Source organism: Topomyia yanbarensis, chromosome 2, assembly GCF_030247195.1.
Source record: "Topomyia yanbarensis strain Yona2022 chromosome 2, ASM3024719v1, whole genome shotgun sequence".
NCBI classification, from domain to species: domain Eukaryota; kingdom Metazoa; phylum Arthropoda; class Insecta; order Diptera; family Culicidae; genus Topomyia; species Topomyia yanbarensis.
The window spans coordinates 324764911-324997839 of NC_080671.1; the positions used below are offsets into that span (position 1 = coordinate 324764911).

Sequence of the window (232929 nt, forward strand, 5' to 3'; positions counted from 1 at the left end):
TCCGGCGTACCTCAAGGCAGCCATATCGGTCCTTATATTTTCCTTCTATACATAAACGATCTGGATTCATTGATTAAGTGCTTCAAGGTGTCTTATGCCGATGATTATAAGTTATTCCATATAGTTAAAAGTTATTCTGATGCTTTGTTTTTGCAATCTCAGTTAGACATTTTCGCTAATTGGTGACTAACATGACTAACAGGATGGTTTTGAATGCCTCGAAGTGTTCTGTGATTACGTTTGCACGAAAACGCTCCATCGTAACATTTGACTACACTATCTTGCAAAACAAATTAAAAAGAGAAACTACAGTGAAAGATTCAGTGGTTCTTGTGGATTCAAAGCTTACATTTAAGGATCACATTGCTTTTATCTCGTCTAAGGCTTCGCGTAATCTAGGAGTTATTTTTAGGGTTACTAAGCATTTCACTAACGTACAGTGCTTAAAAACGTTGTACTGCTCGCTCGTTCGTTCCACACTGGAATACGCCGCCGTTGTTTGGGCTCCTTTCTACAAGAACAGCATTCAACGCATCGAGAGTATTGAGCGTAAATTTGTGCGTTTTGCGCTGCGCCACCTGCCTTGGAGCGATCCCTACAATCTGCCCAGATACGAAGATCGTTGCAACCTCATTGGTCTTGAAACACTGTCTTTGCGCCGCAATGTGACCAAAGCGTCTTTTGTCTCTGATCTGTTATTGTCTCGCATTGACTGCCCTGATTTACTCCGTCTTCTCAACATTGATATTCGCCTCCGAAACCTTCGTTCCTACTCTTTTGTCCGTCTTCCAGTGTCTCGTACTAATTATGGCAAAAATGAACCCGTCAGTAGCATGTGTAGAGTGTTCAATCAATGTTACAATGTCTTTGACTTCAATTTGTCTCACACTTCTTTAAAAAAAATTGTTTTCGCGCACCCTTTCCCAAACCTGATAGTGTTAGCCAATTTTTTATGTTAATGTTAATACTTTACCTATGTAAGATAGAGTTTAAGAAGTGTTTATTTTAAGCAGTGTTTAGTGTTAGTCATTGTATCATTTGGTTTGTTTGTTAAATGTTGATACCTAAAAGATAGAGGTTTTGTGCCTACGGGAGAAGGAGCTTTTGAAAATCCACTCCCGCTGGTTTTTCCCTCTCAATAATAATAACTACGTTCCAATCGTTCCAATGGTTTTCTGAAGTACGTGAACGTAACCCAATTAGATTCATTCAACAGTGCAATAGAACCATTCTGGTTTCATTTATCGCAAGTGTTTGTCAAAGTGTACAGTATGAAGTTGTTTACAATTTATCATATTCTTAGCTAATGTTACTAATAAAAGTTGGATATTTTCGGAATGGGGTTGACGAGTAGATGACGAAAATCAATGAATGAAGCCACTTTGAAAACCAAGATGGTGAATTCCAGTTAAGACATCTCTATAACCTAAAATATTGACATTTTCGAAAAAAGATAATCATAGAATAGATATAGGTATATTGATTTGTGATGCGGATGATATGATTATAGAAAACTTCTCTGAACCAGAAGACGCTATATTGGCCTTCAAAAGGGCATCGCTCATCTACTCGGCAAACCCGCTTAAAAATACCCTCATAGTTTATACAGATATTGTTTGAAATAGCTCCAAGGTACCATTTCTATCATCTACTCATTAAGCCCGTTTCAAAAATTCCCAAATTGTTAGGGTTATCGAGATTATTGTTCAATCGGAAGTCTCCATCCTGGATTTCAAAAAGGTGCCAAATATCCATTTTCATCATGTACTTGTCAAGCCCGTTCCGGAAATACCCATATTGTTAGGGTTATCGATAATGTTGCTCAACCAACGAATTTTGATAAGAATGTGAAGCGAATTTTTTACGATCTAAATCCCAAAAAACGAACTAATTCAATTTACGAACCCTTGGCTTGGTCCGTAAATAGAGGTTCCAGTGTACACATTTGATGCAGAAAAATGTGGGAATTGAACTAGATACTTATTCTACCTATTAGTATTCACCAAAAGTTGAAACTCTTTCTCTCACAACTCTCTGTCTCAGTCTTTCTAACAGCAGACTTCGCTGTTGGATCCCATTCATCGCATTCGGAATGTTTTCTCTCTGAATGTTGGCGCAAATGTAACAACTGATTCCAAAACCGATTTTACCATGTTCAGAAACCAATAAAGAAAATTCGTTCAGGTCATAGTGACAACTGCAATAGCTGCATCCAGTGCCTCAAAATCATCAACATGTACCAACAATGAGAAACAAGGCAGCATCAGTGGTGCGAAATTTTACATTCAGTTGCCTATTTCTGATTAATTTGCTGAATTCAATATTCAGTTTCAATGCTTCCCTCATTCATTCACTTCCAAACTGACTGAAATTTTATGCAGAATCGAATGGTTGAGTGCAGAGGAAATATAAATTCATTCACAAACCAAAGCATTCATTTTTTATTATGTGGACAGTTTGAAGGCTGAAGTTCTTTTACATTTTCGAGCATAACTGAACTGCATAATCTATATCTGGTGCACTTTTGCTTGATGATCTCAGAGCGGACGGACGAGGAAAACAAACAAACCTTCGATTCATCGCGGCGGGCATAAATAGAATTTTATTTCTCTTTCAAGCTCACGAAGGGATGTCAATTTTTCTAAGCTCGGATTCTGAGCAGCATTAACGATGGTAGCATTAACGTGCGTCAAGGGAGCATGAACGATGGCGATATGGACTGTATGGCAATGTCGCAAAAAAGGTTTCCAATTGCAATGGCAAATCGGACGCAAGTCATTCTAATGGCCAGCCACAAAGAAATATTCCTTTATTATTTTTATTTTTTCATCTATTACTTATTTAAAATACTGACGACTCTGGTAAGCTAACGCATTGAATCGTATCAAATAAATAATTTTCATAAAAAATAGTTTAATTGAAACGGTTGCATTTGTATAGTTCCTCTAATCGATGTTGAAATAAGAAGTCATATGTGGTACGGCCCGTCAGTACTTCGAACCCCGGGGCCCGGCGCGGCTCTCGACGGCCCTGGGTGTTGGCAAGCGAAACCCTATCATAGTACAACCAATGTTGATGACTGTAATGAAGGCTTACGTACTTACTTCCAGCAGTTTCCAGCTGGTCCTCCGAAACCGTAACCGTTGGTTGGTTTTGCTGCAATTGAGAGATCGAAGACCATAGCAGAAGTTAATTGCAGTGTTGGCCATAGCTTAACGAAATTTTCACAACCAATTTATAAAGCCCTGCTGTCACTGTCGTTAATGATATTGTTTACTACATCGTTCAGTTTTATATTTAACAATACAACCGGTTCCATTAGGCGCATGACTTTGTTCCGATTTTAGTATCGGTGTTGGTACGAATAACACTGGTTAGTTCCTACATCTATACACAGGAGGGGAAAAGTAGTTAATTGCTGTCTGCTTCCAATTTAGAATTGTTATGGAATTCATTTCGTTTATCAAATGGAATTACATTGTAAGTTCTTCAATTACGAATAAACTTAGACTCAACATGATTTACTTTAATATATAATAAGGTAATCACTATATTTGTTTTTTCTCAAACATTTGATCATTACGCTCCTTCTTTGAATGCGAAGGCAACATTTCCAAAAAAATAATTCAATTGCAATTGACGTTGCTGTTATGAAGTCGGTAGTTAAACTACATTTTCACTCAATTCGGAACAAAAATGCTTTAAAAAGCATCTCTTGAATGGTCAAGGTTAAACGACTGTCGCAACCGCTTAATCCATTTCCCTCAACCTCTGCTCATGCTGACGGAAAACAAAACATGGGTCCGCGGCAGCAGAACAGCTCACACGACCTCGGCAAGATTATATGCGGTAGATATGCATTAATTTTGCAACCGCCAGGTATTGTTCATTGAAACTCAAAAATATGTTACGAAAACACAAAGCCAACAATTAAACTAAACCAGTTCCCAGCCTGCAGTTTGACAAATCATCAGCTGCCAGACTTTCGGTCGCCGAATGCGTCTTTGAATGAACAATAGAGGCACAGCACAAGAAATAAGATCACGTTATGGTGTTATGTAGTCTTAGGTACCCAACGAGTCGTTAAAAATGCGGTGCATTGTATGTGAACATGAACATTTGAACAGCGACAATAATTTGAGTCTAGGCAATTCGTTCATCTTCCCATCAGTACGATGCTCTCTCAAAGCGCTTGATACAAAGTGTTTATAGTAGGTACCTAACCAACACACAGCATCGGAGGAAGAAGTTAATCCAACGGTCCAAGTTTGACCTTCAGCGTGGCATTTATTGCTTGTTTTTTCCTCACCTTCGTTGTTCTGGCTTATACCATAACCATTATGCTCTGAGTTGGGGGCTCAATTGATATGAAGAAATATGGCGTTAGACTGGTTATAGAAATAGATGTATTCTCAAAAAGATTTAGATAATTAATCAAGAAATAATTGAAGTGCTTAAATTTTCCGAACAATCTGTTTCATGTGTTCATGATGGCCAATTGACGGAAAGTCATTTTTCCGGGAGACTGTTGGACCAACTATTTGTTTGGCCAAATGCCCATTTGGCCGAATGCCTGCTTTCCATGACCAGATATCATAAATTAAAAAAAAATTTGTTCTTGGTGCTCAATTTCTGTTTTTTTATCCGGCTCTAACGTTGTCGCCAGTGCCGTCTATACTAGAGTGACAAGAAAAAAATGACCCCTATCGGCCCACCCCTGAGCCGATTCCTAGTCCCACCAGGAGTACTTGCTCCAAATTTGAAGCAAATCGGACAAGTCTAGCTACCGGACCAACGTGCTCGAAGTTTGTATGGGATTTTTCGACAATTTACATGGAGAAAACCCACTAGCGCGCATTTTCGCCGCTAGGTCGCACGGTATGCATCCCATTATCACTGTAAGTGAAAATAAGAAAGATAATTTAATTGTCTCCAACTTTGTCGAAGACTGCTGGTCAATCCGGCTTTGTTAAAAGAAGCTATTAAACTTTTAACGAAGTGATATCCGAGTCAGTTTTGCATGGGGTCTAGCAGTGCATGGTTGTGTATCGGTACTCGATTCCCACCAACTATTAATTTTTGTGAGCAAATGGTTAGATTTAGCTGAATAGTATGTTCAGAAGAATTGTAGTATGTGATACGAGTTATGTTTTGGTTAGAAAATTTTAGTTCAACCTGTGACTGCATAGAGGGCGCCAACACTAACTTTTCATCGGAGAAAGATAGGAATTAGATGTCTTCTACAAAGTTAAAGCTCAGATATTTTTCAGTAATTCTTCCGAACATCTCGATATTCTATCTCTCTCCGTTGACAAGTTAATATTGGCACCCACTCTGCGGTCACAGGTGGAACTAAAATTTTCTAACCAAAATATAACACGTATTATGTACTACAATTCTTCTGAACATACTATTCAGCTAAATCTAACCATTAACTCACAAAAATTAATAGTTGGTGGGAATCGAGTATCGATAAACAACCATGCACTGCTAGGCCCCATGCAAAGCTGACTCACACATCACTTCGTTAAAAGTTTAATAACTTCTTTTAACAAAGCCGGATTGACTAGCAGTCTTCGACAAAGTTGTAGACAATTAAATTATCTTCCTTGTTTTCACTTACAGTGATAATACGATGGATAATGTGCCACCCAGTGGCGAAAATGCGCGCTAGTGGGTTTTCTCCGTGTAAATTGTCGAAAAATCCCATACAAACTTCGGGAACGTTGGTCCGGTTTGCTTCAAATTTGAAGCAAGTGTTCCTGATGGGACTAGGAATCGACTCAGGGGTGGGCCGATTGAGTTTTCAAAAATTCATTATTTTCTAGGGCAGTCTAGTCTATACCCATGCGCACGCTGGGCTACGGCCAGAAGCCCAGTGATTTTAAGGGCCCCGCACTTATAGGATAGATACAAAATCACACTTCCTACAAGTTCTTACGATGTAAAGAAAAGAACAAACAATTTGTCACAAAGAATGGGTGGATGATGTCAGATACACTATCAGAGTGAAGTGGAATACAGCGAAGACCCTTGGTTTATTTTAGGTTGACAAGGTAGGTTCAATGGCAAAACATATTTGTTTATTTCTTTTTAAAAAATCGAAGTTATTAAAATATTCTTCTTTAGTCCCTAGAAATAGCCTATTAACCTGGCTGCCAAAATCGGGTGCGCGACGGTAGAGATAAATATGTTAGGCATTAAAACGTTCGGCAAAGGGGAGCCCGGGGTTAGTTGGCTGTTGGGGTAAGTCGGCAGAATAACATTTTCTCCATTTCTATTAAACATATAGCGCTGCTTCTCGTTGTGTACCTCAGGTAGTATGAAACACATTATCCAATGTGTTTTCGTTGTAAAACATTTTGTTTTGTAGAAGTTATGGAACACCTCCATTTCTTAAAGGGTTTAAATCACCACATCGTCCACGAAACCCACGATTTTCACTTTTTCGGGCAACCGCAGTGTTAAGACCCCATCGTACATCCCATTCCAAAGAGTTGGATAAATAATGAAGCCCTGAGGAACGCCCGCTGCGACTCACATTGCCTTGTGCCCTTTGTTCGACTGGTACAGTACTCTACTCAGGAAGTAGCTCTTCAGAATCTGGCTCATTCTTCTGTGCAGTGCTGCGGCATTGGTCTATACGAGGCTGGATAGCCCGGTGACTTCCCTGACTTTAGCAGCAACATCTGTACCTTTCCCATTTCGGGGAAATTGCCATCCTCTAAAGACTTCAAAAGTAGCATCCTGAACATGTCCGGATATGCCAGAATCGCAGCTTTCAGCGCCACGGTTGGTATTCCATACAGACCGGGGGTTGTCTTTGATTTTAGTCACATCGATGCTTCTTTGAGCTCATCGTTAGTGGCTTGCCACTCGGCTGTGCTACCTCCTTCTTCTTCGCCGTACGCTGTCGGTGACCTGGTAGTTGAATCGTGCTTCGGGAAGACCCCTCAACGATTATCTTTAGCTTACCCGGGCATATTTCAGTTGGTGTCAACGGGCCCTCGTCTTCGTCATGACGACTCAGTACGCGTCGGATTGGCGTCTATTTCTCAACACAGCTACTTATGGTAAACTGGCATGCTAAGCTTGATCCCCCGTTTTAAAGAGTTCCTCCCTTCTCGAAACCGATCTTGCGCTCTGAGCCCGGCTTCTGGCTCTAGGACAAGCAGCGCGTAGCGTACAGAGCTACTCATTTAACCAGTAAGCTGCACGCCGTCTACTGCATGGCTCCACTTTTCGTTGCATTGTGACGTCTCAAGCCGTCACAATCATTCTTGTTAGATCTGCCGCATCAACATACTTGATTCCGCTGTTCTCCGACGTGGTTTTTGTTAAAGACCTCCTCCTAATTCTCGGAAGCTGGCTACCCGGAGCACTTGTTATATGATAACACCTTTGTGCACATTTACTAATAACTTGCATTTGAGGAGATACAAGCTATTCCTCGGCAACGACATGTGTCGAACTAACACATTTCCCTTTCCCAGAAGATCTACGTTTGATAGTGGCCGGCGTGATCAATATGCAATAATTAAAACAGTTTGCACAATGTATATTAGCATGCTATTGTCTATCCCGAGATAAACTAGCATTTCGTCGATTTGTTGCTATATGTTTCACACATGAGTGCGAACGAAACAAAAATAAACGTCAAATCGTTTTTTCGCTTGCACTAATGCAAAGTGAATAGGCGCGTGATTCGGCGCACGGCTTGGCGGCGCATTGCTGATATGTCACGATGTGGAATTTAGAAAAGATTCGCAATATTGTTACCCTAAATTTTTTTATCTCAATTGGTAGGGGAGACCGAGGCTAGTTGGCGGTGTTTTCAGTTTCCACTTTTTACCGCTTTGATGTAGGTAGATCTTGCTAAATAGAACATGTGGCATGAAAAGGTAGACTGTTGGCAACATTCCCGAATTTTATCAAAATGTTTGCTGCATTGTCTTTGTTTTTATAGATTAAATTGTGTGACGCGGCAAACCCGCCAAATACGCTAGCAAATTATCTTCTTTTGACAGGTAATAATTTCATAGATTAGCACCGAATCAAAAACTGTCTACGGATTAATTGTGTTCAATGGACGGACGGAGAAGCATGAGATGGGACCTTATGATGACGCACTGCATGACGATGACGCTGTACTTTTATGGTTATTTATTTATGATTCTCATCCGGCCTGGAAATTAAACGCGCTTCGTTTGAACTTTGTTCCAATTTATCTGACCGCAATTTAGCAGTGCAAGTGACCCACGACCTAAAGCGCTTTTTTCACACAATTTGTCTTTCATGGGCTAATTCAATTTCAATCGCGGCATAAGAGTAATAACCAACGGTGACCTGCGATATCGTTTGCCGACACGGGTAATGTTGATGAAAACACAATCGCCAAAACCAATTTGCTGGAAAGCAGAAGCCACTCACAGTAATTTGATGCCAAATTAGTGTTTGCCTGTACGGCTTCTTTACGCGAAGATAAGTGGTCCGTATAAATCGAGTTTATTTTGCATCAGTTCACTGTTTGCTTATTCTTCTTTACGCAAGGAATAATCTGGGCCGTTGAATAATGCCCACGTGGTAAATGCAGTTACCTCTAAAGGCTTCGATTTGGATGCACGAATAGGTCGCACCGTTGATGCCAATTTCGAAAAATAGCTGTGTTCACAACGCAAAACTCTCAGTAGCCAAATAGACAAACAATGTCAATACACAAACACTCTACTCAATGGATCTATATGAGATCAAGCGTGCGAAAAATAAATATGTTTCAAATATGTAGGGGAACCCGGGGCTATTGGGTGAAAACAGAGATATTTTCGAGACGCTCACACCTTTTGTGCGATATGAGCGTACGGGGTTATTCGGACCCCCTATTCCGTCAACCACCGTTCACGGGCTTGCGGCTGCGCACACCATTACACACGCCACAGCAATGAAAATATATGGGCCGCCAATCAACAGCAGCAACATACCAGATTAAATTTTTGTAAAGCATTTTTTTGCTTCTTAAGGAGTGTCTCTTGTAACTAATTCATAGGTAAACATAATTCCATTGTAAAAAAATAAAGAAAAATGATGGTCTGAGTTGGCCCATAGGAAGGTCCGAATTACCCCTACCAGAGGTTAAAATATTCGCTCATTATCACGACAAGAAGTTTATCGCACAGCTTTTTCATCCTTAGTAGGCACGGACCCAACTTTTCACCTTTCAAGAAATTGCAAAAATTTACTGACAATGCAGTATGGAAGCGTGATAATTTCGCAGCTTCGAACCTCGTGATAAATTAGGTTCAAGAAAATCCGGTAATATATTACATTATAGAATTTATTTCCCCACATTATTGCAGTATTTTCATTCTAAGGATCTGTATCTAGGGGAACTGTGGGTAAGACGGACAGGTTGGGTAAGACGGACACATGGTTATTTTAGGCATATAACATATAAAGTTAAATTGAATTATATGAGTACTCTCTCTTTATGGATATCCTTGAATTATGAAGCACTCAGTAGGCCTTGAATATTGTTAAAAGCGAAAAATTTAAGTAAACATTGATAATCAGTAGTGCATCTTCGTGCGGATGTAACTTTTACGTCTCTGATTTTAAGGTTTATCGAGAAAAAAATCAATTTTTTCGCGGATTTTTTCTTTTATTTCGATAATGAAACTCTTAAATGACATCTTCGTGGAAAATAACAGGTAAGTTCTTATACGAGTAAATAAGTGCAAGCGTCTAAAAAATATGTGTACTGGTGGGGCAAGACGGCCAGTCTTGATTAATTCTATTGATTCATCCTTATATGAATGTCTCGCGTGTAGAAACGAAATTGTAGCAGTCAAACGTGGAGAACCATCCAGTTAGCTGAAGTCTCACATGTAGTAGACCGCAAGATGTACGGTAATGTGACCTAGGCTGAATACGGAATTCCTAGGACCTGGAAAAGGTAGACGACTTTGTGCAGGTCCCATATTCTGGCTATGTGTAATCGAGGAACTGATGTTACCAATTGCGTATTTAATATGTAACTTTCCAGTTTTGTATAAATGATTTGACTGATCATTGGAAGTGATTGTATAGCTCTCTTTATGACAACGGAAAAAACGATATTAGAAAATACATCATTTGCTTCAACTTTAAATTGAACCCCAAAACGTTATCTTTCACCTCGAATTGAACATATATATTAAGAAGAACCACAAACTATCCAAAACATCCGTTAGAAACAGTAAATTTTAATATTGTGATCATCCTTTCGGCGACATGTCCGTCTTACCCCCACCATATGTCCGTTTCACCCGCAGTCTGGAAAAAGTTCAGATATTTCTTTGTTTTCTATTTCTTTCAAAAAAGATACTTGTTGATTTTTGTAACATAATCCCTCTGGGCACTCGAAAGCCAACATATGGAGCTACAACATCGAGTATTTCATGTTGACAAAAACATGCTTTTACTATGTTTTATTTGAGTATAACCTTAACATGTCCGTCTTACCCCCAGTTCCCCTACTCATTTTTGTGAATTTTTGCGAAACCATTAGTTATTCGGTAGTTTTACATTAGACGCAAAAATATCATCTCATATTTTACCGCGAAAAGATGAGATACAATGCTGTTTTGTCGAGAGAAGTTGAAGAGCAAACAATGTTACATCATATGTTTGCTTTTTTATTGCTGGTCGAAGTAGGTGAAATATCGCCTTATTCTGTTCACGAATGCGAAAATTGTAAACTCTGACCCCTACATTGTAGAAGGATGGAAAAAAGTAGAGGTTTGCAAATCGTCGCCTAGCGCTGCCATTGAGTGGTGCAAATGAACCTTTCATGATACCAAAATGTAGCTGAGGTTTCAAACTAACAATAAGAACTTTTGACCGGTAACTTTTTCACATCTATCCACCTAAAAGGTCGATTTGCTTAAGTAGGTCCGAATAGCCCCGGGTTCCCCTATGTTTGCCGGTACGAAAGGTTGTTCAATACTTGCCGGTACGAAAAGGTTGTTCAATACTTGTTGTTTTGTGTAACAAGGGCTGATGCGTGAAAATGTGGCGCCCCAACCCAAACTATTTGAAGTTCAACTGCGAAACCGGTTGAAAATTTTGGAGATAATCCATTAACAATGAGATAAAACTTTTCAAGAAGAAATAAACATATCTGTTAAAACACTTTAAAAACACGTAACATTGCCATAACGGTCTACTCCGATCGACGAACAAATTTAATTAATTAATTATTAAAAACTTAATAAATGAATAAACAAATAAATAAATAAACAAGTAAAGAAAAAACATAAATCAATCAATACATAAATAAAACAAAAAATAAATCAATAAATACATAAAAAGTCAAATTATCAATTGGCCAACAAACTAATTATTAAATCGATTTTTAAATTCGAATCCCGAAATTCTACACCCTGTTAGAAAATTCGAAGTATTTTTGTGTTAGAGATGGGTTATTCGAATCGAATCAAAGGAGAGGCACTGGAGGACAAGGCGAGTAAATAACGATTCTTTTTAAAGAATTGCGATTTGGTGAAATAGTGTTTACAAGTTGATCGAAACTGGAGAATTGTAACTGACCGGACCTCTGAGACCCCTTGCCTTTTTGAGGGTTAAATGCAATTTTCTTCAATATAACTTCTACATAGTAATTTTTAGTGTCCATGGATAAAAGTATATTTTTCATTGTTCTAAACCAGTGATACTCAACCTGGGGTTCGCGGACCCCTAGGGGACCGTAGCTGGGGGTCCACGTAGAAAAATAATTTTTGCGAGTGCATATTGAAATTTCAAATCTTGTTTCCTAATAAACTGAAAATAATATATTGATTGCATACAAAACCGATGTTTATCCGTGGGGGTCAGCAGCAACCCAGGGTGATTTCTAAGGAGGCCGTGGTACTAAAAAGGTTGAGAACCACTGTTCTAAACAACTGTGCAGAAAGTCAAATAGATGTAAGAGTTATCGTTAACATTAATATCAAAGCAATTATTTTAAAAGGGTTTTAACGCTAATAACCTAGTATATCTCGATACAATAACTTTACTAAAGACTCTCCAAATAATGTTTTTCTTAAAAAGTTATTCTCCATTATCAGGGGTTTAATCACAAAAATATTTTTTTTTCGAATGATTTCAATATTATAAAACATTTCCAAATATACTGAACATCCAAGGTTGACAGTTTCGAAATTATGTGAACTTGGGCGCAAAAACTTTTTTAAACATTTATTTCATTATTCTTGACTTTGAAAATTCATAACTTTAAAGGGTGGTTTTTCATACAAAAACTAATTGACTTATTTGACGTCGTTGGTGTCCTACCAACACAATTGCAATGTGTATAGACAACATACATATAACGCGATGTTTTCAAATCGTCATCTGATTTAACCTCATTTGGCAAAAATTCCACCCGATTTAACCTCAATCTCGCACTAACACAACTGCACATGGATTAGTCAATTGCGCCATTCAACTCAGCACTCAAACGTACACAAAGAATAGCCACTCAAGTAACTGTTTAATGTTTTACTTTGTTTTCAATCCCATTAGGTGAATATTTTGAACATTTGAAAATACATTTTTTTAAATGCTCATAAAACCAATCCTGACGTTTTAGAGGAAAATATAACACACCATTTGTATTATTTTCCTTCTTGGTTCAGAAAAACAATAGACAGTAACAGCACACTCAACTTCTTTTTTTAGTCGAACAGTGCTCTCCATACTTGTTTTAGTGAGAAAATCTTGCCCATGCCAAAGGTTTGCTGTTTAGAAACGTTGTGGTCTACATAAACAATATGGACATGAAGAGGTTAATAAACTATCACCACCCAACAATATTCACGAGCTTTCGATAGCAGTTTTGGAAATTACTCAATGTGTCCCACTTGTGGATGTAAGCATTAGAGTGATTAATCTACTTGGGCCACCATAAGCGCATTACCCTGGTGATTCACCGTATCTTCCTGGAAAGAAGGATTTAACCAGCCGATCGATCACCTTCCTTAGTTCGGAGGGATCAGGGATGCTCTGTTGCATATACATTATTGCCTTTATCAGAAAATAGAGGAAAGGAAGCTAATTTTCCGAAGTTCAAAGGGCTGAGTCTCATTCACCAATTGAGTCAGTCTCTGACAGCCAGACCGTTTGGGGCAATGTATGTATACACTGACTTAGTATGCATGGACCTCAAAAATGAATATTGTCCACTGAGAAAATTGTATTACCATTTTCCACTTTTTTGTTTGTTTTTATTTACGTGACTTTACATAAAGTTTCAATCGTCACGTTCGTTTTCCACTGATCTGTTGAATAGTCTTCGAATTCGGGCAGTTATAATAACACGATGTATATAGGGTGACCATATCAGACGAATAAAAAACCAGGACAGTCGGAAGGGGACTGCTTTCCCCCGTTACCTCTCAATTGGCTCTGTCTTCTCCGTAGGGTTCGGTAGTTTTAAAATACTGAGGTATGGCAGGCCAGAATTCAATCACCGGGATTTCGGATTTACACACACCCAGTTCTTGCTACACCAACTTCAGCGAAGGTTTCATGTTAGTTTTGGAAAAGTCGGCAATCCTGAATTGAGAAGATAAGACGAAATTTTTTGAGATCGTCTGTACAGGATCGGTGAGGAGTTTTTAGCACTAAATACATGTCATTGGAGTAAAGCAGAAACATCAACGATCTCAAGTAGCTTCCTTGTGCTATTTCTGATGTAACAATAAGTACCTGTTAATCTCCAGTGGAAATCAACTCTAGATCAGAGAGCTAGGACCGAAACAGCTGCAAAATCTACCGTTTATTCCAAATTTCATTACTTTTTCGATTGTTATATGTCAAACGAGGGATAAGTTGCAGTAAATCAAATCAGTTTGCGCGCGACATTCAAAACTCCCTGTTATGTAGGATGCTAGACTCTGCAGGTTAGTCGCTGTCCAGCGTCCAGGCGTGAAACCATATTAATCGTAGATTACGTACTGCTTGCGTTGATCATGTAGAGAGCGCGCAATGAAGTTATTCCTCGATAGTTATTGATGTTTCGCCATTTCCAGTTTTAAGGATTGGAAGCATGTTCGCGGATTTCCACCAAACCGTCGATGTGTCCAAAGGAAATTCAGGTCAGGTCTTGGATTTAACGACGAATTTAGCCAAGAAAAAGCTCTGGTAATCATCGTTTCATTGACATTGATATTGGTCAGTGTTTGGTCCCCAACTGGAATCGATTGGATTTATTTGGCTGCCAAATTTCATTGCAAACGAACCACACCTCATTCATATCCATCGTGCATACGAACGCCTCGTTCTTTGTCTTATCAATTTCTGTGTAAGAAGAGAAAGTTGAAAAATGAAATAACGAGGCACTTTTGAAGGATTAAAAAAGACATCGGATGCAATAATTGGGAGATTCAAGTGTATTTAGCTTTGTTTGTCGTATTTTGGTCGGTCGTAACTGCGAGCTGGAGAAGAATGAAAACAACATAGACTCAATATAGATAATTTTTTAGGATCACAGGAGAAAACCAGGACAAATGAAACGTTTACCTCGACTTACTAGGGCACCAGGACAGCCAGTGAAAAACCAGGACTTGTCCTGGGAAACTAGGACGTATGGTCACCCTAGATGTAACAAATTTGTGGGTTATTCTGCGCTGAGTAGAATTTGTTGGGTGCGTATTATTGTATTATTTTGTCAATCGGATAAAATTGGTGTTACTATAATAATGAAAAAACAGATTGCTTGATCAAATTTCAATGTATGTGCATCACCTCAATGCAATGTCATAATTAACTCTACCCGCAATCGCTATTCGTTCCATATAAATGAAAAAACTCATTTGAGATATCACATTAGCCCGCAATGTTCACGCGTTCCAATCCGTTGGTCACATTTGTCAACACTGAGTCGTAAAATGGAAGATTTCAGCAAACCAACTCGTCAACCGACACGTCGTGTGATTGTCATGTCGTCCTCGCAACTTATTTGCAGTTTTACCGTTTACATTTCACCATGATTACCTATTCACACATGATTGATTTATGCTGCTTCGAATCTTCTTCACTGTCCACTTAGCTATCGCCAGCGGCAAACGGAATCAGTGCTCGAAATTGATATGAAACTTACCGGTTTCGGAAAGAGAGTTGCAGTAGACGGAGATTGCAAAAATCCGCCAATTCGCACTAACATTTATATTAACAACCAGGTGTCGAAATGGAAATAAAGATGGTACCGACGGTGGACAAAGTAACATTATGCCAAGTGAACGGAAACTAAATCGAGGGTCTTTATGACCGGTCAACATTTAAACCAATACGCTTTTATTGTATGCATTGAGTAACCGTGTCATTTGGGATGCAAGTTACCGTCACTAGAAACTGGCGATGAGGTTTTCAAATAGAGTTTGGATAATACATAACAAGTTGGTTGATTTAATTTGAACGATTTTTTTTTAATTTTTGGACTAATTTGGGCTTTTTGTTTTCACATCACAACCCGAGCATACTAGTTTCTGTTATCATACCAAAACCAGGTTTAAATCACGAATGCTGAAAAAACATCTATAACGGATGGAGATATCTAGATGCAGAATACAGATTGAAGACACGTTTAGCATTCGAATGTCCTGAATGAATGAACATTATTCGGTTTCAAACTTTTGTCATAAAGTGTGTTTGTGCAATTCAATAGCTCAACATTGGACGTACCATCCCTGACCAACTTTTCCACGCGTACGCTACATTTGAAAATCATGATACTAGATTGAGTAAAGGAACTAGTCAACGACTTTTCACTTTTCAACTGAATGCCGGAATGCTTTGGCGTTCACAGGCTTAAATTGTGAAATCAACCATCTCCGTGACGTTTCATCATTGTTATAATCTTGAAAAATATACTTTATATCAGCAGTGCACAAGAAACTCCAATGATTAAAAGATTTTTCATCATCTAGATTCTAACTTTCATTGCACTTAAGTAGGCAGCACTAGGCACTTGAACAAAAACGTTTAAACTTAGGATACAAATTTAATTTCGCTTTTAACATTAGAACGCACGCCTTTAAAGCGTTGAAAAGTGTAATTTTATAATTACATACCGGAATAAAAGCACTTTCGCGATTTCATATAAAATATAGTTGAAAGCCGCAATAATTAGTCATTTAATGCATTACGCTTTGTCGGGTTTTGCCATGTTTGGAATAGGTCGCCGATTAAATTTGTATTCTTCTTGCCTTTAAATACTACCACCATGACTCAATTCAACTCTTTACAATATATGGGGTCCTGAAAAGGACCATTTGCAAAAAAAACCTGTAAAGGAATACTTTATTAGGAAATACACTTATAATACCAGCGGGAACGAGAATATTTAAGCTCTTTCCCCTCGGATCCGGCGCGCTAGTTGAATATCCTTCGGCATAATGGTCACACGCTTGGCATGGATCGCACACAGATTGGTATCCTCAAACAGTCCTACCAGGTAGGCTTCGCTAGCTTCCTGGAGAGCCATTACGGCCGAGCTTTGAAAGCGCAAATCGGTCTTAAAATCTTGGGCAATCTCACGCACCAAACGTTGAAATGGCAGTTTGCGGATCAGCAGCTCGGTTGATTTCTGGTAGCGGCGGATTTCTCGCAGGGCAACTGTTCCTGGACGATAACGATGGGGCTTCTTTACTCCACCCGTAGCGGGAGCACTCTTACGAGCAGCCTTGGTAGCCAGTTGCTTCCGGGGTGCTTTTCCTCCTGTTGACTTTCTGGCGGTTTGCTTCGTTCGTGCCATGGTTTTACTTGAAGTAGATGTTCTTATTACAAATTCAACAAATGTTCTGAATTATAAAAGATACATGTGTCGATATTTATAGCAAAATTTGGGATAGTTTCGGCCAGCGCAGGTAACAACATATTAGTGTGTTTTCTTCGCAGTCAGCTGCTGCGTTGAATCTGAGCAGCAGATGTACAGAAAGAACATTTTCCCCTTATTTTTCCCTTTAAATAAAGAGAAGCACAGAACAGTTCCTAATGATGGAATAGGGTGCAAAGAACAAAGTCGATGGCTCCTATAACGATCCTGGACGTATTTCAGGCGGGAGATTGCTATGAGGGTTGCTGCCGTTAAGTGTTTCCTTGTATTTCGTGTTTTTTGTAAACGACCAAAAAGGATACTGTCAAAATTCACTTTGAGAGAAAATTCCGGACAAACCGTAGCTTCCCGAGAACAGATGTTAACATCTTATAAAAGACAAAAGTGTTCTCTTTCGCGTACTGCTTTGATTCATAATCGGCGAATAATGAATTTTGACAGTATGCTTATTGCCCCGTTACAAAAAAACACTCGAGATATGCTATTTTCAAGGTGCTCCAATAACTGAGTCCCTTTAAAAAAATCATGTACACGTAAGCTTCCAAATTACTCTTGTCATGATGTTCATATTTATATACAATCGAGTAAATTATGTATCTGGACAACTAAAACAATATTTCTAAACAATTGGTAATTGGGAAATTTACTATTCCACCCCATCAAAGCCGTGATCTTTTTCTTAGAACTAAGTGCTTTTCAACTGAATTATGACGCCATACTAACACGTTTGTTGGTTATGGGGTACTACCAGGGATGCTCTGGTAAAAGACCGATCAATATTGGTGTATTTAATCTTGATGAATTCGAAATATTCAAGCGAGCAGAAATATCACATATTTCTATTGTGGATATGTCAAAATTCTGCACACCTAGATACATCTTCTTGTCCAGACTCAAACTAGAGGGATCTAATCACACAGTCGCATAGCTTCATTTTTGCTTGTAATGATAGGATAATTTAGCTTTGTATTTATCGCAAATCTAAGAAATATAACAAATTATAACCCCTGTTATAAAATGTGACCAATGGTGCAATCTTCTGCGCAAGCAAATTCAAAGGCAATCGAGAACTAGGGTAAGAAGGTATAATACGCCCAACCGAGGTAAAACGTCCCACATTTATTCCTAGGACCACAGATTATTTGAAATGTAAACATGATTTCTTCTTCTTCTTTTTGATTGAGCTGTTATATAGCTCGTAAGGGCCAGTTGCGTCGATTATATGTCCGTAAACATGACTGATAACAGGATCCTTTCAGGAAATCGATGTACTAAGTTAGATTGATATTTTTAATATGCCGCAAAACAACAATAATCATAAGTGTCAAAAGTGCCATTTCGATGTAAGTTCCCACTATTTTTCTATAAGCATTCCAACCAATTGGAAAGAGTCGCATTTGGTAGAATTATTTCGAACAACCAATTAGAATACATATGTTCTTATCCTAGTTTTTTGAAATGACTTGAAACTATGAGCGTGTATTCATGTTTTCACAACAACTCATCACCGGACAAAAAGCCTCAATAAGTTCTGGATAGTCCAGGAGAGGGAGTCCAAATTTACCCAAAATTAATGAGATATTCCCCAAAGCCGACTAAACTTCATCCCATTAATTTTGAATAAAAAAATCATTCCCTCTCCCTTGTTTTCCGGCATTGAAATAAGGACAGCAAATTAAAATACCTACTGGTAGGTAATGGATTTTAAGTGTGCTCCTACTTCTATCCAAGCCAGTTTGATGATTGCATGGAACGTACAATGCAATAATCGAATGCAAGTAGTAGCCGTGTAGACTGCAAAGTTGCGTTCAACTTTTCAAGCAATGAGCGTAGGGGAAACTACCCTAGATTTGTAACTTCCATTTACGTACAAATAGAAAGATGTAATGTGTAATACATTTGAGTCAAAATATATGTTATTAAATTCAATCGTGTGCTGTATAGTTACTACTTCAAGCGACAAAATCATCGGCCTGAAAAGGTTTTGTTCTTTAAGCAACAATAATTTTATAATTTTAATAAAAACAATGAATTGTTCCATTATCTGTATATGAAAGTGCGTTTCCTACACTCAATCGTGCTTCTTTGAAATGACTAGACAGAACTTAATCAAAAAGTTTCTAACGGAAGGTCTGTCACCCGGATAATACGTTATTTAATTGTTTTAAATCCCAAAGTTTAGTTTTCAAGGTATGAAAAATTGTAGACGTTTTTGTTAAGACCTTTTTAACGAACTATAGTTCGTTGATATTGGATTATCAACGGCAAGTGTTCCCGTACAAACCGATATGATTGATTAAGGCGACAACGGCTAGAGTGGATCTAGAAAAGAGTTACGGTGAAGGAACAGACTCTCTTGTCATCTGTTCATTATTGTTCATGGCTATAAGTAGATTTTTTTATATAAACAATAATGCTTAATTTTTTTACTGCAAATGTACTATCAAAAAATTCCAACCATTGTAAAATAAGATTGACATTAAAAAACCGAATTAATCCACCTAACAGTGAGATGAGACATTCGTTACGCATAACACTATTTGATCCAAGGAGCTTTTATTCTCAGGTGATACGATCCTCAAAAACGCCGATCAGCCATGTTGGTTTTAGAAACGATAGCTAACAACATTGTTTACTAGGTATGATAATATACATATATACATCTCCATTTATGTTTGCATGGATTTCAGGATGTAAACAAAGTTGTTCGCTCACGCCTCACCTAGTTACTGCTAAAGACAAATCACCTTCGAACTCTAAGCACAATTAGTTTGCAGAAGTCATGCGAAGTAAGCATCCAACTAGAGATGGGATAAAAACAGATTCGAGTCCTGCTCGTATAAAACCTCGAATAAACTGAATAAATTATACAAAATCAATAATAAAAAATGTGAAGCATAAAAATGAGAAAAAACATCATCAAATTCATAAAATGTCAGAATAATGTATACAAATCAAATTAATAACATAAATAAATCAAATTTGTCCAGCTCATTGAATGAAAAATTAGAGATAGAAAGAGAGAGAATGCGATTCGTGAATGAGACAGTTAGATATTTCAAAGTATTCATTTGCATAGAAGTAAATAAAAGGGAGTCGAAAAGTGTCTAGGATTATTTTATAGTCGATAGCACAAAAGCGGTGCATTCAGTCGATTACAAAGCTGCCTTCTTCCAGTTTTCCTTTTGGCTTGCGAATTGTTTCGTTCGAAATTCTCGGATCCGGAGATATCGATTATTAAATCCCATGCATACCACTACCACGAAAAAGATATGGTTCAAGCTAAAAGAATAAGTAATTATGTTCTTGGAAAGCAAGTTGCCTTTGAAAGTATCCCTGGATATATAAACTGCATTCTTGTAATACAAGCTTTAATCTATTGCAAATAAATATATTTTGGTCACATTGATCATGAAAAAATATTTGAAAATAATGTAAAACAGCCTGAGAACGATAAAATTATTCTGGTTGAGCGCACCTTGAATTGAATGCTCCAATTATCGTACTACTTTTTGAGCCAATGCATTGAACGAAGAGGGCAGAAGCTGTTCCAACCAAGGGCTTCGTGTGAATAGGGTGATGCTAAAAACAAGGCGAAAATAAGATTTTTACCCTAAGGAATACTATGTGAGATTAAAATCTTTCACTATAAGTCATGGATTCAAAAAGACTGTTGCTCTCGGTGATGCCACGAGTATAATATGAATATGAACTATATGAAAAAGGTTTTACGCCACTACTAGGAGGCTGTGTATTCATATAGGGGAACATGGGGAGACTTGACAAAGCGCAGAATTCTATTATTGGCTATGACGTGTTCTATTAAGTTCTTAATTTTTTTTCAAAAATATTTTTATACTTATTTCGGACCCTTGAGGTAGTTTTAAAAATTTGGAATGAAAAATTCTTTCCCTATATAAAATATTCCGTAATTAATGAATTTGCGTTCAATGATGCAATTTTTATCAAACTTTGTATGGACATTTCTACTCGACTAATCATTATGTTTAAAGTACTCACATATGATCTTATTCTTTATGAAATAGTGAAATGATTTTACATAAATCGGAACATTGAAATAGTTATTATTAAAATTTGCACGACATTGAACGGAATAACTAATGTTAGGGAGACTTGACCAAGCTTTTATGGGGAGACATGACCAAGTGGCAATAAGCTGAAGAAACATAAAAAATTTCTGATATTTAGTATGCTGTGGTACTAACTGTTAATGTTAATGACGTCACAAAAAATCCCACATCAACCATCAGTCTATAATATAGACTCTATATCTTTTAGTACTTGTAAACAAAGCTAGCAGTAATATGGCTAATTTTGTGACGTGTGAACATGCAACCTCAACAGTACAGTTAATCCTTAAAAGGAAATGCATTAAAAACAGTCAAAAATAATTAAATGCAACCCTTTTAAATTTTTTACTGCTACCTAAGGAGATCGACAATATAAAAAAAGGATTACAGTATGTTTTATGTCATTATTGTTTGTTCCATATTTTCCAAATTTTCTTGGTCAAGTCTCCCCGGGCCTTGGTCAAATCTCCCCGCAATGGAGAGACTTGACAAAAAAAACGTTTACAGAAAAACTCATAACTTTTGAAAAAGTAAATTAAAAATTCTTAAAAAAATCATGAACACGCACAATACCTTTGCACATTATATCACAATGAATTTGGAAAGATTGAAAACTTTTTTAGAGATTTATGGAGGTATCTGAAAACCTGGTCAAGTCTCCCCATGTTCCCCTATTATCAAACATCAAACTTTGGGTAGATCGCAATGGGCGAACACCTCAACTTTGAAAAAAATGCTCTTTATCGTTGTGGTAAACCTATCTATTAATTTGTGAGAAATAGTTCATTCATTATTGAGCAAGTTCTAGGACTAGGTTCATTAAGATCGGTTCTGCCATTTCTGAATTATTTACATTATATTAGTGTGCATACACACACAGAAGGCAGCAGGAACAGGGAGGACAGAAGTTCAGGGGCTTAAGTACCCCCCTTCTCCACACCTACTGTGACTTGCGGAGTTTTTCTAGGATATGGTGGAGTTAGGATTGAGCTCTGCTAAACCTATAAAAAAGTTATAATTCCGAAAGCAACTCCGACAAAGCGAGCCTGTGCCGCTTCTGCTATGTAAGATTTAAGTAATCAAATATCTTAGCAATAAAAGTAATTAGAACCCAATTGGCACTCCAATCGGCACATCAGGATCGACGCCAATAACATTCGAATTACGGCATACTAGCCATGGGGAACGTCAACGGACAGCACACCTATCACGATTTGGATGGCGACTTTGGGCTGACAGGCGTGCTGTACTACTCCCTGAGTAAGGAAGGATGACATCGACTTGAAATGACGAGTGGACTGACAGGACGGCTGCTGGCTGCTTCCGTTCTCACAAAACCTTTGCAGGTCTTTGGGCACGTTCAAAACTTGTCTCCATTTAATTGATGCTACTCGGTTAGGATAGACCATTCCCGATTTTACGCCGATCAGGTTCTGAACACTACTCCCCATGAAGGATAGCGTCAATCATAGCATGACCTCCCTGCCTGTATAGATAATCATGGGATCACGAGAGGTGATTACAACGAGTGTAGACAGCGGCCCGGAGTTGGGACCCACCAGCATGGAGACATGGGTTGAGATGGGGTTACTGAATCGAGTGTTCACCCTGAGATCATATAGCGACACCACCCAGAATGACTCACATCTAGGGAAGTCGCACTTGACAGAGATGAGGAAAAAGATTGACGAGCTCTATATGAGTTCGTGAAGGGCAAGCACAGTGTGCACACCAAGGTGAAGCAGCTAGTAACGAGTATTTAATCAGCCATAACAGCTGCTGAACGCGAGCAGAAGGCGCTCTTGATGAGAGCTGATCCTGCCGAAAAAGTTCTAATGAAAGCCGATGAACATGCGACGGCAGAAACTGAGGTTACACCGAAGAGTCACCGGAGAAAAGAGTGAGGGACAAGCCGGAGGAGCAAGAGAACCTGAAAAACAGAAGAGCGAGCAGGAGAGCACCAGCGACCAGAGGAACGTTAGGAAAAACCGTGACTGGTGCATAGTGGGAAGCCAGCAGGCAAAGCGGAGGGAATGGAAACAAAAGAGAGAAAGGAAGAAGGAACATTCAGCGATTCGACTACCGATGATCGTTGCCAACAAGCTGGTGGAAACCGGCAAGATAAAAGTCGGATGGTCGGTGCGCTCGCTGAATCACTCCACGAGTTACCAAGCAGATGGACAACAGGCGAGGAACTGCAAGGACCCGAACAGGTCAGGCACGATGCTAGAAACTGAACGAAGCAACCAAGATGCATAACCTGTAGAACGGAAATGACCACACGACGGGTGGTTTCAAGTGCCCTGCGTACAAACAGGTGATGACAGGCCTACAATGATGGAGATCATCCAGCTTAATCTCATTTATTGTGACATTGCAGAGTAACTGTTGTGGCTGTCGATAACAGAAACGAAGTGCGACATTGCAATTTTTGCAGTGCCGTATCGTGTTCCTTCCTGGGTGGAGGATAGTGCAGGAATGGCGGCAATCCAAGTGATGGATGACTTTCATGTCCAAAAGGTGATGGATAGCCCACACGAAGGTTTCTTAATCGCCAGGATCAGTGGCGTAGCGAGGGGGGAGTTTTGGGGGTTAAAACCCCCCCCAAACCAAAATTAATTGGATTGAAAAAAAAATTGATGCTGACGAATTTAATTTAATATTCCACAAAATATTTTTGGAAAAATATTCTCTGATCACTACATTGAGAACTGTGTTTAAAGCGTCATGAGAACTTTTGGAAAATTGTGGGAAGGGGATCTTGTAACTTATCTCTTAGCCAAAATCCCATAGTTGTCAAATTACTTCAATGTAAAATAAAATAACTGTCTGAATTATTATGAGCTCAATTTTGGAAAGATGCTTCAAAATATGGATTAGAGACAATTTTTCGAATGGGAATCTAAATTTGAATAGGTTGATTGCATATAAAACATAAGCTTGTTTACCGAAAACTTACATACATTTCAACATTTGCTGAAAATGTAATTTTTTAGATTGTGTAGAGTTTAGACAACAATTCAATATGGTTAACAACAAGAATAACATTTCAGAAACTAGTTGAAAGCTGATATAATTTTGTCTCTAGCAGGTCAGGATCGGTTTTATGAGCATTGGATTTTTGTTGTATTATCAACTTTATGAATAGCCTCTTAGCAGGATGCAATGGATGGCGTACTAAAATTTTGTGTGCTACGTACTAGTACTGCAAGTTGTGAGGTTGACTATTGAAGAAAAGTAAAATTAATGCTCGATAAATTTTTAACGGTCACGATCACATTTATTCGAAACTGCCAAATTTCGATGTTAAGTAACATTGAAGAATTTCAAAACGTAAAACTGTTCATCTGCTGATAGAATAATTTTGACGGTTAATCCTCCTAGAAGTAATTATAGACAAGAATTACTCTTCAACCAAATTTGGGTCGAGACTTGTCTCCAGCAAAGTTTTCGAAAGTGCTATTCCAAACAACTTTGTCAAAGACATAAATATCCCACATATTCAGAGTATCGAAATATAGTAGTAGAAAACCTTTACAACAAACTATTCTGAAATTACTGTATTTGATAAATCTCTTCTGCGGTAATTAAATAATAAATTCACATTGCGTTCAAGGTGCCTTTGAAGTTTACAAAAAAAATAAGGGAACTGGATTTAAAACAAATAATTCTTAGATATTAAAAGGACTCAAAAACACAAAGAGTGATTCCATTTTCAGGAGCTTGCATCAATTCGGCGCAAGCTTAGTCCGCCCACCAAGTTAGTGTCGGATTCTGATGAGATGAAGTCGAAACGCAAGTTTCAGTTCCATCCATCCATAATTTAGTTATAGGTTTTGTGTTCTCAACTCGCAATGATTGTTTCAAACAATTTTATCCATAGCACAGAAAAAAATAGTTTTCACCTAAATTTTTCTTCACTAAGAAAAAATATAGCATGCCCAGTCCATTTAAGTCCCTATATGTTGAATTCCTGTAGCCTTCATATTTTCAACAAAATTGTTTGAAATGACATTATCAAAAACTTTGCTGAAGGCACCATGTCTCTTAATATTTTTGAAAAATTAATTCACCATAATTACCTCTATGAGAGTTAATCACTAAAATTTCTATATCAAAGCAGGCGCTGTTTTATGTTGATAACTTCCCGAAGTTGTCAAACCTTCAAAGTCAAGGATTATTATATTAGGTGATCTTGAACGTTGAAAATTTTTTAGATCATTTATCCCACTTTAAAAGATCGCAATTTTTGACTTCATTGACATATTATACAAGAAAATAATCTATAGAGGTTTGAAAACTGTTCCATGTTGATCCTTATTGTTTATAGACTGGAATGACATCTTTTAGACTACTTATGTTTTTGAGTTTTCAATAATTTATCAAACTCATATTAAATTTTAGCATTTTTTCAAAAAAATTGCGATTTTCATCAAAACCCCCTCCAAACCAAATTTCTGGCTACGCCACTGGCCAGGATCAACAGTGTATTCGTCTGCAGCTGCTATGTTCCCCGAAGATGGACACTAGAGCAGTACAATCGGATGCTGGACGCACTAACCGACTCGTTAGTCGGACGAACGCTGGTTGTTATAGGAGAAGACTTTAACGCATGGGCCGTGGAGCGGGGTAGCAGGCTGACCAACGCCAGAGATTACAGCGTGTTGGAAGCCCTGACGAAACTCGATGTAAGACTGTGGTTTCGCTAGCACATTCCGTAAAGACAGTCAAGAATCCACCATCGACATAATATTCTGCAGTCCTTCGCTGATGGTTAACATGAATTGGCGAGTTAGTGAGCAGTACACACATAGTAACCACCAAGTGATCCACTACAACATAGGTTGGTGAAATTGTAGCGCGGAGAATGTGGACTGGCGATCGGAGGTGGAAAATAAAGGACTTCGACAAGGGCTTTTTTGTGGAACCACTTCGTGCTGACAGCCTCACTCCAATTTCAAATGCCGATTAGCTATCGGAAACATTAGCGAGGGCATGCAATGTAACAATGCCGAGGAAAATGGAGCCGAAGAGCTACCAGCGTCCGGCGTACTGGTGCAACGGAAGGTTCAGTGCCTAAAAGTCAGAAGACGCGTTCAGACGGCAAGATCTGGTAGGGTAGTGGTAAAAGGGCTGAAAGCGAGGAAAGCTCTCGGACCCGACGGTATCCCTAACGTGGCACTGAAGCCCACGATCTTGGCGTTTCTGGATATGTTCAGGAATGCCTGGACGATGGCTACTTCCCGGATAGATGAAAAATCCAGAAGCAGGTGTTGTTGCTAAAACCAGGGAAACCACAAGGAGATCCGTATCGGCCTATATGCCTGCTGGATACTCTTGGTAAACTTCTGGAAAGGGTCATCCTCAACAGGCTGTCGAGCTACGCTGAACGTGAGAACGGACTATCGCAGAGGCAGTTCATCAGACAGAGACAGTAGTCATCATGGAAAGCTGCATGGCTGACGTCAGGTTACAGCTGGCTCACCACTAGACGTAGGTAGTGCTGGTCAGCAACTGTAAAACAATTCAGCGTGTCGTGATCAGCGTCAGAGGACAACCCATCCCATTGATGCGTGCGCTGAAGCACCTGGGAGTGATGGTCGACGACCGGTTAAATTACAACAGTCACGTCGACTATGTATGTGAGAAGGCTGCAAGGTCACCCAACGCATTGACAAAGATCATGTCGAACAACAAAGGAGCAATATGCAGCACGATGCGTCTCCTGACGAGTGTCTCATCTTTAATACTGAGGTTGAGGTACCGGCCTGAGCTGCTCCTATGAAATTCTAATCGAAACCGGACAAAGTTGACAAGTACGTTTCGCCTAATGACTGTTCGTGTCGCGAGTGCGTACAGAACGGTATCGTCTGAGACGGTAAGCGTAATTGCCGGGATGATTCTCATCTCCATTACTTTGGCTGAGGACGTGGAATGCTACCAGCGAAGAAATTGTTAGACTTGTTAGAGCGAACTCGTTGGCTAAGTGAGAGCAAAAGTGTGACAACGTGGAATGTGAACCCACCGACTCATCCCAAATGTGTCAGTCTGGGTGCATAGGAAGTATGGCCAGGTGAATTTATATTTTACGAAATTTTTGTCCGGGCACTTATGCTTCAGAAGGTAACTGCATCGATTTGGACATGCTTGCATAAGACACCGGAACACATGGTCCTCGAATGCCCTAGGTTCGAAGAGGTTCGTAGGTCTGGTTTGACAGACGAAAATGTGTGCCACGACGACCATATCTGGGATGCTGTCAACAGAGTGGTTCCGCGTATACTCTCCGAGCTGCAGAGAAAGTAACGAAGGGACCAACAAAGTAGCGCCGACGGCTAAAAAGCCGCCCCTTAAAACCACAAATCGGGTTTCGGGAGAAATTCCACCGCCGGGGAACACTCCGTCGGTGTAGACTAGGCCACCGCCGGGTTAAGTAGTACGTAGCACCGGATTCGAGTCGTCGGGGCAACAGCGACCCGGACGTCAGGCTTCACCAGAATCGCTGGACCAACCTCGACACCTAGCTCTCGAGTAGACTAGATTCACTGCCGGGGATTAAACCGAGTACACCGCATCGAATAGCTAACAGTGGGTCGTTGGGACGCCATTGAATCGGAAGCTACTGCAGAGGACTAAATCGAGTAGATTGGAACGAAGTCGGGAGAAATTCCTCCATCGCATAACTATCGGTCCTAGATTAGTCGTAGGGTGAGTTCACCGTCGACGACTATCCAAGTAGATCGTGAAAAGGCCGGAAGCTGAAGGACTCACAAAAATAGGAGCCAACTGGCCGATGAAATCAGTAGATACGTTTAGATAAACGGATCATGGGGACGAGAGCCAAATGGTGACGTAATAGATGAAGACACGAAGCAAGAGAAGAGTCGAGAGTTAAATCAAAGTCCCAATGTCGAACCATTTAATGAACTGAGTGAGGCTCCAAGATAGAGCAACACGAAAGTGAGTCGTGAGTCCCACACAGTGCCAATACACTACAGGCCAAGCTTTTAAGTTTTTTAAATCTTACTACAAACACATAAGCACACATACACAGACATTTACTGAGCTTGACGAACTGAGTTGAATGGTATAAGAGACTCTGCCCTCCGAGCATCGGTTAAAAGTCGATTTTTTGAGTGATTGCATAGCCTTTCTGTAGGAGAAAGGCAAAAACCTTTTCAATCTTTTTGAATGGCTAATCATAGATAAACTCACAACAATCTCACAATTTCGCATTGTCCTCCATCTATTTCAAATAATTTTGATACATCAATATATCAAATCAGCAACAATAGTTTAAGCAGGATTAAATGTTAACAAACTAACGACTGTGTTCAAGCACTGTTAACGACAAAAGCAAAGAACAAGAAAAAATAGATTCATTACTGTAGCACACTTGGCAACTTAAATAGAACAACGGATCATAAGCAACACGACACCAGCGAAGGTAACTCTTAAGAAGATAAATCAAAGCAAACTAATTGTAACAAAAATCTCTTGAAACAGCATTTCAAAGTCTTTTTAAGAATGACTAGTCATTCATGATATCCTGGTTTGACAAAAAAAAATACTTTGGTAAAATAAACTCTTGAGGCGTAAAATTATGTTTTATTTGAATCTGTTCAAAAACTCTAAAATATATTGCAGATAGAAGTTCTCTCAAGATAACTGTTTTAAATAAGTTGTTTAGGTTTGTAATTAAAAGTACTTTCACAACAATCTACATGATTGTTGATTACTTACTTTTTAATTTCAACACGGAAAACCGATTAAACGCAATTTCAACCAAAAAAGTAGTTAAGTCCAACCGACTTGCATTCAATCCATATTGAGCTCTTGTCGACCGGTCTCACGAACACTAATGGAGTTTCTTGATTGAAAACAATCCAATTTGATTTTTCCATCTTTGTTTATTATTTTCAACCACGTTTTGGTATAGTGTTTGTGTTATGTTTCGAGCATGAGCCGTAGAAAAGACTATACAAAATAACGTGTCATTATGACGCATAGAAGCATAAAGCGAGCACACAACTATAACCCACTTTTGCCTCCCACATGCTAGCACGACATCTTATTCTCCTCTCACCGTGTTCACCCACAGCGTTGTGAGTTGTGAGACGTGAACAGTACTGTGTTCGATAGTCGCTGCCGAGTCAAGTGCTTTCCAAGCGATCATCGAAAACTTGACGTTTGCCACTGGCTCTGACTCCAGCAAGCATTTGCAGTCAGTCCGAGAGAAGCACGAGAGCTGAGCTGAGCCTGATTCGCGTTTCGTCTGTGCGCCGTGTCGCGAGGAAGTCCGTGTAGGCAAATAGTGAAATCTTGCATACACATTTTTTCATGTTTCAATCATGCTTATAAGTTGAAAATGTGTGTACTTTTCATTCATCAACGTCATCATCCTTGATGGCTGTCGCGAATGTCGAGCCTTCGGGGTTTAATATAAGTCCTTCGTGTGTGCAATTCCCGTGAATGTGTTCAACTTCTGTGGTGTTTGGTGTCGATGCAAACTCAGGTCGACAGTTCAGCAAATGCCAATGGATTCGTGATTCCACCTAGTCCCAACAACCAACCATACTGTCGTCGGGTAGCTCGGCGAAAAATGGTTTGAAGCAATTAATCTGCGTGGCGACACAGCGAGGCAAATGGGTGACGGATGTGTGTATACAATTATGGCACATGTGAAAATGAATGAAATATCGAATTTCGTGCTGCTGCCTGCGTTTGATTGTGGTTTTATGTGAGTGACGGCGGAGTGCGAAAGGGAAGTGAGCGAATAAATAGTGAAACAATGAGCACCTCGATTACTAGCAAAATGAAGAAAAGTGAAAATGTTTCAATAATAATTCGCAAGTTCGATCGTTTTTGTGAGGAAAATCTTTGCAGCTAGCTAAAAAATAGCGTAAATAGTGAATCCCCCTTTTCGTGTATTATAAAGCTCAAATTTATTCCCGTGCTCACTATCGGCCATCGGTAGGCACAGTGCAGAGGGTGTAGCGCTGTGTTCTTACCAACCATTCGCAGATATCTGTATTTTATGATTGTAAAAAGTCACAGGAGGAAAGTGGAAATATAAGAAAACAAAACGGAGGAAAAAAATAATTCCATCGCACATCCATACATCTATAAAACCACCTATATATAGCAACTTGTAAACATGTATTCTGGTGCTGCCATATTTGGATATAAAACATCATGCATCTCGCTCACGCTAGCATTGATTTCCACTTTGATACAGGTAAAGTACTTTTGGTTCCATTAGTGCAATTTTTTCGCACACTATCCCAAACACACACCACTATATGATATAGTGACGAAGTCCGATTTGACTATAGTCGAGACGTCCGATGTCATTTATATTCACAGAACGGTGTTTGATTAGTTTATGGCTCATTTTGGCTGAGGTACTAATATATTCGATGGTTCGTGAACAAGAAGTTATTTAATGGATTCAATGATATTTTGGAGTGATCTTCGTTCGAAATGTTTATGGAATATGTTTGATCTCGTCAGATACATCAACCAATAGTAATTGGCTATTATACAAACAATATTAGCGGTAGCTTCATGTCATGCAATTTAACCATTTTTGTTCTTATTCAGGAGTGCAATCAGGTATCAAATTATATTGGCTCAAATGGCACGTTCCCCGTAAAGGGCGAACACGAAATTTTTGCGACACCGAAAATGTCATGCCAATTTTCTTATAATGTTTAAAATCAAACCAAAATTTTAGGGTAGTTTTATACATATTACTTCAAAAATCAAAAGAAAAGTTAATCGATGGAGCTTTGAGTGTAAAATTGAACGCATTTTCGCTTGATGCCCTCCATCAAAGTCTTTACAGTGTCAACCGGTACCATTTTCTCAGTTTTTTTTCCATTTTCCTAATATATCCTTCTCTTCTTTGACTGTCTTCTTGTTCTTCCGAAGTTCCCGCTTTATCAATGCCCAGTACTGCTCCACCGGGCGCAGCACCGGACAGTTTGGCGGATTCATGTCCTTTGGAACAAAATGGACAGAATTGGCCTCATACCACTCCAGGACACTTTTAGAATAGTGGCATGATGCCGAATCTGGCCAAAATAGTGGAGCTTCGTCGTGCTGCTGCAAGAACGGCAAAAGGCGCTTCTCGAGGCACTCAGATTTGTAGATCTCGCCATTTACTGTACCCTTTGTCACGAAAGGCTCACTCCTCAGTCTGCAAGAGCAGATGGCCTGCCAAATGAGATATTTTGAGACGAACTTCGACATTTTCTTCTTCTTAAATTTGTCGTCCACATAGAACTTGCTCTTGCCGGTGAAAAACTCCAACCCCGGAATTTGCTTATAATCGGCTTTTATATACGTATCGTCGTCCATCACACAGCAGCCATATTTTGTCAGCATCTTCTCGTAGAGCTTCCGTGTCCGAGTTTTAGCCGTCTATTGTTGCCGCTCATCGCGGTTTGGGAAATTCTGTACCTTGTATGTATGTAGTCCAGCTCTCTTCTTTGCATTCATGACGTAGCTCTGCGACATGTCGATCTTTTTAGCCAAATTACGGCTTGAGACGTGGGGATTTGCGCTTCACCTTTCCCTCCGTCTTTTTGGTCTCCGGTCCCGGTTTTCTTCCAGCTCCTTTGCGGTGGTCCAACGTCAACCGCTCCTGGAACCGCTTCAACACTCTGGAGACGGTTGAATGGTGAATGTTCAACATTTTTCCCAACTGCCGGTGCAAGGTCAGGAAATTCCAGGTGCTTGGAAAGAATTTGTTCTCTCGACTCGCGTTGGTTCACCTCTATTTTCGTTGAATCGAGAAACACGACTTCGAGTTTGACAGCATGTAAACAATACACATCAATGAGAAAGTGTGCAAAATTTGGTTGATTTTTACCCAATGGTAAAAAAGTTATGCCCTGTTGAATGTGTCGCAATAATTTCGTGTTCGCCCTTTATGTGATCAGAGATTTGGGCCTTGACGTGTCTACTCATTATTGTCCTCAACGGAAGGAAAGGAGAAGAAGGAGGGAGGAAGTAGAATTGGAAGGGTGGAAAAAATGACAGCACAAAAACAAACAGCAAGTAAGTTGAGCTCACAAGTAGTCCAATCGCCTGCGAGAACCCCTAAAGCTCTTTACCGCACTGGATTAAAAACTTAAGTACGTTACTAAGTTTCTGTCGTACAAACAAAGTTTCATGGACGGTCGAAAATTCGAAATTGCAATTGCGTTGCTGCTGGGCAGTTGCATTTCAGGTGATATGATGTTCCATAGTTGAATTCACAAAGATCACGTGAAAATGATTCAGCGCGCTGAATAGTAGCCATTTGATAATTGATTTTTAGTGGCCGGTTAAAACCCTGATCAGCATGCCACAGTGTGTTGTTTCGAAAAGTACAAGAGGGCCTATGAAATTACTGGGCACGGTTTTTCTTAAAAAAAAACTTTTGTTTGGCAAAAAGCGTATAGATTGTACCAATAGTCGCAGTGCTCGGCTGAAGCCCAAGACCAGAACTTTTCCTTTATTCAACTTGTTGAAATTGACAAAGCTGGCTCAATTACTAGCTTGGACCATGATTAGTCCAAGCTAAAGGCCTTGATCGTAACTTAACTGTCGGAGCAGAAGTTTGTTACTTTGTCGGACAAGCTTTGTTGAAGAGCCGATTGAGCCCCGCACATAATCATGAAGATTTCTGATGATACAAGTATCTATCTAGCGAGTGAGACTGTTCCAATCTCATTTCACGACGGTAGACACATTCCTCCATCAGAGAACCGTCAGTGTAATAGACCACTTGCGTTTGTTATTTTCTCTCCATACAGCCAGACAACCACTCCTCTTGAGAAGATATCTTCACAAAGAATTTCCTGTAAAGAAAACTACATGGGAGTGTAATATCGCTGGGAACAAGAACTTCTTCACTCCATGTAACCATTTGTGACCACAGTCGTGTCAGACTGGTAGCAAGCAGTACCGTCTTTCCGCATGGTCACACTGGGCCAGGGCCAGGGGCCCCGCGAAACGCATCACAGCAAGGCCAGGATAACATTGAACCAATTCAACCGTTGCACAAACATTTCAGTTCAAGTTTCAATTTATTTTGAATATATAAAGTTAGGAAGGGACCGAGTCGTAGCGACAAACAGAGCTCAATGGCCAAAAATCTCTATCTAGTAAGTGTTTGCCTGATGTGGACACATTTGGAACCGTTACCGTTACATATCTACAAAAGTAAATCCGTCTAAATGCTACACTTCCACTATGCCTGGACCTTCTTAAACTGGTACCGAACCTATAATGTTGCTTTTGGCCTGAAGGAGGTCAATTTTTAAACATTCTAGAACTTCGCTTTATTGTTCTCAAAAGGAGTGACTCCATTCTTTTTGTCAATAATAATATTTTTTTCTGATAATATGAAGCCTTGTAATCCTGAAGTAAAATTATTTAAATTTTACAATGTAGTTTATGTAGGTTAAATTTAAAACTTCAGTTTACTTCTAAACGAGAAATGTGAGCCACTCCCCCTACGGAGAATGGCTTGAATTAAGCTTAGACACGCTATGGTAAAAAGCATTCAGGTATATTAGTTAGCCACCGTCGCTGTCTATAAAATGTGATTTGGTAGTTTGTTATTATTAAAAAGTATCATTTAGTTTACTTTCTACATACATCTTCCCAAGCCGGTCATAATAAACGAGTATACAATACGTCTATTTAATTATTTAACAAAAAAAAACTGCCTCGGCAAAAAAATCGTACACAAAGGGATATTGCAAAGAGCCGTTATTTCTATTCCTACAGCAGGGATGGAACATGAATGAACCTCAAGGCGATATGAGCGCTTAGAATCAACATTAGGGGAAGATGGGGTAAAACGCACCCCCTAACGAAATATGATCATAACTAAGCTATACAACATCAATTGGGAAAATTTGATTAGTGATATCGTGTAGCCAACATTTTCCTCCGTAATCAAAATCATAACGCTTTGCAAAATATTCAAAAACATGAAAATAATTCAATTTTTCAAAATCATTTAAAATCACCTTTTGAAAAATAAGCGAGGCAAAACGCACCTGTGCGGGGGCAAAATTCACCACAACAACAGGGCACAATGCACTACAACAACGGGGTAGAATGCACCGCAACAACGGGGCATAATGCTCGGCGAACAAGCAAGTAGTTTTGTTTTCTAACGAGATTTCACAAAAGTGTGCCATTAAATAGCCTTAGGTTATGCAATTGGTAGGTTTTCAGAACGATTTTTCTGTTTTCGATTAAAAACCAGCAAATTCAGAAAAGATGGCATTTTGCCCCCGATGGAGCAGAGATATAAATTTAGCAAAAATTGAATTATGTAGTAGATTTTTCATATGTAGTGCGACAAAATAATGAACAACGGTATAAATAGAACAGGAATCCTCTAATATAATAGTAAAACAGTATTTATAAGAGCGGAAAATCCTTGTTGCACGATCCACAATAATTACATGAGAAGAGCACGTTATTGTTTTTTTTGTTTATTTCTCGAGCTGCTATTGATGTACGGTTATCAAACTTTGACAGTATATGTTTACTATGACGGACTTCCCACTGGTGTTACCGTTTTCTAGAAATTTTCAGCTGTTTTCGATATAATCAAGGGGTGCATTTTACCCCGGAGGTGCGTTTTACCCCATCTTCCCCTATATGGATTGAGTTCAAAGGTGACAAGACTCGGCGAAGTGGAAAGTTAAATGGAAAAGAATATGTGACTTTTACGAAGTTGGATGTCGACTCTAACCAGTTTCATCACGTCAGGAATGTTGTATTACACACAATCGAGAAGTTCTAAACAAATCTAAACGGGACAATATCAATGCGTACTACTTTAACTCTCATAGTTTCAAAATTAAAAACTAGTTATCTTAACATTCGAATTTATGGACAGCGATCAAGATGGCTGTCATACGCTAAAAAGAAGAATTCGAAACGTTAAACCCAATCTATCATGCATGGTCAAATGGTGTACTTGACTATTATTTCTTGGCAAATGCATTTCCAATTTTAGAAAGTTCAGTTCGAAGCATGACACATCGTTTCTTATAGATTAGGCATTCTTAAGCTTTAGCTCTATGAGTAGAAAAGAACTCCGAAAAAATAACAAAAAAGTACAATAAAAAATGTGTGATGCTTTACTTTACTTAATCTGCTAAAATATCAACGTTCGCCCATAAACGACGTTTGGAAACTATAGTCTATAGTCTGTTAAAATATACAGATTGAACATGTGAAAACCGTACTTACTAAAAATACCCTAGAAAATGAAAATGTCGCGCTTTGTTTACGAAAGCCACCTAAACTCATCACGGAATACAAAGATTTTTTTACTGATCAAGACAACGTTCAAATGGTGAACTCGCCATACTCCAGCATTCCCCCTTTGGCAGCACTCTTCATTCTTAAATAACGTCATGCAACTATGAAGGTCATATTACCACATGTTAATTCTGTCAGGTTTCTGCTATATTATGCAACTGCTATTAAGAGAAATGTTACACAATATTTCTTTATTTCTAACCTTCAAATGTCCTCTTATCTTTCCAATGGCTTTTACAATATGTCTCGTTTTAGAATTCTTCGATTCCAACACGATTCTTCTCTGCCATATTCCCCTTTATCATGTTAAACGCTATTAACTTTACCTTAGGGTGTCCGGGAATTTTTTTAGAAATTTTGCGCATGATGGAGTCATTTGCTAATAAATTTTCAGAGCAACTCAGACCATCATGCGCGTATAATACCACTTGGCAGTAGAATCTATAACTATGTATTTTCTCCAGTTATTTTGATGGTTTGTTGGCACACTTGGCTCAAATTTGAAAGTCTGGCATGAAAAAACCATGCTAATATACAGTGTCCAGGGGCCCCGTGAGTTCTTAAGACGACCCTGGTAGCAAGATCAACATGCTGTTCCAAAGACCTGAAACCTTCAATCTGTATACATATGATAGTGCTTCTTGTTTAAAGGGTATGTTTGATGATTTAATATTAAGAAGGGCAGTAGTCAGAGTTGTCGTGGAAGCACGAACTTCGACTGAACCATCATCACCTCTCCCCTCTGGCACCGCACAAGCATCGGTATGACAATATTGGAGTACTATCGCCGTTTAAATCCAATATTTAAATTTGGGTTTGAGACCCCAGGTCTTTCGCCAGCACTGTTCGAAGTCCATGCGTGCTTTCTTGACTCTGAACTCAATGTGACCAGGCCAATTCAGTTTGGAAGCAAATATAACTCTAACGTATTTGACTCGATCGGCTCACTGTAGCTCAGTGCCAAAGAACTGCAAGTGACGGACCCCGGTTGTTATTCGCTTCTTCATGAAAAAAAACCATTGAAGTTTTGTTTAGGTTACCTCATAATTAAACTTAAAACATTAAGTCAAGAATTGCTCCGATACAAAGTCCAATAATTAGTATTTGACAATCTTCAGCATATCCGAAGATTGGAAATCCAAGCTCATTTAGTTTCCTCAACTAGCCTTCGGTAACCAGATTGCACAGCAACGGTGACAGTACGCCACCCTGAGGACAACCGCAATTACTCAACTTCCTTGTCTCTGCCTGACGAGCAAAGAATGCGTTTACTAAGCATTGCGTTTTTCTAACCAGAGATACATGTAGATATTCCATAACCACGTGTCGCTTCCAGAATAGACTGGAAGGACACATTGTAAAAAGCTCTCTCAATATCTAGGAATATACCTAAGCTAGATTGCTTGCCGAGAAGACCTTTTCAATGTTGTAAAGAACGTCGTTTGGGAATAAATCTAACAGTTATTTCTCGCCATGCTTTTGCGATATAGTCGGTAGCAAGACTGGTGAGCATAATGTTTTGCAGGACATGTTCGAGCATATCAAATACCTTTAGCAGCAGCACAGAAAAGAATCCATCTTTTTCAGGCGATTTATATGGAGCAAAGCTGTCGACAACCAACTTGGCCGATTCAGTGCGTACTAACGCCCGTGAGACCGAATCACCAGAATAAGATCCGTGAACATTGTCCAGCTCCAGATCGATACAACTTGGAAAATGAGTGTCGAATAGACAATTGAGCATATTTTTTCGTCAGTCACCTTAACGCCATCTCTGGTTTTTAAGAAGTTCATTTGAAAATCATTTGATTTTGAGAGAATTTTATTTAACCTGCTACCTTCCGTCAAACTAGAGATTAGTGCATAGGTTTTGCCATCCAGCACACTCTGAAGATCTAAGACATTTCTCATGCACTACGAGTTGACCTGAAAGCCCTGGAGTCGTCACACTGACGCCTACAAATTATGAAAAAGTTTGTCGTATCCACGACACCATCCAAGTCGTCTATTTGTAAAATATCCATGAAATTTACTCGCCAAGTTTTCCGAAAAGAGACCCCAGTTTGTGGATTTAGGATTACGATATGTTACCACATTGAGAATGACATCAAGATGATCGAAAAATATATACTTATCATCGGCTAGATATGGTTCAGTTTCATTATTCCATTATTTCAGAGCGCCTCAAATTGATGTCTAAACTGCCCCAAATGATGTTATGCGCATTTGCATCGCTGTCCATAATGAGCGGAAGTTCATTTCTGCTACAAAATGATGCAACGCCTTTGAAATCATCAGAAGGTGACGACTCGTTATGCGTTATCGTTGTTAATTTCTGTTATTCTACCATTGTTGATTAGAAAACGGTGCATTTCATTTCCAACATGTACAGCACAACCCGATCATAATTTCACGATCATAATTCCCACGATTTGCGAAGAAAATAACGGCCCACTATGTCAGAGATTCGCACACTTTTACCACTGCACAGGTCGGATGACAGTATGGAATTGGGATTCCCTGTTTGATGGATTTTTACAGCCGGAACAGATGATCCGTTCCGTAGTATAATTCTTAACCGGTTGAAACAACCACTACCGACACTACACGGCTTATATATGTAGCCTACTCGGAGAAAGACACTAAAGAACAGCTTGGCATTAGGGCCCCTTACACGAGGCGCTAGTAATGTCATTACTGAGCAGTAATGTCACTTTTAATGATCGTGTAAGGTGAGTAATGACGGAATTCCCATACAATTCCAGTAATGACACTACTTAGTAATGACACTTTTATTGCGCGTGTAAGGACCCCTATTCGCTTGCTAATCCAAACCAAACTCTTTTTCTTGTAAGTCATCACGCAGGACCAGGGGTTTGTTCAGAAACACAAATCGTGTTTTAGTTTTTGGAGCTATCGTCAATCCGGCGCTAGCTTAATCCTGGCAATAAGTCAATGTCGGATTCTGATAAGACGAAGTCGAAGCGCAAATTCTATAACTAATATAGATTTTTAGTGAATTAGTGCATACTAAATGGTCGTGTTAAGTCAGACCGGACTAAATCGCAAAATCTTAAAAAATAAGATAATGATAAATAATTACTTCAGCTACATTCTACTTTTGCCAGAGTTGAAATATGTTATATTAAACAAGAATTATTGCAAAAATTAGTTTCGAATTATAACATGCTGCTGCGATTTTAACTTTAAACTCGATTTTCTCGAAATCAATAAAATGTCACTTAATCCTGTCTGACCAAACACCGACCGACTGTAGTAGTAGGAAGATGAATGCATTAGTTTTGAATGCATTCAAAGCGGCAGGGAACAGAATTCCTTCATTCTATTACTAAGCCACAAGCTCAATTAACCAGAGTCGTTAGTTTACCAAAACGGCAAACACACCTTCCCAAAAAGGTACGTCAATAACTCTAACAATTAAAGAATTGATGGGCTCATATCCAAAGCTGAAAATCTAAACCAGCGTAGCCAAAGGAGAAGGAGTTGATAACGCAATGGTTTTCTTCAAACCTAAATATCTCCTAATATCTATATTGCAGTTCGATTTTCAATCTATCAATTCCATTTGAAAGATCAACGATTGGTTAGTAATGGAAAATTAATAAATGTATTTATTTTTAAGAGAGCAGTGTTTTTTAAACAAAACTGTTGAATAAAGAAGACATAACAGCCCCAGGAGCGAAATCAACACTAGTGAATTGTTTTAGTTTAAACGTTCAGCAGACCGAAGAAAAGCGATTCGAGTTAAATGATATTTTACACCTTCGTAATGAGGGGAATTGCACTCGAGAAGTGAGAATTCTACTGGACGACGCACAGTGGGGCAGAATGATACTTTCGTCGCTCAAATCCTCTAGCGTCCTGGGTATGTATCCTGAAGGATTTGTGTCTTGTCGGAAAAGTATTTTGGATGCAAATGAGCATTATTTTGAAAACTGATTGATAAACATTTCTTGCTAAGAATAAGCACAGCCTTATGACTGAACTACAATTTGGAAAACCACAGAAAGGACTAGACACAGAAGGCATTTTAATAAGATTACTTTATAAATAACTTGATAAATTTATTCTCAGTCCGAAATATTATATTTGAATTCAGAAACAAGAAAATTTTTGCATATACAGTAGGATTCCGTTTTTGGCAACAATTTTATTTTTTTCAGTTGCCAAAACCGGAACCGTGCCAAAAATGGAACCTTATTTTTGAAGTTTAGATTTTCAATTTACGATTTCAAAAATGTTTCAAGGATTTTTAATCATATGTGAAATGGAATGAAATGAAAGAAAAATATAAGAAAATTCAATTTTATTCTTGTTTTTATCAAATTCAGACGTCGTATGGTGGGGCAGAATGCTACTTTCGACGCTCAAAACCTCTAGCGCCCTGGGTATATATTGTGGAGGATTGGTGTCTTTAGCAAAATATCTTAGATGAAAATGATAATTATTTTGACAATTTAGGTTTTGATCTAGATAAGTAGAAACTGATCTAGATTAGTTCTATCTTTTGACAGAGGTGTTCTATCAAAAAACTTTCCTCGACAAAGTTGTTCGTTTGATATTTTTAACGTATGTACTGAAGACAGTTATACTTTATAACTTATGTAGATGGCACTACATGACATTTAAAAAAAAATACTCGAGAAAATAAATTTTAACATTTTTTATGAAAAATAATAAATGTTTTATTTCTACATCTCCGAAAAAAGTTTCAAAGTGTGTTATCATGACATTCGCTACTGGGATTGTTATCTTTTCTTTCGTGAATATTAATGAACAATTTTGTTTAAAAAACATAGCTCTTTTAAAAAATAAATAAATTTTGTCCTCTATAACTACCAATCGTCGATCTTTCAGATGGCATTGATTGATTGAAAATCAAATTGCAATGTTTGAAGATAGGTTTGAAGAAAACCTGTAAAAATCACTTGCAACTGTCCAAACAAAAGGGATTAAAAATTCAGTGCTGCGGTGAAAATGTGCTCCAATAAAAGTTCAAAAATCTCCAGAACAATGCATTGCAGAAATTAATACATCAAAAGATAATATAAGCAACCCTATTTTTCAAGAGCCACGCTACATTAAATCTTAAAATAAATCATAACAAATGAACCACTATAGATAGCCTTGTTTATTCAGCAAGCTTGCTTCAACTCATTTGTATTATTAAATTGTAGGGCATTCCGCAGGAAAACTTCACACATCTAAACAGTCGATACTTTGAACACCTCAACCACAAGGACCACCCTAATTCCATTCATTTGAAAAACTCGCCAAAAAAACTAACAAATTAGCCAAAGACATTATAAAGCAAACCAAACTATTTGGGGACCATCAGTTTTGTATTCCTAAATACGGCTGTATGTACTGTATGTACTGAAAATTTAGTGCCAAGTTTTGTGTTGACGTCGTAATAATACAAAGATAAAGAGGCTCGCAATGTTACTAAGGTTCTATTGAAAATTTTCTCCAGAACCAGTCTTATTACGCAGTGTAGCACATTCCTCTGTACTTGACTCTTAAAGGGCACAGGCTCTGGGTCTTACTATAAAAATTATTTCCGGCAGACACTAGTTACACTGCTACCAGTTGTAATATACTTAAAAAATACATTTCTATACTTATTGTGATCATTAAATACAACACGTATAGTGTAAAATATAGTTAACCCTTAAATGCATAACACTGTTTTAAAACAACATTCGAAAAGCATTTTAAAAGTATCACAGTAATGTATTGAAACTATGAGACAATTTTAACATAATTTGGAGGGTTAATATGACTCCCATCTTTGGAAATAAAGTCAAATGTGATGTCAATTGATACAAAAAATATCTATTGCACATTTTTAAATGACTTATTATGTACAACAAGAATGTTGCCAAAAACGGAACCAGTTTGTTGCCAAAATCGGAGTGTGCCAAAATGGGAGCATGCCAAAAACGGAACGTGCCAAAAACGGAATCTTACTGTATTTTAATTTACTCCAAAATTCTCTAGCGAACTAGGAACTATTTCACTTGAATTCCTCATTTCATTTGTCTGCAGAAAAAATGCCAACCTTGCCCCACTTTTTTCTCTGGTTATAAAGTTAAAGTTCTCTACTATTCACAAATAAAATTCCAGCTGCCGCCATCTGCCGCTTCATGGGTTATTATAAATTTTGCGCATTTTTTTTAATATTTTTGATGAAAACAACCTTTACATGTCATGATAACATTTATCACTCTTTGAAGCATTTTTATTATTGTATATTTTCGAAGATTTAGGAATAGAACAATTATTTACAGAAATATTTTTCTTAAACAAATGAAAAAATTCTTTTTCTCGGGTATTTTTTAAATGTCATGTAGCGCCATCTACATAGGTTATAAATTATAAATGTCTTCAGTACATGTGTTAAAAATATCAAAACAAACAACGGCAAAGTTTTGCCGAAGAAAGTTTTTTGATAGAACACCTCTACCAAAAGATAGAACTGATCTAGATCAGTTTCTACTTATCTAGATCATAACCAAAGTTGTTAAAATAATGATCATTTCCATCTAAGATACTTTGCTAAAGACACTAATCCTCTAAGATATATACCCAGGGCGGTAGAGGTTTTGAGCGTCGAAAGCTTGTCCCACTGTACGACGCACAGTGGCGGGTCTTCAAACAAAAGTCGGACAAAACCTAGAATGTTACCTAATTTGGCTGAAAATCACAATTTAAGCTAATTTTGAGGTGCTGAGCTCATTATTGATGTCAAAAATCGTAAAATATTAAATGCATTCTTCCATACAGTGTCATTGAACCTTTCTTATAACTATGATCCCGTTTTCATGACAGATTTTCCGTTACTGTTCACCAATGTCAGCAATATCATAAAAAATTAAGAACACTACTTTAAATCCATTGTATAACGTGTTGGTTTACTGTAGATTGTCTAACTATTTTACACAAAACACCATGCGCCTCCATATCAGCAACAAAGCTTCAAAATCTCCTTAAATCTTTTTGCGCACCTAGGCGCAGAACGAGACCATTATATTCGAAAAGTAGAGGTTATTTACCATAGAATGTATGCTATGTGACCGTTCCGAAATGATTCCGAAATTTGTACAGAATACATTAGTGAAAAAAGTATTTTTGATCTGACCACCTTAAACCTATTTAAATTAAAAAGTCATAGTTCCAAGCAAATTTACCAAATGTATTTTATTCCCTAACCAATTTATTTCGTTCCTCTACGGAAATGAAAATCATTAAAAAGTCCGGACTTTGCTACGTTTAAACTCATGTTAAAAATCGTGTTCTTATCCAGGGATCATAAAATTTTGAATATACATCATTCAATACATGAGAAATTCAGGAAAAATATAAAATATCAATATTTTAAAAATAAATTTTTGAGGTTTTGGCCAGCCTCCAGCCACTGTGCGACGTCTGAATTTGATAAAATCATGAATAAAATTGAATTTGCTCATTTTTTCTTTCATCTCATTCCATTTCACATATGATTAAAAATCCTTGAAACATTTTTGAAGTAAATTGAAAATCCAAACTTTTAAAATAAGGTTCCATTTTTGGCACGGTTCCGGTTTTGTCAACTGAAAAAAATAAAATTGTTGTCAAAAACGGAATCCTACTGTACATCGCTATGATCCGCAAGAATCGTTAATTCACATTCCAAAAACCTGTGCTTAAACATTATCGGGAAACACTAATGATAGATCGGGCTAAATATTACAAACGTATAATAAATCGAATATCATAAGAGTAGTTCGAAAACCTGGGTTCTCTGAGCGTAATTTGACCAAAAAGTTTACTGCGGCAAATAAGGTTTCTTTCAGTCGTACCGTGCTAGCAAACATCCTAACAGGAAGCTAAAACAATACCTGGTTACCAAAAACCGAGTGGGGAAGCTGTTCGAGCAAATTTTGAGTCTAAGCTACCTTGTGAAACGGAAGTATATCTTCGCAGATGAATTCACTCTTAAGGGGAGCGTCTGGTGTAAAGTGCTCAAAACAAAAGTTATCTTGTTACTCGATTTTGAAGGCAAGGCAAAAATAGATGTTTTGTGAAATGTTAAAATCGCTTTATACATTCATTATGTACGAAAAAAAAAATATTTTCAGTCATACAGAGCCACACATACGAGCGTTTCAATAGTAGACGTCCAACCATTTCCAGGAGCGCCGCGGCGAACACGATAACTCTCGATAAAATTGTCTGATATGGGAAATTCAACAAGTTTTGTAAAGCTTGGACTTGTAGTTACTCAATAAACCACAAAAGAGAAAAAAGTTCGAGTTCCGGAAAATGGCTTCATGAAAAACGAAAAATCTCATATTTCACTGTAAAATTCACTGATTTTACTTCAAAATAATAGGGAGAAATTTTTTTTATTCGGTTTTCTGTGGTTCATCGACAGGTTACACATATTGGACATCCTCATAAAAAAATCGTTATCGTGTTCGCCAAATTGAAAAACCCGGTTTCGAAAAAAAACACGCTGTAGAAAATGACTCATTGGGTATTTTCTCTTGAAAATTTGGGTAGAAGTAGTTTAGAGTTTATTGTTTACACTGTATTTTGATCGCTGTCAATTTTTCGAAAAATGTTTCCGATAGAATATATACCATGATGGAAAAAGTCAACCGAATGGCCCGACCATTCGCTAAAAAGAAAGAGTGAGTGAATATTTTCTTTCTCTTCTGTATTATTTGATATTGCAAAAGTAACATGATTTGATTTTTTAATGAAAAAATTTACCAATTTACACACATTGTTGTTTGACCAATGTTTGATCGTAACACCCTTATTCTCTATATCGCCATTTTATTTTCTCGTTAACGACGAATTAACCTTGCATCTCCTAACTACTAACGTATTCGTCAGAATTGTGAAGTTATGGACTTTCTTATAGAGAAATTTTTTTCATCATGTTACCAACTTCTCGTTAGGAATACAGCGGCACTATAATGTAGTTTATTGTAAGGCAATCGATGAAACGCATCCTCTCATAATATTACGGTCTTCCCCTTGGCCGAGATGAAGTCCATATTATCACAGGTGCAATTTTCCCACACAGTAAACAGTGGTGAACCGTTATCATTTATACTACTTGAGTGAGTGCTCATTCGTAAACAGTAGTTCATCGGGTCGATTACTGATAACAAACGGTTTGCCTTTTCAAGCACGAGGATGAACGAAACGTGCGAAGCTGTTATGGTTCAGACTGTAGACAAATATTACCCAACTGATAAGCAGGACCAATTGCAGTAAAAGGGTTCCCGCTGTCAATCGGCAGTATAATAAATAAGCAAAAAAATGCTTAATGAACAGGATTGTCAAAAACCTCATTTGCGTGAACTAGGGACGCGGAGCGCGTTGGCGGCTGAATTCGTGTTCAAAACTTCAACTCTATTCATCATTTCAAGGACCAGAAATATGAGTAAGAGTATGCAAATGAGCTAGCAACTCTGAAATAAATTCGTTTTGCTATTTTCCATTTTTTATTGGCTCTGCAATCTAGAACAGTGAAAAAATTACATTTAATATGATGCCCCATTCTAAACTATCCTGATGTTCATTTGTTACACAGATGCATCAACCATGCCAACGTTTGACGGTGGTGTAATGAACTTTCAACTACTTCAAACCTACATATCCAACTTCGTAGAACGGATACGGTCGAGTCAGAATATGAAGCACGAGTTTGCTTCGAGAACTCAAATGCACTATCGTGCCCCTCAGTATGTATGCTTGAACATAACCTTCGTTTTGTTTTTTCATTCATGGCTCAGCTAGGCCCAGACACGAATCCGGTTCAACTTCAACAATCCGAGTTACGTCGTCGCATGTCTAAAATGCACATAAATACCTACATAGACTTGTTGCGCGCATTCTTTTCGTTTTTGATTTTAATCTGCCCTTCATTCCGCTCTCGTACGACCCCAGTCCGTACCAACTGGTCATGGGTGTCCCAGTTTGTGAATGTATTCATATGGTTGTGGTATTTTTTTTGTTTGCTTCTGTTGAATGTTTATTATTTGCAGCTACATAGCCTGAGAAACAGCTGTAGGAGCACCCCTCTCCATTTTTCACTTGCTAGTTTTAAACGATTTCTGAGAACTCAATTTAAGTCGTATCTGCACGGGGGCACACACTGAAAACAAATGCGACCAATGATTCGATTTACGAGGGGGTTGTTCATTTACCACGGGAACAGAAAACTCCCTGCTCACCGTCTGTGGACTAGCGTGAACAATTCCTGTGCCTCTATCCCGCTGCACCAGTGGCCACGTAGACTTTTCTTCAAATTCATGTCTTCAAACAATATGCAGACTAAGCACACTTAAATTGTTTTATTTTGTAGAACAATGTTTTTTATGATGAATAGTATAAAATGTCACAAGGTTATTTAACAAAAACTTAAATAACTCGTACCCCATTTTCCGTAGCTGTACACTTTCTTCAACAAAATTACGCCCCAATATTTAGTTCAACTATTTGAAGTGTGTTCTACACTTTTAAAATTTTGTAGATATCCTGTTTTGAAGAAAAACTAATGAAAAACACAAAAATTTACACTTTTTACTAAGTTTTAATGGCTCTACCATTTTTATAATCCAAAAATTGTACAAACTAACTCACCAAACCTCTCCATTTGGATCTCCAGAAAGATAAAAAAAATGCTGAAAAAAATCTAAAATGGTTCAGGACAGATAGACAAGCATAAACATGAAATTTTACCCATAATCAGCCCATTGTTCAAAAAATCTAAATTCGTCACTAGTAGCGTTTTAGCAAATTTACTCAGAAAAAGAAAGTGGAAATGGTTATTTTAGGACACCCTTTCCCACGCGATCATAGATCGGTCACGTTCGGAAGCCCCAGCTCTTGATCCCAGCTCCCTAGGTTCATTCCCTCAGTTCTAACATCTGAGTCGCACACTCAAATTTGAACATGCATATGCTAATGAAAACATGCAATCAAGCCCAAAAATTCGAAGTTATATACACACAGGACAAATTCCCATGCGATCAAATACGTTAAAATGCAACCGCTCGAATCCTTCTCGATCACCCTCTTATACTTAGACTTACGATCTCACAAACATAAAAAACGCTCCAGTGACTAATAGTTGGTTTTCAGGATTTCTTTTAAATGAAAAAAAAACAAGAAACACAAATGATTTCATGCGTAGTTTTGGACAATATATTTACCTATTCTACAAAAAAGTGTTTTTGGATATCAAAATAAATAAAAATGGCGGGTTTATAAACATTCTCACGCAGCAGCTCGCTGCGGACAACTCAAACTCCGTGCAAAATTTAGCTCGTAAGTTTTACCTGAGACAAAAATTAAAATGACTTCTTAATCGGAAGGCTTTTTTGCACAAGATAGAGTATAATGGTGATCGAAAGTTGAAATTTTAAATATTTCAGTCATTTTTTAACAAAATATTCGATTTTTAGCAGTTATGTGAGTTAATGTTATTGTAAAAAGAGATAATCCATAATTCTATTAATTGTAATTCTATTACAGAATATAATTCTAAGCACCATTTAAAATCAAAATGCATTTAACAAAAATCTTCCAAAATGCGATAGTTTTCGAGATATTTGAAATTTTGCTCCTTCAAAAACAATTAATTCGTGTAATTATGCTCTTTTTAATAGTTATTCGCGTTACTCCATCAAAAAATGTCAAAAATTTAATGTTTATCGTTTTAAAGACGTAAAAGCAACTTTATTAGCGTATTTGGATCCTGGAGAAGCTTTCAATAAAAAAGTTTTCCTAACAACAACTTTTGGCATTTTTTTATAATTCTTACTATTTGCAGTCAAAAATCCAATTTTCTTTTTGAATATGATTCTAAACGCCATTTTAAATCGAAATGCTCTTAACAAAAGTTTTCTAAAATGTAGTAGTTCTCGAGATATTTTAACTTTTGTTTTAACAACACTATTATTTTGTTTTATTACGACCTTTTCATAAGTTAGTCGCGTTTCTCCATCAACAATAATAGGTTTTTCAAAAGGCCCGTAAACTTTCCTGCAACTTTCTCTTTGACATCAAGGCGATATTGTGAAACATTTTAAAGTTACATGAAAACAACCAACATATGATTCAGCTATATAGTTTAATCAGCAGACCCTATGGATGAAATATATTTTGGTTGCTTTCATGTAACTTTCAAATGGTTTACAATATCGCCTTGATGTCAAAGACAGAGTTGCACGAAAGTTTACGGGCGTTTTGAAAAACCTTACATCTTTAAAAAGATAAACATTAAATTTTTCGACATTTTTCGATGGAGTAACGCGAATAACTTTTAAAAAGAGCTTAATTACACGAATTAATTGCTTTTGAAGTAGCAAAATTTCAAATATCTCGAAAACTATCGCATTTTGGAAGATTTTTGTTAAATGCATTTTGATTTTAAATGGTGCTTAGAATTATATTCTTTAATAAAATTACAATTTTGTATGTCAATTAGTATGAAATTTAAAAACATGTACGAAGTTATTGTTAGAAAAACTTTTTTACCGCTTTTTTCTCCATCATGCAATCATATTCAAAATGTTTCTTTTCTCTTTAGGTTTTTGGTAACAAAATAATAAAATAATTTTAAAAAATGGGTTTTTTCGCAATTTAAATTTTTATCCTAAATTTTTGTTTTTTTGAAAAATGACATTTTTTTCAGTGCATATTTTTTCGGATAGAAGTATTCATTCCCTGTAACTTGTTCTCAGATAGTTTTGCTGTATAAAATACAGTAATCGAACAAAAAAAAATTGAAATTCATACACGTAGAAACGTTTACGCCCTTTTGAAAAATTACTCTTGTATCAAAATATTCCAATTGCCAGAGAATATCATGGAGATTCATACAGCGAACACACCTGCAAAGTTTCGTTCGAATCGACGATGGTCATATTTTGCGGTCGGCCGGTTTCTCATGGAATCCCTCAAATATTTCAGTCATTTTTTAACAAAATATTCGATTTTTAGCAGTTATGTGAGTTAATAATATTGTAAAAAGAGATAATCCAATACATTTTTTTAGTTCAATTTGTCCATAATTGAATATCTAAAAACAAATTCTTGTGAATTCTCATGACGTTAGCGGGATTAAAATTCATGATTTCAAGATCTTAGTCGCGATGTTCGTAATTTCTATTCACGTATCGTGAAATTTTAGTCATGAGTAGAGTGGTTCATGTTCATGATTTCAGGATCTTTGTCACGATTTTTGGAACCTCTGTTCATGTTATCGTGATATTTTAGTCATGAATAGAGCATTTGATGTTCATGATTTCAGGATCTTAGTCACGATTTTAGATATTTTCGTCACTAGTTGTGTGATTTGTGTTCATGATTTCAGGATCTTATTCACTATTTTCGTAATTTCTGTTCATGTTATCATGATATTTTATTTTAGAGCTTACTTTCAAAGAATAATGTAACTAATGATCATAATATCAGCAGCTTTATCGTGGTATTCGTAAATTCTCTTCACATTATCGTGATCTATTAGTTTTTGGTTACTAACGATTTTTTAATCGCAATAACGTGACAATATGAATTGGATCATTGAAAAAGACTCAGTCGCGATATCTGGTTCAGTGAACTATATCACGCGCACTATTTGGGGTTCTCAGTGTAGTTTTCGTTTTCTGTCCGGACATCAAAATGAACCTTATCAAATGAATAACGATGTTCGAGGCCCCAATGGTTTTTTATATCTACTGCTCTTACCTTTTACTGGTCGCTAGCAGCTGGGTATTTCAAGAAAAAGTGCATGGAAGAAAAATTATTCCACGAATAATACTCCAAGTTTTGTGAATGAGTTCACGTAAAAATTTTATTACCATGTTGCATGAAATTGCAAATGATTAGGGAAATATTTTAAATAATACAAGCACGCAAATCGATGCTAGATAGATCGTGAATCATGTACTAGGAACCATGACCCAGGCCACGAATATATGAATATTTTATGATTTCGTGAACTTTTTCACGAAAACGACTGATAAGTTGTTAACCAGTTAACAAATACATGAATAATATTTCATGATTTCGTGAACTATTTCACGAGCACGGATATTGGATCGTAACTAATATATTAGGAATCATGAACCAGTTCACGAATACATGAATAATATTTCTTGATTTCGTGAACTATTTCACGAGTACGGATATTGTATCGTGACTAATATGTTAGGAATCGTGAACTAGTTCACGAATACATGAATAACATTTTATGATTTCGTGAACTATTTCACGAAAACGAATGGTAAGTTGTGACTATTATACTAGGTATCATGAACCGGTTAACGAATACTTGAATAAAATTTCATGATTTCGTGAACTATTTCACGAGCACGGATATTGTATCGTAGCTAATATATTAGGAATCATGAATCAGTTCACGAATTCATGAATAATATTTGATGATTTTGTGAACTATTTCACGAGCATGGATATTGGATCGTGACTAATATATTAGGCCATGTGTTATATGGATGGTGCGAAATAAAAATGCTTCGCTCTATATTTTAAAGAATTTAGTTGAGAATGGTATAAAACAAACAAATGCTTCATGCGATTCGTTGTAAATCCGATTTCAAACTTTGTCGTGAATTATTTTAGACTAATTCGATTTAATTTTTTTCTTACAATTTTATCGTTCCATTTAAAGCAGTAGGTACTATTAGAACAAGCTATCTCAGAAAAATATCAATAGAAGAAAAGCTCTACCGCAACACTAATTCAAACTCATATGTTGACAATATGTTGACATTTTCTGAAACGTTTTGCAAATGTCCAATCATTCAATCAGCACGGTATCGAGTTTGAACGGTTCGAATGATATTTTTAGTTTCCAGTTTGAAATCTGTTTTTCTTTTTTGCATTCACTCTTTGAATCATTCACTAGTACTAGTTGCCAGCCTTTACCACTGAAATCGAAAGCTGCCACCGAACCACGCGCATGCAATAGTTCGTCCGAGTCCAGTCACCGTTCGTCAGATTAAAGGCCGGTGAATGATTTTTATCGCTACACAGTGAGATAAATTGTAGGAAAATCAGTTAAAGCGAATGGTTTGTGGTTTGTATATAGTTAATGGAATTCTGATTGATTTTTATATTATTCCGCGCTCAATTTAGTTTATTGCTTCAGTATTACTATTATCACGTGCAACTCCCAAACATGTGATTTATAATTTATTATGACGATAAAACCCAGTATTCGAATCTGGAGAGCTGTCCTAATCCAGACATTGGTCCAATCGTATAGTAGTTTCTATTTCTAAACTTTACTATTATTCCTAAAATTCGTCCCACTACTCAACGATCCCACTAAAACCAAAGCATATTTAATGTACACACAAGACACGTAGCTAACACGGTGCGCTTCGAATTGGTTAGCTATATGAACGTAAATAACACATCCCATGCTCCGCTCTATGACTGTGCATGTCTACACCACGCACCCCGCCCAGCTGCAGCCATCGCATCGGGGCCGGAGAATGTTGGTATTATGTTTGTTGTTTTTACAAAATGTGGCTGTCTGTCTATGTGTTGATTTTAGGCAAACTACACAACATAAATCAGCTCAACGCCACAACTAACCTAAGCTCTAATCACTGACTCCAGCGCTCAACTGGAAAACCTATGCAAGCCGTAAATTAGCAATACATACATACATTACTGCCAGGTCTCGGCTTGCGTACGCTTGAATGCATTTTGGAAATCGGTGCATTGGACTATATATTATCAAAAACAACATACCAAGAAGACTGGCAACTTTGTGAAACATCTGGGGACAGTAACAGCAGCACCTCTAACGAGTAAAATTGGTACCATGTGTATGGTTGGGTATAAATCGATACGAACGTCTACACGCATACGCATGTTCATATGAGATTCCTACCCTCATTATATAGAGGCGTTGCAATCAATGAAGCTCCACGACTGATTGGGGAAATGATCTCTCTCCTCTAGTTATGTTGGCTTCGATTAAATGTTGTGGTCACTTTCAATAGTGAAAGGTTGTTTTTTATTCTGTTCTATTTTTAATGATATTTACATTTAAACGAAAGTGATCTAACGCCACTAATACGGCGGTCGATTCCGGTTTTAATGGGCTTTTCCCGCATGGCCAGGTGTTCTGGAAAGAATCTGTCGTTTTCAATATACTGGTGTTCTTAACTTATCACCATACAAAATTAGATCGATGGGTCGAATGTTCAATTCACTTCTATATTGAAAATCGGAACGTAAGAAATTACCTCTATTCTAAGATTTTATTGACGCAGAAAGAATATTAAGTATTCAAACGCAGTTATTTTATTGCACTTTCATGAATCATCATCTTCATTGTGGTTGAACAAACTGGATGTTCGAAAGCATGATCTGCAACAGGGAATATCAGCGATTTATATAGAGCGCAAATTTTGCACACGTCTTATGTTCTATTTGGTGCCGAAACTGCATTATTGTTAAGTACAGTGCACGGGGTGGAAAGTAACACTTCATCGACCGACAAACTGACATGACTCTCTTTTTTAGATTCGGCAAGAGATTATTAGAGAGTTTACGCAAAAATTGGTAACTCGTACTGTCAAACTGGCATTTGCATTTGACAGTACGAGCTACAGAATTTTGCGTCACTCTCTAATAATCGACAAAACTGTCATGTGTTGTTTAGAGTTCCTACAGTAAAAATCTGGACAAGAGAAAAGCTTCAGGAAATGTGGCTCAAAAAAGTTGGACTAAAATTATTGAATCGTGCAATAATCTTAAAAATATAAGTTCTGGTTTTGTTGAATAGTTGACAATTATCTAATATTTTGTAAATATAGAACGATATATCGTCGCTGTTGTGCTATCATATGACAAACGCCATTTTGGGGTAAACTGAGTTAGATATGCCACAATACTTGTCTAAAAAATCTCTACAAAGTGGCGTTTACAGAACTTTGACATTCTGCTTAGATATAGCGAGACATGCGCTGAGACATTTTTAATTTTTTGCTTCAAATGCCTGTGTCTTGGGATTGGCTCAAAATATCTTGATGTATAAGAAGTTTTTATAAGTAAAACTATCTGAGAAACACAATCGCATAATCATTTTCAAAACAATAATGCAAGAATCGTGAGAAAAATGCACTTTAAGTTATAAACTGGAAATATAGCATATTTGGCAACACTGTAATAAAAAATAAATATTTTTTCTAGATTCCCTGACTCATTTCCTTCAAAATGCATCTCGTCAATTGTTTATAGACCAAATGAAGCCAAAGATATGAATAAAAGTTAATAATTGATGATTTTTTTGTATAGAAAATTTTCCATGCACGATTATGACACGCCATACAAATTTTGTCATCAATACACACCTATGACACGTGCGAGTGCGACTTTTGTTTACATTTATAGTAAAAACTCGCAACATAGTCTTCTGATGTTCGTAATATTTGAGAGATACAGAATAGATAGAAGCATCAATTGCCTTTTTTGAATTGTTTGTACCATTTATAAGTTTCAAGATACTCAATCTCAAACTTTAAAAATCGTTTTTCTCGAAATGTGCAAAATGGCGCTTGTCATAAGATAGCACAACAGCGACGATATGACAAAATGTCGGGGAATATGCTAAATTCAGAGTAAATGACATACACTGCCTCGTACACTGCATTTTCAACGAAAAATCTTTGCAATCTTATAGAAAATCGTTCAGAGCGACGCGATTAAGGATCCATAGTCCAAATCCAAAGCATCACAATATGCCGAATTTGAACTTAGAAATTACATGAAATCAGAGCTTTTAACCCGGCCTGACTATCTGACAAAATGACCAAATCCTTTCCAGTTTGACCTCTTCTAAGCAGACACTTTCTTACATAGGTCTCAATTGCATATACCTTTGCTTGAAAGACGGTGTAGAACCTGGAGCCTTGTAGAACCTACAACAGCCGCCTACTACCACACCACATTCTCTTTTTGAGTCACCAAAGACTTGCCTATCCGACATACTATCAATAGCAGTAATTACGTAGTTCCGAGACAAGGTCCAGGATTTTAATATCCCCCTTAAAATCTCCCAGTAAATACCCATGAAGACAAAGAATCGGTGGGGCCGGTTTCATTGCCTCTGGGATTGCTAGACAAGCCACTTTTTGTACCTTTGCTAATTTCAGACAAACCTTTTTGATTTTCACTCTGAGCCAACACATCGTTCAAACATTTAACCATGTAACTGATAACTGATGTATAAAGCCAGAGCCTCATTTTGGATTTCACGTCCGAATTCTTCCCGAATAGATTTCGGTAAGCCTTCATATATTTAGGGCTTTTTCCGTAGTTTTTTGTTATGCAGGATCCACAACAGTTTACTATATATTATTACTACAAGGAATTTTACTTCCGTAGCAAATTCGATAATGATTTTTATTAACGACTAGCTAATCCCCATCGCACGTTGCTGCGACTTTCAACGAAATAGAAGCAAAACACAATTTGTTCCGAAGCGCCATTTGGCGGGCAGATAATCCCCAATCAATAGCACGCAAACACGCTCCACAACAAATGCCTACTGTGTATAAATTTTACGGCAATCGGTTAAGCCGTTTGGGAGTCCATAAATCATATACATACAAACATTGACTTTTATATATAGATAGATAGATTCTTTAAGTTTGACTTTCCTTTTCCTTGGCAAATGAAATTGCGGTGATCTTTTGGGGATTTATGCTAAGATTTTCCCGTTAACACCGTTGCCATGTCACGTCTAGAGCAACTTCAGTACGGTCCGTGAACGTAGATTCCTCCTTGTACCTAACAGTGATAACGCCTGTGTACCCCGTTTCTTCTAATCCTGGTACTTCCAGTTCATTCAAGCCCGTCTACTACTAGGGACCACAGAAGCGATAACAGCGATCTTCCTTGAGGGCAGCCTCTATTGGTTATCATAGTTATAGTTTCATTCGACAGTGGAACACTCTTTCTGCTTTGATTCAGCAACACGCTCAATCGCAAGTTTTCTTTGACATTGATAAAAAAAATCCTCCAAAGACACTCTTAGAGACTGCATGTACGTGTCCCAATTCGTCCTCTTCGGGATTCTATCAGCTTCATGAGTTGTTCTCTCGGTCTTCAGGTCAAAGCAGATATGGCTGTGATCCGATGAGGATGGCTCTTCAAACACATACCACATAAAAAGTGTACGAGATCAAATTGCATCACAAGAAAAGATTCGTTAAAATTTACATGTTATATTTTACCAATTTCATAGCTATATTCAAATGCACGTACCTTCCTCTTAACACAATTCATAAGGTCTTGTGCAACGTTTGGACCAACTTGTTTTTTTTGTGGAAATTCATTTTTCCTCCTTTCTGTCTCCGATTTCACTTCCTTTGGATGCTTCCGCTGTGCTTGCTTTATAATGGCTCAGTATTTCTAAATTGGCGCTTTCAAATTCCGATGCGCTCGGGGGACAAAGATCCTTCAGCACGAAATTGGCCTCCTTCCGGAGCAAATTCTCATGGGATCAAACACCATACAACCCCTTAAAACCATGAATATGGTCCGTCATAAATTTTACAACCTTTAAAATACCATAAAATGGTCTCAATAACCCATAGATACACCAAAATATTGTTTTACATGGGATCTACCGGACCATGGCCATGGTGTTTTCATGGGTTTATCCCATTACAAACACTATCAAAATACCATAGAATGGGAGTGACTCTTTACCATGAGCATGGGCTAATCGTTTGCTCGGGTTAGCCTTGTACCACTCCAGAACATGTTTCGGGTAATTGAAAGGAAGCTAAATCCGGCTAGAAAAGCGTAGAACCATCATGAGACCTCAGAAGTGAAAATAGTGGCTTTTAGAGGCCTTCTTTCAAGAACATCTAACTATTTTCCACACCGGTTGTCAACGTTTCGACACAAGCAAATTGCCTGCCAATTCATGTATTTTTTTGGCAAACTTCTAACTTCCTCAGAGACGTCGAATTTATCACGAAGAAAAGGATCTCAGGAAGCTGGTGGAAATCTGCTTTCACATAAGTCTCGTCATCCATGACGAGACAGTGCAGTTCCACAACAGCTGCGTGTAGAGCTTCCGCGCCCGGTATTTTTACTGTATCGATTTTGTTGGCTATTTTCGGCAAATTTGAGACTAAGAGAAACGAAAGCAATGAAATTGAAAGACGGATAGGTATTCTAGAGCGAATCAGTTATAAACTTAGAACAGAAAACTAGAACTAGGCAGGCTCATATGAGCATGATCGAAAGGAAATGTGAAGAATTCTTTGCCTTATGCAGAGTGCCGGCGTCGGCGGTAAAACATGATGATGAGTTATGTTCTACCATAGACCATGCGGTAGACTTGGGTGCAACGCCCAACTCCTACTCTGCATAAGGCAAAGAATTCTTCACATTTCCTTTCGATCATGCCCATATGAGCCTGCCTAGTTCTAGTTTTCCGTTCTAAGTTTATAACTGATTCGCTCTAGAATACCTATCCATCTTTCAATTTCATTGCTTTCGTTTCTCTTAGTCTCAAATTTGCCGAAAATAGCCAACAAAATCGATACAGTAGAACCTTGCGGCAATTAAAACATAGTAACGCACGGTATTTTTGTATACCGTTTATTACGATTCGGTAACTTTTGGGCGTTAAAAGTGTGTAGTTCTTCACTTTTTTTGCATCCCAGTCCTATCAGAATAATTTACTCAATAATTATAGTTTTTGCCAAAAGTAAAGTAATACGGGTCCAAAAACAGGTCAAAATATGATCAAAATATGCCAAAACTTTTCATAAAGAATTCACAACAATTTGGTCTCTTTGGTAAAGTTGCGTATTTTGCCATGACGAAGACTGCCTTCGAACATAAGCAAAAATAAAAATTTAAAATTTTCATGGAAAGCGTACCATAAATCGATAACTGTGAAAGATAGGGACAACCAGTCTTTAGCAAAATTTATTAATATGCTCACCTCTACAACTTTTAGAAAACAGTTAACCTTCTTTCGGAGTTAGGGTCACAATATGACCCAAAATGAACTTTCAAAATGCGAAAACATTTTAAGTTTTGCACCTAGAAGTTTGTATTTTATTGACTTTTCCTCTTTCGCGGAGAGCAACGATTTTCAATAGAGTTCAAAATTTTCGGACATTCCTGAAGGGCTGTACAAAAATAGTAATGAATAAGGTGTTAGCGGGTCGGTGACGATTGTAGTCATGTTTGGCATACATAGATGTATGCAGGTAGAACCGTCATCATAAATCACAGGTTCATTGACAGAATACTAATAACAAACATAAACAAAACAAAAATGAGAATGTTAATGTCAGTTTTTACATGATACGAGCGATTTTGGATGTTCCGCACTACGATTTAAATGCCGATTCCGGCGGTACAATAGTATTTCTCATAATACTGAACAAGCGCCAATGTGGTCAATGAATGAAACTGATCCTAAAGTTTTGTAATATACTTGAAAGCTTATATAAAATCCCACCCAAAATGATATTAATACTCAGATTTAAATAATGACCTTGGATTCTACGTGAAAATCATTCGGAAGATACGGAACATCCGTAAAACTGGCAAATTCATGAATGTAGTTCTAGAGTTCTGAAGTTTTTTGACGTAGGACTACGTCTTTGTTTTCGATATAGGGGTGCACGTTGCAAATTCTACAAAAATGGTATGTAACGAAAAGTGGTCCAATTTTAAACGCATATAATTCAGCCATCTCACGATAAATTTTCAATTTTTTTGCGCATGTCGCCCCGAAATACTTCTAACAATAGATTCCAATAGATAAACTCAAAGATTTTTGATATGATGGAATTAAAAATTTAAATAATGAACAACCTAGTCAAAATATCGCGCATTTACACACAGAAGATAGCGCTTCCCTAGTCCAGCAAGACAGATTTGTGTACCTAGCGCGCTACGCTTCTATGAATGACGTCATCATCGACTATTTAAACGAACGGATTTCGCCGAAGCAGCTCAGTCGCCTGTTGAGCGGCAGGCGAAGTAGATCACTGCGCTGTGTGCTTTTACAGCCAGTGTAGCTGAGTTAGAAGTCTGTTACACTGCCTGTGGAGGTACGATACCCAGTGAATGCGAATGAGCTTGTCCGTATGCTATCTTTTGTGTTGTACTCGTTTCCAGCACACTTTTATGTATAATTATTCGTACACAAGGTACTATCACCATACTAAGCAGGGTGCCTCACTAATTCTCGAGTACTTTTTCAAATGGACGTAAGTAACATTGAGAGCCTCTCTTTGTTTACTTTCTCTTTCGTTTATTACGACGTCATTACAACACTTTGTACTAATTTTCCAGTACATATCGAAAGCCGACGGTTTTTACTACAGTATTATGCAAAGAGTAGAGTAGTAAATGTTGAAATGGCCGAGTAATGAACAGAAGAGAAAGACCTCAAAGAGAATCTCTCATTGTTACTTACGTCCATTTGAAAAAGTACTCGAGAATTCATAAATTTATCGGCCTACAATCAATGGAATGCGTAAAAATTGACTTTAACAGCTTTGCTTCGTTGTTAGGAACCAATATTATGACACAAATGCGCTGAAAGCAGTGAAATTTTCGCGTTTGAGCGCAACGAAAACTCGAATCGAGTGCCCCTATTGTTGCGATACCATTTGACTCAATGCGTTGAACAAAGATGGCAGACACTGCTCTAACCAACGGTTTCAAATGGGTAGGGTGATAATAGAAACATAGCGAAAATGGGCTCATCACCCTAGTTTGTACATGCGAGCTCCATTTGCAAACACGGTTAACATAGTGTCGTGGTATTAGTTGTCTCTTTCGCTCTATCATCAGCGTTGATTCATTTTGCTTTGTGCGCTTGGGTTTAATGTTTGAAGCGAATGTGTAGGTAGATAGATCTAATTTGTTACTAAATTGCACAACGAAAGTTTATTATTTACGTTCGATCAATTCATTGATTCATTTTCCCATCAAGTGATTCATTTCCACTCAGCCTATAGTACTTTGATTCTACTAATAGGTACATACTACAAAGCCGTTGCAAAAACGCATCTTGTGCATATATAAAATTGTTTTCGATTCTTATATATTTATAGTTTCGATATTTGATTAAGACCACTGCATTCGCTATATTTGTATGCGTACTTTAGGAAAGTTATAATAATGGCAAAATATAACTAGAATGCTTGGTCTATATATGAAATGTGATTATATTGTCTAAAATTTGATTTTTCTTCACTGGTCCGGGTTTTTTACCACACACAATCGAAAAGGTTTTACAAGCTAATCTTATTCTATAATGATTTAGTTCCAGATATTAGTTCAATCACAGTTTTCTGTCTTCTTTCTTCAGATCTTAAATAAGTTTATTCGGATTCGATCACCTACTACAAATGAAATAATCTGATAACCAAGAAGGTTTGGTTCTATATGTAATATTCGATGTTGATTGGTTGTGATTAAACCATACGTAAGAAATATGTTTGATTTATTATTACTATAAATGTACTAAGAAAATAAATATTTTACATTAAGTAGTATAGTCCTACGTCTACAGCTCGTGCAACTCCATAGGGCTGCCCCTTGTAGTTTTTTCGAAAACATTTATTCACGTTTCATTGGCAGTTCCGAGTGAAAAATTGGCCCTATGGGTCACATAATGACCATCCGGAAAATCCGGAACATTCGCTGAACTGATCAATTTATAAAGTTGGTCTTAGAATCAGGTGTTTTTTAGTGTTGCTTGAATTCTCTTTGGAATGAGTTCGTACTTATGACCGGCGCATGTTTTTTGACTACATACCTTCTGGAAGATCTGGAACATCCGTGGAAATGGCCGATTCATGAACCTTGTCCTAGAGCTCTGAGATTTTTTCGAAAATATTTTGAGAACATCATTCACATAAATTCGTACTTGTAACTGGGATAGGGACTCTATTGGTAGAGTAGTGAACTTCCGGAAGATCAGGAATTGGCTCTGGAAGTCTGCGGTTTTCTCGAAAGTTTTTTTTTTCAGAACTATAATTGCAAAGAAATCGTATTTGTGACCGCATTAAGACCCTATTTGTGAACTGGCCAATTCGACGCCGGATCACCAGAAAGGTCAATGGGTCCCTGTCCCAAGCAAAAGCACTCATTTATGCGAGCTCTAGGGCAAGGTTCATGAATTTACCAGATGCACGGATTTTCTAGATCTTCCCTTTTGTGGCCAATAGGGTCTATTTTTCAGTTACAACTACGAATTTATGCAATTTAAATGGGATTTAATATAAACTTTCCAGCATGTAACAAAATATTGGGATCAGTTTAATTGATTGACCACATCAGACAACCATATGAGAAATAAAGGATAGTCGTATAGGACGCTGTATGCGTTTCGTTTCTATGCAGTGTTGCCATCTGGTATTTTTAGCACGTACTAGTCTCGGTCGTAGCTCACTTTTTATGCCCAGTTGAATTTATAGTTCATTCGTGTCACAGCTGCACTGAGCAGTGTTAAAAAACGAGGGAAAATCTTTTGTTGTGCTGATTGATAGGCCATCTTAACCCTCCGGAAGTCGCGCAAACGGCTCACTGAACGAGCAGCCGCAGCTGCTCTAAGATGATTTTGCTAGATTTTCAGAACAGCGTGCACTCAGTGCACTAGTGCGACTGCCGGAAGGTTAAAATGAATCTTTTCTATCGAAATTGCAACGTAAATAATTTTAATTACTGATCAGGGTTTTGCGTTTGCTTCATTGGATTTTTTTCTTCGAACGATAGGTTGGGACAAGTGAGTCGTTGCAGGTTGGGACACCATGCACTTACGCATGCGTACAAGATTGCGTACAAGTTTTACATGTAAAAACTGAGTCAGGTTAACTTTATCAAATGGAAGTAAATAAGTCTTTGAGTTAATTGTAAAACATCAACTAAAAAATAATTAATAATCAAAAAACAAACATAATGCATTAAAATTTAAATTGTCTGTAATTATTTAAATTGTTTTTGCCGTCATGCCGATTGATCCTGAGTCTTATTTAAAATTGCATGTAAACATCTTCTATTCGCAGATATTAAGCCACATAATATATCTAGAAAATGGTGTACTACCAGCTAAAAATATTGTCATGGAAACAAGATATATATAGCTCCTAAACAAACCCGTCCCAACCCTTGACATTCCCTTACTATTATACCGCCGAAATCGGCAGCGGAATCGTAATCCGGAACATCCAAGATCGATCGTATCATTTTTGTTTTGTTTGTGTTTATTATTAGTATTCTGTTAATAAACCTGTGATTTGTGATGACGGTTCTGAATACATCTATGCACGCCAAACTTGACTCCATTCGGCACCGATTCCCACTGGCTAACCAGGTCAAAAACCGAAACCAGAAACTGAAAATTTAAACTTTAACAAATAATTTAGGTACAAGTACGTATAGATTTGGCTGTGTCTTAAAACTGAGTTCGAAATTCGGGTGAATATGACCCGTTCACACCTTACTCGTTACAAAAAGCTAACACCTAAAAAAATTAAGAGCTCTCTCTCTCTCTCTCTTTCCGTTCAAAAGCTAAATTTTCTGTAGCCTACTACGATCATTTTCTTTAAAAAGAAATATGGACAAACGATGGTGCTTTTTACATGCATAAATATTGTAGACTATGTCAATTCGCAAATATGAATAGTTTTGGCTCCCCATAATTAAGTACCTACCTCAAAACCATATTTTGACCCACTGTCACCCAGTACTCTCCGGAGGAGGCTTATGGAGCATAAACTTGTTTGTGGGAGTCCCAACAAAGTTCTACTAGACCAGTAGAAACCTGGAGCTTCGACTATAGTTCGCCACCCATCTAAAGTGGGTTGATTCCGAAAATTCAAAAAATAGTAGTGCATCATCTGGTCAGATGACACAATGGCGTAAAATATGAAATGTTGAATTTGATTGGAAATTATTGGTTCGTAGTTCTGAAAATTCTGAAAGTAAGTCACAATACATTCAAACAGCGAGGAAAGAATAGTATGGTTGAGGGTTGTTTCTCGTGGTGCGGAGTTGGTCCGATATGCCGGATCAAATATATTATGGACCGATATTTGCTATGATGAGATATTTAGCGATTCCATACTTCCGTATGCTACGTGATAAATGTATTTGAAGTGTCAGTTTATGCAAGATGAACCGAATAATACCGCTTCACCGTTTAGCCACCTAATTGCGTGGATGTTAAGATAATCCAACCAGGATTATCTTAACATCCACGTAATTAAGTGGCTAGCTCAATTTCCTCAATTTTTACGAATCACAAGTCCACCAGCATGCCTCCTGGTAAAGACAGACTTGTCCCTTGAATTTTATTAATGCTGATATTCGACAGGTTTTCAGTGGCGATCTTACGTGGCTTTTCTTTTGTCGGTTCTCACGGTAAAGAGGGACAAGTCTGTCTTTACCAGGAGGCATGTTGGTGGACTTGAGTAATTTGTAGTTATGCTGCCTGAGCTCGAACCCCATCAACAGAAGACAAAAGTTAAGCCCGTAAGATATTAAACCTGTTCTAATGACCCTGCCACTTCTAGTTTTCCGATCTGTATAATTCCCATTCTTGCTCTCACTTGAGTACTATGGCTCTAAATTTTCATAACTTTCCCTACCCAGTAATCTCTAGCTAATTAAATGTCGTTGATGTGTAAAAAAGCAATAATAAATTAATTGATTTGAGTAAAAATAATATGATATACAATGATAGAAAATATAGAAGATGACAAATTTTGTATAATTGTTTTGTCCGTCGCTGTATGTCTCTAATAAGTTATGTATACAAACAAGACTATTCGATTGAACAAAATTTCAAAGCTTAGGAACAACAACAACTGCGTTTGGTTCAATTATTCCCTCCCTTTTTGTATCATATAGCCAGTGGAGTTTTGTTATCTTCCGCAACGCTGACCCCGTAACCCTCCGCGACGACTTTTTCAATTACCAAAAGTCAGCAAAAACTGACTCACACCAGTGAAATTGAATCTGCGAAAAAGGTTGAACCAGCAAATTACCGTGATGGTGCTAAAAAATCGTGTATGTTTGGCGTTTCGTCTGATACTAATTTGAACTTGTCCAAACTGAAGGAGGTCAATTGGGTGAAGTTTGTCCAACTAAATAAAGAGCGTATTAGGCCAAAATTTGCATATTAAAGCAAGGCATTATATTCAATCAATACACTTGAAATAGCTGGCTCGTGCGCTGACCCGCATGATTGTGCCCAAGTGGTACTCGATGAAGCCGTTGCCCACCAAATGAGTTATTTTGACTTTTAACAAGTTGTGAGATATATAACATTACTGTTATTGTTTTTCATCTTCCTTCATTAAATATCGCTCAGTCGATTTTGTTTTTCGTTTCGTCTAGCTACTCTCCGGCTGGAAACTGCACCGGACCATTCAGTAAAATTGATTGCGTAAATTATGTAACCGGAGGCGGGGCAAACGAGTAAACTGCTTCAAGTCCGCAAGTGGCTTATTAATTGTGCGCATGCTTTGCTCGGCGAGAAAAGTGTTTTGATTCGTGCCTTACGCTGGAGTTTTCCTAGAATGTGTCAGGTTGCCGTAACTAATCGTTTAATTTTGGTGTCTAGTGTCTGGAATGTGTGTGTTCGAAAAATAATATCCATAAATCTATTGTATGCCACTAGGTTGATCATAGAGCGCGAATATTGACTTTATTTTTCGAAAAACTTCGCATGCTCTCTATGAGGCAGAGGACAAATGTCGGGCTAGTATAACCTGGACCCTACTGGTTAGTACAACAATGATCCTACAGAAACTCAGAATCTGACATACGTCTGGTCTAAAGACTTAATGCCTTACATCTATATAATAAGAGCAAGTCAAAAAAGGAATCTTAGTTTCTAAAAAGGGTTGATATTCTTTAAAAAACAAAATTTCGTTTTGCTACAATTTCATTTCAAAGAGCTTTAACAAGACGGCGCCGGTGGTTCAATTACAGCCAAGGTCGTTGAGATTTTTCTGAAAAATCTGTGGTCACGTCTTCCTTCGGAAGGGAAGTAAAGCCGTTGGTTCCCGGTCCATGAAATTGCTGAATCGATATCTAGTCCAGGTAGTGAAATCACCTCTCTGACGTCGGTAAAGAAGAAGTAAATCCAACTTCTATATTCTTTTAACAAAAATATCCTCCTCCCGTGATACTTGTGGAGTGGGCAGTAGTATATACGGCATCTAGCAAAAGCAAGTATCGGACTAACCATTCCAAAAACACTTTAGGATTACCAGGAGTTGCACATTGAAAGATGCTTCGCTACTCCCAAGCATAATTATCTACTGATTCCCTGTGCAACTTCAGCTAGTCCCGATCGATAACTAGTCCCGAGCGATAACAAGCTTAAGCTCAAGCTCATTTCAAAGAGCTTTAACAATTGCTTGTACGAAGGGTAAAGACGTGGATTAACGTGTATGTTTCATGGAATTACACTCTGTAGCAAAATAATTGGCGAAATAAGTTAATTTACCAAAGTTTATCTTTACCAAAAGGGTTAGACGAAATAATATTGAAATTTTCTCGATAAACAACATAAACAATAGTAACTGTTTATTTTCTTCAAGTTAAAACGACAGTTAATTAAACTTCAGAGTTCATTTGAAAAATCGTGTAATATGTTCAATGTGATTTTCATTCCATAAATATGAAAAAGGTGAAAAGATCAACTTTATCCAAACATTTTAGACTATTATCGGTAGTTAGTATTTGTACTGGTGTTCGGATATTTGTTATGTGCTGTAATTCTTGCCTTTCTCTTCTTTCATTTCTATTAATATCAATAGCTAACGCCTTTCTCTAACCTATTGTATGAATGCCTAATTGACGTGTTTCTTCTTTTGCTTTGTTCCTTGCTCATCAACAATATTCATTCCCGCAATGCTCATATATGCAAATATGCAACCATGTGGTGTTATAGAAACGCAATAATACACACAAAATTACAGCTTACGTAATTCACAAACGCCCACGCGTTAAAAGAACGTACCCAATACCAAACAATCGCTCGAGCCCTTCGCGATAGTACAAACCCGATAACAAACATGAACATTCACGCATACGTACGCCCACAATCTCACAATCATAAAAACGCCCCGGCGATGCAGTCAATGTGTTAGTTAGAATATGTTCGGGAAATTTGCTGCAATATGCCTGTTCTACAATATTGCGGAAAACACCTAATTTCTATCACTTTCCTTTGAAAACTTAATGTAAAATAATTTTTTTAGCCATAATATTACTCATATTCCACACTAATATTCTTCCAACCATACTACGAATGGCTTTTCCGCGTGAACGTAACTGTTAAGCGTTTACTCGGGTTTTAAACCATTCTGTTTAAATCACACCATGTACCAAAGCTCTCCAGTTCACTCTGAAGAAACTCGGTATCGATTTTATCCAGCATTTGTCAAAAAAAATTCAAGTCGTCGGCGAAAGAAAGTTGGAGTCCTTGTAATTTGATATTGACGTCATTAAAGTAAAGGAGGATTATTACTGGACCGAGATGGTTTCCTTGTGGGATGACGGATGTAGCGAAAATGATGCAAATAGACAGTTATTGCTTATTACTGATTTGTAATTGTCTTCCTTCGAGGTAGGAGCGAAACCAGCGCAGAAGTTGCTCATGAATGCAGAGTTTGTCCAGCTTCGCTATTGCGATATCATGGTTGCTTTTATCGAAGGCCGCAGATAGATCCATGAAAATGCAATCCGTCAGCGAATCCATTGAGTACATATGATGTGAACGAGCGCAAGTTGGTCGATGTCGATCGTTTAGGCATAAAACCGTGTAGTTCGTCTGCAATGTAGTGTTTGCAGTGTTGTTTCCTGTTTTATGAACTGCAAACTGCTTTCCAGCGGGAAGGGAATGTTCCGGTAGTGAGTGATAGCACGAACACTCGCCGAAGTAGTTCAAGAAGCCCGCTGACGCACTTTTTGACAAAAATCGAGAGAACGCCATCTGGGCCAGGATGCTAGAACTAGGAACTGGATGCTTTCAGCTTGGAATTTGCTGCAAGAATGGCAGCATTATCGACATAAATGGGATTGATGGTTCGTCCTAGAGCAGGAGTTAGATTGGCGGCTGCGACTTGTTGTGGTGGAAGGCTCTCGTCGGAAAAAACGCTTGAAAATTTGTCGGAGAACAGTTGGCAAATATCCGTAGTGTCAGTACCTAAAACTCCATTTAATGACATAAGAGATGGTAACCCGGATTCTTTTCGCTGCTCATTCACATACTTCCAGAACGATTTGGGCTTAGATATCAGTTGACGCTCGACGTTGGTGTCTAAAAAGGCGCGTCTGCTTTGCTGGTTGTATTTGTGGTTGAATTAGAAGTAGTTGTTTCGTAATACAAGTGTCTTATGTTTCGAGAATTTTTTAAATGCAGTTTGTTTGGCAGTTTTTAATCGTCTAAAGATGGTTGATTGCCAGCGAGGGTGTTTATTCGTGCTAATTGTTCGTTTTGGCACATGACGGTCAATTATATAGATAAGAATGTTAGAAAACGTCATCGTTGCATCGTTCGCGGTGTCATTGTTGAGATTTTCGTCCCAGTTTATATCCAACAGCGTGCTACTAATGCTGCAGTAGTCAGCGTAGACGATAGAACTTGGGACGTCTTCAAAATTCACTCCTAGGTTACCAGCGAGTACAAGATGTAGTGGGGGATGATATCCCACTTAAGGAGGCGGAGCAGTGCAGCAGACTTACAAAGCAGAGGTCCAATGTACGTCCATTCTTGTTGATGACATTATTGATTTGCTGAAGAGTTGCGCTGCTGTGGCTGTCCAGAATACAACCGGCTTTGTTGATAAGCGAGGACTTTTCGATATCCAATCGTAGAAATCCATTACTTGCCTGGCACCACGTCAAACCAGGTAAATCGAATTCGCCCAGTACAAGAATATCATCAGACGGGGCGGCGATCGATGTGATGAAAGAAACAGAGGAAAGATGTACATCGATCAGTCTGGAATCACGAATTCTGTCAGGTGGAAAATACACGACACACAGGAACAGATTGCGATCGGCAAGTGGCACCGATATCCAGTCTTGCTGGGAAACTTGTCCACTGGTCGTCGTTGATCACTCGGGCTTTTGTACCATGGCAAATGGCGATAAGCACACCCCCACCTGATGTCTTTTGTCTGTTGATGACATTGCAGTCACAGCGATAGACCTCAATTTGATAAACCAAACACCCGACGAGACAGGGTACGGTTGTCGAGCTAATAGCAGTCCATTGATGAATTTAAGCCACCAATATTCTGGTAATAAATACATGGTTGATATCTGGTCACAAGATGTCGGAGTAAAAGGCAAGTTACTGGAAGCGAACAATGCGTGAGCGCTTGAAGTATTCGGATTAGATTTATACTTGCAATATGTGGCGGGTTGGAAGACCCTTCACTCATCCCATACACAGGACCGGGACGACTGATGATCACTGGCTGCAATTGCTCGACTGTGGCGGGGGATCGAGGGCTTACATAGTGCCAACTGCAGTGCATCCCAGTATGCGTTGAACGCCGATGGCTTGATGAGAAGGGCGGGAACGGAACGGTAGTAACTTACGGCGAGCTAGAAGCGTGAATCGTTTCAACCGTTGTATCATTACAATTTGTATAATATTTGCCGAGAAAGGCGGCATGGAAAACCTCTTCTCCACGCACACATATAGGACCGGGACGACTGCTGAACGCTGGCTGCAAAGGCTCGACTGTAGCGGGGGGATCGAGGGCTTGCGTCCCACTATGCGTTGCGTCCCACTATGCGATCAGCATCGACACTCCTTCACATTGCGACGTAGCTTGGTATAGTGACATTGCCAATCGTTGCAGAGTCCTCTGCAGGGTCGTTGATTCTAGGACTCCCCATCAGAATATTTGTTTTGTTTTAGATCCATAGAAGCAGCCAGCTGCCATTTCATGCGATATGAGCCGTTATACATGCAACAAAGTTAAAATCTAGCATTCATCATTGCTTCAAAACGAGAATGTCACATGTACTTGACTAAAACATTACATATTCGAGAATTGGCCGTGAATTACATGGCATTTACTGCAGATGCACATGCTAAAAATAAAAATGACAATATTATAAAAATGAATTTAAAAAGTGAAGAATTTTAATACTATGAGTGTAACAACCTAACATTGACCGAGTGCCACTCAAACGGTTCGTTTTGGAGCGAAACCTATGCAAAATAATCGACCATTGCTGCCTCCTTTAAAGTTCACAATTGGTACTTTGCTTCCCCTGCGTTGAAATATTTGCGCCGCTTATTCAATGATAAGGCACATCCACTGGGCTGGGACGACACGTTCAATTTTCATGTACATATTGTTATCGAAATAATGGCACCTCGGAGGCACGGTCAAATCATCAGAACAATCATCGGCCAAACGACTGTACCTGTTAGCTCTGATCGCACACGTGACTATATAGTAGTAGACCTCTGTCGGAACGGGAATGATGTTTTCAATTATATCCGTTCTAAAATTTCCGGTATTTGTGATGACAACGCCTTCGTGTTGGCGCTTGCCAAAACGGAACGAATATAGCTGCAATAAAGTTACAATGGTTGAAAAAAATTGTAGTACATATATGTGTTGATGGTGTGTTTTTATGTTGATATGATGAATTCAATATCTGAAAATTAAATCAAGCAATATTAAATAAATGCTTATTACATTTACAACATATTCGTGGTGGTAACTCTATTTGATGAACCGCTTTTTACAGTAAACTTTTCCATGAAATATTTCTACAGATTCTGAAAGTAGATAAAAATTCAAATAAAATCCAACGAACAAAACTTGAAAAAACCCTGGAAGAGAGATATTTTATAAACGATAATGTAATGTAGGGGGAACTGGGCCAATGCGGACCTAGAAAGTGTTATTGAGCCATAGAATAGAACCTTGCCAACCGATTTACAAAAACATTAATTTTTCTGAAAGCCTAAACGTTGCGCACATTTTTTTCTCAAATGGCTTTTAGCTATCTCTTATCAGAGTGTATCTATGCACTCTTGAACAAAATATTGCAAAAGGTCCGAATTACCACAACCCTAGTCTAATTCGGACCACACTTTTATTTCGCAATAGAAGTAATAAAAAGTCATTACTCTTAGAACTTGTGTCTCGACTATAATGAATCAATTTCTGCCTCGGGTTCGTGTGAGTTGTTTGCAAAGTTTTTGCCAAAAATACTCCCTCCGACATTGAAGCTGAAGCTGCTTCGGTTGATGCTCCTGGAAACGCTGTGAACTTGAGTACATTTTTAATCACTCCCGATATGATTGTAACCGCTGTGAATAGGATGAAAAAAAATCGTACTCAGCGGGACCGGACGGTATTCCAGCTGTCGTTTATAGTCGCTGTGTTGCTTCTTTAGCCGTACCTTTGTGCAACATTTTTAACAAATCGTTTGAACAAAGCGAATTTCCGGTGATTTGTAAACAGTCGTTCATGTTCCCTGTTTATAAGAGCGGCGATCGTCAGAATGTTAGAAACTACCGGGGCATAACTATCCCATCTGCAGCATCCAAGATATTCTAAATTGTGGTAAGCACTTTCGTACTCTCGTGCTCGAAGAGTTACATTTCCAATGATCAACAAGGGTTTATGCCTGGACGATCTGTAAGCACAAATCTTCTAGATTTTACATCAACTTGCATCAATCAGATCGAAGAAAAGGCACAAATTGCTGCAGTATACACGTACTTAAAAGCTGCATTTGACCGAATTGACCACCGAATATTATTAACAAAAATGTTACGTCTGGTGCGCCCACGGAATTTTGTTAAATGGCTGAGTTCTTACTTGAGTGACAGAGTCCTACGTTCGCAGTTTGGCTTTTGTGTTTCCTCTCAATTTACGAACAAATCTGGAGTCCCTCAGGGCAGGAACATGGACCCCCACAGATTGTATTATTCTTCAACGATGCTGCTTTGCTACTTGGTGTGGGGTGCAAACTGGTTTACGCCAATGATTTGAAATTGTTCCTCGCAGTCTATTGACGATTGCATCCCTCTTCAAGAGCTTCTGGATACATTTATTAGCTGGTGTCGTAGCAACTGGCTAATTATAAACATTCCAAAACGCAAAGTTATAACTTTTCACCGCATGTTCAATCCGATAACTTACGACTACCAAATCGATGAGCAAAGGTTTACAAGAGTTGATTGCGTCAGCGACCTCTGCGTTTTGTTGGATACGAGGCTAACATTCAATCAGCTAAAGCATCTCGACAAGTCGGCTTCATTTCTACAATCGGCCGGGATTTCAAGGTTTTGCATTGTATAAAGTGAAGACATTATATTGTTCGCTGGTTCGCCCATTAGTTGAAAGTGCTTCTTCGGTTTGGAGTCTTCATCAGTTTACATGGAGCTTACGGATTGAACGGTGGAAGAAGAGATTTGTTCGACTCGCACTACGTAACCTTCCATGGAGGAATCCTGTAGACCTCCCACCGTATGCTGCTCGATGTCGCCTAATCGGTCTCGACACACTAGAACAGCGCAGAAAGCTTTAGCAAGTAGTATTCGTTGCAAAGCTACTCAACGCTGAAATTGACTCCCCGAAGGTCCTGTCCCTTCTTGATTTTCGTGCCTCGCAACGTTCTCTACGCTCATCTGGCTTACTATAACCTAGATTCCACCGCACGACGTTTGGATTAAACGTGCCGATAACCGAACTTTCTCCACGGTCGAGGATCTGTTCGAGTTTGGTGAACCATCACGCAAGTTCGCACAAAAAGTTTCACGGTCTACAATTTTATGACTTCTACTATTCATTAAGCCTATTTTTGTCAGATGAATTATTGTAATAAATAAATAATCAATAAACTCCACTCATCAGCTTCTGTACAACATCTGACTGCAGCTTCTGTACAGTAACCCACTTTTTATTTATGTCTTACTCAGATTTGACCTCCTTAGGATGCTTTCATAGTGCTTGCTTCATAATTGCCCAGTATTTTTTATTGGGCCTTAGTTCCAGTGCGACGGGGGCGGGTCATGTCCTTGGGTACGAAACTGACCCCGTTGGCTTCATATCACTCCAGGACAACATTTGAATAGTGCCACGAAGCAAGATCCGGCCAGAAGGTCGTAGGGCCCTCTCCTTGCTTCAACAGAAGAAGCAGATGCTGCTGTAGACACTCCTTGAAGTAGATGTCCCCCTTTTAGAGTGCCGGTAGTCACGAACGACGCACTCCATTTGCCACAAATCGCTTGTCAAATCATGTAAATATTGGCAAACTTTGAAAGTTTCTGCTCCCTTACTTCCTCCGGAACATCAAACTTGACCTGAGCGATGAACAACAGTAGCTCTGGAAGCTGCCGGAAGTCCGCCTTGACGTAAGTCTCATCATCCATGATGAGACAAAGAGGCTTCATCAGCTGCTGGGTGTACAGTTTCCGTGCCTGCGACTTTCCCACCATATTTTACCGTTCATCACGATTTGGAGTCTTCTGCACTTTGTACGTATGCCCTCCCTCCCGGTCCTTGGTTCTCTTTGAACGAAACACTTGAAAAGATTCAACTTTTTGGCCACATCCCTAACTTTAACGCTTTCACTACACGCTTGTAATCCTGATCACTAATAGAACATCCGTTCTGATCGCATTTCTCCTTCCGTTCGATGCCCAGAATTTGGTGGTAGCGTTTAATCACACGACTCACCCTTGACTGCACGATTCCGAGCTGTTTCCCGATGTCCCAATAAGAGTTGAGGATTTTCCAGGTGCTTGCGCAATTTACGAAAAACTGACAGCGATCAAAATACAGTTAGAGTTTTCGATTGATGTGTACAGGTGCAGTGGAGTGCACTGCTTTTGCACTTTCTAGCAGAAGTATCAATGGAACATACCCAGTTTTCAGCACTTCTTCTAGAAAGTGCAAAAATGGTGCAGTTCTAGTGCACTCCACTACACCGGTGTCAATCAATCGAAAATCCAAAGTGTAAACAATACACTCTAAACTACTTCTAACCAAAGTTTCAAAAGAAATACCCAATGGGGGATTTTTACTGCGTTTTTTCCGTGATGCAGTTTGATGTGGGACACCCTTCAGCCCCAAATTGTTAGACACAAGTTTGCATCAAGCAGCCAGAAAAATGTTCAGTAATTTCGAATTTAATAATTCTAATGTCGAAATTATTCCCTTATTAGAGCTAGAAAAAGAATCTGAAGAATTAATATATACCTTTACTAAACATAACATTTGCTTTCGATGATTGGAAACTTGCATAAACACCGCAAAACACAATCTCCAAAACATCAGATCGAAACTCGTTCGTAGTAATTTTTCACTGTAGCTTATTTCATGTACACTCCAGCCGCAAATCTTGAACTGATTATTTGTGAAATCATTTGAAGCAAGATGTTTGAAGGTAACAGATGGAGCATTTTTTTCAGGAAACATCAAAATCAGAATTCTGAGGAAATAATTATTAGGAACTGGATGGTAGAATGTTTGATTCCATTGAAGATCTTTTGAGTTGAATTCACAGCTCCGAGTGAGTACACTCCGCTCCCTTCTATTTTTTCAATCAGGCTTTTCGTACATCACATAGCGTTTTTTGTGGAAGGCAATATATATATATATATTCAATGGCTCAATGGCTACTGAATTGTGAAACAATAATTGTACTTCAAAAACAAACAACAGTAATGATGTACACACCCACAGAATGTGAATATCTTGAAGTATCTTCCGAAACAAAATGTGAAGTAAAAATGAAATTCTTTACCTCGGACAACGATAACGTCAACTAAATTTACGAGAAGCTTCCAACGACCAAAGATCCTGAAAAATCTTACAGAACACACAAACAGGAAAACAAAATAATATCCTTTCCGCACCATTCTTCACATTATGTCGCTGCATTAGCTGCCTTTCGTCTGGCAGGTCGTCTACAGTCGATGATAATACTTTGAAGTGTATGGCTATTATGCTTACACAACAATATTGTTCCCCTCGCTAAACTGAATGCGCGTCGGAGGCGGCGGCAGCGCTGACGTTTATCGCGAAGACGCGCGCACACACGTTTTCCACTTTCCACGAGCTACATATTTGTACCATAATAAAGCAGTCAAGTACCGAAACATGTCTGGTGTTCGTGTTATCACATACCAGGGCCAGCCAGGAGATAGATGCACCTATGGTGATTAAACAAAACGTATCATGCATTCTGCTTTCCTCTTCTTTCGCGCGGAGACGGTGTCTACACGGTAATTTGGTAGCAGTCATTGTTTGTCATGTCATAAGCAATGAAATTTGTGCAAAGCAAATTATGCATACCATTCCAGACAAGTAAAACGCCAAAGTTATATCACTTCGTAATGTATAATCATTGTCTATTTATAATTAGCATTATATCAAACTGCAACCAAAGTATTTTCAATGAAGTATGCAGTTTTATTCCAAAAATAACCGTTAGAGTTAGAGTAAAATTTTAGCGTGTATCTGTGTGGTGTGGCAGACAGTTTTTTTTCGAAATAGGAATCGTCCCCCTGCTCAATCTTTTGTGTTCTATATACAATATGTAGTAAGTATATATTTTATGTCAATGGAATTTCCCCTGTATATATGCTATGCTGTAATAAATTACCAATAAGTTAGAAAAAGCTCCATTTATCAAAACTATATATTGGGTGATATAATCGCTGTGTTGCAACCTACCCCAGCTATGATGAAAAGCAATAATAATTCCTCGACCCGTCTCTAGAGGAAAACAATAGACGCTCTATTTTCTCATGATTGAACTGCAAAAGTGTGAGGGCGCTACAGTGAATGGGGTGATGTTGATTCGATGTCGTTTACAAACAGCTTTCTGCACTGTCTCTGTACATATGCCAGGTAGAAGAAAATAATGATGAGCTCATACATTTGAACCGTCGATGTATGGGCCTCGTAAAGAAAATGGCATTGAGTCAATCGGTTGTATATTACATTGACGTGAGAAATGCAGGCAGTGGCAAAGATGACATTATGTAAAAACCCCAGAGTGTCCTTGAAAGAGAATTCTTTACTAACCATGCATATGTTTCTGAGCACGTATATAAAATTATTCAAAGCCCTCATTTGAAGTACTTATAGTCAGGCGAGGACATACACAAGCATCTATGATAAGATTCAATTTTTCTTATGCTTATGCATTGATAGCCTATCAGAGAGATGAAACATTACCTATAGATCAGAAAAAAATAGTTTTTGTGGTAAATGTTGTCCTCCTGAATGTTGAATCTTGAAACTTTTCAACTATATATTTTACCTCATTTTTATAAAATATTTTAATGAAGATTTCCAAGTTGAATCGAGATTTTTTTTACAAGTTTGATATTTCTCAGTTGTCATTATACTGGTGGCTCACTACTGGTACACTCATTTGCGAACTCAATTCTATGATTCATTAACTCGTCATCTGGTGGAAAAGAGAACGCAAATAAAAGTATCCACTACCCGTTAGTCAATTATGGTTTTTCGTTTTAATTAATCAACGATGACCATTAGTAATTGAATATAAGCTTCCCACTGGTCTAACGGTATAATTTGTTTTTCAAAGCAGTCTAATTGCGAAAAATAGTCCTGCTTCTGGAGTGATTTTTTCACATAATTGCTTTCGTTTACTTCATCGATCTGTTGTCCCCGTTGGATATCACCAAAAAAAGTCTTAACGTAAATCTTTAATATTAAAACATGATGTTTCAACAAGACCCAGCAAATCGTAAGCCAGATATAGGATAATTTTCTTATTTGGTGTTTCAATTATTTCTTATAGAAACCTTCGAAAAAAGCATAAACTGACTAAAAGTAAAAAACTGCAAAGCTTTATTACATTAAAACCCATTCTTAAAAGTCAGGATTATCCTTTCACCTATGTCTCCTCAGTATGGTGCATTTGACTTGACCAATAACCAGAGACTTTAGGTTGAATCAGGAACACTAGTTAGTACAGAGATTCTGATGATGACGAGATCGTAGCAGGATCGAAACATGGTTTTCAAGTTATAATGCAATGCACTGTATTATATTTCTCACTAAGGAGAAAATGATTCTGTCAAAGATGCTAGTGTTGTGAGCTATTCAGGTTTAAATTTAATACATTTGCAATGGTGATAGAAACAATAAGTTCCTGCGATTGACCCTTCCATCTTAAAATTGTTACAACATTTAAAAAAAAAATCAAGATGGTGATTTCTGGTTTAACGAAGATCGTTCTAAACCAATGACTATGGATACTCCATACTCTCGGAATTGTTTCGACGAGTGGGTGTTAGAGGTCGATGTTTCAGAAATCTGTAGCGACTGGCTCAAATAGCACGTTTTCCATGCTGACTTGCCGTGATTTGTCTTTTCATCATTTTCTGGATGGGAAGAATTGTGAAAGTGGTAAGGAAAGAGATAAGGGAAATAACGACACAGCAAAACATAGACAATACGGAAGTATTCTTCACTCCCAAGGGAATAAAAGAAACTTCTCGATGAGCGGATATATTAAGCCTTCGCTGTGACTTTTTAGAAGCCATAGTTCAGCTTAAAACTCTTTTTCGCCAGAAACTCCAAAGATCGGTGGTCGATACTGCAAAACACTGCTGTATTTTCTCTGTAATCGACTTAGTTCTCAAACTCTATAGCTCTTTACCACACCGGGTAAGACACAATAGCATTGAGTTTCAGCTACATGTACATCTATGTATGGAGAACCAAAAATCCGGATACGCAATTGCATTATTGCAGATCAGTTACATATCAAATGATATGAAGTTCCGTAATCGGATTCACAAAGATCACACAAATAATACTCAGCATGCTGAATAGTAGCCATGGGGCCATGCACTAATTACGTAAGGCTTTTTTAGAACTTTTCAACCTCCCCCTCCTCCCCTGATAAGAGTTCGTAAGATTTTGGTGAACTCCCCCTCCCCCCTACGTAAGATCTTATCATGATTTTCGTAATTAAAAAAGTATATTGTATATTAAATAGTAAGATAGCGAAAACGAAACTTAAAGAATTATTACAAGAAAATTAATGACAAAATTCAACTGTCATCATCAGCAATAATTTTATAAGCATCATAGCCTAAAAAAAATGACATTTCTGCGTGAGCTTGAAAGAATACGAAATTCAATTCATGCCCGCTGCGATGAATGAAACGTTTGATTCGTTTCCCTCTTCATTCGTTCTCCCGACGCAGCGCATTCAGGTTCGGACGTGTTCGGTTTCAGAAGCAAAGTGAATTTTGTTTTTATGCTGGCTCTGAGAAGGATTATTGAGCAAAAGTGCATCAGATATATATTATGCAGTTCACTTATGCTCGAAAATGTAGAAGATGCCAACTTTTGCCTTCAAACTGTCGACATAATAACAAATGAATGCTTTGGTTGGTGAATGAATTTATATTTCCTCTGCACTCAAGCATTCGATTCTGCATGAAATTTTAGTCAGTTGGAAAGTGAATAAATGAGGGAGGCGTTGAATCTGAATGTCGGTTTCGGTAAATGCAAGCAGAAATAGGGAACTGATTTTGAAATTTCGTGGCTCTGATAAGCATCTTAATTTTGCCCAGTAGAAATTTCAGAATAACTGCTGGGAGATTTTCAAAAACTCCGATTTGGTTATAGTCTGCTTCGCTATATTCGGAAATAGTTCCTTGTGATGTAAAACCTCTTCTGGTGGGAATTAATTATACAAGATCTTTGGAAATCGCATGACAGAACATTTTCCGGCTACCTTGCGGAAGCGAAAATTTGAAAAAAGGATGTTGGCCTAATAAAACGGTATCAACACTTCCTAACTCGTAAGGCATATTGTGACTCCAGTTCCTGAACAGAACAATGTACCATCAAGAGTCAAGAAATTGTTGTAACTGCTCCGACACCATCGACAATTAAGTCTCTCCTTACGCTGCCAACAATCAATAAAATTCCATAACCAATTTAGGAATCATATCCTGTCGGAAAATACTTTAATTCGAGATCCGCCTTTCCTTGACCATGATGCTCGTTTTGTGTAATATACATGTTCATGGCAGAAATAAGAAATAGTGCCCTTCTTTTCTTATGAAAATAATATTTTTCTTATTGATTTTATTTTTCATACTTGTTTTATGATATTACGTAAGAAAGGACAAACCCTCCCTCCCCCTTAGATAAGAATTCGTAAGATATTTTGAAACTCCCCCTCCGCCCATATTTCCTTACGTAATTAGTGTTTGGCCCTCATGTGCTAATTAAGTTTGCAATGTCTACTCAATGCCGTGACTTGAATACTGCATTTGTGGTCGGAAAAATGCAACATATTCTTTAACATTTTCGAACTCACATCCGACAGAAAAAAATTTTGTCCGCATTTCCAACCACTTCGCTGAGAGAAGCCGAGCTCTTCTGCATAACTTTTTCAATCGAACAAGTTCGATATTCCACCAAGGTGAGCCTCTAGAAGCACGCATAACTCGAAGCGGACAAGCCTCTTGGTATGCTGCTACTATCAGTCAGTTTGCCTTATCCACGATCTCATCCATGTCACTTGGAGATCTATCGTCGGAAGATATCCATGTAACCTAGTTGCCAAGCACTCTTCGCAGATATCCCAGTTCGTAGATTGTGGATTACGATATGTGATGATATCTAGCAAGCCATTTAAATGATTAAAAACGATGTACTTACGATGATCTACCCCAAAAATTGTTAAATAAATCCGTGATATTAACGAAAAATCTGTGAATATGGTTAGTAGTTGGTTACTCTGGTGATAATAGCCAAAGATTGATATCTAACCATATCAAGCAACATTTTTATTCTCCTTCGTCTGTGGCTTATTGGTTTGCTATCTTCCCATCGGTAACCCTACTCCGCTTATGAGACCTGAAACAGTTCTATCGCGAATTCACGCGTATATATTTAACCTTCACGCTCCGGTAGTTACTTTATGTTGATTAGTTTCCGCACTGATAAATCGCTGTTACAATCTAATCCGTTCTAACAACTATTCGAAATATTAATCGATGTTGTAGATTTCATCGGTACGATGCCGCCTGTGTGAATCGTCTACGAATTCTGTCGAAACATAAGGACATAATACCACAAAGGGTATCCAAGTTTTTCGTTTTTCAGTTCGATTCCGAACCAGAATCCATTATTGAACAAAATATAAAACAAGTTCTCTTGTAGATATGTATTTTGATTATTCGTCTTTGTATCTTGGATGTACTCAAATCAACATTGTCACAAACTCTCTCAAATATTTCGAATGAGTTATATGAGATATATCTTAATTACCTGAAATTCCCACCGTACTGTACTATTGTTCTATGAATTATTGTATTCAAATGGCGAAAAATCTAACGACAACCAATATACACGATCATAAATCAGAGCGTACGTGCATAGCCGGTGTTCGCAACAATAGAAATTAGATTTTTTTTCACAAAGCATCACCATAGGAAATACTCGCAGTCTTTTTATTAGATAGCCGGGCAATAGCAAGCCACACATTTGGTTGCTCATCGCTGAATATTAAATCAACAACGTTGAAAGCGGAGCGTCGCGACGATGAACAACGTTTGAAACACGATGGAAACCCCACGTCAACTTCAGTCACATGACTGTTCCGTTTCGATTTTTCTGACTGTTTTCTCCAGAGTGTCAGTCGAGGTTTGAGGGGGTAAAATGTACCGGTTGTGTAAAATTCGACCTTTAAACACAACCGTGGAGATAGGTTCCGTACTTGGCAATGCGTTCCTATAGTTACATTGGGATTTGTACATACGTTATGGAGTAATATATTTTCCAGTTATTTTAGTGAGCAATGATTCAGCATGTTCGTTTCATGCCACAGTACTCTGAGCTGCAGAAGTGACACAGTCAGGCCAGTTTGTTTGCAAAGCAGGCCCCGTCCCTATGCGCTGAAACGTATCTGCTGGGAATGAGAATTAACATGTTTTCGCTTCAGTAAAGCTTCCTCCACATGGCTTTCGGCGTATTATCCACGATCGTAGTTTTTAATGTACTAAACACTACTGGCTAGAGACGATAATGCGTTGGTGACGGGTGGTATGGCAACGGCAGCTACAGGATATAAACCGGTCACACAGGTATACAATTCACGTTTTTGTGTCTACCTACCACAGTGCAGTTATGAATTCTACCTTGAAGTTATGATTTCTAGAATATATGCGACTGATGTGTCAAACAGCTACACACTTTATTGCGTTGCTTTGTGCATAGAGAAAAAAATTCTATTCTAAAATTCTAATGTCAGGTGCAAGTTTGATTAACCAAACTTAACCATTTCTTTTAGTAGTCAGCTGTGAAAGCTGTAAAATTTGTGGAAAAAGCAAAACTTAAAACGTACAATTAGTTTAGTTTAATTCTGAGGATAACGAGGCTGATCGGTTAAATTTTGAGCAAAACAAACAACACTGCAATTCAAGAAATCCCAGATTTTCTTCCAATGTAGTGTTCCAATTGCTAAGTTATCAAATGCTCAACCAGCACATAGGTAGGGTATACGCTCTCTAATTCACCTTTGCTTCTCGTTGTGTCATTTTAGGATAACTCAACTTCAATCAAGGAAATCAGCAACACGAATTTACTGTACTTAGAATACTCTTAAGGTTGGACAGAGAAAGGGTAAAATTCGCAAACGAAAAAAGCAGTTTTTTCCACACCGTATGTCAGATCTTCATAAAAATCAATCAGCAGTACTGTAACTACATTCTACATACACTGATTGATTTTTATGAAGATCTGACATACGGTGTGGAAAAAAACTGCTTTTTTCGTTTGCGAATTCTCTGTCCAACCTTAAGGGGAGTGTCTGGTGTAAAGTGCTCAAACCGAAAGTTATTTTATTTTACGATTTTGAAGCCAAGGCAACAATGGCTCTTTGGTGCTATATCAAGATTTATTTATACATTCATTGTGCACGAAAAAAAATATTTTCAGTCACGCAGAGCCACACATACGAGCATTCCAAGGGTAGACGTCCAACCAATTCCACGTCAAATAGCGTGGCGAACACGAAAACTCATGATCAAATTATCTGACACAGAAAATTCAATAAGCTTTGTAAAGCTTAGACTTGTAGTTACTCGATGACTCAAAAAAGTTTGAGTTCCGGAAAATTGCTTCATGAAAACCGAAAAATCTCATATTTTACTGTAAAATTCTTTTCGGTTTTCTGTGATTCGTCGACAGACTACCCATATTGTGCATTCTCATAAAAAAATCAAGTCAACCCGTTGTTTTTGAGTTATCGTGTTCGCCAATTTAAAAAACGGGATTTCGAGAAAAACGCTATTAAATAGTGTCCCACATCCAATTGCATCACGGAAAAAACGCTGCAGAAATTTATCCATTTGGTATTTTCTCTTGGAAATTTGGGTAGAAGTAGTTTAGAGTGTATTGTTTATACTGTATTTTTATGGCTGTCAATTTTTTCAAATATGTTGCTGATAGATTGAAATCTGCGTGTGTTATAGCAAATACGCGCGAGGAACGCATGGCTGTTTAAAACAAAAGAAATTTAGCGTGGCCACCGAGATTGCGGGAGACAATTCTAGAGGTTCAATACTAATAATTAAGCGGACAAAAAAAAATCGATTCTTTTACCCACTACATCAGAAGCCCCCTTAATTTAATGGAACTGAAGGAACTTGTATATTCCAATTTGTTACCACGAAATTCAACGTTACTATTTCCATTATCGCAGCCCGTATCTACATTTTCTCTATATATTTTCTTCCATAGTACACTACATACTTCTATTAAAAGGTACACTATTCCAAATTAAAGGGTGTTTTCATATTTTTGACGCTGACGTATAAACTTCATTTTTCTTTTAATTTGTTCAGTTTTCTGTACAATTTATTCATGTTATAAATATACGCTTGAACAACGTCTTCAAAATTTGGAATGTTCAATCAAAAACGACCTTTCGGTTAAGCAAACTTTTTACAATTTGCTACAAAAAATCAATCTTTTCAGGCGAAACTCCTTTTTGGTGTATGGGGAATTAAATAAATATAGCTGCCTAGTCAGTGTGATGAGCAACCAGAGAAGATTCTAGAGACCCCATTTCATGTTAATAAACGAACTGTGCAGTGGAGTTTGTACACGAATGGCATGTTGGTTCCATTTTTCTACAAAAATGATACTAGATACAACGATAACATCAATGGTGAGCAATATCGAGATATGGTTGAAGACAACTTGCTTCAAAATGGTGTTACACAAGATTTGGAAGACCTTTCGCTTAAATAAGTTGGGGCAACAAAATAAGACGAATGTTATCGAAAATTGCAGATTGGCTGCGTCGTTCTTGTAATTTGACGTCCTAGAATTGTTTTCGTGGTGCTGCGTTAATTTTCTCTCCTACACCGTAATTAAACCGACCGAAAAAGATTTTTGATCATTTCAAAACATTAAATTGTAGATAATAAACTGTAGAAATACACATCCGAAAAGGGTTGCAACGGTTTGTTGTGTATTTTATTTCAATTTAAAAAATGATAGAAACACCCTTTAAGTCACTGAATTAATTTGGAATGTGTAAAAAACGAAATACAGTTTTTTCTAAAATAGCTGTCTCTAGTATTGATTTCAAAGCATTGTTTGCGTAACCTAAAAAGCACAAACAATGATGCTGAATAGAAATAATCTATTATTTGTTTACAATGTTTTTATTAATGTTATATTGCGATTGCCATAGTAATGTGTATTTTACTTTGAATTAAATATAACGAATTACAAGGAAAAGAACTATTCGTGCAAAAGCACATCATAACATCTATAACTGAACAGTTTAAAGAATAACATTCCGACTTTGTCTCTTCAGTATGGTGCAATCGACTGGACCAGCTAGAATATACTTTGTTTTACTGAGTCAATTTTATCAGTTATGTAAGGGGAGGGTAAGGCTTTCAGCGTGAAAAAAAACACATTTTCGCGATTTTTTTAGAAATTTAGGTGAATCGAATTGATCAAAACTTGTGTACATTATAATGTATCATTTCAATAACATTCTATAATTTTTCTATGCAAAAATATCGTCAAGCGACTCGGTGACGAGGCTTTTGGTAGGACGCATCTAAAAAAAAAACACGATTTGCGGTGTTATCTACCATTCAAAAACTACTTAACCGATTTATTTCAAACTTTGCAAACACATTCTGTGATGATGTGATGATGTAGTGAACACACCATTAGTGCAAAGTCTACGCTAGTGGCTGCATTTGCTTTTAACAGCAGAGCTAAATGTTGCTAACAAACGACTTTCAATTTATCGCTGTATGAAGAGACAAAAGGGGTTAGATCCATAAGCAGAAGTTCTTATGCGCACTCCACAGGGACAAAGAATCTCCTTCCAACAATAACATCCAGACGTTTAAATAGTAGCATTTGCGATACTTGTTAGGGCACTACCTGGTGGTTTGTGTGAGAAGAGCGCGCCAAACTTACCATGCCATGACAGATATAGTAATGTCAATAATAACTACATAATTCCGAAAAATTAGGAAGTCAAATACAATACAAATACAAATGACAAAAATATTTCAAAACTATATCTCGCATGGTTACTTGTTATATTTTCTGTTATTTTAACTACTAACGAGACCTAATTTATAACACAGAATATTACGAAAATCGTGTTCTGTTATAATCTTGTTATTTCATTCTGATTGGGCTTCCTGCCCAAATAATGAATATAAATGTCACGAAAAAATAAAAAATAACGAATGTAATGAATGTTGTTCAAATAGTGATAATAAACAGTAATGAAACACTTGTAATTTATATTTATAATAAACATTATCTATATAGCATATGTATTGTTTTATAAAAGTGGAATTAAACCTCAATCCGACTTTATCGCCTGAAATCCTTATCCGATTTCCACATTCCAACATAATCAAATCATGTCTATGACCTCTATTTTTGATCGCTCATATTCTGCCTATTTACACTATTCAAGTTGAAATGTTATTAAGTCAATGCCAATAATGCACATAATAACTAATAACGAATGCTATATAACTATAAATAATAATATAACTTAAGTCAAGAACTGATTATTTCAATTAGTAATCAAATGAAATAATAATGACATAATGCACGTGCTGCTGAAATAAAATGTTACTAATAAAGGAATACAGTATACTATGTATTAGGGAAATACATTAAATGTAATTTATCAAATTTATACACAATTTATTATAGAATAATATTAATGAAATAAATATATTACAATTAAAAGGAGAAAATATACATATAACATTTATAGCATACATTTGTTTTATTTTCGTTTTTTTTCTCGGTGCTACACCGGTGTAGTGCAAAAAAAAGATAGACTGATTACACACAAGTTTGAATGAGTATAGCACCGACTACGTGGATGTAGTGCACTGTCAAAAACGAAAATGCCATTAGATTATCTTCTTGTGTGTTAACATTAATATATAGACAAAGAATTATTTTTATATATAAACTGGTTCCACAAACGATTGATTATGTACAAAAGGAACAATCTCACCAGAAACACTGTGTTACTCTGTCCCATTGTTTTCTGTCCACTCCTCCATCCAGTCGGCTGATCGATGTAAAGCTCGAGTCCAAAAGTCGATTCACTTAACCTCTGTCCTGAAGATCAGGTGCGTTGACAGATGACGCACGATACTCTTGATATGCCGCAAGAAATGCTTCGAAAACTATCATTTCGACATTTGCCGTTGCTGTACAATCTACTCACAACTTTTGGAGTGCGTTTCGAGTACTAAACGCTAGTTGAACACAATAGACCTTTCTCGTCCGACCTAACCCCCTTTTTTCTTATTTTTATTCAAAAGACTACACATTTTTAAGAATATTTCCGCTGAAATGAGACTTTTTAGAGCTATCGTGATTTTTTAATGATTTTTTTAAATTTGAAAAATGCAAGAATGTTGAGTATTTTTTTCACCTTTGCAAGAATGGTGGGACTCAAAATATGTGTTTGGGCAGCACTGTTTTGTATATTTTTGCTTGGCTTCCTGGCAACGCGGCAAATGAAGTGGTGAGTCGCGGTACAAAGTTCATTGGATATGTAAACAAACTAAAGTGAACCTCTCGGTGGAGAACGTTGCATGGTAATGTTTAACCTCACTTTTTTGACAGTTCAAAGAGATTGTTTACATGATGTTGGAATTTTTGTTGATTCGATCATAGTATGAGAAACTTGGTTTGGTTCGCTGCCAAATGTTAACACTTTCCCAATAAGGTCGCTCAGCTGTATTTTTTAATTGATGTCGGCATCATACATTGTTCTGTTAAATTTAACATTTTTACTTTTCTTGTACATGATTCATTGAAGAAGCAAGGGATTTCCAGCTAAACATTTGAAAAAGGCCTATAAAATGATTATAAAGGATTATTGTAACTGATTCCAAAAGGATTATAAAGGCAGTGAAATACGTACTCAATGAATTAAGGGGTGTGTCTGATGTAAACAAGATGCGCAATCAAACTAAATAAAACAGTATTCAATTTTTAAATAGAATTATAATGAATTCGACCAAAACTTCTTTTGCCTTTTTCTCATTTTCAAATGTTTGGGTAGAATTTAGATTATTTTATCGTTGTTGCGATCAATTTCGTTTGGTTTGTTTTGTTCACAATGTTCACGCAGAGCATTTTGGTGATCTATGGCAATTGATGACCTTTACACCCCATACTAGGTCCGCTCCTGTTGCAGCTGTTTCGCCCTGTCCGGCACCGAGTCAACCGATGGTCCAACCTGCGCCGCACTCGTCTGTCGCTATGTCAATGGCAGGGACTTGGATTAAAGGCCAAAATTTCAGCTACGGTTGGTGGTGTTGCTGCAATCGGTTTGCCTTCGGCCACGTTGGACATTCGGCTAACGGGAATATTCAGCGATTCCGATTCGAAGGAAGCAGCGCCAGTAGCAGACTGCTTCGGTTCAGCAATACGCTCCGGTATCGGACGAAGCTAACACTCCGACAGGACGAAGGTTTCAACGAGGGGCTCAGGCATAAGTAGCAGAGTCCTTGCACTTCCTGCTTGTCGAGTGAACAATTCCGACGAAACCACTGCCGCTCTCGCCAAGTTAGATCACCGTAATAAGTGCGACGTCAGCGGTATAGTGCCAAGATTAGTCGAGAACAGTGCCAGGACTGACTTGCCAAGAGCTACAAGATTAAATAGCAATGCGTTTTTAAAGTGACCATAGTATAAGGTAGAGGCTTTGGCCAGATGATTTATTCAGCAGAATAAGATACCAAAATTACCCAAAACATAAGACCTGGCTGCCGAAGTGAATCCACACACATCATCACCTACAGAGGCAAGCAATATTGGAACGCAGCGAAATTCCTCACAATGAATTGATCTCGTTAGGTGAAATTCCAGGAAGTACAATTTTCATAGCACAATTTAGTCGACCGAAATTGTAGTCCTCAGTCGAGAGAGAGACTGATAGAGTAGCAGCAGCTAGGAATTTTCTTACGAAAGCTAGCAGCGGTTTCGCGTATCCTACGCTAAGTAGAGAGCATTAAGACAGATCTCCGAAACATGTCAAGTGCTATCAGATGAGAAAAAACGTCGCATTTATGACCAGTGCGACAAGGACGGTCTGCTGACCAACGGTTCCGTCCGGTACCACCATAACACACGGCACCGGCGACACATATATATTCACAACATACTAATTACTTATCCTTCCGAAAAAGTAAATAAATTGACTATGCAATTTATCATTCGCTGCCTAGTTATTTCCTGCCAATTTGAACAAGACAGCAGTTGCAGAAAGCTTTATTGCGGTGCAAAAATGATGGCAACTCGGGATATAATATAAATTTACATATAATTTCTCCTCCCTCCAGAATGTATGCTCTGCATTCTTATCACTCCTATCAAATCCTTCTTACTCCTTAATGTCAATGCCGAGCACTGTTTTGCATTTGCCGGCTAAATCAACGACAATGCGATAATCGTCAATCGACGAAACTTTTGCTGTAATGGAACTTGAACACGAATAATAAATAATTGTTCCATTCGAAAGCGATAACCTTGTTGTCCTCATGTTTGCAGCTATCATACGCTGGTAGGCATTCTGACCAATGGAAACTTTTTTCGGTATGGGTATTGAACGATCATTTCAACAACTTATCATCGACCGAATTCGTTACCTATAAAGTTCAGGTAAACTTCACCACCTAAAAATGAGTAATAAATCGGATCATCTTGTTAGGACTTAACCCACGAGCAAACAAACAAATGTGTACAAATCCTTATCCATCATCCAGAAAGCAATCGTTTTATAGCCCAATGCTTGATCTTACGATTCAGCATATGCCACCGGGTTTTGCATCCAGCGCCGATTGGTCAATGTATGAACCAGGGGTGACATTACTCATCTCGAAACGAAAGGATTATTGTATTCAAGCTTGTGTGAAAAGGTCGATTCGAATTGGTTGCATAATGTGGCACCAGGTTCCCATTGTTCCAATCCTCATCCCTCTTGAGTTGATAGGCTTTCAAAGAGCATCGAAAGTATTCAAGTAATGTAAATTTTAAAAGTCCATGTAAACAAATCTTAGGTAAACAAGCACACTGAACTGTCAGCAAAGTGAGGTTATACATTTTCATGCAATGCTCTATGTTTTTGACAGGTATATGAATGAATCATTCCAGTATCAGTGATGCCAGGTCTATTTAAACAATAGCCTGCAGTGAAAATATAAAAGTCTGCAGATTGCTACAAAAATCTTCAATAAATTTGACATAGAAATGTAGTATGTATATATTTTAAATGATCAAAAATGTTGAAGGCTTGTGTATAAATTGGCTGGCATAGGCTTTGCTCTGCTAAATATTTGTAATCCGCAAAACATCTGCAGTGAAAATGCAAAATCTGCAGATTTACTAATATATATGCAGATCTGGCATCCTTTTAGTATTCCCCACAGGAAATTCATCCAAATGGTGTAAAAATACGGGGAAACAAGGCAAGATAGGTATTCAGAATATGGGGTTAAATGAGCAGCTTGCACTATTTTTGATTTTTTCAATAGTTAGAGGTACCAAATCAACGCGGCAATCGGCAGTAACGAATTGGGAAATAAAAAGGAAGCATCCTATCATATAAAAATTTTTGACGAGAAAGGTCTATTTCGTAAAACAAATTATAATTAGATTAAAAAAAGTATAGTATAAGCCACTTATTTACAGAAGCAATTTTGGAAAAATTGGCTGGAGGTAAAATTAAAACCTACATCAGACACCTATGTCAAACTTTGCAAACACATTCTATGTAAAAATACCCCGCTTGAGGTTGGATATAAAAGATGCGTCAATAGCACTATACGCAAGTATACACGCACGAGGCATTTCTGGTAGATTTTTCGTAACATTTGAAAACTATAAAGACGAGGTTAACTAGCTTTCCAATATAGAAGTTTTCTTTATGTAAATACGTACATTTATGGAAATATCGAACTTGCAACACGTCCACTATGTCTAAGATTTACTTAACACAGCAATGGTAAGACCCCTGACATCCTGTGAGCGAATGGCATATTTTAGTCCTACCAGCCAATTGGTCTTCGGCACAGAGAAACATTTTGACTCGAGGACTCCTGTTTTCGACCCGCGTCAAACCGCTGGATGCCACATGGTCTCTAGGCTGGTGTTTGTACGGAGAAAGATAATGAACTGTTAGCAACCTCACAGTGGACTACAGCCAATTGCGGCCTTTGTCCCTACACGTCTGTTTTTATAGCGTTTGCGGTATGTACAGTATCTCTACAACCAATGGACTGATTTTTTCAAGAGATTTTCCCTATATTGACAAATCGTTCATAAAGAAAAGACTTTTCAAACAAATACACAAAGGAAATTATGGTGATTATTAAGATAAAACACCACAAATTGAATTCGTTGATCACCACAGACACAACATTATTTTCATCCCAATTAAAATACGTTAGCGAACAAACTATTACAGTAAAATCAGAATTCCTGAAACAATCATATCAGTCGTTTCATTGATTATGGAGTATGGCGATGAGAAGTTTTATTTTATTCTCAAAGGTTGCAAATGTTCAAGACCTTCTGAGCAGTGTTATGAGGAAGGTACATTGCAATGAAATGGAACAAAACGAACATGGAAAAAGTAGCATCAGAGTACATGGAGTTCCCTAATTTTATTATTATTTTTTCTCATGCTTGCATCATGTTCTCAAACTCTACCAAGTTTCTAAAATTTTCAAACATTTTTGAAATAAAGTTATGAATTTACTTCCAAATAAAACATACAACAAACAACATATATTTCCCATATAAAACTTTAATCGGTTGGGGGGTGCGTGTGAGTATAGTCTAAATTGATTCAAATATTGCACACAAATGTTTGTTATACAATAATTAATTTTAAGAGCAACATTAACAAAATTCCAACATTGAAAAAAGTATTGCCTCTCTAGTATAGAGCAGCTAAATTTTATCTAAAATTTCATAAATTGTGACGACTATATCAGCTAAATCTTATAGCAATTTTCGTTTTTGACAGTGCATTACTAATACCGGTGCTAAGCTCATTCAAATTTGGGTGTAATCAGTCCATCTCTTTTTTGCACTACACCGGTGTAGCACCAAGAAATAACGAAAACGCTATTACTTTTTTACGCAAACGCCATAATAAGGAGTTGAATAAATGAGCATCTATCCTTGTATGTATAGAAAATATCAAACGTAACGTCTCTCCCCACGCGTTTTCTTTCGTTCACCATGCGGACACTCGACTCGTCATCTAACGCGGCAGTCGATTGTTGTGATTTCCGTTTTTCTATGGTGGTTTCTGTGTACAGACAGTTCCCCGCATTCACGATGGTAGACACTTTGGCATGCTGTCGGTCGACTGATGAAACGATATTTTCAAGGATATACTGTAGCTCTAGTTGCAAGAAAAAAATACAGTAAAAGGATACTTGCAATCACTAGACAGACGGTCGATCGTGCGTGAATAAGTGCTATGAATGAGTTGAGTAGTCTACCTACGTACCAGTTACACGTTACACGTAGAAGGGTTGTTAAGTTTGCAAGTGTGCGTCTTTTTGTTTTCATTCCTTGATGCATTTATTCAATCTTAGGTACTGCCGTTATGCCATGCTTGAAGGTACATAAATATACGTATAGAATACCGGCAATACCACGCAAATACATTCCGTAGCTGGTGCTTGAAAATACACAAATGTCAAATCAGTTCTTCGAACAAAGGCATGGGTGACGTACGCTGCTAATGATTCTAAAGTTATTGTAATGAGCCTGATAGGGCCTGTGAGGCAATCGAATTATTCCGTAAAGAGAACCACGCAGTAGATTGCTTTATTCAATTGGTCACTTCTAGCAATTAGAGGTATAGTTTCTAAATTGTAAATTGTACAAATTGGTCCACATTTAGTCAGTCGAAAATTTCACAAGTGGTCACATATTTACCTTGTTATCACATGTACTGAAAAAATGCGCATTGGCCAGACTACTTATTGTGAATAAGGTTTGGCGAATTTCGTAGATTTAAATAGCTGGAAGTATTAAAAATATTAGCACGTGATTTATGAATTATCCATTGTTGTTGTTATGGTAATGTTTTTCATTTTCCATTCATTCTCAACTTCATTGTCGATGTGTATATTTCCCTTTATTGGGACTAACTTTTTTTAGCAAAATTGCCCTAAACATACTTCACGTTGCTCATATTTGCACGGAAATGTTAAATATTTGACCTAAACTGAGCACTAGAGTACAGACATAGCGGCTTTGGTTGCTGAATGAAAAAGCTTCGATTTGAAATAAAGATTTTCGTTTTTGCATGAAAATTCAACCAACTTGGTTGAGAAATTTCAAAGCCTCTCTACATTTGAATCTTTGTTGCAGTATATGATACTAAAAGTTGACATTTGAAATTGAAATTTCGCATCACAGATGCCATTTAAATTTTCGCATCATTGATGCATATATTTGCGCCTAATTATGTCTCTTTTTATGATAGAAGTTATAACCTTATGGCCATTCGTCTCTTTTCGGGTTAGAAAAATCTCTTTAGAAAAATCCCTAACCCTATGTGCGGGGTTGGGAATCGAACCCAGAGGAGCTGCGTACAAGGCAATCGATTAACCAACTAAACTGTGCCCGCCCTCAATTTTTATTTGTATGTATGTATACATGCATGTAGTATGATGCCACCGTCTCTTCAATGCATGTGGATGTCAATAGACTTGCAGTAGGCAGAAGTTGTTTACCAAGTACCTTTCACATTACCTACTGCAGTTAACCCTTTCATGCCCAACTTTAGCTTTCAAAACTATTTTTCCTTGAACGCAGTGGGGTCAAGAAACACGAAAAGCCATTTTTCATAAAGATAGGTGCTTCCTTCGCAGTGCTAGAAGCTGCTCAATTCTTATCTTCCAATGCTCAATACAATTCTCCTAAGAATATTTACAATAGTCCACTTGTGTGGAAAACGTAGTCAAAGACAGTCTAAATTAATAAGTTTTATCAGTTTTAATGATATTGTAACATAAGGAAGATATATGAAAAATTCATTTTTTCGTCGTCAACGTAAACTGTTCCTGGCAGCACTGCTCCATCGGAATCCAATCACCCGAATTGCAATAACTTCAGTTCTGGAGCTGATCCTTGTAACTATTAATACTCACATGAAAATAAATAGACACATTTATTAGTCTTAGTTGTTTTTGTGAGCAAATCTTGCCTCAATCAAAAGTTATAGCTGTTAATGAAGGGCCAAAAAGGATTGAGCGGAACCGTAAACTAAGAGACTTATGAACATTCCGTGGGTAAAATGAACTCGTCGTTTGACTCTAGTACAATTTTTTTTAGCATTTGAAGATGCTGTGTGTCATATCAATTAAAAAATGTCCTTACAATAGCTTTGAATATTTTTTCGTCGCTTGCGGTTCTGCGAATTGCATAGGGTAATTTGGGGAGAGATGCCGCACATTTCTTAAAATCGATCCTGCATCAAAGTAAACCATTGAATATTCGATGAATTCATGTTGATCAATTGCGATAAGTTTATAAAATACTGTGAAATGGTTTTTGTTTTGAAAAAAAAGGTCAGACACTGAAAAATGGTGAACAAAAGTATTTTTTAGCTCTCGTTGCTGTTTTTGTGATTAGGCGTCTTCAGCTGAGTTTCTTGATGTTTGATTATTCCTATAAATCGGTTAGCACCTTCATGTTTTTAACGGGGGTGCTACCATTTCTAGAAGCATTTTTTATTCAACATTTTAAAAATATTTTTCTTTCGCAACCTTGTGTAAAAGTTAAGTTTGAGTTACTTAATTAAGGGTACTTTTTATCTATAAGTTTGTACGAGCGATATAGAGCTCTGTGTTAGTAGGGGCTCCTTAAAAGCTGTTTTGGGTTGTTTCTCCCAACAATGAATTTATATAACTTAGGTTTGTTCTTGGAGGATTCATTTTGAAAAAAAAAACATAAATTTCTTGAAATTTTCGTTTTTATCCCAATATTGACATCACTACAAATCAATGCGTTTGCGAAAATTAGTGCCTGATTTTTTTAAAAGAATAAACCGAAGTAACTAATACATACATACATATCGCCCGTTTAAATATATAGATAAATAGACACATAATCCTATATGTCACTGTGTTAGGTCCGTTATTTTGTTGATATACCTTATTAAGAACCTATACCTAACACATATGCTCATTTAATGACATTCCGATGTGAAAAAATATTTTTTAGTTACGTATCCTCCGCCATTGTGTGCGGCATCTCACCCGCAATTTTAATGCGGCATCTATCCCAATTGTAGGGGAGAGATGCTGCACGACGATATTCTCCTCTGAAATTATGGATGGCCATGCTCATGCTCAGAATGCCTTCTAAAAGGTCCCAGCTCTTCAACCGATACATGATTTACAAAAAAATCGAACAATTAAAAAAAACGAAATTTTAATGTGGTGCTGAAAAAGAATCCGAACAGTACACTCCATGATGCAACTGGACGCATATAATCATTAATAAAATTTTCGTGAGTTAATAATAAGAATTATTTTACATCTCCAGTGTTGTAATTCTTCGAAATCTCACAATATCATATTACCATATAAAAGTGACCCCATATACGAGATATAGAGAGTGCGGCATCTCTCCCGAAATTACCCTAACTAAAAATAATGGGATTTTAAAAATATTTTGAAACGCTTTTCAGTGTAGGAATTTGGAAAATCGCTTGTGGTTCTCTCGACATGATACTGTACTTTGATGTCATCCGGGGGCTTTTCCACTACTAACACTCACTAACACAAATTGCTTATTCTCTTATATACACTCACAATCTCTCATTTTAAACATATAAAGTGGCCTACTCATACCGGCTTGAACCTTCGTTCGAACCGATCACAAATCTTGATAGCTCCTGGTTTACCTAAATTTTTTCAACAGCAACAGTCTTTCTCAAGACTACATACTTTTTCTACTCAATCAGTCTTTTTCAAGACTAAAACATTTTTCCAGAACAATTCAGCCTAAAGAAATATTTAATTCTTCCAACATGCCTGGGTCCTCCCAGAAAGGCCGTGTGCCAAAAATTAAAGCTAAACGGAAAAGGGTATCTTCTCCACCCGAAAATTTAATTTAATGCAGCAACTCATTCGATATTTTATCCGAATGTGAAGGTGATGAAATTTCTAAATTTCCTCGCATTGCGCATAATGCCAATGAGAAGAAAACGCAATCACCTCCGCCTATAACAGTGATGATCTCCGACTTCAAAGCCTTTCGAACTGAGCTTTCGACGTTCCTTCCGGACGTGAAAGTCTCTTTTCAGATTGGCCGAAGAAGAGAATGTCGAATTACAGCGGAAGAATTGATTAGCCACCAACGACTACTCCAGTATCTTACGGAGAAGTTATATAAATTTTATTCATATGATTTCAAGACAGCTAGACCATTCAAGGCTGTCTTGAAAGGGCTACACACTAACCCAGCCCAAACTTGTTCAGTAATTTCATTTGACGACTTGCTCAGTAAAGTGATATTTTTAAGGAGCCGTCAGCAAATTGTTTAAAAATTTGCGGAATAGTTTTCATTTTTTAGCGGTTTTCGAATAATTTACTGAAACCCGGAATATTTTTCACTGAATTTATCAGCTCTTCTGTTTTCTTCGGTACATAAACATTATCCAGTAAAATACTGACTGATTGTTCGGCAAAATTGTACCAACGTTACCGAACCTCGTCAAAATCTTACAAAACAGGTACAGCAAATCATCTGTCAAGTCGCCATTTTCAGAGGAAACTGCTGACTGACCAGTGTTTTTTGACGTTTGGATAGAACGGATTGCGGAGAGTTCGGTACCAAATTGTTTTACTGAATTGATTACCGAACGGTTTGCTGTTCAAAAACCTAGCAAAATTTTACTGTACCCAGTAATTTAAATTAATTGTGTACCACAAGGTCAAAGTTTGGATGAAATATCCAACGAATTAAAAAAATTACTTGACTTTTCTCCTTCACAAGTTATTATTATGAAGAGAAAGGCTAGCGGCGATAACACGCCAGTACGCTCTGGAATTATCCAGGAGCTTTATTTAATTCATTTTAACCGTAATGAGGTTAATAATTTGAAAGTATTTGAAAAAGCACGTTTTATGTTCCACGTGCGAGTAAAGTGGGAACATTATAGACGACATGGGGGCAGAATTCAAAATCTGACCCAGTGTCGTAAATGCCAAGGCTTTGGGCACGGCACAAAAAATTGTCATTTGGATTCCAAATGTATGATCTGTGGTGAAAAATCGCACACGAAAGATACTTGTCCGGTGAAAAAAACCACAAAAAGTTCCAAATGCGCTAAATGTAGCGAAAACCATAAATCGAATTTCTGGGGTTGTCCTGTTCGAGAAAAAAATATAAATTCTCGTTCTAGACAATAAAAACAACAAATAAAAAATGTACCTACTTCTTCAGGTACACTTCAAGAAAACACGTCCACACGTGTTAATCCGATTCAAAATAGATTAGCAACATCTTCTACCTCCGTCACACCATTTTACAATGGTGTGCCATCTTATGCTTCAGTGGCAGGTAGCAAGGCCAAAATAACGGCTACCGTTACCACGCCCACAAACTCGTTTGCACCCAACGCTTCCTTTAGTCCAATGGATCTAGGTAGCGTAACGGAAGACAAATTAAAATACCTGCAGGACTCTATGTTACCTATGATGATTGCCATGTTAAATTCTACCTCCATGTTTGAAGCTTTTCACGGGGGATGGTAATTTGCTAACAAAATTCTAATGAAATTAAAGTTTAACAATGACTTTAAATAATCATTTAAATATATTAAATTGGAATGCTCGTTCATTAAAAAAGTGCGAAGATGAATTTTTCAACTTCTTGAGGATACATAATGTGCATATAGCCGTTGTGACCGAAACTTTTTTAAAACCAAATATTAAATTGAAGAGTAACTCTAATTTTGTTATTCATCGATTTGATCGAATTGTTGGATTCGGCGGAGGAATCGCAATAGCGGTTAATCGCAGGATCAAACATTCTGTTACGTCGTCTCTTGACACCAAGGTGATCGAGAGTTTGGGTATCGAAGTTGAAACTGATCTTGGTATCATTTTTATTGCTGCAGCCTATTTGCCTTTTCAGTGCACTGGCGAGCAAATTAATTTCTTGAAAGGAGACTTACAGAAACTTACAAGAAATCGGTCGAAATTCTTCATAATCGGTGATTTTAACGCCAAACACCGAGCCTGGAATAATGCTCAAAGCAATTCCAACGGTAAGCTACTTTTTAATGATTGCTCTGCTGGTTATTATTCAATTTTGTTCCCGAATGGTCCTACGTGCTATTCGTCTGTAAGGAATCCATCAACAATTGATTTAGTTTTGACAGATCAAAGTCACCTTTGTAGCGAATTGATTACACATGCTGACTTTGATTCTGATCATCTTCCAGTAACTTTTTCACTTTCTCAAGAAGCTGTTTCCAATCCCATTAGCTTAGTGTTCAATTATCACAAAGCGAATTGGGAAAGGTACAAAATTTATATTGAGAATAATTTTAAGCATGACCTTGATTTACAAAATAAAGCTGACATTGATACGGCATTACAAAATTTAAATGATTCTATAGTTGATGCTAGAAATTTATCAGTACCAACAACACAGAAAAAATTTAATACTCCTATTATTGACGACGACCTTCAACTTCTGATTCGCTTGAAGAATGTTCGAAGACGTCAATATCAACGTTCTCGTGATCCTGCTATGAAATGTATCTATCAGGTTCTACAAAAAGAAATTAAGCATAGATTCACACTCTTAAGAAATGAAAATTTCGCGAAAGAGGTTGAACAAATCAAGCCAAATTCTAAACCTTTCTGGAAACTTTCTAAGGTTCTTAAGAAACCTCAGAAACCAATTCCAGCCTTGAAGGAAGATGACCACATACTTCTTACAAACGAAGAAAAAGCTCAAAAACTTGCTCAGCAGTTTGAAAGCATCCATAATTTTAATCTCAACGTTATGAGTCCTATTGAAACCGAAATTACAAAAATATGAAAACGTTTCAAATCAAGTATTGTCTCTAGACAATATTGTTGAAACAAACTATGATGAGATAAAATCCATCATGAAAAGTTAAAAAATATGAAAGCTCCAGGTTATGATGGAATTTTCAACATTCTTCTTAAAAACCTTCCCGAAATCACCATGAGGTACTTGGTCAAAATATTCAACAAATGTTTTGAATTAGCATACTTCCCTGAAAGATGGAAAAATGCCAAGATTATTCCTATTTTGAAGCCAGATAAAAACCCAGCAGAAGCATCTAGCTATCGACCAATTAGTTTACTCTCTTCTATTAGTAAATTATTTGAAAAAATCATCCTAACTAGAATGGTGTCACATTTCAATGAGAATTCTATTTTTCTTCCTGAGCAGTTTGGATTTCGTATTGGACATTCAACTACTCATCAACTTGTGAGAGTAACTAACATGATAAAGGCAAATATCTCAGAGGGCTATTCCACTGGAGTTGCTCTTCTAGACATCGAAAAAGCTTTCGACAGTGTTTGGCACAAAGGTTTAATTGCCAAAATGTGGGATTTCAATTTTCCAATTTACAGAATAAAGATAATTAAAAATTATCTTACTAACCGTACCCTACAGGTTTCTTATCAGAATTGTAAATCTAATAAGCTACCCGTTAAAGCAGGAGTCCCTCAAGGATCAAGCGTCGCACCAATACTATACAATATTTTGACCAGGGTTGTTAATCGATAATTAATCGTCATCGTCGATAACGTTAACCACCCGTCAACGTAATCGGAAACTCCGTTAACGATAATGTATCGTCGCCTTCATCGTCATCGTCGATAATTGTATCGTCGTTTTCATCGTCATCGTCGGTTCATCGGTTATCGCGATACATTTTGCGTTACTTTCCCGTTTATTGGGGTTGAAGTTGGTGCGGTTAACTTTCAATTGTTTAGAAATAAATAACTATTGAAGGACATGTTGTTGGCAGTTGAAAATCAATAGTTTTGGACATTTTCTATGCACAGGGGGGGGGGGGTTGTGTTTAAATGGAATTTTTTGGCAACTTTTCAGGAGAGTTTTATATTGAAGAGAAAGTTATTGGCAGTTGACAATCAATAGTTTTGGACATTTTCAATACACAGGGGTTTCGACGATGTGTCAAAATGGAGTTTTTCAACTTTTGAGGAATGTTTGTTATATTGAAGAAGTTATTGGTAAGCGAAAATCAACAGTTTTGGGCATTTTCAATGTACCGTCGGTGCATCAAAATAGAATTTTTTTTCAACTTTTCGCGAACTTTTTATATTGAAGGGCAGGTTGTTGGCAGTTGAAAATCGATAGTTTTGGACATTTTCAATTCACTCGAGGATCCAAATTGGCAAAAAGGTGAAAGAAATTCTTTGAACCACGAAAAACATTTTTAGTTATAGTGTCTTCAGCAAAGTTTAATTATATTTTTTGCATTTAAAAAGTATTAGTTGGGTGATTAATCCCTCTAAAGCTGAGAAGAAAGTTTTTGCTTATGTTTATGAAAATAAAAAAAAACTTTCTTTGGCAAAGTTGTTGAGAATATCTTTAGCATTAACTTCGCTGAAGAGACTATGCGTCTATCTGTCGATTTTAATTTACATTTGTGGACATTTTTTTGATATACCCCTGAAAATTGCTTTTTTCAAAATACTTTTCCTGGTAATTTTGTAGAATTTCTAAATGTTCCAAGATGTTGTTCAGCATAAGAAAATACAGAATTTTTGTAATGTAAGTTTATTTGTATCTCTTACAACTTAGAAGTTATCGAATGTTTTAGTGCCCAAAAAGCGATATTTTGGTACGGAAGCCGCAAATTTACGCAGACGAATACCAATACGAATCTGTAAAACAAACACTATCAAAATCGTTTGGTGGTCTCTAGCTTACGTTCAAGTCAAATTCGAGTAAATTCCTTCTTTAGCATATTTTTCTTATCTTAGAGATGCAAAATATACAAAAATAATAATACTGTACTGTAAGACCTCCTTAAGGGAATTTTTTACTAAATGATCAGAACGGTTTATGAGGCTTTGTCGAGGAACTAAAGAAGAATATTTTAACCGCTCCGGTTTATTAAAAAGAAAGAAAAAATATATGTTAGTCCAGACGTTTACGTTTCGACTTCGTCTCTTCAGAACCAGAAAAAATATGTGCCGATTTTGTCAATGTCATCGTTTTATCAGCCTATAATTCGCTAAGGGGCTGATAAAACGGGTCTTCACTGTATTCAAAAAACGTTTAAAACTCTATTATGAGGCCGTACACAAATTACACTACATATTTAAGGGTAAAAGAAAGAAGCATGAAGCATCTTGTTACATAGTGTAGAGAAGAAACGGAGGAGGGGGCTAAAAGCTTCCTAACTAGAAAAGGAAATCAAACATTGGAAATATGTATGTATATTCTCCTTTTCAAATCTTCTGGTTTAAATTAAAATTATAATAAAATCTGTCAATCACCACACGACTTAAATGTGTAGTATAATTTGTGAGTGGCCTAATAATAGTGGTTTAGTAGTTTTTTCAATATATGTTTTTGCATGCTAAAAATTACTAATTGCACAATAGCTCAAAATTTGTTTTCTTCATGGTCAAAACAATATTGATCACCTTTTTGCCACTTGGAAACACTGTGCACCTGGGTCTCTTCTGTGCACCAACTTACTCGAAAAGTTAAAAAAATTCAATTTTAACACATCGTCGGACCCTTCTGCGTATTGAAATGTCCAAAATTATTGATTTTCAATTGCCAACAACTTTCCCTTCAACATAATACATTTTCCCGAAAAGTTGAAATAATGTCATTTTGACGCATCGTTAGACCCCGCTGTGCATAGAAAATGTCCAAAACTATTGATTTTCAACTGCCAACAACATGTCCTTCAATAGGTATTTATTTCTAAACAATTGGAAGATAACCGCATTAACTTCAACTCCAATAAACGGGAAAGTAACGCAACTTGTATCGCGATAACAGATGAACCGACGATGACGATGAAAGCGACGATACAATTATCGACGATGACGATGAAGGCGACGATACATTATCGTTAACGGAGTTTCCGATGACGATACATTATCGTTACCGAGTAACGCCGATAAATTATCGTGAAAAATGTATCGCATTAACAACCCTGATTTTGACCTCTGATCTTCCAAATCTACCTACAGGCTGTAAAACGCCACTTTTCTGTAATGATACTAGCATCTCAGTCACTGGTAGGAGTCTTCGTATTATCTGCAGTCGACTGCAACGAAGCTTAAATATTTTCAATGATTACCTGAAAAAATGGAAAATTTCCACTAATGCGGCAAAAACACAATTGATTGTGTTTCCGCATAAGCCAAGAGCTTCTTCTCTTAAACCAAATAATAACCATATTATTAAATTTAATGGTTTGAATTTAACGTGGTCAGATAAAGTAAAATACTTGGGTTTGATTTACGATAAAAAACTCACTTTTAAGGATCACATTGAAGGAATCCAAACAAAATGCAACAAATATATACAATGTTTATACCTTCTTATAAATAGGAATTCTTTGCCTAAAGAACAAACTATTAATTTATAAACAAATATTTAGACCGGCAATGCTATATGCAGTGCCAATCTGGGCAAGTTGTTGTGCTACTAGGAAGAAAACGCTTCAAAGGATTCAGAATTAAATTCTGAAAATGATTTTGAAGCGTCCTCCCTGGTTTAGCACAAATAAGTTGCACAGCTCCCAAACATAGAAACATTAGAAATTATGACGAGCAGTATTATAAGCAACTTCCGCAATCTTCAATTGCAACGATTAGCTCTCTTTAAAGTTTATAAGTTAGTTTATAAGATTTGTTTAGCTCCTTATTCCCAAGACAAGTAGGTTTAAAACATCCTACTGAAAAGAAATACTTAACTGCGGATGCATATTATATCTTAATAATAATTAACCCAATCATGTAAACAATAGGGATGAAAAGTCACCACTTGTGGCTGAACACCCAATATACTAAATTAGAAATGTAATGCAAACAAAACAATATAATCAAATAGAAAATAATAAAAAAGTGGCCTACTCGATAACGCAAACCTGGTCACAAATGCGAACGCCCGCGATCTCGCCAACATTCAAACACCTCGGTAATTAACTGACCGTTTGCATCTAAAAATTAACTAACACGTTCTCAAGCATCAACCCACCGCTCGCGCAATCATGAATCCGTCACGTCCGGAAGTCTCTGCCCTTAATCCTAGCAGCCCAAATTCGTGCCTTCAGTTGGACCGATAGGAATAAAAACTAGACAAGACGTCCACGCACGATCATGGAAGAATACGCGAACATGCGAATTGCAACACGCTTATAAAAATAATGTGTCCACGCGAAGTTACATACATAGTAGCACACGCGACAAAAACGGCAACATACAAACGCTCGAGTCCTTCGAGATCATTCACTCACAACCACACCCACGATTTCGCAAATAGGATAACACCCCGGTGACTAAGCGAACGGTTTAGCACTTATAAATTAACAAACGCGGTCTCAAGTCAAACGTGAACCTCCAAATGCCAGTGTTCGCGCGATCATGAATCGGATTCGTCGGGAAATCCCCTATTCTCAGCCCTAGCAGCATAGGTCCAATGCCTTCAGGTGGACCAATCAAAAAGATGATGTTCATGTACACTAAACTACACGTTCTATGGCGATATAAAAATCGAATTTATACTCATGAAGTCACATACATGCGACAAACAAACATACAAACGCTTGAGCGCTTCGCGACCATCCACGCAACCTACACCCGCGCTCTCGCAGACACGATAACATCCCGGTGATAATATGAACGTCTCAGCACTTATAAACAAACAAACGCGGTCTCAAGCGTGAATCTACAGTCCCCCGCACTCGCGCGATCAGGAATCGGTCACGTCCGGAAATCTCTATCCTCGATTCCAGAAATCTAGGTCCATGCCTTCAATTGAATCAATTAAAAAGAATCTCATATCCGCTGGACATCAGGTTCTATGGCGACATGACCGGAAACTCTAGTGATATGGCGTAACTCACTCCCTGTCCGAATGTGATCCGTACACCGAAAACTAAATATTAGAACGACGGTCCGCGTGGCACATACACACGAAGTCACATACACGCGAACACACGCGACAAACACGTCAATAAACGAAGGCTTAAGCTCTTCGTGATCATCTCCGCACACCTACGTTCGCGATCGCGCAAACTTTATATCACTCCGGTAACAATGTGAACATTTTAGTACATACGATGTTACAAACGCGGTCTCAAACGTAAACCCGCAAAAGCGCGTGATTATGAATCGGCCACGTCCGGAAATCTTTACCCTCCATTCTAGCAACTTAGGTCCATACATTCAGTTATACCAATCAAAAAATAAAGCTCATATCCACTAGACAACACGCCCCATGGCGACATGACTGGGAACTCTAGTGATAAGGAAGAACCCACTTTGTTCAAAATCTGAACCGCGCACGAAAAATTAAGTATCAGATTCACGATCGGCGCGATAATTCTAGAACGCACGCGAATATGGAATATTGAAAACTCGAAGTTACATACACGTTAGCACACGCGACATACACACGCACACGCGATCGAACACATTACCGTACAAATGATCAAGACCTTCGCGATGATACACGCGATCACGAAGTCCCTACACCCGCACATACCTGAACCGTACAATAAATATGACATTCGGAATCACGGCCCGCTACAATTGACCTAAAGCAGTGTTTTAGTGGGCGCCATTGCCTGTCTCGTCTGCTATTGTAGTGTGTGTGATTCTGACAGGGAGCACTTCCGTGCACCTAGCTCTATAGCTCCAGTAGGACAACTCTAGAAAAAAATGTAACTAACTATGCAAACAAAAGACATAGAAACTTTAACGCTTCGGCAAAAATGTGCATATAGAAAGGTCTTAAAAACCTATAGAACAAAGTATTTGCAAGAAATTAACACATAAAGAGATATTGATAGAAACCCAATTTTTGAAGATCCACCCTACCTTAAATATTTCAAAATTCATTATACATGAACCAGTAGAGATACCCACAAAGTTTCTTGAAAAAAGTTGCTTCAATTTGATTGATATATTACTTTGTAGAACATTATGTAGCTGAATTTTACATATCGAAAAAGTTGATACTTTGAACACCTTAACCACAAGGACCACGCTAATTCAACTAATATAAAAAATCGACTAGAAAGTTTTAAGAAAGATTGTCGAATATCTAAAATCAACGGTTTGGGCGCAAACAGTTTTGTCTTCCTAAATACAGATTTGGGACCGTCTCCATGAGCACCCCCGGATTTAGTTGATATTTGTGCAAGTTTCAATGGACCTTAAAATATTTTCAAACTATGTATTTCGTTTTTCAAAACTACAAAATTCAATTTAAAATATAGAATAAATGCTATGAGCAATAGACCTCGCGTTTCAACAGAGTTTAAAATGACTTCATAATTCAAAATGTTCAAACAACTTCAACGATCCTTACCTCAGCTATCTACGTAATTTCTACGATAAGTATATTGAGTCCAAAACAAAAATCAGTTAAATGGACGAAATTAAGACATTTACCTCTTTGATCAGTTAATCGAAAAATAGCGTGAACCTGATCGTATATATAAATAAGGAAAAACGAGGTCAAAATGTTGGTAATGATATAACAACTAGGCGATACATTTATGACAGATTTCAAACCGTACTGAAAATGCAGCTTACTTGCAGTTTCTTTCCTTCCCTGGCTCTCAATGCAACGAAATTTTTCCTCCTTGTGCACCTGCTTCAACAATTCGTTAACTTTAGGAGGTTCATTAATATTTGATGTTTCATAACTATAATATGCCCATTTAGTTAGCTCATATGTTTTGATTTTTTTTGTAGCTGTAATTGACGAACAAATCTGCTACAGCATCGAATACAATTCCAACCACAAGCTCCCAATTTGAAGGAAAGCATCTTATACAATAAATTCGCCCAATCCGATCACTGATAAACACACGATAGGTAATGCACATGACCGGGTTGTCATGCTCTGACGCCAGCCGGGCCCACATCCATCTCCCCGCGCACGCGACTGTATAGTACATATTCAACTTAACATCTTTGGGCAATCGCGCCATATTGCATCTTTCCGCCAAAGAAAAGGAAACAACAGCGATGCGTTGATGAGTGTTTTTGTCTGTTTCTGTTTTGTTTCGATGCCTCTGGTTAATTTGATGCACGCGAAGCACATAAGATAGGAGAAGTAGTAAGTGAAAAAAACGGAAAATAAAAAACAGAAAAATCGAAACCATCCTTAGCTCACTTTCACTCTATAATATTGCATCAATTCGCATCGATTTCCAATAGTTTGCGTCGGTAGCGGCAAAAATTTGCGTTTTACTAAATATCTGCTTCAAACCATTTCACTTTCATTTGAGAAATAATCACTATCGAAAATTCCAAACCGATTTATGCACTTTCAATAGGAGTTCATAACAGTATGTTAACTGATGTGAAAACAAAATTGATTCTTTAAATATATGAACTTCAACAACACTTATTTCTCATCTAACATACAAGATGCAGTCCAACACATTTTGTTAGCTCCGTACGTTATTGCTGGTACTGGTATTTAATGATAGGTATATAGTAAGATCAGTATCGACAGTGTATAAGGAAAATTATATCGTATCTATCTTCTACAGTCGTTAACCTCATTAGGCAAGTTCTTCATGCGAGATTGCCAATCAGTTTCGTGTATATCGTCGACACGTAAATGAGCTTGAAGAACTTTCGCTTCCTGTCGTCTATGCCTCGACTCGAATTCAGTATCGGTGCTTTTTGAGTGGCCAGGCACTGTGCATATTTTGAGTTAGTTTTCCTGCTTCTAATTATTGTAAACTAATATGTTGATGTTTATATGATTATTTATTATTATTATTAAACAGTGTTCATTCCTTAAATTACAGAGCAGTAGATATAAGAAAACTAGATCGCTCATACATCGTCATTCATTTGATAAGGTTCTGTTTGATGTCTAGACAGAAAACGAAAACTGCACTGAGCATCAAAAATCGTATTCGTGATATAGTTCACAGAACAAGAGACCGCGAATCAGTCACACTTTTGTGGTCTAGTTCATATTATCACGTTACTCCGAGTGAAAAGAAACCGATAGTAACCAAAAAATGACAGATTGCAATAAGGTGAAAAGAAATTACGAATACCATGATAAAACTCCTGATATCATGAACAAAAAAATAGTGACTAAGATTCTAAAATCATGAACATAAACAAGCATAAATCTCTACTCGTGACTAAAATATCACGATAACATGAATAGAAATTATGAAAATCATAACAAAGTCCTGAAATCATGAACATGAATCACATTACTCATGATTAAAATATCAAAAATCGTGAAAGATTCTGAAATCATGGACTCTCTCTCTCATGACTACAATATTGCAATAACGTCAATGGAAATTACGAAAATTGTGACTATGATCCTGAAATCATGAACATAAATCCAGCTAGTCTGACAGAAAAATCCGATAGTAAGCTCACGATTAAAATATCGCGATAACGTGATGAGAAACCATAAAAATGGCGAATAAGCTCCTGAAATTATGAACATCATTTGACTGTCGGCTGTGTATTCCCAAATTATGAACAATAATCATAAAAAAACTACTGTTCCAGGGAACAACAACAGTAACCGAACCACACATAGTTTCTTGAAGTTAGTTTCATGATTTATTATTCATAATTTTAGGAACTTGGTCGCGGTTTTCGTAAATCGTTCAATTCACGAAATCGTGATCTTTTTTTGTGAATTCATGAACGGATTTTTCCGTTACGTTGAATATGTTGACGAAGTGATACTAAGCATTTTAAAAATTCGTTTGAATCGAAACTATCCTTGCAAAAGCGCTGAGGTGGATAATTCACGCAAAATTTACGAGTGAAAATTTCCTTAAAAATTACCAATTTAGACAGTTTAAGCATGTTAATAGCTCAAATTTCATATGCACAATTTTCTATAATTTATATTGTTATTGATGGCTTTTGTTGAATTTTCTGAGTTTCTGAACAAAATTACTTTTATAATCGATAATTGGAAAGACATTATAACGAGACACTGAAACAACATTAGAGTGAAAAATTGGCTGACCAAAATGTTGATATGAATAACAACATTTTAAACTTGCAGTAGTCGAATTTTAATACAGAATATTGATATATCGTAAAGTTATGCAATATTGAATCAAGGGTTTCTGAGAGCAAATTACAATTGTCCATTTTACACCAGTTCATATTCATAGTGTATAATATAATAAAATTCACAGTCATTTCCCTTTTCTTAAATCTGCATACAATTTTTTTATTAAAGAATACCCAATAATGAATGCTTTCAATATCTTTGTTTCAGATTTGTCGAAGTGCCGACCTTGTGATAGAAATACCCGGAAATCTCGGTCTCGATGATTCATACTACCGCCTCGATTACTACCCACCGGTGGGTAACCCGGCGCCAAACGCTACGATTGCATCGCGAGACGTTGGCGACGAGATACAGTTCTCCAACGGACAACCCGGTACGAGGTATAACTTTTGGCTGTATTACACCAACTCGACGCACCACGATTGGCTCACGTGGACTGTGTCGATTACGACAGCCCCGGATCCACCCTCCAATCTGTCCGTTGCGGTACGGTCGGGTAAAAGTGCTATCATAAGCTGGAGTCCGCCATCGCAGGGTAACTACTCAGCATTTAAGCTGAAAATCCTTGGGCTGTCCGACAATTTTGCCACCAATCAAACTGTCGTCGTCGAGGACAATCAATTCCAGCATGTGTTGAGAGATCTGACACCGGGTGCCACATATCAGGTGCAAGCGTACACCGTTTTCGATGGCAAAGAATCGGTTGCGTATACAAGCCGAAATTTCACAACAAGTAAGTCTTTTTTTTGCAACCATTAATTTATTGGGTCAAAATTTAATAACTAACCCAGTTTCGCTGTGGTGAAAGGATTAACCGGCTTAAGCTTTAACCTAGTATTCGTGGCTAAATCAAGTTGACGTTGTAGAGCGGAATGGGACAATTACAGCGTCATGCGTGGGATGGAGACTAAATCAACACAAGATGAGCCGTACAACAAACCTCTTGAAGTGTCAGCACTCGGCAGGCGGATGTGTCAATTGAATAGCATAAACACAAATTTGTTTGTATCATACAAACTCATACCGCATCACAATTTCAATGGACAATGGCTAACAAATTTACTCAGTCGCATTTTCTGTTTCTTTCTTTCTCTTCCTAATTCGTACCGGGTAAATGTATTGCTCACGCTAACACTAACCAATAATTTAAAAAACACAATACGGGGACAACTTTCACGTAGAACGCTATCGCCATAAAGATCTGTTGGAAATAAAGATCCTGCGAGGTAATGCTAGTAGCTATTTATTCTGCATGCTTTTAGTTGAAATCCCCATCCCCTCATATACAGCATATGAAGCTGTGTGTAGACTAATTAATCATACTAATACACCGTGGAATTTTTTATACTTGCTACATATTTTAATTTGCATATTTTTCTTAATCCTCTTCTGACAGAACCCAACACCCCGGGGAAGTTCATCGTATGGTTCCGCAATGAAACTACGCTACTGGTGCTATGGCAACCGCCGTATCCAGCAGGGATTTATACCCATTACAAAGTATCTATCGAACCACCGGATGCATTGGGCAGTGTTTTATACGTACAAAAAGAAGGTGAGCCCCCAGGCCCAGCTCAGGCGGCATTCAAAGGGCTGGTCCCTGGTCGTGCATATAATATCTCCGTGCAGACGATGTCCGAGGACGAAATTTCGCTACCCACAACTGCCCAGTACCGAACGGTACCGCTTCGACCAATGAACGTTACGTTTGACAAAAAAGCGGTTACCGAGAACTCATTCAAGGTTTTATGGGAAGCTCCAAAAGGTATTAGCGAATTCGATAAGTATCAGGTATCCATATCGGCCACTCGGCGCCAACAAGCAGTTCAACGCAACGATAATGAAAACATGGCATCGTTGGAATTTAAAGACAATCTAGACCCCGGCAAGACTTACCAAGTCGTTGTAAAAACTGTCTCCGGCAAAGTAACCTCATGGCCGGCCACCGGAGAGGTCACACTAAAGCCATTACCAGTTAAGAATCTCTACACCTTCACTGATAGCAAAACGGGCATTATTACTATATCGTGGGCTCCAGACGATGCCAGTGCTCAAGACGAGTACAAGATAAGCTACCACGAGCTGGAAACGAACAATGGAGATGCCAGCACAATGAACACGGACAAAACCACATTCGCACTGGAATCGCTATTACCAGGGCGAAATTATTCTGTCACTGTACAGGCCATCTCGAAGAAGATGGAATCCAATGAAACGGTCATATTTGTTGTAACCAGACCGTCATCACCGATAATTGAGGACTTGAAATCGATCCGCGAGGGATTGAATATTAGCTGGAAGAGTGACGTCAACTCGCGACAGGAGAAATACGAAGTCACCTACACCCGCAACGATACCAACGATGGAAAAACAGTACTTACCACCGAATCTAGACTAGTGTTTACAAATCTATACCCAGGAGCCGGATACGAGGTGAAGGTGTTTGCCGTTAGTCACGGACTGAGGAGCGAGCCCCATTCCTATTTCCAGGCGGTCTGTGAGTATATAACTTTTCAGAACTCGAATAATACTGTGACTCTCCTTGTTGTAAATTTGAACGTGTGGCAACGTGCAGCATGTTAATTTGAGCTTAACTTTTGACGTAGGACTACGTCTTTGTTTTCGATATAGGGGTGCACGTTGCAAATTCTACAAAAATGGTATGTAACGAAAAGTGGTCCAATTTTAAACGCATATTATTCAGCCATCTCACAATAAATTTTCAAATTTTTTGCGCATGTCGCCCCGAAATACTTCTAAGAATAGATTCCGATAGATAAACCCAAAGATTTTTGATATCATGGCATTAAAAATTTAAATAATGAGCAACCTAGTCAAAATATCGCGCATTTACACACATAGGATAGCGCTTCCCTAGTCCAGCACGACACATTTGTGTACCTAGCGCGCTGCGCTTCTATGAATGACGTCATCATCGACTATTTAAACGGACGGATTTCGCCAGAGCAGCTCAGTTGCCTGTTGAGCGTCAGACGAAGCAGATCACTGTGTTGTGTGTTTTCACAGCCAGTGCAGCTGAGTTAGAAGTCCGTTACACTGCCTGTGGAGGTACGCTACCCAGTGAATGCGACTGTGCTTGCCGTTCAAACACTATGCTATCTTTTGTGTTGTGCTCCGAAAGTTTAATATTTACGTTCGATCAATTCATTGATTAATTTCCCCTTCACGTGATTCATTTTCACTCAGCCTATAGTATTTTGATTCTATGAATAGGTACATACTACAAAGCCTATTTATGAATGAATACACTGCCAGTTGAAAAACCGTTGCAAAAACGCATCTTGTCCGTATATAAAATTGTTTTCGATTCTTGTATATTTATAGTTTCGATATATGATAGCGAATGCAGTGAGATTTGTATGCGTACTTTAGGAAAGTTACTATAATGGCAAAATATAACTAGAATACTTGGTCTATACATGAAATGTGATTATATTGTCTAAAATTTGATTTTTCTTCACTGGTCCGGGTTTTTTGCCACACACAATCGAAAAGTTTTTACAAGCCAATCTTACGCTATAAAGATTTAGTTCCAGATATTAGTTCGGTCACAGTTTTCTGTCTTCTTTCTTCAGATCTTCTTAAATAAGTTTAATCGGATTCGATCACCTACTACAAATGAAATGACCTGATAACCAAGAAGGTTTGGTTCAATAAGTTATATTCGATGTGGATTAGTTGTGATTAAACCATACGAAAGAAATATATTTGATTTATTATTACTATAAATGTACTAAGAAAATAAATATTTTACATTAAGTAGTATAGTCCTACGTCTACAGCTCGTGCAACCCCATAGGGCTGCCCCTTCTAGTTTTTTGAACATTTCTCAGAACACTGCTAAATCAATTTATAAATTAGCTTTACAAACCATATCGTCGCTGTTGTGCTATCTTATGACAAACGCCATTTTGGGGCTAACAGAGTTAGATATGCCACATTACTTGTCTGAAAAATCTCTACAAAGTGGCGTTTTCAGAATTTTGAAATTCTTCTTGGTTACTAAGATATAGCGAGAAACATGCTGAGAAATTGTGAGTTTTTTGCTTCAAATCGTTGTATCTTGGGATTCGCTCAAGTTATATTGAAGTTTTAGATATTTTTATATGTAAAAATATGTGAGGAACGCAATGGCATAAAATTTTTTGAAAGAAAAATACACGAGTTGCGAGAAAAACACAGTTTAAGTTTTAAATTGGAAATACAGAATATTTGGCAACACTGTAACCAAAAGTTACAATTTTTTTTTAAATTCCCTGATTCATTTCCTTCAAAATGCATCTAACCAATTGTTTATAGATCAAATTAAACCAAAGATATGAATAAAAATTAAAAATTGATGATTTTTTTCTATGAAAAATTTTCCATGCACGATTATGACACGTCATACAAATTTTGTCATCAATACACGTCTATGACACGTGTGAGCGCGACTTTTGTTTACATTCATAGTGAAAACTCGCAACATAGTCAACCAATCTTCGTAATATTTGAGAGATTAATACAGAATAGATAGAAGCATCTATTGTCTTCTTTGGATTGTTTATACCATTTATAAGTTTCAAGATATTCAATCTCAAACTTTAAAAATCGTTTTTCTCGAAATGTGCTAAATGGCGCTTGTCATAAGATAGCACAACAGCGACGATATGTCAAATATGAGCTTTTCCCTACATCTCTAGTTCACACGCAAGAGTTTAAAAGTTTCTATACTGAAATATATGGAAAATCGGAAATAAATAAACAAAATTGTATAAAAACTACCACGGTTTCTCTGTATACCTCAAAACACCAAATGGTGCAGTTTTTTTTAAACAAACAACTTTGTTGAAAGTTGCATGATGATTGGAGACTACCGGACAATGTTATTTCATTTCGAAGATCACAAGAGTTTTAGTAAATGTCCTATTCCTATGCGAGAACGAGAGGCAGCATATAACTCTATACTAGAATATCATTTTACCACAAAGATGGATCAATTTGCAGTCTTCTGAAATGTTGATCCTTCCATTAGACGATGCTGGGATTTTTTACTGAAATTGTTTCAATTGCCGATATTTCAAATATTTGTACATAAAAACTTAAACTTCTTGTGAGTTAACCAGAAGCTTTCGAACAAGTTTGTATTCGGAATGCGATTTCTGGAGCCAATTACCATTCGATTGAGTGGGGTTCCGAAAAAAGTCAATTTTTGTGCCGGTCTAATGTTCATAATGAATTTTACATAGGGGAGCTCAGGGCTAGCTGGCGGTGTCTACAATTTTCATTTCTTATTCTTTTGATTTAGGCAAAATAGAACAAGAGACATAAAAGAACAGACCGTTGGTTACATCTCAGAATTTTATCTGTGTTTGATAAATTGTCTTATAGTTAATAGATAGAAAAATGTAACGAGGAAATCCTGTCAACTTACACCGGCTTCAGGGTAATTTGGCAGAATGCATGCAACAAATTGGGCTTCACCAGGAAAATAAATTTTCCTCAGGAGTCCTTGAATGTATTTTTAAAATAACTGTACATCACTCGATTCTTGTCTTTATTGTACAGGATCACTACTCAGGTATTTTGACTTCGACACGTACTCCAGGTTCAAAAGCAAATTTGCGAAATTCTTCGAACTAAATACCGAAGTAAATGCCTCTTGTATTGACGTGATACACAACAAAAAAGAATATCTTTTCACACACTATCAAAAAATATAACTCTCGAGGAACAGTTTGAAACTTAAATAACACAAAATGTTTGAAATTAGTATAATTTGCCTAGAACACTCGAAAATATAATATTGTTTTCAAGTTCTACATAACAAAATGTAAGGCAACATAACCGCATCGTAGAATGTATTTCACATTACATTGAGAGACAGCACCTTATGTCTAATACAAACAAAGACAAAGGATTCCGACAACTTACAACAACCAGAGTGGCCAACCCTACGAATTTTGCCGTAGATCTACGGATTTTTAACCTTTCCACGGATCTACGGATTAACTCGTGAAATCTATGGATTTTAATGAATTTTTTAGATGTCTACGGAAATTTAGCAAGAATAGTTTTTCGAATTTTCACTCGAACTTCTATCATGTCCGCCCTATAATTATTGCACTGCCTCGCGCTCAATATTGATAAGCTCTTCATGGTTTACGTTAACACCCATCACGTATAATTTGCTTGCTGTACCGTTTTGAAACTAAAACTAATCGAAGAAATACTCGTTCATTTGGAGCACAGACCAGCGCAAAGTTGCAAAGTGCACAATGTAACGATTTCTTCGCGAAGACAAATGGTCAATGCTGTTGCGATCCGTCTTGAGCCAATACCTGGACTGCATTGAATTTCTGAACTCCATGCTACCGATTGCTACTCAACAGATTATTCTAATCGGAAAAGTTCTAATTGGTATTACTGGCCAGTATACTAACGAAAAGATGAAACATATTTTGGTATATTTTGTGAAACCAGAAAATCCACTTTAAATTTATGCGATGTAAAATCTCAATGATGTAAATTTTGTATTGTGATTTTAAGCCTTTTCGAAGAATTTGTCAGAAAATCTTTTTGAGCTATCCATGTAAATAAGAACCAGATTTCTATTCCAGAATAAGGTGTTCTACAGTCTGGAATATTTAGTGCCAATAAATGCAAAAAACTGAAAATTTAGCGCGACGAAACGAACTGTGTTGGATATTCAATATAGCACCTTCGATACAGATATGAACCAATGGCACCAATACTGACCAGTTAATTCATAGATATATGTGCTGTCAATTGCTTCTTATGAGGCAAGTTCTGGCAATTTTCAGGAATACAGCAACTCGTTATCAGTTTGTGAATTTCAAGCCAGTGTACGATTCAGTGCAGCAAAACGAAATGTGGTAGCCGGTAATGCATGAACGTATTCGAATGGCGCTGGATGGATCAAACTCAAGCGGCAAAATAGCCAACGAGACATCCGACTCGTTTCTGGCGTTAGCTGGATTGAAGCTAGACTGCACTGAAGTTGCACAAAACATTCTCTTTACATATCGCTGATACTTCCAGATGCTCTGTACGAGCATGGGGCGTGGTCGTTGAAGAAGATAAGAGTATTTTGTCGAAAATGAGTTATCTGTTCGATTGTATTATGAATCACCACTGAATCACAATACACAAATAAAGTTTCCAGGTTTGTTTAGAAAATATCGAAAAACAAAAAATGGTTGTTCTATCCATAAGGCTCAATGAAAATATTAATCTTGAACATCGTTTTTCTCGACTTGCCGTTTTTCAACATGGAAATCTTATGCTTTTATGAGCAGTACATTAGAGTGACAAAAAAACGACCCCATCGAGCCAACCCTGAGTCGATTTCTAGTCCCACCAGGAATTACAGAGTCCAAATTTGAATGTTTAGATGAATTTTAATACACAACATAAGTTATATTTTAACAAGACTATTTTAGTTCTTCATGTTACCACATAGAGGACGCCAACACTGACTTTTCAATGGAGAGAATTAGAGATTAGGTGTCTTCTACAAAGTTGCAGAGCGAGCCTTTCCAGTAATTCTTGTTAGGGACGTTTCGATATTAAAATACATCGATTCATAGAATCGATACTGGTATCGAATGCAAGTACTGATACTTTCGATATAATCGTAGTCGTAGTATCGATACTTGAAAGTATCGCCATTCGATTCCGCACTTTTACCACAGACTAACAGACATAACACTATGAGGAAATTCCCACAAAAATATCGATCCGGCAATTTTCCCAGAACACTAGCTCCACTCATTTGCCAAACACTCATTTGCTGATGGGTTACCCCTCAGGTTTGGGAACAATTTTTCACTAGTGGTCTATCCACCATCTGCTTGTTCATAGGTCAGTGGCGCCATAATTTCAAATGTGGGCACAGTCCCAACTACAAATATATTTAAAATGACCGTTAAAGCGGACGAAGCATTGTTTTCGAGTGTTATGTCTGTTAGTCTGTGCTTTTACAGTAGCTTAATTCCCTGAATTAGGTAATCTGCAAACCGTTGTTTGGAAATTCAGTAGTGGGTTTTGTCAGTTAACGTTTTGCTCTGCTCCTGCGAACAAAAAAAAACCCGTTCGACAAATATATTTTATTGATCTGATTCGTTTGATGTTGGATCCAGTCGACGATTATGTCAGACGTCGAATGTCAGAAAAGATAAACAATAAATAATTTGGCTGATCAGAAAGTCTCATGGACTGTCAAATAATGGGCATCGATTTTTTCATCAAATGCGATTGGTGCTCCAATTATTGTAGCAACCAGGGATGTCAAAGGTACTGGTAAACTACATTTTTTTTCGGTATATTTACATTTGCACAAGCTGTACAGCCCGCTACAGCGACGCATCACTACAGCTCTTGCCTGAACGGTAGCCAAACCGAGTACCTTTCCCCGTAGAGCAGTAGAATACATTTTTGTTTTGCTGCTGTACTCCGGACTGCTCGATGAGAGTGTGGCGTAGTATAGTTTGTTCTCTCGCTTTGTACACTTTTCTCTGTGTAGTCAAAGGGAAAGGCCCGCACACGAAAGCGTTGATGCCGGTCGTGGCGTAAACGAACCGCATTTATTGTCGTCGTTTGTTATTGAAAATATTGAATAGATTAAAAATATTAAAAAGTGTAAAATAAGGAAAGAGAAGCTGTACCGCTCGCGTCTGGTGGCTGTACTGGGGGCAGTATTTCTTTGTCATGTTACTGCTTTGCTTCCACACTGCCGTACAGCGCTGGGCGTACTGCAATAGCGAACGACAGCAGCGTCAAAAGAGAAACGAGAATGTAGGCAGAAAAATTACAGCCGCAGAAAAGGTAGGCATTTTGCATCCTTGGTAGCAACTCAAATGTAACAACCGATTCCGCAATGGTTTAGCCTGAATAGGTAATCACATTTCACTCGGAAATAATTCCAAACTCGTTCATAATTCCGAATCGAATACTTCCAACTACTGGTTCTTTCGATTCTTTTCGATATCGTGAAGATTGTATCAATATCAGTAAAGTATCGTGATTGAAGTATCGATACCAAAAAATCGAGCATCGGAAACAGAAGTATCGATTCCGTACTAGTATCGAAAATATCGCAACGTCCCTAATTCTTGTGAGCGTGTCCATATTCTATTTCTCTTTCTTTAAAAGATAGTATTGGCGCCCTCTATGCCGTGAAATATGGAAACAAAATTTTGTGATTAATAGATGACCTATATTATGTACTAAAATACTACCAAACATACTATTCAGATAAACCCAAGCATTATTTCTCAAAAAAAAGTCCGCGGGAGTCGACTACCAATTCATCACCGTGTGCTGTTAAGCGTCATGCAAAACTGACTCAGGCATCACTTAATCAAAAGTTTAATAACTTCTCCTAAGGACGTTGGATTGATTAGTGGTTTTCGACAAAGTTGTAGGCTATAAAATTATGTCTTATTTTCATTTGCAGTGATAAACTGATGCATACACACCTAGAAAAAATAGTGTAAATTTACGTCTCCTGACCATGACATATACGAGCATCAAAAATGACTTAGTTTTACGTTTGATTTTAATTTTACATGAGGTTTAATTTCGTAAATCATGTAAAATTACTCCAGATACAGCGTTTGTTCTGAATGGTAGGAAGTGTAATTTTATGTCATTGCGCATGTAAAGTATATGTAGCATGTAAAATTAAACGGAACACGGTAATGTTTCGTCATTTCGTGAATTACTAGTTGTTGAATTGTGTCATGTTTGCAATTACGTCAACGATAAAATTCAGATTTTTTTGTTGTGTACAATGTCGCCTAGCGCTAGCTAGGCTAGTAGTTTTTCTCCATGTAAATTGTTGAAAAATCCTATACAAACTTCATGTAAGTTGGTCCAGTAGCTAAACTTGTCCGATATGGATCTGCGAAGGAATCTATTCCCTCGTTTTAGTGAGATATAAAACTTCCAGCTTTAGTGCGATTTTCTCTGATAATTGTTGAAGATGAATCAGACAGAGAGCTGAATGAGACGGCTGCAAATGTTTTCTAGCTACCGATATCGGGCTCTTTAGCTCCCAAATTTCGTAACTTGAACACGTAAGCTCCCCCGCGTACGTGTAACTTCTTTGAGATGAGTAGTCTGTCTCCCAGTTTTATAACGATCTACCCGGGTAGTTACTGGCGACGAATTTACCCCACTCCAACGGAGAGATCCTAAAAAATTTACACAGATACCGATTTCCGTTTTCTCCTACTTTATGCAACTTGTTCGTGTTGTTTCCTGATACCTGTTGTTGCCGACTCGCTGTTTGACCCTGATTAGCTGCTGTTACTAACTCGCTGTTCGACCCCGACTGTTTTGCTCACAACTGTCGCTAATGTCAAAATCTGTAGCTGAAGAGAACCGATTCGGAGATGTCGGACAACTGGACTTACATCACCGGTTTATTTACGGCTGAGGTTAACTGGGAAGATTTCTTCACCAACTTAGCACTTACACGTTCATATTCTCCTGCTGGTTTGTAGTGCTATCTTGCTGTCCGTTTCGCCACTTTCTCTAGAGTTCGGACAGTATTAGTATTAGTACTCTACTGACGACATTTAATGTGCCCTCGCCTCGACGCGTGTCAACAACGATACTCTTAACGTTGAACGAAGGCCTACGAACCTAAGACAAACGAGCACTACATGTACCAGTGTCCCGACATTTACACATTCCGTGCAGAAGTGTGACGCAGCGTTTCCGAACTAATGTATTCTGTGAAACAATCATGATTAGACAGGAACCGCATTTGGTGGGATGTTACTTCTCCATACTTTCTGTTCACCACGATCGAGGGTACTGATTTAAATCTGTGAGTCCACCAACTATTTGATCGTCGAGTCACCTCTCAGCATTATCAGTATTCCCCTGATCTCCTTCCACTTATAGCATTCGCTATTCTCTACTAGCAGAATGACGATAGGGATCATTCCAGTGATAACGCAAACTTCCGCTGTGTGTCCAGCGCCGAAACATGCAGGACCTCCACACGTCATTATCAAGGATGATATACTAGCCAGGAGACACTACTCCTGGCACTACTTGACCGAGCATTGTTCGGTATAATTCTTGCTAATGCGTTCATAGTTTTTACCACCTTCTCGCAGGTATAGTCGACGTGAGTGTTGAAATTCAGTCAGTCATCAATCATCATACTCAGTTGCTTGAGTTCAGCGCGCTACGAAACTATAGCAGGTTCCATGAAAGTGATTTCTGACATTGCGGTTGCAGCAACGTTTTGCGATGGGCTAATTGCAATTTCGCTCCTTGTAGAAAATCTCCAATAATACCGAACACCATCATCGCCAACATTTTAAGCGTCTCTCCCAGTACTGTTATGACAATATCGTCCGGGGATCCATACGCCCTTCGGCATACTAAGCATTAGTATGCCGTTGTACAGCCCATTCCAGAAGAGATCTAAGATAAAATCTTGTGAGACATCTGGCGTGAATGAAACCTAGGACTAGGGACCAATTTTGTAGGTGATTTAAGGGCTTCCCAGCTCACGTTAATGACATTTACCATTATCGCAGCGCAAAATATCGATTTCCATTCTCTTGTTTCCTCTTGTTTCATCGCCGTTTCGTTTTTTTGTACTGTTCAACGATATCCCTTTCCGGAATTCCAACTTTGACAATTTCTGACCACTCTCCGTAATTGTTGTCTACGTGTTCAGTATAATCCTCTCCCAGTATATCCAAGAAACATATTAATTCATGCGACGAAGAATCCTCAAAAGGCTTTGGATTTGGCATAGAACTAGCTTATGTCTCTTCCATCCATCACGGAAGTAATCCTCGTTGAGAAATTTCCAGAACCTTCCTAAATCTATCCGGTAACATCTAGATTATAACTTTCTAAGCAACGTTGGGGATTCCTTTCTACACCTTTAAACACTTTTTCACTGTTACGAATTCTTCGTTGAAGTCTTTTGTCGGAAATATCAATTTTTTGCTGCTCTAACTCACCGCACGTTTCAATTGGCCATATCGTTGGCCATGCTCCGTACAGGTCCATTCAACGATAACAATCAGGCCACCGTTACAGAGGTGTTATGAGCATCTGGTCTTCGCCATCGTCACACGATATGCATAATCCCACAGGTTTGTCAAAGTTTTGGCAGAGATAGCTTTCACAGAGGATGCCGAGTACGTCGTTCGACTAATAAGCAGAGCGCCGCCTGTTTCTTGGCTCCAGTTTTATTGACATGGCGATGCCACATGCCCTCAATAACGTTTCTGTTTGCACTGCCGTATTCCGGTCAGAAGAATCGCTCTTTGCACAAATTGCTTCCTACTCTATATTAGTTTCCGTTGTCGACTACCACAACCATTGCAGTGCAGAGCCGCAATGATTGTAATTTAATTGCAATACCTTTATTATTTGTGGCTCTATATTCTTTCTGTATACTGGGTATATTAAGCCTTGTCTTGTAATCCTTTCCGCTCTGATTTCTGCAGAACGTACACTTCGATCGCTTCGTTCAGTTTCTTGCAATGCGTCATTTCTCCCCGCATTGCTAAACATATCAGATTTGTCTGCGTACCGCCGTCCTCCTCCGGGTTATCTTTAATGCATCACCCAGATTACATTGTTCATTCATTCTCAGCTCGTCTTCTGTTGTGATCTCGTCAAGATTCCTACGTTCAACCAGTGTCTCATGGGAAAGATAAACGCCCTCCTAATGGCTAAGTTTTTAACCTTTCCTCAGGTCGAAAAGCATCTAGCCTTTTTGAGTGCGGCAGATTTCCAGAACATTCTTTCCTAACTGCGTTAATTCCGGAACGATACTTACTTTCTAGAAGAGTTCAGCATATCACTCTTTCCTTACCTCGACGATAAATTCATCGCCTTTAATTTTTTTTCCAATGAGGTCTGGGTTTATCCTTCCTTTATTTAAATTCACTACTTCTTGCTTGCCCCATCTTCGTCTTCTTGATCGTTCTTTGGGGTTTTCTTCTATTCTTTCTCTCCAAGCGTTTCCTTTTTTCCTCCCAAAATTGCAGGTCTTCCTCTAACACTGCTTTCTCGGTGGCCTCATAGCCTGATGCTATTGAATTTCATACAGATCGGACTTATGGTACCGGAAATATGGGCTGAATTCTTCATTATCATGGTCTTTAATTTACTTGGGTCCCCATGTTTTAGGAATGGATACTTAATTAAAAAAAATTGTTAAAGACAGGGTTTTATGCACAGGAATTTCTACCGTATTTTGAACCGAATTTTTTTTTTCGCAGGGATCTCTCCAAACTCAAATTAAAGGTTCTGCTGCTTCTTAAATAATAGAAACTGTTACAAAATAACATCGGTTTTTTTTTCAAAAAATAAAATAAAAATAACATTTCTCCCATCTGAAGCATCTTACGTGGAATTGTTTCCGGCCGGATTTTTTGCGTGCTGAATTTTGAAAATCCGTGACGTTTTCCGCAGTGAAGTTTAAGTTAGCTGTATACCTCGAGTATTTGATACCTTATTTCGGTACGGGATTTTGTAAGAGATGATGATCACAGCGAATTTTCCGCCGAGAGCAGAATTTTTGTTTTAACAGTTTGGAGAGATTTCAGCGGATTTTTTTTATCAAAATCCTGCACCAAATTCCGCGCTAAGTTCCCGATACGCCCCAAAATCTGTGAAATTTTCGCGGTATGAGTTTACACTTGAAACTTGATTTTTTGTGGAGACTTGCTTCCATCACGGAAAAAGAAATTCATCTCCTATTTGTAATACTTGGGGACCACAATTCCGCATTCAGATTTCTCAAGTACGGTAGGTACTATACCGTAAACACTCCTACATTCTCACACCGTTTTCGATGGGAGTGCACCGGTGTAGTGGGGTGCACTGGTTTTGCACTTTGTAGCAGAAGTGCCAATGGAACATACCCAGTTTTCTGAACTTCTGCTAGAAAGTACAAAAATAGTGCAGAACTACACCGGTACGCATCAATCGAAAATCCCTTCAGTGAACGTTGTGAACAGTGTGCTATAATTATCCTTCGTAAAGACACTAAATAATAAGTTGCTGAAGAAAATTTTTCATACTCTTAAACGATCGTTACTTCGGCTGCACACATGTTGCTGGACATATTACTTTACTTATGTACTTTCGGTATGTTTGACTCTAACAGTCATATTTTCCCTCTACCCTCAGATCCCAACCCACCGCGTGATATGACAATCGAAAAGGTAACAAGCAACTCTGTGTTAGTACGCTGGAAACCACCGGAGCGCTCCGAGTTCACAGAATACTCCATTCGATATCGCACAGAAAGCGAAAAACAATGGATTAGATTACCCTCGGTGAAGGTAACGGAAGCAGACGTTACGGATATGACACCGGGCGAAAAATATACCATCCAGGTGAACACCGTAAGCTATGGAGTCGAATCTCCCAATCCACAGCAAGTCAACCAAACTGTACGTCCGAATCCTGTTTCCAACATTGCACCACTGGTCGACTCGAACAACATTACCTTGGAGTGGCCTCGTCCAGAGGGTCGAGTAGAAACGTATATTATCCATTGGTGGCCCACGGAATTTCCCGATCAAATTTATAGCAATAATGTATCAGAAACCAGTACCAGTAAGTATTTCATTGTTAAAAATTCAATGCAATTCGACTAATCAATTTTGCAAATTTCAGTTTACCCGTACTCAGTAAGTGGTTTAGGTGATGAAGATAAGTTGACAGATGAACCACCAACAGTTCGAATCCTCATTGGAGATCTCATGTCTGGCGTAATGTACAATTTCAAGATTCAAACGGTGTCCTATGGATTGACCAGTGATGTTACAAAGTTGCAAACCCGCACAATGCCACTCATTCAGTCAGAAGTGCTGATTGTTAACAACGTGCAGATGCGTGATACGGTCACACTAAGCTACACTCCCACACCTCAGCAATCGTCCAAGTTCGACCTATATCGGTTTTCTTTGGGCGATGTAAATCTTCCCGACAAGGAAAAGTTTGCGAACGACACTGATCGTAAAGTTACGTTTACCGGTCTTGTCCCGGGACGTCTGTACAACATTACTGTTTGGACGGTAAGCGGTGGTGTTGCAAGCCAACCTATCCAACGACAAGATCGTATGTATCCAGATCCCATTACCGAGCTTAGTGCTAGTAACATCACTGACACCGATATCATTTTAAATTGGGACATTCCGAAGGGCGAATATAATGCATTCGAAATTCAATACCTCAAAAATGATTCCAACTATCAGCAGAATCTTACCGTGAACAATCACATCACAATCACTGATCTTAAACCACACCGTAACTACACATTTACAGTAGTCGTCCGTTCCGGCACCGAATCCAACGTGCTACGTAGTAGTCTTCCCGTTTCTGCAAACTTCCAAACGAAGGAATCGGTTCCGGGACGTGTCGACAAATTTGCACCCGTTGATATTCAGCCAAGCGAGATCACCTTTGAGTGGTCACTCCCACCGAATGAACAAAACGGAATTATAAGACAGTTTACAATAACGTATGGACTAGATGGATCACAACATACGCAAGCTAAGGATTTTAAACCAACCGAATTGCGGGGCACTATAAAAACTCTACTACCGGGAAAAACTTATATCTTCCGTATTCAAGCGAAGACTGCCATCGGCTATGGTCCGGAGCAAATGTGGAAACAGAAGATGCCAATCCTTGCACCACCCAAACCAGAAACGCAAGTCGTGCCCACGGAAGTAGGCAGTAGCGCTACGACCATTGAAATCAGATTCCGTAAGCATTATTTCAGCGACCAGAACGGTGTCGTGACCACTTACACCATCATCATTGCTGAAGACGACAGCAAGAACGCATCCGGTCTCGAAATGCCCAGTTGGTACGATGTACAATCGTATAGCGTGTGGCCTCCGTATCAGGTCATTGAACCGTACTATCCATTTAAGAACAGCTCTGTGGAAGACTTTACCATCGGAACGGAGAACTGTGACACCCGAAAGTCGGGATATTGTAACGGGCCACTCAAATCCGGAACCACGTACAAGGTGAAGGTCAGAGCATTCACCGCTCCCGATAAGTTCACCGACACAGCGTACAGCTATCCCATTCGAACAGGTAAGTGTGTGTATGGCCATGTTTATCAAATGGAATATTACAATCTAGCTTTCTTTTGCCATGCTCCTATAAAAATCAATTAGGATTGCTATCAGTTGACGGTAAGAAAACTCATCACTCGTTACTTTTCTGTAGTCTGTATTGCCTTATCAGTTATTGTTCTGCAGTGGCATTTCATACATCACGATGCCTTATTATGTTCTAACTATTCGTCATTTCAAACAAAATCCGTGTTCCACAATTACACACTGCCGGATTTATCAAATTGCAGACAAACGTGTCAGCGAAAATAAAACTTCATAGATCAATATCCGTGACTACTAATTGAATAATATAGGGTAGATGATCCTTTATTCATCTCAGTAACAAAGCTGCATGCATTGCTCAACCTATTGAAACAATGGATTGCGCGTAACTTGGTATTCTCATCTCATTGCATTGTTCCTTGGGATCAACACAGTGCCCATAATAGCAAGTTAGTCCCATGTTCCATGGGACTGACTTGCGATTATGGACAGTATAGCACAAAACTGAAATAGAATCAAGTGGTATAAGGGTTTCAGCATGAATAAAAGATACTTTTTCTGCGAATTCTGTGTTCTGTTTGTGCATTTTAATGTATCATTTCAATAACATTCTGTAATTTTTCTATGCAAAAATCTCGACGAGTGACTCGGTGACGAAGCTTTTTGTTGAACGTCTCTGAAAAAAAACACGATTTGCGGTGTTAGCTGCAGTAGTAGGATGATCCCGCACAAATAAAACAAGTCTACCTCACACGCAACGCAATGCAAGTTATCTTTATTCTTCTCTTCTACTACCATAGATTCACCACAGGCATATCACCACCTCCCCCTCGTTTTAGTATCTAAGACTCAAAGGATACAAATCGAATTCGTTTAATTTTCCCTCACTGTTTGAATCGGCATGGCCGTTTAATCACCCGCTGTGGACGAAAGTTTTCTGTTGACTTGTCCTCGACAGTGAATTTCGACGAATCAACTTGGGTTCCGTCATGATCCATGGATTCAGTAAAAACCGTCTTGTTCTGATCCGTAGAAAGTTGTTCCTACGGGTGCCCAACATCCATGTCTGCTGAAATCTTACTGGAAGGCGTTTCTTTAATGTTATCGTTAATTATTTTCAGATGGCTTGAATTTCTGTCATAGACCTTTCCAGATTCTTGACATTGCACCGTTACTCGAGGACCCTGTTTTTTATTTCGATTATAGAGGTTTTAACCTTAACATCATTCGCCTCTTCGGTTAGAAAAATTTCTTATGAAAAATTTCTAACCCTATGCGCGGGGTCGGGACTCGAACCCAGGTGCGCTGCGTACAAGGCAATCGATTTACCAACTACGCTACGCCCACCCCTAGGACTCTGTTTATCAACAACGGTCATAACGGTGGAACTACACTTAGTGGTGAGCTTGTTGCCAGAAATGACATCTTTCATCAACACTTTATCACCCACAACTAAATCCGATGGTTTTGCTTTTCGACGATGATCCTCCGCAACCTTTCCTTTTTCCTTCATCAGCAAGTCTCTGTCCATGTAATCTGAAAACTGTACCGCACCGCTCGAAATGCATGATATGATTTCAATATTTCGTTTGCATAGTTCCATACTACCTTTTCTAAACATTCTCTCAATGCTTGAATTTCAGGATCGTTAGTAGAGGCAACCTCAACTTCGTATACATCAAACGCTGTATGTTGGAATCTGGATCGAACTCCTTAATATCCACCGGTTATGACAAACGCGATAAAAGATCTGCAATGTTTGACTTCCCTTTACAATACACAATATCATAGCAGAATGTTTGAAATCTCAAGATCCAACGCTCAATCTGCAAGCATGGGGATTAGGAAGGTGTAAATATGGATTCGAGGGGTTCGTGGTCGGTTTCAAGCTCGAAGCGTATTCCAAAAAGATAAATCTGGAACCGCTCCACAGCCCAAACAAGTGCTAAAGCTTCCTTTTCCGTCTGTGCGTATCAACACTCCGTGCCCGTTAGGCTTTTGTTGGCATACGTAACGACTCCTGGTTGGATGACATTGGCGAAACTGGAGAACAGCTCCTAACCCCACTGGTGACACATCTGCCACAACTCTGGTTTTAAGCTTAAGATCAAAGTGAGCAAGTGTATCAATCAGGCATTGTAGTTCTCTCTCACTCACGCGAGAAGAAGCTTATCAGATGTCCAACTTTTCCGAGATAAGATGAGTCGCAAAATTCTCCGTCTCCATAAATAACGTGAGAATGATTTTCCGGATAAAATTTGTTTGACTTTTTCCTTCTCACCGGAGAAGGTCATAAAATTTTAATTTCGTGGAAATCAATAAAAACTTCAAAAAAATACACTTAATTACAAAGAAAAGCGGCAAAAAAATATGATAGACTTGTTTTTTCGTGTTTTGGAATAACGGCAGGAAAGCAGCGAGCGAAAAAAGGATACCGTGATAAACTCATTCACTCATTCTCCGGCTGTTTTATTTATCCGGAGAAATAACACGTTGTATTTATCCGAAGAAGTTGTGTGAGTGCCGATCACTTTTCGTGTGAAAATGTGAATTTTTATTGTCGCAGTAGCAAACTATCCGGGCACATTTACTCATATGAGCGATAAATGCAATGCCTGGTATCAATGTTACCTACCAGACGAATAAGCTCGTTGAAAGCTTGATCTTGTTCCAAGACGAAAGTTGAATTATTCTTGGTAAGGTCGCGCAATGAAGACAAAATGGTCGCCAAGTTTGGAATAAAAGCTCTCACACAGTTTACAAGCCCTAAGAAACTTCGGACTTCTTCACAATATTTTGGTTGACGAAAGATTTTTCTCTTTGAAGGTGGCTTCAATTTTACTCTGTGACGGTGGCATTTCATTCTGGTTAAATCGTTGACCGATAAACTCAATATCAGTAAGCTTGAAAGCACACTTCGACTGATTTAGAAAAATCCCATATTCATTGAGCTTTTTCAGGGCCTTTTCTAGAGCGAAGTCATGCTCAGCTTCTGACCCACCAGTCACAACAGTATCATCGAAGAAGTCCATCATATTCTCACAATCCGCTGGAATTTGCTAAAGAAGTTCCGGTGCGCAGAAAATCCCTAGACTAAACGCTTTTACCGGAACAGTCCACGATGAGTTATGAAAGTGGTCAGATGTTTACTCTCGTTATCGAGTTGGAGTTGATGAAAAGCACCCTTTATATCATGTCTGGAGAAATACGGCGCCATTAATTCCCCAGCGAATCTCCTTGATCGTGGGCAACGGGTGTGTCTCCCGAGGTATTACTTTGTTAAGCAGCCGCATGTCGATGCAAAGTCTAATGTCACCACTGTCATTAAGCACAATAACCATCGTATCGCTGTACGGATTGGTTTAGATATGATCAATGATATCTTTGGAAGTAAATCCTCCAGCTTATCGTGTCCCTAACATAGAGAACGGTAACCGACGAAGACGCTGAGCAACAGGTTCCACTGACTTATCAATGAGAATATATATTTTTTTTCCTCGGATGCAAAGAAACGACCGACTTGCTTCTACTTGATGGACCAATTCACGATAACTACGCAATCCAACAACTAACACACCCAGTTTCTTAGCCGTCTGGTTCCCTAGAAGTGGCTGAGGTCCATTTTAAACAACGTAAAAACGCGACACAACTTTGAGCTGCTCGTGTCCATCGGAAATGACAAAATGCATCAAACATAATTACTACTTCCAAGGAATCTGTTTGAGCATAAGCCTTGAACCTTCAATCAGACACACGCATATCTCCAATCACGTTAACTCCACTTTTGCACATAGACTCCCACGTACGATCATCAATGATATTTGATTGAACTCCCGAGTCTATTTGCATCTCGAATAACACGCCGCACAGTGGCGGCTCTTCAAACAAAAGTCGGACAAAACCTCAAATGTTACCTAATTTGGCTGAAAATCACAATTTAAGCTAATTTTGAGGTGCTGAGCTCATTTTTGATGTCAAAAGTCGTTAAATATTAAATGCATTTTTCCATATAGTGTCATTGAACCTTTCTTATAACTATGATCCCGTTTTCATGATAGATTTTCCGTTACTGTTCACCAATGTCAACAATATCATAAAAAATCATAAAAACCATTGTATAACGTGTTGGATTACTGTAGATTGTCTAACTATTTTACACAAAACACCATGCGTCTCCATGTCAGCAACAAAGCTTCAAAATCTGCTTAAAACTTTTTGCGCACCTAGGCGCAGAACGAGACAATGATATTCGGCAAGTAGAGGTAATTTCACATAGAATGTATACTATGAGACCGTTCCGAAATGATTCCGAAATTTGTACAGAATACATTAGTGAACAAAATTTTTTTGATCGGACCACCTTAAACATATTTGAACTAAAAAGTCACAGTTCCAAGCAAATTCACCAAATGAATTTTACTGACTAACCAAGTTCTTTCGTTCCTCTACACAATGAAACTAGTTGTGCTAAAATCGGACCAAAATCAAAAGAGCAACATGCATTTGAAGTGAACAGAGCAATGGTGGTTTCGGAAATGAAAATCATTAAAAAATCCGGACTTTGGTACATTTAAACTCGTGTTAAAAATCGTGTTGTTATCCAATAATCATAAAATTTTGAATATACATCATTCAATACATGAGAAATTTAGGAAAAATATAAAATATCAATATTTCAAAAATAAATTTTTGAGGTTTTGGCCAGCCTCCGGCCACTGTGCGCCGCCCACTGGAGCCCACGTCAGCTCATTCGAATTGTTCCCAGATGATACCATCTTCGATTGCGTGTATTCTCTGTGAACTGCTATGTTTTCTTCTTCGCAGCTAGACCCGAGCTGGAAGGAAATGATTGCTCATAAGACCTTTTGAGATCAGTCTGCCTTTTCAGTTTATTTCTATAGTTCACGTATTGAAAGTTATGTGCCGGCCTGCTCAATTGCAACTGAGAACTTTCCTTCTTCAAATGATTTTTATTTGGCTTTTGTTATTTTTAATTACATGTCTTTTTATATTTAAGTGGTACAGAAATCATTCGTTTCATCTTATGGGCAATTCTTATTATAATTTACCGATTCTACGGGATTGGTTGGTTTTCCTTAAACCAACTTAAACTACTATTTGCAAAAATGTTATACAATGTATAGTTCATGTATCAGCCTGTGTTCTGCAACTGAGCACTTCTACCACCTATCTGATCATTTGCTTCACGTGATGTTTCAAACACATTTACTTGTTTGATCACTTTTTCTAAAATAGGATCTTTTTCCTGGAGTAACTTTGCCCGAAACTGACTTGGCACAAACTGGAGCATCTTGACAACAATCACGATGCCGGAGTAGAGATGGTCGGGATCGGGTTTTTAGACCCGAAACCCGGACCCGACCCGAGCCCGACAAGTTTCGGGTCGGATTCGGGTTCTATAAATTTAAGCTTCTCGGGTTCGGGTCGGGTTTTCAAATTTGAAATTCTCGGGTACAGGTCGGGTCCGGGTTTTCTAATTTTAAAATTTTCGGGCTCGGGTCGGGTGCGGGTTTTTCAAATTTTATAATTTCGGTCTCGGGTCGGGTTCGGGTTTTTAAATTTTTAAGCTCTCGGGTTCGGGTCGGGTTCGGGTTCGAAAAAATTGAAACCCGACCATCTCTATGCCAGAGCTCTCCGACGCTGATTTTCCAAAATTACATTTTGATCCATGTGCCTGCGCCCGTATCAGAAATTTTCCTCCGGTATCATAGCCCAAAAAAAGAAAAGCTCATGAACCTCATGATGTTGGGGTGCAAAATACTCGTTCAATTTTTGCATTGCTACAACGCATAGATCAATTCCCTGTCCTGCATCAGCGACCACATCTGCCCCCGGGATGCTGAAAAAATATCTCTTGGAGCTCGAACGAACCACACGTAAGAAGCATAGGTATACTTCTTCTCTGTTCCATCTAACATTTTTGCTGCTCTCAGGAAAAATTCGAAACCGCGCTTGCAGCTGATCCATCTACTCCTGCAAGAAACTCCCACAATAGATAGCGGAGGTAGCTTTAAATTTTTTTTTTCGAAGTTGTGCAAATTTTCACAACGCAAATTTATCTTAGAATTAGGGGAAGATGGGGTAAAACGCACCCCCTATAGAAATATGGTCATAACTCAGTTTTAATTGGGAGAATTTAATTAATGATATCGTTTAGCCAACATTTTCCTTAGTTATCACAATCATAACACTGCAAAATATTCAAAAACATGAAAAATATTCAATTCTTTCAAATCATTCAAAATTGCCTTTTGAAAAATAAGCGGGGCAAAATGCCCCTGTGCGGGGGTAAAATGTACCACAACAACGGGGCATAATGCACTACAACAACGGGGCAGGATGCACCGCAACAACGGGGCAGAATGCTTGGTGAACAAGCAAATATTTTTGTTTTCTGGCTGGATTTCACAAAAGTGTGCCATTAAATAGCCTGTGGTTATGCAATTAGTAGGTTTTCAGAACGATGTTTTCGATTAAACAATCAGCAAAATCAAAGGAGAGGGCATTTTGCCCCGATGGAGCAGAGATATAAATTTAACAATAAATTAACTATTTAGTAGATTTTTCATATATAGCGCGACAGAATAATGAGCTGCGGTATAAATATGCACTGATATAATAGTAAAATAGCTTTTATAAGAGCTGAAAATCCTTATTGGACAAGTCACAATAATCACATGAGAAGAGCACGTTATTGTTTATTGTTTATTTCTCGAGCTGCTGTTGATGTACGGTTATCAAACTTTGGCAGTGTATGTTTACTATGGCGGACTTCCGACCGGTATTACCGTTTTCTAGAAATTTTAGATATAAGGACGGGGTGCATTTTGCCCCAGGGGTGCATTTTACCCCATCTTCCCCTATATGATGCATCTCTCGTGCGTCATATTGCCCTGAAGGCGATGATGTACATTCGTTTATATGGTAATGAACTTCATAGACACCGACGCAATAATTGTTTCGGCACCATGAGTCTTGCCTAAATTGAATCTCTAGTTCAAATATTCTATGAGATTTTAGTGTTCCTGGAAGTATTGGAAACTTCTTGTTTTATCTCAAATTTCTAAGGCTTTGTGTCAGAACAGGTAATTCCGCGGAAGCATTGAAAATGTCTCCATCGGAGATCATCAGAGTCATACTCCTGAGCAAAGAGAGCATAATGATTTGTTGTGGTGAGTAGCTCTTTTTAGTATTTCTACAAAAAACCATTAAGAGCGTTTTTAAGGGGATGCTTCAGATTCCTCGGACACTGTTTACACCATTCTGTCCTATCCCATGCGATTCCCATTCAAAATCCTTGCTCGCTGGAGCAAGGGTTCCTTGCAACAACGAATCCCGTGCTGCAGAAGATCTACGCATGACAAACTCGAATCAGTGACTACACCATCGATTTCAACTTTTTGCACGGCATCCATATGCGGTAGTTCATAAAACGCATGCCGCCAGTAATTTAATTTGCTTACTTTGGACAGAATTTTTGGGCGAACTTACAAGATATCTGCCCATATTGAACGTTTCTGCGTCAGCTCTTTCAAGAGCTTTAGAATATTCAACGAATTATCTTTGATCCGAAAGAAGATTAAATATGACCCAACCGAGTTCAACGTGAATGTTTTAAAACGGGGAGGTGAAAAGAGTCTTGTTGATTAATCTTGCTCAACTTTTTTTTATTTTGATTATAGAGCTTTAAACCTTAGGGTCTTTCGCCACATTTCGGGTTAAAGTAATCTCTTTTGAAAAAAATCTCTAACCCTATGTGCGGCGCTGGGAATCGAACCCAGGTAAGCTACATACAATGCAATAGATTTACCGCTACGCAAAACTGAGACTCCGCCAAGGGCGCCAGAAGACCACATTAAGGCCGCCCAATTTTGAGTGTTTCTTCGTAAGTTGGTAGTCTCAAATGGTCTCTGGATCAGTTGAAGACTTGTAGAATGTTTATTGATTTCACGAAACGATTTTCTTAACATTTTTTTTCAAAGAATGTCTTTCGCAAGAATTATTTATATCCTTCATACTAACACAACATTTTACTCTTTCTAGCACAAGATAACACATCACTGATCGTTTCAATAACGGTCCCATTATTCATTATACTACTGCTCGTCGGCACTCTACTATTTTTGCGCCGACGGCGTCATACGGGTCGCAAAAAAGCAACCGAACAGCGCGCAAACGACAATATGTCTCTACCAGATAGCACAATGGAAACAAGCCGTCCAGTACTGGTGAAAAACTTCGCCGAACATTATCGTTTGATGTCAGCCGATTCTGACTTTAGGTAGGAAGTATTTTTTGATAACTATAGTGCAGGTGAGTTAATGACTTTTCTTTTTCACAGATTTAGTGAAGAGTTTGAGGAACTGAAACATGTAGGCCGGGACCAACCATGCACATTCGCGGACCTGCCGTGCAATAGACCTAAGAATCGTTTCACCAACATTTTACCGTATGACCACTCTAGATTTAAATTACAACCGGTGGACGATGAGGAAGGGTCAGATTATATCAACGCTAACTACGTGCCGGTAAGATCGATTTCATCACAAAATTAGAACTGCTTGATATTCATTGTCGTTTTCGTTTTGCAGGGTCATAACTCTCCCCGAGAATTCATCGTCACTCAAGGCCCCCTACACTCAACGCGGGATGACTTCTGGCGCATGTGCTGGGAGAGCAACTCGCGGGCGATAGTCATGCTAACGCGTACCTTTGAAAAAGGTCGCGAAAAATGTGATCACTACTGGCCACATGATACAGTGCCAGTATATTACGGTGATATTAAGGTTACGCTGCTCAATGATAGTCACTATCCGGACTGGGTCATCACGGAATTTATGATGACGAGGGTAGGTGGTGCTTCCTTGTTTTTGTACCAGAATGCCTCAAAGTTTGTTTTTTTCTAGGGTGACACGCAGCGCATCATTCGTCACTTCCACTTTACCACGTGGCCAGATTTCGGTGTGCCAAACCCTCCTCAGACGCTCGCGCGGTTCGTGCGAGCCTTCCGCGAACGTGTTGGACCCGACCAGCGACCGATCGCGGTACACTGCAGTGCCGGCGTCGGTCGGTCTGGTACGTTCATTACCCTCGATAGAATACTACAACAAATACAGGTATCGGACTATGTCGATATCTTCGGTATTGTCTGGGCAATGCGAAAAGGTAAGCGATCAGGGAGTTCAATCTAAATATTACGGTATTATTATCCTCATTGTACTTGTAGAACGTGTCTGGATGGTCCAAACTGAGCAGCAATACATTTGTATCCATCAATGTTTGTTGGTGGTGTTAGAGGGTAAGGAAGGTACCGAGCGTGAGATCCATGACAACCAGGGTTATGAAGGTAAGAGGTTACATTTCGGAATAAAGCGTGTTATTAATGCTGTGGTGGCTTTCGTGTAACTAGTTTTCTCTGAATGGTTAATCATAACATAATCAAACGGAAAATATTTGCTCCTATATATCCTAGACTAATTTCAATGCTTTCAATTGGTTTAGTGGCCTTTCATTTTTCGACGGGTATTAACTAACAAGTGTATTTTTTAGTTTTTTTCTACATAATTATTGAGGTATCGTTTTATTTTGTTATCTTTTTTCCCAATTGCTTGAAATCTCAATTTAATGAAGTCGTATCGGTTGAAACTTGGGAATGAATCTCAGATCGACCAAAGGTCCAAAACGAATGAAACAATAGAGCGGATTCTGAAAATCGCAGACACATTCAACCAACCAAGCATTCTTTATGTAGCTAATTATGTAAGATGTCCACTCCCAATTAATGGAATTGGTTTGCAATATCACAGGAATTAATCTTGATAATCCATTTACTTTGAGACTTGATCAAGTTAGCTGGATAGACCCTTTGATCAATTCACGATCGAAATGTGACGGAGTAAAGTTCATATTGCTTTGTGTGCGGCTTACATTTCTGCATATTCTGCACTAGCTTCTTCAAATTTGTCTCCCTCAGTGAACAAATCGTTGATGCCATTTCGCATTCGCACAATAATTAGTTTTCCTCAGGGATTCTTTCAGCTTTAAATTAAGCACGTAACTTAATTTAGTTTTTGCCTTTGGCAAGCACCTGACCGTTTTTATCCAAAATTTAAACTTTCCCCTTATAGAATATAACTTTCATACCTGCCTTCTCAATTTTAGATACAAAAATAAAGTTACAGTTAGGGTTCCCAGTACCGAACCGGTTCCATGATACTGAAACCCTCAGTGCCGGTACAGAGTGGTCGCAAATCCCAAAAACGTTAACTTAATTCACTGGAGGCCAAACCATCGAATATATTCACAGGGTGTCTTCAAAGGAATTGTTCGTATGAATATTCCCCATAATTTGATAAGAATTAAAATTAGGCATGGCTTCCTATGATCGAACTAAAAAATGACTTTTTTTTACTGACGAGGTGAAAAGTTGGTGTCTTCGACAAAGTTTTAGAAATACTCGTAATGAAGAATTTTGTTGAACAGCTTGAACTTGTAGGATTAAAGATCCACCTCATCCTCCAGAAAATTTGTCTAAGTGTTGGAATTTCCTCTAAATCGTCCTCCCCAAATACATTTGTTCCTTGGGGCAATTAGCACAGGCAAGTAGACTAAAACGTTAAAATATTCAACTCGCCTGACAATGTTCGTCCGCCTTTTTAGTGGGATTTTCAACCACATGAAAATTAAGTTTCCTATTATGAGCATTCTTATGTGCTGACGAAGCACCTACAACTGGTTCCGCAAAATCTTCCTCCGCAATTGTTCTTTCCCTGGTATACAACAAACCATACTGTTTAGGGTGTTGCTCCATCTGAACCATCCAGAGGGGGAAAGGCTTCTCTTCACCACTGAACAACGTTTCAACGATCGTTGAGTTGAGTTCCATTCTCCATTGTGGCTTCTAGGTCAATAACCTGTTAAGAGTAGAATAGTAGGAGAGTGGAGAACAGTCTAGAGGAACTCCCTCTACGACCAACTTACAAAGCACCGAAATGAACCTTAAACAACGAATCAACGTAACTCTAGTGAAATCTCATTTTTAATACTCTCACCATAACCTTGCGGTATCGAACACGAAGAACCTGCTAATAATGCCCGTTGAGCGTCATATGCATCCCTAATAATATCTAATGGTCCATAATATCTAATGGTCCATAACTACACCCACGTTGTGCTTCGCAGAGAAGACCTCCTTGACGTCCATGTTGGTCTAATACGTTTTGACCGTATGGTCAGCCCAAGCCGCGGAAGTATTTCGTCAGCCTGCCGTCCGTCTTTCCTTTAAGCGCTTATTGCATCTTCCGGTCTTGCAAAACCGCCGAACGGCTCCAGAAGCGGATCTTGCTTGGCACACCGCCACCGTGCCGGACTTCTCCGTTCCGGAATGGAACCGGCGGTAATTACCAAATATCGAACGTAGTTGCTTCACAGCTTTCTTCGTGGCTACCGTAGCAGATATGATAAAGCAGGATAAAACACTAGCGGCGCCATACCAGTTTATCTTAAATAGAGGTATAACGGGTGTTACGACGAGCAGTAGTTGAATCAGATTGGGAGCGGCTAAACTTCTTTCAGCAGCTATTTTCACACGGTATTGTGTAGGTCAGCTAAAGCTGGAAACATTTATTTATTTCATATCGTTTCTGTTGATTTTACATGTATTTACTTACAACTTTTTAGTGCTCGATATAATTCTGATTCCTAACTCGGTAACTTCATTTGTCATCGGCAAAACCGGATCGTATATAGGATTGTAGCAATTATAATAATTTTCAAAATAAACTTTAGGAATAGTCTGTAGCGGTTGATTTCAACATGTGTTCCGTACCTAGTCTTCTATCCTTCTCCCGTTTATTGTTCTTGAATCAGTCAAATAGCAATCTATACCCATTATAGCCCCTACCAAGCATAGACGGGCTAATTCTGTCGCAACATTCTCCCCCCCGTAACACGAGCTATTCGGCTGAAGTGTTTCCCTTATATACTTGCGATAGAACTAGCTAAGTTTGGTTTTTATTTGGTCAATTATTGCAAACCATCTGGCCGAAGATGCTCCAACCAAGCTTACATTTCGAGGCGATCGGTGCATCAAAGTTTCCCATTCGTATTTCACTAGGTGTTATTAAACGCGAATGGCGCAGTCCAATTAGTATACGAGGTTTAGCATGATCATAACTTTCGACATCAATATCTTGCAAGTGGGTATGCTTCAAACGTAGTTTGGCAACATTAACGCTTTGTGCTGGGATTTCCAATTGTCTAATTGTTCGAACTTCAGATAACGAAAACCTCTTCCTTTGGTCTGCTCCAGATATTTGCAGGTTTATAATCTTTGAACCAATTTCCTTCGATCTTGTACCATTGATCCAACGAAGTTCGCAGCTCTTGTTTGCTCCTGCGATATCCAATTCTTTAGCTAAATTACTTTCTACTAACGTACAGTCCGATCCTTCGTCGATGAATGCCAGAGTTTTCAAGCTTTTAGATGCTCCGTAAAATGTGACAGGAACATACTTGAGGGTGGCGGAAGCATTGGAAAAACATCCTCCAGACATTGAAGGGTAGTTTGTTTGTGTTGAATGCAACATTGGATGGTGCTTGAGGCGACATCCATTAACGTTGCAATATTGTGCTGTCTTACACGGCCACGGAAGGTGCCGGTTCAAACAAGATGAGCAAAGTTGGAGACCGTGTACTATTTCCCAGCGTTGAGCCACTGTTGCGGAATTGAACTCCGCACAGTTGTGGGCACGATGGTTTTGTCCCTCGCATATGTTACAAATGTTGCGTTTCTCCTTGCGACTCATGGTGGATGGAGCCTGACACTCGTCCGTTTTGTACCTTCTACAATTATCATCATTGCTTTGCTCCGAATCGGACTTTCCAATTACCACTATCGAACTCACTTCACATGCAGCTTCTACTATCTCTGACATGAAATCGCTAAATGTGGATAAAGTGATGTATCGAATTCGTCGTTTGTGGACGGCCCATTGCAGCTTGAAGTGAGCTGGTAATTTATCCACGATTTCTTGCAGTAGGCACGGGTTATTTAAATGATCCTGCTGTTCCGCTGCGATCATATGGTCAGTGAGATTTTTCACAGCAAGTCCAAAAACAATTAATGAGTTCAGGTCTTCTTCTTTTGGCGGGCATAACTGTCGTACTTTAGTTAGAAGTGTAGCTATCAACAGTTCTGGCCTGCCATATAGCATGCGCAATGTGTCAATCACCTGCGGGACACACTCTGGAAGCAAAAGTCTGCTGCTCACAGCTTCTCGTGCAGCGCCTCGCAGACATCGCTGCAATCTAATTAGGTTTTCAACATTATTGTATCCACATGCCTCGGACGAATTATTGAAGCTACTTATAAATATTGGCCAGTCTTCTGGCTTTCCAGTAAACACAGGGAGATCTGCTGGGATCGACTGACGAGCAAACATTTTCCGAATGTCCATATCAGCCAATTGCTCACGGCTGCTATCTGGCAGCAGAGATTGTCCAGTCGGAACTTTAGCAACGGGAATCTTTTTACCTAGACTTTGTTTTGATCTGCCTTCCAAACTGTTCATATCTTCTTTCAACGCATTTAAATGTTCTTGCAAGACACGATACTTTTTGTTCATTATTTTCCTCTCCATTTCAAATTCTTCCTCAAGCCGCTGTAGATCCAAAATGATCTGTGCAGTTCGTTGTTGTAGTTGGTCCATCTGCTTGTCTTCGTCAATGGAAGTTGATTGTGCGAAACAAGTATCACACTGCCAAGCTTGATTAGGTATCCAACTCGTTGCACCTATACATGATATATGGTATCGTATTTTGCATTTTGCACAAACCAATCTATCATCATTTCCCACTGGGAATAAGCACTTTCCACAGTTTTCTTCCATAATTTGATTATTGATCACACACAATCCTTAGAGATAGTGATCGAGATTTAGGTAAAAAGTTCTTTAGAATGTTACGACGAGCAGTAGTTGAATCAGATTGGGAGCGGCTAAACTTCTTTCAGCAGCTATTTTCACACGGTATTGTGTAGGTCAGCTAAAGCTGGAAACATTTATTTATTTCATATCGTTTCTGTTGATTTTACATGTATTTACTTACAACTTTTTAGTGCTCGATATAATTCTGATTCCTAACTCGGTAACTTCATTTGTCATCGGCAAAACCGGATCGTATATAGGATTGTAGCAATTATAATAATTTTCAAAATAAACTTTAGGAATAGTCTGTAGCGGTTGATTTCAACATGTGTTCCGTACCTAGTCTTCTATCCTTCTCCCGTTTATTGTTCTTGAATCAGTCAAATAGCAATCTATACCCATTATAGCCCCTACCAAGCATAGACGGGCTAATTCTGTCGCAACAACGGGTATAACCAAAGGTATAACTACAGACACTTTATACACAGACTAGCGAAGTGTCAAAAAATGCAATCAAACGGACAGTCAAAAACTGCAGCCAAACGAGCATGAGGATATTGTGAGGGGAAGTAAAGAGAGAGCCCACGCTAATTTTGACAGTTACTGTTGTGGTAAGCATTCGATTAGAAACGGTTTGTCCCAACATTTATACTTAAAGTACTATGATGGTTGGCTTTTTTTGGCTCATCGAGTCTGAAACAACAAGTCTAAGTTTCACAAATCTTATTGAATTTCCTGTGGCAGACAATTTTATCAAGAGTTATCGTGTTCGCCGTGGCGCTTCTCGACGTGAAAATTGTTGGACGTATACTCTTGTAAGCCACACATACGAGGCTCTGCGTGCCTGAAATTTTTTTTTTTCGGCACAATGAATGTATTAATAAATCTTAACATTACACAAAAGATCCATTGTTGGCTTGCCTTCAAAATCGTAAAACAAATTAACATTCGATTTGAGCACTTTTCTCCAGTCGCCCCCTTAAACGACCGTAACCTAAAATATGCAACAAATGTTTTCTTCAAAAAGTTCAATGTAACATGAATGTAAGTAAACCCTTGCAGCTAAGCAGTACCTTCCGATGAATGGAGGTTCCCTCAAATCAACCGGGAAAGTTAACAAACTTGATCAAAAAGCGTAAATAGTTTTTAGTTCCTGTTAAACATCCTATTCTTGAGAAGGTCAATTAGAAATGTTGACGAAGAAGTTGCAATGAATCTCGTCAGATATTTTAATGCTACAAAATAGCTGGTTGAGTTTGTTGACATCAAAGTGTTAGAATTTAAGCCAAATGGGGGAGCAGATTCATCAAAGAATACATTAGTTATCATCGAGATCATGCGAAGAAATAAAAAATAAGACAAAGATATGTTATTCCAAAAGCTATTTCTGCATGAAAAATCACCAAGCATCATGAAAAACAATATTAATATTGTACTACTTTGGGAAACACTTGTGTGTTTCATTATTTCAAAAACATGAGAATTTTGTAATTATAATTTTCGGCTGAAATATGAGACTTTTCAATCTTAGACATAAGTTTGTAAAGTCTTAAACAACTTTTCCGAATGCTTTCAGATCGACTTTAAGTTGTTTTAGACAATTAAATTATCTATCAGATCACTTTTAGTGTTGTTCGAATGTCTATAACACCACCTAGGGGCAGAAATATTAACTAGCTCCATTGTAAAACATATATTGTTGCGCAAAAACTTAAAAAGAGGTGCTCTGGACTCCCCGTCGGATCATTTTGATGTCGATCGCAAATGAAAGGGTAAAGTTCATTATTTCATATCCCGAAGTTTCAGAGATGCAATTTTTTGTAATAAAGTTTTACAAAATACATCGCGAAAGGACGCTTCCCAAATCAGCAAAATTAAGGACATGGCTTCAAAATATGCACGGTTGGTAACCCTAGGTAAACTATCTCACGGCAACGAAAGGCGAATCGCAACAAATATTCTATGAATCAGTTTCCGATGCAGGAACGAATCCATAAATAATATTCTAAGTTGCGTAAACTAATTCACATGCAAATATGGATGCACAAAAATGTAGATTACATAAATTAGATCATATTGGATCCTAACAAAAGTAAAATTCCGCTATTACCGTCGACTACAAATATGTCAAAATTTTCCCACAGGCGCAAATTTCGTAGATTAAATTTTGTAAATATCTTTCAATTTTTGTAAATATGCTTTACTACATTCTGAGCAAAAGTTAACCTGAATTACCGACGTTTGATCGCCAATACGAAATCGGGATATACGGGATATACGAACTACGAAATTTCATTCCCTTTTGCGTTTCGCATGCATTTGTTTATGTTGTTTGCAATGTTATCTGTTTCGCCTTACAGTAAATATGAGAACTCTTATTGTTTATTTCTGTTTCTCCCAAAGTTTCCGATGAAAGCACACTAAACCAAACGGAAGATAGTCACATTTTAAGCAATTCTAAAACTAAACTCACTGTAGTATGAATGATTAAAACATAGACCCGTATACACCCTCAGGATAGTATACATCAGCATCATAACAATTCTAAAAATGCTATTTTCTTATCTTCTAATTACCCTTTCCTAAACAAATACACATCCTCTCGTGGAACTCAATTTACAATAATGCACACTCTGAATTTCGGTGTCGGAAAAATTAATACAATATGTACTACAAATGGCTAACCCAACTGCACTTGTTCTGTGGGGAAAACCTACCAACGCTACCGCTGAATGGTGCTTGCGCCGACGCAACAGAACCGGGCGATCCTGATGCAGGGGAGGATCGACAGTTAATTGAAACCGGCCTAGAGGATACCGATGATGGTACCCAGGAAGTAGTCGGTAGTGATGGGGACGACAACGAACAGCATAACTGTGTGCAAGGGGAAATGCAGAGCAATAGTAGCAGGACTGATGTTGCCAAAAATAATGAATGTCATTGCCAAGAAACAGAAGTGATAGCCGTCGAAGTACAAGCAAACCATAGGAATAGTAGTAATCAGCCGCTGCCGATAGGTGACGATATAACCGATAAGAGTAACAGCAACAGCAATGACATTAGCCAAGACGGCAATGGGCCATTGCTTGAATCTGTCGAATCTAAATCCGAAGGTATTAACAATAACAATAACAACAATGAACAACAGTCAATTGGGAATAAACTGTGGAAGGAAGAAAGATGACAGTTAGAGAATGATAGTGATAACAGAAGTAGTGGTCGGAGTAGTATTGTTATCGCTATCAATGACGATAGTCATGCGAATAGTGCGCACATCATTCGCATCGAAGGCGATGATACAGAAGATCGTAAAGATGATGAAACAGAAATCGACGTTGGGATCGACTCTGACGAAGAAGATGACGACGATTCCAACGAACAGAGGGAGCTGTTACTGCACAAAAAGAACGAAAAGAATAATTTTAATACAGATGGAGGCGGAGAACGCATTCGATACAAGCACAATTTCGTGGAAGACGAAGATGAGCAAGACGATGACATCATCGTAATCGTTGATGAGGATAGCAATCTCTGTGGTGGTGGTGTTAGCGATGAGCTCTATTTGAAGCTTAGAGAAATGGGTTGGTAGTTTTTTACACATATTTTGCCATCTAACATTATTTCGGATCTACAAACATAGTCATGCTATCTGTGGTATAAGTTATCCCTCTAATTGGCTATTTCAAATTTTCTATCTGGGGTAGCATTTAGCTACTAACATCAAGTAGACAATGCACTTATGTTTGTCTCCAAATTGAATAACTCACAATCTAACGTAATTTCTGGATTTCGTTCAAAACAGATGACGAGGGCATCGCCGAGTCAGGAATGTAAGCGCCGGGGAAACGTTTACCATCGCCAGAAGATGTGACGCACGGTCATATCTAGTAGTCGAAGAATCTTAACAACATTCGTCTTGTAGGTAATTCGGTCATAGACAGAACAAACACACGAAATTAAAATTAGCATACTCCATCGTACATTCGAGAAACAGAACATACATAGATCACGAATTGTAAATATCAGGAAAAATCTTTGCTTATTTGTAGAGAGAAAGAAATGTTGTCAATGTGCTACTACATATTCTACCTTTTAAATGTCGATAAATGACAATGCATGCGTTACATGTAATCAAGAATTCTTTTACGTTCTTGACGTCATCGGAAAATCAAATCAGTAAAACGAAACGCGAAAAATGTGAAATTTTATTGTATTTATGCATGTGCAATGGACACTCAATCCAATCTTTTTAATTCTTTTTTGTTGTACATAATGTAAGATGTATCATGGCAAATTTTAGTTACACAATATTTTAAATCTTACAATAAAAAGAAAAGATATCATATCAACAGCACTCGTAGATGTTTTATTTGATGATGACCTTATTTAATTATTTTCAATTACCAGAATGCAGGTAATAATTAAAGTTGGGCGGATAAACGTATGCAGTTATTACGTCTGAATTTGTATTGGAAGATCCACGAACAAATTTATTATGAGTTTCCGAGGCCGTCGTTCTCCAGATAAAGGTGCTTAGGGTTCTAAGATGATTCGTCTGCGGCAGTGACTACGAAAGAAGTAAGGTAAGCATATGAAAGGCTTTCAGAAAAGAAACTTTGTGTCTAAAAATTAAAATATGAAAAGAAAACATGTTTTCCTTTTAATTCTTGTGTTCTTGTGTACTTTGTGTACTGTACATCCTAAAATCCAACCAAACATATCGAGATGCACTCATTGTACGCTTGTCGTCAACCGCAGCCAACAAGCTTATGTCGACCGATAAGATCAAAATCGGATGGTCCGTGTGCTCGTTACGAGTGATCCCTAGAGCCACTAAACAAATGGAGATGTGTTTCAGGTGCCTCGGTTTCGGCCATCAGGTAAGAAACTGTAGAGTCCCCGACAGATCTGATCTGTGCAGAAAATGTGGGGAGAAAAGACACATTGCTAGAGACTGCACAAAGCAAATGAAGTGCTTTCTCTGCACAAGTGAGGGCGAAATAGACCACATGACGGGAGGCTTCTTATGCCCAGAGTTCAAAAAGACGAAGGCAGGGCAACGATGATGGAGGTAACCCAGCGTAATCTCAATCATTGTGACATTGCATAGCAACTGTTGTGGCAGTCAACAACAGAAACGAAGTACGATGTTGCAATTATTGCAGATATACGACTCTGCACCGTGTTCCTCCCGATAACAGTAACTGGTTGGTGGATAGTGCAGGAATGGCGGCAATCCAAGTGATGGCCGGTTTCCCTGCCCAAGAGGTGATGGATAACACACACGAAGGCTTCGTGATCGCCAGGATCAACGGCATATTCGTATGTAGCTTAGAGTGACAAGAAAATAAAGACCCCTATCGGCCCACTCCTGAGTCGATTCCTAGTCCCAACAGGAGTACGTTCTCTAATTTTGAAGCAAATCGGACAAGTCTAGCTACCGGACCAACGTGCCTGAAGTTTGTATGGGATTCTTCGACAATTTATATGGAGAAAACCCACTAGCTCGCAGAGGCGACGCGTGGTTCCACCGTTAACCTGTTCAATATATCACGAGGGCCCTCTAAATGTCACGAAATAAGCAACTGATCAGAAACGTCACTAATTCAATTCCATGAGACGTTTTTGATCATATGATGCTTAATTTACCGTAGAACAAGAGCAAAAAATATATTACATCTTTCAAATGGGATAGCAATTGGAATTTTCCAAATGCAATTAATTAAATCCAGAGAACTTTTTTTCCTCGCAAAATATCATAGGAAAACTGCATTCAATATCTAGCACTCATGTTTAGAACATCTCCTGATTTGAGTTTGTCTATTTTACACTTTGAGTAGACATATTTTCAGCATGTAAATGCAAACAACAAAAAGTTTCTTTCAAGCAAAAGTAGATGGTTCATTATTATCGTTGAACCAACCAAATACATACGCGCTTACAAGTATGCCCCTCCCAAGGGGAGAAACATTTTGTTAGGCTACCCAAGAGAACAAGCGTATGAACGTATGGCGCAATGTGTTTGAAAAGTATAGAGTACTAGACAATCTGTAACTGTATTAGTGTGTTCAACGATTTGTTTTCTTCCACCTGTCATAATTTCTGATAGCTGGAGGAAAACAAATCGAAAAAAAGTTTTTCGGTCAGACTATTTGCATGGTGGATCGAACCCAACCGGTATTGAAGTCTCCAGAATAAGTTTCACAGTGACACAGAGCATTTAAAAACCATTATAAATACTTTAGGCAAGCGATTTCAAACGTTTAAATTGACGGACAGGTTTACATATGCTGGAAGAAAACAAACTTCCAAGTAGTGTAAGTGAAATCATTTGCATAGAACTCTATAAAGCGCTCTCGTTTTGCACATAGCTCCAACGCCCAGCAATGCACGCTGGTTCAATATTTGATTTGAACCGGTGCAAAAGGGAATAGAAAAAGCAGTCGTCCTTGACACTCACCCTGTTATTCCAGCCATCGCTCATCAAGCTGGTTCCATCCAGAGCATGTGGTGAGAGTAAAAGATGCGTGCAAGTTTTTGGTTGAACCGGTCATGGGAAAGCAGAAAATTTCTGAATTCTACTCGCTTGAGACGTCGAGTTGGTTCATCGTTCGGATCAAATTGTCAAACTTCGAGGTTCGGAGATTATTACTTTCATTTAAAATAGTTATCGTGCTACTGTTCTTAATAGTAACTCATAATGGGTTTCGGGTCGTCCGATTTTGGAAACCTGTTCAATGAACAGGTTGAACGTACCGATGCGTCGCCTCTGCTAGCTCGCATTTTCACCGCTAGGTGGCACTGTATGCATCGTATTATCACTATAAGTGAAAATAGGAAAGATAATTTAATTGTTTACAACTTTGTCGAAGACTGCTAGTCAATCCGGCTTTGATAAAAAAGTTATTAGTACATGGTAGTTTATCAGTATCAGGGTCTAACGAACTATACATTTTTGTGGAATAATGGTAAGATTTAGCTGAATAGCATGTTCGAAAGAATTGTAAAGGGCGAACACGAAATTATTGCGACACATTCAACAGGGCATAACTTTTTTACCATTGGGTAAAAATCAACCAAATTTTGCACACTTTCTCATTGATGTGTATTGTTTACATGCTGTCAAACTCGAAGTCGTGTTTTTCGATTCAACGAAAATGGAGGTGAACCAACGCGAGTCGAGAAACAAATTCTTTCCAAACACCTGGAATTTTCTGACCTGTCGCACCGCAGTTGGGAAAAATGTTGAACATTCACCATTCAACCGTCTCCAGAGTGTTGAAGCGGTTCCAGGAGCGGTTGACGTTGGACCACGGCAAAGGAGCTGGAAGAAAACGGGGACAGGAGAACAAAAAGACGGAGGGAAAGGTGAAGCGGATGATTAAAGCAAATCCTAACGTCTCAAGCCGTGATTTGGCTAAATAGATCGGCATGTCGCAGAGCTACGTCCAGAATGCAAAGAAGAGAGCTGGACTACATACATACAAGGTACAGAACTTCCCAAACCGCGATGAGCGGCAACAATCGACGGCTAAAACTCGGGCACGGAAGCTCTACGAGAAGATGCTGACAAAATATGACTGCTGTGTGATGGACGACGAAACGTATATAAAAGCCGATTTTAAGCAAATTCCGGGGTTGGAGTTTTTCACCGGCAAGAGCAAGTTCTATGTGGACGACAAATTTAAGAAGAAGAAAATGTCGAAGTTCGCCTCCAAATATCTCATTTGGCAGGCCATCTACTCTTGCGGACTGAGGAGTGAGCCTTTCGTGACAAAGGGCACAGTAAATGGCGAGATCTACAAATCTGAGTGCCTCGAGAAGCGCCTTTTGCCGTTCTTGCAGCAGCACGACGAAGCTCCGCTATTTTGGTCAGATTTGGCATCATGCCACTATTCTAAAAGTGTCCTGGAGTGGTATGAGGCCAATTCTGTCCATTTTGTTATAAAGGACATGAATCCGCCAAACTGTCCAGAGCTGCGCCCGGTGGAGCAATACTGGGCAATGATGAAGCGAGAACTTCGGAAGAGCAAGAAGACAGTCAAAGACGAGAAGGACATGTTACGAAAATGGGAAAAAAAACTAAGAAACTGGTACCGGATGACCCTGTAAAGACTTTGATGGAGGGCATCAAGCGAAAATGCGTTCAATTTTACACTCAAGGCTCCATCGATTAACTTTTCTTTTGATTTTTGAAGTAAATATACGTATAAAACTACCCTAAAATTTCGGTTTGATTTTAAACATTATAAGAAAATTGGCATGACATTTTCGGTGTCGCAATAATTTCGTGTTCGCCCTTTAATACATAATATGAGTTATGTTTTGGTTAGAAAATTGTAGTTCCACCTGTGACCACATAGATGGCGCCATCACTAGCTTTTCAACGGAGAGAGATAGAAAGTTGTAGAACAAGAATTTTGCAGTAATTCTTCCAAACATCTCGATATTCTAAGCAGGTTGACTAACGCAAGATCCCCAAATAACCACATGCATTATACTGAAGCATTATATTTACATCGATAATGTTCATTTGCTCTAAAACTACATTTTTGAAGCAAGGCTACCATAATGCAAAATCAAAGATGTTTCAAGACATTGCATCTTATAAGCAATATATCAGGCATAATACAAATCTTTACAGCAACGGTTTAGTGTTTGATAGCATTGCATTTACAAATGCTTTGACGCTCTTATGCGCTGCACCAAAATAGCATATAATGCTTGAACTAAAAGCTATGAAACATTAAAATAATTTGACAGTTATGAAGGAAATGTTCTATTTAAAAAAATCGACTTGGGGAGGTTACCCACGGTTAACCCAAGTAACCACGACGCTTCAAATGACGCAAAGTTAAAAGTCTTAAATAAGTCGTCCGTGGAATGCGATACAATGCTTCATTGCTGTAAATGCAACACCAATGCTTTTATAAAGTGGAAAAGGGCGGTTAAGCGGCTGATGTAAAAGCTGTCAAGGAAAGCATCAATTTAACATTGGTAATGTTCTTATAAAGCTTTTGTCTGCTAAAAGCATGCTAGATGCTGCAATAATGCTTGATTCATTTTGACAGATCGATGTTTTATAACACAACATATAGCTGATATGATGTCAAAATGAAAATGGGAAAATAGTGTTTTCCAAGAGTTTCTTAATCGTCGAGGTACAGAAAGATCATTACCATAACGAAAAAATTTCACATCCCATAGATTTCTTTAATTTTTTTTTTTTTTTGCTGGATCCGAACCATGGTCATCTGACATCAGCTTCATATGAGGTAGGCCGCCAGCACTCTTATCTGTGGAGGATACTTGCCGAAGGAATGATATTTGCAAAATATAAATAACACTTAACATTATATAGCCTTTGTTAATGCAACGAAAAGGCGACGGTAATTTATGTAAGGAAAAGTGCAAACATTTGTCATTTTTGAAAGGATTGGTATTTTTCGTGTGGTCGCGAAATATAAACATCAACAAACGAAGCAAAGATCAGTTTCAGAACCGTGTTTGTCGTGCTGATTCCGAGACATGGTCAGTATTTACACCTGTTAACGAGAGTACAGTGTCTGCTAAAGTTTTGTATATTATCTGTACTTATATCTGATACACAATCGTGTGTTGCAATACATTGTGCAGATGAAATAGTGAAACATTCTTATCTACTTTAACCCTCTTCAATGAAGGATTCAATCTCTTCAATGAAGGATTCTTCGTCTATTCGCAGGTGTTGTGTACTATACAGCAATTTTTTAAAAAGGCTCGTAGATCGTCATTTCTATTTACATAGGGTGATGAGCCTATTTTCACCTACTACACACTAAGCCAGCCAAAAGTTGTTCAGTAATTTCTTTTGACGACTTGCACAGTAAAGTGAAATTTTTTCTGAGCTGTCAGCAAATTGTTTAAAAAATTGCAGCAAAGTTTTCATTTTTTAACGATTTTCAGTAATTTTGAGAATAATTTGCTGAAACCCGCAATATTTTTAACTGAATTTATCAGCACTTCTGTTCTGTTCGGTACATTAACGTTATCCAGTAATATACTAACTGATTGTTCGGCAAAATTGTACCAACATTACCGAACCTCGTCAAAAATTTACAAAACAGGTACAGTAAATCATCTGTCAAGTCGCCATTTTCAGAGAAAACTGCTGGCCAGTATTTTTTGACGTTTGGATAGAACGGATTGCGGAGAGTTCGGTAACCGAATTGTTTTACTGAATTGATTACCGAACGGTTTGCTGTTCAAAACCCCAGCAAAATTTTACTGTACCCAGTAATTCAAATTAAGTGTGAAGCAAGGTGCCTCACTAATTCGATCATTTCTTGCCTTACAATCAATAGAATGCGTAAAAATTGACAACAACCGCTTTGCTTCGTTGTTAAGAACCAATATAATAACACAAATGCGTTGAAAACAGTAAAATTCTCGTGAATCGAGTGCCCCTATTGTTGCGCTACCACTTGACTCAATGCGTTGAGCAAAGATGGCAGACACTGCTCTAACCAACGGCTTCAAATGGGTAGGGTGATAATAGAAACATGGCGCAAATAGGCTCATCACCCTACATAGTCCGGATTCTCTACGGTATGTTTCATCTGAGTTGGATATTGGATGGATACTCGTGTTGTTGTTTGTTGTTGCTTAATGGACATAAAATAGGCCAAAAATTGCAGGCGATACAGGTTGATGTGGTAAAAATGTAATGGTTCGGTTCGGATAGTGCTCCGATATTTTTGCACCTTTCGCCGAAATTTGAACACTACGCTCCATTTTGTTCCAGGATGATTTTTTTAAATAGAACATTTCCTTCATAACCGTCAAATTATTTTAATGTTTCATAGCTTTTAGTTCAAGCTTTATATGCTATTTTGGTGCAGCGCATAAGAGCGCCAAAGCATTTGTAAATGCAATGCTATCAAACACTAAACCGTTGCTGTAAAGATTTGTATTATGCCTGATATATTGCTTATAAGATGCAATGTCTTGAAACATCTTTGATTTTGCATTATAGTAGCCTTGCTTCAAGAATGTAGTTTTAGAGCAAATGAAGCATTATCGATGTAAATATAATGCTTCAGTATAATGCATGTGGTTATTTGGGTACAGCCTATTGGAAGCACTGGCGAAGCTGGACGCAAGGCTGTGCAAGGAAGGTTCCGCTAGCACATTCCGTAAAGACGACCGGGAATCCGGGACGTAACATTCTGCAGCGCGTCGCTGAAGGATAACATGAATTGGCGAGTTAATGAGCAGTACACATACAGCCACCATCAGGCGATCCACTACGCCATTGGTCGGCGGGATTGTATTGTGACGCGGAGAGTGAGAACTGCCGAGCTCCAGTGGAAAATAAAGGACTTCGATAAGGACCCTTTTGTAGAAGCACTTTCGTGCTGACAGCTCAAATCCTATTTCGAATGCCGATGAGTTGTCGGAAACATTAGCGAGAGCGTGCGACGTATCAATACCGAGAAAAATGGAGCCGAGGAACTGCCGGGTTCGGCGTACTGGTAGAACGAAATGCTTAGCATCCTCTGTGCTGTCTGCCTGAAAGCCAGAAAACGCGTTCAGAGAGCAAGATCTTAGGCAGTCAGAGAACAGTGTAAGGTGATTTTCCGGCTTTTAAAGCGAGATAGTGCTTAGTAGGTGCCCCCTGCTACAAGGATCTGTGCCGAGAAGTAGGGCAACGCCAACCGTTTCGTGATGGCTAAGATCAAGGATCCAACGATGCCAATCGAAATGTGCGTTTAAAAACTGAAAATTATCGTGGAAGGTCTTTTCCCGAAGTCCGACCCAACCGTATGGCCGCCTACACTGTACGTTGATGCAGACGGGGGAAATGCTTGTGACCATCGAGTCCCCAACGATGAGTTCTTTATGGTGGCAAAAGGGCTGAGAGCGAAGAAAGCTGCTGGTTCGGACGGTATCCCCAACGTGACACTGAAGACCGCGATCCTGGCGTTTCCGGACCTGTTCTACAGAAATGCCTGGACGAAGGCTACTTCCAAGTGGATGGAGGATCCAGCAGCTGGTGTTGCTGCCAAAGCCACGAGGAGATCCAGCATCGTATGGTTGATACAGGGGCGGATCCAGAAATAAATTTCGGGAAGGGTCTGAAATTTCGATTTTAAAATGTACATTGTACAATTTGTAATATGTAATAACCTTACTTAAAGAGTATCAGTTTTGTTGGTCAAATTTTGTTTTTAATGATTTCGAGTTTAAAACTAATATAAAGTCGAAACTAATTTAAAATTCTTCAAAAAGCAAAAAATCAAAGGGGGGGTTGTCGGGACCCCCAAGACCCTCCACCTGGATCCTCCGGTGGGTTGGTAAATTTCTGGAAAGGATCATCCTCAACAAGCTGACGAACTACGCAGAAAGTGAGAACGAACTATCGTAAAGGCAGTTCGCATTCCGGTGGACGCCATCCTCACAGTCATCGCGAGCGCGGAGAAAGCGTTGAAGGGGTAATCGCTACTGCGCTGTGGTAACGATCGACGTGAAAAACACGTTCAACAGTGCCAGCTGGGTGATGATCGCGGTAGCGCTGCACAGAATGCGGGTTTCGGATTATCTGCGCAAAATGTAGTAAAAAAATTGAGATAGGCAAAAACATTTCGATCAATAATTGCATCGCGACATCATAGTGGCTTGTAATGACATCACATTGTGACTTTTTATTGCTTTGTCCAGATTCATATAAGCAGTGGCAGTTTTCTTTAAGGTTAAACTGAGAACGTCTCAATATACGACCAGCTGCCTTTTTCGTTTTCTAAGGGTGCGGCTTTTCCAAGCTTTCTCAGTTGAATCACTGAGGACTGAATTTTAATACGAAGAAAACGACACACGACGTATACAAAAATATGTAAACCATGCTAAGCCAGTTTCGTATATGAATTTATTATTGAATTCAAACTTACAAATCAGTTGCTTTAGTAACGGTCGCACTGGGAAAAATTTGCACATTTCAATTCGTCATTCCGTTGAACACCAGATTTACTGCTGTTTCTACGTTCCCGTTGCACACTATTAATGCCTGAATATTCGTTTCCGTATCGGTCAATCCCATTTCTCTCATTTGTTCTAGCTCGGAGCGATACTTACTGAGGCTAGCCTCTAATGTTGAATGCTGTGACTGTGTTTGCGAGCCAATGTCATTATCCGGAACAGTAGCTGGAGGTGCTGGTGCTGCACTAGATGGAGATGTGTCCATAGGTTCGGGGTCATTGGATCGTCGTTGCGATTGAATTACCTCCGATAAGGCGTTCATGAACATCGATGGCGTTATGCGATTTGATGCGGAGCCACTACCGGACGTGGACGGCTGACTAACTTGATCTGTACTTTCCCGACTGTCAGCATCTCTTTGGGAGATGCTTAAAAGTGAATTGTAAGACGACGTACCAGCGAAAGCCAAAGCAGATGCAAGTTGGTCTGCTGTAATTCGTCTCGCTGAGCGAACACCAGTGGAAGTGGTTGGTGATGTATTATCATCGCTGGACGAAGAGTCTGATAAGGCATCGTCCAGTGCACTCTCAATTGTAGGGGAAAATGTTGCTGATTTCGATATCATTTTTGAGTTGAGAAGCTGAACAATTGAACGGGATGCTTTAATTAAGATATAATGCTTTTCAGCAACCCTTCGAATTGTTTCTGGCTGCTGCATGGATGATAGTAAAATAGGATCTTTCAAAATAGACAACGCCCACAAGTCTTTTCGAACAGAGGGGTTAGCATCAAGTACGTTTCTCATAAACTCCGGATGGCGCACTTTTTGAAAATTCGACGAATCCACCGTTCTCCAGATACCGAGCACCTCTTGCACATCCGCTTCAGTAAAGTTAGGCACATCTGTTGCCGTAGGAAGCTCTTTTTTCTTTTCTATGAGATGAATCACGGATCCACTTTCTATTCCTTTGTCTCTTAGAACATCATCGTCTTTCAGTATATCGCCGCAATAAATAAAATCTGTAAAAAGCAGTTATGTTTCTACTTCAAAAACGCATGAAAATACTATAGCCAAGTATACGCACCAAAATCCTCAGATGGAATATCCTTGATTGCATTGCCAGCCTCTACACGTAGCTGCTCTGCTTTATAGTCTAAGTCAAAATTTTCAACCTTTATTTTTCTATACCTTTGAAACGGCAAGTGTACTCCCAGATAAACGTATGGCATGGTGAAAACTTGTCTACACTAAATGCGTGTATTTTGCGAACATATAAGTTGTGAAATTTGTATCACCGCTTACTTTAGACCTTGAGAGGTTTTAGTTAGATTTTTTGCAATTAATCTGACTACTGTAATCAAGACTGACTGATATTAAATAAATTTTCTTTTTCCGAATGACTTGTCAAATTGTTCGTAAACAAATGGTGTGTAATTTTTCAAAAGGTACTATTCAAAGAGAATAGGTAAAGAGACGAAGAGTGAAAATCAGTCAAAACGGCAACACGCCCTTTATGATGATTTCAACACTAGAATTTTGGCAACCGCTTCTATAGGCAGCACTTTAAATGACTCCTATTATATTTTGAAAACAAACCGTATGTCGATCGATGGATTTGTTTATCAAACGATGTGCATTTCGAAACAAAGAGATGAAATAATTCTAAAGCTTATTTTTACTCATACATATACTCTAGAATGCACCTTACAATCACGATTGAACTAAATTCTGATGAAAATTCAAATTTCTTTTTTGATAGAAGTACAATACTTATCTCCTCCAACTCAGGCATGAGTAATGTTTATTTACATTGCACGATTGGTCTGCTCAATAAGGTATTTTTGGCTTCACACTATTCGTCTCTTTCCCTATTCTCTTTGGTACTATTCACATCTAATTAAAGACGCTGAATCCAGTGTTGCCATACACTCGAAAAATAAATCACGTAGCTACTACATGAAAACTTATATAAATCTAGAGAAAATTTAGAATAGGACGTAAGTAACAATGAGAGATTCTCTTTGGGGTCTTTCTCTTCTGTTCATTACTCGGCCATTTCAACATTTACTACTCTACTCGTTGCATAATATTCTAGTAAAAACCGTCGGCTTTCGATATGTACTGGAAAATTGGTGCAAAGTGTTGTAATGACGTCGTATTAAACAAAAGAGAAAGTATACAAAGAGAGGCTCTCAATGTTACTTACGTCCTATTGAAAATTTTCTCTAGAAATCTCATCCACCGCACTTTTCACGTAAATTCTATCGGGTGGTCCGGTATATTTGAATCAGCTTCAATATCTGATGCATCACGTAAACGTTATGTGATTTTCATATAATTTTCAAATGAATTTCACGTAAAAATAACATTAAGCCAAACGTAACAACTACATGAACTCAAACGTAATATTTATATGAAGCCAAACATAGCAACACCGAGAACAGACGTCTATCTTCAGCATTCAACTTGTGTAAAATCTCTAACGGTTTCGAAGGTAGTTGGGATATCCAAACCAGGTGCGCTGCTGTCGTCATGTTTTTTGTGGTTGAGCTCGACAGAATTGACAGCGGTTATTCTGGGTATTATTCTACCCAGACAAACTAGTCCGGAACTGGTTCGGACTTCCAGCATAAATTTCAGCTCAAATGCATCAACCGATAGAGTCGGAATCGGTTGTTTTCTTTGAGCAAGATTCCATACTGAATCCATTCAGGATTTCTAACCGGCTCCGGAATGGATTTGACGGATAGTTGGGATAGGTTGGTGTGGCGCTAGTGTTTATCGTACACTGAAAAAAATCCAAACGTTAATTCTATTTGCTTCAAACCGCTTAAAATTCATATGAAGAAGAAATGCTATTGTTATCTCGCGCACACATATCTTCTATGTGTCAACTGTATAAACTATGTATGAACACACATAAGTTATATGTGCATATTGTTATAGAATGGGGTTTTATGTGCCCAATAGTTATGAAAGGTGAATGTAAGATTAATATTTCTTGTAAATACACACATTAGGTTTATGTGCCAGCAAATAGTGTCTATATGCCTCCGTTAATTGCAAAAATCTATGTGTAAAATCAATAGGCATAACGTTTACTTTTTTTGAGTGTATATTAATTCACATGTTTACACACGTTTTTTAAATATTTTTGTTCGATCATGGATGTCTGTTCTCTGTGATAGCAACTACATGAAACCGTACACACAATGTATGTGTATTACTAGTAATTATTGCCAGTTTAATACAGATGTTTTCAATTAATTTTGAACAGCATATAATTCAATTGGTTCCATTTATTGAAATATATTTATATGAAGTAACCTAATTGTAAATACAATAATTCTTTCACTGTACCTACCTGAAGGTATTTTTTGCTTGCAGTTCAGTTTGGTAATGAAGAAGAAATGCTATGGCTGTTCGCAATGCTGATGTATTCTATATGGGTTGTTCTATTTTACATCACCGACTAAAACAGATCGATCGCAATGCTGAGATGCAGTTCTATTTTTCGAGTACTTTTTTAGATCAGATTTAGAACAGCTCGACTATTCTGTTTTAAATTTTCTACAATTTGAAATACGAGTAGAATACTGTTTTAAATATTTTTCATTGGCATGTGTGACCACTGACAGCAGAAAAGACAGTATGTGTCACCCTTAGGGTGCTTACAGAGTGGCAGCGAGAAGCTGAGCTGGCGCTGGAACTGACATTAGAATGCGAGATGCGAGAAACCAGCTTGCTGCAAACCAAATGGGTGATGTCAGAGTGAAAGCCGAGCGTATCTGCGCCGACTGCCCGCTTTCACTCTGACATCATCCCTTTACTTTGCTGCAGGCAGGTTTCTCGCATCTCGCATCCTAATGTCAGTTCCAGCTCCAGCTCAGCTTCTCGTCGCCACTCTGTAAGCACCCTTAGGCTTTATCACGCGTATAAATCAATCAAAATACGCTGTGTTACAAGCGTTACGGTCCGAGCCCCAGCTCAACCGGAATGACATTTGATGCGCTCTTTGTTTAGTTGGCTGATCAGCTGTTCTTTAGAAAACCTGTGAACAGCTGATCAGCCAAGTAAACAAAGAGCGCACCAAATGTCATTCCGGTCGAGCAGTGGCTCGGAAAGTACCGCTATGTAACGCAGCGTGTACTGGTTCATACCTATGTGTCAACTGCATAAACTATGTATGACATACATACACTGAAAAAAATCCAAACGTTAATTCTATTTGCATCAAACCGCTTAAAATTCATATGAAGAAGAAATACTATTGTTATCACGCGCACACATACCTTCTATGTGTCAACTGTATAAACTATGTATGCACACACATAAGTAATATGTGCATATTGTAATAGAATGAGGTTTTATGTGCCTAATATTTATGAAATGTGAATGTAAGATTAATATTTCTTGTAAATACACACATTAGGTTTATGTGCCAGCAAATAGTGTCTATATGCCTCCGTTAATTGCAAAAATCTCTGTGTAAAATCAATAAGCATAACGTTTACTTTTTTGAGTGTAGTTATGAAATATGAATGTAAAATTAATATTTCTTGTAAATACACACATTAGGGTTATGTGCCAGCATATAATGTCTATATGCCACTGCTAATTGCAAAAATCTATGTGTAAAATCAATAGGCTTAACTTTTACATTTTCATCAGTGTATAAAACCGACTACTGCTAAAAAAAGTCGAAAAAATTCCAACATTCATCCAATTACAATCCAATTTTACTAGAATTCCGACCAGTTTGATGTAACTGGCAACTCTGCATGCTCATTTTCCAACTTTTCCAATCTTTCTATAATTCTGGCAACATAATTCATGTTTCTGTTTTGATTTGTTCCTGCAGCTACACACTTAAAATCCATTACCTACCAGTAGGTAATTTTAATTTGCTGTCCTTATTTCACTGCCGGAAAACAAGGGAGAGGGAATGATTTTTTTACTCAAAATTAATGGGATGAAGTTTAGTCGGCTTTGGGGAATATCTCCTTATTTTTGGGTAAATTTGGACTCCCTCTCTTTCGTTTTTCGTTGGAGGAAGTAGGATGCACAGATTTAAGATTACCTACTGCTAGGTAATGCAAGTTTTCTGTGTACGCGGTTAAATAAAACAATCTGCACAATAAGTTCTTTTAACTTACTTTTGAGTTGTGCGTCGCTTTCGCACTTATTAGTGTTGTCAAAAACAAAAAGAGAGATTCGACTCAGTCGAGGTCTTCCGTGGAGGAAGGTACTTTTGAGTTGTTTGGGGTGAACTCAAAATTAGGTAAATTCAACTTAAATTTGAGTATAAAAAACCTATCAATGAGTTGTAATTTTTGCCGTGGTTAATTGGAAACTACCTTCAACACGGTTTACCTAATTTTAAGTTCCCCCACGATACCACGAGATTGAGTCAAAGGAACTCAATTTTAGGTAGTTTTTCGTTTCCGTGTATGCCGCGGGCAATGTTTTGTTTTGATTAAAACAAGCACTGAAACTGTCAAAATGTGAATTTCGAGCAATTCAATTTTTTTCATGACAATGCAAACCATCCTCGGCCATTTCAAATCCTTATTAAGTAATGTTGGCAATTCGAATCCATTCCGAACTAACGAATGCCAATCTTTATCAATCCAATCAGAATTTTAAATTATAAGTTCATTTCATCCACAAATCACAGAGTTTCGTATCCCTCGGACGCCTCCCTTAAGCCGTTACATATATGGGTAGAACATTCTGTAAACGGAAGAAGAAACGTAACAAAAAACCTATTTTAATCCACCTAGCGGTGCAATTGTGCCTTTCTCAATCATGAATCACGAGAATGTGTGCGTTGTTTATATTCATTAAAAGCTTTTAAATGCATATATTACATTTTATTATTATACATCACATGACAACTATATACAGGAAAATAAATCATTATTCGAGTTCTAAAATTTTGAACAAGAAAAAACAGCCTCGGTAATATTGAACTGAAAAAAGGTGCAAAATCGGCAGTCCCAAAAAGTCGATTTTTATAAAAAAAATTTTTTTTCGAGATAACATAAAATCTCGACGTTTCATGCATTTTAAAGATGTTTGGCATCAAAAATACGAATTCGATTTCTGAAATTTCATGGGGTCCCCCCTTTGAAAAAAATTTTGAGTTCCGGCTTATATGGGAATTTCATGTGTGACCGGACCGTTCAGTCTATATTTCCGGAACCATACAAGCGGTCCGTGCGAAATTTTACAGACATCTGTGGGGATAATATAGCTATCATTTGGGACTAAGTTTGTGAAAATCGGCCCAACCATTTCCGGGAAACTGATGTGAGTTCGAAAATTTTGAAAGATGGCCGCTTTTCCCGGGCACTTCCGGAACCGTCTATGGTGGTCAATGTAGTCAACGAAAGTTTGGTTGGCCGTCGGTGACCTAGAACAGCAAATTTAAGTTGTTTGAGAGACATTTTAGCGAAATTTTTACCTTTTTTGCTTTCATCGGAGTATCGGTTTGAATCACAATTTGCTATGTGATCGCACGCCACAACCTGTAACTCCGGAACCGGAAGTCGGATCGGGATGAAATTAGATAGCTATTTACGGGGACGCAATACCTTTCATTTGAGGCCAAGTTTAGTCGAATCGGTCTAGCCATCTCCGAGAAACCGATGTGACTGTTATTCTGAATTTAGATACTTCCGCCGGGGCTTCCGGAACCGAGGATGGTGGCCAATGTGGCCAAATAAACTTTGAATGGATGTTAGTGACCTAATACTACAAATCGAAGCAGTTGTGGTCATATTTTGGAAAAATTTTCACCTTTATACATTCATTGCAGAATTTATTAAAATCGACATTTTCTGCGTGTTCGTACTTATCACCCTGTAATTCCGGAACCGGAAGTCGGATCCATTAGAAATTCAATAGCAGCCTATGGGAACGTTGCACCTTTCATTTGAGACTAAGTTTGTCAAAATCGGTTCAGCCATCTCTGAGAAAAATGAGTGACATTTTTGGTCACATACACACACACATACATACATACACACATACATACACACACACAGACATTTGCCGAACTCGACGAACTGAATCGAATGGTATATGTCACTCGGCCCTCCGGGCCTCCGTTAAAAAGTCGGTTTTCAGAGCAATTGCAATACCTTTCTATTGAGAAAGGCAAAAGGTGCGAAATCGGCAAAGTCCCAAAAAGTCGATTTTTATAAAAAAAAATTTTCGAGATAACATAAAATCTCGACGTTTCATGCATTTTAAAGATGTTTGGCATCAAAAATACGAATTCGATTTCTGAAATTTCATGGGGTCCCCCCTTTGAAAAAAATTTTGAGTTCCGGCTTATATGGGAATTTCATGTGTGACCGGACCGTTCAGTCTATATTTCCGGAACCATACAAACGGTCCGTGCGAAATTTTACAGACATCAGTGGGGATAATATAGCTATCATTTGGGACTAAGTTTGTGAAAATCGGCTCAACCATTTCCGAGAAACTGATATGAGTTTGCTAGTTATGAAAGATGGCCGCTTTTCCCGGGCACTTCCGGAACCGTCTATGGTGGTCAATGTAGTCAACGAAAGTTTGTTTGGCCGTCGGTGACCTAGAACTGCAAAGTTAAGTTATTTGAGAGACATTTTAGCGAAATGTTTACCTTTTTTGCTTCCATCGGGATATCGGTTTGAATCACAATTTGCTATGTGATCGCACGCCACAACCTGTAACTCCGGAACCGGAAGTCGGTTGGGGATAAAATTTAATAGCCATTTACGGGGACGCAACATCTTTCATTTGAGACTAAGTTTGGATGATTCGGTCTAGCCACCTCCGAGAAACCGATGTGACTGTTAGTCTGAATTTGGATACTTCCGCCGGGGCTTCCGGAACCGATGATGGTGGCCAATGTGACCAAAGAGACTTTGAATGGCTGTTAATGACCTAGTACTACAAATCGAAGCAGTTGTGGTCACATTTTGGAAAAATTTTCACCATTATACATTCATTGCAGAATTTCTTAAAATCGACATTTTCTGCGTGATCGTACTCATCACCCTGTAATTCCGGAACCGGAAGTCGGATCCATTAGAAATTCAATAGCAGCCTATGGGAACGTTGCACCTTTCATTTGGGACTAAGTTTGTAAAAATCGGTTCATCCATCTCTGAGAAAAGTGAGTGAGATTGTGTTCGCGTACACACACAGACGCACATACACACACATACATACACACACACACACAGAGACATTTGCCGAACTCGACGAACTGAATCGAATGGTATATGCCACTCGGCCCTCCGTTAAAAAGTCGGTTTTCAGAGCAATTGCAATACCTTTCTATTGAGAAAGGCAAAAAACCCAAAAAATTGTCATACCCTGAGAAAGCTGACGACACGAGAACCCATGGGACAAGTTAACAGTAGACAACTCATGGATGCAATAAAAAACTTCACGGCTTTAGACTGAATGATATAACAAGCACAACCTAAAAACGAATCCATAATCGGAAAGAAAAGGATCCTTTCTGTACGTTTGAATGAATAGATAATTATATTGTTCACTTTATTTCCATAGACTATTTCATTAATCATAAACTGAAAATAAATTATAATATACAAAAATAGTACTTCCTCAATGGAACCAAGCATGCATTTCTATATTTCTTATATATAGTACACTCGATCGTTATCGAAGCTTCTTCCCCACGATCACGTCATGTGGGTCTGGTATTCAGCGGTCACAATTATGCTTGCGAGTGCTACTAATTTTATTTGCGTCTATTGTATCAAAGAAGCGAAGCTTAAAGTTTATAACAAATTCTTCTGTTTGAAAATAGCTACTATAATTGATTTAATTAACGAATTCGACAAATACAAAAATGATACCCTCATGCGCATATAGCCCGATGACATGTCTCTCAGCCTGAAGGAGCAGTACTGCGAACAGATACTACGATATCAAGTAATCCAACGCTTTATGTTTGTTGTTGCTAAATTTGAGTAACGCTTCTGATATTTTCACCTCTTCAAAGCCAAGATCCAGCAATTCTCCTAGCGGTATTAAATGTTCCACGATCTAGGTGCATAAGCAGACATGGTAAAAATGTTAGTTGACAACTCAAATTAGAACGGAATACTGCTTACCTGTTTGTCGTCGCTGCCTATTCGCTTGAGCACCGCTGCTACTCGCTCCAGCGGGAATCCCATAGAACTGATGCGTTTGACTAGGTTTTGATCAGTCAGCGATAGTTGATTATAGATTGTAAAATCCTGGACTGTTGGAGTAGCCGCCGGTGATTTATTGGAAGATAGTTGCTCTCGACCTAAAAAAACGAAACTATCGTTAAAAAAGCTACAAACTAGCTTGGGTGAATTCAACAGACATATCAACTACCATTCGAATCAATATATCATCTACTCAATAATAATATAAAAGCGATGTAGTTACCGTCGAAATAGAATACAACCGGAACTCATATATGATATGTACAGTAATATTGGAATATCCGTACGAATCAGAAACACAATTGACGGTGGAAGTCAATCACACAATTGATTTTTTTTCTTACTCGCTCTATCCGTCGCTTCTTTATAATTGTATCCAAGCTGGTACTTACCTCTATTTGAATCATGTTCGGCATTGGATTGGCTATTATTTCTGGTTCTCCGCTGAGCAGAATCCTGCACCTCTTCATCCAGCTGTCGCACTATATCCGGTACACTTTTGGATTTGGAGCGAATCGCTCCATTTGGAGCCGTTGCCAAGTCGCTAGTAATTTCACCTGCAGTACCGTAAAGTGTTGACGACGTGGCCGCCGTAGTTGTCGGATGCGTTGAGTAATTATAGCCTAAACTGGACAGCGGCTGAGTTTGCTGACCGTAGGCACTATTGTAGAGATATGATGGTCCGTACGTAGATTGCGACGTCGAGTTTGCGGCAGAGCTTGTATACGGAAAATAATTGTACGTAGCGCTAGAACTAGTACCTTGGTTGTACGGCTGGAACTGTGACGGATAGGAAGTACTCGTGGCCGTATTGTATTGACTGAGCAACCTGTTATCGCTTGGTGCATAACAAGCTGTTGATGTAGTTGAAGTCGGAGCATACTGTCCGTAGCTATATTGGTAACTATTAAATGAACTGTAATAATCATTGGAGGAGGTCGTCTGATGCTGAGGCTGCATCGGGTAACTCGGTTGCTCATATTGCGATTGCTGGACATAGTGAAATTGTTGTTGATCTACTGTAGAAGTTTCCTGTTCTAGAACAGCAGGTTCGGTAGTTGCTTCTTTACGGTCCACGGAAAAAGATTTCGGATCACCCGGATCTTCAGGTTTCGCTCCTGAACAAGAATTGGAAACATTCAAGTTTAAAACTTGAGCTAAAATGTCTAAATCATTCATAGTTTTCAGTTCCATGTTATCAAACGGACTTGATGTATCATTTTCAAAATCTGAGTAATTGATTTTGTTGTATACGGTATTATTATTATTGTTGTTGTTTACCAGATTGTTACTTTTTGGAATGTTAAAATTCAGTTGCGTCCCAGCGTTGACAACTTTTTCAGTAGCGCCGAAATTCGTCACCGTTGGAATCAAAATTGTATCGAACTGATTTACGTGACTATACTGGCCAATGCCACGACTAATTTCAACGGGTATCGTATTTGACAGAACTTGTTCCTCTGAAGATCCCGAAGGAGGGGATTCGTCGTTTTCCTCCGATGCTTCATCCTCGTTATCATCACTAGCACTTGAAAGTTCATCTGTATTGGGATAGGAAATCTGATTCAACTTACGCTTCTGCTCTTGTTCGACCAGTCGCATTCGTTCCTGATCCTTTAATCTTATTCTTTCGTCTCTCTCGTAGCATGCTTTTTCCTTTGCGGCTCGCCACTCTGCAATCCGCTTAAGAACTGTGTCCTCTAATACGAAGTCATAACTAGAATAACATTTTGAAGCAGTACCCGTTCGACTCTCTAGCTGTGCTAATCTATTGATCACAGTTTGCGGAAGTGTTATTTTCGGAGGAGGCTTAAAATGCTCCGAAATCTTCACCGGAACACCATCCATGTAACTGGGTGGACTTTGCGACATTCTATGTTGACGATAACGAGAGTCAACAGTCGAGCCCACGATAGAGACGATGATTTCATCAAGTTTTTCCTTTTCTGCTTTATGCTATGGAAAACATATACGTTGAAAATGTTGTTTCGACTTCACGAAAAGCTTGATCATGACAATCTGAACTGCTCAGTCACTAACGAGACTTTGAAAATAGGTTCCTATTAATTTATATCATCGCCTTTAATGTTATTCAATTTACACACATCAGTTCCAAATTACTAATTATGAATCAATAAAACAAAACGAATGCAAAAAATGTTTTGTCTCTTCGCACAGACGAAAATATAGCCAATGACTGTCAAATTAATAATGAATGTGACATGTACGCACTTGTATAACCGGTATAAATATTAAACCGATTCGTATAATAACCCTCTAAGAACGCCCACTGAGACGTCCAAAAATTTGTTTCAAAATCGTTCAACACGGGTCCAACGATGGACGTTCGTTGAACGGTTATTTGGACGTTGTCCAAATTGGTCCAACGAACGTCCGTCATTGGACGATTTTGAAACCAACCGTTCTTAGAGGGCGGTTGGTTTCAAAATCGTCCAACGAAGGACATTTGTAGGACCAATTTGGACAACGTCCAAATAACCGTTCAACGAACGTCCATCGTTGGACCCGTGTTGAACGATTTTGAAACAATTTTTTGGACGTCTCAATAGGGACCCTTACACGCGCAATAAAAGTGTCATTACTAAGTAGTGTCATTTCTGGAATTGTATGGGAATTCCATCATTACTCGCCTTACACGTTCATTAAAAGTGACATTACTGCTCAGTAATGACATTACTAACGCCTCGTGTACGGGGCCCTAATGGGAAGCCCACTTCACACTACAAAATGTGTACACTGAAAAACAAAAATGTGGAGAGTGCATATTATTTTATATTTTCGTCTTCTTCATTCTATAGAATAAATGAGACCAAAGTTCTTATATCTAGAGCCTCTATCATACTTTACTTTATCATCTATACTAGAGCTTTTAGCAGAGATTCCAGATTTGCAGACAAGTCTGCAAATTCGCAGACTTTTAGTTTAAGCTGCAGATTTTTTCGATGACGCAGATAGTTGCAGATCTTTTAGTTTGGTTGCAGGTATTTACAGATTTTTGAATTTAAAGGCTTTTGGTTACACTAGCTTTCCTGACATTTTTTGTTCTTCCCAGACTTTTAAAATTATTATTGCAGACATTTGAAAAAAAGTACCTGGCATCTCTGGCTTTTATTCAAAACAACATATCTACAATGAGAGATTCTCTTTGTTTACTTTATCTTTCAATTTTCACGGCATCACTATAGCACTTTCACTTATTTTACAGACAGTACAGATCGAAAGACTGGTATGGACTAGCATATTATGCAAAGAGTTGAGGGATAAATGTTAAAGCGACCAAATTATTAACAGCAGAGAAAGTAATCAATGAGAGTCTTTCATTGTAGATATGTCTTTTTGAAAAAGCCTCAAGATATAGGAAGGTCCTAGCATGCGTCAAAACGAAAACTACCTCTGTGCCCGTATGTGTGACGGTTTCTAAGGGCGAATGGTAGCGTCTACGTCATCAATACCACGTTTTATAGGCTGCCTCTGTTCACTACCACTAACAGTTTTGACGCATGCTAGGACCTTATTTAGAGGGACCTTGAAAGGAGACGAAAATATTCGGGAATATATTCCCGAATAGAAATCTCGAAAAACATAAACTGGAAAAAAGTGCACATTTTTATTATTATATAATAATTTGCAATAGAGTTTCACACATATTTCTTTTAGTAGCTGGTAAATAAGATCCATGCCTTCATGGTGTATAATATTTATGTGGCCATCAATAATTGTTACACACATGATATATTAAAGTCATTTACTGTGCGTTATGAGTATTATGGATTCATACATTCAATTTATATTTCGGAAATGTGATATTTATTTGTGACAAAATGATATTTATTTCACACTCAAATGGTGTTGTTTTCATTAACCCATTCATGCCCATGTTGTTTGTGGACAACAACGTTTTTAAACAGCTATAACTTTTGATTGAGGCAAGATTAGCTCACAAAAACAAGTAAGGCTAATAAATGTGACTATTGCCTTTCATTTGAGTATTAACAGTTACAAGGATCACCTCTAGAACTGAAGTTATTGCAATTAGTCTGATTTGATTCCGACGGAGCAGTGCTGCCAGGGACAGCTTACGTTGATGACGGAAAATGAATTTTTCATATATCTTCGTTATGTTGCAATAATATTGAAAACTGATAAATCTTATCAATTTAGACTGTCTTCCCCTACGTTTTCCACGCAATTGGACTATTGTAAATATACTTGGAGAATTGTATTGAGCATTGGAAGGTGAAAATTGGGCAGCTTCTAACACTGCGAGGGAAGCACCTATCTTTATGAAAAAAGGCTTTTCGTGTTTCTTGACCCCACCGTTTTCAAGGAAAAATAGTTTTGAAACTCTACCTGAACTAGAAAAAAGTTGGGCATGAAAGGGTTAGTAATAATTCTTAATTATACACACTTTTTTATTTTATTCATTTAACTACTTGTATAGTATGTAGAGAGGCAGATCACGAAGAATTCGTAACGTATAATAATTACAACATTATACCAGCAGTTTCCATGTGTCGATGAAAATCAGCTGCGAAGTCTCTCAGAACAGAATGCTACTATTCCAAGCATACTTCAATTTTAACGAGTCTGAAACCTACAGAACGGGGTCGATACTATATTGGACAAATTCAGAAACAGTGGACTTACCTTATTCTGTTTCATCTACTTCTTGAGTAAAGTTATTTTTTCCCGTAGAGAAACTCACTAAATAATATTACAAAACTCAACATTTATCTACTACTCTCACCATTTTGATTTTCTAACACAGACCAAATACAAATATGTTAATACGGAATGCTCTGATGATTTTTCGTGGACTCGTTTTAAGTTACCCTGTACCTGGAAAGGTACAGTGTCAAAGTGACAGTGTTCTTTGATGAAATAATGTTAAAATCGGCATCGCTGAAAACCAAAAAAAAACAAGTTTCCATAGATACTGTTTATTATGATGAAAATCTGAAGAATTCACCAAGGGGAAAATACCTATTTCTTTTACATAATTTTTTTTAAATTAATGCTTTTATTATTATTTCAGGGTACCGAAAGCTACTCCTGAAGTCGAAATTCGTTCCTGCGCTATGTTTGTACTTGCGTACCTGGAGTTTCTAGGATGTTTACGCGTTTTACAAAAGGTTTAATTATCTGGTGATGGAAAAATCATTCGCTATTCGTTGAGCTCCTATCTGATGCTGCACAGGCACACACGAGTAAAAAATCGCACAAATGCAAAATCAAGCAAAGTTTTGCTTTGGAATATTCATTTGATAGAGTACCGTAATTACTCTGGGTTGATCGGTGACGAGTAATGGCAGAGCAGCGGTAAAATTGTAGACAGATTTACTGCCCATAATCGAAAGTCAGTCCCATGTAGATAGGGAATCCCATAGAACATGGGACTGACTTACGATTATGGGCAGTTTAATCCTCTATGAAATTTTGCGGCTTGGTATAAACCTCGCTACCTGCGTAGAAATATGAACTGGCGGATTCAGGACCGCCTAACAGGTTTCATTCCTGCATTAGAGAATCTTGCCGCAAAATCCAGCTCATAACGCTCACTCACCGGAATTCATGTATTGCTTCCAATTCATGTCATTGATCTCTTACCGTAAATTTGGCGATAGCTTAGACCTGGAACTGTTAGGTTACTCTGTGTTGGTTCGGGCACAATAATGCTATGAGGAAATTCCTCCAACATTATAGCTTCTCTCATGCGAAACCTGGTCCAACTAAAAATATATTTGAATTGGTTGTTAAATCTGTCGAAGAATTTGGTTCCAGTGCTATATGCTGTCTATATACAATAAGAATTTTGCTGCAAATGTTGTACCTGTGTGATTTGTGCAAAATATACTATGTACTTCTTTCGTCCAGAAATTTCTAACTATCTAATTGGTTTGAAAAAAACCTTAACCAGCAGAGTTTTGGTAGTTTCATTGCTTACGGAAGCACAGCTCATTTTTCATAAACGGTAAGAAAATCGATTCAAAAACGACCATGCATTCCCGAAATTGTTCATTACAACAAACATTATCTGAAGGTAAACAGAGGAAAACAAGGGTAAGAAAACTATGTCTTTTCAATCAAATATGCAGCATTTATAAAAATCATCGCATTGCTTCTACTATCCCATCAAAACAATAATTTTAACATCAAACGCATAAATGTCAATCGAAGGCTCGAACTCCGGCGGTTCCAGGGGGGGGGGGGGGGCACGTGCCCTTCCTATTCAACTAGAAAGTTTTCCATCCTTAGTGGAGCATATTAAATAATTTCTGTGTTTGATACCAAATTTCATTTTCCACATCGTGCATCAGAGTGAATCAAACGCATTTTTCCAAGAAAGCGCGTTCCCCTCCTTTAACATCCGGCTGGAGCCGCCTATGGGATCGAATACACTCGAATTTTGTTAGAACACCAAAGCCACTGTACACGTACTCCTTTATATACGTGCCTAACAGAATCACAACATCTACGATCATTACGCCTGCACGAAAGTGCTTTTATTCTGTATAGATCGTTTTTGATCGTGATCGCAATAGTCGTCAACAAAGAAACCTAATAACCGACGGAGCAACTGCAAGGTGCTTTTAGAAATGTTCTGTTCGCACTGGAATGAGATGAGAGCACATAGCCCACCAAATGAAACGACTAAAATGAAACGAGATAAATCCATGCATAGAAGCATAAATCAACTTTGCGAAGGACTTCAAATGTTTTTTTATATAGAATTGCCAGTTTAATTCTGTGTCGTTCATCCCGTAATGCTGCTTTCTTTCCAATCGACGATTTAAATGCCGTAGATTCTCTTCCTTTGTAATCTAAGGAACAAGATATCTTTCCAATCAATCACCGCTCAGCGAATACGGTAGAAGCTATAATATTTATTTGATTAGATCATCTCTAGATTACTCGACTAATGAAGTACCTACCTGAAATATAATGGCGTTTTCGTTTTTTCTTGGTGCTGCACCGGTGTAGTGCAAAGAAAGAGATAGACTGATTACACCCAAGTTTGAATGAGTGTAGCACCGACTACACCGGTGTAGTGCACTGTCAAAAACGAATATGCCATAAAATTTCTCCCAGTTGCCTCTGAAATAGCAAAACTGGTTTCAGTTTTAGACATATCAACAGCTTATTACAACAAAGAAACAACAAGTCTAGCTCAATAAATTGACAGTGTGTGATAATGAAAAAACAGCACACTTTGATCAGGTAGCGTTGCCAGTTTCAATATTTTTGAAAAACTCTAACCTGTCAAGACGTAGCAGATCAATTGGGTTGCTTAATTCGTTTTTTCGGTGAGCCAAAAAGTGATGCACCATTTGTATGGGACTTTGGCGTATTTAATTTGTATTTGCACAGACTAACAGACATAACACTTAAAAACAAAGCTTCGCCCGCTTTAACGGTCATTTTAAATATATTTGTAGTTGGGACTGTGGCCACATTTGAAATTATGGCGCCACTGACATATGAACAAGCATATGGGGGATAGACCACTAGTAAAAATGCTCCCAAACCTGAGGGGTAACCCACCAGTAAATGAGTGTTTGGGACCGTGAATAAAAGGTGGAGCTAGTGTTCTTGGAAAATTGTCGGATCGATGTTTTTTGAGGGAATTACCTCATAGTGTTATGTCTGTTAGTCTGTGTTTCTAACTCATTCACGAATAGCACAATTATGTGTGAAACATTATGTATTTTTGCAATATCCCGACTTCACATAATAAATATATTGACAACTCGTAAGGTTCATGTGTCACCCATCTTTTTAATTTCTTAAACACATCTTAAATATATGTATACACATCATAAGTATCCCGAATTATGTGTCACACATGATAATTATGTGTTTGCAAGCATATAGAATTCATGTATTGCCACCGGGGTAGATCACTCTAGGAATGTATAATAAATTTGCATCAACTTGGAAAAAATGCATTTAATTTACATTTTTGCATCAACTTTGCACTCCCTCGCAGAAAAGATTACTTAACAAACGTCGTACGCTGACCCACTTTGTTCGATGTTTTGTTGAATGTAGGGCTGTTTTTTGTAGGGTTTTGACGTCTTACACGCAACGCAAAATACATTGCACGCAACGCAAAATGCATTACTAATTTCTATTTTGATGAAAAGAAATGCATTTAATCTCGCTGATTTTTAAAAATGCATCACAAGTGATCTGCCCCTAGATTGCCACACATTGAAATGATATTTTTCAAAGGGCATGTATAAATGCTATGAGACGCACTAAAAAATTTTATATTTGAAGCACACATGAATCATGTTTTGCTTCATAGATCTAATAATACACACATAATTTTTATATGATTCATATAAAATTTATGAATGAGAAATTTATGTTCTTTTCCACATAAAAATTAGATTTGGTTTTTTTTACCGTACTCTTAGCTTGAAAATAAAACATTTATTTTGATTACTATTCTTCATTAGCTTAAAAGGAAAACTTTTATTTTGATTGTTATTCTTGATTAATTTAAAAGTTTTACTTTCAACCTAATAGTAGGCGTTGGTTGTTTTTTGCTAAGAGCGGAACACTCTTACTTTTAGCAATTTTTTTTTCTCTGTGCACATTCAACAAAATGAGAAAACTTTTCTCTTTTGTTTACTACCAACATCTGTGATTTGCGAATAACGGTTTGTCCGGAATTTCCTTTCAAGGAAAATTTTGACAGTAGGCTTTTAAGCCGTAATCATACACTGAAAGAAATCCAAACGTTAATTCTATTTGCTTCAAACCGCTTAAAATTCATATGAAGAAGAAATGCTATTGTTATCACGCGCACACATACCTTCTATGTGTCAACTGTATAAACTATGTATGCACACACATAAGTTATATGTGCATATTATTATAGAATGGGGTTTTATGTGCCTAATAGTTATGAAATGTGAATGTAAGATTAATATTTCTTGTGAATACACACATTAGGTTTATGTGCCAGCAAATAGTGTCTATATGCCTCCGTTAATTGCAAAAATCTATGTGTAAAATCAATAGGCATAACGTTTACTTTTTTTTGAGTGTACGTTTGTCGAGATTTCACGTTTCCAGACCATTTTTATTGTGTTGGTTTGCATAAGATGAAAATGGCGATAATGTTTTCGGGCAAATCGATACAGGTGGCAACATTTTTCTATGTATAAGTACAGTTGTTAGTTTTCTTCGATAAAACCGATATAATAATGGTTTCTCTAGAATTTCTCCTCGAAGTTATTTCTGACATTTGGCTTTTGAGCCTTAACCTTGTCGAGGCTTTAAATATTTTCGCTCAGCGTGTATAAAGTTCTCCGTGTATTTAGATTTTTTAATTGTGCACCAGACTAACCATTACCGGTTCAGCCGCATCAGTTTCGTGTGCAACAAGAGGAAAAAGAGAATACGAAGAAAAAGGGATTGGTCTGGCAGCAACACGAAAATCGGAAAAATGAGATATCAATTTTATCGTCATTAAAAATTGCCTAAAGAAAGGTATAAACATTATTGAATTCGCGAACAAGTGATTTGTGCAAAAGATAGAAGACTAGTAGAAAATATCTTACCGTAATAGAAGTGAATTCTTGTTGCCTGGTGACAAATAGGCGAGCTTGCAGGGCTATGTTCTGGCCGGAAAATTTTCGATCATCAGCATCATTAGTCGGCACGAAGAAGCTCGAGAAGTGAACAAGTGAATATTCCAATGTTTTTTTTATTCCTCCCAAACGCTAGTGCTGACAATTGGTTCTGGCTCTCGGTACATTTTTTTTTTGGTTCTTAAATTTCTGGTGTGTTTGGTCTGAACTGATCTGTTCAATTTGATTGTGCTGAGGATGCAAAATGATACAGCTCCGACTAAAGCTGAGAAAACAGCATCAAAATAGGAGATCATATCCCTTTTCGCATCTGATACAAAGTGAATTAGGAAGTGATTGATTTTGTATTCATTAATCATGATTATATTTAGCGCAAGAACAATATAGCGAAGAACATATAGTTTAGTTCTAAATAAGTCTTAGCTTAAATAACATACAAAATATTGAGTAATTATTTCACTTGCGACCTCGGTTGTGGGGTGTTTATGGATTGATACAACTACCTGCATATGTAGCGCCACTAGTATGTGTGCACTACTCTGGGAAGGAGTATCCGGGATTAATCAAAAATAAAAACGAAATTAAAAGAGACAAGACGGGCGTGAACGTAATTATACTAATCGAAGAGAACAAAAGTAACATCCTAAATATTCGCGATGGCTACATGCTAAGCTTGTTAGAGGCGCGTCAACAATTTACAATTTATGCTTCAAGAAGCACATTACTGAGAAAAAAATGTGAATTTTTCAATTACCCAGTCTTTTTGGTTCATTAAAAATACGCTTAGAATTTAGGGTATTCTACCAACACCTACTACCTTCGTCTGCTTCAATCCTTATACGCTTTTGTGAAACTATAAATTTATGCTTATGTATAATAATAGTTTTTTCTCTTTCCATTCTAGCCACTAAGTTCCGTTTTCCGGATACTGTTTATAAAGCAACCGGACCCGATTTGTTGATCCCAGTATAAGGACGCCCTATTTGTATTCGAAACTTTAAGCCGAAACAAATATGACCGAGTACAAACTGGTAGTCGTCGGTGCTGGAGGTGTTGGAAAGTCAGCCCTAACGATACAGCTCATACAGAACCATTTTGTAGACGAATACGATCCCACGATCGAAGATTCCTACCGGAAACAGGTTGTAATTGGTAAGTACATTCATAAGTACGTTGGCGTCATGTCCTTTTAAACACAGTTTCTCAAATTTCTGTAATTCTGTAACATTTAAAAGCAACTGAAGGGTTGGGCATTTATATTAGGCTCCTTTTTAAAAGAAAAGTTGAAAATGAATGAAAAGAGGAACAACATACATTTAATGTGTTTTGTTTACCCATTTAGTCTTTCCAGTTGTTGATAACGTAGTTTATTTCCTGGACCTAAAAAATAATTTCAGCTAAAAGTTTTACTACCATCAACTTAGCCACCAAGAATTCAGGCACTAAAATTTCGCGCCTCTACATTTGAAAAAAAGAACTAACACTCAGGCACTAAAATTTTGCGACACCTGCATTTAAAAGATCGAGCTGTTTCATGCAAGAAAATCTTGCATTTACAAATGTCGTTTTTGGTTGAGGCAGAAACTAACTCAGTTTCGGAACCAACTGCTGTCAAATCGTTTGAAGCCAGTTTCGAACCTAGGTTATGTGCCACTGAACTGAAAACCGAGTTGGGTTCCAACCTGAAATATATTTCGGGTTCGCTCACACCACTGCTGTTTTGCGAGAACCCAACTCAGTTCCATTAAAAACGTTTGTTTGAAGCAACTAACCTGGGTTAGTGTCTAGGTTCTCAATCGAAAACGACATAAGTCGAACTGATTTTCAGACACCAAAATATTTCATATCAAGAATTAACCCTTAAATGCGCAATGTTGTTTTAAAACAACATTGCGAAAATCATCTTAAAATTATCATAGTCACGTATTAAAGCTGTGAGACAATTTTCAGAAAATTCGAAAAAAATTGGTTTGCGCCTTTAAGGGTTAAATCTAAAATCAGCAGGAAGAGATAAAATTAGAAATAAATTCCAATAAAGAGCCATCAATTTTTCAATTAACCACAAATATTCTGTTCTCTACTCTCGAAGCCCGAAATTGAGCCGTTATTTGGGGAATAAAATGCAGAGTATCTACTAAATAGATTTTGAATTTTTATTTTGAAGCTACATGTTAGGACTTTCAAATTTTAATTTTGAATCGATATTAGGTCCAAAATCAAAAATGTTGAAAAAGTTGTTCTAAAGTGCCATTTGCGCGGATTTCTCACTATGTCTATCTTGTGACTGACACTAAGGGCTATCATTTGACCAAGCTTGAGCCCTTTTCTGTGGGGTTTGAAAATTCTGTTGAGCATTAAGTGCAGGTGGTCAAGATTACACATATTGGTCCAAAATCAAAAATGTTGAAAAAGTTGTTCTAAAGTGCCATTTGCGCGGATTTCTCACTATGTCTATCTTGTGACTGACACTAAGGGCTATCATTTGACCAAGTTTGAGCCCTTTTCTGTGGGGTTTGAAAATTCTGTTGAGCATTAAGTGCCAGGTGGTCAAGATTACACATATTGGTCCAAAATCAAAAATGTTGGAAAAGTTGTTCTAAAGTGCCATTTGCGCGGATTTCTCACTATGTCTATCTTGTGACTGACACTAAGGGCTATCATTTGACCAAGCTTGAGCCCTTTTCTGTGGGGTTTGAAAATTCTGTTGAGCATTAAGTGCAGGTGGTCAAGATTACACATATTGGTCCAAAATCAAAAATGTTGAAAAAGTTGTTCTAAAGTGCCATTTGCGCGGATTTCTCACTATGTCTATCTTGTGACTGACACTAAGGGCTATCATTTGACCAAGTTTGAGCCCTTTTCTGTGGGGTTTGAAAATTCTGTTGAGCATTAAGTGCCAGGTGGTCAAGATTACACATATTGGTCCAAAATCAAAAATGTTGGAAAAGTTGTTCTAAAGTGCCATTTGCGCGGATTTCTCACTATGTCTATCTTGTGACTGACACTAAAGGCTATCATTTGACCAAGTTTGAGCCCTTTTCTGTGGGGTTTGAAAATTCTGTTGAGCATTAAGTGCCAGGTGGTCAATATTACACATATTGGTCCAAAATCAAAAATGTTGAAAAAGTTGTTCTAAAGTGCCATTTGCGCGGATTTCTCACTATGTCTATCTTATGACTGACACTAAGGGCTATCATTTGACCAAGTTTGAGCCCTTTTCTGTGGGGTTTGAAAATTCTGTTGAGTATTAATTGCCAGGTGGTCAAGATTACACATATTGGTCCAAAATCAAAAATGTTGAAAAAGTTGTTCTAAAGTGCCATTTGCGCGGATTTCTCACTATGTCTATCTTGTGACTGACACTAAGGGCTATCATTTGACCAAGTTTGAGCCCTTTTCAGTGGGGTTTGAAAATTCTGTTGAGCATTAAGTGCCAGGTGGTCAAGATTACACATATTGGTCCAAAATCAAAAATGTTGAAAAAGTTGTTCTAAAGTGCCATTTGCGCGGATTTCTCACTATGTCTATCTTGTGACTGACACTAAGGGCTATCATTTGACCAAGTTTGAGCCCTTTTCTGTGGGGTTTGAAAATTCTGTTGAGCATTAAGTGCCAGGTGGTCAAGATTACACATATTGGTCCAAAATCAAAAATGTTGAAAAAGTTGTTCTAAAGTGCCATTTGCGCGGATTTCTCACTATGTCTATCTTGTGACTGACACTAAGGGCTATCATTTGACCAAGTTTGAGCCCTTTTCTGTGGGGTTTGAAAATTCTGTTGAGTATTAATTGCCAGGTGGTCAATATTACACATATTGGTCCAAAATCAAAAATGTTGAAAAAGTTGTTCTAAAGTGCCATTTGCGCGGATTTCTCACTATGTCTATCTTGTGACTGACACTAAGGGCTATCATTTGACCAAGTTTGAGCCCTTTTCTGTGGGGTTTGAAAATTCTGTTGAGCATTAAGTGCAGGTGGTCAAGATTACACATATTGGTCCAAAATCAAAAATGTTGAAAAAGTTGTTCTAAAGTGCCATTTGCGCGGATTTCTCACTATGTCTATCTTGTGACTGACACTAAGGGCTATCATTTGACCAAGTTTGAGCCCTTTTCTGTGGGGTTTGAAAATTCTGTTGAGCATTAATTGCCAGGTGGTCAAGATTACACATATTGGTCCAAAATCAAAAATGTTGAAAAAGTTGTTCTAAAGTGCCATTTGCGCGGATTTCTCACTATGTCTATCTTGTGACTGACACTAAGGGCTATCATTTGACCAAGTTTGAGCCCTTTTCTGTGGGGTTTGAAAATTCTGTTGAGCATTAAGTGCCAGGTGGTCAAGATTACACATATTGGTCCAAAATCAAAAATGTTGAAAAAGTTGTTCTAAAGTGCCATTTGCGCGGATTTCTCACTATGTCTATCTTGTGACTGACACTAAGGGCTATCATTTGACCAAATTTGAGCCTTTTTCTGTGGGGTTTGAAAATTCTGTTGAGGATTAATTGCCAGGTGGTCAATATTACACATATTGGTCAAAAATCAAAAATGTTGAAAAAGTTGTTCTAAAGTGCCATTTGCGCGGATTTCTCACTATGTCTATCTTGTGACTGACACTAAGGGCTATCATTTGACCAAGTTTGAGCCCTTTTCTGTGGGGTTTGAAAATTCTGTTGAGCATTAAGTGCCAGGTGGTCAAGATTACACATATTGGTCCAAAATCAAAAATGTTGAAAAAGTTGTTCTAAAGTGCCATTTGCGCGGATTTCTCACTATGTCTATCTTGTGACTGACACTAAGGGCTATCATTTGACCAAGTTTGAGCCCTTTTCTGTGGGGTTTGAAAATTCTGTTGAGTATTAATTGCCAGGTGGTCAATATTACACATATTGGTCCAAAATCAAAAATGTTGGAAAAGTTGTTCTAAAGTGCCATTTGCGCGGATTTCTCACTATGTCTATCTTGTGACTGACACTAAGGGCTATCATTTGACCAAGTTTGAGCCCTTTTCTGTGGGGTTTGAAAATTCTGTTGAGCATTAAGTGCCAGGTGGTCAAGATTACACATATTGGTCCAAAATCAAAAATGTTGAAAAAGTTGTTCTAAAGTGCCATTTGCGCGGATTTCTCACTATGTCTATCTTGTGACTGACACTAAGGGCTATCATTTGACCAAGTTTGAGCCCTTTTCTGTGGGGTTTGAAAATTCTGTTGAGCATTAAGTGCCAGGTGGTCAAGATTACACATATTGGTCCAAAATCAAAAATGTTGAAAAAGTTGTTCTAAAGTGCCATTTGCGCGGATTTCTCACTATGTCTATCTTGTGACTGACACTAAGGGCTATCATTTGACCAAGTTTGAGCCCTTTTCTGTGGGGTTTGAAAATTCTGTTGAGTATTAATTGCCAGGTGGTCAAGATTACACATATTGGTCCAAAATCAAAAATGTTGAAAAAGTTGTTCTAAAGTGCCATTTGCGCGGATTTCTCACTATGTCTATCTTGTGAAGTACGCATACAAATATAGCGAATGCATTATCGAAACTATAAATATACAAGAATCGAAAACAATTTTATAAATGGACAAGATGCGTTTTTGCAGCGGTTTTTCAAGAGGCAATGTATTCATTCATAAATAGGCTTTGTAGTATGTACCTAATAGTAGAATCAAAGTACTATAGGCTGAGTGGAAATGAATCACGTGATGGGGAAATGAATCAATGAATTGATCGAACGTAAATAATAAACTTTCGTTGTGCAATTTAGTAACAAATTAGATCTACCTACTTACACATTCGCCTCAAAACATTGAATCCAAGCGCACAAAGTAAAATGAATCAACGCTGATGATGATGAGTAGAGCGAAAGAGACAACTAATACCACGACACTATGTTAACCGTGTCTGCAAATGGAGCTCGCATGTACAAACTATTTTGTGTGCGAATAATTATACATAAAAGCGTGCTGGAAACGAGCACAACACAAAAAATAGCATAGTGTTTGAACGGCAAGCACAGTCGCATTCACTGGGTAGCGTACCTCCACAGGCAGTATAACGGACTTCTAACTCAGCTACACTGGCTGTGAAAACACACAGCGCAGTGATCTGCTTCGCCTGCTGTTCAACAGGCAACTGAGCTGCTCTGGCGAAATCCGTCCGTTTAAATAGTCGATGATGACGTCATTCATAGAAGCGTAGCGCGTTAGGTACACAAATATGTCGTGCTGGACTAGGGAAGCGCTATCTTCTGTGTGTACATGCGCGATATTTTGACTAGGTTGTTTATTATTTCAATTTTTAATGCCATGATATCAAAAATCTATGGGTTTAGCAATTGGAATCCATTCTTAGAAGTATCTCGGAGCGATATGCGCAAATAATTTGAAAATTTATCGTCAGATGGCTGAATTATATGCGTTTAAAATTGGACCACTTTTCGTTACATACCATTTTTGTAGAATTTGCAACGTGCACCCCTATATCGAAAACAAAGACGTAGTCCTACGTCAAAAACACTTTCGCCCTTTTGACGAATTAATATTGAATTGTTTACACAAATATCAAAAACTTATTTGTATGAACACGGATGTTTTCTGTAGCTAGGATTTTGTTATTGTTGAGTGATTGTGATTATGATGATCGTTCAATTCTGTATGTAGTAGAATTTCGGCGAATGACTGACGCTGGCTTCACAATATTCTACGCAGAGCCTTTAGACTATTCGGGGGTCCTGGGCACTATTGAGCTAAGGAGCCCCTTTTAATGAATAGGTAAAATCAGCTGTCGTGAATGAGTATTATCCAAAACTAATTCCCAGCATTAAGGAACCACTTCTATCTCATGCCATGCTGAGACACTCTTTCATGTTTGACCTAAATCAGTCAACCGCGTTGAACATATTTAACAAAATATAGAGTGGTATTCAAAATATACGGAGAACAAAGACTATTCCAGATTTTCACAACCTGGTGTTGCTGATGTCCAAATATCGTCGAAAAAAAAGAAAGATAATCTGAGTGCGTCTTAAAAAGGTATTTGTTTTCCTGACCGATCTGATCTGTAGTGGCAAACGGCCAAACACACTATATGCGATGGTGGGAGTTCGAACTCGGGTGAGCCGCGTACAGTATAGTTGACATACCAGCTACGCTATAGTCTTCCCAGACGGTGTAATCTGAGCATCCAACCAGTATTTCACTTCGTTCACGGCCAAATTTTACATACTAAATAATAACAGTATCCCTATTCAACAAACTGTTATGTCGAAGACAGCCATAACATGATTACTATTCGATGTTAGAAGAGGTCAATACTTTAGTTGTCGCGACTTTTAAAACGAAACATAAAAAGATGGGTGGGTAATGTCAGAGACATAACCGGAGTGAAGTAGAATACACTTTAGACCGGTAAATTCTGCTCTGGAATAAGCAATTTCTATGCGATTTTGTCGACTTTAGCACATTCATAGTTTATTTGGAGTATTTTTGGAATTATCAAGTTGACAATTTGCAACATTCTTTGAAAATATTGTTGAACTTTTATGAATGAAGGCACGCAAACGAGCGTTTGACCGTCGTCCTACTACCAGCATCAGAGAAGTAGCAGATCAGCATTTTTCGCCACATGACCTGTACCAAACAAACCGTAAGTCCACCGGAGGAAAGGCTCCCCGCAAGCAGTTGGCAACAACTCCCTGGCAACCCTATACCATCATATGGAGTTTGACAGCGACCGACATATATGGGGCGTTATAGCTATAAAGCCCCAAAGAATTATGTTCGGCACTATGCTCGATATTCAAGCATTTCACACGACGTTTTGCTTCTTGTGGGATGATTTAATAATTTAATTTAATCGACATTTTGTAACTAAATACAGCTTCTAATCATTCGGCTCAAAATCAATGTTTTGCCTTTCATGGCAGTGATGCTGGCTGTACAGAAACGTCGTCCTTGACAGGGGCTGGTTGGCAACGAAGGCCGTGTAAAAGTGCCCCAGTCACGGTTAGCGTTAAGAAGCCCCATCGCTACCGAACAGAAACAGTCGCCCTGCGAGAAATTCACAGCTATCAGCAATCGAGCAGGCCTAAATTGTGACCCAAAATAAACCACAAACCAACAAGTTCTTTTCAGGACCAGCCAATTATATTCCAGTAAGATATAAATGAAATTTTCGTTTTTCATTGCCTTACAACCTCTTTCCTCCCGGCTTGAATTACTATCAATCTTGATGATGCTGTGCGGCTGGGCACAGGCAGTTTCCATTATAGTGAAAAATTTAGGTTTGCGCGTTTTTCCCAAAAGTTTTTTAGCTGTGCTGTTTTCAAGGAAGTTGTAGTTGAATTCATAGTAAAATAGTTTACTTCTATTGTCAGAGGTGGACCTTCCAACGAAAACTAGTCTGGCTTGGAATCGAATTGTATGGACCAACCACTGCTTTCACAAAATCCGTTATTTTCAGTAATTGTACATTCTACAGAATTAGTCACAACTATTTCCAATCAGCGCAAAAATCGAAGGTTTTCATGCAATACAACAGCAGATTTTCACGTTTGAAAAAACAGGCAGCATTCTGGCCGAAAATTTTGAAACGGAGCCCCTATATCGAAACGTTCGATTTTTGTAAATTGAATCATTACACTAAACTGTCTATAAATCACAAATAACTGTTCATTTTGTGCCATTCTCGTGAAAGCGACGGTATTGTTCACAAGTGGCTCACTTACCATCCAACGCTCTTGACAAGCTGATGCTTGTAATAACAAAACTTCAATTTCATTCTTTGTCGATAAATTGATGGCCCTGAAAAGGGCCTTTTCTTTGGGCAGTTTTCGAAATTTACTTGGTGCTGGTGTATATGGTAACAGTTTTGGTGCCATCGAAGACGGCGTGCTTGGCCAACTCTTCTGTGACAGCAGCAAATGGACGGCGGTTTGAATTTCGCGGAACATGCTGCAAACGAACTGCTGCATGCTGATGCTGGAAACGAACTGAGCGTAAGCAACAGCATGCTGAGTTTTTATACCTGACTACAGCACAACGTAAGCTCGTCCTTTTTAATGTAGAATACATTTAAGGTTTCAATATAGGGGTCCCGTTTCAAAATATCGGCTGCGGCGCCGCGTCAGATTTTGAACGTTAATAACTTTTATCATACTTAACAGAATGATTTGATTTTTAGACCAATTTGTTGCAAATATGTTCCTCTATGCTGTATTAAAATTTGAAGTATGTATATCATGTACTAATAACAAAAAAAATGTGTTTTGAAAAATCTTTCGAAAACGACTCGGAAAAGTGAAAATTTTCAGCCCATCCCGCACAGAGCCGTCGTTATGGTAGACCTACCGAACAATAAAATAATGAAAAGTTTATATATAGGTCCATTACATGTTTGTTCGTATGGTTATTCGCATTGGGTTGCTTGACGAGAGCACTTGGTGGGGGAAAGACGGCATATTCCTTTGGTTAGGCCATTAGAAGCCGGACGGAAAGGAAAGGCTCATGCACGGCACGAGAACGAGCGAGAAAGCGATAGTAGTGCATATTAGCGCGATTATATAAATATCTGTCGGTCGGTTTTTCTCATCATTCGTATTCGTTCAAGCACTAGCAAGCAGCCAGTCCACCGAAGAAAAGCAGTCGGCGATGACGACGGCGGAAAAAGTGCCCCAGCCACTGGTGACTCATCGCAACCCGATCAGGAACTGTCGCCCTGCAAGAATTTCGCCCCAACTAAAGGGCAACAGAGTAGGCTATCGTTCCAGCGTCTGGGTCGTGAGATTGTGCAGGACTGCAAAGTCGAGCTACGCTTACAAAGCTCAGTCGTAATGATGCCCCGAGAAGCCAACGATGCCTACTTGGTCGGTTTGTTCGAGAATGCAAAATAGTGCTTTCTAGCTCACCGTGTCCGCGGGGAGTGCGTCTGAATTATGCTCCCGCAATAAAACAATAAACGGTTCTTTACAGGACCAATTAATTGTGTTCTAATAAGAGTTAAACTGAAATTTACATTTTATGGTGTATAACAAATAATTTTCAGAAAGCAATATAAGAAATACGATGTGTGGAAAGAAAGAAAGAGAATTTAAATTATCTTCTCTCGCTCGTTTTCGTGCACTGCTTTTCCATTCCTTTCTGCTGCTACTACCATCATAACTAAAACGAATGTGCGTGTTCCCCCACCATCTCATGGCCAGTGTTGCCACAATTGCATGTCGCTATAACAATTTGAATTATTTTATTGATCCTCTCTAGTATTGATAAAATATAGAACATGCAAAGTACACTAGTCGCATGCTTTTATTCGAACTTTTTGGCAGCCTCCGTTGATTAACTGCATAAATCGATTTGTTTGTGCAGCTCCTTGCTAGTAGCAAACTAAATAGCCTTTATCAGCGCTAACAAATAAAACAAAAGAATTTAAATTTGTGAAAATCTTCTCTTTCCTTCTTTTCAAATCTGCAACATTCTTTGAAAATATTGTTGGAATGTTGTTATTGAAAAACTGAACATGCAAGTTTGCTAGCACTGGCCACTAGATTGAAGGCGATGGAAAGACAGAATATTCGTTTTGGTTATGCTAGTATTGGTAGCCGAACGGAAAGGAAAGGCACAGGAATGGCACGAAAACGAGCGGGAGAGCGATAGTAGTGCTTTCTCGTGTTTTCATATATGAATATTGGTCGGTCGGTTTTTCTCATCATTCGTATTCGTTCAAGCACTAGCAAGCAGCCAGTCCACCGGAGGAAAGCAGTTGGCGATGATGACGGTCCGCAAAAGTGCCCCAGCTACTGGTGGCCCATCGCAACCAACTACCGATCAGGAACTGTCGCCATGCTAGTATTTCGCCCCAACTAAAGGGCAACGGAGCAACTAATCCGCTGGCTAACATTCCAGCGTCTGGTTCGTAAGGTTGTGTATTACTTCAAAGTCGAGCTACGCTTACAAAACTCAGCCATAATGAAGCCACTGATGCCTACTTGGTCGGTTTGTGGGAGTGGGCGTAAATTACAATAAAAGCAACGGTTCTTTTCAGGACCAATCAATTGTGTTCTAGTGAGAGTTAAACTGAAACTTTTATTTTAAGGTGTGTAGCAAATTTTCAACAAGCAACATAATACGTTGGGTGGAAAGAAGTAGCTTGCACACGGAACAAAAATTTAAATTATCCTCTCGCTCGTTTCGTGCACTGCTTTTCCATTCCTTTCTACTGTTATTATCAGTATTACCAAAACGAATGTGTTGTTGCATGTGTTTAAGAGAAACGTTGAAGTCGCATGCTTCTATTCAAGCTTTTTGGCAGCCCCCGTGAACTAACTGCATTAAATGATTTTTTGTGCAGCTCCGTGCTAGTAGCAAACAAAATGGCCCTACCAGTGTCTGATTCGTGAGATTGTGCAGGATTTCAAAGTCGAGCTAAGCTTATAAAGTTCAGCCGTAATGGTACCCGAAGAAGCCAGTCTTGTCGTTTTGTTCGAGGCTACAAAACAGTTCGCCAGGCACGTAACTATCATGCCAAAAATATCCAACGATCCAGCGCATCACCATCAACACCAACGCCGATACCAAAGGTTCTTTTCAGAACCACCATTATTACCATAGAGAATTATTTGAAAATTTCCCATTGAAACGTGATTCTGTTGAATATTATTAGATTTAAATTAACGTCTCGAATTGAAATCACGACGCTCCGGTTATGTGACAGACATTACCCACCCATCTTTTTGTCGTGACTAACGACTTACCTTTCAATATAGGGGCCCCTTTTCAAAATTTCGGAAGAAAAATGATGTAAGATTTTGAACGCTTATATCTTTTGTTGTACTGAATGGATTTAATCAATTTCTTCGGCATTTTGTCGAAAATATTTGTACCAATGTTGTATTAAATTTTGGAATATGTAGGATATTCATTATCAACGGAAAAATAGTGTTTTGAAAAATCTTTCGAAAACGACTCGGAAAAGTGAAAATTTTCAGCCCATCCCGCACAGAGCCGTCAAAATGGTGCAGCAAATGAACAATAAAATAATGAAAAGTTTATATAAAGGTCCACTACATGTTTGTTCCTATGATTATTCGTATTGGGTTGCTTGACGAGAGCAGTTGGTGGGGGAAAGCCGGGATATTAATTTTGGTTAAGCCATTAGAAGTCGGACGGAAAGGAAAGGCTCATGCACGCCACGAGAACGAGCGAGAAAGCGATAGTAGTGCATATTAGCGAAAGCGTTACGTACATTTTGAACGTTAATAACTTTTCTTCTACTAAACGGATTGCCAATCTTGTTTCATAAATCGGAAGGAAAACGTTCAACGCTTGCTACCGATACGTTGTTTGCTATATAAAATTTGTTTAAATAGTTCAAAAACTACTTTAAATGAGAATCAACATTAATGATAAAACCTATAAATAGGGGTGTCGCAGTTTTTCTCAAAACCAGACGTGTGTAAGACGCAGTGCATAACAGACGTGCGTGGTCGTGAGAAGCTGCATCGGACGACCAATCAAATCAGCTACCATCGGAGAGAAGCAGAAAAACGTTGGTGGAGGTGGTGGCGGTGAGAAGGCCAAAAAGCCAAAGGCTAAGAAACGCAGTCACTGAAAAAGCGGTAGTAACTGCCACTAAAAATGCCACCAAAACATCGAAGACTGCAAAGCGTACTCATTCGGTGTGAGCTGCGAAAGGGGAAAGATCGTATGGATGTACGCAGTAAAAACAATCGTCGGCAAGGTTTGAATTGTTTTAAAAGATTCCCGTCTTGTATCAACATAGTTATCCACAAACCGTCCTTATTAGGACGAATGCAAAATGGAAAAAGAATTTAATTAGAAAGTTTCTTTTATTAACTAGTATTAAGTTTGCGCTTGGTAATTCTGTACTTTTACCAGTGAATCATAAGAAAATGTTTTTCCAATCTACAAACCCGAAGGTTTTTGCAAATCCTTCCAAGAAAATCAGTGAATGTGGCAACTAAGCGAAAGCTACACCAAAACGAATGATGAAAATATTTTCATTTATCGAACAAAAGGACGTCCTTCCATCTGCATTGTAAAGTCAATAAAAAGGAACACCATGATGAAAACCGTGCTCATTCGGTGTGAGCTGCGAAAGGGGAAAGATCGTATGGATGTACGCAGTAAAAACAATCGTCTGCAAGGTTTGAATTGTTTTAAAAGATTCCCGTCTTGTATCAACATAGTTATCCACAAACCGTCCTTATTAGGACGAAGGCAAAATGGAAAAAGAATTTAATTAGAAAGTTTCTTTTATTAACTAGTGTTAAGTTTGCCCTTGGTAATTCTGTACTTTTACCAGTGAATCATAAGAAAATGTTTTTCCAATCTACAAACCCGAAGGTTTTTGCAAATCCCTCCTAGAAAATCAGTGAATGTGGCAACTCTGCCACTAAGCGAAAGCTACACCAAAACGAATGATGAAAATATTTTCATTTATCGAACAAAAGGACGTCCTTCCATCTGCATTGTAAAGTCAATAAAAAGGAACACCATGATGAAAACCGTGCTCATTCGGTGTGAGCTGCGAAAGGGGAAAGATCGTACGGATGTACGCAGTAAAAACAATCGTCGGCAAGGTTTGAATTGTTTTAAAAGATTCCCGTCTTGAATCAACATAGTTATCCACAAACCGTCCTTATTAGGACAAAGGCAAAATGGAAAAAGATGGGTTGGTAATGTATATGACATAACAGGGGTGTCGTGACCACACTTCGAAGTTATTTCAAATCTTGCAAAGCATAAATTGACATAATTTCAATGATTGTTCCTTTATGAATGAAATGACAAATTTTCAGGTCAACGCGGCAATAACTTTGCAATTTATAGAACAATTTTATATTTTTAGTTATCATATATTAACTGTCATCTCTTCCAAACAACTTAACCCTCTGCTGCCAACCACGTGGTTTTGCAGGGTTAAGGAGAATCATTGTAAAATGTCCAATACATGATTTTATGTTGTTACCTCCACTAAAACCACTTCAGAACACTCCCACCTGTCATACATGTACATTGTCTGCATGTTGAAATCATTATATGAAATTATTGACCTGTATTCAACGCGGAGAACTCGGTAATAAAATTGTTTTGCTGAATATACTAACGAACGGGATCCCCAGGAAAATTTCGCTGAGCCCGGTGAATCGAACTTAATGCGCAAAATTTAGCCATTTGAAGGAGATACAAGCAGAATTTTAAGAATATGAGCATCGCGGTTATGTCCCGGACATTACCCGCCCCTAGTTTTTCGCTAAGCGTGTTCATTTCTGTACGGAAAAGATTCCGATGGTTGTTTCGAGAGATTTTAACATTGATAGTTCAAAGCAAGAAAATATGAAATTTGTTCATTTCATGAATGAATGTCTCAACGAGCTTAGAATCCAGCGCATCCCCGATCAACGCAGACGCCAACAACAAAGGTTCTTTTCAGAACCACCATAATTATTATAAAGAATAACTTGAAACATTCCCACATATTTCATTGAGTATCATTCGATTTGAATTACAAGTCAAACGAGTAGTCACGACACTCCGGTTATGTCCTAGACATTACCCACCCATCTTTTTTATTGTGACCACGACACCCCATTTCAATATTTCTGAATGAACAGAAGGTCGAGTTTGGAAAGTTTGTAACTTTCATTGTATTTAACCAAATTACACAATGTTCGCACTAATGATTCAGAAATATGATCAGGAATCTTCTGTTAGATTTGTAAGTATGTATAATTTACATGAATAAAGAAAAATTGATTTTCAGGAATCAATTATTATCTGTTCTTCCATTGGCCAGTACTACGCGACTTCCTCATGCTAACAATTAATTTCATCGTTAGCCATCTCCCTCACCAAGGCCAACAACGCCAACAAAACCGGTCCTTTTCAGGACCACCATCATTTTTGTAAAGAATAATTTGAAATATTCCTCGCCCAAATCAGCTTTTGTCCGAAAATCCTAATGAGTATCAACATATTTGAAGAACGTGTTCCTTATGTATTCTACATCTCTCCGGTTATGTCGCAGACATTACCCACCCATCTTTTGTTTTTTTGTGTTGTCCTCAATGTGTTCGTCGTAGCTCCACCCCTTGGTTGGTCGACCACATATTTTTGATAAAGAACAAAATTGAAATTGTGTTTCCACTACGGAGATTATCGAACACTAAGGGTAAAGAGAGTAATGTAATACGGCACCTTTGTAAAATGTTTGAGAATTGAATCCTTTTTTGAATGCGCCTAGTAAAAATTCACTTCACTCCAGTTTGTTTCTGACCATATTTGCAATTTGCGTACTGAAATAAATCATAATTTAGGGTTTAACCCAAATAGCTCTCCAGGGAGAAACAGTCCATGAAACAGAAAATGCAAACTCATTCTTTGAAATGATTTTGGTGGTCTTGAAAAGGGCCTTTTTTATAATGATACAAGTGAGTTCTACCTTTTCAACTTCCAAATCCATACAAAGTGCGTCCCTGCCGCTTCAGAGTATAGACGACATTCATTGCGGTTTTGCGCTTGGCGTGTTCAGTGTAGGTCACGGCATCTCGGATGACATTTTTCTGCACACCATCAGCATTCGTAGATTAAATTGGAGATGCATTTTACATCACCACGACGAGCCAGACGCCGACTGGCAGATTTGGTGATTCCCTGGATTTTATCACGAAGAACCTGGCGATGACGCTTGGTACCGGAACGCAAACATGATACCGCTCATTGTACCGTCCGGACGAGCATGTTGCTCGTGTGGTAAGCGAGCACCCACTGATACAAAACAAGCTCGCGTGACCTGTATATATAACATTCCCGTATGTAATGAAACGCTTACATGCTCCTTTTTGACGGCTCTGCGTGGGATATGCTGACAAATTGCGCATTTTCCTCGCTGTTTCCGAAGGATTTTCTGAAAATCCTTGTTTTGGTTTATTTATAGTAGTCGCAGTAATTCCGAAATTTAATACGATATACGTGCACAAATTTCCGATCAGATAGTGCAAAAATATTGCGATTTCGTCCAGTAGAACGGAAGATACTCGCATTTCAAACCTGGGAAAATTTCTCAACTTAAATTTTTGAAACGGGACCCCATATTGAAACGTTAGAAGTATTCTACTTCAAAATTACTCGAATCTATCAGTATGATCGGTATCATTCCCTTAAATGTAAATGTAAAACAGTCGAAATATAAGAAATGCCGAATGCCCATAAACGGAGGTTTTGAATTTAGCAAGGGAAAACTGAATTTTAAAATTAAATATATTTCATTTCAGCACTACAATAATATTTTGGTTGTATGAAACATAATTTGAATATTTATAAAAATATTTACGCTACCAAATGGCCAAGGTTCTTCAAATATCCTCAAAATGCATGCACATTTGTTATGACCTATTTAGTCAAATCTAGGGTAATGCTATTTAACTTCTTTTTTGGGATTTCACGAACGTTTACGTTCATGACGGCTTTTTTGTACGGCAGTGTAGTACAAAAATAACAGTATTGGTTCTGTATCAGTCTAAGACTGACCGGGCAGAGTGAAACATGCCAAATCCGTCCAAAAAGTGTCGAGTCTTCGTAAGACCTCAAGTAATTACGTTTGGACGCTTCCAGGTGGATTTGTCCGTTGAAAGACCAAGATGCGATTGAGAAATGGATAGTTTGCCACATCCGCAGTTCGCTTGCCAAGCAAGGTTTTTTTGTTGGTTGGCTAAGGTCCGGTTACCACAGACTAACAGACATAACACTCAAAAACAAAGCTTCGCCCGCTTTAACGGTCATTTTAAATATATTTGTAGTTGGGACTGTGGCCACATTTGAAATTATGGAGCCACAGACATATGAACAAGCATATGGGGGATAGACCACTAGTGAAAAATTGTTCCCAAACCTGAGGGGTAACCCACCAGTAAATGAGTGATTGGGACTGTGAATAAAAGGTGGAGCTAGTGTTCTGGGAAAATTGGCGGATCGATGTTTTTTGAGGGAATTCCCTCATAGTGTTATGTCTGTTAGTCTGTGCGGTTACTTTCAAACCTTGTATACCTGGTGTACCGAACGTTGCATTGTTATTAAAAATAAATTGTAACTTGTACTGAATTGAGTGAGACATTTTTTTTAAATATAGTCTTTAGGATGATTTTATATTCATGCTCAGTGTGAGCCCCCCCCCCCCCCCCCCCCCCCAAAAAAATCCTGGGGTCCCTGACCTTGACCGAGTTTGCCCATGCGTAAAGACGGTACTGCTTCTACCAAGTCTAATTTAAAGAACCCTTTACCAGAATTCATAGAACTTCTCATAGATATAGTGTCTGCTGGAGAGACGCATATAGTGTATCTAAACCTCTCCTTCTCTTCAGACCGTTTGCTGCCGGTATTGTTTTAAGCCTTTCCTTGCTTGAACTCAAGACAACCTAAGAGTAATTATAGAGCGAATCCGGCGCGAATACCAACGTTTAATTCGTAAACCCGCGATTGAATCTTTCCAACGGATTTGTTCAAATTATTCAAAGATATGATCGTGAATGTAAAACGTAATTATAAAAACGTAAGTTCATGGTTTTTCAAAACCCCCTAGAAGTGAATTTAAAAGTTACAATTGGCAGCACAATATAGATATTTTACACGTATCAAAAAAAGTAATTGACCAATAATCGACGCTAACTAATCGATTATCCGATAATCGTTAAATGCGTTAATCGATTAATAATTAATCGATTAGTTTCCATAATAATCGATTAGATCGATTAATCGAGAACTAATCGGACGTCCCTAAATATAATCACATTTCATGTATAGACCAAGCATTCTAGTTATATTTTGCCATTATTGTAACTCACTTAAAGTATGCATACAAATAAAGCGAATGCAGTGGTCTTAATCATATATCGAAACTATAAATATACAAGAATCGAAAACAATTTTATATATGGACAAGATGCGTTTTTGCAACGGTTTTTCAAGTAGCAGTGTATTCATTCATAAATAGACTTTGTAGTATGTACCTATTAGTAGAATCAAAATACTATAGGTTGAGTGGAAATGAATCACGTGATGGGGAAATGCGTTGTGCAATTTAGTAACAAATTAGATCTACCTACCTACACATTCGCCTCAAACATTAAACCCAAGTGCACAAAATGAATGAACGCTGATGATGATGGGTAGAGCGAAAGAGACAACTAATACCACGACACTATGTTAACCGTGTTTGCAAATGGAGCTCGCATGTACAAACTATTTTATGTACGAATAATTATACATAAAAGTGTGCTGGAAACGAGCACAACACAAAAGATAGCATAGTGTTTGAACGGAGAAGCTCACTGGGTAGCGTACCTCCACAGGCAGTGTAACGCAGAGGTGGGTAAGAAAACCAACCGGTACGTACAGTCACTGGTATGGTGCTCAAAGTCTCAACACGTGTAAACGAGCGATCCACATCGTGTGCGGTTTTGATTTCGTTCACACGGTAAACGAAATGACAACCTCGACCGAGTGTCGGTTTTGAAAACCAAACCGAGTCACTCAGCACCGTTTACATGTGTGCACGATTTTCAACTCGTGTTAATGTATTCTAAACAGCGGTATCGGTTCGGCTTTAAAAAACCGAACCTGGTTTTTTTCTGTACGCGGTGCTTCGGTTGAAAGAAGAGGCAGTAAATTCATGTGCAGTGCTGCCGAATAAACAACTGAATTGAATAAGGTTAGTTGTTGAGAGTCGATGGGGCAATATCGAAATGTTAGGTTCTGGGCGATTGTTAACGTTTCACAATTCTCGGCAAACATATGATTACGGCCTAAAAGCCAACTGTCAAAATCCACTATGAATGGAAATTCCGGACAAACCGTTACACGCCAATCACAGATGTTGGTAGTAAACGAAAGAGAAAAGTTTTCTCTTTCATAAACTGTTGTGAACTGTGTTCGACTAGTAACGGTTTGTCTGGAATTTCCATTCAAAGTGGATTTGACAGTTGGCTTTTAGGCCGTAATCATATGTTTGTCGAGAATTGATGTTCTTTACCATATTAAAAACCAAGATAACGGACACGAAATTCAAAATGGCTATCTTTCTTGGCGAATAATCGTATGAAACCGATAAATATATTGATTCGGGAAAGTCGTTGATGTTAATGTAACAATGTTGAAATTGAAATTAATGACTTCAAAGAAATCAATAAAAACAATGAAATCAATGCGATCAATGCAATCAATGCGATCAATCAAATCATTGAAATTAATGCAATCAATACAATCAATTAAATCAATGAAAACAATGAAATCAATCAAATTGAAAACAATCAATCAAATCAATCAAATCAATCAAATCAATCAAATCAATCAAATCAATCAAATCAATCAAATCAATCAAATCAATCACCAGTTTTCGATGTCTGCTGACCATATTCTTTCAAATGATACCCATATTGATGGTGGTTCTCACTATTTTGTGGTAGCCGGAAGTCGCCATCTTGGATTCCAAATGGCGCTAATGGTCAATTTTCGGTGTCTGCTGACCATATCCTTTCAAATGATACCCATATTGATGGTGGTTCTCGCCATCTTGGATTCCAAATGGCGCTAATGGTCAATTTTCGGTGTCTGCTGACCATATCCTTTCAAATGATACCCATATTGATGGTGGTTCTCACTATTTTGTGGTAACCGGAAGTCGCCATCTTGGATTTCAAAATGGCGCTAATGGTCAATTTTCGGTGTCTGCTGACCATATCCTTTCAAATGACACCCATATTGATGGTGGTTCTCACTATTTTGTGGTAACCGGAAGTCGCCATCTTGGATTCCAAATGGCGCCAATGGTCAATTTTCGGTGTCTGCTGACCATATCCTTTCAAATGACACCCATATTGATGGTGGTTCTCACTATTTTGTGGTAACCGGAAGTCGCCATCTTGGATTCCAAATGGCGCCAATGGTCAATTTTCGGTGTCTGCTGACCTATACGGATCCAAAATCTTACGATTTCTGTTCACAAGTTCGAATAAGAAATATTCTGAACACCTGTTATGAACCTATGTATTATTTTAGTACCGCAAAAATGGGTTAATATTCTATACCATTCTTGCTCTGAAAATTTTGTCGAGCAATTTTTGCGCTAAATGATATTTGACCCGCTTTTGCCTGAAGTTTTGATAAATATACCATTTCGGATATAAGGGAATATTTTAACCCACTTTTGCTCTGAACAAAATTTTAATCCACTCTTGCTCTCAGTCTCTCATATAAAAATAGCGAAGGCTAATAAACTTCCTTTTACTTTCGATTTTTGGGCAGTTCCCCATACCAAACATACCCATATTGCAAAGTTCCTGATGATAAATCATCATGAAAATGCCGTAATATTGAGTTAAGGTAAGTCATTTATTTTCTTCCAAAATGACGAGGAACATTTTTGTTGTACATGGAAGATGTCTCAGAACAATTTTTCAATTACTGAAAAAATACCTGACATTATATCTAAAATAAATATGCACTGAATTTCTAGTAAAAATGCTGGCAGCACTAGCATAGCCAATAAACATCAACCCGAATACACAACCAGCGGTAAGACCGCACACGATGTAAAGGAAACATAAAATCGTGTGAAAATTTGGTTTACCGCACCCGTACTAAACCGGTTTTTTCCCACCTCTGTGTAACGGACTTCTAACTCAGCTACACTGGCTGTGAAAACACACAACGCAGTGATCTGCTTCGTCTGCTGTTCAACAGGCATGAGGCAACTGAGCTGGCTAGGCGAAATCCGTCCGTTTAAATAGTCGATGATTACGTCATTCATAGAAGCGTAGCGCGCTAGGTACACAAATCTGTCGTGCTGGACTAGGGAAGCGCTATCTTCTGTGTGTAAATGCGCGATATTTTGACTAGGTTGTTCATTATTTAAATTTTTAATGCCATGATTACGGAAATCTTTGAGTTTATCTATTGGAATCTATTCTTAGAAGTATTTTGGGGCGACATGCGCAAAAAATTTTAAAATTTGTCGTGAGGTGGCTGAATTATATGCGTTTAAAATTGGACCACTTTTCGGTACATACCATTTTTGTACAATTTGCAACGTGCACCCCTATATCGAAAACAAAGACGTAGTCCTACGTCAAAAATTCTTCTGTTTTGCGTTTTCAATTCTATCGATTGATGAAGTTTCATTTTGTTACACGCCATCTTTTGAAGAAAGTTTCGTTGGCACTTCGCGGACTATTGCTTTACCCGACTGAGCTATATCCCTTTCAAAAAGAGCAAGTTGCTGGCTAGCGGGGGGCTATTTGCCAACTCGGCTGCGCTAATTGCCCTTCAATTTGCCAACAAATTGCTGGCAATTAGGGGGCTATTTCAAATGCAACATTTGGGCGATTTGCCATTTTTTAGCCGCCCAACCCGCCCTTAAATCGCCCCCAAATCGCTCACGGAACGCGCCATTTAATCGCCCTTAATAGCCTAATATGAAAATTAAAAATAATACTTATTTTCATCAATTCATCAATATAGGATACACGGAAGATATAGCAAATGGTACCTAAATGAGTATGGTAGTTTAATAGTTCAAGTATAATGATGGAATATATTAGTAGTATTCGGAATATGGTGAGCATTATATGAATAGTTTGGAAATAGTTCAAAACGTTTCTGGAATGGTATTTGTTTATGCGGGAATATATAGACAATCCTTGCATAGGTAGAGAAGTAATTTTATTTTGAAGCGGATTAACACGTTTAAGCTTTTTTTCTTGAAGTGTATCTGAAACAGTAGGTAATTTTTTAATGTTTTTGTTGCTTTGCGAGAATTTATATTTTTTTCTCGAATAGGACATGCCCAGAAATTCGATTTATGGTTTCCGCTATCGGTCAGATTTTGAATTTTGCCCCCATGTCATCTATCATGTTCACACTTTACTCGCATGTTGAAGATAAAACGTGCTTTTTCAATTCTTTCAAATTATTAACCTCATGGGAAGGTTGTACCTTTCATTTGAGATTAAGTTTGCGCAAATCGGTCTAGCCGTCTCTGAGAAAAATGAGCGATATTTTTGACACTTACATACACACACATACAACTTTTACGATTTCGACGAACTGAGACGAATGGTATGACACTCGGGCCTCCGGATCGGGATTAGGTTAACGATTTTCTGAGTGTTTGCATTACCTTTCTATATGAGAAAGGCAAAAAAAGAACGAAATGCAGTAAATAAGTAAAATTAATAAAATCAATAAAATAATATCAAATTTAATTGAATTTTACAGTAATGAATTAAATTAAATTAATAATTGTATCGCTTGACTAGCTTAATATTAGAAAAACTCTGGAAAGAGACTCGATTTTTGATCGATTGGATTCGCATTTAGCGGTCAAAAAACGAATCCAATCGAACATTTCCTATCCTTATAACATTGGACGTGTTGCCATACAATGCCGGGGCATACGTTGCCAAAAATGCTGTTTTTCTCTCCGCAGTTCTCTTACTAGAGTTTTTCTACTTAATATGACTTCTTTCCTACACTGAAACGAAGACAATCGTTGTTTTGAAAATCGCTATCTGGTTGAAATTACTATTGTTTACCATGTTATAGTAATAGTAGTATAGTATTTTACTAAAGAATTGTTTCTTTTGATTAACTAAACAACTTTTTCTCGATTTTATTTATAAATTCATTCGTCACAATTCACTTTAAAATTTTAATTACTAGACTGATTTATTTACTTCCTGTAGTCCCCAGATCTCCAGGTTTTCGTCGGCAACTAGAGAGAAAATGCAACAAAAAATGTTTTTAAATTTGTTAGTGTTATATTTCATTAATATTTCACTTACCAATGATAAATTGCGGGGCAGAAATATAGTCAACAATTGATTTCACTTCGCTTTCATTTGAATAAAAGCTCACTTTGGGAAAACAATATAACAAAGCCGAAAAAGCGTTTTCTTTCACGCACGCGGATTTTTTAACAGTGTGGCGGACTGCTGTAATGCACATGCACTAAAATCTCCAAAAATAACCATGTTTATATTAATTTTGAAAGTACATCGTGTTCAGCTAAAAAACACTGGTAAATCTTTTCATTATTACCATGTTCGTGGTAACTAAAACGAGCTGAAAAGGCTACAGAAAGTTGATCCCAAAAGCAATGTAAAATTAAATATGCAAAGTAGTAAAGTAGGTAAAATTAAATATTCAAAGTAGCAAAGTAGTAAAAACTACCATGACCGATTCTTAAAACCAAATTGCAGTTTCAAATATTTTCTGCTAGTTTAATAATTATTTGATAAATTTGACTATAAATTGAAAATAGTATTTTCTACCATGGCTCGATTGTTATAACTACCATGCATTTCTTTTCAGTGTATGGGGATAACAATATTTAAGTATTCCATCAAAGCATAAAAATTATCAGTTAACCTTTGACAATATTTAGTATTAATTTCTAGAATATATATGATATACTTTATACTGGCTAATTATTTGAATACGCAAAACATCCGCCATCTATGCATATTTTTTGCGACAAGACGCCAATTAGCCAATCCCTAAGACGGTTCTGATCAGCTGTTTATTTCTTGTTTACTTCTTTTCTGACGTTTCTCCGAGGGGTGCGACGTCCGACAATATCGTTGATTCGGTCCAACACCAAACGAATCGGACTAACAAAAGATGTTTGTCGAACGAGTTTTTCTGTTCGCAGAAGTAGACTTGATGACAGAACCCACCGCTGAATTGTCAAACAAACGTCTAATAGATTGCCTAATAATCCTATGAACTTTTTAGATTCTAATCATGTTTAGTTTACTTTATTTACGTGACTTTAAATGTTCTTTATTCGTCACGTTAGATTCTAATCAGGGATTCCATTTTGAAATCTGTGTTTCGACCAACAAATCTTTTTACCATCTGTGATGTCTGTATAAAATCTGTGGAAATATGTGAATTTTCAAAAAATGCCAAAAATCTGTCACCTGTGCAAAAGAATCTGTGACGAAACATTGTTAAAAAAATGCTGATTGCAGAAAAATTCGTAAATGTGACAACCTTGATTCCAATATCGGTGCTTTTCACCATCGCTTAACTTTAAAATCCGATTAAGCGCACCGGTAAACCTGGTTTAAAATTTAAGCGATAAAATAGAAATCGACTTTTACGGCCGATTTCTTTACCCTCGCTTAACTTTTAACTCTGTTTTACCAGCGCCTTAAACCTGGGTTGAAAGTAAGGCGAGGGTGAAGAAATCGGCGCATAGTGATATTAATTTAAATAATATTATTTATTAAGATGCACTTCATTGTATTTATGTCACTTACTTGGTACGTTGATAGCGTTGAAAAACGCTGTTTGGTATAAACACAATTTTGATCACTGAAAACCCTAGTTTTTGAATAATTGAAGGAGTAAAAAAATAAAAGCTACTTCACATTCGGGATACTAGGATCCCTTAAAAAAAGCGCGAAAATACCATCTATATGTTTTCGGTCACTGTCATTCAACTGTTGGCAGCGCCACTGGTTGTGACATGTTGAAACTCATTCGTGCTTGCGGTGTAAGATAGGTGGATCCATTCGTCATTTTCCAGGCAAGAGTTGCCGGGAGGCTATTTTCCAACTCGGATGAGCAAATTACGCTTATACTTACTGGCAAATTGGTCGCAGTTTCAAATGTAACGTTTGGGCGATTTGCCATAATGTTTTGTTCACCATCCGCTCGTACTGTCAAAAGTAAAGAAGATACCAAAAAGTACCCAAGACATGAAATGTGCGTCTTTTTCACAGCTTTTGGATGAAGTATATAAAAACTAAATCAACGTATTGGTTTCATGGAAAATATTGAAAAGTGTAAAGCAAATCGGTTTTTTTTCAAACTTGGGCATATTTTTTTTTTCTTTTTTTAATGTGTAAAGTAGTAAAATTATTTTCCTTGATACCATAAAAAATTGAGAATGGGCAATTAAATACTTACGTAGATATGAATTTTTCAATCGCGCCTTTCGTGCGAAAAGCGTACCGCCACGCGCTTCGCTCGTACTCGGGCTTAACTGCATGAGGTTTTACACACCAACACGTTGTGTAAAACGCACTTGCAATTAACTTCACTATTTACTGGAAATAAATAATAATAAATAATAACTATTCTACGGATTGACTTTATTTTTTATGAGGATGTATAGTATGTGTAGCCAGTCGATGAACCACGGAAAACTGAAAAAAAAATTCTCTCATTATTTTTAAGAAAAGTGAGCGAATTTTAATTAAAAATATCAAATTTTTCGGCTATTTTCCGAAATTCATTTTTTAATATTTTTTGGTTTATCGAGTCCTAGTCCAAATTTTAAAAATCTTGTTGAATTTCCTGTTTCAGACAATTTTATCAAGAGTTATCATATCCGCCGTGGCGCTCCTCCACGTGAAAATGGTTGGACGTCTACTCTTGGAACGCTCGTGTGGCTCTGTGTGACTGCAATTATTTCTCGTACATAATGAATGTATAAATAAACCATTGTTGTCTTCCCTAATAAAAAAAATTATACACGAACTTTAACCCATATAATTCAACGATTCCACATATTGTTTGGATTATACCCTGAACAGGTCGTTAGGCTCTTGGATCATAAGATGTTTATTAGGGTTACCTTCAAAATCGTTAAACAAAATACCCTGAACAGGTCGTTAGGCTCTTGGATCATAAGATGTTTATTAGGGTTACCTTCAAAATCGTTAAACAAAATTACTTTCGGTTTAAGCACTTTACACTCAATTTTGTTGTTGATTTTATAATAAAAAACCTGTTTTAATCCACCTAGCGGTACAATTGTGCCTTTCTCAATCATGAAGACGAAAATGTTTGCGTTGTTTATATTCATTAAAAGCTTTCAAATGCATATATTATATTTTATTATTATACATGACGTGACAAATATACAAGAGAAGAAATCATTATTCAAGTTCTAAAATTTTGCAAAAGAAAAAAACAGCCACGGTAATATTGAACTGAAAAAAGGTGCAAAATCGGCAAAGTCCCAAAAAGTCGATTTTTATAAAAAAAAATTTTTCCGTGATAACATAAAATCTCGACGTTTCATGCATTTTGAAGATGTTTGGCATCAAAAATACGAATTCGATTTCTGAAATTTCATGGGGTCCCCCCTTTGAAAAAAAATTGAGTTCCGGCTTATATGGGAATTTCATATGTGACCGGACGGTTCAGTCTATATTTCCGGAACAATATAAGCGAAATTTTATAGACATCTGTGGGGATAATATAGCTATGGCACTTTAGAACAACTTTTTCAACATTTTTGATTTTGGACCAATATGTGTAATCTTGACCACCTGGCACTTAATGCTCAACAGAATTTTCAAACCCCACAGAAAAGGGCTCAAACTTGGTCAATTGATAGCCCTTAGTGTCAGTCACAAGATAGACATAGTGAGAAATCCGCGCAAATGGCACTTTAGAACAACTTTTTCAACATTTTTGATTTTGGACCAATATGTGTAATCTTGACCACCTGCACTTAATGCTCAACAGAATTTTCAAACCCCACAGAAAAGGGCTCAAGCTTGGTCAAATGATAGCCCTTAGTGTCAGTCACAAGATAGACATAGTGAGAAATCCGCGCAAATGGCACTTTAGAACAACTTTTCCAACATTTTTGATTTTGGACCAATATGTGTAATCTTGACCACCTGGCACTTAATGCTCAACAGAATTTTCAAACCCCACAGAAAAGGGCTCAAACTTGGTCAAATGATAGCCCTTAGTGTCAGTCACAAGATAGACATAGTGAGAAATCCGCGCAAATGGCACTTTAGAACAACTTTTTCAACATTTTTGATTTTGGACCAATATGTGTAATCTTGACCACCTGGCACTTAATGCTCAACAGAATTTTCAAACCCCACAGAAAAGGGCTCAAACTTGGTCAAATGATAGCCCTTAGTGTCAGTCACAAGATAGACATAGTGAGAAATCCGCGCAAATGGCACTTTAGAACAACTTTTTCAACATTTTTGATTTTGGACCAATATGTGTAATCTTGACCACCTGGCACTTAATGCTCAACAGAATTTTCAAACCCCACAGAAAAGGGCTCAAACTTGGTCAAATGATAGCCCTTAGTGTCAGTCACAAGATAGACATAGTGAGAAATCCGCGCAAATGGCACTTTAGAACAACTTTTTCAACATTTTTGATTTTGGACCAATATGTGTAATATTGACCACCTGGCACTTAATGCTCAACAGAATTTTCAAACCTCACAGAAAAGGGCTCAAACTTGGTCAAATGATAGCCTTTAGTGTCAGTCACAAGATAGACATAGTGAGAAATCCGCGCAAATGGCACTTTAGAACAACTTTTTCAACATTTTTGATTTTGGACCAATATGTGTAATCTTGACCACCTGGCACTTAATGCTCAACAGAATTTTCAAACCCCACATAAAAGGGCTCAAACTTGGTCAAATGATAGCCCTTAGTGTCAGTCACAAGATAGACATAGTGAGAAATCCGCGCAAATGGCACTTTAGAACAACTTTTTCAACATTTTTGATTTTGGACCAATATGTGTAATATTGACCACCTGGCAATTAACACTCAACAGAATTTTCAAACCCCACAGAAAAGGGCTCAAGCTTGGTCAAATGATAGCCCTTAGTGTCAGTCACAAGATAGACACAGTGAGAAATCCGCGCAAATGGCACTTTAGAACAACTTTTCCAACATTTTTGATTTTGGACCAATATGTGTAATCTTGACCACCTGGCACTTAATGCTCAACAGAATTTTCAAACCCCACAGAAAAGGGCTCAAACTTGGTCAAATGATAGCCCTTAGTGTCAGTCACAAGATAGACATAGTGAGAAATCCGCGCAAATGGCACTTTAGAACAACTTTTTCAACATTTTTGATTTTGGACCAATATGTGTAATCTTGACCACCTGGCACTTAATGCTCAACAGAATTTTCAAACCCCACAGAAAAGGGCTCAAACTTGGTCAAATGATAGCCCTTAGTGTCAGTCACAAGATAGACATAGTGAGAAATCCGCGCAAATGGCACTTTAGAACAACTTTTTCAACATTTTTGATTTTGGACCAATATGTGTAATCTTGACCACCTGGCACTTAATGCTCAACAGAATTTTCAAACCCCACAGAAAAGGGCTCAAACTTGGTCAAATGATAGCCCTTAGTGTCAGTCACAAGATAGACATAGTGAGAAATCCGCGCAAATGGCACTTTAGAACAACTTTTTCAACATTTTTGATTTTGAACCAATATGTGTAATCTTGACCACCTGGCACTTAATGCTCAACAGAATTTTCAAACCCCACAGAAAAGGGCTCAAACTTGGTCAAATGATAGCCCTTAGTGCCAGTCACAAGATAGACATAGTGAGAAATCCGCGCAAATGGCACTTTAGAACAACTTTTTCAACATTTTTGATTTTGGACCAATATGTGTAATCTTGACCACCTGCACTTAATGCTCAACAGAATTTTCAAACCCCACAGAAAAGGGCTCAAACTTGGTCAAATGATAGCCCTTAGTGTCAGTCACAAGATAGACATAGTGAGAAATCCGCGCAAATGGCACTTTAGAACAACTTTTTCAACATTTTTGATTTTGGACCAATATGTGTAATATTGACCACCTGGCACTTAATGCTCAACAGAATTTTCAAACCCCACAGAAAAGGGCTCAAACTTGGTCAAATGATAGCCCTTAGTGTCAGTCACAAGATAGACATAGTGAGAAATCCGCGCAAATGGCACTTTAGAACAACTTTTTCAACATTTTTGATTTTGGACCAATATGTGTAATCTTGACCACCTGGCACTTAATGCTCAACAGAATTTTCAAACCCCACAGAAAAGGGCTCAAACTTGGTCAAATGATAGCCCTTAGTGTCAGTCACAAGATAGACATAGTGAGAAATCCGCGCAAATGGCACTTTAGAACAACTTTTTCAACATTTTTGATTTTGGACCAATATGTGTAATATTGACCACCTGGCACTTAATGCTCAACAGAATTTTCAAACCCCACAGAAAAGGGCTCAAACTTGGTCAAATGATAGCACTTAGTGTCAGTCACAAGATAGACATAGTGAGAAATCCGCGCAAATGGCACTTTAGAACAACTTTTTCAACATTTTTGATTTTGGACCAATATGTGTAATCTTGACCACCTGCACTTAATGCTCAACAGAATTTTCAAACCCCACAGAAAAGGGCTCAAACTTGGTCAAATGATAGCCCTTAGTGTCAGTCACAAGATAGACATAGTGAGAAATCCGCGCAAATGGCACTTTAGAACAACTTTTCCAACATTTTTGATTTTGGACCAATATGTGTAATATTGACCACCTGGCACTTAATGCTCAACAGAATTTTCAAACCTCACAGAAAAGGACTCAAACTTGGTCAAATGATAGCCTTTAGTGTCAGTCACAAGATAGACATAGTGAGAAATCCGCGCAAATGGCACTTTAGAACAACTTTTTCAACATTTTTGATTTTGGACCAATATGTGTAATCTTGACCACCTGGCACTTAATGCTCAACAGAATTTTCAAACCCCACAGAAAAGGGCTCAAACTTGGTCAAATGATAGCCCTTAGTGTCAGTCACAAGATAGACATAGTGAGAAATCCGCGCAAATGGCACTTTAGAACAACTTTTTCAACATTTTTGATTTTGGACCAATATGTGTAATCTTGACCACCTGGCACTTAATGCTCAACAGAATTTTCAAACCCCACAGAAAAGGGCTCAAACTTGGTCAAATGATAGCCCTTAGTGTCAGTCACAAGATAGACATAGTGAGAAATCCGCGCAAATGGCACTTTAGAACAACTTTTTCAACATTTTTGATTTTGGACCAATATGTGTAATCTTGACCACCTGGCACTTAATGCTCAACAGAATTTTCAAACCCCACAGAAAGGGGCTCAAACTTGGTCAAATGATAGCCCTTAGTGTCAGTCACAAGATAGACATAGTGAGAAATCCGCGCAAATGGCACTTTAGAACAACTTTTTCAACATTTTTGATTTTGGACCAATATGTGTAATATTGACCACCTGGCAATTAATACTCAACAGAATTTTCAAACCCCACAGAAAAGGGCTCAAACTTGGTCAAATGATAGCCCTTAGTGTCAGTCACAAGATAGACATAGTGAGAAATCCGCGCAAATGGCACTTTAGAACAACTTTTTCAACATTTTTGATTTTGGACCAATATGTGTAATCTTGACCACCTGGCAATTAATACTCAACAGAATTTTCAAACCCCACAGAAAAGGGCTCAAACTTGGTCAAATGATAGCCCTTAGTGTCAGTCACAAGATAGACATAGTGAGAAATCCGCGCAAATGGCACTTTAGAACAACTTTTTCAACATTTTTGATTTTGGACCAATATGTGTAATCTTGACCACCTGGCACTTAATGCTCAACAGAATTTTCAAACCCCACAGAAAAGGGCTCAAACTTGGTCAAATGATAGCCCTTAGTGTCAGTCACAAGATAGACATAGTGAGAAATCCGCGCAAATGGCACTTTAGAACAACTTTTTCAACATTTTTGATTTTGGACCAATATGTGTAATCTTGACCACCTGGCACTTAATGCTCAACAGAATTTTCAAACCCCACAGAAAGGGGCTCAAACTTGGTCAAATGATAGCCCTTAGTGTCAGTCACAAGATAGACATAGTGAGAAATCCGCGCAAATGGCACTTTAGAACAACTTTTTCAACATTTTTGATTTTGGACCAATATGTGTAATATTGACCACCTGGCAATTAATACTCAACAGAATTTTCAAACCCCACAGAAAAGGGCTCAAACTTGGTCAAATGATAGCCCTTAGTGTCAGTCACAAGATAGACATAGTGAGAAATCCGCGCAAATGGCACTTTAGAACAACTTTTTCAACATTTTTGATTTTGGACCAATATGTGTAATCTTGACCACCTGGCAATTAATACTCAACAGAATTTTCAAACCCCACAGAAAAGGGCTCAAACTTGGTCAAATGATAGCCCTTAGTGTCAGTCACAAGATAGACATAGTGAGAAATCCGCGCAAATGGCACTTTAGAACAACTTTTCCAACATTTTTGATTTTGGACCAATATGTGTAATATTGACCACCTGGCACTTAATGCTCAACAGAATTTTCAAACCCCACAGAAAAGGGCTCAAACTTGGTCAAATGATAGCCTTTAGTGTCAGTCACAAGATAGACATAGTGAGAAATCCGCGCAAATGGCACTTTAGAACAACTTTTTCAACATTTTTGATTTTGGACCAATATGTGTAATATTGACCACCTGGCAATTAATACTCAACAGAATTTTCAAACCCCACAGAAAAGGGCTCAAACTTGGTCAAATGATAGCCCTTAGTGTCAGTCACAAGATAGACATAGTGAGAAATCCGCGCAAATGGCACTTTAGAACAACTTTTTCAACATTTTTGATTTTGGACCAATATGTGTAATCTTGACCACCTGGCAATTAATACTCAACAGAATTTTCAAACCCCACAGAAAAGGGCTCAAACTTGGTCAAATGATAGCCCTTAGTGTCAGTCACAAGATAGACATAGTGAGAAATCCGCGCAAATGGCACTTTAGAACAACTTTTCCAACATTTTTGATTTTGGACCAATATGTGTAATATTGACCACCTGGCACTTAATGCTCAACAGAATTTTCAAACCCCACAGAAAAGGGCTCAAACTTGGTCAAATGATAGCCTTTAGTGTCAGTCACAAGATAGACATAGTGAGAAATCCGCGCAAATGGCACTTTAGAACAACTTTTTCAACATTTTTGATTTTGGACCAATATGTGTAATATTGACCACCTGGCAATTAATACTCAACAGAATTTTCAAACCCCACAGAAAAGGGCTCAAACTTGGTCAAATGATAGCCCTTAGTGTCAGTCACAAGATAGACATAGTGAGAAATCCGCGCAAATGGCACTTTAGAACAACTTTTTCAACATTTTTGATTTTGGACCAATATGTGTAATCTTGACCACCTGGCACTTAATGCTCAACAGAATTTTCAAACCCCACAGAAAAGGGCTCAAACTTGGTCAAATGATAGCCCTTAGTGTCAGTCACAAGATAGACATAGTGAGAAATCCGCGCAAATGGCACTTTAGAACAACTTTTTCAACATTTTTGATTTTGGACCAATATGTGTAATCTTGACCACCTGGCACTTAATGCTCAACAGAATTTTCAAACCCCACTGAAAAGGGCTCAAACTTGGTCAAATGATAGCCCTTAGTGTCAGTCACAAGATAGACATAGTGAGAAATCCGCGCAAATGGCACTTTAGAACAACTTTTTCAACATTTTTGATTTTGGACCAATATGTGTAATCTTGACCACCTGGCACTTAATGCTCAACAGAATTTTCAAACCCCACAGAAAAGGGCTCAAACTTGGTCAAATGATAGCCCTTAGTGTCAGTCACAAGATAGACATAGTGAGAAATCCGCGCAAATGGCACTTTAGAACAACTTTTTCAACATTTTTGATTTTGGACCAATATGTGTAATCTTGACCACCTGGCACTTAATGCTCAACAGAATTTTCAAACCCCACTGAAAAGGGCTCAAACTTGGTCAAATGATAGCCCTTAGTGTCAGTCACAAGATAGACATAGTGAGAAATCCGCGCAAATGGCACTTTAGAACAACTTTTTCAACATTTTTGATTTTGGACCAATATGTGTAATCTTGACCACCTGGCAATTAATACTCAACAGAATTTTCAAACCCCACAGAAAAGGGCTCAAACTTGGTCAAATGATAGCCCTTAGTGTCAGTCATAAGATAGACATAGTGAGAAATCCGCGCAAATGGCACTTTAGAACAACTTTTCCAACATTTTTGATTTTGGACCAATATGTGTAATATTGACCACCTGGCACTTAATGCTCAACAGAATTTTCAAACCCCACAGAAAAGGGCTCAAACTTGGTCAAATGATAGCCTTTAGTGTCAGTCACAAGATAGACATAGTGAGAAATCCGCGCAAATGGCACTTTAGAACAACTTTTTCAACATTTTTGATTTTGGACCAATATGTGTAATCTTGACCACCTGGCACTTAATGCTCAACAGAATTTTCAAACCCCACAGAAAAGGGCTCAAACTTGGTCAAATGATAGCCCTTAGTGTCAGTCACAAGATAGACATAGTGAGAAATCCGCGCAAATGGCACTTTAGAACAACTTTTTCAACATTTTTGATTTTGGACCAATATGTGTAATCTTGACCACCTGGCAATTAATACTCAACAGAATTTTCAAACCCCACAGAAAAGGGCTCAAACTTGGTCAAATGATAGCCCTTAGTGTCAGTCATAAGATAGACATAGTGAGAAATCCGCGCAAATGGCACTTTAGAACAACTTTTTCAACATTTTTGATTTTGGACCAATATGTGTAATATTGACCACCTGGCACTTAATGCTCAACAGAATTTTCAAACCCCACAGAAAAGGGCTCAAACTTGGTCAAATGATAGCCTTTAGTGTCAGTCACAAGATAGACATAGTGAGAAATCCGCGCAAATGGCACTTTAGAACAACTTTTCCAACATTTTTGATTTTGGACCAATATGTGTAATCTTGACCACCTGGCACTTAATGCTCAACAGAATTTTCAAACCCCACAGAAAAGGGCTCAAACTTGGTCAAATGATAGCCCTTAGTGTCAGTCACAAGATAGACATAGTGAGAAATCCGCGCAAATGGCACTTTAGAACAACTTTTTCAACATTTTTGATTTTGGACCAATATGTGTAATCTTGACCACCTGCACTTAATGCTCAACAGAATTTTCAAACCCCACAGAAAAGGGCTCAAGCTTGGTCAAATGATAGCCCTTAGTGTCAGTCACAAGATAGACATAGTGAGAAATCCGCGCAAATGGCACTTTAGAACAACTTTTCCAACATTTTTGATTTTGGACCAATATGTGTAATCTTGACCACCTGGCACTTAATGCTCAACAGAATTTTCAAACCCCACAGAAAAGGGCTCAAACTTGGTCAAATGATAGCCCTTAGTGTCAGTCACAAGATAGACATAGTGAGAAATCCGCGCAAATGGCACTTTAGAACAACTTTTTCAACATTTTTGATTTTGGATTTGTGTAAACAATTCAATATTAATTCGTCAAAAGGGCGAAAGTGTTTTTGACGTAGGACTACGTCTTTGTTTTCGATATAGGGGTGCACGTTGCAAATTCTACAAAAATGGTATGTAACGAAAAGTGGTCCAATTTTAAACGCATATAATTCAGCCATCTGACGATAAATTTTCAAATTATTTGCGCATATCGCTCCGAGATACTTCTAAGAATGGATTCCAATTGCTAAACCCATAGATTTTTGATATCATGGCATTAAAAATTGAAATAATAAACAACCTAGTCAAAATATCGCGCATGTACACACAGAAGATAGCGCTTCCCTAGTCCAGCACGACATATTTGTGTACCTAACGCGCTACGCTTCTATGAATGACGTCATCATCGACTATTTAAACGGACGGATTTCGCCAGAGCAGCTCAGTTGCCTGTTGAACAGCAGGCGAAGCAGATCACTGCGCTGTGTGTTTTCACAGCCAGTGTAGCTGAGTTAGAAGTCCGTTATACTGCCTGTGGAGGTACGCTACCCAGTGAATGCGACTGTGCTTGCCGTTCAAACACTATGCTATTTTTTGTGTTGTGCTCGTTTCCAGCACGCTTTTATGTATAATTATTCGCACACAAAATAGTTTGTACATGCGAGCTCCATTTGCAGACACGGTTAACATAGTGTCGTGGTATTAGTTGTCTCTTTCGCTCTACTCATCATCATCAGCGTTGATTCATTTTGCTTTGTGCGCTTCGAATGCGAGTTTCGCTGTTTCTAAAAATTACGCTGGAGTTCGACTTGTCAAGAGAAATTTTGGTGCCTGCATGTTCGTTTTTTCAAATGTAGGTGGCACTAAATGTTGGTGCCTGAATCAGTTCGTTTTTTCACATGTAGGTGGCGCAAAATTTTAGTGCCTGTATGAGTTCGTTTTTTCACATGTAGGTGGCGCAAAATTTTGGTGCCTAAAACAGTTCCTTTTTTCAAATGTAGGTGGCGCAAAATTTTAGTGCCTGAATTCTTGGTGCCTAACTTCACGCTAGTAAAAGTTTTTTGTTTAACAAATTACATTGCATTGTTAGTATTCGCGCAGATCTGTCGGAACGTCCCATATACTAGTTCCGAAGGAAATGACGGGTTCGATGGCAGGTCAATGATGATGGAGATAACCCAGCTCAATCTCAATTATTGTGACATTGCACAGCAATTGTTGTGGCTGTCAACAACAGAAACAAAGTGCGACGCTGCAATTATTGCACAGCCGTATCGTGTTCCTCCCGATAACGTTAACTAAGTGGTGGATAGAGCAGGGATGGTGACAATCCAAGTGATGGGTGGTTTCCCTGTTCAAGAGGTGGTGGATAGCAAACACTTAGGCTTCGTGATCGCCAGGATTAACGGTGTATTCGTATGTAACTGTTCTGCTCCTCCACGGTAGACACCAGAGTAGTACAATCGGATGCTGGACGCACTAACTGACTCGTTCGTCGAACGAACGTCGGTTGTTATAGGAGGAGATTTAAATGCTTAGGCCGAGAAGTGGGGTAGCAGACTGACTAACGCAAGAGGTTACAGCTTGTTGGAAGCTCCGGTGAAGCTGGATCTAAAGCTGTACAAGGAAGGTTTCGCTAGCACATTCCGTTAAGCGACGGAATTTCGACCATCAGGAGATCCACTGCACCATTGATCGGCGGAATTGCATTGTAAAGCGGAAAGTGAGAATTGGCGAGCGGAAGTGGAAAATAAAGGATTTCGATAAGGACCTTTTTGTGGAAGCAATTTGTGCTGACAGTCTCGCTTCAATTTCGAATGCCGATGAGCTGTCGGAACCATTCGCGAGGGCATGTGACGTAACAGTGTCGAGGATAATGAAACTGAGGAACTGCCGGCGTCCGGGGTAGTGGTGGAATGAAAGGCTCGGCATCCTCCGTGCTGCCTGTATAGAAGCCAGAAGACGCGCTCAGAGAGTAAGACCTGAGACAGTCAGAAAAGAGTGTAAGCTGACATTCTGGGTGGCAAGGGCCACTTTTAAACGCGTGGCACTGCTTAGTAAGTCTACCTGCTATAAGGAGCTGTGCAGAGAAGTGAACGTTAACCATATGGCAACACTTATCGTGTCGTGCTCACCAAGATCAAGGGTCCAACGACGCCAGTAGAAATGTGCGCTGGCCAGCTAAAGATTATCGTGGAGGGTCTTTTTTTCAAAGCGCGACTCGACCGCATTTTCACCTACACCATATGTTGATGCAGACAGTGGAAATACTGGTGACAATCGAGTCTCCAACAGCGAGCTTCTTATAGTGGCGAAAGGTGCCGAAAGGTCCAGACGGTATCCCCAACGTGGCGATAAAGACCGCGATCCTAGTGTTTTCGAACATGTTAAGGATAGTTCTACAAAAATGTCTGACGGAAAGTTATTTCCCGAATGATGATCCAAAAGCTGCTGTTGCCGAAAACAGGCAAGCCACCAGGAGATCCAACTAGATACTCATGGTAAAATTCAGGTAAGGGTCATCCTCAATAGGCTGACGAACTACGATGAAAATGAGAACGGACTATCGTAGAGGCAGTTCGAATTCCGGAAATGGATCTGTGTGGTGGACGTCATCAGCACAGCCATCACGAGCCCGGAGAAAACATCGAAGAAAAGAAAGAGAGAATCACTATTGCACCGTGGTAACGATCAACACGAAGAACGCCTTCAGCTAGGAGGTTATCGCCGCATCTCTGTACAGAATGCGGAGCCCGGAGTATTTGTGCAAGATACTGGTATACGGGATGAACATGAGGCAGAGGTAGATTAGGGTGACGGCGAGAGTGCCTCAGGGCTTCATACTCGGTCCAACACTTTAAAATAGTATTAACAATGCCAGTGCACAGGGGAGTCGAGATCGTCGGCTTTGTCGTGGAAACCTAGATGGCTGACGCCAAGTTACAGCTGGCTCACCACAAGACGGAGACGTAGTGCTGGTCAACAACCGAAAAGAAATCCAGCACGTCGTGATAACCGTCGGCGGACACTCAATTCCATGGATGGGTGTGGTGGTACCTGGGTGTGATAGTAGACGATCAATTAAATATGTGAGAAGGCTGTGAGGACAACAACTCGTCGGAGGCTGTATGCGTCGTCTGCATCACTCTATGTGTGGACGTGGAATGCTACCAGCGGAAGAATACAGGAAATGCAAGGAGACTGGTCAGAGCGGAATCGTTGGCTAAGTGGTAGCAAGAGTGAGACAACGCGGACAAAGGAAGGTGGACCCACCGCCTCACCCCAAATTTGTCGGTGTGGATAGGAAGCATGGCGGGGTGAACTTTTATTTGACGCTGTTTTTGTCCGGGCACGGATGCTACCGGAAGTACCAGCATCGGTTTGCACATGCTTCGTCATCTCTTTGGCCGAAGTATGTGAACGTGCAAAAGGCGCCAGAACACGTGGTTTTTGATTGCCATAGATTCGAAGGGATATGCCCGGTGTAACAGTTGACAGTAACCTCGAAGAGGTGGGCCGCGATGAGCCTATTTAGAATGCGGTCCACAGCGTAGTGTCGAGTATACTCTCCGAGCTGCAGAGAAAGTGCGAAAGGACCAACAACGTTGCGCCTCCAATTGGAAGGCCAGCGTAAAACAGAAAACGGCGTTTAGGATAAATTCCGCTGTCGTAGAATTCCGCCGGAGTAGACTAGATTCACCGCCGGTGACCAGTTAGGTAGTACACGAGGTAGCACCGGGTTCGGGCTTTCGGGGCACCAGCGAACCAGGTGCCAAGCCCCGACCTCGACACCCTAACGGGTAGCTTGTGACGAGGCTAAATCTAACGGCGGAGATTAGAGCGAGTAGATAGCGTCGAATAGCTAGCAGTAAACCGAAAGCTACGCTCCACCCGGAACCGCTGAACAGATCTCAGCACCTATTGGTGCTAAATGGCCAAGGAAAACAAGTATCGGAATAGGGATAAATCAACCACCGAGGAATACATAGTAGAGTGAATTCTAATTTGGATGGGCGCTAATTAACTTACGACACGTTTCATTGTCGGATAATATCCGAGTAGATCTCGAAAAAATGGCTCAAGAAATCGGGTTTCAGTGTTGGGAGAAATTCCTTCGCCGGGGAACTCTCAGTCGGAGAAGGGTGAGTCCACCGCCGGGGACTGGGAAATGAATGACTCGCGGAAACAGGAGCTAAATGACTCACGAAATCAGCAGCTAAACGGTTCACTAAGACGGAAGCTAAATGGCGACGTAATAGATGGAAACGAAAAGCAAGAGAAAAGCTAAAGCAAAAGAGAGGTGCGACAAAAGCACAATGAACCCCCCACGAAGTAATACTTTGATATAGTTCCATGGAGAAGAAGGCTGAAAAAGGTGTAAGGAGTGTTTTAGTGGTTAGGCACGAAAGGGAGTCGTGAGTTTCACACAGTGCCAATGCACTACATGCCAGCCTTTTAAGGTTTTTTAAACATTACTATACAAAACGTTGATAAGTGCAACGGTTTGAATGTAGGTGTGCGTGTCATGCACATTAGTTGCAGAGATTGTCTCGATTGAACACTGAGAAAAAAAATCTATCGAATAATATTTGTTTTAGTGGCCATGCACGTTGCCTTTCGGGGGGTATTACAAGGGGAGGGTAGGTTTAGCATCAACCTGCACCAAACAATATTAATCAAACAATGCTACAATATCTATTCTTTATCATTAGATGGCGAGACTTGCTTACTGGACATTCTGGACACGGCAGGCCAAGAAGAATACTCAGCCATGCGAGATCAGTACATGCGAACCGGCGAAGGCTTCCTACTCGTTTTCGCGGTAAACAGTGCCAAAAGTTTCGAAGATATTGGTAAGAAACCTTGTTCATTAGACGGTACCGTGTGTGTATTATGTTTTGTGCAGTTAGAAAATTTCAAACTTGATTTGCTATATAATGTACAAAATAGGGGTGACTTTTTCCTAAAAGTGCTAAAATCTATTTTAAATTCATCTACCTAACATTGCGTTTAAAATTTGCATTGTCCATTTTACGCTGGTTTTGCCTAACTTTGCGCACGTTTCAAAAAGCGCTAATTAATTTTTTAATGGATGTTGTTAAAGGTTTATGTTAGAGTCAGAATAGTCAAAGTTGAGCAAGGGTGTGAAAAAGGAAACAATGAGAGTAGTATCATATAAGCAAGCTTAAAGTTCTATGCTAATTTCCCCCTAAGGAGAAAAAAATATTAAGCTTAACGTTTCTAAACTATTAACGTGGGATGTGACAAGATGACCACCCCTATATTAAGCATCTAAAATAACATTTTGCCAGAGTAAACATACCTTTAAACAAAGGAATGACCCTATGCATTTTCTGAAATTATCGGTAGCACATTTATTTAGTTTTATTTATTTGTTTTATTTCCGTCGGACCTCAGTGGCCTTGTTAAGATTTTAAAGCTGCTTGGTACAATTCCGTTTACAAAGAATAACATAATGAACACTAATTAAACTAACACAATAAAACAAAATATAAAAACATCATAAATGTTACAGTACTTCAGTGCGGTTGTGGTGCCCATGGATCTTCTGAATAATTCCTACGGAATTCTCGATGCTGTACTCCTCGTGGCCATGTTCCTCGACAGAGAGCTTTTTCCTGCATTGAAGAGTGTAGTTCAATCTATTTCCATAGAGGGCCGCCTCGGGGAGATCCGATTTTTCCAGCATTTGTTGTGCTTTTCTTGCACTTTAATTTGTTTATAAAGTGGTTTGCTCGCTTTTGCCCGTTTGAAAAAGAGCTATTTTCAATAAAAAAAAATGTGAATATTTCCACACATACTAGCGATAGCAAGTTTCCGTCTTCGGCAAAGTAATGCAGTTTTATAGTCCAAACAATGTTTTAGAACATTTATATAATGGAAAAAAATCTAGAAGAACTTATGATGAAAAACCTGTTTTAAGGGGCCTTTTACAAATAATGTCCCATATCTCAAAAAGCTCAAAAGATAGAGAGTTGCAGTCTTCAGGTAAAATGTTTGTAACGAGTTTTACTACACCTTTGCTGAAGTAAGTGTCTATCTGAATTATTGAAGAAAATAAATTTCGCAACTCACTATTAGGGAGATTAATCATCAATCCGATAAGACAGAAAGAAGGGGAGTTCTACTCCAAGAAACTTTCTCAATGACACCATATTGCCAATGCGAACCGTTTTGACGCAATCTAAAAAAACGTCTTTTTTGCTCTTTGGGACCACTGTGCGCCGCTGAGCAGGCCAGTTATACCACGAAGGTTGAACACCAAGCAAGAAACAGCAGCAATGGAAAAACACGAACGCTTACCTCAAAATATGAGGAGCAAGAGCACAATCACTTATGAAGTAACGGTGGCCCAGGAGGATGGGGAGGAACAAGAGGTTTATATTTAGACGATAGGTGTACTAGAAACCACTGCAGTAAAAATCAGAAACCACCATCGTCCAGCAGGCACTGGTGTCTGTTGAAGATTCCTTCTGGATAATAGATATTGTTCCACTTTGTTGATCTGAGTCGATTGCTACATAAGACTAGACCTTCCAGGTCTCGGAATAAAAATCTTCACAGCTTGAGGGTTCGAGGGTGCCTGACACCGCTTGGCCGGTGATATCCATAAAAGAATGGTTCACATGCTGGTTTCAGTTTTTTTTTTTATTTTCGTTTATTGTACAGAGACTTGCCTGTTGACTGGCTGCAATAAGACTAGCCCTTTTTCTCTGGTGTTTCCTTTGCTGGCCGGGGATGAAACGATGCATACTCTTCTTTCGTAATCATACATTACAATAAGAACGTAAAAATTCGAACACCTCCCCCATCCCCGCCCTTGATAAATTTCTACCACCGGCCTGGTTGATACATAGCAAACAGCCAGCTTTTCAGAGGATCGGTAACTTTGAAGGCTGTGAACATTCAGTCCACAATGTTAGAAAATAAAAGTAATAATTTTGGACTGTGTTTCTCCCTCGGCACGATACTGTACCTACCACTTCCGCAAAAGCAGTATTACAGTGATTATATCACATACAAACTCTGGCTACGACTATTTTTTCTTTACTTAAGCTACATTGTGATCAAGTTTAGTACTTAACCTGAAGACCCTTATTACCATTCGAGAAGTGTGTCAAGTGAAATTTAAACAATCAGTGGATACTGGTAAGCTTGAAAAAATTATGGAAATCCCACCAGAAGGTTTGTTAATGTCTTTCGTGACATTTATAATGGAGCTTGATAAATGTCACCTGTTCACAATGTGAATCCTGTCGTGACTGAACCTCGGGGATGGCTAAAAAAAGTATAAAACGATTTTTAGAAGACACCAAAGCTCTTCTAGCGGAAGAAGAAAGCTTTGAAGATGATGGAGAAAACGATTATTAAGAATAAATTTAATTATCTAATTTATAACGAAAATATCGACATTAACCTGAAGACCCTTATTACCCACCAATGCCACGGTCGAAATAATGTACAAAGTGTGAGTTTAGGGCCAAGTTCTCTCTGTAGGTGACCTGGGCTTGGCCGTGGGCCCTGTTTTGGGACTCCTAAACTTAAAGTGTCCCATGCCAGGATTCCCGAATATGAAAAAAATACCCGATTATCATTGGTTGCTCTTCGCGATCATCCTCGCGTACCTCGCCTGCGATCTCCCAAACATGACAACACCCCGGTGATAAAGTGCTCAAATAGTTTGTATGTTCCAATTCAGCTTTCCTGCTTTTAAACAGTAATCTCGATCAATATTTGTGTTTCTGCTTGGTCTTTTTTCATCTTCATTATCTTTGTTGTATAGGTTATTTTTACTCTTTGTTCCCACTTAGAATCAAATTAATACTCACTAACAAAATAAACGCTTCTTAATTTTCTATTTTTCCTCTTCATGCGTCAATACGTCAACTTGATGACTAACCCGAATAATCGATGAGTGCGACTATGATATCAATAGTTCAAATAACTCGCTGCCGCCACCGAACATCGACAGGTTTAGGGATCATGGAGAAGTCATATATAATGATCTCAAATAATTGCTACCGGACAACAAACTGTAAGCATATCTAGTAATTATATAACATTTACTATATTAGCGTTTTTACATCATATCTAATTTGTCCTCACGCATTTCGTTAACATTGACAGAATTGCAGGTGAAATTTCAAAATGAATTGCGCATTGAAATTAGATTAAAATTACAGTGAAGTTTTTTTATTATGCGTAATATCAATGTGTCTCGTAATGCTCAAAGTAATCGTACCGACTACTAATAACATGACCCTACAAAATGAATAAAAAAACTTCTGGTAAAAATTGTGGGGTGTCGGTCTTATCCGTTGGTCCCCTACACGATGTACATAACGGATCCAAATATGATGCTTTACTTTTTACAGGTTGAATATATTTTTTAGGTAAAAGATATCTTTTCGTGTCTCCACTTCTTTCTGTTTGGACGTTTTAGTATGGAGTAATTGCTTTTCTATCTCTGAATTAGCCGTGTGTAAATGATTTTTTTTTTTTTCGAAAGAACGAATTTGCGTGAATAGTGGCAATCTTACACTTAAAATTTTCGGAAAAATGATCTTATATGGTATTAATACTGTAAAAAAGTACGTAAATTTTAAAGCTGCTCAAATCTAGGTGCATACACGGTACAGTTTCTATGAATAGTTGCTAAAAATTTTTAACCCCTTCGAATAGGAACATATAGAGAGCAAATAAAACGCGTGAAAGACGCCGAGGAAGTTCCCATGGTTTTGGTCGGTAACAAATGCGATCTCCAGGCATGGGCTGTTGATATGAATCAGGCGAGAGATGTAAGTTGCGGAAGCGAATTCAAGATCCAAAGCTATAGTTTCTTCTTTTGCAGGTGGCTAAACAATACGGTGTACCGTTTGTCGAAACGTCCGCTAAAACCAGAATGGGAGTAGACGACGCCTTTTACACACTTGTTCGCGAAATCCGCAAGGATAAGGAGAGAGGGAAAAAGAACCGGAAGCATAATAAGCTTGGCTCGACTCGTCGATTTAAATGTCGGCTATTGTAATTGCTTGTTTTTCATGAATGCAAATCGTGTGCTGCCCCTCTCCATTAATTTCTACACAAAGGAACATAAGGGAGTTTGTGATCCCTTTTATGATCGCACAAATCAACATTCAAACTGTGTTGTTACCGTCTCGTTTAATCGATCAGCAAGAAAGAATATAATCATTCAAGGTACCGTAAACCGGGCTGTAGTTGATCAGTGAACATGAATGATAGGTATAAATAACGTACATTGTCGACCAGAAACAAATTCTCTCACAAAAACTACCGTCAAGTCCAACCTAGTGCTATGCAGTCAGAAACAAACCATTTCGGGTTTATCTATCTTCTGATCACAAATTAACTAATGAATATCAACTACATTGGCCTACTACAGCCCGGTTGAGTATGGATATTAACAACTAAACCAGCATTAACCATCATTCTACATTATCTGTCACAAACTTCACGAAAAAGTGTTGCATGTGAATGGACTAAGAAGGCAAAGAAGCAGATCAAAATAAGATAGTAACCGATAGCTTTAGAAAGGTAAAATCCATGATAACCGTTACGCAATGTATTTCTAAGTTATTTTACTCAATGATTATACGTCATTTCTCGGAATACCATTTCCCGGAAAACCTTTCCCCGGAATATACCACATGCTTCGGAAAACCGTTTCACTGTATAGCATTTACGGGAAAGTGAATGTGGTCACAACCACTGCTATACTGCCTATGATCGCAAATCAGTCCCATAAAGATAGGAAATCCTATAAATTATGCGATTATGAATAGTATAAGATTTAGCCATATTTCCAAAGAACTGTTCACGTTCAACAGAAAGCAAAATTCAAGACAAAATCTCATAGAACGTCGCTTCAAAACAAGTTTAAAGAGTATTGGTTGGGGTTTTATGTGTTTCCGGAAAATGGTATTCAAGAAAAAAGTTTTCCGAGGATGGTACTTTCCGCAAAATAGTTCTCCAGGATCAAGTATTCCGGAAAATGACACAAGCTACTCAATGATTATTCGGTATTTTATTCGGTAGTTACAAACAGGATTTTATTTGTTCACAAGTGCATAAGATGTTTTCAAGGAATACATGATTACTATGTGTAGTTCAAGGACGGTTTCCATTTGTGAAATATTAAAACCTACAACCATGGCTCTTAACGACTTATAGAGTACACACTAAGAAAAACCATTGTTACACAAAAGAAGTAGGTATTCCAAGCTCAAATCCATTGTTTACATCTTTTAAATTTTCAAAATGCAATCAAGCAAATTTTTTGACCGAGGGACAAGATTTAAGAAGAGCATTTCAAAAGTGAAAATAAATAGGTACATGTTCATCCATAAACATTAAGTATTTTCAACAGCAACACAACACAATAGTTGCATAGTTCTAGAGCTTTTATTCAAACCGTAATATCTGCAATGAGAGACTCTCTTTGTTTATTTTCTCTTTCGTCACTATAATATTTTTCACCTATTTTACAGTACAGATCGAAAGACGGTAGTTTTGATTATGGATTAATATTAAAGCGACCGAATTAATAACAGAAGAGAAAGTAAACAATCAGAGTCTCTCATTGTAGATTTATTTGAAAAAACAGCCTCAAGAGTTTAGTATAAACGCGAGTTAACCGATGCATCTGATTTTCGGGAATCTCTTCCAAATTGGTTTTTCTTCGTTTTCCATATTGCATGGAATTAGAACACTTCCCGGATATGTGTACTGAAACCGCCTGCGTGTGGAACCTATGTTTTACGAGATTCATGCTAATTACACTCGAACTGCGTTTATACGAACTAACACATATGAAACTATTGTAATTTGTTAGGCTCATACACATTCAAGATGAATTTCCGAACAATCGATCACTTTCACTTAAATCTTAAATCTTTCCTACAACTACTGCAACTGTGATTGTACAACAGTTAATTCAAAAGTATATATAAATGCATGCAACACTGGAAAGCAGTCGAACGTAGAAAACCAGGATGATAAATAAATGGTGCAAGTTTGTTTTTTTTTTAATTTGGAGGTTTCTTTGTTAATTTTTGAGAGTAGACGGTAGTGCAACGGTGATTTCGTATCAAGGGCAAATAAATAAATTCCATTATAGCCAGAAACCGGTTACTTTCACACTAATTTTTATTTTGGATAAATCAATTGCGTAGATATGCGAGTCTCATATTTTAGCGTCACGTATTTATCATCCTGGGAGGTAACGGAATCACTTATTACGCTACAGAATACACGGTTGTTAATCAAGAGAACAGCCTTGAAGACATGAATTGAGCATAGCATATAACCAGTTGAAAAATCTTTCCGAGAACAAAACTCAAGTTTCATTGTTCTGCAATAGAATGCGCTAACTGGATATTACGATAAAATATATATGAGAAGAGAAAAACGAATAGAGAATTGAGAAACTGATCCAACTAAACCCAGGATATCAGCTAGGTACAGCAAATACTGCTTGAATGATGGCTATAAAATCAAAAAGTTATTCGGTAAATCCGCTATTACACTGGTTGTTTATTTGTTGAGAGACAAGGTAATCGACCGATAGGTCGACCTATCTCTACAAAAACTCGCTGGACATTCGATAAAATGTTCATCGAAACTTTGTCTCTTGTTCAAATATGTGACACAGTGTACTATCGGCTTAAGCACCATACGTGCTAATATTTACCGCAGAAAGCATAGTTGGAAAAAAATAACCGAAGCAGGCGTATTTAAGGAGTGCACCTAGGGTTAGTTTCGATGAAGTTACACTATAAACCATGCATGAGAATCGTGAATCAGTCCAACAACACATGGAACTGATTTCATTAATTGGTTATTCAATGGTTTCTACGCCGCACCAGAGGTGTATCAAATTGAGCATTTCGAGAGTATCTGTCGGTACTATTTCATTTGCAAAAGTCGAAAGCATTGCTGCCGCTCAGTAATCTAATGAAGGAACTCGAAGTTTATTCATCAACTTAGTACTGTTTCTGCTATGCCGAAAATACAGAATATACTGTAAACATTTTTTCGATGCACTGTGATTAAGCATGGTAGTATCTAATGCGCTTCGTCTAACATACTACTGATGGGTAAAAGATGCACTGTTATAAAACGAATGTTTAGCAAAAATATTAAATAAATAAAATTGAGCCGTATTCAAACTACTAACAGAATTTGTTCTTATTTTAACGTTAAACTAGAATTGGATTTAAACTAGTGCTCGTGTGCGAAAAGCCCCAAATCAATCGCATAAACGCAATGCTCCTATATCACTCATGTATTTATTCTAACAAACTGATCATTTGAATTCGACGTACTCAAGCGGCGAATGACCGATTAGGTTAAAACCGCTTTCAATAAATCCAGTCAATAATTAAAAGATTAATTGGCTTTATTGAAAGCTGCAGAACGTCCGAAATTATAATATTTGAAGTGGTAGTATTTGTTTTCTTTATAGCATGAGGAGAAAAAATGGTTTTTTAAATCATCATCATCATTGAGTCATGAACAACGTCGGAGAGTCCGGGAGTTGTTGGGGGGGGCATTCATAAATTTCGAAACACTTAGGGGGAGGGGGAGTAAGTTATAACATTACGTAATATGTTTCATTGAAGAATTTTTTAAAAGGATTCGTTACGTACTAGGGAAGGGGGAATAAAGAAATTTGTTGCATGCGGGAGTCAATTTTAGGCAATTTTTGTGTTACGTGATTTATGAATATCGCTTGGTTATTGGGACAACTTGGCGGAATCTCATTTTTTAAACAATAAAAAAAAAAAAAGATGAATTAAATCGCGAAATCTTTATTATCACTCGAAAGAATATTTTTTGCCATTTATTGTTTGAAAACAATTTCTCGTAAATGTTGACTATAGCAGCGCTTGAGGTGATCAATTGGAGTGATCCAATTTTTGATGGCGCATTCAAGCATTTAAAGTGATATCTGGCTAATTACTCGAGTAATGTTGACTTCAAATGCTTCAATCGTTGCACATCCACTTAGACTTTTGATTTCACATTGACCCACATAGAAAAAAATCTAAAAGCGTGATATCGCAGAATCTAGGCGGCCAGTGATAATAAATTTTCGTGATGTAGGGTTACTGCTCCCTAATTCATCTTAGCACCTCTATTCATCTCACCCATTTGAACACGTTAGTTAGAGCAGTATCTGCTATCCCTATTTAACGCATTAGCTCAAATGGTAGGATGAATAAGGGTACGTTGTACTCGACTTTTCGTTTCGCTCAAACGGGACCATTTCACATTTTCCAGGCAAACATTTTAACTGTATTGCTTCTTAGGAACGTAGCAAAGGTGATGATACCTATTTAGGCGCAATCCAGTCATTCTAAGTCGAGTTATCAACTAAATAGTGTGACATACTGACTAATGAGATGAATAAGGGTACGTCTACCCTATATTAAACATATGGTGATGTCTCTCGTTGTGATCCTCAAGAAATTTGTGGGCGATATTGTTTTTGGATGCAATAATACATTTTATTTTAAATCCGTGGGCTTGACGGTGATGGGGGGGGGGGGGGGGAGGGGAGGAGTTGCTTCTCTAATCTTCCGGTCATCACATCGCATGCTTTGGTATTGTTAGTATGAATAACAAACACGAAGATGTGACACAAGGCGCCAACAGCGCACTAAAATCCTGTCAATCCTATTTTTCATTGGATTGTCTGCTCTAAATATATCACCAGGGGACCATTCATAAATGATGTTGGATATTGACAATAGGGAAGAGCGTCACGTAACGAGATAAAAACTAAAAGTGAATTTTAGACGTATCAGCGGATCAGGGATAAAAAAAACGAACAACATTGCTTATGAATGGCCCCCACACAAAGAATATTCCATAACGAATATCACGTAACATCGGTGACAGAGCATTGGGATCAAGGCCAAGTCCCCCCTGGGTCGTGCAAAACTGAGAAGCAACATCAATTTAGGCACAGATAGCAGACGTCCATTTATTTTCATTTTGTTTTGTTTTGTCTTTTCATTTGTTTCTCCTGCTATGATGTATGCCGATCGAGCGTGACGGCCAAGGAAACGGAAAGCCAGTGGCCCAAACAGACCAGTAACAGGAGGGAGGACTACGAACAAGGGAACGGATAACAGAGGAGAAATCGTTTACCTATTTATTATAACTACAATACTAATCACAATTATTTTGCTTTTCTTGTTTCGTTTCAGCAAACCAAAATCTATACGCACTAGCACATACGAACAGTTAGGCTTTGTAGGTTCTCATCTTGACATAGTCTAGATGGGCGGATGAACGTCTGCCAGGGGGTGGGCTGAGAAATGACAATGACACTGTACGAGAGGGCGCTGGGCCTGTGGCCTTCGACTGGCATGGTCCATTCTCATTGATTCGGAAGTCTTCTTGGCTGGTTGGTAGATATGTGCTCCTACTTGCAAGTTGATCAATTCGCTTGGGTGGGGGACATGTGGATCCTACTAGTTGTCGACTCTTTTGATCGTGAGTATGAGGCTAGTTCAGGAAAGGAGTGCAGGACTGGCACCTAAGAGATAGTTAATTATTCAGAACTTGTTCTTATGATTATTAAACTCGATCAAGCACACCGGCTCTCAGAAATGATAAGCAACCCTTTCGGGTCGAACCAGGCGGACATTCGTTTCGAGCAAACTTTATGTGGATAAATATTGCTTACGCCTTTATTGGCAGAGATTCTTTTTAACGAAATCCTAAAATACCTTCACTGGTATAGCTACTCAGGATAATAATAATAGAAAAAGTAAGGGTTTGCCTGGTCCATAATGTAATGAATATGTATATTGACTAGAACAGGGATAATCGAGTTATGTTATAAGATAGAGAAGAAGCAGCACAGTTGTAGGAAAAGTATTCGCGAGTAAGGACTAATAATACTGATAGTATGTTTACCGTTTCAATTAATAGTCGATTGATCCGCTTCGGACCTAGGAGACTAAAAGGAGATTAGGAAGAGACAGAAGCGGATTCAATGCGAAATTTGCCAATATGACGTTGACCTCAAGGCGATGGTAGGATGATTTTCCATAGGATGACAGACTAGATGACACGACGTTACACGCTCTAAACTTGCGCCAAATAGTTTGTATGTATGTATGAATGTAGGCCCGTATGTATGCCTGTATGCATGGATGTGTATAGGACCAATGTATCCCTGAGCAACATGGAAGGACACCTCTGAGCCGCCAAAACGCTCATGGGAAGCCGGGTGCGCGGTCGTAGGTGTGACCATAAAGCCCTGCACACACTGTCAAGTGCAACGGATAGACGATAGGTGTACAGTTAATGCACATAGGTTGCAGAAATAGGTTGTTGAGACAGCCCGATTGCACAATGATAAATAACAATAACAAATAACAATAACAATCCGTGGGCTTGACGGTGAGACTCAGTATAGAAATATTTATGCTTAGAGATTTGTATATTGATCTCCATGATTCTGGCAGTCCCTAGAATCGAGTAGCCCAACGGCGCGTGCTTCAGTTAGCGGATAGAAGATAAGGGATACCCTGATATCTGGCAGATTGAATTATTTTGTTTTCGACATTCAACTAGATCCAGACCGATGCAGTATCCTAGGGATTATGGTTCATTATATTTAATCTAAAACGGTCATGTATTTTGCACAACATATTATATTCAAGTAGATTTTTCAAGTTATTGAGCCCACAGCAATGCAAATATTCAAAATTTGCCTAGTTGTTTTTAAGAACCATCATCCACGCGGACCAAACCAAATAAAGTGGCGAAGTGCCCAAAAATAAGCAACTACACACTCTCGATTGGTGAATGAGAGGTGTAGCGTCGAGTGAGTGATGAGTTTTTTTGATGTTCAAACTTCATGATTATTAGTGATCGGCAAGAGATGGATGGTTTCCACTTCCGAACGGAAGAATGACATGATAAGTCTGCCGGGCGATGATCCATATGATCTTTGGCACGGCGATCGATTCATGAGGGGAGAAGATCATTGGACTATTATCTATAAGAGATCACCAGGTGTTATCTCTTTTTTTTTACAATGGAGAAGACCTTTACGTCCTAGCCCAGTACACGTGCTATTGGTAGGGTCCAATCTACCGCACGGGGTGCACTGGGGGCGTGTCGGGCTCGAATGGTGACGCTGCCATTAATACCGACTAAACTCCATTGGGCTCCGCCATCGTACCTCCCAGGAACTACCTCTCGATATTACTTCTGGGGGGATGGCTGTACTTAGTGTACTCATTCACTCTCACTCACGCGTTCATACGTCCTGTATGATGCTTACTTGGGTGCTCTCTCTATCGCACCTTGATTCACTCTCAAACACTCCCACATGAGGCTGACTTTTGTGCTCACCTTTTTCGTTCCTTGCGAGGCTGACTTGTGTGCTCACCTTACTCATTCCTTGCTAGGCTTACTTTTGTGCTCGCCCCACCCATACCATGTGAGGCTGACTTGGGTGCTCACCCTATCACCTGATTCACTCTCGATCGTGCCACTCTATTGTACCTCTGTCACTCCCCCTGGCATCCCATGTGGGACATTTTTCTTAGGCCCCACTTCTGACATACCATGTGAGGCTGACTTGTGTGCTCACCTTTTTCATTCCTTGCTAGGCTTACTTTTGTGCTAGCCTCTACCATACCATGTGAGGCTGATTTTTGTGCTCACCCTTAACATGCCGTGTGAGACTGAATTGGATGCTCACCCTTTCACTCCTCTGCCACGCCATGAGGCATCGATAGCTAAGTCCTACCATACTACGCTACGACCCTCCCGTCTTGGCATGAGGCAGTCCACTTATACGCCTATACACTCACTCTTCTGTCTTGCTTCGGGGTGGCTGGGTTTACCCCTTACGCGGTTGCAAGTCGCTGCGCCAAACCTGCCTCGGCATGAACAGACCATTCACTCTCTTTTTTTGCGCTTGACCTTTTTCGCTCCAGCTAACCAATCACTAGTTAGCCGTGCCCGCCGTCTGTTCGGTTCGCCAGATTACCTGTAGCCTACAGGCAATCTGGATGGTAGCAGTCGAGACTGCGTTCCACTTCTCCACCGATTGACACATCCGCTGAATAAGGGTATCAGGGGTTGTGTCTCAGCCACAGACGTCAAGCATTGTTCTTCTTTCGACGTCGAACCGATGACGTATGAACAGTATGTGTTCGGCAGTTTCGTCTACACCTGGGCAGTCCGGGCAGGCTGGGACCTCCGCGTGCCCGAACCTGTGGAGGTACTGTCGGAAACAGCCATGGCCTGACAGTAATTGTGTCAGGTGGAAGTGAACTTCCCCATGGGGTCTTCCCACCCAGCTCGATATGCTAGGTATCAGCCGGTGGGTCCACCTACCTTTCGAGGAGTTGTCCCACTCACGCTGCCATCTGGCGACCGAGGTCACCCTGGTGCGCTCGCGGGCTCCCCTATTTCCACGTAGCTCGAAGCACTCCTCATCTTCCCGAATGACCAGCCCGACTGGCATCATGCTCGCTATCACGCAGGATGCATCGTGTGATACCGTGCGGTAGGCAGATATCACTCTGAGGCACATCACGCGGTAGGTGCTCTCCAGTTTCTGTAGGTAACTGATTACCCTCAGTGCTCTTGACCATGACGGGCCGCCGTACCTGAGGATAGATACAACAACGCCTGCCAGTAACCTACGTCTACTGGCGCACACCTTTGAGCTGTTGGACATCATTCTCGATAGAGCCGCAAAAGCAGTCGAAGCTCTCTTGCATGTATAGTCGACATGGCTGCCGAAGGTCTATAATGACTCCGAGAGACTTCAGACTTCGCTGTGAAGTGATCGCGACTTCTCCCACATGGATAACTGCATGTTGTGCCGTTTTGCGGTTGTTGACGATAACTACCTCCGTCTTATGATGAGCGAGCTCCAGGCCTCTCGCGCTCATCCATTCCTCCACCGTGCGGCTAAGCCGGTGTAACGAGAGCACGATGGCATCCCAGCCTGCGCTGTTGAATGCGTTCTTCACGTCAAGTGTCACTAACGCACAGTATCGAATACCTCGCCTTTTCCGTTGGATCGCTATCTCGGCAGTATTTATGACTGAGTTGAGAGCGTCCACTGTGGACTTACCCTTCCGAAAGCCAAACTGGTTGCTTGACAGACCGTCCGTACCTTCCGCGTACGGGGTTAGCCTGTTGAGGATGATCCTCTCAAGCAGTTTGCCAGTCGTGTCGATCAGACAGATTGGTCTGTACGCCGATGGGTCGCCTGGCGGCTTCCCAGGCTTCGGCAACAGCACCAATTTCTGCCTTTTCCATCTATCGGGGAAACGGCACTCGTCAAGGCATCTCTGCATAGCTAGCCTGAACATGTTCGGGTTCGCTATGATCGCTGCCTTGAGAGCGTTGTTTGGAACTCCATCCGGCCCTGGAGCTTTGTTCATTGCTAGGGATTTAGCCACAGCGAGTAGTTCTTCATTCGTCACTGGAGCCACCATTTCGGCCGTGCCCGCACTGTCTCGTAGTGCAGGTGGCCAGGGGCTTGTGGTTCGAGACGGGAAGAGTACTTCGATAATCGTTGCCAACCGGTCCGAAGACCGTTATGGGGGTGAGGAGCCCCCTTTGGTCTTGGCCATCACAATCCTGTAGGCGTCACCCCACGGATTCGCGTTGGCACTCTCACACAGGTTGTCGAAACACGCTCTCTTGCTGCTTTTAATGGCCTTGTTAAGGGCCAATTTCGCAGCTCGAAACACTTCACGGCGGTTCTCTCTTGCATCCTCGGTGCGAGCTCTTTGCACGTCTAGCTACGTCTAGCTCTGAGGCAGGCTGACTGTAGAGCTGCAATCTCGGCACTCCACCAGTATACCGGGCATCTGCCGTTTCTTGGCAGTGTTTTTCTCGGCATAGTGGCGTCGCACGCGCGTGGTAGAACAGCTACCAGCGCATCCCCGCTTAGACTGTCGGTGTTGGCCTCCAGTCCCAGGGCCGCGGTGAAAGCTTCGCTGTCGAAGTGATTGGACTTCCACCCGCGTACCTGACAAGGATCTCCCGCCCTCGGATGCTGCACACCATAGTTGATCCTAAAGCGGATTGCTAAATGATCGCTATGGGTGTAGCCTTCGTCTACCCTCCATTCCATGCCTGGAGCCAGACTCGGGCTGGCAAATGTTACGTCAATCCACGCCTCCACCCCGTTTCTACGGAATGTACTAGCGGAGCCATTATTAGCTAGCACAGTATCGAGTTTCGCAAGCGCCTCCATTAGCGCTTGACCCCTGCTATTTGTACAGCGGCTGCCCCACTCCACTGCCCAAGCGTTAAAGTCTCCCGCTATGACTACCGGTTTCCTGCCCACTAGGTCCGACGGTAGCCTGTCGATCATCTGGTTGAACTGTTCTATTGGCCACCTTGGTAGAGCGTAGCAGCTGCAATAGAACACACCATTGATCTTGGCAATGGCAACACCCTCGGCGGAGGAGTGTATTACCTCTTGAACCGAGAACCGTCCCGTTGTACAGATTGCCACCATTCCAGACCCGTCCGACACCCAATTGCCGTTGTCGGCAGGGACGCGGTACGGGTATGATACGAGGGCGACATCTGTCCTCGACTCCGAGACCGACTGCCACAGCAGCTGTTGGGCTGCTGCACAATGGTTAAGATTTAGCTGTGTGACGTTCACGGCTTCTTCTTATTTGCCTCACCGAAGGGACACGAAGGTCCGCCCATAGCATGTTTATGGGCTTGCTTCTTCGCGGTGCAGATAAGGCACTTGTGCTCCTTAGTGCAACCCCGCTCCTTATGCCCCTCCTCGCCGCAGCGACGACATAGTTTGCTCCTGTCTATGTTCTTGCACTCGTAGGCTTTGTGACCGGACTCAAGGCACCGATAGCACCTATCCACTGAAGGCGGCTGGGGCATGCTAATACCGACCAGCCGATATTCAGCTTACCTTTCTCGGTTACCTTTTTGGCATCCGCCTTCAGTAGCCTGAGGTAGGCTACTTGGGTGCCAGAGGGTCCATCTCTAAATCGCACAGAGGCCCCCCACAGAGGTTATCTCTTAAATCACTCGAATTGTCGCCCTGACTCCTGAAAGTGGTAACACATTACTAACGGACCAGATTCGCGGCGTGTATCTATGTATACATGTATATACACATCACCATATTATCTTTTTCCACAAACTGTGGTTACATAGACATATTGTTCTATCAATAAAAAAGTGATTTTCACAATTGGTATGATCATGATTCGCAGGTTGGTCACTTTTTAGATGGACCGCTCTCGGGGTAAATCTCCACTAGTTTGACCACTAGCCAACTGAAACCATATGAACATTATTAATTCACTTGAAATCCTTCATTAACAGTTAATTTCACAACACGATTAAAAAAGAGCTAGTGAAAAAACAACTTTTATTTATGAACAGCCAACAGTAGTACTGTTCGATCTGTTTTTTCATCCCATTCTGCAGCGCAATCTTTCGTCGAGCATACACCCAGTCCTTAACCCTACCCCAACCCACACCCTGTTCCTCTCCCATGGCGTTTTGGTGATCCGCATAGACTATTCTGCCATAACCCCTCCTATCATCGGCCTTGGGCTGACTTGCGCTCTCATTGCCCCACCAAACGCTGCAAAATGAAAATGAAATAATACATTTTATTTTAAATATGATGGAGTAAGTTTCAATCTATTACATGAATGATTAGGGGAACCCGGGGCTATTCAGATCTACCCAAGCAAATCGCCCTTTTAGTTGGATAGATGTAAAAAAAATCGGTCTAGGGTCGTAGTTGGTAGTTTGAAACCCCAGCTATATTTTGGAGCCATAAAAAATTTACTTGGCAGCGCTAGGCAACTATTTGTAAAACTACGTTTTTCCACCCTTATACAATGTAGGGGTAACTTTTTTTACAATGGAGTTATGTCTAGAGTAGAATGGGGTCAAATAGGTATATGGAACTACAACCCAGTTAAGCTCAACCGGAAATGAACTGGAATTCTTGCTGATTCCAGTTCGTACTCCGGCCCCAGCGACACAACCGATTCTAGTTAGAATCGGTTGTGTCACTGGAGCCGGAATACGAACTGGAACCAGCAGGAATTCCAGTTCATTTCTAGCTGAACTTTACTGGGAATAGGTATTGGGTATTATTTTTGTTATGTTATTGCAGAGGTCGTTCATGTTGCGTGAATTAGATACACGGTAGAGAAAATTCTTGATGACTGTCATTTCGGCTGTCACTGTGGATCCAGTGATGTACCGATGGGAAAAATTCCATCTTCCCGGGTTTTTATTTTTGGGTTTTAACCGGGTTTTTTCCCAAATCATTTTAACCCGGACGAAATATGGGTTTTTTCGTTTTATCGAATTTATAATGTTCATTTAATGTTTTTTATCCTTTCGGCAGTAGCGCTAGTGCACTGAGTGCACGCTGCTCTGAAAATCTAGCGAAATCGTCTTAGGGCACCAGCGGCTGCTCATTCAGTGGGCTATAAGCGCGACTTCCGGAGGGTAAAAGAATCTTGCATTTACATTTGAGAGACCAAAAATAAAAGTCGCAAGGATAAAACATACTTTGTAGAATCCACTCCAGATATCTTAGCATGTAAAAGTCGAATATAAACATCAAGCGTAAAAATCGGACAGACTTCCTTGAGCATGACAATCGCTTAGAATATTCTCACCCGAAAAAGTCGGCAAGGATGAACCTCCAGTGTAATTCGCTCAGAGGAAATTCCGTACAACGTTACATTCAAGATTAAAAGTTCGATAAAGAAAAGTCCTTTGTAAGAACCGGATATACTTTTTTACGGTTTTTATTCTGTAGGACATAATCGAAAAGCTCCTGTCCAATTTTGAAACTTGAAGTTTAAATTCAATTTTCACATTCTAATATATTTAATACGGGTTTTACGAAGCATTTTCTGTTCCTGCGACTTTAATTTCGGTCCATTCCATATTACAACTGGTTTCATATAATACTGGGAACAATAGTCATTGTTACTCTGACAAGTGAAAATTAGAATAATCGTGTGATGCCCAAACTACTTTTATTCTGCTTGTTACTCATTTTAGGGGTTGCTATACTTTTAGCGAAATGAGGTAGGTATTCACACAAAATTTAGAAAATACCTATTTAGTTCGGTGAAAAGTGAGTCATATGCAGAATGTGAGTGGCCTTGACATTCGTCATTAGTATGAACCGTAATCAGAACTCTCACAAATCACAATCCCAATTTTTTCGGCATCAACTACATCAGCAACAGTAGAAAAAATGTCTAGTTCGTTTAGGTGGATTCACAGTAAGAAACACAATCGACTTAGCCCAAACATTGAAAAGTTTTATCACTTATTTAACCACAATATTTGTAAAAAAAGTTGGATCACCGCTATAACAATGATTCAATCGAGGAAAACCATTCAGATTTCATATACATGCAAAACTTTGACAATAATGCCCATAAAAATGTTTGGAAAACAATACATTAATGTTCAATTACCAAAATATAAAAAAATGCAAAAAACCCAATCTTTCCGCGAAAAAACCGTTTTAACCGGGAAAAAACCTTGGGGTTTTCCCCAAAATTATAAAAACCCGATTCAGTACATCACTGTGTGGATCAGATGTATTAGTTACGGCGTCGTTTATGTTTTCGTGTTTTATTCTGCGGAAACGCATTATATTCTGTCCTTAGTACAGTACATGTAATCAATGTTAAAAAATGTGAAGTGAGTTTTTTTATGTAAAAATTAATGCTTAACATGAGTTTTGTGTTGGTTTTTCAATATTTTTGTTTCTGGAAAAAATAAGGACATGAACATACCCTTGAGGGCACGATAGGTTAGCCGTTTGGGGGCACTATTATAATGTAAATTATAATTATTTTGACATGGAAATTGCGCGTAATTTCGTGCGAAAAACGCCAAAACGAAGTGAAGAGAATATAAAGAACACAATTGCAAACTCGTGTCAGACCAACAGTTCAGGAAGTGGAACAATTAGTTAAAGTTAAGATGGAGCTTAATCTCGCTGAAGTTATGTACATTCAGCTACATCACGTTAAAAACTGTGTTTTTGATCACGTTTAGAAGTTTAGCACAGGTAGAAAACTTCAACAACATGCAACACGAGGTCGAGTTTAATAACACCAGAATCAAGATCCCGGTGCATATGGAAAACGACATGGTGGACTCGCGTATCCATGATTTGGCCCCGCGCACTAAGAAAGATTACATCAAACAAATTATGTCGCAATATGGAGAAGTAGAATCTATTACGAATGACACCTGGAGAATTTTTTTCACCGGCATTCCCAACGGCGTTCGTATTGTGAGGATGCGAGTGACTAAACCAATACCTTCTTACATGACTATCGAGTGCAAATCACCGAGGGACGGCGTAACCTATAAGCAAACAACGCTAATCACATATCCCGGGCAGACCCCAACATGCCAATTCTGTAACCATACAGCCCACTACAAAAAAACATGCGCCGAAGCAACTAGTCGTAACAGCCAACCCTAAAAAACAGCCACCGACACCTTCAGATAAACCAAAAACAACGATCCAATTAACCAATAATGCAGGTACAACGACCACGACAACCGCTCCCAAACCAACAACTAGCATAATCAATAAAGAAGAAAATACCGATGAAGACGGATTTACAACAGCATGCCGTAAGAACAAGAAACAAATAAGAACCTCTGATCGTGAACAGGAAGAAAGCAGTACCGATGATGACATGGACGGGAACGATAACGCGAGAGAAGGCAGACTGAATGACCCCCAAGCGGCTTCACGCCACGGAAAAAAAAATCAACACGCAGCAGCAAACAGCGTCAACAAGATCTGGCAGACCGACATTCTTAGAATTTCTTTTATTTTTGATCATAGTAAAAAAAAATTAAAAGACCCACGGCTCAGTTGTGCTAACGCATTGAGCCGTTTCAAATAATAAAAAGATGGCGCCAGTATTCGATCAGCCTCTAAATAATTCAACGCTCCGTCGGGCTCCGTTCAAAACATTATGTGCTCGTGTGAAAGGAAAGTGCTTGTCATCAATTAAAGCGCGTCAGATATTTCGCGTCAGTTACCAATATAATAAATTAAGGTTTTGTTAAAGTAGGTAATCGTAAAAACATGATCGAAAAAGAGAAGGAAAAGTAATCCAAAATAATGCTCCGAAGTACAAATGTGGTCGTCACACAGCCAAGTAACCACGTGAGTCGGAATGCACAACTTCAATTTGTAACCCGTCAGGGTAACAATTGAGCATTTTGTTCATTTTCTCGTTTGTGAACGGTTTTATTTGTGCAGATAGGTGTAGTAATTTTTGTTGAACATTTGTATATTAGAAACATAGGGTTTAGGTAGGTCTCAGCTCTCCTCTCGCTGTGAAAGTGATTGCTAACTATGCTGTACCATGGCAATGACAGCTATGCGGCGGTGTGTTTTTTGGTGGTTGTTTGGTGGAGTAAAAAAGGCGGCCATCGTAATAGTAGATAGTGACAGACCACGGTTTAGAAAAGACGTCCCCGATACGCTGTTTTGGGACAGTTGACCGCCACGACAATTGAGTGAAGTGACGGAAGGATATCCGTCGGAAAGTGCCAGCCCGTGGTTTGGGCACTCATAGCGTTTCTGGTGCTGGATCGCCGTCGGGGGAAGCTAATCAACAAGGAGTTTTCGCTTCCCCGGCTAACCGCAAAGGATCCAGACGCACCAATCCTGGGAAGGATAAGCCGAACGAGCTGTGCTCTCCTTCCCAGCTAATAGCCAAGGAGGGCGAAGCAGGGTGGACAACGGCTCCCCCTGTGAAGAACACTGCGGTGTCTTCCGGGATTCTTTGCGGGGAGCAAAGAATCCGGTGATTCGTCACCATCGTCGCTAGGGAGGTTCCAACAAAGGAGCTAAGCTCACCTCCCTAGCTAATTATCAAGGACCACTGCCGGAGCAGTCAACCCAAATCGGGAGAACTCGGCCGTTGCTGTCCCAGCCGATCGGACGAGACCACCCGCCTTTCCGCCCAGCAGTAGCAGATCAGCAGTGGAGAGAGTTGGAGGAAATAAACACGGTAAAATTAAATTTATTTGTTTTGTTTACCTTTTTTTTGTTGTTACGAAAATCCGAAATTGTGTAGAGGCACCTAGGCCGCCCTGAAAAGAAGGGTCCGCCGGGCAAACAAGAACCCGAGTAGTGGGCAAACCCCTACTTACAAATTCCACACTCTGGCGATGACGAGGACACCGAAGAAGTCATTTGCAAGTACAAAGCCAGACGCAGCTGCTGGAAAAACATGTTTTCAACATTTCCTTTCACGGTTTCATGAATTTTAACATCATTTACCCCTTCCTCATTTTCTTATCTGAATGACGTCAATGGATTGCATGTAGTATTTGTATTATTAATTTTTAAATGATCTGCAGTATTCATACTCTTCAAATAAAAGATGGACAGCTGATTTTCTAGGCGTGTACATGTTTTATTTAACCTCGAATATCGTGCCCCCAGATTTTGAAAACATAAAAAGAGTACCTTCGCCTTATTGGATTTAGCTTGCAAAATATTTAGCCAGGCATAAAATCATTGTCAAAACGCTGCCAGATGTATAACCTTTCCAACGAATGCTTGTTTGTCAAAATCAGTGCCAAAACACCATCGCATGAGTTCACAAAAAACTGACCTATTTCATCCCATTCTACTTTCAGAATATGCATTTTTTCGATTTTTAGCTTCAACTTGGCATATAACCTAGGGGCAGATCACTCTAGAAATGTATAACAAATTTGCATCAAATTAGAAAAAATGCATTTAATTTCCATTTTTGCATCAACTTTGCACTCCCTCGCAGAAAAGTTTGTTTAACAAACGTCCTACGCTGATTCACTTTGTTCGGCGTTTTGTTGAATGTAGGACTAGTTTTTTGTAGGGTTTTGACGTCTTACACACAACGCAAAATACATTGCACGCAACGCAAAATACATTATGAATTTCTATTTTGATGGAAAGAAATGCATTTAATTTAGCTGATTTTTAAAAATGCATCACAAGTGATCTGCCCCTAGCATATAACCCCTTAATACAACTTAATAAAAGGAATTTTCTAATTCAATTCTTTTTCCATTATGCATTTGTCCTAATCCTAATCAAGTGATGAAATGTTGAGGACGCTTATGAGTGTCGAGATGAGGTCTGTGTCAGGAGAAGTCTTGTAAATTGTATGTTTTCCCTAACTTCTAACTCGTTCTGCCAGCAGAATGGACATGGCAATGAAGAAATTCGGTCAGAAACATTCCTTTTATATCAAGTGATGAAATGTGTAGGACGCTTATTAATGTCGAGTTGAGGTCTGTTTCAGGGGAAGTCTGGCGCAAATTTGTGAAAGTTGTATATGTTTTCCCCATTTTTTCAGATTTACCAATTTTTCAATAGTGTGCTTATAAAATACACAGATAATAACAATTTTCTGAATCGATTGGTGTTTGAATTATGAAAATCCATCAACAATTGACAAAACATAAGCGCAAACTTTGTCTGTTTTCTTACATTTTCACAATGTTTGTTTCCCAATAACACGAAGTGTGCAGTTGAAATACCAATTTAAAAATGCAATCAATTTTTAATTTGGACGTTTCTGGATCGATTGGTATTTAAATGATCCATCAACAATATTGACACTCACCTATACAAAACAGATCGGAACAACATTATGTGCCCAATCCGACAAGAGGCACAATCTACCCATCGAACAAAACCGTGTCGAACCCGGCTTCCAACACACAGGGCTGGGACCACTTCCGACTAAGTTCCAATGTCACAACGGGCCAAAGTAACCTCAACACACCACTAATGGACGAAACAAGCGTACAGTACGAAACCATTTTCACTGTGGGCACCGCACCAACTGGCTCAGGATAGTGAAGAGCTAGTGCACTGAGTGCACGCTGCTCTGAAAATCTAGCGAAATCGTCTTAGGGCACCAGCGGCTGCTCATTCAGTGGGCTATAAGCGCGACTTCCGGAGGGTAAAAGAATCTTGCATTTACATTTGAGAGACCAAAAATAAAAGTCGCAAGGATAAAACATACTTTGTAGAATCCACTCCAGATATCTTAGCATGTAAAAGTCGAATATAAACATCAAGCGTAAAAATCGGACAGACTTCCTTGAGCATGACAATCGCTTAGAATATTCTCACCCGAAAAAGTCGGCAAGGATGAACCTGACCTGTAGATAGTGACAGACCACGGTTTAGAAAAGACGTCCCCGATACGCTGTTTTGGGACAGTTGACCGCCACGACAATTGAGTGAAGTGACGGAAGGATATCCGTCGGAAAGTGCCAGCCCGTGGTTTGGGCACTCATAGCGTTTCTGGTGCTGGATCGCCGTCGGGGGAAGCTAATCAACAAGGAGTTTTCGCTTCCCCGGCTAACCGCAAAGGATCCAGACGCACCAATCCTGGGAAGGATAAGCCGAACGAGCTGTGCTCTCCTTCCCAGCTAATAGCCAAGGAGGGCGAAGCAGGGTGGACAACGGCTCCCCCTGTGAAGAACACTGCGGTGTCTTCCGGGATTCTTTGCGGGGAGCAAAGAATCCGGTGATTCGTCACCATCGTCGCTAGGGAGGTTCCAACAAAGGAGCTAAGCTCACCTCCCTAGCTAATTATCAAGGACCACTGCCGGAGCAGTCAACCCAAATCGGGAGAACTCGGCCGTTGCTGTCCCAGCCGATCGGACGAGACCACCCGCCTTTCCGCCCAGCAGTAGCAGATCAGCAGTGGAGAGAGTTGGAGGAAATAAACACGGTAAAATTAAATTTATTTGTTTTGTTTACCTTTTTTTTGTTGTTACGAAAATCCGAAATTGTGTAGAGGCACCTAGGCCGCCCTGAAAAGAAGGGTCCGCCGGGCAAACAAGAACCCGAGTAGTGGGCAAACCCCTACTTACAAATTCCACACTCTGGCGATGACGAGGACACCGAAGAAGTCATTTGCAAGTACAAAGCCAGACGCAGCTGCTGGAAAAACATGTTTTCAACATTTCCTTTCACGGTTTCATGAATTTTAACATCATTTACCCCTTCCTCATTTTCTTATCTGAATGACGTCAATGGATTGCATGTAGTATTTGTATTATTAATTTTTAAATGATCTGCAGTATTCATACTCTTCAAATAAAAGATGGACAGCTGATTTTCTAGGCGTGTACATGTTTTATTTAACCTCGAATATCGTGCCCCCAGATTTTGAAAACATAAAAAGAGTACCTTCGCCTTATTGGATTTAGCTTGCAAAATATTTAGCCAGGCATAAAATCATTGTCAAAACGCTGCCAGATGTATAACCTTTCCAACGAATGCTTGTTTGTCAAAATCAGTGCCAAAACACCATCGCATGAGTTCACAAAAAACTGACCTATTTCATCCCATTCTACTTTCAGAATATGCATTTTTTCGATTTTTAGCTTCAACTTGGCATATAACCTAGGGGCAGATCACTCTAGAAATGTATAACAAATTTGCATCAAATTAGAAAAAATGCATTTAATTTCCATTTTTGCATCAACTTTGCACTCCCTCGCAGAAAAGTTTGTTTAACAAACGTCCTACGCTGATTCACTTTGTTCGGCGTTTTGTTGAATGTAGGACTAGTTTTTTGTAGGGTTTTGACGTCTTACACACAACGCAAAATACATTGCACGCAACGCAAAATACATTATGAATTTCTATTTTGATGGAAAGAAATGCATTTAATTTAGCTGATTTTTAAAAATGCATCACAAGTGATCTGCCCCTAGCATATAACCCCTTAATACAACTTAATAAAAGGAATTTTCTAATTCAATTCTTTTTCCATTATGCATTTGTCCTAATCCTAATCAAGTGATGAAATGTTGAGGACGCTTATGAGTGTCGAGATGAGGTCTGTGTCAGGAGAAGTCTTGTAAATTGTATGTTTTCCCTAACTTCTAACTCGTTCTGCCAGCAGAATGGACATGGCAATGAAGAAATTCGGTCAGAAACATTCCTTTTATATCAAGTGATGAAATGTGTAGGACGCTTATTAATGTCGAGTTGAGGTCTGTTTCAGGGGAAGTCTGGCGCAAATTTGTGAAAGTTGTATATGTTTTCCCCATTTTTTCAGATTTACCAATTTTTCAATAGTGTGCTTATAAAATACACAGATAATAACAATTTTCTGAATCGATTGGTGTTTGAATTATGAAAATCCATCAACAATTGACAAAACATAAGCGCAAACTTTGTCTGTTTTCTTACATTTTCACAATGTTTGTTTCCCAATAACACGAAGTGTGCAGTTGAAATACCAATTTAAAAATGCAATCAATTTTTAATTTGGACGTTTCTGGATCGATTGGTATTTAAATGATCCATCAACAATATTGACACTCACCTATACAAAACAGATCGGAACAACATTATGTGCCCAATCCGACAAGAGGCACAATCTACCCATCGAACAAAACCGTGTCGAACCCGGCTTCCAACACACAGGGCTGGGACCACTTCCGACTAAGTTCCAATGTCACAACGGGCCAAAGTAACCTCAACACACCACTAATGGACGAAACAAGCGTACAGTACGAAACCATTTTCACTGTGGGCACCGCACCAACTGGCTCAGGATAGTGAAGAGCTAGTGCACTGAGTGCACGCTGCTCTGAAAATCTAGCGAAATCGTCTTAGGGCACCAGCGGCTGCTCATTCAGTGGGCTATAAGCGCGACTTCCGGAGGGTAAAAGAATCTTGCATTTACATTTGAGAGACCAAAAATAAAAGTCGCAAGGATAAAACATACTTTGTAGAATCCACTCCAGATATCTTAGCATGTAAAAGTCGAATATAAACATCAAGCGTAAAAATCGGACAGACTTCCTTGAGCATGACAATCGCTTAGAATATTCTCACCCGAAAAAGTCGGCAAGGATGAACCTCCAGTGTAATTCGCTCAGAGGAAATTCCGTACAACGTTACATTCAAGATTAAAAGTTCGATAAAGAAAAGTCCTTTGTAAGAACCGGATATACTTTTTTACGGTTTTTATTCTGTAGGACATAATCGAAAAGCTCCTGTCCAATTTTGAAACTTGAAGTTTAAATTCAATTTTCACATTCTAATATATTTAATACGGGTTTTACGAAGCATTTTCTGTTCCTGCGACTTTAATTTCGGTCCATTCCATATTACAACTGGTTTCATATAATACTGGGAACAATAGTCATTGTTACTCTGACAAGTGAAAATTAGAATAATCGTGTGATGCCCAAACTACTTTTATTCTGCTTGTTACTCATTTTAGGGGTTGCTATACTTTTAGCGAAATGAGGTAGGTATTCACACAAAATTTAGAAAATACCTATTTAGTTCGGTGAAAAGTGAGTCATATGCAGAATGTGAGTGGCCTTGACATTCGTCATTAGTATGAACCGTAATCAGAACTCTCACAAATCACAATCCCAATTTTTTCGGCATCAACTACATCAGCAACAGTAGAAAAAATGTCTAGTTCGTTTAGGTGGATTCACAGTAAGAAACACAATCGACTTAGCCCAAACATTGAAAAGTTTTATCACTTATTTAACCACAATATTTGTAAAAAAAGTTGGATCACCGCTATAACAATGATTCAATCGAGGAAAACCATTCAGATTTCATATACATGCAAAACTTTGACAATAATGCCCATAAAAATGTTTGGAAAACAATACATTAATGTTCAATTACCAAAATATAAAAAAATGCAAAAAACCCAATCTTTCCGCGAAAAAACCGTTTTAACCGGGAAAAAACCTTGGGGTTTTCCCCAAAATTATAAAAACCCGATTCAGTACATCACTGTGTGGATCAGATGTATTAGTTACGGCGTCGTTTATGTTTTCGTGTTTTATTCTGCGGAAACGCATTATATTCTGTCCTTAGTACAGTACATGTAATCAATGTTAAAAAATGTGAAGTGAGTTTTTTTATGTAAAAATTAATGCTTAACATGAGTTTTGTGTTGGTTTTTCAATATTTTTGTTTCTGGAAAAAATAAGGACATGAACATACCCTTGAGGGCACGATAGGTTAGCCGTTTGGGGGCACTATTATAATGTAAATTATAATTATTTTGACATGGAAATTGCGCGTAATTTCGTGCGAAAAACGCCAAAACGAAGTGAAGAGAATATAAAGAACACAATTGCAAACTCGTGTCAGACCAACAGTTCAGGAAGTGGAACAATTAGTTAAAGTTAAGATGGAGCTTAATCTCGCTGAAGTTATGTACATTCAGCTACATCACGTTAAAAACTGTGTTTTTGATCACGTTTAGAAGTTTAGCACAGGTAGAAAACTTCAACAACATGCAACACGAGGTCGAGTTTAATAACACCAGAATCAAGATCCCGGTGCATATGGAAAACGACATGGTGGACTCGCGTATCCATGATTTGGCCCCGCGCACTAAGAAAGATTACATCAAACAAATTATGTCGCAATATGGAGAAGTAGAATCTATTACGAATGACACCTGGAGAATTTTTTTCACCGGCATTCCCAACGGCGTTCGTATTGTGAGGATGCGAGTGACTAAACCAATACCTTCTTACATGACTATCGAGTGCAAATCACCGAGGGACGGCGTAACCTATAAGCAAACAACGCTAATCACATATCCCGGGCAGACCCCAACATGCCAATTCTGTAACCATACAGCCCACTACAAAAAAACATGCGCCGAAGCAACTAGTCGTAACAGCCAACCCTAAAAAACAGCCACCGACACCTTCAGATAAACCAAAAACAACGATCCAATTAACCAATAATGCAGGTACAACGACCACGACAACCGCTCCCAAACCAACAACTAGCATAATCAATAAAGAAGAAAATACCGATGAAGACGGATTTACAACAGCATGCCGTAAGAACAAGAAACAAATAAGAACCTCTGATCGTGAACAGGAAGAAAGCAGTACCGATGATGACATGGACGGGAACGATAACGCGAGAGAAGGCAGACTGAATGACCCCCAAGCGGCTTCACGCCACGGAAAAAAAAATCAACACGCAGCAGCAAACAGCGTCAACAAGATCTGGCAGACCGACATTCTTAGAATTTCTTTTATTTTTGATCATGGTAAAAAAAAATTAAAAGACCCACGGCTCAGTTGTGCTAACGCATTGAGCCGTTTCAAATAATAAAAAGATGGCGCCAGTATTCGATCAGCCTCTAAATAATTCAACGCTCCGTCGGGCTCCGTTCAAAACATTATGTGCTCGTGTGAAAGGAAAGTGCTTGTCATCAATTAAAGCGCGTCAGATATTTCGCGTCAGTTACCAATATAATAAATTAAGGTTTTGTTAAAGTAGGTAATCGTAAAAACATGATCGAAAAAGAGAAGGAAAAGTAATCCAAAATAATGCTCCGAAGTACAAATGTGGTCGTCACACAGCCAAGTAACCACGTGAGTCGGAATGCACAACTTCAATTTGTAACCCGTCAGGGTAACAATTGAGCATTTTGTT

General features: G+C 38.6%; 5 protein-coding genes across 12 annotated transcripts; 2 read left to right on the forward strand and 3 right to left on the reverse strand.

The window, feature by feature from the left end:
- Positions 1-16378: 16378 nt before the first annotated feature.
- LOC131680574 (histone H3-like) lies at positions 16379-17238 on the reverse strand. Its single transcript, XM_058961287.1, has 2 exons — positions 17210-17238; positions 16379-16835 (listed from the first exon to the last, which is right to left on the reverse strand). Exons 1-2 carry the CDS (start codon positions 17236-17238, stop codon positions 16379-16381), a joined length of 486 nt encoding a protein of 161 aa, XP_058817270.1.
- Positions 17239-29178: 11940 nt separating this feature from the next.
- Positions 29179-138736, forward strand: LOC131683794 (tyrosine-protein phosphatase 10D). 6 transcript variants are annotated; one of them, XM_058966105.1, is made up of 14 exons: positions 29179-30199; positions 104490-105015; positions 105464-105508; positions 105679-106779; positions 118485-118916; positions 118977-120410; positions 120494-120511; positions 128501-128738; positions 128799-128985; positions 129049-129306; positions 129364-129622; positions 129684-129803; positions 137139-137963; positions 138185-138736. In XM_058966105.1, the coding sequence occupies exons 1-13, from the start codon at positions 30119-30121 to the stop codon at positions 137564-137566; spliced, it is 5127 nt and encodes a 1708-aa protein (XP_058822088.1). In that variant the 5' UTR covers positions 29179-30118; the 3' UTR covers positions 137567-137963; positions 138185-138736. The 6 variants fall into 6 exon arrangements, with proteins under 6 accessions (XP_058822088.1, XP_058822092.1, XP_058822093.1 ...); XM_058966109.1 differs by lacking the exon at positions 137139-137963; XM_058966106.1 differs by lacking the exon at positions 120494-120511 and having other exon boundaries at positions 29180-30199.
- An 8532-nt stretch (positions 138737-147268) lies between these two features.
- Positions 147269-148762, reverse strand: LOC131683795 (ubiquitin-like protein 7). Its single transcript, XM_058966112.1, has 2 exons — positions 148422-148762; positions 147269-148356 (listed from the first exon to the last, which is right to left on the reverse strand). Exons 1-2 carry the CDS (start codon positions 148564-148566, stop codon positions 147356-147358), a joined length of 1146 nt encoding a protein of 381 aa, XP_058822095.1. The 5' UTR covers positions 148567-148762; the 3' UTR covers positions 147269-147355.
- A 7100-nt stretch (positions 148763-155862) lies between these two features.
- Positions 155863-158747, reverse strand: LOC131683796 (rho GTPase-activating protein gacU). The gene is made up of 3 exons (XM_058966113.1): positions 156948-158747; positions 156475-156653; positions 155863-156406 (listed from the first exon to the last, which is right to left on the reverse strand). The coding sequence occupies exons 1-3, from the start codon at positions 158425-158427 to the stop codon at positions 156281-156283; spliced, it is 1785 nt and encodes a 594-aa protein (XP_058822096.1). The 5' UTR covers positions 158428-158747; the 3' UTR covers positions 155863-156280.
- Positions 158748-165966: 7219 nt separating this feature from the next.
- On the forward strand, positions 165967-210551 carry LOC131683797 (GTPase HRas). 3 transcript variants are annotated; one of them, XM_058966116.1, is made up of 5 exons: positions 165967-166077; positions 167083-167330; positions 205070-205210; positions 209061-209176; positions 209230-210551. In XM_058966116.1, the coding sequence occupies exons 2-5, from the start codon at positions 167192-167194 to the stop codon at positions 209404-209406; spliced, it is 573 nt and encodes a 190-aa protein (XP_058822099.1). In that variant the 5' UTR covers positions 165967-166077; positions 167083-167191; the 3' UTR covers positions 209407-210551. The 3 variants fall into 3 exon arrangements, with proteins under 3 accessions (XP_058822099.1, XP_058822098.1, XP_058822097.1); XM_058966115.1 differs by having other exon boundaries at positions 165977-166339; XM_058966114.1 differs by having other exon boundaries at positions 165977-166273.
- Positions 210552-232929: the final 22378 nt, after the last annotated feature.

Excerpts from the sequence above, each read along its gene's own strand:
- LOC131680574 (XM_058961287.1), bottom strand. The coding sequence starts at position 17,238 with ATGTTAACATCTGTTCTCGGGAAGCTACG. Across the intron at positions 16,836-17,209 it reads TCTGTTCTCGGGAAGCTACG|AACATTTGTTGAATTTGTAA; the intron begins GTTTGTCCGGAA and ends TTTATAATTCAG.
- LOC131683794 (XM_058966105.1), top strand. The coding sequence starts at position 30,119 with ATGTATTCTGGTGCTGCCATATTTGGATATAAAACATCATGCATCTCG. Across the intron at positions 105,509-105,678 it reads GGAAATAAAGATCCTGCGAG|AACCCAACACCCCGGGGAAG; the intron begins GTAATGCTAGTA and ends CTCTTCTGACAG. Across the intron at positions 106,780-118,484 it reads TTCCTATTTCCAGGCGGTCT|ATCCCAACCCACCGCGTGAT; the intron begins GTGAGTATATAA and ends CTCTACCCTCAG.
- LOC131683795 (XM_058966112.1), bottom strand. The coding sequence starts at position 148,566 with ATGCCATACGTTTATCTGGGAGTACACTTGCCGTTTCAAAGGTATAGA. Across the intron at positions 148,357-148,421 it reads TATTCCATCTGAGGATTTTG|ATTTTATTTATTGCGGCGAT; the intron begins GTGCGTATACTT and ends TGCTTTTTACAG.
- LOC131683796 (XM_058966113.1), bottom strand. The coding sequence starts at position 158,427 with ATGTCGCAAAGTCCACCCAGTTACATGGATGGTGTTCCGGTGAAGATT. Across the intron at positions 156,654-156,947 it reads CGAACATGATTCAAATAGAG|GTCGAGAGCAACTATCTTCC; the intron begins GTAAGTACCAGC and ends TCGTTTTTTTAG. Across the intron at positions 156,407-156,474 it reads TAGGCAGCGACGACAAACAG|ATCGTGGAACATTTAATACC; the intron begins GTAAGCAGTATT and ends TTATGCACCTAG.
- LOC131683797 (XM_058966116.1), top strand. The coding sequence starts at position 167,192 with ATGACCGAGTACAAACTGGTAGTCGTCGGTGCTGGAGGTGTTGGAAAG. Across the intron at positions 205,211-209,060 it reads CAAAAGTTTCGAAGATATTG|GAACATATAGAGAGCAAATA; the intron begins GTAAGAAACCTT and ends CCCTTCGAATAG. Across the intron at positions 209,177-209,229 it reads ATATGAATCAGGCGAGAGAT|GTGGCTAAACAATACGGTGT; the intron begins GTAAGTTGCGGA and ends CTTCTTTTGCAG.